The sequence below is a fragment of the Pagrus pagrus genome (genome assembly GCF_965226575.1).
Source record: "Pagrus pagrus genome assembly, chromosome: 21".
NCBI lineage: Eukaryota > Metazoa > Chordata > Actinopteri > Spariformes > Sparidae > Pagrus > Pagrus pagrus.
Window position 1 is genome coordinate 1,998,457 of NC_140208.1, and position 220,497 is coordinate 2,218,953.

The 220,497-nt window shown below is 41.6% G+C and overlaps 8 protein-coding genes across 15 annotated transcripts; 6 read left to right on the forward strand and 2 right to left on the reverse strand.

The window, feature by feature from the left end:
• Positions 1-2,557: 2,557 nt before the first annotated feature.
• On the reverse strand, positions 2,558-31,495 carry waplb (WAPL cohesin release factor b). Its single transcript, XM_084343208.1, has 20 exons — positions 31,187-31,495; positions 29,862-30,370; positions 24,863-25,604; positions 22,825-23,237; positions 21,780-21,904; positions 15,087-15,182; positions 14,828-14,998; positions 14,338-14,474; positions 14,095-14,206; positions 13,453-13,701; positions 12,834-12,945; positions 12,651-12,748; positions 11,584-11,660; positions 8,674-8,810; positions 8,395-8,510; positions 7,869-8,042; positions 6,916-7,129; positions 6,722-6,810; positions 6,448-6,543; positions 2,558-5,487 (listed from the first exon to the last, which is right to left on the reverse strand). The coding sequence occupies exons 2-20, from the start codon at positions 30,346-30,348 to the stop codon at positions 5,422-5,424; spliced, it is 3,711 nt and encodes a 1,236-aa protein (XP_084199334.1). The 5' UTR covers positions 30,349-30,370; positions 31,187-31,495; the 3' UTR covers positions 2,558-5,421.
• A 7,414-nt stretch (positions 31,496-38,909) lies between these two features.
• LOC311250500 (pleckstrin homology domain-containing family A member 1-like) lies at positions 38,910-56,763 on the forward strand. 4 transcript variants are annotated; one of them, XR_014621294.1, is made up of 13 exons: positions 38,910-39,002; positions 40,907-41,092; positions 43,490-43,546; positions 43,812-43,857; positions 44,587-44,684; positions 45,727-45,852; positions 47,035-47,172; positions 47,502-47,570; positions 48,642-48,706; positions 48,807-48,870; positions 49,199-49,288; positions 52,226-52,400; positions 53,935-54,027. XR_014621294.1 is itself a non-coding variant. In XM_084342220.1 (13 exons), exons 2-13 carry the CDS (start codon positions 40,952-40,954, stop codon positions 54,191-54,193), a joined length of 1,227 nt encoding a protein of 408 aa, XP_084198346.1. In that variant the 5' UTR covers positions 38,910-39,002; positions 40,907-40,951; the 3' UTR covers positions 54,194-56,763. The 4 variants fall into 4 exon arrangements, 3 of the variants coding, with proteins under 3 accessions (XP_084198346.1, XP_084198347.1, XP_084198345.1); XM_084342220.1 differs by lacking the exon at positions 52,226-52,400 and adding an exon at positions 50,533-50,606 and having other exon boundaries at positions 53,935-56,763; XM_084342221.1 differs by lacking the exon at positions 52,226-52,400 and adding an exon at positions 50,533-50,573 and having other exon boundaries at positions 53,935-56,763.
• Positions 56,764-66,797: 10,034 nt separating this feature from the next.
• Positions 66,798-87,606, forward strand: htra1b (HtrA serine peptidase 1b). 2 transcript variants are annotated; one of them, XM_084341707.1, is made up of 10 exons: positions 66,798-67,393; positions 73,425-73,524; positions 73,678-73,792; positions 74,040-74,129; positions 82,248-82,442; positions 82,950-82,982; positions 84,104-84,218; positions 84,982-85,039; positions 86,218-86,313; positions 87,404-87,606. In XM_084341707.1, the coding sequence occupies exons 1-10, from the start codon at positions 66,928-66,930 to the stop codon at positions 87,570-87,572; spliced, it is 1,437 nt and encodes a 478-aa protein (XP_084197833.1). In that variant the 5' UTR covers positions 66,798-66,927; the 3' UTR covers positions 87,573-87,606. The 2 variants fall into 2 exon arrangements, with proteins under 2 accessions (XP_084197833.1, XP_084197834.1); XM_084341708.1 differs by having other exon boundaries at positions 66,798-67,387.
• Positions 87,607-92,501: 4,895 nt separating this feature from the next.
• On the reverse strand, positions 92,502-100,031 carry cUnh10orf88 (chromosome Un C10orf88 homolog). 2 transcript variants are annotated; one of them, XM_084343322.1, is made up of 9 exons: positions 99,864-100,031; positions 99,212-99,404; positions 98,749-98,946; positions 98,331-98,400; positions 98,051-98,242; positions 97,379-97,507; positions 97,154-97,277; positions 96,643-96,829; positions 92,502-93,715 (listed from the first exon to the last, which is right to left on the reverse strand). In XM_084343322.1, the coding sequence occupies exons 2-9, from the start codon at positions 99,358-99,360 to the stop codon at positions 93,493-93,495; spliced, it is 1,272 nt and encodes a 423-aa protein (XP_084199448.1). In that variant the 5' UTR covers positions 99,361-99,404; positions 99,864-100,031; the 3' UTR covers positions 92,502-93,492. The 2 variants fall into 2 exon arrangements, with proteins under 2 accessions (XP_084199448.1, XP_084199449.1); XM_084343323.1 differs by having other exon boundaries at positions 99,858-100,031.
• A 19-nt stretch (positions 100,032-100,050) lies between these two features.
• On the forward strand, positions 100,051-103,379 carry asb3 (ankyrin repeat and SOCS box containing 3). Its single transcript, XM_084343321.1, has 10 exons — positions 100,051-100,140; positions 100,393-100,606; positions 100,955-101,128; positions 101,258-101,370; positions 101,453-101,585; positions 101,748-101,925; positions 102,119-102,337; positions 102,439-102,741; positions 102,830-102,963; positions 103,057-103,379. Exons 2-10 carry the CDS (start codon positions 100,396-100,398, stop codon positions 103,287-103,289), a joined length of 1,698 nt encoding a protein of 565 aa, XP_084199447.1. The 5' UTR covers positions 100,051-100,140; positions 100,393-100,395; the 3' UTR covers positions 103,290-103,379.
• A 1,271-nt stretch (positions 103,380-104,650) lies between these two features.
• On the forward strand, positions 104,651-126,005 carry abca5 (ATP-binding cassette, sub-family A (ABC1), member 5). Its single transcript, XM_084342631.1, has 38 exons — positions 104,651-104,774; positions 106,642-106,811; positions 108,743-108,929; positions 109,089-109,262; positions 109,999-110,096; positions 110,515-110,741; positions 110,867-111,008; positions 111,216-111,404; positions 111,657-111,804; positions 111,966-112,143; positions 112,628-112,686; positions 112,943-113,229; positions 113,537-113,656; positions 113,817-113,955; positions 114,279-114,369; positions 114,691-114,830; positions 115,072-115,191; positions 115,309-115,510; positions 115,877-116,043; positions 116,415-116,542; positions 116,790-116,927; positions 117,012-117,125; positions 117,510-117,680; positions 117,944-118,057; positions 118,316-118,453; positions 119,032-119,100; positions 119,186-119,277; positions 119,505-119,628; positions 119,877-119,994; positions 120,252-120,343; positions 120,510-120,685; positions 120,911-120,986; positions 121,388-121,482; positions 121,609-121,728; positions 121,813-121,965; positions 122,252-122,331; positions 122,442-122,497; positions 122,668-126,005. Exons 1-38 carry the CDS (start codon positions 104,762-104,764, stop codon positions 122,806-122,808), a joined length of 5,046 nt encoding a protein of 1,681 aa, XP_084198757.1. The 5' UTR covers positions 104,651-104,761; the 3' UTR covers positions 122,809-126,005.
• Positions 126,006-127,777: 1,772 nt separating this feature from the next.
• Positions 127,778-132,590, forward strand: chmp6b (charged multivesicular body protein 6b). Its single transcript, XM_084342099.1, has 9 exons — positions 127,778-127,953; positions 128,081-128,168; positions 128,754-128,863; positions 129,158-129,245; positions 129,330-129,416; positions 129,500-129,565; positions 129,678-129,758; positions 129,944-130,016; positions 130,327-132,590. Exons 2-9 carry the CDS (start codon positions 128,106-128,108, stop codon positions 130,374-130,376), a joined length of 618 nt encoding a protein of 205 aa, XP_084198225.1. The 5' UTR covers positions 127,778-127,953; positions 128,081-128,105; the 3' UTR covers positions 130,377-132,590.
• Positions 132,591-140,273: 7,683 nt separating this feature from the next.
• baiap2b (BAR/IMD domain containing adaptor protein 2b) lies at positions 140,274-211,276 on the forward strand. Of its 3 annotated transcripts, XM_084341683.1 has the most exons (14): positions 140,275-140,549; positions 160,403-160,478; positions 165,403-165,489; positions 181,516-181,577; positions 182,685-182,756; positions 185,123-185,260; positions 196,625-196,777; positions 199,612-199,848; positions 200,803-201,007; positions 201,722-201,923; positions 202,112-202,192; positions 202,415-202,580; positions 203,948-203,985; positions 204,837-207,671. In XM_084341683.1, the coding sequence occupies exons 1-14, from the start codon at positions 140,475-140,477 to the stop codon at positions 204,868-204,870; spliced, it is 1,626 nt and encodes a 541-aa protein (XP_084197809.1). In that variant the 5' UTR covers positions 140,275-140,474; the 3' UTR covers positions 204,871-207,671. The 3 variants fall into 3 exon arrangements, with proteins under 3 accessions (XP_084197810.1, XP_084197809.1, XP_084197808.1); XM_084341684.1 differs by lacking the exon at positions 165,403-165,489 and having other exon boundaries at positions 140,274-140,549; XM_084341682.1 differs by lacking the exons at positions 140,275-140,549; positions 160,403-160,478; positions 165,403-165,489; positions 204,837-207,671 and adding exons at positions 210,751-210,794; positions 211,227-211,276.
• Positions 211,277-220,497: the final 9,221 nt, after the last annotated feature.

Below are 220,497 nucleotides of genomic sequence, written 5' to 3' on the forward strand. Positions count from 1 at the left end.
ATTTCCCCACAGCCCAGTCACCAGGATAACATTTGTGTGTGTGCCACCGCTGGGTGTTTTTAAGGAGACCTCAGAAGGATGTCCAGCTGCGTTAGTGTCGACAGAAAAGGACATTTTTGACAGGAAGTTGGGACATTTCCAGTCGTGTTTGTGGCGACCGAAGCAGGTATTTTAAGCCAAAACATGATGTTTTCCTAAACCTAACCAGAGCATCAGCACGGCGTCGTGACAAAAGACATTTTTAAAATTAAAATGTAAAAGTTTGAACTTATCTGTAGTTTTGCAGAAACATAATTTGCCGCCATTTTGTTTTTGTGATTGGGTCGCTCGTCCTTTCTTCACACTGAAGGGAATAAAATCTTGTGGTAGAAAAATATGATGGAGCTTAACTTTATTTTCTTAGATGCAAATATCACATAACATGAACATTTTAATGTAAAATCTCCCTCCAGGCTGCTAAAACCCAGAATTAATACGAGATATAAAGACGTGACTACTTTTCTTTAAGCCTTGGATAAAAACAAAATGTCAAAAAACATTTTATTTTATCTGTTGTTTTTTTTCCATTTTAAATCATCTCCAGCTGCTTCAGTTGTTCAGCAGAACGCTGCGACTGTTTCACTGTGGAGCTCCAGAAATGTTTGTGGACGACGAGACTTCACCTGAGTTTCATCATCAGGAGGAGATGATGACCGGGTTTACATTATTCATGAATGTATCCTTTAATTTCCAAATGACACATTAATATGAACATTATTACCATAACAAACATTTGTACCGTTGGAATGAAATCAGTCGTTTCCTGCACACGTCTCAAACTTTTCTATTTGCTGAAATTGAATTTTTATCTTCTTATATTGTTAATTAATGAAATAATGACATTTACACGAGTTCCTCTGGTTTGAAGCCAGTTTAATACACTCTGCTGAATGTTTCAGTGATAATTTTAATTGGAACAGAAACTTTTGTCTTTTTATCCCTGTGACATTTAACACATTAATATGCAGCGTTAAAAAATCATCTAATGTTAGTTTGTTCTTCAAGTATCTGCTTTTTCAGCTTGTTAAATTATTTTTCATACTTTAAAACACCTGAACCAACGTAAAGGCTGCAGTCCAGAGGACTATAAAGGAGAGCTGATCTTTACTGAACTTCTTCTCTGACGCTGGGTGGAGGTTATGTTTTACTTTCCTTTAAAGTGACCATCACTCCACCACCTCTCTTCCTTCCTCTCATCCTTCCTTCCTCCCCTCCTTGGCCGCGCTGCTCTTCTGCTTGGCCGCCTCCATGTATCGGTCCACAGCAGCGCACTCAGACGCTTCTAATCCTCTTTTGATGAACTTGGTTAATGGACCTCCTGCAGCGGACTTTGGCTCTGTTCATTAAGCAGCACACGACCCTCTCCACGCCCCCGGAGCACGCACTGCGCGTCCCCGCGGCTCCCACCTCCATAAATTCACCCATCAAAGAGAAGAAAGTTGAACGTGTGTTATTTTGTTGAACTTCTCGGCAAACTATCCGCTCTGAGGAAGAAGACGCGCCATGCCGCCGAGTAAAAGCCTCTTTGCGCCCTTCATCTCTGTGGACCCGGAGGGGGGAGTGGGCCCCGCGGCCCCGGTGGCTCTCCACGCAGACATCCACGCTCTGCTGCAGCGGAGAGGCGCGCAGGAGCGGCAGGGGACAGAGCGCTCCAGGCGCGGCTGCGACCACCGAGACCCTCCATGCGCCATCGTGGAGCTCCGGCTGGGCCCCGCCGGCGGCGCGCTGCACTACCTCCAGCCGGACAAGTGCGCTCTGGAGCGTGCGCAGAGACGGCGCCGCCTCGCTGCCAACGCCCGGGAGAGGAGGAGGATGCTGGGGCTCAACGTCGCCTTCGACCGGCTCCGGAGCGTCATCCCCAACCTGGAGAGCGACAAGAAGCTCTCCAAATCGGAGACGCTCCAAATGGCGCAGATTTACATCGCCACCCTCAGCGAGCTGCTCCAGGAGGGGGCCTGCGAAGCCTCGGTACCGACCCGCGCACCGCGGCCCCCGGTTGCCACTCCGCCCTCACAGGGGACCACAGTCCCGGCAGGGGAGTCATCGGGGCCAGTCAGGGACTTTCACTCCGGGAAGAGCAGCGGTGGCCCGGCGCGCACAGAGGAGGAGGACAGGAGTTATAATGAGGACATGTGGGAGAGAAGCAGCGGGACCAAGTGACGCTTAAAAACCGAGTGAACTTTTCAAAATGAGACTTTTCTATTTTTCTACAAGATTGTAATTATTTCCCTCCAGTTAAGACATTCTCACTTTGTAATGCAACGTTTCATTATCCCTGAAACTGTAATGAGTTTAAATGTATTTTGCCATAAATGTCTGATATTATTATGCAACATATTGTGTTTTCCTTATGATCCGAGGCTGCAGTGGAGTTTGTAACTCTGCAAAACGCAGCACAAGTTTTCCAAAATCTGAAAAAAGTTCTAAACCAGATTTCATCTTTCCAAAACTTTTTTTCCTTTGAGATTTTATCATCGATTGTGGGAGTACAGAAAGAAAAGAAAGACGGCGCAGGAAGTACTGAAAGTAGCAATTTTTATTATTTTAAAATTATGTACAGGTAACCAAAGACATCAGTCTGCAAATTGGTACAAAGATCAAGTTTTCCTGCAGTTGGCTTGTTAAGAAGCTCTCTGTCTGTCTGTCCAAAACAACAACACGACTGGGAGAAAAGGCTTTAGAAAATGAAAAATAGAGTCAGATTCAGAAAAGTAGAGTCTACCGGTCTAAATTTAAATTTAACCCCCCACCCCCACCCCGAACCCCACCCACAGTCCCACCCCACCCTATTATACCCATCAGCCTCTCCTCCTACGTGAGGAAATCAATCTATGTACAAGAACTATGTACAAAAAGCTATTCCATTCATTCTTCCAGACGTCTGTGAATAAAGCTCTTGTAAACTTAACAAAAAAAGGAGTGTGAGGGTTAAACTGTGTGTGTGTGTGTGTGTGTGTGTGTGTGTGTGTGTGTGTGTGTGTGTGTGGTAATGATCACAGAGGAACAAATACAAATGAACGGGATGAACATGCTTGATGACACGTTTCAAACTTTAACAACTGATGAACTTCACAGAACTTGTCAGTAATAGAGAGAAAAATACAATTATGTCTTAATTTTCCAAATCTGAACATCAAATTGAAACAGAAAATTACATCTCAGTAACACCCGGGATTATTTAAGAAAACACAAATGAAATAAGTACAGCCTTCTGAGGTAACACAGAGAAACAAACACCTGTTTTTCTGCCCTGACAGCGAAACACTTAAAAGGATAAAGGAACAAAAAAAAAATGATTAATTCAAACAAAAGGCTTTAAAAATGGGATTTTGCTCAGACAAAGCTAATGAAAAAGAAGATGGGGGGGGGGGGGAAGTCAAAAAACTTCACAATACAACATGTTTTTGTTTTGGCAAACACCATCTTTTCTGTTCTCCGTTTGAAAGTGAACCGTCGGGTCGTAAACGTTAAGTGCCATGAATTATTTTCAAAGTTCTTCATGTTAAAAAAACATTTCCTTTACATCCTTTCTCTGCGTTTCACCCCATCAGCTCGTCTTCAACACAGCCAACAAGAAAGCAAAGGAAACACTTTACAGTAACTTCTGGCTTTTGAGCGTGATTCTGGAGGACAAACACTCGGATGGATCAAGGAAGGGAAAGGCTTTAAATTCATCTTTGAGTCACATTTTTGGACTGATCGATCTTTTACCATGCAGGAGAAAGACAAAAGAAACTGTCAATTTTTTACAAATTTGAAATCTCAGACATCTGAATTCTCTTGGTGTTGCAGGAATTAATTCTGGGTAAAGAAAATGAGCCTGTAATGTGCTGGACAGATTAGATATGACCTTGTCAAAGGGATCAGAGGATCGTTTTTACATGAAGTCCGAATACAAACGGAGGACTTTGGGATTGGACAGCTACAGCTGAAGTCTCTCCGTCTAAAAACAACCAAACGGGAGGTAGAAAGTATCAGCTCGGTCGTTGAAAGCCTCTCTGCTGGTGGTTCAGTTCAAACAAAAGCAAAGCAGCTCGACTTCACCTCTCAGACTGGAGCGTATTGGCTGCCTTTGTGCTGTAATTGAAGGCTCTTCACCGAGCGGCCAGCGAAGATGCGGGCGGTAAATTGAAGGACAGGTTCTGGTCCGGAGGGCTCAGGTCCTGCCGAGACACGAAGCTTTGATGCCGAGTGAGAGGGCGATCGATTTTTAAAAAGGAAAAACTTTCTACTTTTGGGGGGTGTGGGCAGTCGTTTAAAGTTTCCAGAGAGTTTGAACAACCTCGAGGGTCATTTTGTGTCGGTCTCAGGCGTGTTGTTCGGTGCTAACTGACAAGAGTGCTGGGCATGCTGGGAGAAGGACCTGTTTCGATAACAGCATGAGAAGAACAAGCAATTTAAAATCAGCTGATTTGCTGAACAAGTTGAAGGGGGAAGAGCAGCTCTCGCCTTCAAAGAGAGAAAATTTCTGGTTTTATCCAGATTGAAAACCCCTAAAAACAGACCAGGTGGGAGCGTTTTAAAGGCAGTCCCACCTTAACAGACCACCGAGCTTCACAAAAGCCTGCAATTCAGGGTCTGAATTTTCGCAGTTTCTGTTCTCTTGGGCCAGAAAAGATCAATACTTTTGATTTATCTACAGAGTCAAGAGTTGAGAGGTCAAAGTAGCAAAAAGAAGAAGAAGAACGCAGCGTGTAAAGCAATTATTTTGGTCAGTGGTTGTTTTTTTTCTAACCATTTGAGTTGTTTTGGCGATTATCAGCTCCAAAGGCAGAGCGCAGGGGTGCCAGGCTTTGATGACAGGCTGCAGAAAACGGCAGCTCCACTCCAATCTGTCAGTGATCGATGAGGAGGCCGGGTCTTACCCCGAGAGAGCGAAGTGAGCAGGAGAGAGGAGCTGAACTGTGAGGAAACTTCAAAGGAAATGTATCAAAAGCAAAAACTGTCAAATAAAACATCTTTCTGAGCAACTTTCATAAAACCAGGAACGGTGGAAAAATATCTAAATACTGACTTGGATTGTTAAATAAAAGTAAAATAAAATCTGATCACAGCTGGGGTGGGGGTGTCTTACATCGCTAAGTCATTATAAAGTTAAGTTCAGTGAAGTCTATTAAGGGGAAAAGTGTTGGTGTTCCCACTGCTGGAACAAAAACAAACAGTGGAACGCTCCTTTAACTGGAGGGTGAGGAGGACGTCTGGTCCCGACACAGAGAGACGAAGAAGAAGTCGACGAGAGAAACACGCCTGTTTCCAGCAGTGAACTTAACCAGAGGTGATGATGAAGATGCTGACGAAGATGAAGGAGATGGTTGCGGTGTGTGTGAGAGAGTGTGTGTGTGTGTGTGAGAGTGTGAGAGAGAGAGACAGACAGGTTTGTCTCTAGCAGTGCTCCAGATAGTCAATGATCCGGGAGATGGACTTCTGTCCTGTGGTGCCGACGTCACACTGCAGAGAGAGAGAGCAGAGGTCAGTTACCACACACACACACACACACACACACACACACACACACACACACACACACACACACACACACACACACACACACACACACACACACACACACACACACACACACACACACACACAATAAGGCAACTATCACACAAACTAATCTGTGTTGAGGACATGAGTTTGTAACATTCGCTGATCATCTCATTGTCAACACTTAACTGATCACAAATCCATTCATCATTAGCACGACTCAAGTCCTACATCACACCATCGGGCCGCACAATTAATCGTGAAATAACTGAAATCTCAAATGACTGAGTCCAATATCCAAATCACAAGAACTGCAATTATTTTATAAAGATAAAATGTGTCACAAAGCATTTGAATGCAGTTCTGTGGTGCTGCAGAGACGCTCTGGTCTACAAAGTTTCTTCTCCAGATGTAATAAAACATGTTTGTTTGGCAGAAACCAGGAGAAACGCCACATCATCATGATTTTACTAGTTTTTCAGTGACTGAAAATTGTGACGTAAAACTGAATCATCCATAATAATCATGGATTATATCACAATATCACTTTTTGACCATATCGTGCCGCCGTAATGTCCCAACATAACCGAGCTGCAAGAATGAGTCTTAAAACCTAGAGATAAGTTTCCTGTTCCCTTGTCTCAAAGTCAACGTGTTTTATTAATACATGTTTGAATCAGGAAGTGTTTACATGTTTACAAGTGTCTACATGAGACTACAGAGGTCATCGGAGACTCATCCACTCACTAGTCCGTCTGCCTCAACTTTAGCTGCAAACTTTTCTAACTAACTGTACAACTTTTTACATTGATCAGTTTATAGTAAAGTGTGAACAGTAAATAGCAGGAAGCTCAGAGGTGGTGACGTTGAAGTCATGGGACGGCGATGCCAAACATTAGATTTTCACTTCTGGTGACTCACAGTGAGGTTCATGAAGTTGAGGAACTTTTTCAGCATTTCTGTCATGATGGAGAAATCTCCTTTTGGCAGGTTATCCCTCACAGTAGTCACATTCAACTGGTGGACAAAGACACAGTGAGAGAGAAACAGGAAGATACACAAAATGATTAAAACGAAGAATCAGAAAACTGAACATGCAATCAAAACGAGGTGTGTGTGTGTGTGTGTGTGTGTGTGTGTGTGTGTGTGTGTGTGTGTGTGTGTGTGTCTGTGTGTGTGTGTGTGTGTCACTCACCGGGCTCCCCTGACACAGGCAGCCCAGCAGCAGTGCTGTGTAGGAGGCCACGATGCTGTCCTCCATGTGCTTCCCTGCATGCTGCAGAGCTGAGAGGAAGAGGGAGACGATGATGAGGAGGACCAAACATTTTAGTAATTACGTTCTACGTCTCAAATCTTCACAGGACGTCTACATGAAGCCTGTGGTTGTACCTTTGTTGAGGTCCAGCTCCTCGTCCTCCTCGTCCTTCTCCTTCTTCTTGATGTCATCCTGTTTCTCTGTGGCGTTGTCATTAGCGACCCACTGGATCTCCCCGCCTGATTCCTGCCACTGCCCGCTCTGGTCCGCAGGCTTCGGCGTTTCCTTGATGAGGTCATCGGTCTGCGCCTCAGCCAGGATTGCGGCCCGCTCCCGCTGGAGGAACAGCTGAGGAGGAGGAAGAAGTTGGACAAGTCAGTGTAGCAGGTCCGCAGGTAACTTCGACGCTTAAAACCCGACGTGTAGAACTTTTAGTGATTACAGCATCTTTCAAACTACTGTGATGACCCAACATTTGGAGTTTCTTGATGGACGGATAGTTGTACTTGTTACAAAAGCAACCGCTAGCCTCAACTAACTGTAACATTAGCTGGCTTTAGCAAGTTAGCTTGATAAGCTGTGTAGCTAGCAGTCCTATTAGCTGACTCAGCTCAGGGGTGTAGCAAACAGTGCTACTAGCTCATGTAAATGTCAGTCGGTATCCAGGGACTTGTCACAGATATTGATCGGCATTTACAGTAGCCAGTACAGAATATTTTGATTAACTGTGCAGCCCTCACACTGTCGTATCCATTCTCTTCAGACTATTCCTCTCCTCTCTCGTTTCTTAAATCGTGTTACTCTCTGTGTGTCATCGGGCTGCTGTTGACCTCACTGAAGTCAGTCTGGATAAGAGCATCAGCCAAATCTGATTACACAGGATGATTCGATTTAAATGAAGCTTTAATGGTGCTCATGGGAAACTGAGCTGCCACAGCAGCACAGAACACAACAGAGGAGACAAACCGTGAGCACTGTGGATAACAGCTATTAATTTACAGTAAAAACCTAAATGAGATCAGCCTGAAATACTTCTCACACAGCACACCTGCTGCGTAAATGACTTGCGTTGAGCCGGCACACACACCTGTACAAGTGCAGCGATGGCGCTCAGCGGGCCGTTGCTGGTGATGTCCTGGTGCTGAGGGCTCAGCAGGACGGTGGAGTTGCAGGGACCCTGACCTCCCTCCATCTCCATCTCCATCAGGCAGTACTTGTTCCTGGCACTGTACTCCACCAGGTTGATGAGCAGGCCCAGACCCTGAACACCACACACACAAAAACACACGGTCAGTCATTAATCTAACACCTGTCACCTTGTATCTGTGGTTTTTCAATAAAGTTTCTGACTTTTCACACATTTTTTCAGATATTCTTTCACAGATTGTGAGCACCTTTAAATTTCGAATGATGTCATACATACAGGAACTTCATGACCATATACTGTATGTCGTTATTATTTCCACACTGACTACAAATGACACCTGTAACGATGCATTAATGTTGATTATCAGGTCTGTTTGCTCATTTATTTGTGTATTAACATATTTTTCCTGGAGTCAGTATTTTTGGATTAAACGCTCCCACAGTGCGTAAGCCTGTGTGATACTCACCAGCACTCGGATGTCGAACCTCTGCTCTTGTGGAAGATACTGAGGGACTTTGAGAACACAGTTCAGAGCCGTCTCTATTAAATCCTGCTGTTCTCCGGTCTTCGTACTGCCCCACTCTGCACACACACATGAAAACATATTATTATTACATAAGAGTACATACTGTGATCAAGCTAATGTCAGTTGTGAATAATTGAACAATCCACTCAAAAGAAGGAACCTTTTTATTCTGTGTGTGTGTGTGTGTGTGTGTGTGTGTGTGTGTGTGTGTGTGTTTACCGTTATCGTGCGTCAGGTTGAGCAGGACTCCTATAATGGCCCTCATGCAGTCCTCCACTGCCTTCCCCACCATGGCTCTGTCTGAGTTCAGCTCCCTGCTGTAACGCTGGATCATCGCCTCACACCTGTTCAGCGCCCTGACAGGGAGGAGAACAGCAGAGAGTCGAGGTTAAAAACAACTTTCTGTATCATAATGTTTCCAGTGTGTTTGGGTCGAAGAGACGTACGCCCCCAACATGAAAAAGAAGATGGAGGATCTGAAGAACTTTTAAGATCTTTGATTCTGTTCACCACAGGCTCCCTCGTCCACTTAAAAGCGAACTGCCAGACTTTGGAGGGCAGCCCAACTGAATTAAATGTTGCGTACTGTTGTGTGTAGTTACAACATTTTGGTTTACCTCATACAACTTTCATCGTATATCTTTATGCCTTCATCACACACACATCTTCAGTTATAAGACCTAATGAAGGTTACATAGACCAAAACATTATACATAAATGTAGCAGAACTAAGACAGACAGTGTGTGGGAGTACATCTTTCTTGTCGATTCACCGACTTTGTCTAATCAGAAGAAAACATTAAAATAATTTTATAGTCGCTCGTTCGTCACTAACGAAACACTGGATTTACATCCAGATGTCATCTGGATCCATCTCAACTTGACTCTCCTCTTTCCTTTTCCACTCCATCATAAAACAGAGCAGCATTCAGGGAAAGATGTGTCCACACACACACACACACACGCAGAAGCCGGCTGCAACAGCAGGAGGGGTGAAGCAGGTCAGCCGCCTGATGTAAATAACTTGATTAAATCTAATGACGGCAGCGACTGAACAGAGAGCAGAAGCCAGAGTCTGAGCACCAGAACGCAGTGAGAGGAAGGAAATAAAAGGAAATAGAAAAAGAAAAAGAGTTGTTCAAATGTAAGTTATAACTTCCTTTTAATGAACAGAAATGTGCATTATTTCCTGTTGTTTTCTGTCTATTCTTCATGAGGTCCATTAGTGGTGGACAGAACTAATAACATAAAACCCAAATTGCATCAGCCAGAATTATTCTTACAGATGAAAATGTTTGTCAATGAAAAGGTTTGGCTCCCGCTTCGACGCAGATGAAGACAGCCAATAAGCAACAGGACTTTAGTGTGCGTGTGCGTGCGTGCGTTGCCTAAATGGGTGGTTGTTGTGGGATTATTGAATTAGTCCGGCAGACAGCTGAAACAGTCAGAGAGGCAGAGGGGTAAGTTTGGGTTTAAACAATGAGGGCAACGTGTACGGTGACAAAGGAGAAAACGGAGGAGACAAAAGTGAAGTCAGACGAAAGAGAAGAGGAGGGAAAAATGGCAAAAGTTAGGGGGAAATGAAGAGGAAATAATAGAGAGAGAAGACCTGAAGTGAATGGACACACAGCCTCAGTGTGTGTATGAGGGTGTAGAGTTTAGGTGACGGTGCTCGCTCGCTCACCCTGTGGTTTCGGGGGTTAATCGAGTTAGTGGAGAGGACAGCTGAATGCTCAGACTGAGGCCTGTGTCACCCACTGAAACAGCAGCTCTTTGTTGACCCATTTAGCCTTCATCCTCATCTTCACCCCCCCACCACCACCACCACCCTCACCGCAGACCTTCAGATGGGGACGAAGGTCCGGTCACACAGAGGGTGAAGGAGCAGGAGTGAGAAGGTGAAGTACTTCAGCACTACGCTGTATTTTTCGAGGCTGGTATTTACAAACACGTGTACCGAGTGGGACACTTCACTGTTGAATAATGAGCCTCCTGGTGGTTAAAATGTAATGAGACACTGCCTCCAATACAGCAAGAGTTCAATTCTCCAGTTTGTAATCATCATGTAGTTCCTACCTAAATTTAGACCACAAAATAAGAGTAACAGCACGCCATGTATACCCCAGACATCAACTGAAGACTGACTAAATGTCACTAAAAAAATACATGTCTTATCTATATACAAGTTCAGATCAAGACTTAATGGTCATTTATGATTTAATCTATAAAATAAACCATATTTGGCCAAAACTGACTCAGATTCAACAAATACACTGAGACTGTATGTGCCTGAAACACTGGAGTGAAAAGACACAAAAGAGCAAGGTCAGGTCATTTCCACAGTGGATATGTGCACGCGTGCACAGACACACACACACACACACACACACACAGACACAGACACAGACACACACACACACACACACACACACACACACACACACACACACACACACACACACACACACAGACACACACACACACACACACAGACATCTGCTGATGCTCTGCCAACGGCGAGGTCCTCAAGGTCAGAAGGCAAAGGCCACTGCTGTGACTGACAGGATGTCACGACCAGGAAATTAAACAACAAAACCCTGATAATAATACACATAATAACCATCAGGCATACAGAGTCAGAGTGACACTCACTCTCTCTTACACACACGCACATGCACACACAGACACACTTATATAGACACACAGTGTACAGCAGAGTTGTAGAGCTGAGTCACTGTTGGTTTCTGGAGGCAGAAATGTATGTTTTTGAATTTGAATCTGTTGTCAGTATTCAGCGTCTATGTATGTGAAAATGTGTTCAAATAATTCAGTGATCTCAAGGATTTCCTTCAAAAGCCCTTTTGATGATCATGAGGCACTAAACTTCTCCAGTAAAAAGATGTGACAAGATGAAGAAGAGAGGAAAGAAAAGAAGAAAATCTGATAAAAAATGTTCTGTTATTATTTATTCATCATTACAGCTTCAAGACTACCCATCAATCAAACTGATTTTCAAAGTGTGTGTGTGTGTGTGTGTGTGTGTGTGTGTGTGTGTGTGTGTGTGTGTGTGTGTGTGTGTGTGTGTGTGTGTGTGTGTGTGTGTGTGTGCGCGCGCGTGTGCATGCTCACTTTGCAGAGGAGATGATGAGTGACGAGTCTTTGTAGGCGATCAAGTAACTCTGGTTCTCCGGGTTGTGGACCGTCACCTGTATGCACACAAACAAAAGCAATGACTTCTTTTCTCCCAGAGGGCAGTTTATGTTCCACTCATGATTTCTACACTGATTTCACTCATTCTTGGCATTTTTATGTAAACAGCATTTTTCAAGTAAGCCTTAAAACCCTATGATTATCACCAAGAAAAACATATTTACTTTTCATTTTGGGGAATAAGCAACATCAGATTTAATTTCTCTCTCGCTGGTCAGAAGTTATTTAGAGGGCTGGGTCTCCCCAGCAGGACTTTTTTTTTTTTTATTGTGTTGCTTCCTGCAAAAGTTTTGGAGTTTGTGTTGCTTGTGGCACCGGATAATGCGCCTGAAACAAACCAGTGATTTAACAAACTAAACCTAAATAAGAGATGAACCTCTTCTTTGAAAATAAAAAAGACCCCAACAGACCAAACTGCACCTGAACAGTCGACGTAATTCCAAAAGATTATAAAAGTTTTTTACACAGTTCATCTTACACTGGCAACTATAATTTCTTCTTTGTGTGAAGACAACCACAGAGATTAAAAGACAAACACACATCATTGTGCCTCCCAGCAAATAGACAGATGTCTCAACCTGCATTTCCACTGCTTGGTACGGCACAGCTCGACTCACTTGGAACTGTGGATACTACCTGATCACTACCTGATCACTACTGATCACTACTGATCACAACCTGATCACTACCTGATCACTACTGATCACTACTGATCACAACCTGATCACTACCTGATCACAACCTGATCACGACCTGGTGGAGTGACAACACTACAGATAACTGATTGGTCAGAGAGACACATCACTGGAATCGTCACTAGTGCAACACGAACATCCTGCACACCGGCTGCAAATACTTTGCAAAATCAAAACAGCACCGGGGTTTAGCTGCCAAGTTGCAGCCTTTCCTCTGTTTTAGTTGTCAATGAAAGGATCTCAGAAGGAAAGAATATTCTCCATTGTTCCTGTTTGTGTTGTCACACTTACACTCTCCAACACCCGTAGACACCTCTCAGCTCCCCACAGAGACGACACCAGCTTCTCCTTATCATCCTCCTGGTTTAAGTTATTAACACACTCCTTCACTGTGGAGAGAAAAAGAAAAAAATCATATTCATCATCATTTTCTTGTGTTATTTTGAGCCAATACAAATTCTTTAGAATATGTACCTTTATCTACTATGTGGTCCAGTCCTCCCAGTAGCCGCAGTTCCTCTTTGAACCAGTCTCCCGCTCGCTTTGAAGTCAGGGACAGTAACGTCTCCATGGCTAAATGACCCGTCTGCAGGGAGAGAGGAGAGACAAAAGGAGTCAGCCTGAATCCAAACAGTCTGACGCATCAGGTCGAAAAGGTGACGTCTCAGCCCACAATGCACTGCAGCAGCCTCGCAGACTGTTTCCTGTACTTGTACAAGTTGGATGACTGTTGAACGCTGGTATAAAATGGCAGCTCTTGATTCTAAGAGACTGGCACCCAAACCTGATATTTACTGTATATGTTTTAGATCATAAAAGATCTTCAGCTCAGAGGAGCTGCTCGAAATATCTTGACACATGTGGGTGGCTGTGACTCATCGTGACTGAAGAGCTGCTACAAGAATATGATGAGTCAGAGGTTTAAGCGGAGAGGTGTAATCGTCTCAATACTGTTTCAAGGCTTTTCCACCCTGACATTTCTGCAGGAAACACTGAGTGCATGGGATTAAAATGATCCAGTGTGTTGACTGAATACATGAAACTGAAGACTGACAGTGTAAGATTTAAATAGAGGAGGATCCTTTTTCTGTACCGTTATGTTCTGTAGGTCCAGGTGCTTGTTGTGCACAGTGTCGCACAGCTTCCTGATCTTCTCCTTCACCTTGGCGATTTCCCTAGCGCTGAACTGAGGGGTGGAGTCTACCACAACCGCGCCCCCCTGGTCCTCCTGGTCCAGCTCCAGCAGCCGGATCATCAGGTCCAGACAAGACCGGTCCAGATCCATGTTCAACCGGTCTCTACTGAGGATGTACATCAGAGACGCTGTGCACAGAGCCAGGTTCTGCAGAGAAGAAATTCATTTCAATAGAGTTGCATAAATCCGAAATAGAAGAAAATAAGAGTTTCTCAAACCAAATTCAGTTCTTCACTTTGATAGAATTTCTGAAATGTCGTATGGCTATGTCGTTATATACTGTAGATAATGCTGAATTTCCAGATGTCTGTAACATTTAAGGATGGAGTTACGATGCCAGATGTCCTCTCACGCTCACTTAAATTCCAGCAGATGATATAATTTTCCAGCCTGTGCACATTTGCCAGTACAGATGGCTTGTAAACGTTAACAGAAACATATTGGGGCTTCTGATCTTCTGAAACTGCTCATCCGTCATGCAATATAAAAGTTTCCTTCGAAGTGAAGGTGTGTGGTTTGTCTGTACGGACTGATCCTTACTGGGTGTTGTGGGGCATCGTTGAGTGTTTTGAAGACCTGAGCCACCTTCCCTCTGGCCCGGAGGTGCATCCTGAAGCTGGGCATGGCACAGCGCGTAGCCAGGCTGATCACACTGAAGAAACAACAGACGCACACACAGCATCAGCAAACAGTGAGAAGTATATCTTGATATTTCTGTCATTTAACTACTTTAGAGAAGCATAACGTATAAAAGTAACAGACTTGATGCCAGCAGGTTCATACCTAAGGCAGCGTGTGTTGAGAGGCTGTCCAGTCTTCAGACCAGTAGCCAGATACTCAAAGTCATCAGTAAACTCCTGGTTCTCTCCAAACTCCACCACGTCATTGAAGTGCTTCACATGCTGGACGACTGTATACAGCTGGACAACGCAGGTGCAAGGGCGAATGAGTGTAATGTGTCCAGAAATACCTTTTTAATTCATTTTTCTACTATTTTGATCACAGTTGGTTAGAGTGATGAATAAAAAGACATGTAACAAAGGTCTGGCTGGATTTAAACCAGGTCTGCAGGTTAAACTGCAGGTGTATTAAGTGGAATGAATCAAAATGCAATCAAACACTGCACTCAAGGATAAATCTGAATCAACCTCTTTGTCCTCTAACAACGGTTTAGCAGATTTAAAAAAAAAAAAAACTGGGACATTTTCACAAGCCATATTAAGTATGAGGTGGAGTTATACAGATCTAGGACAAGTGAAAGATGTCTGTGTACCTCCTTGTGCTCCTTGCGGCATTTGAGTGCGGTGACCTGGTCCTGGTAGAGATCTGTTGGGATGGTGACACACTTGGTGACCTTGGGAGGAGGAGGAGGAGCCTTGAACACACCTTCGTCCTTCTGAGCGTCAGAGGGCTCCTTACTGGATCCTCCTGCTGTGGCTGGTGCCTGGAAAGATATAACATGTATAAATAAATGATATCAAAGTGTTTTAAGCTGAGCCTTAATGTATGTGTGAGTGTGTGTGTGTGCTTACAGGAGCAGTCTGTGTTCGAGAGAAGAAAGGTGGAGGGGCCTCCTCCTCGCGCTCCAACGTCCAGTGTCTGGCGTTGTACACAGCTTTGGTTGGAGACTGCAACAAGAACACACACAGAAGCCAGAGACAACATCACCGACACTGGCAGCACAAATCTTGAGTAAGACAGAAACAACACAACATGTTTCAACTGGCTATGGAAAAGAAAAACACTGGTAGGTGATTTAAGAGTTTAATATGAGGCAATCGACTTGTAAAATTGGAATATGCTTTAACTTGTCTGCTGTCAGGCTCGTTATGCAAATGAGCCATCAGAAGGTGTTATGCATTTGGTGTAATACTATTAAACACTTGTGAGAACTGTTGAAAACTCATTTACTTTAAATGCAAATGATCCGTCTTTTATTCTACAGTAGCTTCTTCTGCGAGTCCATGGGAATTATTTCATATCTTTGACCAGATGACTTCGTGCACGGAATAAAAAAGGTCCAAATCAGTGGTCCAACTGTGTTATAGGAGTGCAACGCTCGACCAGCGTGCTGCTTTTCAGAACATGGCACCTACATTACCCAAAATGCAATTGTGAGTGGCATTACTGGAGGCAAGTTCTCAAATTACATGCAGCTTTCTCTGGAGCCACAAAAGGCTTTATACTACTTTTTTAACATGCAGCACTTTTATGTGTACAATTGGTAGATTTACCCTTTAAGAACAATCACTGCCATAGTCTGTTCACTGTTTAACATGTTGTTAAAGCTGTTTAATTAATCAAATAATCATTTGGTTGATAAAATCACAATTTCCCAGAGTCCTATCTGAGATATTCAGAAGTTGTTTTGTTTAACCAGCTCTTCAAAACCAACACATTTTTAGTATTTAGCTTTCAAATATAACACTGAAGAGAAAACTTGAAGAGTTTTGAGAACTTGAACCTGTGAAATGGGGTTGCAGAGATGCAGACACTTCCCTGTGTTAAACACATATTGTCTCCACAGATTTCTGTGGAATGATAAAACTACAATAAAAGTGTGTTTGTTATAATTAGAAGAGTTTCCTCATGAACTTGACTTGAATGAAAACAGTGGAGAGGACCAAAAAACAGAGAGGGAGTTTGTAGATATAAACAGATAAAGGAGGAAACAGAAGAGTGACAGAGAAAGAAGAAGGGAAACACGATAACTGGATGCACATTAAACTGGTGATAGTCCGCCAGCACTGATCAAACAGCAGGACACACACACACACACACACACACACACACTTAAAACAAACGCATACACCCTGCCCCAACACAACCATCCACCCTCATCTTTCATCCTTGGCTCGTCTCCTGTCCTCTCCATATATTTTTGCCAAACCTGTGGTTGGTGGTTGCTGGGGCATTCATAATGAAAAACAAAAGAGGGAAGGGCAGGACAGAGAGAAAGAGAAGAGAGGGAATTGGCTGTGGAGCAGAGGACTGAGGGAGGTGTGGGGGGGACTCTGCACCACAGGGTTAATAAGCAGAGACAAAAGAGGAGTTTGGGAATGAGCTTTGCTGTGCTGGAACATCAACACACCGAATTAAAGCCTCCTACAGTAATCTGAATGACACAGACGGACACCTACCCCACCCGCCCCTCCCACCTGCCGCTAAGCAGCATGGGAGAGATGAGAGAGAAGGAGGAAGGTGGGCGAGCGAGGCCGTGCTCCTGCTGTGGACTGTTTTGGCGTTAACAGCAAACTGCCTCCTCATTGGAGTCAACAGCACGAGCTCGGGAACGGGCAGTGAAATGACTTCTGTGGCTCCGGGAGAGTTTTAAAAAAGCCTGAGAAAACAACTCCCTGATGATGTCGTGGTGATGTCATCAGGGTATTGTGGTCTTAGAGAACACACAGTTGCGACAGAAGGCCTGTGTGGAGTTTGAATAACGCGACCATTTGCAACCAAAACCCATTTCACACTGGACAAAAAACCCATTAACACCTGACTTTTGTCTTCAATCGCAAAGGGGACAATCAACATTCAGTCCCATATTAAATGACTCTGCAGAAGTCACGGGTGTTTATCAGCTCCAGCTCCGATTGGCTGTGATGGAAAGATGACAGCCACGTGGACGCGCTAATTTTCGCCCCTTCTCTGGCGCGATGCTATGACACAGACGTTGGCGCACAAATAGTTTTCCCTGCATCTCCATTCAAGCAGCGCTCAAACATTGTTCAGTCTGCAACGAATGTGACACAAGAATATTAAACAGAAAGGCAACTCATCCACTGTTTGTGGGAAAGGTGTAAATTTTAAAAGCCCTAAATGTGAGAGAGGCCCAACTCTGCCCCGTCAGTAACATGAAGCTTGTATAGGGCAATGATGGCTCTGTCTCTAATGGCCAAGTCAACACAAGTGTACAAGCAGGTGCATAATTTCCCCTGGTTGTGCTAAAATTAGTTTAGTGCTGTCACAGACAGAGCTGTGAACCAAACCATTGGACTTTTTTGATAATTCAAATGTGTCCACTTATACAACAACACAGAGTGTATCGAAACTTTCATTTACCAAAACCTGATAGTGAATGCTGGGACCAGTTTGGCTCTGATTTTCTTTGCCTTTATCAGACACATTCTGATTTAAAACTTTTTGCATCTTCTAAGGCATGACTGCTCAACATGTGAGAAGATGATGTGATTAGCTGTCAACTATTAAATTACTCAACAACCATTTTGATAATCGAAGAGCAATTTTTTAAAGGAAAAAGGTGTTAAATGTGAATATTTTCTGGTTTCTTTCCTCCTCTGTGACAGTGAACTGAATATCTTTGGGTTATGAACAAAATAAGACATTTGAAGACATCATCATGGGCTTTAGGAAGCACTTAGACATCATTTTTACCACTTTCTGACAATTTGTCAACCAAAGAACGAATTGATTAATCGACAATTAAAATAAAGGAAGGGAATATCTAGAAAACATGTTTTTATCTTTTCATCTATTATGAAATTAAAAAGTTAGATCTATGAACATGATGACATTTTTCCTGCTTCCTTGTGGGGTGACAAAAACACACTAATGGTACATCAGTGAAAGAGTCGCTGTGGAGAGGGTCATTGTTATGGAAGTAATAACTGCTCGTCCCGTAAGAACTTCCTCCAAATAAACCCAACACCGTCTCCTAAATATGGATGAGTCTGTCTAGGCGCTGTCATTATGGTAACATCTAATATCTCCCAGCGTCCTCTGCAGAATAACCTAACAGCACTCTGGCTCCGCCGACACACAGTTTACTGTAATTGAGGCAGAGTTTTGATAACTCCTCTGTAGGCTGGTCACTTCCAAGGGCTATTGTTTATATAATGAGCCCATCTCTGCTCTCACTCTCAATTATGTTAACTGAAGATGAAGTGAGGGAGAGAAAGAAATAAGAACAAGGAGGAAGAGAGGGAGGGAGGTAAAGAACATTATTCATAGAGGTAAAGACGGTGTGGTCAAGAGAAAGTGATGGAAACAGAGAGGAGAGGACATTATTCAGCTGAGAGGGAGGGAAGTTATTGTGAGAGTCAGGGCATGAAACTGGAGAACAGCAGAGAATGAGAGAGTACATTAAGTACATTATTATGTTCCTATGGGCAACGTGTCTGCTAATGCTCTAATAGCTGGTCTGCATCAGAGGAAATTAACTTTACATTTGGCCCAGTGAAAGTTCCCTTCAGGTGCTCAGAGAACTTTACAACAAAGTAATCTCTGCCTCTCTTCAGGCTTCTGACGACACAACAGAGACCATGAGACCATATTGCATGAAAAAATATCTTTGTGTTTTACAGAAAGTGGATGTACTGGAGTGACTGACTTTACTCTGAGATCCACACAGTTTCTTTGTTAATGTTATTATAAAATTCAGAGTGCCAACCATGTTTTCTGCTGCTTAGTGCGGTAAACGTTGACGTGGTTCATACTTGTTGTTAGGACGATTTTACACAATAATGCGTCTTGTCCAATTCGCAGTTGCCAGTGAGTTCAGAAAATCTCAGAGTGCCTGATGTTCGCCCTCAATTCAATGCAAAATAGAGCCGTTGCAAAGTGACTTAACACCTTTATTGTCCAGCCGAGGCCAGAAAAATAGCAATCAATAGAAGTTGGCTATAGTTTTTTGTAGGCAACAAACTCCTAATTAAGGTCCATCACTGCATCGATGCAAAATCCACCTCAACCACATCCTGATGCATCTTTGAATAGAAAGATTTCCACATCATTAATCAGCAAAAACCCTGAGCTGAGGTATCAGGAGAGCAGAACGTTTTGTTCAATCCTGGCTTTGAGTAAAGCGTTATCCATCAGTGACTGTGTGGTTGTGTTACAGGCAGACAGGTACACAGGTATTTCTTTGTATCCTTAATAAAGCTGTTGATATGACCCTAAAAATCACACTCACCTCTGCAACACAGTCATTGTCTCATTCTGCCTGCAGTTTAAGGTGTTCTGACATTTGCTAAATGAACAGACAGCTTTGTCTGAAACATGCCTCACTATTACTTTTTCTTATGCAACTTTTCTGTCAGTACTCCTCATATTGTAGAACATGTTTCTGTTTCAGGTGATGGAGATTTTACATTTAGCTTTATTTGTCCTGTATAATGCTGTATGTATTCTCTCTCTCTCTTTTTTTAACCAGGTCTTCCTCATTTGCACCCGTAACTCTCTTGAACATTAAATACACCACTACCTAATTAGGCTGTTTAGAGATAGATAATGTTGGTTTAAGTATTGTTTTGTAAACTTCCAGCCCTAAACTTTATAGTTATTTGATTCTATGAAACCCTCTCAGCCAAAGACCATTTATATGCAAAATTATTATTTTCTTTCCTGCACAATAATGTGCTGGAGAAGAAAAATGTAAATAATATGCAACTGTAATATACTGCAGACACCAGAGGCAGTGGATCGTATCCTATCTAAATCATGTTCTGGCTAATCCGAACACCCATCTATGGAACTAATTTAAATTAAGAAATGAGTCTTGCTAATTACAGCTACAATCATGCATCGCTTTTCACAACAAAGTTAATAAACGCTGCAAACTAAAAAGAACGCATTAAACAAGCAGCTGTGATGAAGAGAGGCCTCGCAGAGCTCGTTAAGACAAACACAGCAAACTGTTCTGAGATCTAATTATCAACATTCCTGCAGCATAACAAGAGTAAAATCAAATTATCAGTCTGGTCCAATCCAAGTTTTTCACCTGATGTAAGGCTTAGACTGGAGCCAGATTTATGCAGGAGTGTAATATAGCCTCAAGAAGCAAATGCTGACAATTCATATACTGTAAATATGAGTTACTCGAGACTTGGATTTCAGCTGGTCTGGATTGATGGCATTGATCGGTCTCTACTATAAAAAGGCACCGGGTTCTTCTAAAATCGACAGAGACTGATATCCAGTCTGAGAGCCGGGCAGCGACAGGCCATTAGCACGCTGATAAATAAAAGAGAAGCAGTTCAGAGATGTTCGAAGACGACTCAATCCCTCCCCTCATGCAGCCATGAATAAACCAGAACAGACTCCTCTGCTCTGCTCTACCCTGCCCACACACACGTACACACACACACACACGTACACACACACGCGCACACACACACGCACAGTGCTGAGTCACACTGGGCGTAGGTGGACAGTCCGGTCCCCACAGGTACATCACATAGATCTCTTAGTGAAATGCTACGAGGGAACGTTTTACACTTGGGGATGAAAGATTTTTTTTAATTTATTCTTCCTCGTCAAAACTGAAATGAAGCTTTGAGGCTCATTATGCTTCAGTCAGATGCCAGCGGTCAGATTCCAAGATTTTATCAAATTCAGCTGCAGCAGTAAATAAACTACAAGCTGTTATGATAGTAATAGACAGAAATACAGCCAATTTACAAACTAACTAACTGAATTTTTGACAAGCTTTGAACATTTTTAATACCGTCTTGTTTAAACTTTAAACCTGGGAAAATATTGAAAAACTCTATTGAGCCTTTTCTATATTTCTCGTACTTTGTAAACCAATTCCATGCAAAAGAACAAAACCAACAATATTTTAGTATACTACTCTGATTTCTCCGACTGGGGGAAATGGTACATTTGCTAAGGACTATTTTCAGAAGCGATTAATCGTCATTTGGTGTTCTAGTGAGTATTTGTGGCAGCCGGACGGTGTGTGTGGGATTGAGTCTAAATAAGCTAGAGTGTTAGTTAATGGTAATGAAGGAACATGTCACCTAGTGCAACCAATGTGTAAATATGCTTATTTAGATTATAATGCAAAATAAAAATGTGTTTGTATCAGCCGATATATCGATAGCAGAATTTTTTACTCCCAAATATCAGTATCGGCCATAAAAATCAGGTATAGGTCGGGCTCTACTAGTTAGGATAAATAAAATAAAAAATAAATAAAAACTATGAAATATTATGAGCCTCATCCTTTACTTCATATAGTAAAATATGACAATATTGTGCAGAAAATCTTATCGTCTGTGTTTTGCTGCATCTTTTTCCTTCCTGGTTCACATATTCAGAGGATGCAGGGATTCTAGCAAGTGAAAAGTAACAAGTGCTTTTAAAACACAGTGTCAGAGGTTGTGACATGAAATATCAGGCAGCACTTAGCAGTCATCCATGCTGTGTGAACCTTGGTGTGACCTGACTGTGATGTGAGGGAACAGAGTGCTGATTCTCACCTTCTTGTGTGCGCTGAAGATCCTCCGGAAGGAGTCTGGGCTCTTCTCGGCCGGTTTACCCTTAGCCGGCCTCCTGGGAGCACTGGCCACCACTCTGAGGCCTTCCTCTGAGAAGTCCATGACGTCTGCAGACAGAACATACAGTCACCATCATGGTGATTATGATCTCACGAAACCATCTTTCCAGTGAGGGGGTGTGGTTTAGATGCAATGACCAGTGGGAGAAACAACGTTTGACAACAATGGCGGTTCATAGAGGTTAGCGTAGCTGCTAAACCGTCAGTAATATATACATCTCTCAACTGAGGGAAGATTTACCAACAGGCGCCACTGGTTATCTCCTACGGTTGATCTTATTGGTTGAAGTTAGCCAGTGGTAGACGGTGATAGACAGATGGTTCGTCCAATCACCTGACAAGAATTTTTTGAAAGTTCCTTCCCTTTTCTAAAAGGTTTCCAAGGACAGGGTTTGAGTCTGACCTGTGGCCCTTTGCTGCATATCATCCCACCTCTCTCTCATCCAGTTTCCTGTCACCTCTCAATGCTGTCCCATCAATAAAGCCATTAGAAGGCCAAAAAATACAACTGCACACTTCTTGTTTCAGATACTTCAGATCATGGAACTGATCTGAAATAAATGCAAATTCGTCTTTCATTAAGTTCTGCAGTTTACCTCCTCCTCAGATGAGATGAGGAAGGAGACATGGTTTGTTAGTTGTTTGGGTGGGGGTGGGGTGGGGTGGGGGGGCGGAGGGGGGGATGGGTTCATAGTGCATATGCTGGTATGGGGGTAAAAACAAAGCACGGCATGTTAGTGATGGTGCGGGTGCTCTGGTGTGTTTACGTACCATCACTACACAAAAAAATGACCTTTAGTCTTCAATAGAATCTAGAAATGCAGCCTGGTTACATTAGCAGCCCTGTTACACAAAAAACTGTTCATTAAGTTACATTATCCTCTGTGTGTGTGTGTGTGTGTGTGTGTGTGTGTGTGTGTGTGTGTGTGTGTGTGTGTGTGTGTGTGTGTGTGTGTGTGTGTTTTAACCTGCTCGTATCCTGCTTTCCTGCCTCTCAGAGTACTTCTTGTTCTCCTTGGCTGCCGGCCTTTCCTGAAACTCTTGAATCTCTCGGATTTCCAGCCTCTCGAAGGGATCGGGCGGTTCATCGTCGTCATCGTCGTCGTCGTCCGGTATTTCTTCCACTGCTGTAACCACCAGGGCTGCCTTAGCGGCGGCAGCCTTCTTGGCCCTCCTCCTCTCTTTAGAGCCGTCGTCATCATCGTCTTCCCCATCGCTGTCACTCATGTCATCAAAGCCGAAGTATTTGATCTTGTAACTGGATCCACCTTCTGTGTTGTCTGCACTGTTGTCCTCCTGATGGGCGTCTGCGTCCTCAAAACCAAAAAGCTCCAGCTTACTGTCCTTCTTTGACTTGGTCTGGGTCTGCCTGGACCTGAGGCTAGGACAGGAACAAATCAAGAAACATGTTTAAATGCAATCATGGAAAAGACAAACTTTGTTCGTGAATTTAAGAACTTAAGAATTAATTTTTAAAATTAAGCACACAGATGGCGTCCTGCAGAGTGTTTATACCTGTCAAGTGTATTTCTTAGTTTCAGGCCTCAGTAGGATCTGTTCAACAGTAGCTGACATGAAAGTGCAAACTGCCAAATTTTAATTAATACTTTCACCAGACTCGTGCCTGTTGAGGAAACTAATCTATTAATTCCCAACCAGGTAATGAAAGCCAACTTAATTAAAATTTAGTCTCTCGCAGCATTTCAAAAACTTAAGAAGACATTCTGTCGGGATAGTCTCACTTTGATGATGTGAGACTTCGGCTGTTTCACCCAAATAAAATTACTGGGCCTTTATTGTCCACGGCAGAATGAGACCAAAATCAAACGCTACTTTAACCTGGAACCTCTCGCCAAGAGATGAAAACATGTTATGATGAAAAATGCGTGAAATGAAAAAATCCATAAATACTTTTCACAGAATGATCAACAGTCGCTGTGTCTGTGAGCAGACACATACCTTCATACAAAACATGTTCACGCAATTTGCTTTACCAATTTTCCTCTTTTGACAATTTTTTTCAGTGACAGCATTCAGAGTATTTGTAGTATTTGGAGAGAAGTTGTGAAAGCAGAAAGTGAGCAACCTTGAATGTCTGTTGCTTTAAAACAATTAAGTGCCATCACTGCTCTGCCCAGAGTTTTTATCTGCCATGATGTCGACCACCTATTAATTTGAAATATCACTGAAATTACAATATGGCCAAGAGTGATATCAGAATTTCAGGACCTGCCGAAAGCCTCGTTTCCACATAGCTCCATGTGTGTACTGCGAGTCAACCTGCAACCTTTCATTCCTATGAGAACCTGTGATCCGATGTGTTTGCAGGACTCCTTGCCTTTTTTCCAGTCCAGAATATGTCTCAAGTACTTTGAAAATTTCGGACAGACCGTATGCACTGTGCCACAGGAAGTTAGAATAAAAACGAATTAGCTCACTGATTATTAGACGGAAAACAGTGAATGTCATTAGTAGAATGCTAGCTGTGTAACAAATCTATAAAGTGCATGCATATATGTCGCTTAACAAAATATTTCACAAAACTGGCTACACATCTCACATATTTATCACCATGCATCATTAGTCCTGATTTGTCTTGATAATGCGGATATAAAAAAATGGGAAAATTAGCTTCTGTAACAGTTTAGCAGTAGTGTTTCTATCCTCCATAAAGACATTGATTTCCTTGCGTCAAACGTGTACATATTGATTACCATGGTTTCCAAATTCAAGAATAAACTTAAACTCAGCCTTCATCAGCTATGTCCTCTTGATACAGATTATTCACTTTTGTAGCAGTTATGCTGCTCTCTGATAGACGTATATCACACTCCAGGTGCAGAGATAATTTTAAAGGTCCACTCTGTAGATACAAAAGAACTGGCCTTTTATATCCATAGAGTCTGCCACACAATCCTACACACTGGACCTCTGAATTATTTGACAACATTCATAGTAATAAACAGAAAGCACTTCAGAGGGCTCTGCCACCTTGTGTTACTCTACCTTGTGTTTTGTTGTTCCGTCTTCTTCCGCTGCCAACCCGCCTCTCCCCGCTCGGTCGTACTGCCGGACCCAGCACTGCTGCTACCACTAGAGGGTGCTGCCTCGGTACTATACTCCTCCACTCCTCGGTCCTGGATGGTGACGTTACACATTGAAATGGAGGAGGGGTGCAGCACTGTGTAGTCCCTCGTCCTGCCCCGTCCCCCTCCACCACCTGTCGTCTTATTACTGCTGTCAGATGTGGATTTGGGAGGATCTGTGCCAAAAACAGCGCTGGAAAAGCCGCTGGAGTCTGAGGCTTTGCCTGAGCCCTGTTTGTTGGGCCTCCTGTACGTCCGACAGTTAGAGTTTCTTATAAGTGATGAGGAGGAGGAGGACGTCTGGGAGTAGTCTGATGTCTCAACAAGGAAGTCCGAGTCGACCCCCAGGTCCTCGCTCTCACTCAGGGTCTGGAGCCGTGGAGGAGAGGGGAGCTTCTCACGGCGGGTCTGCCCTACATCACAGCTGCCCATTGTGATACCCACTGAGGACCAGGAGAGCGTGGGGGCGGGGTTTCTAGGTTCCAGGCTGGGCGAGGGCGGACGGAGACCCATGATGGCATCCCAGGAGTCATATGTGGCCTCAGACCCTGTCTTCAAGGTGGTGGTCTGCTCCAAAGGCTTCCTGTCGCTCTCAGAAGCATTTTGGTACCACGAGTAGCTGTGCTGGTTCTCTGACAACAAGGAACTCTGCTGGGAATTTCCTGTTTAAAAGAAAAACAAACTCAGAATCAGGACTATCAGATATAAACTGGTGGCCTCCAATGTTGTGTATGTTTTTATTAAGTTAACTTAATTTCAAATATAAGTTACATTTTTGAAGACCTGAGTTACATTATTTTAATTAAGAATATAATATAAGGCCAGGTTAAAAAATCAGATAAACATGAGATCTAGAGCAGAAGTGTACAGCTCAGTCATCAAAGCGATTTATTCTGGAAAGAAAACAACACAACTACAAAAACTAACCCTTAAAACAAAATGTTAGACAATGAGGCTTTAGGTTAATATGCAGGATAGGTTAATATGATCGATGTGGTTCAACTTGGTGCAAACTTATTTCAGCCAAATTCACTCAAACTCAACACTGAAGCAACACAGAGCCCATAGTTTGGTTTCCTAATTTCACAGGCTGCTGAGCAAAACAATGGCGTGCACAGTGATTGCACCATTTCAAAAAGCACCATAACACCATGAAAACAGGTCACAAACACACACACACACACACACACACACACACACACACACACACCTGGAACTGCTACCGAGCTTCACGCCAAACGCTCATTTTCCAGTCGGTGTAATTCTTTAAGACAATCTAAAAGGGTCTGGACCCACTTGCCAGGCCATTACACACACTATGGTTATTAGCAGCACCCCATGGCCATTTCTGCCTTCACAGATAACAAACGGATGACAACATCGAAGTCGTTATTCGACAGGAAATTGCTTCACATGTAACATCAAAGAACATCTTTATCTGTAAAATAGCTGTGGTTTTTTTGGAAGGCTGTGGCATCGGAGCATAAGCGTAGCAAATCTACAAAGTAGACCATGTTGCTAGTTCATGCACGAGGGCATTTCCTCTTATGTACTGACTGCTTTTTACACACACACGCACACAATATTAAGCAAGAACAGCATTTAGCTGGGAAGGAGATTCGAGACCTAGAAGTCATTTGTCAGTTGGGTTAGTCTGGATGATCTTAAAGTCCTCAACATCTGTCATTTACTACTTTCAATATCTCGTCTCATGTCTGAGGTCCATCTGATGTTTTACAAATTACATCTGCTAGATTTTTAGCAAGTCTGAGATGGTGACGCCTGATCAACCATTGTACTACATTTCAAGATTTTAGTCAACTCTCTCATCCACACTGGCTGTGGGGCCAATGAGGGTTCGTGATCATTTAGTCTTGGACCGCCTCCACACTGGAACCTTCCTTTGAGAATTAACCCAGTCGTAAATATACTCCAAAATGGCCACAGACTACATGGCCGACCAGCAAAATGTACAGTAAGTGTCAGGATGGCATAATTGATTCCACTGTAAACCCTGAACGTCTAAGAGGTTGCAAATGGGCTGTTGGAGTATCTGAGTATCCCATTAATGCCTCTTGTATTTGCACATTTAACAACGAGGCAGATAGAAACAACAGACTCTAGAGGGGTGACACCTCAGGGACCTGCAAAGATGACAGTTTGGGTGTCTGGCATTGGGAACAAGATGAGACTTGATGCCAGGGTGTGTCTGGGCTCATGTGTGAGTGAGTCTGTCTGAGGGTTGAGAGACTGCAGTGAGGGAGTGATAGGATGGGGGTGAACAACCACCAAGCACCAGATCCAGACAAGGTCGGTCAGGTTGATAAATCAGTAAACTCAACTGAGTGATCACAGCATCACCATGTTCAAGCTTTGCAAATGGGTACAGGAGCTGCCAGCTTTGTACACCAATCAGCCAAAACAGCAAAAGGAGGTGAAGAACAGGTGAAGTAAATAGCATTGACCATCTTGTAACAATGCAATGTTCTTCAGGAGAACCTGGGGTCACTTGACAAGTACCACCCACCAAAACATTCTTGCAGGCCAAGCAAACAAAGTAAAGACACTTCCTGATGACCGTGGCCGCCCAGCAGGACGATGCGCCTGCTCAGGAATGACCCGTGGAACCTGACAAAGAGCTCAACACGTCGAGCTGGTCTCAGAATCCCCAGATCCCACTTCATTTAAGCATCTGTGCGATACGCCGGAACAGGTCCGATACATGGAGGCCCAACCTCTCAAGTCACAGGACTTCAATGATCATCCACCACAGGACTCCACCAGAGAGCCTGTGTCCATGCCTCAATGGGCCACAGCTGCTTGGTCAGACTGGGATCTTGAGCTCGCTGTAACGTTCCTCGGGCTCATGGCAGTGGTCTTAGGTGGGTGCTGCATGTCAATCGAAATGAATGCTATGACCGGTAGAACATTACATTGTAATGAGATTATCAATGTTATTCACTCCCCTATTAGTCCTTCTGTGTTTTTGGCTGATCAATTTCTGTTCCTGTCACAATCCACACCTTGAAAATATATTTAATAATTATAATGTCCAGCCTAACAGCTTCATTTTTTAGCATTTACAGTAAAGCAGCAAAGATTTCGGATTGTATTTTCTGTTCAAAAATGAACAAAATTAACCAAAATATTCCTGAATGTGAACATTACTCTGAAAGCAGCAGGAGTCAGCTCTTCAGTATTGGCATTGACATTATCAAAAGTTATTTGGTCAAGGATTTCACCATGTTTACTGAGTCAACACTGCCAGCCTTAGTAAGCAGATAACAGGGCTGTTGGTGGACAGTGTTTCAGCTGAACTTCAGTGTCGAGCTGGCTTCCCTTCAATATGGCTCACACTGCGGGTACGTCACTCTGAGCCCAAGTGCTCACTAAGGGACAGCTTGTTGTTCAGAGGCAGTTGGAGTGGCTCGCGTCTCTGGCAGGTGGCCAGCAGCGGTCACGGAAAGCTGAGGGCAATACAAGCTGAAAGCGACGACACTGGCGACAACTGGCTGAGAGAGGGAAACAATGAAACGGATTTCTCTGATGCTGTTCAGTCAAAAATATAAATGACTTCAATCTAAAACTGAAGAAAAAACACAAGCACTTATCACTTGTTCTAGAAAATGAAATGATTTTACACAAAGCTGCACAACATGCAACATTAGTCTTCACATTTGTGCAGTGTGTTATTACACCTGCGCTGATAATGTGAGTTACAGCTTCAACTCACACGGCCTCACATGGAGACAAATGCAAAGTCCACAGGAGCCTTTAGTTTCAGATGTCACCGAGTTCGTCGTCTGCGAGCCATCTGATTCCACTGTAAGATTAACAATAATTTTCCCCACAGAGGGTTTTTGTTGTGTGCCAAGAGTAATGTGTGTGGTTCTTATGAACCTCAGGATGCCACCAGACTGAGCAATCATATCTGTCCACCTCTGGTGCTCATGGTGCGCTCATCCTGGCCAGATGTTGTTTCTACTTTGCAGGATAAAGATGTTCAGAGGATAAACTTTAAAAATCTGACTGATGCCATTCAGAGTTCGTTTCCGCAGCTTCAATGAGACATTTTATCGTTGCCATTATATAAAAGACATTCAAAGACAAACTACAGAACATTTAAAAGAGCCCAGTTTTCAGCACCTTTGATGATCAGCCTGGCCACACTGTATGTTCATGTTTCATTTCAACACCATACATACATACAGAGTTATTAATTCTGAAATGTGATCTAAGGTTGTGTGTTTCATACAACAGTTGATAAACTGCTGTAGTAACACTAGAACAGCTGCTGTAATGACTTTGCTTAATCGTTGACTGTTCCTTTCTATGTGAATCTAAAGTGACTTTCTTTGAGTTTCTTTTGCTGTCTGTAATATTAAATTAGTACTGCTAACACACCACTTTAAAATCCATTAACCTCTTATTGTCATCTATCATTAATGTTAAACATTAATATCATGACTTTATCCTGCATAAACAAGGTTGACCTTTAATGTATCATTGTAGATTAAATGTTGATTGCACAATGTAATGGCTGCACATTCACATTTAGATTGATTCCCTATAAACTTTGCTGTCACCGTGTTATTCTGCCTGCCACTGGGCATGAAATCTCCCAGGAAAAGACAAAGACTGGATTTACTGTAAATACTACCTGCTCTCATGTCACCATTATAGACTACATGAAAGAATAAACTAACATTTTGTCCTGTGTCGTTGGTAGTTGTTACTCTATGGAAAACAGAAAGTGCTGTTTGTCTTTTTGAAACTGGCACCAACAATAATACCACTGTGAAGCATTTTAAACAATTTCATTAATCAATTAAATCAATAAACCATCAATAGTTAATAAATATAGATGAAGTCTCAGTCCAGATTGAACCAAGTTTAAAGACTGAAAATCTGTGTATTACCTATGCTAGCACTGCTGCTGTTGAAGAACCGAGCTGTATCCTCCAGCAGTTTGGGCTGGTTCCTGTCATTGGCCAGCCATGATGCCCCTCTGGAGGATGCCAAAGAGAGAGATCCTCCCTGGAGGCTGGACCTGCTCCCCGTGTCCAGAGACACGCCTGGCCTTTCTGCTTGTGGAGGCTCTGCAGAAGTCGGCTTGGCGGGTGACGACTTGTTGCCACTGCGAGATGACACCGGCTTGGATTCCTCATCGCTGTCGAATCCGAACGGATCTTCCAAGCCGTCTCCAGATGGACGGGGCCTCTTGTAAACCCCCAGGACTGAGTCATTCTTGGGAGCGCCAGCGCGCTTGGAGCCCACCTTGGCCTTGTACTTGGTGTCACCCCATTTGGTACTAAGGGTGCCTCTCTTGGTGGATAGGACCTCATCAAACTTGGACGTGCCCTCTCCACCCTTGCGGCTGTAGGTTTTACCGAATCTGGATGTCATTGTTGCATCTGGGTCATATTCTCTAGCAGGACGATGGAGCAGAGAGAAAAGTACATTGTTTTCAGATTTTGTGAGAACCTTTTTCATGAACATCATGGATGTGATTCGCCACATCCACCTTTTTACTCATTAACTCCATGTTGTATTTTTATTTATGTTTCCAACTGAACTGCAGTAGCCAGTGACAGTCACACTCACTGTTCAGCTGGTTAACTAGTTCAATACGATCATGAATTTTATAAACATTGGGCCAAAAAAATCGGCCTCTAAATAGTACTGTTCGCAAGCAAACATTAAAATGGCTCGATTATATCATTCATGTATGCATCTAATTTAACTTATAATCAGGTTAATGCAGCAGCGGTGAGGTTAGCTGTGTGAATCACTAGCTAACATCTTGAGTACTTCTCAGCCAGCTGGTTTGACAAAACAAGGCTAACATTAGCTTGCCAGCGGGCTAATGGCGCTAAGTTATCTATCAACACTGGCAGGATGCTAGCAGAAGAATTAATGGAAATACAACAAAACCTGCTGGTCGGGGTGAGCAAAATCAAGCAGAGAGTCAGTTTAATTACGCGCCGAGATATGTGTCACGCAAAAATAAAACACCTTTCTCCAAGTTACTACTGAGCTAACGTTAGCTCGAGTTTTAGCCGTTACCATTAGCAGAGAGCTCAACAGAGGAGAGGAGCCGTCACTCCAGCAAACTGCTAGCTTGAAGCTAACAGCTAACAATAACTACAAACTGTCATCGTGTCGTGCCACAACCAAATAATCCACACATCTGTCATTTTCTACTGGTAAACGAGCATTGACTGCTACCCGTATTTCCACTTACTTGGTGAGCTAAAGGGCCGATCCGCACAAAACACACTCCAGAGCCGAAACGGCCGTTAAACTCGCACAGGACTGGGCCTGTTTCCCTGATTCAAGCTGCGGTGCACAGTATAAACAAGGCCGATCTGACGCCCTTAACGGCAAGTTAGCGGGGTCGAAAGACTGCAGAGTGAACCGCAGACCCAGACGGTTGAGAAAAGATCCAGCTTATAACCAAATCTAACGAAATCGGCTCTTATAATCAAGCTAAATCGCACTCGATTGTTTCCTCCGGGCTGCGACGAAGGCTTCCATTGGACTCCCCCGGTACGTCAAGTTACCCGGAGATAGAAGAGAGTGACCGGAACTTAGGTAATCTATCATTAAAAATAAAAGCATCAATTGACCATACGGTGTAAACATTTCAGTTAAGGCTATTTTGCATTGACGAATTAATACACAAAAAACAACTTCTGTAAGATGTGATTTTAATACAAACCCCACACATTTACATTTTATTCAATTTCACCTAGATACATTATTTTGTTAGGTTTTTGACTGGCTAGTTTTGCTTGGTCTTGTTTTGAAAACTTTTACCGGAATCGCTTATATGTAGTAGTTCTACCTTCACGCTAGTGGCTTCAGCAATCTTATCATTACAAATGCCGCGTTCAGGTACTCCCATTAAACTCGTAAAAAGGTCAATTTTAAACGACGCACAGTAAATCCTCGGAAAATGGAGCGAAATGAAAAAAAAAAAAATTCAACTCAACAGAGGAAATCACAGATAAAACATTTACTTAGCTACTGTGGAAAGTGTGTGTTGTTATTTCTTTCCTGTGAGCAATATAAAACATATTTCAATTGGTAGTGTTTCTGAACTCCACCTGTACACATCTTGGGAGGCTCTCAGTTTGTGGTGCTGTTGAATTGTATTGTATTATACTGAAAGGTGTTTCTAGTATTTTGTCTCATTTATATAAATGATGACAGAATTAGTTCAAGCTATTGAAAATGGGCAATTCAGTGTGAATTTGACTTTTAGTTTTCCTGTGTTGGTGTCTGTTAGTCGCCTTTTGCTGTCAATTAAAAAAAAGCCAAGTTAAGGAAACAACAGCACAGAAAGCATTATGAGCCGTTATCGATACCATTTACTACAGAATTAAAAATTGAGTCTGTGTTCTGTGAATACTTTGAGAACGCACGCTATTCTAACCTTGCTCATATTTCTATATGCATAATGAAGTAAGAATACTCCTTAAAACGCACCATTTCCTGTTTCTAATGTTATGAATCCTCACATACTTGATGCATAACTGTGATCCTACAAGTTGATAAGCTATAGAAATAAAAACATGATATCTAAAAATCTGAATTATTATCTTGACCTCATGATCTCTAACTCTGCACTGTCACAGAGATCTTGACAGGCAATATTTTCTGCACCTCTTCCTCAAGAGCAGCCCTCCTGACCTCTTCTTCTTCTTGTTGTAGCAACAGACCGGAAAAGGTTCTTAAAATCTTCCTCAATCTGCCTTTCTGTGTTTCAAGACTGGTCCTTGGTGTGTTCTGCTGTTTTAATAAAGTTTGAATTTGATTTAAAACCTTGTCCTGTAAGGGTTTCAGAGATTTCTGGAGCTCTTCTCTGTGATCCTGCAGCTTCCTGTAGTCAGAGTGTCACTTCATCGAGATAGTGTCTGACGAACTGGACACTTGCTGAATTGTTTCGCTCCTCACCAGCTCTGCAGGCTTTACTGAGGCTGTGGCAGCTTGACAGGAGGACAGGATCGTTTTAAGATTTCATGGCAGGCTGGACAGCAGACATCCTCCTCGGACCTAAGAGCCATTGTCCTCTCAGTGAAGCTTCTGGTTAAATGGAGATACATGCAGATATTGTTTTGCAGATTGGATATTGGAAACAAATAAAATACACTGCCGCTGAACATTTTACTGATGCGTTCAGTTTCAACATTGTGTGACTTGTGAAAAAACATACTCTGGGCAGCATAACGAGATGAACAAAGCATATTTTCTGTGGCAAATTAGTCAATATGATTTCTAGGGGACTATTGTTTTACTTTAATGAGATTATTACAAATGTATACCTGCTCACATATTTACTGGAAATAATAACTGTAATTTCACTTGAGGCACATTGAAGCAAATGTGACAAATGGTTCAAAACAAAGCTAAGATGCATTTGTATGACTTGAATATGTTTCAGGATAACAAAAAAGGTAAGAGGAAAACAATAGAAATAGCGGGACTACCTGGTGTTTTCTGAAATCAGACAAAGTCTGAGCTGTCAAGCGCAGTTGGAGAATGTTGTTACTGAATTACTGAATGTTTCTGCCGCCACAGCACAACAAGCATTTTCAGCCTGCTCTGTTTTATCCTCAAAGTAACCACTATTACAATCCCTGTCTTCTCTGAAAGCTTTCTGACACAAACAAAACCACACAACAGGCTATGCAGTGTTATTGTGGAAAAATATTCTCTGAGTCTCCGTCACTGTGTTTCTGAGGAGAGATGGAGACGCCAGAGCTGGATGGCTGGCTCTTGCCATTTACCACAGGAGGACCTGAAATGATCCCAGTGCTTGTTGACATGCACCCCGCTATGGCTGTCTGTTTCTTCAGGGCAGTCAGGTCATCTTGGCATCAAGCCTCGCTTCTTCAAACCTCAAAAAACCTGTTACTGCGGAGCTCTAAGCCTGGCTGAAATCCCTGCGTGGCATGCTGCGGCCCCTGTGCCAGCATCAGCCGTCCTGTCAGCCAACACACTGGCCTTACTGTACCATGAGCGCTTCCATATTCTCACAATAAAGAACAGATCTGGAAGCAAAAGCTCCCTGAGCAGGCGTTGGTTGTTGAGATCCTGGCAGAGCTCGGCGGTGGCACCTGGAGTGCTCAGGCATCACACAGTTTTGAAGAAAAGACCAGCACAGGGTCTGGCATCAGTGCTGGCAGCGCCTTCTTTAAAAACAATTAGGCCTTTGACATTTAGCAGATAGCAGCTGTAGGATCAAATCTGGCAAAGACAAAGAGGACAGAAGCCAAATGACTTACCACCCCAATCAACTCACTTTTTTGGAGATGATGAATCAGAGAGGAGAGGGGGGCACTTTCTTCACTATGGAGCACCCCATGACCCAAAAGTTAATATTTTTCTTTAACAAACGCACAAAAAATATTGTTAAAGTTTCATTTTGCACTGAAACAATTTTGATCTATCAGGACTTTGAGGAGACACTTCTGACTGGAAACAAACTGGCTTCATGCTCGGACACAAACATCATGGTGAGCTTCAGTGATATAAGTGAAGTGTCTGCAGAGCCCAGAGGAAGCCAGAGGACAACACCCACCCCAGCCACGGTCTCTACACTAATAGTTTTTATTTTTATGTTTTATTATTTATTCATCCATTTATTATTACAGTATTCATTCATTTGTGAGTGGTATAAAGGAACTACAACTACCATGTAGTTAAACACTCCATGGTAAGACTGCCTCGATCGATTGTTGTGGCTGCTTGAAGAACAAAATCATATTATTTACATGCTACTTTGTGAATACCACTGGCGACACTGAATATATTTGCATTCTCCTTTACTGAGATAATTTAAGTAATGCTGGAACAGAAAGAAAAGGAGCAGAGTGCTTCCCTGTCTGATGCCCCTGTAGATAAGCTGGAGGTTGAACGTAGCTGCTGTAGATATTACACTCGTTATATTATGCAGTCATGAAACCGGGTCCCTGGCACACATTAAATTTCAGTTCCACAAGGGCTGTGAAAACAGACCCATATCCCTCAGAATAAGATCCATATTGGAGCACTCTCTCAAGATTTACATTTAGATTTACATAATAATTTACTGACAATGCAGGAAGTAGTATGCCCTTTAAATATAGTCAATATAAGGACGAGATTGAGGCAAAAGCAAATGAGCTGTGGTTAAAGTCTGGTTATGGTTAGGCAACTAAAACACCTGGTGTGTGTGAGTGTGTGATTAAGGTTAAGAAACAAAAGCAAATCTCAGCTGGTCCAAAATCTGTATTGCCAAACACTGCACCCACCTCCAGACTTTGTTTTCAGACCTTCACACCCAAACATTTCCTCATCACTAATATAAGCACACTACTTTCTGTATCAGCACTGAACATTGGTATTGGTCTTAAAACATGAGGAGCGAAATGGTCTCAGATTGACATAATTCTGGGACACTAGGCTGCACTGTGGAAACCACTTCTGTCATGAAGTTTATTTTGAGTGACGGCCTGGATATACGTACTTTACACCTACTGTAATATTCTCCATAGGCAGATTGCTATTTGTTTGCTTTGTGACAAACCAAGGCTTGGACATGAAGCTGTTTTAAAGATCTCTCTCACTTTAATACTCTTGGAAGCGTCGTCTCGATTGAACCTCACATTGTCTGTTATGACGGTCACAGAGTTGGACTGTTGTCCCTCCATACACATTTTTACATTTCCTCTTCGCTGGTTCCATTTTCTCTATAATCACCATGTTTGGACCTGACACTTCCCCTTACCTGACCTCATACTGTTTATGCTGTGATTTCCTGTGCTGTGATTTTTGTCTGCCACCACTAGATGTCACAGTTAACACACACTCTCTTCCCTTATCTTCTGTTTTCCCTCTTTTTCTAGTCTCCTTCTCCTTTCATATCTTTTTATGTCTTTTATGTTTTATTGCCTTTATTGTCCCTCCTGTCCTCTAACCCTTCCCTCTTATTGTCCTTATATATTCAAGGGGAAGTGACCTTTGACCTCTTTATTTCTTCATAAGTGTGAAAGAACACATTTACACAGACGTGCACAGTGCAGTTCAGACCTTAGTGAATGAGTATGTGTTGGAGTTATGCATTTTATTTGTGTCTGTGCGTATGAACAGGTTGACTAAACAGCTGTAACAGGGAAACATATTGCTGATTTAAATAATAATGATAATAATGTTATAACTTAAGGCTTGTATAATTAACATAACTTTGTTTGTGTGAGGGGAAGAGTAAACCAAAGATTTGTAGAAGTAGCTGCAGTGAAAATGTGATTTTCTAGGACAACAAATTATAAATGCCATTAAAGATAAATGGACTTGAGGAGAGACTTTAATCTGAGTATTAATACTGAAGAGGCTGATTTCGATTAAAGCCAATGCAACCACCACTGTAAATCACACTGCACTTTGCACTTCTAAGACAGCGTTCACACCGGGACGAACCTTATTGACCTTGTGGGCTTTCAAACATTACTGGCTCTCGTCCAGAGCTGCAGAACAGGCCGGTAACACATCACACTATGATTGTTTTTCCATGCTGTCTGGAAGAAAGGAAAACAGATACCTGAGTACACAAGAGTTCAAATCAGTATAAATCAGTGAATGACACTGGTGAAGCTGCACGTCATGCTCATTTTAAACTACTGCAACATGTTAGCTTGGTGCAGTAATATGCCAGAGTCGTTATCTGTCATATTCATTTCTGATATCAACGAGACAACCTGAACCAAACTGCAAGAGGAAACACTCAGAGATCCATAACAAGGTGTTGAGTGTGAACTCTTCACCTTTATACTCATCCGCCTGTTTATTCTCCTTTATTCTGCTGTTTTCACCCAAATCATCCTCCAAAAAGAGCCTCTACGCACACTGAAATGATATAATCTTTTGATTATATATTAGGCTCACCCAGTCAGAAACAACACACACACACACACACACACACACACACACACACACAAGGCAACTTATGGCCCGTGGGAAGTCCCCTACTTTGGTATGAAGCACTATACCAGATGCTGTTTCCGTCTCAGGGAGTTTCGGTTTAAATCAGCAAGGTGTGTGTGTGTGTGTGTGTGTGTGTGTGTCTTGTTTTATAAACTCTTCCCTCCAGTATGAAATGTGTGTCACCATATATGCACAATTACAGACACACAAACGACCTGAATATCTCAGGTCTCACACATGCAGGTGAGATTATTTCCTGTCGAGTGACATTTTGATCTGACGGACTGCTTCCCCGTTCACACTGATCTGATGGACCTGATAACCCACTGAGGGAACTTGGGCTGGACTTTAGCTGACTACTTGATTGTTCTTGCAGAAGGAAGCAATGTCAGAGCACTTAGTGTTTTTGTGAGACTGCGTTTACCATCAGCCTTTGCAAGAAGAGCGAGGGGAAAAAAAGTTAAACCTGCTGTGGATTGGTTGGAAATCTGCATCAAGTTTTCAGCAGTGAGACTGTGAGAAAAACATTATTTTCTGCCTTCAAAATAAAAGCTTAAACGTGTCACTGAAAAAAAGGATTTGTCTTTTCTTACTGGATCATTTTACCACCTCGGATCTGTACACAGTATAGAAACAAACAGATCATATGACTATAGGTAATAGGTTGACTTTGTTTTTTATGCAGTCAAAAGCCAAACAAGTTGTGAAGATCGACAGTTTTTTGTTGAATAATTCCTAAATAATTTCCTTTTCAAGCTCACTATCAGATCATTTGTGAGTCAACTCAGCATTTTGGGAAATACAGTTATTTTCTTTTTGGCAGAAAGTACTAATTATCCGTCCATTATGAATCTTCAGCCAGGAGCTGGTTTGCTTATCTTATTTTAGCTTAGCTTAGCTTAGCTTAGCTTAGCTTAGCACAAAGACTGGACGCAGGGGGAAACAGCTAGTCTTCAAAATCTTTCGAAAACATAGTTTAATACATTTTATCTTGTTTGTTTAATCCTCATTAAAACCAAAGTATAAACGTTATAACTTGAGTTGAGCAGTCTAACTTCCTGATGTCTCAACCTGTTGCCTGGCAACTGCTAAGAGCTGAGAAACTGGAGGGATTAAATGGATCAAACAAATGAGGTAAAGATGCAAATTAGTGAGCTGTAGATGTGCGGTAGGTCGATTTTGTTATCGTTTGACAGCTAGCTGTTTCCAACTGTTTCCAGTCTTTGTGCTAAGCTCCATGTAGCTTCATAATTAAAGCCCCATAGTCGGGTGTGATAGTAGCAGGGCCGGCACAAGCAATAAGGGAACTAAGCAGTTGTTTGGGGCCCCCACATCAGCAGGGGCCACCAAGAGCTCTTGAATATCACATATGACAGGTTGAAAAATATATTTGTGTGTGTGTGATATGTTATATCGTTGGTCATACAAAAGAAAAACAACATATTTTGTTGTTGTTATTATTATAACGGACTGACAAGTCCATACGACTGGTTTAATGATTTCCCATTTCACCCAGTTCATTTTTTGTCATTATTTAAGTTTCTATTGAATTTATTTCATATTGTTGTATAATATTTTTTTTTACATTTGCATTTTACTTACATATTACATACTTAACATTTATTATTTGAAGCTGACTGTTCTGCACTTTTGCACATTTCATGTTTAAAATAGATAACTTGTTTACAGTAAATGCTTGTCTGCTGGTTTATTTTGTTACCTTCCAGCTGATCAGTCAGCCATGATGATGGTTGTGTCAGACGTACAATGGACAAACGATGGAGCATGATCAATAGTTAATACTGGCGGTGCTGAGGTGGGTGGTGCGTTTAGCCGGGGGCCCAAACCAAATCATCTTCTTCTCATATAACTTTCTGTTGCGATTAAAAGTCTTATTTTTTCACATCTATATGTTGTTGCCATGCCATTGGGTGTTCCGGTATTTTACTTTGAAGTCCACACGGAAGTAACGCTGTTGTCGGCTGCTTTTATTTTTACAGCTGAAACCGGAAGCGGTTGGGGGGTTTTTTTGCGTGCAGCTTGACGTCGGTGCCTGACAGCTGCCACACTGGACTCGGACTGAGCAGAACTGTGTAAGTAAACCCACAATCCGCCGCTTTCCCGGCCCGTGCGGCGCCACACGGCCGGACTGGGTCGTGCTCAGACAAATATCCTCCCAAAAATATAATAATTCACGAGCGTGAGGGGTCGAGCAGAGAGCTAATGGAGGCGGGAGAGGAAGCGGTCGATGTTTCAGGCCTGTGACAACAGTTTGATCTCCACAGGGAGGGATTGTGTGCTGATGGCTGTTGAAATGGACCACAGTGGGTTCTGTTCTGGTGTGCGTGTTTGTGGCTGTGTGGATTGATGGTATCTAGCTGAGAGTAACAGTGGCGGACACACGATGAGCTCGTGGTTTACACATGAGATATAAACCAGTAATGTGACGGTCGACATGGAGGAAAGTGGGTCTGGGTTTTCCTGAGCTGGTCTCTTGTAGACGAACATTTTAACATAACGTGAAGTTGATGTGTGTCTGTGGTGCAGCAGTGAGCTTCATGCTTTAATACACGTTAAATGTACTGTAAATGTGTACAGTGTGCCTGGGATTGATGATAGACGCTATTATATCAGCTCCACTGTTGATGTACTGTTGATTTTATAGACTTTTAAAAGTGAGTCTCTCACACAGAGCTGACTGTTTGATCAATAAGCTGATTGGAAGAAAGTTATCTGCAATTATTCTGATAATCCATTAATTGTTTCAGTCATTTTTCAAGCAGGAGTGTCAGAAATGTGTTTGTCCCCGCAGCTTAGTGAATGAAATATGCTAAAGGAACAGTTCACCCAAAAATTAAAACCCAGTCACCATCTCCTCCCTCCACGCTGATGTAAAGTCAGGTGAGGTCAACATTTCTGGATTTTCATTTACGACGTCACTGCTCCTTTCAGGTGTTTGATTCTTGGTTGGACAGAACCTGACATTTGAAGAGCTTACCTTGTATTCTGGGAAACTGAGGTGGTTTCTGAGATTGTGCAATTCATCGTTAATACCCAGAAGTAAAGTTAGTAATGGAAATAATAGTTGCAGCTCTTCTGTTAAACACAGTGAGTTTATACTGATTGACTGACTGTTCTCGCTGTCACTTTGTTTCAGCAGCTGTAGTTTTCCTATAATAAATGTAATCCTCTAAAATCATGCATAGAGTCAGTGTAGTTTTGAATTGTATGGGACAGTAGGACGGTAGGACAGAAGGACAGAAGGCCTCGGGGGAACCAACACCCGTCCACAAGAGGAGAGCTGTTCTTCAGGACTGGCTTGTAATTGGAAAAAGTTAGTTAGACATAAAGTGTATCATTCTCAAAGCCTGTTAAGTTAAAGCTTGAAAACAAAGTTAGTAACACACACACACACACACACACACACACACACACCATGAACACATGACTTTTCAGGTGTTTTCCTGCATTTGGAAATTCCTCTTCTGCAACAATATGCAACTTAAAAAAAGCCTGAAACTGAGAGTTGAAGAAAATGGAAATAGAGGCTGTGTTCAAATCCTCATTCCGGGTGTTTTAACCTCCTCACCTGCTTGTAGCAACAGGTTTAGTCTTGAGAGGGAACTGAAGGGTTCGAGTTTCAGCAGATGGACAGTTCTCATGCTCGTGCTGTAAGATTGAAATAATGACTTTCAGCATTTATTTGAAGTTGTGAGGTGAAGAGTGCTTTTTATAAACTGTCCCCCAGATTCAGGACACTGTGCTGTGTATAAAAAGGTCTACACTACCTACACTGTTCATCTTTTGTGGGTGATAAAACGTTTAAAAGCTGCGTCAGGTCCAATCTGATCAAATACAAAGCCAACAGAATCAAACATGTCACTGTTGTGATCTGTGCATTGAGTAACACGCAGCCTGACTGCAGCTATAAACTTCAGAGCGTAGCTCCTTTCACCTGAGGTAACTCTACATGTCGACCTGTCCCGCCTCCTGGCAGCGTTCCTGTGATGCTCCAGGGCGGGCTGAGCTGGTCCGGGTCGCGATGCCTTACGTGGACCGACAGAATCGCATCTGCGGATTCCTGGACATCGAGGAGAATGAGAGCAGCGGCAGGTTCCTGCGCAGATACTTCATCCTGGACACGCAGCAGGGCAACCTGCTGTGGTACATGGACAACCCACAGGTGAGGCTGTGTGTGTGTGTGTGTGTGTGTGTGTGTGTGTGTGTGTGTGTGTGTGTGTGTGTGTGTGCGCACTGAAAACATCTGAACATACAGCTGCATCTCTATAAATAGTCCGTGTGTGTATGTAAGTTTAAACAGTGTCTGGTTTTCTTGCTAACAGCTCTGGTGCCTTCGTTTTGATGCTGGTGGCGTGTTTGTACTGTGGGAAACTTAACAGTGTGAAGTTACAGTGATAGATTAATTTCCTTCCTTCCAGGCAGCTATTATTAACAGTACTTATCACTTGCACACTTGCAGCGACTTGAGACTTGCTCCAGGAGATAATCCGTCGCATAGTTGCCTGTATTGTTTTCATTGAAGTCAAGCGATCGGTGGTAATGTAGTCTGACTCACGGATGCAGACGGTGCTTGTAAGTCTGCCTTCAGGCGTCTATTTTTTTATAATAGATTAACTGGTTTGATTCAGTTTTTTCTTTTTGAAGTCAAAATTCTCTGATTCCAGCTTCTTAATAGTGAATATTTTCAGTTGTATGACAGTAAACTGAATCTGTTTGGGTTGTGGACACAACAAGACATTTGAGGAGGTCGTCTTGGGATTTGGGAAACACTGGTCGACATCTTCCTACATTTAAAAGCTCAAACAACTGATCACTTCATCAACAGAGTAATTAACAGATTAATTGGCAATGAAAATAATCAATCAATAGTTGCAGCCCTTTTTTCCTCCCTTCTGATATCTGTGAGCTACTGTTCGCTGTTGCTATGGGAAACAACAACAACCCCTGAGCGAGGAACATGCACACTTAAACTGACAACACTTAACACGAACCTTATCGCTGAAGCTGCGAATGTAAACGAGATAGCAGCTCTTTCCCATCAGGGGGATTTAACCACTTAATGCCAGAACTCGCCTGGTTCCACCCGACAGGCGGAGCCGTCGCTACATCCTGGGCTTTAGTTTGCGCCACCCAAGACAATTGTGATTGCTTTAAAGAAATACAACATTAATTATTTTTTCAGAGGGTTGCATTTCAGCCTCAACTCTCAGATGTCTGTGGCACTCGGCCCAAAGACTGGTTCAATTCCACTGGAGACAAATCTTTACAAACATGTCACAAATGCTTAGTTTTCATATTTTTTTAAAAAAGCTCGGTAATTTTCCAAAACAGCTGGACACTTTTGAGCAGATGTTGGTCAAACAGGAGGAAACAGTCCATTTGTAGGGGACTATTTTCAGCAGCGGATTAATTCACATTTGTTGCTCCAGTGAGTATTTGGGGCAGAAGGACGGTGTATGTGTAATGGAGTCAGACTGAGAATTGCACCGTCAGTACAGTTCACAGAAATGGTGTGGACCAAAATACAGCGAGGCAGAAGATACTCAACCAGAGGGAGGTGAGCTGCTAACAATATGAGCTGTAAAAGGCCTCAACAAAGGTAGGAAACCCTGAGATAATCTGGGGTGAAAAGATAAAGAGGAAGTCGTGGGTTTATAGGAACAGATCTGAACACGATTGGTTGAATCTATAAAAGGAGACTTTTCACCTGTGACTAGTCAGACGGCCCATATCGTACACATCTGAGTGCTTTGACGGATCATGTGTCAAACTATACAGATAAACAGGAACCAGAACAAACATCGAAAAAGGTTAGTAGCATCTATGTTTCCCACAGCCGGGGAAGTCCTCAAACACGGCGGCCTCAGGCAGGTCGGCTGACGCAGCTGCTGCCAGTGCACAGATGTTTGACTCTGGCAGCTTATAGTTAATATTTGCTGCTGATAGTGCTGTGTGGTGGGACAACATCTTATATCACAATACAGTTAAATTCATATACAGATAACAATATGTATTGTTTTCTAAATAAAATGAAGTGAGTAGTTTAACGACCACATGGAAAGGCTTTTGTTTTATTGCATTTTAAATGGGCGCTTTCTTACATCTCGACTGGACGTTCATACACCCAAACCACGTCCATGCAGCAGAGGCAGCTCCTCTTTTAGGTACACACTCCTCGTTTTGTCCCGTCTGGTGGTCGTCCTTCTGTTCAGAAAATTACCCCCAATTACTTGTGACGTGGAACCAATCAAGTAGTGTTGTGGGCAGGTCATTGAATGAGACAACAGAATGGTGACTGCAGACAAAGACACAACACAAACAAAACACAAACACAAAAAACACAGATACCAATAATCCAAAAGACACTTGATATATTGAATAAAGAGTGTCTTTGCACGACACATCTTATCATATTGCACAGCCCTACTTAAGTAACAAAATCAGTCCTTGTTTCCCCAAAATACTGTCTTTACTACTGACATTACTTCTGTTCTACTTCCACTGCTACTTCTGTTCATAATGAAACTAATGGTTATAATTTTTGTGTTTCTTTGTGCAGAATCTGCCCAAAGGTGCAGACAAGGTGGGATCTCTCAAACTCACCTACATCTCCAAAGTGAGTCCTCTCTCAGTTACACACACACAGTTTTAATGTGACCAATACTTTGGTTTATGATCAAATACCTGGACATGTTAGCATGCTAACATGCTAAACTAAGACGATCGTGGTAAAGATTACAGACCCTAAACATCCTGTTAGCATGGCCACATGCAGTCTTCTTCTTCTTCTTCTTCTTCTTCTTCTACATGTTTCCATTCAAATGCAGCTCAATTTTATTCAGAATCTCTAGAAAATTAATGCTTTTCTCTCTTTTGTTCAGGTCAGTGATGCCACCAAACTCAGACCGAAGGCAGAGTTCTGCTTTGGTAAGTTCATCTTCACTTTCTTCTCCCTATCTTTATTACTTTCCTACCTCCCTCTTTCCCCAAGTCAGACCTGATCACCACCATCAGTGTTGGACATAAATACCTGCATCCAGCTCCCAACATCTGGTGGAAAACCTGATGTAGCAGCAGATAAATGCACATTTAGCTGCATTCTTCAGGTGTCCACGTAGTTTTGGCCATCGATTGCTTTTCCCTCAAACCTCCTCAACTCTGTCTCCGTCATTTCTTCCTGTCCAATCTGCTCTATTCCCACTCCTTCCTTGCTTCCTTCCTTTCTCGTTTCTCCCTTTTTCCCCTCTCTGCCTCCCTCTTTTCCTCCCCCGTAAGGTTTATTTCCTCTCTTTTGTCCCTCGCTGCTTGTTGTTGTTCCTCTGGTGGCCAACGGTAGCTTTTTGTCACTCAATAGGAGGAAACTGTACAATATCCCTGACCTGACCTCTGTATGTGTATATGTGTGTGTGTGTGTGTGTGTGTGTATTTGCATCTGGATTGGATGTTAGCATACACACACACACACACACACACACACACACACTAACATCCTCTGCCTCTGAGAAACCAGAAACAAACTGATATTTTTAGATCTGCATGATTTGCATGCAGCTCGGTGTAGTTTTTCTTCTTCCTCCTCTCGTGCTTTCTTTTGTCGAGTGTTTTAAACCAAGAAGATAAAAACCAACACATCTCATGTTGTCTCTCTCTGTGTAGTTATAAATGCAGGAATGAGGAAGTTTTATCTGCAGGCCAACGACCAGCAGGACTTGGTGGAATGGATCAGTGTTCTCAACAATGCCACCAAGATTACTGTGAGCCTCACACACACACACACACACACACACACACACACACTGATGGATCAATAGGTGACCCTGTTTTTCCCGTTGTTGTAGGCCGCTCTGTCTTCTGCCTCAGGCTGCAGCAGATGGAAAATTACCCATCAGGCCACAGAGATAAAGTTCAGTTCAGAGAGTTTAACTGGAGCGAGAACAGGAAAGGCTTTCATAGCCACCTGCAGCTGCAGTGTTCATCAGTAGGGAAACACAGGTGTCGTGTTCGTCCATTCTCACAACTATACGTTCCTTTTTTTTAACGTTTTATTTGTACCACAGAATTCATTCATTCTGTCGTTTAGTAAGTAAACATCTATTACACTGTACGTAAGTTTCACAGACTATAGATCTGTAGATAAGAACCAAAGATCAAAGAAACAACAAAAATGCTAGAAACAAACACCGCTTCAGAAATCATCTCCATCCATACAGCAAACATGAAAATAGTATCCCAAGGCCGTTCACGTGCACTGGGCATGTAGGCTGATGATATTTAGAAATGCCGTTGGCCCCGCACTGCGCAGGCTGTTGTAAACAGGAAGCAGATTGTATACTCTGTTGCTTGGCTACAGAAACTACTATGACCGAGGCAGTGAAACATTTCTGCTCTTCACAGGATCTTATGGATAATTTGTCATCAAAACATTCAGCAGCCGTTTCTGTCTCTCTTTTCCATCACTGTGTTATTAATGTCTGTTTGTGTCTTTCTAAATATAACGTCAAACAATCTAACATCCATTTCCTCACTGAGCAAACTCAAATATTCCAATAACATAACAGTTCACATTTGCCAATGATGATACAAACGCTGATAAAAGTGTGTGTCTGTGTCATCGTTTCCGCTGTCTGTCCGGCCGTTAACACTGAAAATGTTTCGCTTCTGTTCGGAGTTGAAATACAAGATGAAAGCTCCTTGAAGAGATAAGAAAACAAAGATAAACCTTGCACTTAAAACCTGTGGGTGTCGACCGTGTGCTCGACAGACGGGCCTGTTGTTCATCTCCTTTTGTGTTTTTAGGTGCCAAAGCCAGGCGAGGGCCACACCGCCCACGCAGAGACTCCCCAGGAAGCCCTTGGAGCCATGAAACAGGTCTCCTACAAGACTGAGATCATAGGAGGAGTCCCTATCATCACTGCAACACAGGTAACACACACACACTGTCATGTGCGTTGCCTTAGCAGAAGCTTATCAGGTCCGGTCCTGCCTGCGATGGTATGCAGCCACAGACACGTGACCCAACACGCATCAACACAGACGAGTGACGGCTGGTTTGAATTTTATGACTCGAAGACTTTTAACATCTGTCCTGCATCTAAACTCAGCTGCTGGGAAACTAAAGACACTGAGAGCTCATCAAGAATTAATTTATTAAAGTATCAATTGAGTCACCATCAGTCAGGACTGAAGATCACACAAAATGAATAAAATCTAGGAGTGTGGAGCTCCAGTAGAAAGAAGGAAGTCTGCCAGACCGCAGAGCCTAGCAGCTCGAGGCTACATTAGCTGCTACTAGCATAACACACCCAGAAGAATGCATGGAACAAAAAAAGATATTATTCTTCTGATAAATGAAGTCTGTAGATAAAAGACTAAATCGAGGTCACAAATTTGAAAATGTGAGAACTGATAATGTTGTGACTGTTGTAAGTAAAATGAAACAATGATAACAGTTTTAACATTTTGTCAAAGACCTCTATGTGTTGTTTGGCAGAGATATCTACTGAAGATATCATGCTAACCGGCTAGTCCCTGCCAAAGCTCCCAGGCCGGACCGTGAGCTGCACGGCTAACTGAGCTAACCAGCTAATACCAGCTTCAGTTAGCAGTTTCTCTGGTGATTTGTGCCTGTATTTGTTTAGAGTATTATTTCGCCAGGTGGCCAATTCTTACATATTGCACCTTTAATAATGCTTCACATGACTTCTTGTATGTGAAAGGGTTCTCACGTAGACAAACTTGTTGCATTTCTCAGGTCATGTTCTGGTTTTGAAGTCTTCCACTTTGCTTTGGTTTTCGAGTGTTTCCGCTTTCATCAGCACCGTTTATGGCTGCAGCAGTTAGAGACTAGCTGGTGAACACAGCGGAGCATTTAGCAGCTAAAGAGTCAGTTTTCTCAGGAGTTGGTGGAAACCAAATCGAACTGAAAGTAATAAAATTAAATAAAAGAATATTGTGCAGATCAGCAAAAGAAATGTAAATGGATGCTTACGTTGCTCCATATTTGCCAGATGTGTAAAGAAGAAGACTATGAAATATTTAGCTTTTCTAAGTATTACGAGATGATGTCGAGCAAACTTTATAATTGTGTGTATGTGTGTGCTTCAGGAGCAGGGGGAGGGGCAGAACGGGGCGGACCGCGGAGGTTTGAAGCGTGGTCAGAATCAGCTGCCCTACTTCCTGTCCAGAGGAGCTCAGGACCATACCGTCATCAAGGCTGGATACTGTGTCAAACAGGGAGCTGTGGTGAGAGTATACCTACTCTTTATGAAATGTACATGATTACATTCCTGCTCCTCAGAGGATGAACCCTTTTGAATTTAATGAACTCATGACCTTTTCTTAAGTTACGACAAACTTTACATTTTAATCTGCACGACTGGGAAGACTACAAAAATGGCTGAATCATCAAGATCTTCTTTGTTTCTGTGAAAAAAAACCCAAAGCAGCCATCTTACTAAACCAGCTTTGTGAACAGCTAATGTGTTTTTGTCAGTTGAAGTAAAACAAAGTGTGCATAAGAGGGTTAAGCTAACTAATACACTGATGTCAATATGTCTGCTCCTCTTCCTCAGATGAAGAACTGGAAGAGGAGGTACTTCATGCTGGATGAAAACGCCGTCAGCTACTTTAAATCTGACCTGGTGAGAAAATCTGTTTTTTAGTTGTTTGAGTGAAGTGATCATTTAAAACATCCTGTGACAGCAGAGAGCTGCCTGCAACCAGGTTATTAAAGAGCATGTGAGCATGCTGACTGTTAGAGTACCTTACACGTACATGTACTCATGAACACACACACAGACACACACACACACACAAACACACACCATTTTCTAGAACTTTACACTGCACACATTTACCTCCCATAACAAGAAATAAACTGAAAGGAAAAATGAAATACAGAAAGAAGTATAGCACTCAAGTGTGTGTGTGTGTGTGTGTGTGTGTGTGTGTGTGTGTGTGCGCGTTTGTGTGTGCAGCGAGGCTTGTTATATGCCCTCAGCCAGTTGTGCGTCTCTACACGCTGCAGCATGCGTCCTGAATACCTCCTCATATGATCCACGTGTGGACAGATAAGCGAGTCCCAACTACAGCCTGTCTGGAGACACACCCAGTGTGTGTGTGTGTGTGTGTGTGTGTGTGTGTGTGTGTGTGTGTGTGTGTGTGTGTGTGTGTGTGTGTGTGTGTGTGTGTGTGTGTGTGTGTGTGCGTGCGTACTTGCTGTGTGCTCATGCCTTAATATTGATGTAATGAGTACAACTGTTGAGAAAATTGTCACTTCTTGAAAACGTTACAACAGAGAACAGGGTTGTGAAGTGTGAGGAGAGGTTTCTCCCCGGCTGTAAAGATCTTCTCAATGTTCCTCAACATAGCAACACAAGATTGTCCTGGATACATAAAACTTCTTTGACTAGCCTGTAATTATCAACTATGATGAGTCGCTAACCAGCAGAGAAATGCCAGTGTTAAGTTACCAAAGCTGTGGACATGCGTCAGCTGTTCTAGTGAAAAGGAGAAAGTGACTCAGGTACAAAGTATTTTACGGAAGGTTTCCTGTTCGTGACAAGGTGAAGAAAATAAATCAAATCAGGAAACATGCGACAAACATAGCACAAAAATGAGTCATGGGGGTTTCTAAGAACCATACCTGTGGCTGTGCATGTTCTTAGATGTTGTGAAGCGTCTCTAATTGTTTCCTCTCCTCTTCCTCGTAGGAGAGGGAGGCGCTGAAAGTCATCCCGCTGAAGGAGATTCACAAAGTGCAGGAGTGCAAACAGAGGTCGGTGACATTTCCTGTTAGCAGGTGAATCTGTGCTGCTGATTCAGCTCAGCACATCTAAACATTTCTGCTGCTTTGGTCTCTGCTCTGTATTCTGCAGTGAGCCCATGATGAGGGACAACCTGTTCGAAATGGTCACCAGCTCCAGAACCTTCTACGTACAGGTAACACACACGAACAGGACTCACTGAGGGTCGGGTCTGATAGTCAGGACTCAGGCTTTGCTTACCTTCATTCTTCTTGTAGGAGTTTTAAGGTTTGTGGATGGATTGACATGAAGAATTGTGCAGACAGTTTCCTAATGTCTCCTGATCGCTGTAGGGATCGCTTAACTTGTCCTCCAGCGCCACCTGCAGGCTGACATGTGGTTGTATTAAAAACGTCACAGCAGCTATCGGTTAGAAAAATACATTAACATTGTCTATCTGTGTGTGTGTGTGTGTGTGTGTGTGTGTGTGTGTGTGTGTGTGTGTGTGTGTGTGTGTGTGTCAGGCTGACAGTCCAGAGGACATGCACAGCTGGATTAAGGCCATCTCAGGGGCGATCGTGGCTCAGCGCGGCCCCGGACGCTCAGCAAACACTGTAGGTGTCCTGTCACACTCATGTTGTACTTACTTATGTTATGAAAGAGGAAATATCTACCTGAACACCCACAGCTCTCCAAGGACTCAAACTATATGTGGTAAAACAAGTTCTGACACTTTTCCATGCTGAATTTCTTTTTTCTAGTCATTTTCTAAGAGTCACAGCACTCACACACGTGCATAAACACACAAGCACATACAAGATACATTAAGATCAACTCTGCTTCTCTCCTCCAGCTGAGCAGCAAAGCTCTGTTGCTTTTGGTGGAGTTGCTCCATCTTGTGGCAGAAGGAGTTACTGCAGCGCACAAAAAGTTAAACAAGGTTTAAAACGTGGGGCAATTTATTTAATCTGAGATATACAACTTCCTGTCGTCTGTATACCGTAGTTAGGAACATAGTAATTGTAAATCAGTCACTAGGTGAATGTTGGTACATACATGTCAGTCTGTTAATATCATGTAGTGGTACCTCACATATTGAACAGATTTGGTTCATGATTTATAATTTTTTTCTCTTTTTTTAGGACGTTCACAACCTGAAGATGATGATAATGATGATAATGATGATGATGATGATGTTGGAAATGTGTTTTCATGTCCTGAAAAGTGTTTTCTTTTGCACAAATTGTCTGAAACAATACACCTTACACACACACAAACACACACAACGACTGATATTTCTCCCTCTCTCTCTCCGTTCTTACTCTCCCTCAGTCTCCTCTCTCTGTTTGAAGAGTTTCCTTCCAAAACGACACAATGAACCACCAGAATAATGAGCTTCTGTAAAATTAAATAAATAAAATCAGTCTGCACGACCATAACAATTCGGATGGAAGTGTAACGCTGGCCAGAAAAGTTGATTCCCACCCTGAGCACGATGTCTGGAGGGAAAATGGCTGCCGCATGAATATGGTGTATGCAGTTATCTGATAATAATAAGTGGAGCACATGTTCTGTTCCCAGTCTAGGAACAAGCTGTTACACAGTGTTTCCAGGCAGCATTTTCCAGACATGTATAACATGAATGTTCTGTACACTATATTGAAATGAAAATATAATCAGCATAACATTCACCCCCCAAAAAACTCAAGGTAATGTAAAATAGTTGCATATGAATGTTAGCTGGTTGGTAACGGGACAGTTCGTGGCAGCAGGGCCTCTGTGGATGGATGTGTGGTCTTTTGGAAAGAAGCTCTTCTCATTACTGTCACTGAGCTGTGCTATAATATGTTGTTTTCAGATCCGTCAGGCCAGAAGGCTGTCCAGCCCTTGTATACAGAGGTATACACCATTCTGCAGTGGTGAATGCAGCACGTATGTGACCCCATGCCCTTTCCCCCAACCCCCCTCCATTCACCCCAGTCACCAGCCACCCCTTACCGAGCATCGACTCTGCACACTGCAGGAGTTTTCTGGTTCTGTGTCCAACTGAGGCTTTCTTATTTTTATCCAACAGCACAGAAGCCACAGTGAACCCTGTAGTGTTCACCCATCCTAAAGCTGCTGCTAGCTGTATGGTTTGGATAGTTTGCTACCTAATGCTAAAGCAGTGGAGCAGCCTGTCGTAACAGCAGGTCGATAGTTTGTAGATTTACATGAATTGTATTTAAGATTCATCTCAAATACAATCCAGAATTTGCTTTTCAAAATGGGCAAAACCTGAATATTTAGGACTCTGTTGTTTCATTTCCACCTGCATTAACACGAGTCTTTGATCCACATTGTCTCTGAATCTGTGGCTCAATTCACAACTTGGAATTCAAACTGAAATCTGTCTTCTGTGTACCTCAAGACAATCCCGATCCTCGCTTCAAGACCCTCATATGCCATCAGTAGTCGTCAACACCATTTACGTAAACAGACAGAACCGGACATTTCCAACAGCTGTCTTCAGCTGTGGTGATTTCTCTTGTATAACTGTGGCAACCTTGGTGTTTCCACACTGCCATTTGCAGTTTACCTGATGTAGATTGAAAAGCATGGCTGCACTGCCTCATTACCTGGACATTAGCGGTGCTTTATGGGCTAACATCAGCAATTTGTACTCCTACCCTGCCAGTCTGCACTGACATTAGAGGAGCGGTACCAAGAGCAGCAACTTTACTGCTGGACTGTCGTTTTATTTCAGGGATCGTGCCATGAAAATGTCAGGGATGCAACATTGAAATAAGTAACATAACAAGACAATACATAACAATGTAACGTTAGCTAGATGGCAGGTAAGCTACAGAGACACCAGCAGAGTAGAAGCGAGAGTTCTCGTTACCTTTAGTTTGAAGTGTGTCTCTGATAAAACGTCCATTTGAGAGAAGAGAATTGTCTCGCTGTAGTTAGGGTTAGGTTACATGTCTGACGCGGTTTGATGCAGGTGGAAAAGTGAGTCCTAAATTGGTCTGGGATCAATAAAACAAAGACCTACGAGTGCTGCATGAAATAGTCCTGCTAACTGACCTTTGACCTGAGTCCCGGTCTGTAGGCAGATGTGCTTGCTCAACACTGATGATCATCTCATGCCTGAATGCTGTTTGTTGGCAGCATCCCCATCCTCCATCATAACTCGTCCCACCCAGGCATCATCGTCCTCTTATTGATCTTTTCTTCTCATTTTTTGATATTTTTACACGTTAAGTTGTCACGTGGGCACATCCATCCACATATCAGTCAGGTCAATCTGTACTTCCCCTCTCATTCTCATAACCAATCATGTCTGAACTTTTTTTTCCCTTCGTCCTCGTCTCAGCTCTTTTCTTCATGTTGTGTGTCATTATTCACATCTTAACAGCATTTACAGCGTTCCTGACTCCCAGCAGGACTTGGCAAAACCAAACTCATCATGAGCTTTTTCTTTTTTCCCCGCTAACCCTCTGTCATGTTGTCTTTCTGTCTTTCTGCTTGTTTGTGTGTGCGTGTGTGTGCATGTGTCTGCTTTTCAGAGAGTGAGGTGTGACAGTGACGTACTAACCTTCCCCAAATGAGCCCTGCTGCCTACTTCCTGCCCCTCCCACTGCTGCTCATCGTCCAATCACCAAGCCCCACTGCCTCTCCGCTTCCTTAGCAACTGCTGTTCGATCCTGCCCTGCTCCTTGGCAACTGCAGCATCACTCGTTCGTACGTGTTGCTTGTAACTGCATGAACCCTCGTGTTACAGTCACAATTCACAGCATTTTCTTCGGATGGATATTGTGTGACCCCGTATCTCAGCAATTAAGCTGGCAGGTAAAATGTCAACATGAGGGACCAAAGGACGAATCGTACTTTTCAGGATAGTTCAGTCGTCCATGTTGTACTTATGATCTTTACTGTTACTGTGCAATAGATTTACAAAGTTTGAGCAGTAGTTTTGAGAATCTAGACAATGTCAGGTTGGAGCACTTCAAGACTTAAATTGCAATGAATCGTCAAAGCGAAAGATGAACAGCTGTGTTAAAAAATATCTGGTTCTTTTATTTTCTAAAAAGTCAAGGTACAAGTCTGTGGACATCAAAACTTTCCCAAAGTTAAGAAACATCCAGTTGCAGAGCTTCAGATTAACAGCTGTTGGAAGAGCTAGTTCACAAGTAGCTTACAGTTGTTAGCTGACCAACTGTCAATCACCAAACATGTAATGCTTCTCAAGCAGCCATGTGTTAGCTCCTCTAGGACCACCAGGATCTACGCTTTAGCTAGAAGTGCTAAACAGCTTTTCTTCTGCTAATTAATCAAGAGCTTTTTGGCAGCCATTCAGGACATCGTCAGCATCTTTGAACCCCAAATTTCCTTACGTTACATGATCTGGTCATCATCAGTCCATGAAATTATTAAGATTAAGATCATCTTGTCAAACTCAAAGTGAGCAGCTCCTGCTGAACAGATATCTGTCACACTGCTCCTGTGATCTGGCTGCTATCTAATACCAAATGTTTACTGAGCTTAACTCTAACCCATACAGTGACCTGAGATGCATGTCAATCAAATCATGTCAAAATTTACTAGGTAAATGTTTCCTTGATCATCAGCAAACATAACTTTGTAATCTGAAAGTGCTGAAGTGTCGGGGTTGGATGCTATTATTGCAACCTATTTGATACTTCAGACCTAAAACCTGAAATCTTTTCCATTTTTTGCTATCACTGAAAGTGAGTAAGAGTATTTATGGAAGTCTATTTCTACCAGTAAAGGCAAAAAGAAAGAAAAAAGCTCATGCTGAAGAATAATTACAAGATAAAAGTTGTGAATATGACATACAAAGTCAAAATTAAGAGAAAAAAGGTGACATTTTAAGATAAGAAGTCAGAATTATGAGATAAAAAGTTTACTCCTGCAGTCGATCTTTTATTTTATTTCTTTTATCTTTTACTGGTGGAAATTGGATTCCGTACAAATTTCCAAATTATGAAACATTTAGTTTCCTGGTGAACAAGATGACGTTAAACTTCTACATTTTGACCGGCAGCTTAATTAGATGCCTTGTCTGAAGGAAGAGAAGAAATCTGACAGACTTGTCCTTTTACTGTCTCCTCTCCTCACTCTGCACTCCTCATCCACCCATCCTCCATCCACTGAGTCACCCCTCTGTTCAGTCCATGCACCGATCCATCCATCCATCATTCACAACCGTCTGTCTCTTCTGCCTCTCACTTCCTCTCCTCCTTCCTCTCTCCAGGAACGCAGTGACCACTCCTCTCCTTCCCCAACATCCTCCTCCACCTTCTACTTCCCCCTTGACCAGGAGCTACACTACCCACAATCCTCCTCCAGCACCACCTCAGCGGGCCCTCAGCCTCACGCTGGACACGCACCGCCAGGACAACTTCCTGGGCCTGCTGCCGTGGAGGCTGAGCGGCGTCCAGTCCGTGATGATGCCCCTTCCTTCGGCGCGCTCCCGCCTGTCGCTGCAGGAGACGGTGCAGTCTTCAAAGTAACGGAGGAGATCGAGTCCCCGTGGAAACGGCGCAGCGAGATCGCCCGGCTGGGATTTGTTGTCAGCGATGGCGGGGAGGAGCTTAACAGTCGCACCACTGATAATTCTGACCTGCACATGACACTGATTTGATCATAATTATTGACGATCTCTAAAGGACACACATATACACACTTCTACACGAGCTCCATGTGCTGACTGCTCTTAGAAAACTACCTGACCGGTCACATGATCCTTCAACAAAACTTCCTGGGACCATTTATTGTACGTGTGTGCACATGTGGAATAGGACCTTCTTCCTCTGCTGTTTTTTCCTTCACTTTTGTCTTCCCGGATATTATTCACAAAGTTTTGCTGCGGGGCAAACAGAAACCATGTTGTCATGCAAAGAAAAAAAATCTTTAATTGTACAGTGAAGTTTTAACGTGTTTCAGTAGCACAAGAATCGTTAAACCCTGCTCACCGCACAGTGATGAGCAGGATTCATGATTCGTGTAAGAAACGGACGAACCAAAGTTTGCAGTCTCGTGGTTTTTCAACAGCAGCAGTGTGAAAAACTGTGTCAGTTGTCTGTGACGCTGAGAGACTGACTAATCCAGCTTCTCAGTTTATTTTTGAAGACAATCCCATTTAATATTTTAAACACTGGAGAGCTTTTACCGTCTCCTCTCTCTCATCTCCAGTTGAAAAGGTCATCCTGTCAAAAACGTCCAGACTCACTGAAAGTGCATTGTAAGAGATGTTCAAGACATCAAGCTCTTCTTGATTTTATTTTAAATAATTATCCATAAGACAGAAAGTCAAAGCATTTTCTAAATCTAAGGGCTGAGCCACACAAGCATTTATAATAGTTCAATTAAATACCAAACGAGGTTAATAACAGTGTAATCTGTGGATTCACTTTCGGGGGTGAAGTAAATTTAACCTGACGTGCCGGATAGTTATTTTACACAGAACCTTCTGGCAAGGCAGCTCCAGAAACAGTTTGGAGAAGAGCAGGCACTTTCAAAAAACTATTAACAGGTGATCGGACTTACCATCTGTCTATCACACACTGACTTCAACCAATCAGAGTGCTATCAGCGGAGCTAGTTGGTAAATCAAACTCAGAATCGAGAAAAGCCTTCAGTGCCGTTCTCTGCTCTTCTTTCAGTGAAATAATACTCTCCACTTCTGATATAAATTATTCCTCAGCACGCTAACTCTGACATGCCTTTAAGGCGTGGCCGCTGAGAGCCTGGGAGTCCAAAATGGAAAAATCTCACCACTCCAATTTTATACAGCCCGACTCTGCAGGAGTATAAACTCTCCACACAAGTGAAGCAGCATGTTTCGAGTGGATGGTACAAATGTTGGTTGTATTGTGTAATTAGTGAGCTAACTAGCTTGCTCAGTGGTAGGTAGCTTCCTTGTAGCAAGCCGGCTAGCGGGCTATTTTGGCTGCCAAGCGCCAGCATGTTATCCCCGTAAGTACTTAATACGTCATCAAGCTTCCAGCACCGCCTGTTTTGCGAGGTATAATGTTGTGGTGCCACTTTCTGCGCTAAGATTGATGCATTTAAGCGAAACATAAACCATCAACATATTTCCAGCAGTAATCCTGAGCCATTTATTATTTTTGAAAATGTATCATTCATAAAAAAAAGACAGATACAGTAACTATTACAATACGTGGACTTTCGATACGAGGTAAAACACAGTTATGAAATGTTTTCTGAAATAATCAACATGAACTCAAATCTGAATCCAGAGAAGACTGTAAATCTTTCAGCCGAAGCAAAAACATGAAATTTACCAAAGCAGTGACAACATACGACTGATAAATGACTTTGTTGTGCGCTCTGCACTGCACATGCGAGCAGGGAACCTGAGCTGAGCGCTTACAGTAAAACAAGGTCTCTAAATGTTTCTGGTAAGAGTAGAAGATAAGACGACTGATAAAGCAGCGTGGATTAAAGGACGCACTGCTGCGGACTGAAGTGTTGAGGGACTGATTTTCATTCTGCTCACCAGCTTAACTCACCTCACCTGCTGCACTGTACATTCATGTTACCGTTCCTTTGTGACTCCAGCACATGTTGATGTATTTGTTTTAATGTTTTTAGTGAAAAGATATTGGGAGACATGAAACCAAACTCATATTGTTGATTTGTTGATCTGTAAATGTTGTTTTGGACTCGGGAGCTGCAAACAGGGTTAGGAATCCAAAAACAGCCATTTTCCTGATTCAGTTCCTGTTTGCTCTCAGGTTGTCGTTGGAGGCTGTGGGTGTTTTTTTCTGTTCTGATGTGCTTTTATTTTTGATGACTTTATTGTTCACAGTGATGAGATGCTTTTGAGGAAAAATAAATCTACATATATGTTGTTTACTGACTTTTATAAACACGTGTGCATGAATGCATGCACACACATCCCCCCCTCCACCACTGTTGTTCCCTGTTAAACATAAGCTGGGTAAAGTGCCTGCGTTGTTCTTTCTAAAGAGTTGTTGAAAAGCTGTTTTGACCCTTTTTAGTGTGTACTTGATTCTAAGACCATGTGCTCTGTTTATTAAAAGACATTTGAACATAACTTAAACTGGATTCAGGTGTTTTCTTTGATGACAGATGTGCTGACGGAGAGTAGAAGTGGCAGGCAGGTGAGTTTACACTTGGATCGAAAAGCAGACGTGTTTGATTTGTTGACTCTGCAGGTGAGTTTTTTTTAGTGTTAGGTTGAAAACATGAGCTGACAAATGGCAGTTTAATGCAAAGTGACTCAGTGCACAATCATTCTAGAGCATTAACTTGTCTTTTCCTTCTTCTTTTATTTGTCTGCCCTCTGCAGTTCAAAGTTTCCTGCTTGTTTCACCTCTGATCCGCTGCTCCTGTGCTCTGTATGCCTGTAACGACAGTCAGCAAAATGAAAAGAAAAGAAAAATCTAAGAGAAAACCTGGTGATTAAACCAATAATACAGGGAAACACTTTCTTTAGGAGTTTCTGTAGGCCTTTGGTTCAACACCACTGACCATAGAAGTGAAACTCTGCTGCCATCGTGTGGGTTTAAAGGAGGAGCAGATCTGTGTAGGTCCACTAGGTGTCACTGTGTCCAAATCCAGAAAATCTTCTCACATACTGTATTTCCTCACATCAGGCTGGTTTATTCTGATCAATGGTTGGAGGAAGCCTCCATTCTTCATGCTGTTCCTCATCGGGTGGAGGCTCTCCAAATAAACTCTTCTGAGGCGGTTGTTGGTCATTAGGTCATGATTTCTGGACCGCAGCTGCAGCGCGTCAGTCCCACAGCCCCGTAACATGCTGCAACCACGTCCCACACCTCCAGGAGTTACGTAAGATGAACATCATCGAGGCCGAGTGCGATGAAGACATTTATCTGACTTGATGTTCAGTGCAGGTCCCAGGTCAAAATGACTTCTGGCACCTGTAGAGTGAAAGACATTGTGAAAGGATTTCTGTTTCTTACATTGGTGTCAAAAAAGGAGGAAGATGTTTTCTATTTTTTTTGTCATTCTTCAACTGGACTTCATGTTCCCCAGTGGAACAATGAATCACAGTGCACAGACTCATTGTTTAACTGCTCTCTGTAGGCATGTCGTTGGCCACGTCCCAATCAGTGATCTCAAAGCCCGGCCCGTTAGCCAAGTGGACCCACCAGCTTTTCATTCATTGTCGATGACAAACAAATGAACTGTGACCTGAAAGTGATGAAAAATTGGTAATGTGGTAACCAATCACACTCGAGCTCTGTGAGATATTTATTATTATGTCCTATTGTCGCTCTATTTATCAGTGTATTGTTTCTGGTTTGTCATTTCCTGTTTTATTTTGTAGCTTTATATCGTCTTGTGTCATGTGTTACCTTCCACTTCCTGTCTTCCCACCCTTTGTCTGCTCACCTGAGTTCCTCCCCAGCCTGCTTCATTCATCTGCCCTGTTGTGTTTTTCCATAATATCAGCTCCTCCCCTTCCTCCACTGATTCCCCTCACCTGTGTGTCTCCGCCTCTCTCCACCTGCACCTCATCCTCTCGTTAGTGTAGTTTGTATTTAAGTCCAGTCGTTAGTTTAGTCTTTGTTGGTTAGTTTCTTTTCGTCCTGTGCCTTTTCCTCAGTCCTTGTGATTCCTTTGTCTTCCTGCTTGTTCTCCGTGGCCTCTGGTTTGTCTTCAGTTTTGTGGTTCATTTGAGTGTTTTCTTTGGACTTTCTTTTGTCTGCCTGTTGTAGTTTGCATTTTTGGGTTTTTTGTTTTTTTTCCTTACTCATCTTTCCATTGACCCAATTTAAAGGAACTTCCAGGAACTCTTAACTGGTTATGAAACAGTCTGAATGTAATACTTATACCTCTATATGAAGGACTTAACCAAACAAGAACGTCAGCAAGAAGATTTGCTGTTTCTGTATAGTTATTATAGGTGTTGCATTGACGTAAAGGCGCCGAAACTGAATACAAACAGGCAACATTACGGTAATCATTCAGGATTTATACGTCTAAACAATGCCTTCACCTCATTACGTAACATCTGTTCTTCTCCAGCTGTTACAGTCGGCTCTAAATATCCACCAAAATATTTCCAAATCAGTCTCAGTTTATCTCGGCCGCTGAGACCTTAAAGAGAAACTCCCCGAAATGACTCTTGATTATTTATTCCTGACGGTAACCGGCCAAACAAAAGTTGAGGTCGGTGACATCTCAGCCAGATGTTTCCAGCAGTTAGAGTTGAGTTTGACATCAGAAAATTGCGGTAAACATGAGGAGCGTCTCAGAATAAAGGAGTGAGAGATCCCTTTTAAATCATGTTGTACTGAACTTCCACCTAAATTTCATTGTGACTTTTTCGAGGTGAAAATGTCTTGTTGGTGCTGCTGGAGGGAACGTTTATGTCAAGCAAACATGTAGTTTTGTAAGTTTGCGTTTCCCCACATCTTTCACTTTGCTGTTGAAACACAGAATATCTGCAGCTTAGAATAAAGTCAAGTGAAATAGGAAACATATCTTTATCACGTTCAGTCACAATTTATCAGTTTCTTAAATGACGCAGATTGTTTTCTGTTTGAGGGCTAAAGACGTTCACTTCAGGTCCTCTGCTCAGCCAAACACAATCACAGAGCACTGTCATTAATGGATCTCTTACATGGCCGTCCAGATGAAGCTTGGATGTAAGCTTGTCGGTAAAAGCTTGCGGATGTGATGCTCAGCTAGGCTGACGTGTAGAAAAACATCAGCCTACGAGTTTACATGAGACTGTCCCGCTTCCACAGGATGCTCTCCATCTGTCGTGATCCAAGAATCACATTTCTTTTAGTCGAGTGAACCAGGACGAAGCTAACTGCAGAGGTTAGCCCACAAAAATACATCATCCGTGCAGCGCTTTATAAAACTTTAAAACATTACCTCTCCATGAACCTTTCTGCCCGAGTCACGCAGAGACATTTTCAGTGGCAGTTTAACACTGAAGACAACAAAGATCCCACACAGCTTCATCAAACTACTTCTTTTGAGTTTGTAGTTTTGATTGAGAGACGAGATTTTCTTTTTTTTCACGACAGTCACTCACAAACCAGAAGCTGCTGCAGTATTTAGTACTTGTGAACATTTTCAGAAATATCCATATTAGCTTTCTTGCCCGAGTCAGATGAGAAGACCGATACCACCCTGATCCCTGTACACCAAATTTGAAACTACCACCAGCGGCCAGTAGTTTAGCTTAGCATAAAGACTGGAAACAGGGGGAAACAGCTAGCCTGGCTCTGATAGAAGGTTCAACAACTTCCTCTACCAGCACATCTAAAGCTGACTCGTTATTACATAACATAATATAACCAATGTGTTAGTCGGGCACTGTAACTTTATTTCATTTTCATTGTAATTTCCTTGAGTCGTAGGACAATTACAACAAAAACATTTCCAGGAACCTGGAACATTTTGGCCACAAAGAGATCCCGCTCTGGAGTAGTTTTTTCCAATGACCCAGGATCTTCAGTTTTTAAGAAGTGGTGGAAAAAAACAACATGCAAACCGGAGAAAAATCACTAATTTAGTTCCTAAATCCCGGGAAGTAGTCTTCAGTATCAGACCTGAAAGGAGGGGGGCCTGAATTATGATGCAGCTCAGAAAAAGAAAGGATTTTTCTGCCAAAGCAAATGGAAATGGTCATTTTTATTAGCTATGAGTTTGTGTATTTATCACACCAAACTAGACAACATGTCCTCGTATACTGATTCTTTATTAGCACTGTGCGCTCATCCGTCTAATGAAGACACTGCTGTCCAGCATCAACGAGACGAATGGGAGCGAGGGAGGAGCTGGCTCTGAGTTCATATTATAAATGGCCCTGCTGATAGACTCCAGAGGAGTCACCATGTTTTGTTTCATAGGAAGAGACAGAAACCAACCAGTGCTGCCAATTTTAGGATTTAAGAACCAACTGTGATGCTGCCAGTAAGAACAACATGAGAGCAAAACAAGGAGTCCTGCACCCCGCTGCTGTAAAGTCTGTCCAAAAACCCTCTACATTAAAGGAAAGCTGCTTTATTTGCCTTTAAGTGAAGCAATATGAGTGTGATATAAAATGTTAACCCCTGATGTGGAGTTTCAGCTTTTACACAGGAATACTTATCTTACTCCAGCTGCCCTGTGAGTATCCTAATATTAACTTCTTTCTTCGAGAGACACCTGGAAAACCCTGGAAAACAGACCGGAAGACATCCAGAAAAAGGTGTTATCATCATTTGACAAACAGTGTTTGAAGCTATGACTAACACATCATAGCTTCATGACTTGATAAGGTGCACGAAAGAGGCCTGATCGAGAACCTCAATGTCGCGAACATCCAAAGCTACCAAACAGTCACACATTGGTCTTTGTTTTCAGGGCCTTGCGATGCGTCCTAGATGCAGAATCAGTTGTTTTCCACTACAGCAGGGTATACAAGATGACGAGAGTGACATGCACTGGACCATTTTCAGCTATGTGTAATCACAGGCTGGCTATGTGTTGAGAAAACTCAATAGCCAGCATGTCTCTTGGCAAAAATAAACAGTTTTAGCCGTGCTAAGCCAGGGCTCTCAGGATGGCAGTGACATCATGATCCCCAGAGTTTATATTCCCAGACTCAGGGATGTTTTCAGTGTTTTCACATACCTTTCTTTTCTCAAAATTTCCAAGATCAGTCTGTCTTGACCACTTAGGTTGAGTGTGAAAATTACGATGACTGATATTGACGTTTGTTTTAGGAGGCGACCTCTAGTGGCCATAGAAATTATGACGGAAGTAAAAGAGGAAGTCAAGCGAAGTAGAATAAAGAGCGAGAAAGTCTGCAAAGGGAGACGTAAACGGTGTGTTATATTAACTTCTTAACTGTCGCTGGCAATCGACCTACTGAGTCGTTTAGGTTCGACCAGATAGATTGACACAAAACTTTATAAAAACATTATTTTTCCTCTCAGGCTGAAGTGTAACAACATCAGTGATCCTCTGACTTTTCATCCGGTGCCATCCTCACTTCAAATTTTCAGCTTGTCCAACACGTCGATTTCTTTGCAAAGCGCTAATTAGCAACATTAGCACAAGAACACGCTAAACGAAGACAGTGAACATGGCAAACATTATAACTGCTAAAGATAATCATGTCAGCATTGTCTTTGTAAGCATGTTGGCGTGCTGAAGTTAGCATTTAGCTCAAAGACAAACATGGTAGCATGAGTGCAGAAATGAATAAATTCAGTACTTTGTTGCCTGATGAAGGATGCCAGATGTTTTTATATCATACAGTATTATGTCATGTTATCAGGCTACCTCATGTTGTCTCAAGTCCAATCCAGATTCTGCACACACCTTAGAACCTAGAAAGATTAAGTCAGACCTGAATGAGCGAGATGGACCACGGACAGTTGGCCTCATACCTGGTCCAGGTCAGGTCAGGGTCTTAATCTGCCCAAGTCGTCTAAATCCAGCGTAAACCTGGCAGAATGACATGAGGAGAATGTTTTCCACCAAAGATTGAGATTTTGAATCCAGTGATGTTTTCAATAGGAGGACGAACTGTTTCTGGATCTGTTTTAAGTTGTAGATTTGTCCTAGTTTGACTGTATGATCTCAAAATGTCAGATCCAGACTTGTTTGCTTTGATTTCAACCACAATTAGCATCAAAGATCTGACGTTTCAGTGAAACTGGAGGCTGCCGAGCGGCTCTGACATGAGGACTTCACTGGACTGTGTGCACAGATGGGAGGAGGCCTGAGTCATCTGAGAGACAAACACACACATATACAACACACTCTGCACAGGCCTGGCAGCTGCACGGTAATATATGCCAACTCTGACATTGTTGTTGTCTCTTTTGTCTTTTTCACGCTCTCTTTTTCCAACTCGGACACGCACACACATAAATCAAAGCATTATTGCCAACTGACTCAACTTTAGCAGAATTAAACTGATATATCACACACACAGACACACACACGTACACAAACACACACTCAAACTCCCAGTTTCCAGGAAAGCCAGAGCGTTTGAATATCCTCCAGTGGACTTCACATCATAAACAGGAGTGATGAGCTGTCCAACTGACTCTGGAGCCGAGGAGAGACAGGCAGGCAGAGGACACGTCCACCAGGACTGGAGCTTTTGTTCATTTACTATATTTTACATCTTTTTGATGTTAATTCTGACTTATTTTACATGCATGACTGACAGAAAACATTTTAAAATCCTGTTTCCAAGGTGAAGAATCTTCTATCTTTTAAAATCAGCTTCAGCTCATTCGTTCCTATTCAGTTTTGTTCACTTCTAAAATGAAATAAATGTAAACTTTTGGTTTCACGACTCAGCTCTCTGGTGCATGAACACAAACTCATTACAAAATGCAGACTGCTTTATTGTTGAGAAATGGACATAATTCGATTAAGCAGAGTGGAACAGATGATCATGTGCAGCCAGACTTTCTCCAGTTTCTGCTGTTACACCACAGTATTATGTGACAGGAAATTAAACATCCAGCATGTGAGATGAAAACAATCATATTACGTTTATTCCCCTTGTGCATTTATTATTATATAACAGCTTCATCATGTTTTAGACCACATACACTCCTGGCAAGGCCTGCCGTCTATTACATTGTTCCTTATAATGTTTGGAGTCCCTTCAAAGGAACCGGATCACCTTAACCCATTCAAAGAACCACAGAACCTGAAACAATAGCATTAGTACCCTTTCAAGGCCAAACACTCACCTTCATGTATCTTCTGAACTCATTGAAGGATGCGTGGAGTTCCTTCAACACCCCTCAAACCACTAGTGGAGCCCCTTAAACCACCAGACACTACAACAACGGATTGCCGGATGCCTGGAAGACCTTGAGGAACCCCTTCACTGACCAAAGAAACGTTAAACGGATCATTAAAATCCAATCAAAACCCCCAAGAGCTTTGCAAGGGAACAATTTCATGATCACTGAAACCCATTCAATGACCACTAGAACCTGTAAAAAAGACCATAAGTAAACATTCAAGGACCACTAACTCACCTTCAAGTATCATTGGAATTCCTTGAAGGATGCATGGAGTTCCTTCAAGACCTCTAGAATCACATCTACAAGAATAGACTGAACTCCTTTCAGACAATTAGTACCCATTTAAGGAACCCTGGACCCCTTTAAAGACCCCCAGGTGACCTTTGAGTATCTTTGAAGGACACATGAACTTCTTTAAAGACCTGATCTTGGCTCTTACGGACTAGTGGAGCTCTTTTAACCACCAGCTACTGCAAGAATCCATGGAACTCCTTCCAGGATGCATAAAAGTCCTTAAAAGCTCCCTTGAACTTCTTCATAGACTCCTGGAAACCATTCAATGACCAGAATAACCTCTCATCAGATCATTTGACAACATTTCAGTGGAACATTGTCACTGGAGTTCTTCAAAGACCATTGGATAACCTTCAAGTCTCTTTGGAAGGTGTTCAAGGGTCATTGGAAGGTCTCCAGAGACCTAGTCCCTTCAATGACCACTGGAAACTCTCAAGGGATCACTGGAACTGCTTCAAGGGCCATTTGAATCCCCTCAAAGACCCCTGGAACCCCATCAAAGGGCCTTGGAAATCTCTAGAGAACCTTGAACATACACACATTCTCTTTATTCAGTCAGTCTTGAGATCATCAGCGCAGCTCTGAGACGCTCTCATGTACGTCTCTATAGCGATGAGGGTGGCAACGGCAACACACACAAACAGAAAGACAGGAAGACGGATGAAAATCCCCTCTGTGTCACGTCCCGTCTCGGACCGATGGGAGCAGCTGGACACGAAAACCCAAAAATTCAGATATTTCAGAAACAACATAAACACATTTACTCGTTCGTAATTCAAAACCTGATTACAGGCATCGTGTTCAGCTGCTTGGACACTGAGCACAGACATATGGACGCACATTAAGTCTTGGGGTCATACAAGTGAATACCACACACACACACACACACACACACACACACACACACTGTTTGAAGCTGGTTCAAAGACATTAACATAACTCACTCTGTCACATTTGTGCGTATAGATGTTGACTCGCACTTTCACTCTCTGCCTCTCTTTATCACTCAGATTTACATGTTGTCACCACATTTATTCCAGACCTGCTCACACACACTGGAACACACACACACACACACAGACACACACACCCTTCAGGGATCCGACTCTGGGTGGATTTTCTTGGCTTCCTCCCGCAATAACTCTGAAAACTCGGCAGCGGCTGGAGCCTTCTGACACAAAACACAACAGCAGCAGCTCTGTGGTGAGTCGAGCCGGACAGGAAGGAAATGAGCCCCAGCAGAGGCTTTGCAGTCAGATCACACAGCATGGAGGGACGACTGTGGAGCTGATTGTCAGTTAATTACGTGTAAATATTTACCAACCGGACCAGAAACAGAGAGCTGAGTGTGGCTGTAAATACTGTCAGTAAAGTTCACAGAGAAAGTGAACTGGCTGGAGTTTTGCTGCAAAAATTACAGAGGAGAAAATTTGACCTATTAGGAAATAAATGCACGGATTAAATCCAATTAGCATCTCCCAGAGGCTGCAAGGACCAAACACACAACACACTCATGATTTAGATGTTTTTAAAGAATTACCAGTAGTTGTACTGTTACTATGCAGGTTACTTGCTGCATCGTAGCCATAGTAGCACATTTAAATTGATTTTTTTTTGTTGGCATTGTGAAGGCTAATGAGCGCTGGCTGCACTGTCTGACACTGGTAAATGAATACATCTGGAGACCTGCTGCAGTCACCACAGCTAAACTAGCTGTTGATGGTCGGTATTAGAGAGTGAGATCTTCCAGCAGTGAGAACATTTAATTCAAAATCCTGCAGTGCTGCTTGAGTTTGTAACATTTAAGCTTTAATGTCTCCATTTCGATCACTGGCACTCGAGCAGCCACAGAGCACTGAAGGTTCAGGATTGTTTGAGGTTTGAAATATTTCAACATCAGGGAGACAAATCACTTACTTCAACACTGTCGTCTGCAGAGCTGGACATGTGATGTCATAGAAAACCTTGACATTGAGTGTTTAGTGGTCAGAACAATTGGCAGTTTCTGAAACAGAGCTCTGCGTCAGGCTGCTAACGACGCGTCTGCTCTCTTCTAAATAAAGGTTACCGAGGTGGTGACTGACACTCACGGACGAACGATTCACTTCAGGCGTGTGAAGTCACTAATTTGTGTTTGTGGGTCGCAAACAACTGGCTGCACAGTCAATTAGAAGGCTGTGGACATTGTTGTGTCGTCAGTATGAATGCACAAAAACACAGTTCAGCATTACTGACGTTTAAAATCTTTTTTTAAAACCAAAAATGTGTTTCTTTTTCAGAATGAGCTCGCTCATCCTCGGGTGAAATAAAAACTGTGTTTGAGTCAGGAATTCAGACAAAAGTGTGAAATCAGATCATCACAATCCATCCATCCCGGTCTCTCTGTCTCTCACTTCCAGAACAACCGGCACAGGCTAGCGAAGATCTGTACAACAGCAGGCGCAAAGGGGGCGCTAGAATCAACATTAACTCAAAGTTCCTCATAGTTGCTTTAAGTATATTTAAAATAAAAATACTTTTGATATTTGCAGTAATTATATCAGAAACTTTAAGACTTACTCAAATAATATATGTATGTGTGACTTCCACTTTTATCAAAGTAACATTTTGACACTTCTTTACTTTTACTGACTTTTGGGGACTTTTTACAGCACTGAGCAAGTGGACTTAAAGCATCCGAGTAAAAGTACTGTTCTTCCAGTCCGGCCCATTTGCTTATAACTGAACATTTTTTTCATCTCAGGCTCCAACAATCATTTTTTATCAATAATATATATATGTTTAAATGATTTAAGTCCTTTCCTCTGAAAGCAGATAAATGAGATACTAATAAAAGTGCAAGTACTTCAATACTTCACTACTTAGCACAGGTGTTCACCAGCAGCAGAACTGTGCTCACCTACACACCTCTCCACCACCCCACCATCCCCTCCTTCCATCTGACAGACGTCACGCACGCCCACCAATCGCCTCGTGTGTTTACCCTGCAGCTTTTATAAACCGGGACAGCTCCACTCTGCATCAGTGTGAGTCCTGACCTCCATATTAACTAAGAGCGCACTTTGAATCTTTTAAACTATAACTTAGCATTTTATATCGACTTGAAGTCTAGTTTCTAGTTTCTATACAAGTTTATTTTCGAGTTTCCCATCATGCGTCTCCAGTTAGTCCTGTGCGTAATGGCCGTGCTCGTCTGCCCGTATCTGCTCGCCGAGGCGCGGATAGCCAAACGCTTCGCCATCGGCTGCCCGGAGAAGTGCGACAAGTCTCAGTGCTCGCCGATCCCCGCGGACTGTTTGGCCGGCGACGTGCTGGACAGCTGCGACTGCTGCCCGGTGTGCGCGTCCGGCGAGGGCGAGCAGTGCGGTGGCACCGGAGAGCGTGAGTGCGCCGAGGGGATGGAGTGTGTGGTGACCGACGGCGTGGAGGTGTCCGCCACCGTCAGACGCAGGGGCAGTGCCGGTGTGTGTGCGTGCACCAACTCCGAGCCGGTGTGTGGCAGCGACGGCGTCTCGTACCGGAACATCTGCGAGCTGAAGCGCGTCAGCAACCGGGCCATGAAGCTGCAGCAGCCGCCGGTGATCTTCATCCAGAGAGGTGCCTGCGGGAAAGGTAAAGGTGAGAGCTCTGTGTGTGTGTGTGTGTGTGTGTGTGTATGTGTGTGTGTGTGTGAGAGAGAGAGAGAGAGAGAGAGAGACAGAGAGAGAGAGAGAGGGAGGTTGTATCTTAAGAAATTCAGAGGAAAAGTAAAGAGAGAGCCAAGTGTGATAAGCCTGAAATATTTCAATGTGTGTGCGTGTGTGCGTGCGTGTGTTGGATGTGAACTTGGCTGACCTCACCAACAGTTCACACTCATTGCTCAGCAGCTTCTTCCTCTATCTGTGGATCAGAAAGTTCTGACCTTATCACATCTTCCAAAGAGTCCAAAAATATTCAAATTAGCTTTATCTACACATTCATGAGGTCAAACATGAGGCTGCTCTGTGGCCCCGACAGCTTCCCCCTAATAACACTCTGCAGCAAGCGCAGCAGTGAACTAAACCAACCTTTCTCATCCCCTCATCATGGGTCAGGTTACTTGTAATGGTTTGCTGAAGACAGATTTTCTTTCCTGTTTCCTGTGGTGCTGCAACTCGCATTTTGTCTAAAACACTCAAACTTTGAAATACCCATCGATAAGAAGAGCTCTTAGGGTCCAAAACTGAAAGATATTCAATAAACCATGATGTCAGACAGAGGAGAGCAGCAAACAAGAGGATGTTGTTGAGAAAATGAATTCAACAAAAACTTTATGTTAGACAGATTAATCGTCATTTGCCTGCAGGAGCTGCAAACAGTTACCAACTAGTGAGTGAAAGTGACTTTGAGGAAATGCTCGGTGCTGAAGTGTGTCACATTGCAGTTCCTCTACTGGCCACTAGATGCTGCTCCAGTGAACCTATGATTACATTGAAGTAAATGAAAAAACTCCCAACTTCTCACTAAATTATTGTATCCTTTTAGAAAATCATCGTTTCACTGAAGCCCAGTTCAGACCAAAGATTCACCAGGAGACAAAAAACAACGTTTCAGAACGTTGCAGCAACACATACCTTTTATTTTCATCATCAGTGGAAAAGCAACTGTAGCAAGTAACTTATTCATATTTTAAGATGCTACAAATTATATCCAGTGATATAAAAAAATGAACAAAGAGTCACTGCTGTTGAGATGATACCGTCTCGTCTAGTCGCCTCGCAGTGAACCAGAAGGTTTCCAGTTTCAACTCGTCTTGTCGTGAATCTTTGATCTGAACGGGGCTTAAGCACATTAACAAGACTTATCATCACTATGAGGTTGCCAGGCAACCGGCGGAGAAACAGCCAAGAAATACAGTAGCTCGAGGATACGACCCTCCGTAAAACCCCACCTTGTTTTTACACTTTTGTACAGACTGTCCGGATTAAACAAGATGTTACATGTTTATTAGCGAGCTTTAAAAGTGCTGTTTCCCGCTGTTAGCAATATTTATGTTAGGCTAAGCTAACGGCCTGCTGGCTCCAGCTTCGTATTTATAATATGATGAGAGTGGCATCAGTCTTCTCATCCAACTCGTAGAAAGACAGTGAGTCAGCATCTTTCCTAAAATGTCAAACCTTTCACACTCAGGTTTGTTGCTACAGCTGTACTCAGCCTGGTTTAATGCCCGGCTGCTAATTTTAGCAAACTTTTGATATTTTAGATAACTGAGTCCGTTTTCTTTTATCCTCCCCTTCACTTCCCTCTGGGTGACCTCACAGACGATGCCGGGTTCTTTAGTCCACATGTGGCGACCAGAATTAGCAGCTGTCATAATCTGACACATCTGACAACATCAACTCACATAAAAGGAAGTTTTTATATTCGGACAAGTCACAGCATCAGTGCTCACAGTCTGACACATTATCAGAAGCTGCCTCCTCTTTCATATCTCCCCTCCCTCAAACTCTCTGTCTCTGTGGCATCTCTTCATCTGCTGATCAGTCAGATCAGCATCAGTGCCTTTCACACTGCACCAAACTCTAAAAATGGAGGTTGTTTTTTCACCTTTCTCTTTCTCCTTCTCTCTCTCTCTCTCTCTCTCTCTCTCTCACTCACACACACACACACACACACACACACACACACTTTATGTTATCTTGACAAGGTCACAATGGCTTGAAATTTGGCCAGGATGTCCTGAGTGCCTGCCCAGTGCTGCAAAAACAGACAGTGTTCCCCCTATGAGTGTGTGTGTGAGTAATGATGGAGGCATATTAAGGAGCAAACACACACACACACACACACACACACACACACACACACACACACTGAACCTGCAGCTGTGAACACACTCATTTGTTGAGTGCAGTTTCATTCGAACTCTTTATGGAGTTCAACCAGGTCTGTGTCTTCCTTCTTCTCTCTTTCTGTTTTCTCCAGCCTTTCTTATTATCTTTTCATCCTTATTGTTTCTTTCCCCTCATCCGTACCATCCCTCTTTCCAGATTTCCTCTTCCCCTCCCATTCTTTTTCTTCTTCTCCTCATGCATCTCATTTCTTCTTCCATCTTTGATCTGGTGCTCCACCAGGTATGGACGAATGAAAAGCTCTCCTTCTCCTCCTCTCTCTCATCATTTTTAGACCCTTTCTCTTTCTGTCCATCTCATCTCCATCTTATCCTCCTTCCTTCTCTCCTCACATTCCCTCCTCTTCTCTCTCATATTTCCTCTCCTCACATCTTGATCGTCTTTCTGTCTGAGGATTTGAACTTCTCGAGCACACACACACACACACACACACACACACACACACACACACACACACACACACACACACACACACACCATATAAAGTCTTCTGCAGTGATTCATCTCTTGGAGCTGATTGGCAGATTGTGTAACTTCCTGAACAGACGCAGATGTAGGTCAAACAGTCATTTTACCCACGTTTCAAGGGATCAGAATTGGTTTTCCTTCTATCATTTTTATTTTATTTTATTTTTTCTGCTTCCTGTAAAGACTTGCGAGCGCTTTGTCAGTTTGACAGGCTTGGATACAGCGTCAACAAAACACGGTTGCACAGTGACTCGGCTCCTTCAGCAACCGGAGGAATTTCTTTCCCAGTCCAGGCTCGTCCAGCACACAATGAGATTTCACTTAATGGTGCATTCAGGGACCCTAACACCTGAGCAATTATTTTGACAGTAAAATCTACCTGCTGCAGCTTTATTTACCAAGTAAGCACAATTGACCCTGTTTGACCTGAATATATGCAGCGCTGTTACCGACACCCGCAGTGTTTCTTCGCTCATCTGACTGCCTCCATTCACTTCACTTCACTTCACTTCACTTCAAAGCTGAAGCAACTGGCTCACCACTCATCCTTCAGCCAAGCATCCAGCCAGCCAAACACACACACACACACACACACACACACACACACACACACACACACGCACCCACACACACACAAACACACACACACACACAAACACATCAGTGTCCTCCAGACGGTCTGCTGCACCTGAAGTCGGGGTGAACAGAAACTGGCTCCGCATCACATCAGTTTGTAGCAGAGGTGTCGACTCGAGGCATGTGAGCTGAACTTGATTCAAACAGCAGTCACATGACTTGGAGTCTAGACAAGATTTTGACATCTTCAGACTTAATTTGACAAAATAAAAGGAGACAGAAACATTAACGACTGTCGATTTCAAGTTCAAAGCGGGAAAACTTTGGCTGAGTGAGAAAGTAGATTCAGAGAAAGAGCAAATCTACTTCACCAACAGTGACGATGTCCATCAGGATTAAGAGTTCATAAGCAAAGACTTAAAGATAAATTTGCACTAAATAGGATTTTTTGATATAGATATTCATCTGTTGATACATCTCGGCTGTTTATTAAAGTAAATTCTGAATCTAAAACTGTTTAATTATCACTATTAGCATGATTTTCTCCAAGTAACAGCATCTAGAGGGAAAAAAAGGAGTACATCTTATATATAAAACACAAAAAATAAAATGTATTAAAACCAGCATTATCTTTGAAAACTACAGCCACTCCATATAAAAAGTCCCAGGACATGCTGTTATTGGTTCGCTTGGGTTAGGGTTAAGTTTTATCAGCTCCACCTGCATGACCTGTTTAACCACTGAATGGAAAAGAAATGATAAAACGTGGAATGAGGTGATAACCGGTCGAGCTCAGGGGCTCGGCTGTGATAAGATCTGAAGGCAGCTGCTGATACGTGGAGTGAATGAGTTGAGATCCTGCAGATCTCTGACCCTGAGGACACACAGAGACATGGAGTCACTGACTCTTACATATCACTCTCATATCATAAAAGAATGAATGCTTTAGGCTGAGTTAAAGACAAAATATGTGTGCTTGGTATGTTTGAGTAAAAAAATGGTTTAACTTAAATCACTGCTGTGCAGCACTACAGGACATCCTGGGATACACAGTGACAAAGTTAGAAATGTCAAAGATTATAGCACCAGTAAATATTCATCTGTTTTGACACTAACTTTAATGTGATAATTAAAATGAAATAAATATTTTTCACTTTCTTACTCTGAAAGCCAAAAAACCCATCTGGAAGTCGTCTTACTTGGGAGTTTTGTTGGTTTTTGTTTTTGTTTTTTGATAATTTTTTTATGAGCCTACGACTTTGCTTCTATTAACAGCTGACAGGATGTAAATGTTTGAATAACACGCTTAACCTGATGGTTTGTTACACAGAACCATCTGGACAGGAGCGGCTAGAAACTGTTTGGAAAAGGGCAGACACTCACAAAACACTTGGCAGGTCTTTGGACAAACTTTCAACCAACCAGACCAGCGGTAGGAGAGTGCTACCACCAGCTGGTACATAAAACGAAGTCAGTCGGGAGAAGAGCAAAAACATTTTCAGTGTCGTTCTTTTCTTTTCAGTTAAATAAAGTTCTCCAGTTCTTATATAACTGATGCTAAGGCAGCTACGCTAACATCTTGAGGAGCCGCCATTGTTGTTTTCAAACACAACATCACACCTAAAAGCTGAAGCTGCCAGTAGTTCCTCAAAGGACACTGACTTCCACCAGAAGCCTTGAAGGTTGGATTTCAAGATAAAGTGAGGAGCTAATGTGAAAGAGACGCTGCTGTTCTGGAGCACTGTCACGCTACGTTATGTTGATGCATCAAACCACAAAGACTCGAATGTCCCCGGGAAGTTTTACCTGGTAGTGTGTGTGTTGCCCTGTAACTGTTTGTGCACCACAGAGAGCATTTTACACCTTTGTTTTCAATATTTTCATGTGTTGCTTCTATGGTTGCCCTCATGTTTGAATCAGCCCCAGCTGCATGTGATCATTCAGTTTTCATCGTAAACAGTCTTTGTTTCAGTGCGTAGTAATGTCTGTATGTCAGGTCCCATGTGCTGCTTCAAATCACTCCACTTTGAGAAAACATGTTTTTCGACACCGAAAAGCGCAGATGGAGGAAAGTGTCTCCTAACCGGTCCCAGCAGGTCGGAGTCAGGGGAACTTACTAACGACCAGTGAAATGAGAAAAGAAAGATCTGCAACTGTGACAGATGTTGCAGCACAGCTGGAGTGAAACCAAAATGGAGTTATGTAAGGTGACAGCAACGGTTACATATGGACTGTTACCAATTCGTCAAAAAACATCCTAACATCCCTCTCCTGCTATCTCTCTGTATGTTTGAGGCTCTGAGTCACTTCCTTTGTTTTATAAGCATCAGTGGACGCACTAGACGTCCTGCAGCTGCTCTCTGATGTACAGTTAATGTACCGTTCTGCATCCATATCTGGTTTTGGTTTGACACAGCAGCTACAGTTTGGGTCCAATCGCACCATCCTTCAACACCACACATCATGCTTCAGGTGAAACTCAGGAAACTCAGACGAGGCTTTATGCCCAATGAGGGACGACGGTTAGTGATGATTTCCCAAGTAGCATTAGACATTGATCAAACCTGGCAACACAAGCCCACAAAACAAATGATTTACAGACTGTGGCTATGAAGTGGTCAGCCAGGATGTGTGTGTGTGTGTGTGTGTGTGTGTGTGTGTGTGTGTGTGTGTGTGTGTGTGTGTGTGTGTGTGTGTGTGAGATACAGTTCATTGACACTGTGTCTTCCTCCCTTCAGCCCAGCAGAACCCAGACAGTCTTCGTTACAAGTACAACTTCATCGCTGACGTGGTGGAGAAGATCGCACCTGCTGTCGTTCATATTGAACTTTACCGCAAGTAAGAGAAACTACCTGAACCAACAAAATACACAAGAAACTAGCTGTTCGTGCATGTTTACAGTCTTTAAAATTATGACTTGGTAGCTCTTATTTCTCAGCGTGGCCACTATAAGACAGAAACACGTTCCCGTCTCTTTCTCTTCCTGCTCAGGATGATATTTTCTAAGCGTGAGGTGGCAGTAGCCAGCGGCTCTGGGTTTGTTGTGTCAGAAGACGGACTCATAGTCACCAACGCCCACGTGGTGGCCAACAAGCACCGAGTAAAGGTACGCAAAGCAGCTGTACAGCCGTCAGTGCAGGGGAAAGATAGTCACTTGTGTTTTTGAAATAAACTGTATTGGTGCTAACGCTTCTTTCAATTCTTGTAATTTCTCGTTGTTCATATTATGATGTTGTTTCACACTTTGAAATTATTTTATGACATTGAAAGTGATAACTTCAGACTATCTAATGAATTGGCAGTGTTTTGGAGGATGGCAATGTGACTGGTACTAAACTTTTCATTTCCTCCAGGTGGAGCTGAAGAGCGGAGCCACATTCGACGCCAAGATCAAAGATGTGGATGAGAAAGCCGACATCGCGCTGATCAAGATCGATGCACCGGTAAGCAAACGTTTTGAATTATTGTTTTTGAGGGGACTCGCCTTCAATTTGCCTTTAAATCATGAAATTTTGAAATTTGCATTTTGTTGTCAGCCTCCCCGTCTACCGTGCTCAATGTCAGATATTCACCCCACGAATTGGGAAGTGATGCAAGTTAACCAAGAGGAAAGTAGAGCTGAAGCACAAAAGAAGCTGATATTTGTAATAATATCAAGAAACCTCATCCGGCCTCGATTTACTCTCTAGAAACTTCCCGTCTTGTGTCCTCATGTGCCCCCTTTCTCCTTCCTGCTTCTCAGACAAACCTGTTTTCTCTTTCCCTTTGTGCTTCTCTCCTCTCCTCCCTGTTTTTTATTTTCCAAAAAAAATTCAGGTATTTATTGCTGAAAAATATGCTTCCCTGAACCTGTTTTTAATTCTGTCTCAGTGGGATCTCTGAGGCAAGGCACGTCAGTAAAATAATATCGTGACTCATGAAAGTGGATATCTGTGGAGCAGGTCAGCAGACAGAGGGATTTTTTTTTCTCGCAGCACTTTGTTTTGGTCCAGGGATGACTGGACGACCGGGTTCAGTTCAGGAAGCGAAGTTTTCCACAAGATTTGTGCGGTGGAAAAACATTTTTAGCATAACAAGGTCAATGTGTCTCATTTCCGTGCAGACATTAGGCAGTCAGAGCTGCATCATCCTGACAAGGTCAGACACTTAAAGGGGAATGTTGTCTATTTTTATGGGTAAAATTCAGAAATATTGATGCCAGAACAAAGTGCTGAAATAAATCATATCTCCAGGTTATATTTAGAACTGCCTTGAGGAGTTTGAGATCCATTAGACCCCAATTTAACGACCAAATAAATGACCAAAGCATTCAAAAGCAGCCTGTTCATGACTGAGTGTAGCTAAAGTTGTAGATCTATAAATAGGCTGAATAAAAGAAAGAGATGAAGTCCAGCTGTGCTTACGGAAGTAGACAGGATGCCTTACGCAACTCTCATCTGGAGTCTGTTCTCACAATATTAAAAACACAAGATTTGAGAATTTTAAAGTCTTAAAACAATATTAGATCGGTCTTTCTAATGACCCACATATTTTAAGGTCCAATGCAAACATTTCTCATGCAGGGTCATGAGAAATGTTTGCATTGGACCTTAAAATGCAGTGTTGTCTAGTTATCATCTCCATAAATCACAAAAATAAAGAAATTATAATCCATTATAAACCTGAAAACTCAAAATATATATACCATAGGATATGTCAATGTAGTTAAAATAAGATTATGTAGTTTTAAACTCAATGTAGGTCAGATTTGGGTGACTGTGTCCTTGCCCCCTCCAGTCAGGATGGCAGGTTCAGACCTGCTAATGCCATCTATACACAAACATCCTTCCTGCCATCTGGAGCTGCAATCAGCAGGTTTTGGGGGAATTGAAGATGTTTCCACAGAGTCGCACAAACAGGCAACAGATGAGAAACGTTAGCACATGCATGGTGGTGGTATTTTAAAACTGGTGCCAGTTTTCAAAACTTTTAAATTAACAACATTTGCTCATCAAATATTCAATTCAACTGGAAAACTGGAAGAATGAAGAAATGTGATCCGTCAAACAGTAAATGTGCCAAATAACAAATTACAGGTTCGGATATGTTATTTAAGTTAAAGTAAGGAGAAGTTTCTGGGCAGTATTTCACTCACTTGAATATAAAAAAATCTATTAAAATCTATTTATATCATTTGATATTCAAATATATTCAGATGTCTGAAATAAGTGTGTTTATACGAGTTTGAATGTCAGACATCTGATGCAAGGTCCACGTTTAAAATTTGACAGATTCTCAATGAAGGTTCTTCTGTTCCCGTCACCAAAAAAATCTGCTGTTGTTTTTCTCTAAATGTGTCTCAGATTTAACTTTAGATACGATGTTTGATTGGCAGAATGAGAGCCGCCCGTACACAAACAAACAAGTCAACACACTGAGACACTGACCCTGCAGGATGTGAGTTCATGTTTGCCGGTCAGACAGAGATCATGGTTTTCCTCTGCATGTTTGGGCGGAGCAGCAGGGTGTAACTGGAGCTCCGGGGGATGAAATTGTGCTGAAATCCACAAACTGCTCAGCACTTGTGGTTTGTGGTTTACATGCACACAAAAACCAAAGAGACCAACTGTACGTCTGCACAGATATGCTGTCTGCACACACCCACATCCATCCCAGCGTGCACACACACACACTTTCACTAGCTTACACTAAAGTTTGTCTCCATCTTGTCTGCTTGAGATTGCTACTGAGGCAGCTCTCGTCTGAGCATGTGCAGGCAGCAGTCTTAAATCATCCAGTAAAGCCTCACGGCGATATTCCACCTCGATCCAGCATCCATCATTTTCCATGACACATGTCTGTGAGCAGCTTATGGAAACTGCTCTCAGCTGATCTGATCAGCTTTCACAGATCTGATTTAACAGGCCCGGACGTCTGAAGGCCAACGGCAGCGTTTGATCCATACTAATACTGTTTACTACAAGTGTTGATGGAGCCACTGCTGCTACTGTAGACACCTACACCTTAACATTTCTAGTGAGTAAGAGCAAGAGAGATCATTTTGAAGTTTCAGAGATACAAATATAGAGAAGAGGAGAAAATATTTGTTATTAATCATAGTTTGATGTGAGCAGCTGTTTGCACAGGGAGTGGATTCTCTGTGCTCACTGCTTATTTTTCATGTCACACATGTTATCCTCTCAGCAAATTCCTCAGAGAGTTGGCAAGTCTCTGTTCTGCTTGTATAACTAGACAACTGAAAGGCCCGGTTCTGCCCGGAGAAATAGGAAAGAGAGGAAGGCAAGTGAGAAGGAAGAAGAAATGAGAATAATTACTTTACATTCATTTCTTTTGCATGTTTTTGTGGTTCTGGTGCATGTTCATCAAGTGTCAGGTGGATACTGTGCAACAGAACAGACAGTTTACACATGCAGCAGATGTGGAGTTGTGTTTCCGGCCACCTGATTTCAGTTTGGTCAACTCCTGTGAGAAAAATGTCTGACTCTTTAGCTGCTGAATGCTCCACTATATTCACCGACCGTGTCTGTCTGCTGTTTGGTGCTGGGCAGGTGGTGCACAGTGGTTTTATCAAAGCTTTTTATCTGAAAACAACTGCCTGTTGAGTCTAGGAACAAGGTTCATGAGAGCACTGGCTGAGCCAAAACAGCAAAGTTGCAGGTTTTTAAACCAGAACTAAACTAAACTGACCTAAACTTACACGACAGGAAATGTCACCAGATGTCCTTAAAATATCCAGCGGTGTGACTTGAACTGTGCTTGGCAGTTTGGTCGCTGGCCTTGTTATAACGGCACCGCCATCCCCTCCACCTCCTGGTGTGAAAGGTGGCTAATAAGCATATGATGATGTGATATGCCACGACTGGTATAAATGTCAACCTTTGATTTATCTGTGGTTTGTAGAAACGTTACCTGCCAACATTATATCCTGGAGACTGGGCTGCACATTCAAGTCGTGTCAAGTTAGAAAAGGATTACAGCAGTTTACATACTAAACCAGCTTAAAGTTGTGGATTTTCCAGAGTAACAAAGACTTTCTTTTTCAGTGCTTTGAGTGCTAAAAACAAGTGTGTGTCTGTGTTGACCTCAGTTGTAATTTGGTGGCAGTAGTGGTGAAGATCCTAGTAACAAAACCTTGTTATAAAACAGAACTAACTGCATGGTCAGACACCACTGAGTGAGACATTTTTGTGTGCATGTGATTTGAGATAACCGACCCTGTAACAAGCTTACTGTACTTGAGATTGTACAGAGAGAGCGATATAATGAGAAGGAGAGGATGATGAGCGAGGACAGGAGGGATGAACAAAACCACTGCTTTGTTCCTTGTGGTCTTTGTTTGGTTGTTGCACTCCGCTGTGTCTGCGTCTCTTAATTACTGAACGCAGCCCCTCGGCTCTGTAATCTCACCCGAACAAAGTGCTGTCATCCTGAAAACCAGCGAGCGAGGAACACGGTGATTTTCCTGGTGGGCGGAGCTCCGCAGGCTGCGTGTTGGACGGTGGCTTCAGACGGTTCTGGTTGCGGTTCATTACAGGCGGACAGAGGAGCTTTATGTAAAGCTCTGATTAGAAGAGCTCAATGAATCCATTCATAACCTTGTTTAGGTCTGTGTACAGTTTGTTTGTTGGTGAGTTAGGAGGGAGTTGGTGTGGGGACTGACCTCATTAGGATATATACAGTAATCAAGTCTGGGATTTATTACAGAAGTACTCAGTTAGGGCTGCAAGTAAAGATTATGTTCATTGTCAGTTAATCTGGAGATCATTTTCTGAATTATTCAATTAATTGTTTGATCTCTAAAATTTCAGGAAATGGTGACAAATGTTGATCAGTGTTTCCTCAGATGTCTTGTTTTCTCCACAACTCGAAGATATTCAGTTTACTGTCATAGAGAAGGAAATAAACCAGAAAACACTCACATTTAAGAATCTGGAATCAGAGCGTTCAGACTTTTTCTTTAAAAAAATACTTGATTCATTAAAAGTTGACAAATTCCTTGACTTGCAGTCGAACATTTACATTTATTTTAGCACAAACTGATGAGGAACAAGACAAGTAACTTTTATGAATCACAATCAGAATAAAAAATAAAACATATATAATCAAAGAAATAGTGTTTACTGTATTTTTAGACGTGTATATTTAATCAAAAGTATACAACTTTTCACAATAACACTATCAGTATCAGTGCATATGTTGGCTGATACGTAACAAGAATTTGCAGGACAGAAATTATATGGTTAATATTTCAATGAATACACTCAACATATTTCATTTGGTCGTTATGACTTCTGGAAAAACATCAGATAATACGTCACAAAGTCAGCAAACGAGACTTAATGCAACATTATTAAAAGTCAATATAACATGAGATTTCTCGAAATAGTCTCCTGTGAAGGTTTAAATGTCTTTGACATGAAGTCGAGTTGCATTTACACATTTGTGCTTTTTGTGCAGAAGTCTAAATTTTGTTGTTTAAACTTTAATAATCATCTGCGGAGGAAACTGGCTGTTTTAAGTATTAACAGCGGCATCATATCTTGAGCATGATTTCATTTTACTGGTCTGGAGTGTTAACAGAGTATGTGAGAGGCACAGAGAGGCTGAGACGCTCACTAAAAATCAAACTTTGGCTCCCGTTTCAGGCTCCACATTTTAATTTGCTTTGTCATGCTCCATGACTCATCCACACAGCGAAGCACACTCCAAAGTGTCAGTCATGTACAGATGTGTCGAGCATACCTGTGGTTTTTAGACAAGCTGTTCTCACATGTCAATCAAACTTGCGTAACAGAGAGGGAAAAGATTTGGTTTGCATTTCATCTTCACTGGATGTCTGGAAATGTCTTCGTCATTCCTCAGCTGCCCTGAGATATAAAACACATTCACGTCTGTCACAGTTGTCATCTGGTTTCTGCTTCGTTTCATGTGCCATTCATTCCTTCTTCTCCCCTCTCTCTCTTTCAACTGATGTTATGTTGCTGAACCCGACCAAAAGTGGGTCAGACTCTTCAGGCTTGTTACTTAACAGAGGAAATGGGCAACAGATGTGTCTATCGTCACCAGGGAAACGAGATGCACACACGCACTCATTGACAGACAAATAGACGCTCGTCATGCTCGGTGGAGGGTTGTCGATGAAAGTCGGGTCCGAACATCGCGGCTGCTTTATGTCTCACTTTTTCTGCTCGGCGTCACATCTGGGGCCGAAGTAGGTTAGTAGGACGACTTTCAGGAAGTTAGCGCACAGTTCACGGAGGGTCGGCCAATCAGCCAACACCACTGCAGACGGCTGAGCCAATTCAACAGTGTCTTAAACTCATAGATGTATTGAAAGAGTTGGACACTGCGCAGGAAGTCAGACGTGCTGCCAGTTTGGCCGAGTACTGCAACAAAAAATCTCTTGTGGATCAAAATTTTCCCCTAAAACCAAAAGAGTCTGTTAAACTGCTGACAGGACACATTGAACTGCACATACTTGTCCAGTGGAGACCATGAGTGTAATTTTAAAGAGAGTAAGTATAGTGCTTACTGAGATGGTGAGGTGTCGTATGAAAACTGAGGTTTTCTGCCCATTACTTTGCTGTCCTCCCCTCACGACCCAAGACGATGTTTTCTTACGTAAAGATGATGTTGGGTCGTTCAAATTCAATTTTTTCCTGCTTGAAACTCGAAATATTATGGCATGCTTCTTAGAATTGAGTCCTCCATGTCTGTGTGTTAAAGTGTTGGCAGTCAGAACTGCCAAGATGTCTTTTCAACCAGCTAAAAGGCGGTTTCAACATCAACGTGTCACATTATTTTGAAAGAGATTCATGTGAAGGTATTTCTCCAAAGTTCTCAAATAGTTTGTGAAAAATACTGATCATTTAAATTAGTGAGTTATATAAAGATTCACCTTGGTAAGTTTTTTTCTTTTTATCTTTACAGTATGTGTGTGACAATAACTGATGTCTCTCAGACTGAAGGTGTCGGTTTGCCGGCCAGACACCTAAAACACCGGTCAGCTGTTTCTTCTCTTTAGTCATAAAACATCCCTGAAAACTTGGTTTCCATCTGTATTTCTCTATAACATTAAACATGACATTAAATATCTGTGACTAAAGCAGCAGAAAAATAGAAATCAAACTCTTATTAAATAACCAAAACTACTTTTAAATTTAAAGTTGTGTGAGAAGCCTTTAACAACATATTTATGAATCATTATCTCTTGACGGCAAAAAGGAATTACTTTTATGACTTTAACACGACTGTGACTGTCGTACATTTCACTTCAATTCAAGGTAAACAAGGTGTGTGTGTGTGTGTGTGTGTGTGTGTGTGTGTGTGTGTGTGTGTGTGTGTGTGTGTGTGTGTGTACTGGTTCAGAATAATTAGCGGTGGCAGAGCAAACAGCAGTTTGAGTGTTTCCTGGCTTGAATAACACGAAGAGAGAAAGAGAGCGACAGGGAGAGAGCCATAGAGAAAGTTAAGAGTAACAAAATTCCATTAAAGTCTATTTTCACAGATTATTACATATAAAAGTCTTTACAGGGCTCTGGGTTCAGCGGTAATATAAACTGTGTGAGTGTGTGTGTGTTTGCAATAGTGTTCAGGCTTTTATATGAAGCACTGGGACCTGCAGGCGCTGGGATGGAAAGCTAATAGTTACGAGCTAGTTAATCAGAGACGCAGAGCTGCGACCTGAAGCCGTACAAACAACAGTACGAATATGTTGGATTTTAACACATTTACTCCGCACCATCACATCACACTCATGCTGTAATGACACATGGGTGTGATTAGTTTTATTTGGCAAGATGGGTTTGGCACATTTACATAAAATCTGGCTGGTAGAAAAGTGTTACAGCAACAGCCAAGGCAGCATTAAACTGTGTTTAACTTCCAACTGACCACATGTTGGGGAGAATTTATTGATATGATGGAGAAAAAAAGAGAAAAAAATACATTGGGGAATAGAATATAGACAGTATCCTGCTTTCATTGAAGTGTTATTGTGTTTTATGAGATACTTTACTATACTCTCTATATAGTATATATTTTCATCATTTCTAGCGTTGTCTGTAATATAACTTACCTTCACACAAGACATTAAGAATTAGTCCAACAAACACAAACAAACACGTCTGACTGACATGGTGGTCGGTGCAGGTGGAAACAAGGCTGCAGGGCTGAAATGAGCTGTCGTTGATGGTGATGTACAGTTTAGACTTTGGGCTGTGGATGGAGGGAAACCTCGTCCAGACTCAGAGCTGACTCAGCTCTCCACAGGAAGCCCACGTCTGCCTCGTACAGCTCGGAGTGAATCAACAGCTGTTTACCTCTGTGTTTACCTTCCTTCAGTCTGTCTGAACCAAAAGGTCAAAAGAGTAAAGATTGAATTGAACAGTGTGGGTTACTTCCTCCAGTAGTGACTGCAGCTTATTAACTTTATTTCCAGCTGTATTTGTCCACTCTTTCAAACTAAATTTGAAGATAAAGCTGTACTTTGTGGTGCTTTGTCTCAAACTTCCTACATTCTTCAACCAGATTTCTTTTTCTGTTTTTGTGTGGTGGAGCAGATGAAGCTGCCGGTGCTGCTGCTCGGCCGGTCGGCGGACCTGCGCCCCGGTGAGTTCGTGGTCGCCATCGGCAGCCCGTTCTCCCTGCAGAACACCGTCACCACCGGCATCGTCAGCACCACGCAGAGGGGAGGCAAGGAGCTGGGCCTCCGCAACTCAGACATGGACTACATCCAGACGGACGCCATCATCAACGTGAGTAAAGACACGGACAGACCGGCTCTGAGGCAGGGAGGTTGTGAGGTTCAACAATTTTTCTCACAAATGTCTCCAAATTCTGCTAAACTGAACATGACAGAACCGAAGTCGTTTGCATGTTTACATTTATGATAACCATGTGTGTGTGCTTGATTGGTAAAAATAAAAGTTCAGTGCAGTGTAAGTGTATTCAGTGTTGATTGTTCTGTTCAGTATTAAAATCCTCTCGATTGATCTGCTGATTGGCTGGGTATTGAAAGTGACTGAGAAAGAACATAAACATCTTTTCATAAGCAATACTCCATCTTGTTGCATGAAGTGCAGACCAGATGTAACATGAGGTCATTTAATCTACTGATGGAGAGTAAAGGGAGCAGAAGTGTAACCGCTTATTATTACACTGTTTTCTGCACTCTGCTAAAATAGTTTGTGTTGAGTCTTTAATAGACATGTACTGTTTTCTTCGCTCAAACATTTCTTGTCTTCTTATTTGTTTTCTTGCAGTACGGCAACTCCGGAGGACCACTAGTCAATCTGGTAAGTGAAAGAAAACATGCTAAGAAACAATATATCTTCTCAAATCAAAGTATTTTACCTAATATACTTATCTTTTAAGTCTTTTTAAAACAAAAAAACATCCAAGCTCCATATTTCATACTACATATAACAGGGTAGCAATCCATTTAACTTTATTCCTATTTTTTCTTTGCAGTATCATTTTACTATTTGCTTCTTTAATAACTAACCTGATTAATTAGAACATGTAGCATGTTGTAATAACAACGTTATTCATGTAGCACCTTTAAAAACAGAGTTTACAGGTGCATTGACAGACGAAGCAAAAGGAGGCAGATTAAGAAACAGCAGCGAGACCAGATAAAGTTTTTAAAAAAGACAAAGGATGCAAAAATGCAAAACCTTAATATAAATATAAACAAATAAAAAGAATTAAAGCAATAAAGAAGAAGAAGACAGGTCAACATTTCTGCTTGTAGCTTGGGGACAAACCCAATCAACATGAAAAGTGATCAGTAAAATCTTAAAATCAGTTCTCAAAGTCAAATCTTAACGAAACAGGGAGCAAATTAAAAGAAGTCAGGACTGTTGTTTTCAGATAGTGGACATCTGATGAAACCCATTTGTAAACTACATGATAAATGCTGATTAAACTCTGTGTTTCTGGCTTCACTAAAAGGGCATTTTAATGTATTTTCAGCTCTTGTTTGGGGAGCTGAAACTGAATGTTTTGGAAATAGAGTAAGCAGTCATGTAATGTTTGTATCACCCTGGGATTCAAGCGAATCTAACTCTCACATCACCTCTCCCTATCTCAGAAACACAGTTTCTTATTACTGGGATCACGTCCATGATGTGATGCGAAACAGAGATATATACGTAATCTCATATAAACAATCACCAAGGCTCATAAAGTCGTATTAGGAAAGGTAAATAAAGAGTTTAGGTAATGCTTGGCCAACAGTCGCAGCCCACAGCTGACTCTGATTAGAAGTTTGTTTTCAGCTGGCCGTGTCACTAAACGAAGAACAATGTGGCGTCAGAGACGCTGCTTAACGAGCTTCATGAGGAAATTAGATTTTTACTGTTGGGCGTCATTGATGGTAAATTAATGTGGGCGTTTTTATGTGCGTGCCCTGCAGGATGGAGAGGTGATTGGCATCAACACGCTGAAGGTCACAGCAGGAATCTCCTTCGCCATCCCATCAGACAAGATCAGGCAGTTCCTGGCAGAGTCACACGACAGACAGTCCAAAGGTTTGCAAACATTTAACTCTTCATTTTCTGACATTTTATCTCAGAGACAAAGAGAGACGAGGACGACATGCAATACAGGTCTAAGGGAGAACTACGCAATTGTTTATTTGGTAGGATGGAAACACATCATGGATTATGCACAACGATTAGGACTGCTGCTCATACACCAAACATTTAAGTCAGCCAGTTACCTAGAGAACAAATATAATCAAAATATGTCATGTATTTTTGATGTATTTCCATGTGGGACGGCCGGGCCAAATATTTGGCAATAACATCTGAGCATTAAAATGGTGCCTGCTTCAGCAGCTTGTAAAAAGTCTTAAATCCAGTTCCCACTGAGCCGGACATATATTAAAATCATGTGTTTATGTGCTGTCCATGACTCTCCACCATGACACACAGAGGTTTCCACCTGTAGGTGCTGTAACCATCTGTCTAAATAAGTCCAAACAGTTTCAGATAATAGAAATATTATCTCAGGACGGCTTTTGGGCACAGTATGCAGAATGTGTCCACAGTATTATCATACACAAGATGTGAGTTTACGACTGCCTCCCGTGTTAACGAAATAACTGTTATTATTGATTTAAGGTCAGGTATTTTTAGATCGACTCCAAAATGCCAAATTTCCCAAATCATCCAGTGACAAAGTTGCCTGTGATAGATCTTCACAGAGAGACTTTTTGACAGACAGTTAGTCCTTACGTGAACATATATTAATGATTGTTTCTGCTCTTGCACTTTTCCTTGTGTTCTTCAGGTAAAACGCACCATAAGAAGAAATACATCGGCGTCAGAATGATGAGTCTCACACCAACGTAAGTTCCTGTGTCTGATGACGTCACGACACCATTTAATGTCATTAAATCATAATGAAACTGCTGGAACATCTGTTTCGTTTTTGTGGTTAAGGTTAAGGCAATTTTGGGAAGATATTTTAGGAGGAAAAAACAGTTGAGGTCATGTTTAAGTTGTAAACCATCAGTATATCCATTCTGTCCTAATTGTAGCGTGAATAAAAGGTCTTTCTTTTTCTTGTTTCTGGGAGATCAGACTATTAAGTTGTGTAAAAAAAAAAAAAAAGCCAAAAACATCTGAGATGTTACGCAGTGAGATGAGGCAGTCTGATTAATCTCCCCAGATCCCTGAAACCGATGTTTCTCAATCTTGACTTTCATATATAATAAGGGTGGTGATCGTATTGAAAAGGTGACCTCAGCTTTAGATATCTGCCTTCAAATGATGAGTTTCAACAGGAATGTAAGTCGACCCAGGCCCGGTCCGCAGCCTACAGATCACAGTAACACCCAAGCTGCCCCTCGAGAGCGTCTCACTCCAGGAAACACCCCGAAACAGCCAAACAAGCGTCCGTTTCTCTCTCGTCACGACACTGTGCCTACGCTCTGCTTACGTATAGGCACAAAAACCACTTGGTTAGGGTTCGGAAAACATCGCTGTTTGGCTCAAAATATTTGTTTTTCACCACAAAAATGGCTGGAAATTACTGGAACTGACACAGTGTGTCCAACCCTCAAATCTCAGAAACAAAAATGAAAGGTTCACTGTGATGAATGACCTGTCTTATGTCTTCATGTCTCTGTAAGATGATTTTTATTGTAAACTGAAATAAACTGAACCCATTGTTGCACAATTTTAGCTTTTTGTGTGCCTGGATCTTGTTGGCTCGTGTCAAGAAGAATCTGTTGAGCCTCAACAGCTTGAAAAAAATAAATTCATGTTGACTGGATGATACAGGTGTCCCGTGGACCAGTCAGCACCAAGACACATAAACACAATCAGATCTGTACTGTTGAAGTTGCAGCTTTTTTAAGCTCGAGTGTCACCATTAATCAGAGCAATGCCTCACATGTTGAAATTTAAAGTGAGTCATGATGCATCACCCCTTCGAGTTGAATTAAAATCAGACTGGTGTGGTGTGGACATTTAGCACAAAGCCTCATGTTTTGGCTGTTTTTCTCTTGGTTTTCTCCGCCAGGCTGGCTAAGGAGCTGAAGGAGAGGCAGTCAGACTTCCCAGATGTCACCTCGGGGGCGTATGTCATCGAGGTCATAAGCCGAACTCCAGCTGAGACGTGAGTGACTCTCTTGTCACTTCTTTTTCCCATGTTGTCTGTTGTTCACTGCCCACTATGTCAAAACAACAAGTGTTTAGATAGATGGGAGGGTGCATGCTGGTCGGTACCAGACTCACTCCTGCAGGATATATGTTGTCCCTGGAAAGATTAGTGGTATCCAAATGAAAAGCTTGTTGAAAGCAAACCGCAGTGTTTCACCTGAAAAAACAGCAGGTCGAGTTTATTTTCTTGTTGTCTGCTGGGTTTATGTAGAACACAGGCGGCAGTCAGGACGAAGCTGATCTCAACATTTATTAGATTTGAACTTTCTGCATGTGAAGACAGCAGGATGTGGAAAAGTTCACTTCTGGTTTTGAAGATGCTGTTTTGCTTTTGAAACCGAGCTGAAAGTTGGCAGTGAAGGCAGAGTCATGAAATGTTTCCCACCCAGACCGCCCAGCTCCCTCTGCCAGGGAGGACACACTGCTTCAGTTATAGTTGAGCGGATTTTATTTTGCTGTGGAAGTGAACCTGAAATGAGAAGAGACTAACTGAATGCTGTGAAACAAGCTTGGAAACCCCTACCTCCGCCATGGATGCACCAGCCTCTAAATTTGTTATTTTGATGAAGGAAAAAGGTTGAGGCAAGTTTTATTCATTCAAATAATTGAAGTAGTTCTGGAGACAATTGCAAATTACACAATCCAGACCAAAGTAATCAGTTGTTGCTTGATCCTCGTCCTAGCTTCACACCACATTTACTTCAGTTATTACATAAAGGAAATTAAAATCCTCTGGAAACACATTGTAAGTATTTCTCCATTATATATACAGCGTACAGTAAGAGACTACATACGCGAGAAACAAGGGCCGTTAAAAACAACAGAAGTGGAACAGAACAATGCACTGTGCATATTTTCAGGGAAAGGATATATAAAAAAAATTGAAAATAATTGATATAACCTGAGATATCCTGTTAAAGACAAGACAAAACTCCACTAGCTACTGCAGCAACATTGTACATATAATGTGTAACATTTTAGCATTAAAATGTCAAAATTACACTTAAAATGTATTTGCTTGTGTCACTCTTCTTTCTCGATGACAGAGCCGGCCTGCAGGAGAGTGATGTCATCATCAGCATCAATGGCGAGCGAATCACCTCGGCGAGCGATGTTAGCGCCGCCATAAGGCGGGACGAGACGCTGCGGACGGTGGTGCGGCGAGGCAACGAGGACGTCATCCTCACCATCACCCCAGACGAGATTGAGCCTTGACCTCAACCAACAACAGTCAACTCAACAACCCAAACAGTGAACCAATCCCGAGCTGGCTCTCAGTGTTTTTCAACCAATTATGAACATTTTTGAAAAACCAAGCAACCAATAGGGGTGTGTGTGTGTGTGTGTGTGTGTCTGGAGCCACACTTACTGCGTTTAAGAACTTGTAATTATTAGTAGTCTTCCATGGTTTTATGCTTGCACACACCTTCAAAGGTCCAACTGCGTTACCCTGGGAAATGAAGCTCATGCTTCTCATGTTAGTTTGAATTTTTCTTCTAATCCAGATTTACATTTCATCCCCACGGACCTTTTCTATGCTACTAACCCCATCTGTCGCTTCACAGCGGTTACTGCAGGTTACCGTAGTTCTGTTTCATTGTGTATATTCTTGATGGAATATTTTTTTAATAGTATTTTTGTCTTTATGTGTTTGATGAATTTTTTTCAAAAAAAAAGGGAATAAAAATTCTTTACAAAAGTGTTGCCTTTATTGACAATGTCAAGATAATGATTTTTATTTGATGTTTGATCTCGAACATGTTTCCTCAATCAGCCAAAAGGAACCAATGATATGCACAAGTTTTGTACCAGCTTTGAATGTTGTTCAACTATACAACAAACCGTTCCTTAATGAGGTCTGTAGGTTGCAGGTAGGTGTTCCTCATGGAGCCTTCTAGGATCCCCTGAGGTTTCTCAGCCCTCCTCCTTTGCATGACGTGTTATCATCTGTTTCCACATCACAAATTTCTTTTACTTTTTTCTCCAAAGTTAATCTGTCAACCAACGGCTCACATTCACAGACAAGCCGACACATGAACCAAAGCAGCTCCACGTTATAGTCTGTTCAGACCGTTAGGACTGTATCATATCTGTTTCCCACTTGCTAAGAATAGAATGGATTAATCAATTCTACATTCAATATATGCAATTTGAAGTGAGCAGGAAGAAAAACTACTTCTCTCTAGAAATAAGGTCAATATATTGTTTCCAAAACAACCTTGCATTGTTGTGAATTTAGCAGCATTATGTGTAACAAACCATGTGGCGCCTCATTCCTCGTCCTTGCTCAGATTAAGTGGAGATAAAAACAGCTAAAAGAGGGTGAATGTTGGACTCAGGTAGCCTGAGACATAAAATAAATCAAACAAATCATCATAGAAATGCTAATAGTCTTCTATGTCTGATGGATGTGTATAAGCTATTGTTCGCTATCTTCAAAAGGCACTTACTGATCAACCTTATAGCTTGTTGTGCTGTCGACAGTTAGCCATTTATAATCTATTGTAGCAGCTGTTACAAATCCTTTAACCTTGAGGATACTGTAGACAAATAATTACAGACAAATAACTAGAGACCATCTTGCCATGAGATTACACCAGCTGCAACACCAACATGTTAAAGTTCTGACCCATGAGTAAAGTAGGGGTCCACTGGCCCCTCTCCAACTTCCTGCCTCCCTGGTTTTGGCCCTTCTGCTTGGACAACACCGTCTTCAAACTCTTCAAATTTTATCTTGCACTGTTGTGACACTAATGTGCTGACAAATCTGTCCGCAGACAGACATCTGGCAAAATACTCAAAACACTTCTGAGTAGGTTTCTCCTGCAGAAGGTGTCTCCAGGACCACATTTTACCAGAATGACTCACAAGGTGAAAACACTGTCGCGGCTCATTAATTTGTCTTCATTAAAGATGTTAAGTAATGTGTGTATATGAAAAAATGGATCAGAAATTCAACTCCGTCGCAACCCCAGCAGCCAAGCTCTGTTCACAAGGAGACCACAAAAACAAGTTGAGAAATAACTCCATCATCTCTCAAACATCTTGTTCTCAGCTCTGTGACTCTGGTGCGTCCTCCCTGAGTTCAACACAGCATGACACAATCTGTTGGCTCCAGCGTTGTGTGTGTGTGTGTGTGTGTGTGTGTGTGTGTGTGTGTGTGTGTGTTTGTGTGTTTGTGTAGGCCCAGTGGAGCAAAGGTGTTACATAATACTTGACACAGTTAGCACAGTAAGAATAGTAATGTGTTCTCTGTGCCGGTTCACACAGGAGGTCAGCTGATGTAAGCCAGCGCCGTGGGTTTTCTCACAGAGAGCTTCGAAGCTAAATTGGTATCTTCAGCTGTGAACCCTCAGCAAACCTTCTCTGTCTTTGTGGAGTGTTGTCTTCTGTTTCCACATCAGTAAAAATTGGTTTCTTTTTAAAAAAATAATGTTTCAATGAACAGCTAATACTCTCTGTGGTACAGTTAGGCATCGCCCCCTGTATAACACAATATGCAAGCTGGCAGGCAGGTGCACCACCCTCAGCAAGCTTACACGTTGCAAAATAGCCAAAGTAGAAAGTGTTTTTGTTCTCTCAAATCCTTTGCTTTTATTTTATTTTATTTTATGACTTTTCAATCTTAACTTTTAGGTCAGCGTGGACAAGAAGTCCTCAAAGTGCTGCAGAGGATGGTGTGGTACCATTGAAAGCTCCAGGACTGATCTTGTGACACTGTTTGGTCAAGAAATGATGTTTAACCTTGACTTACATCAACTGTTTTCTCTAAATAATCCTTTGTGTACACAAACTACTGAACTGTGTTTTGGGAAAATTGTCTTTACTGTGAATAAATCAAACTCACAGCCTCACAATGAAGATCTACTGTGATAGAATATGTTTTTGTCCTCAAATGAACCATCTTGCACTCCCATCCATAGACAAGGGTTTTTCTGTGTCTTGTAGCAACTTTGATATCGTGCTTTCTTCTCCTTTCCCTCAGCCAAGGTTGTTCTGTGGGAAGAGTAGATAAAACTAGTTCAGAAGTTTCTTATTATGCACTCCTCCTTTCTCTGCTTTGGTTTGTGTGATGAGAACACGTAATGAGCTGGAAATGTTGAGTTGCTCATTCCTTCTGCCAGAGTGAACCCATATGCATTTCTCACCCTGTTGTTGGGTAAAGAAACAACGCAGGAACCTGGAGTCAACCCCGTCTTCAACCTCTCCTGAAGGTGAAAAGAGGAGATCTGCTGTAATCAGCATTATTGCAACTGTATTCTCAAAGTACACAAGCTTTGCAGACTTTTGATTACCAGCATCATCAATTTGTTTGGCAAAATTATCTTCACACAAACAGGTTTGAAACTCTTTTGAGGAAACACAGATAGTCTTTGCAATATAGAGATTTTAGCGTCGGCTGGATCAGGAATGTGTTATCCAACTGCAATGTGTAGAAGAGCTAACACACACAGTGGGTGTGAGCTGTGAGGTGAAGTGGGTTCACCGTTACTGTAAAACATGAATGACATCTTTTCATCACTAAGTACCTCCTGGAATGCAGATTGAAGACATCTACCAGCAGGAAAAGACGAGCAGAGAGATGTTTCTTTCATTTGGACCCCAGTTGGATGAGATGAATGGAACCAGTGACCCGCTTTGTCCTGATTGACAGAACAGATTTTGTCCCAGAACCTCTGCTGACTCAGTGTCTGCTCTTCTCCACACTTCTCACCAAACATCCGCACATCGTTTTATAATTTGATGTCCTCCATATGTAAAGAGTGACCCATTTCACTTCTGATGACTAAGCACGCAGCTGTCAGTTGGTCCGCCGCCACCTTGGCATCGACCGGCTCCTCTGTTTCTTTTTTATATTTTGGACCGAAGCCTTCCACGCAGCAGGATTCACTTCAGATGTCTTCTGTCCTGGACTCGCTGCTGCGGTTCTCCCCACGAGAAGACTTTCAGCGACCTTGATAGTTCCTTTATGACTAATTTATGAGTCAGCATTACTGGAAGGCCCGGTGGGAAACATCAGCCAAGTTGAATTTACATTTCGGGAAAGTCTTAAGCAAAGTTTTCCTCACACTGCCATTGTCGTCCACACATAATATCCATAAACCAGAGCTGTCAACTCTTAAAAGTATTTTCTGACTCATATGTTTTGATTCTGGTCAGATTATGCAGCACTGGATCCAAAAGATACCAAACTGAATGCCAAAATGTTCTGCTTGTTAAGGCTGGCATAGTTAACAACAGCTGCCTCACTGTTATTCATTATAAATGCTTTTATAACACATTTTTGCATGAAATATTTGATCTTTTTGCCTTTTTCTATGCAGCTCCACATCATTCATTAATGTCTCTTATCCTATAAAAGTGTGTCAGTGACCTACAGTTTTCTAATTTGTGAAAGTAAGACACTGAGCGCTTGCTTAAAGTTTTCTATTTAGGATTTCACGTTTTCTGCTGTTTCTGCTGTTTCTTTTTCACATGCGCTTCTCTTTGTTTAAAGGTGGCCTATGCAACATGGCAAAGCTATTAGATGGTCTATCTCCAGATGGGGCCTAAGTGCGCTGCGGTGAAGTGTAACGACCGCAGCCATCCCTTCGACGACCCCCCTTCTACACCGCAAACAAGCTGCAATGTGCGCAGGAGAGAGAAAGACATTTTAAAAAGTCACTGTGTGTTCAGCTCTCAGAACTTGTGTAGCTTCTGCATCCCTGTTTGTGCATTCAGACATCTGCTTCATTTTACTGTGTCATGTCAGGAGTTGTGTTCAGATACTGCCGGTCAAACCAAGCGTTTCTTGACTCTGTTGCTTCAAACTAAAAGCTTTTTTATAAAACAAAATAAATGGCAACTTTTATTTTGAATAATTTACAGGAGACAAAACGCATTGATCACCACATTAGCAGAGCTTTGTTAGCGCTGATTCTTCAATAATACATCAGGGAGAGTATATATGCCTTCAAGTGGGCAGCCCTGCTAAACGTGCCAACTCAGACCGAGTCGAGCCGAGGCAGCATGTGTATGAAAAAGCCCCATAGAAGTCCTAGAGTTTCAAGAATATATGACTATATGACCAAAATTGTTGTTAAAAAAGTGACATAATGCACCTTTAAAAGTGCTGCTGAATTAAAAGTTATTAAGAAACCCAAATCTGTATAAATATATTTTTTATTGCCATTTACGTCAGCACAGTTATTAAAACAATCAACATCACAGTTCTTTTAATAGTTTACACTGGCAGACAAGCTTTATGTTACAGACATGTACATTATTTAAAACATTACAGTGCCATATTAAAACATTTTTAATCAGTTACACCTTCTATATACACTCCAGTAACCAGAGTATATGGATTCATTCTGAGGTTTTCCACAAGTGTCGAACCAAACAGTTAAGGCCTGACTGACCAAAACACTTAAGATAAGTGCAGTTACAGTACATTATATAGTGTGAATAAGAACAACTGTTGGTCAGGATCGTGTGGGTTATAAAACCTGGGAGGACCGTGGAGTGTTTACATGCAAAGTTTAATGTGAATACATGCGTGTGTTGCATGTCGATTATTATCATGTTAAAATCAAACAACAATAACCTGGGTGAGATCACATCACTGCAGTAATTAAAGCTGGTTCTTGATGTTTTTCTGCATCTTTCGGTTGCAGATTTTATGTTAAAATGTTTTCACAAACAGTTAGAGATGTGTTTCTGTCTACTCTTTAATGTGGCCAAACCTGCCCAGAATGCAAGATATGTTTTTTGTGATCTAAGTGATTTCTACAGTCACACATTTTGTTTAGTTTTTTCCACCTGTGTCATTTTCACATCCAGGACATTCACGTTGGTTGTTACCCAGGGTCGCATTCATTTGCTATTTTCCCAGAGATAAAAGACAAACGAACCGTTTCAGAGGCTGCATCTTGGACAGCTGGACACTTATAGTTTAAGACAAGTTTATGCTTTATCAGATTGTTGCAATTATCATTTAAAATGTGTGCATATTTCCATTTCAGCGTGTTTTTGTCTCTGTTAGTGTCTGCATCCTGCTCTGCCTTCCTTCTGACACTGAGGTCAGTCTGAGAAGGACCAGGGGCAGAAAGGCTTCCAGGTTACATATCACGTTAGCCTTTTAGCGGTGCTGAACTCAGTGCATGGCTGGTGTCGGTGCGGTCTGCTCCATCGGTCCGGTGGATGCTGCGTCTACTGCTGAGCTGCTCATGGCTCCCTGGTTGAGGGCGAGCTGTGGCAGGGCGCTCAGAAGGGCCCTCTCCAGCTTCTGCTCCAGAGCATCCAGGCGACGGTCCACGTGCTCCAGCAGCCTCTTCTCCATCTCCTCTAGACGACGCTCCATTACTGAGTCCAATTCCCTGCAGAGTGGAGGTACAAATTTCGTTAGTGAGTAATTTAACAACAAAAAAATGGCAAATAAAGCATTCAGAATTTAATATTTTATTTATAATCAGTATTTATTTCTGCATGCATGGCCTCAGTGGTGAGTGAGCCCCTTAGCTAGCATAAAGTGCTGTGCTTTATCAGTTAACATGAAGGTACAAATAGAAACTTGCCGTAGAAACTAGCAATTATTTAAGTTTTATTCTGCCTACTCAAAGAAAACCTCGTCTGAACAAGAACGTTGGGTGCAGCTGCATTTTTTGACTAGTTGCAACTCATGTTAAATGTAATAAATACTGTATGTGGCTTCACATTAGGTACTGAAATGAGTGTAGAGGAATGAAAGAGGGCAGTAGACAGAGAAAGTTCAGCTGTGACTGCCTCACAAACCCAAATGAAGCCACATCAGAGACAAAACCTCGAATATAAACACAGACACAAAAACTAAACCACCCACACGGTCGATGTTGACCATCATGTTCCCCTGACCTCAAACTCCTGCTGCGCCCGTCTCACTCGCCACATTTCTTTATGTAAGAAGCTGACTTTGGGTTTCTTTCATCCTAATCAACCAGAGGAGAATTTCTGAAACTTTTTTCTTTTTCCACCTTCTCACATTTATTTCTGATCTTTGCTGCCTGTCAGCTCAGCAGTATTTCTTCGGTTGTAGCTTTAAAGGGGAAATCACCAACAGCAGTTTAAACAGTTCTTTTTTTGTTAGTTGATGTATTTTTATGTGCAATCAATGTTAAGGATCATCTCTGCACCTACAGAAGCAAGACATAGACCAGAATGCAATGCAGCAGTCTGAATTCCCACAATGCAATGCAACTGCAAGACAGGTCCAGACATTACTTTCACAGTTTCTCCACTGCAAATTAAACCTGTTTCTTTCACAATCGCTCCCTAAACCTTCAAGTCAGCTGCACAACTGAAAGGAACACCTTACTGAATTAAATTAATTTAGTTTTTTACAAGAAGATGAAACAGGCAGATTTAAGGTCAGTTCACAAGAAGAAGAAAAACACTTATATACTGATAACTGCGTCTTTACAAAAAGCAACAACTCACATTATATGCTTTTCTTTAAAAACTACAATGACTTTCTCAGTTAGTTTCAAAATTTGGATATTACCTTTTCTTTGTTTTCTGGAATCTAATTTGGATTATAAGCTAAGTAAATAATTGCGTCCTGTGGTAACTAGGCTGATGTGTTGTGCTAAAGACGTACCACTGAGCTGCCGTCCTCTCCTCAATGTGGAGCCAGAATCAGCTGACATTCTCTCTGAACCCACATGTGCTGCTCTGTCCTGACAAAGAGCCTCATTTATCACACTGCAGTCTGTAGCACCAGCTCATAGAGACATTTTTCAACTGCAGAGTAAAACTAATGTCAGCTGTAAATCAACTGATACTAAGTCTTTGCATAAGTGTTGGCTCAAAAATTCAGAAAGTGGTTTGGTGTGTTTGCCAACATCTTGATGACTCACACATACAGCGGTGCTGATAAATGAAGTCCATTGTCTCTATCAGCCTCCTCCCTGCACTCTTAGCAGCCACGGGCCAAACCCACATCCTTCTATGTAACCAAGACTGTTAGCTGACCACTAACAAGAATTGTTACCAAAATGTTTTGTTTTTTTAAATAGGAACATTAAAGTTTCAGTGACTTTATTCTCATGTAGTCTGATGAACAATATTGAACTGGACTCCAACACACGTCATACGTGTTTCGTACTGCCAGGCAGCCTGGAGATCAGTGAATATTCAAGGATGACGCAGTGGGAAATGTTTGGGCGTCACTTTCAGCCAACAATGCAACTTTAGACAACCAAAACGGTTGGCCCATTAAACAAATGAGTCTTTGTTTCATCCATGCGCTCAGTGAGAACAACGTGAGTGTGCAACAATGTTGTGGATGCAAAAACTGAAACAGAGTGATGTTTCTATTACAGTACTTCATTTAATGAAGAACTGACAAGCCTGGATATTCTGTTAGGCATGGCTGCAGGGATATATAAATCTGCACAGTGGCTCTAAGACATGTGCAAAGTATGACTGTCACATGTGTTGCTCCACATTTAATTAACAGTAATGACTATATAGTAGTGGTGGTATAGTATAGAAGTAGTGAAGCATTGTTATTTATCATTTAAGATAATTTTATCTTGTAACCTTAGTTAGCAGGAACCAAGTAGTAACATCCTTCTGACACAAGGTGGTGCAATTTTATCTGATCTGACAACAAAGAGCTGTATTTCAATTTCCACTTCTACTCCACTGCAATTCAGAGGCAAATATTGTACTTTTTACTGATCTACATGTATTTGACAACTTAAGTTACTAGTTACTTTGCAGATTTCGTTCAAATAAATAAATTATGATGTAATACTATGGATCAATATACAACTTTACTGATCCCTGAGGAGAAATTTACAAGCTAACCAGCAAATAAACGATATAAAATATTTGAAACACTTTAACCAGCTTCAACATTCAGGTGATGAACACATACTAAATGCATCTTTTATTCTCTTATTCTGAAATATACGATTCTGCATAATGATTACTTTTACTTTTATTACTTGTAGTACAATCTGATGTGAATACTTATGTACTTTTACTTTGGTAAAATTTTAAATGCATGCCTTTTACTTGTAACAGAATATTTCTACACTGTGGTACGGCTAGTTTTACTGAAGTACAAGATGTAAGTACTTTTTTCACGTCTGATGTAGAGTGATGGTTTCAGATGTTACAGTAAATTAATATAAAAGCAGTCCCAGACCACTGGTGAGATGTAATGAATAGTATTGAAACACCAACTTTTCAGAATCAGCACAAACAGGAGTATTGTTGAAACACAGTGTCTAACAGAATGGACTCACTAAACTTCACTCACCATGTGCCATTTCTCATCTCCTTCTCCTTCTCTGCCACCGCTGCAGCGTCATCCAGTCTCAGCTTCGTCACCTGACCGCAGAGGTTCTGGAGCATGGGCAGAAGCTTGGGATCGGATCCGAGCACCTGGTCGCGTCCTTGCCCTTTCAGGAAGTGTGACATCATCTCCGCTAGCTGGGCGTGGCTCGCTGTGGTGAGACCAACATTTTTATATTTCAAAACTAAATCAAAGTGATTGGTTACATTTTTTAATATGTCATGGCCAAATAACATTCATTAGGCAGTAAGATGAATTATGACAACGGTTGGAAAGTTTGAAGAGACAGATTTCTTTTTACGCAACTCGAAACTCTTTTTCAGACCTGTGCTGCGTTCTGAGGTACATATAAAATCAAACAGCTTCCCAATTGTGATTTTCAACACAGGCAAATATTTCAGCACAAATGCCTGTTGATTTTTGAGTCTACACCTTATTCACCCTTGTTTGACCTGACAGAAACGACGACCCTTACTTGTATTCTCAGTGTTGATACCAGAAACCGGCCGGTCTGGGGAGGAGGAGGTCGAGCCGTTGGACATCGCTCCGTTCTGAGCCGGAAGAGATTCATCTGCAGGCCCGATGGAGCCGACTGGAGGCTAGTGACACAGAAAAAAAGGCTATTATTTATGCACTATGAGGAGCAACGGATTCTGAACGTTTTTTTGCAGCTGGTTGAGAGCAGAGGTAATACTAGTACCCTGGAGTCTGCAGGCTGGGGCTGGTTGCTGACAGCTGCTGGGTACATGTTGGCTCCTTGAGCCAGGGCAGAGAACGCTCCACTACCCATCAGGAGAGGCAGGAATCCGCCCAGAGAGCTGGTCTGGTTCTGGAGAGGAACACATACCGACAGATGACATTATTTTGTGCAGCTGCCATTACTGTGCAATAGAAACTACATGAAGCTGCCAGTTTTCTGTCAAATGATATTTTAAGATTTAAGTGAGTTGGCAGAAAGCATGACATTAATGAGATGCACTGTCATAAATCCAAATACAGAAGACAAACATTAAGAGAAGAGGTTCTGTTCAGCAGGGAGGGAACTCCCACATCTGTCAGAGCATCGATAAACACACAAGAGAGCTTTTAAAACAGTCCCTGTGTCAAGAATCACAAATTGATTTTCCTAGTAAGCTGAAAAGAACTGAACCCAAAGGTTGCCTGGAGGCAGATAAACTATATAATAATTTATAGGACACTTGAAATGATCTTCAGTGAAAGGAAACACAGTAAATTTTAGTTAAGGAGCTAAAACATGTAATCTATCTCTCAGCATAGTCCTTTAGCTTATGTCACTCTTGTTGTAATTGCCCTTCTTTCCCTACAGAGGTTATTTAACGTATTAAGTAAATTGTCGGTCCTTCACTCCCACCTTCTGCTGGAAATGCACCATGTCCATGAGGTTCTGGGCTCCTGGTGAGAGACTCGTGCCCATCTCCTCAACCAGACACTGCACCTGCTGCATGTCTATGCCAGGGCCGCGGGCTGGGCAGAGCTGGAGCTGCTGAAGGCCAACAATGACTCGACACACCAAAACACTGCTTCTACCACCCAGGGAGAGTAGCTGAGACACAGAGCCAGGTGATTAAACTAAATTCAACATAGTCATTGTTGTAGAGGATGTATACAACAAGTGTATATGTTCAACTCACCTTCACCTCACAGGCTGAGGATGGATGCTCGAGGATCAACTGTTTCTTATAGAAAGGCCCTCTGTCTGAACTGTGAGCAAAAAAGAGAGGCGACACCACTTCATCAGACGTCTTTCAAACTGTTTTTTTGCCATGCATTATTTAAATTTAAATTGACTGGAGATGTCAAAACTTAATTTAATGACCCCAATCCAGCTTCAGGTACAGTACCATGCCTCAAAAAATGGGACATCATTGATCATTTTTGTAGCCTTCCACATGATCTCACACCTAACAGAGGTCTCAACTTTATGTTATGCAAGTACTGACAACAGACAAAACTGATCAACACAGATTAAATTGAAAGACAGATTTCCTGTAAATTCAGGAAATGTAAAACATGTGAATTATGTGTATAACTGTGTATGTGTGTGTATACCTGTCTGGCTGGACACCGTCTTCTCTCTCCCCACGTACAGTCCCGCAGTATTCTCCTGTTTGGCTGTACACCTCCATGGTTCGAGCCTCGCTGATGACCAGCAGGCGGCTGATTGCAGAAGGGGAACAGGGGCTGCACTGGAGCATCAGGACACAAGGAGAGCCTTCCTCAGTCTGCTCCAACAGCACTGGGCTGACACTGCGAGGGACAGGTTAGCGTTAAAGGTGCCGTTTACCCAAACATGTAAAAATCACAATTATTGTATTCCCCTCCTGTTAGTAGAAACAATGGTGAAGCTGGTTTGTTAACATACACTTCTGTCTCTGACTTTCCCAAAACCTTGGACATAAATAAGGATTGTGCAAGAATCTCCATGAATAAAATAATCCAAACACTGATCATCTATATTTTTTGTGTTCAACATGTGGCAACTTTTTACAGTTAATTCTTGAAAACCTCTCACCAGTTTTTCTCGACCCCCTCAGACGGACCGAGCTCTTCTTCATGATCGTCCTTGTCACCGATGTGAACAGGACTCAGGACATCAGCCAAGTGATGTCCCTCAGCCTGACAGACCCAAGCAGCTCCGCTCTTCACAGCAATGTCCACCATGATGCTGCCGAGGCCACTGGGACTGTAACCTTCTTGGGGACAAGCTAGGAAACAAAGTTGGACACAAGTTAGGAGACAAGAGTGAATAACAACAAGTTAGGACGTAAATATAAGCTCTAAAACAAGACTGGAGAAGGCGAGGACAGAAGATAAGGTAGAAAATAGGGTAAGACATAGGTTTGGACACAGTTTAGGAAACGGTACTGTCTACAGGCAAGTGAAACCATTTTTTTAACAAATGAACCTTAATCTCAAACATTATAATTGTATCTTACATGGCTCAGTTTGTCTTTCCACTTCCCATTTGTATCCATGTACAGGACAGAACATTTGACAGCTATGATGTGGGAATGATTTGACTGATATCTTTTCATTTAAAGATGATTATTATCGGCCGACATTATATTCTGATGTAAATCAAGTGTTGGAGTTAGCAGTAACTGTAAACAAACAATACAGTATGCTAATGTTAAGCCATAACGCCGCTTTAAACGTACTTTTACCTTACAATAGCTTCAGCTGAAACCGTTGATTAGCTTGTTTTCCTCAATTCACTGAATTTTCGTCTTCGCATCTCTTCGTACGTATTCAGAAAACCACGGATGAACTTGATATATAACTAATAATAAAAAATGTTCCGGCTCGATGAAGCTAACGCTAAATCTGGTGCTCATCTGCACTACAGCTACCGTGTAGCAGCAGCACGCGACAGGATGTTGTGGTGCGACGTCATCAAACAGCGACGCATGAGATGTCATCCCAGGCTGTGATGCTAACTTGGTAAAAACACACTTTTTAAAATACAGCAAATAACTTTTATGTGGTGTATTTAACACGAATTGTATGTAGTGTTGTGTAAAAGCTTATGACATGTTCACAGTAAAGCGAATGGTGACAAGCAAGCTATCGTGATTCGTGAAAGGTAGCTGGCTAGCTTAACAGTTGAGACAGCTACATTTACTACATGATGTCCTAGTTTGAGAGCGATACAAATAAATGCGTGAATAATGGACCCAGCTCTTTTTAACGCAGGGCATGGACTTCACGGAGTGCTACGGAGACACGGTCTCCAGTGTTGCTGCTGCAGCTCGCTCAGGCTGCAGGAAGCGGGTGAGGAGGCTGATACAGAGAGGCTTCAGTGTGGACTGTCGGGACAACCGCGGCTGGAATGCTCTGCATGAAGCTGCAGCCGCTGGGAGCAAGGACTGTGTGCAGGAGATACTGACTGCTGTCTGCAGTGAGAAAGGTTATTATAGGATAAGGGGTTGTAGTTTATCACATATAAGAATCTGGAGTGTTTAGATATGTCCCAGGATTAAAAACGTGAACAATTTATTTTCTTTTCAGTTAACTGTTCAATGAATGAAGCAAGCTTTAGGCACTTAATTGAGCCAACAGTTCAAAACCGAAATATATGCCATTTAAAATAGTATTAAACAGCAAATCCTCATATTTCAAAAGGTGGAACCAGAGAGTGTTTAGCTGGTTCTTGGTGAGTTACTTCAAGAGTTATCAGGTTTATCAGGTTATAAAGTCAAATGTGCAAATCAGGTGGAAACAACTTTTGTTTCTCATTTTTCTTTCTGACTGCCAGCAGCAGGCTCCTCCCGTGGCTGCCGTGCCTACGTGAACTCTTTGACGCATGAGGGAGAATCTGCATGTTACCTGGCAGCGAAGCATGGACACCTGGCAGTGGTCCGACTTCTCCTAAAAGCACACGCCAACATCAATCAGCTAACAAATGACTTGTCCTGTCCTTTGTATGCAGGTACATTTGCATTATCAAACTGGTATTAATGTGTTTTCTGTACATGTCATCTTCTGTACTGTTTTCATGCTACTCTGACCTCTCTTTTGGATTGTAAAGTTGAATTTGCTGCTAACTGTTTTCCAACAGCTGTAGACGGTGGGTACAAGGAGTTGGTAGAACTGCTGGTCGGTAAAGGTGCAGAGGTCAACAGAACGCACACTGCATCCTGCTGGACCTGCCTTCATCAGGCTGTGTATAAGGTAATAACAGAACTCACAAACACACAAAGAACTCTATGAAATGTATCCTCACTTCTAACAGGCATATTTTGCATTCCCTTAGGGTCACAGTAAAATTGTGCATATACTGGTCAATGTGTGCAACCTGGAGGCAGTAGATGACCACAAGATATCCCCTCTCTTTGTGGCTGCACAGTATGGACAGCAGGAATGCCTAGAGATCCTTGTGAATGCTGGTGAATGGCTGTTTTTCTTTAAACCTTTACGTGTTCTTTTCTTGGGAGCTTCTCTCTTTGTCACTTCTTTATACTCCCTTCTTAAACCGGTAATCAATAAGATGAAATACATACTGAAATTGTGTTTGATTTGGATTCTTTACTTACTTTTCTTTACTTTAGGTGCCAATGTGAACATCCAGGCAGCTGATCTCGCCACACCGCTGCTGATTGCCTCCCAAGAGGGCCACCAGGCATGCGTGAATTTCCTATTGGACCACGGGGCAAATCCTAACATGGCCTGCAGTCATGACTGGCCCCAGCTTCCCATTCATGCTGCCGCTGAGTTCGGCCACATTGGGTACTGACTCTTTAGAGTGATCTTATAAAGAAGTCATTTCTAGTTGTGTCCATTTGTCAATAGACATTTGAGTATTTGGAACCAGAGAGTGTTTAGCATTTTTGCTTGAGTCATGTATTGAAATAAACTTCAGATATATTTTATGCAAATGTCCCATATTTTTCCCTTAACCCTCATTTTTTTTTCAATCCAGCGTCCTCAGGAGGCTGATAGCTGTTACGGATCATGTGTGTGACCGTGGTGATGGCATGGTGAGTCCACTATACTTGGCCATCCACAGGCATCAGAACAAGAGTGTCAAGATGCTCTTGAGGGAAGGTTATAGCCCAGATGCTCAGGACTGCACACACATCCTTGGCCTCCATTCACCACTCTCTTTGGCCTTGTCTCAGACATCGAACAAACCATACAGGTTTGTATGAAAGCAGATTTAACCTCTTCACGTTCTTCAAGAACATAGACAAAATAAAAAAAGATGCATTTGTCCCTGATTTCAGTTCAAATCTCTTTCAGTGAATCAGTGAGGTTGCTGGTAGCCGCAGGAGCTACTTTGAGCGAGGAGGACTGGATTTATGCCTTGGCCACTGACAAAACAGACCTGCTGAAACTGATATTTGAGCACAGATGGATCCCCCGACCAGAGACTTTGACCAATGACTGTTCTGTATCGAATCACCATGGGAAAGCTATATTAAAACTGCAGGAACTGAGGGATATGCTCTGTGTGGCACTACACCAAATCCATTTTGCTGCCTGTTGGCTTCCTCTGCTTCTGAAGGCAGGACTGGAACCTTCTTTGCTGCTTCAGCCCCATATGTAAGAATATCTTTTGAATATTTCACTCTTTGGTCAAGTATCGGATGACTATAATTGATCAATTCTTTCTGTCCTCAATGCTTTCTAGGTTGGAGCAGGCAGATAGCGAGGTGTTGAATTACCTGCTAGAGTTTGTAAACTGGTCAACTCTGTCCCTCACTTTGAAACATATTCTGGATCAAAGACGGGTGGAGAAGACTTGGCAACCGTCTCCACATTTTGGTACAGTGACAACATAAACGCTGCAAATTTGCTGTTGCTAATTTGTATTAAACTTCAAATAAGTTTAACTCTCTCTTCCTCCTCTTTTTCTAGACTCCATTGCCTCTCTTTCCCACATGTGTCGACTGCATGTTAGGTCAGTGTTGGGACCAGATCTACTGGTGAGGACCAATGTAGTCCAACAGCTACCTGTACCCTCCCCACTTCATGGCTTCCTCCAATTCAGAAACATCCTGGACACTTCTTTCAAACACTCACCGCCATCACCGCTTTCGGATCGAATACAGAGATGCCGTAGTACACACCAACACAGACATGTTCTGTAACCACATCTAGTTTTCCTCTGTATGTATTCTGTGTGTAGTGTAACAATCTCTTCAAAGTCCTAAAAGAGAAATAAATTCATTGTTACTGAAGCCAAAGACTTTAATCTTGAAATTTCAAGTTCTATTCACAAAATTGTAATTCAACTTTATTCTCGACATTTTGACTTTTTTAGAGTGCATAATAAAAAGAAAAGGGAAAACACTTTTTTTCTCACCCCTAACACTCTTCCATTCATGATACTTCATGTTACCTTACAAAAAAGAAATCACTTATTTGCATATTATAGAAATGGACCAATGCGGTTTGTATTCACTTGTTTTTTGGGACCACTAACATTTATCATTTATTTTTATTTTTTTTGTAATTCAAGTAAATAAATCCCAAAAAGAGTACTTCAGTGAAGTTGGTTTTAAGTTGGATATTCGACAGACATTCGCAAGCCACTCACACATTTCAAGTGCACCCGTATTGCAGACTTTACAGTAAACACACGGAGAAGGCGGCGACAGCGACTTCCTGTTTTCAAAATAAAAATGTGGGATATTTAAAGCAGAGATACTGTGTTTAAAACTATTGAGAAGCTATTAAGCTAAATTGCTAATATTTGCATATAAAAATTAATAAAAAATATTTAGTGATGTAAAATGTTAATTTTTATTATTTTTATATGTAAATATTAGCATTTTAGCTCAATAGCTTCCAGGTCATGTGATCAATTGACTCAAAATGAGTGTGGGATCATGTTACTACACTGGCTGCATGAGATACACCTCTTGTTTTTACATTTAACATCTCTAAATATTTTTTATTAATTTTTATTAGCAAATATTAGCAATTTAGCTCAATAGCTTCGGGGTCATGTGATCAATTGACTCAAAATGAGTGTGGGATCATGTAACTACACTGGCTGCATGAGATACACCTCTTGTTTTTACATTTAACATCTCTAAATATGTTTTATTAATTTTTATATGTTAATATTAGCATTTTTGCTCAATAGCTTCGCAATAGCTTTAAACACAGTACCTCTGCCTTTAAATATTCCACATATTTTATTTTGAAAAAAGGAAGTCGGTAAACGCTGCAGCCGTCTTCTCCGTGTTTTTACTGTAAAGTCTGCAATACGGGTGCACTTGAAATGTGTGAGTGGCTGCGAATGTCGAATATCCAACTTAAAACCAACTTCACAGAGGTAAAGTGTGGTGTTTCTCAGTTTGATATTTATATGCAATGTTTGTGATATGACAATAAAAAAGCCATTTGGTCGAGCTCTGATTGGTGCAAGCCGTTGTCAGTCACACGTAGACCAGCTCTGATTGGCTGACGTCACATTTTCTGGGCTCTGTATTTGACAGGAGGAGGAAGTAGCGACGTTAGAGAGAAAGGCGCTCGTTCAGGGGCTTTTCTTGACATGAAACAACACCTGTAATGTAAGGCTGTTAAACCACACGTTGGAGAAAGATATGTCTTAATGTATTTCATACGTGAGTATGAGACATGCTTGTTTTTCTTGGCCCATATGCATGTTTCCCAAAGGATCTCGTCTGTGTTGCTGTGGCAGGCTAGCTTGTTTGGCTGGTGCGCGTACACAGCGGTTGCCACACGGCGCGTTAGCTCAGAAGAAACAAACGTCTAATTTGTTTGCGGTTGTTAATTTTGAACGCAGCCGCGCGTGTTCAGCTGACGCCAGCTTCAGCTCTTCTGATGTCCAGTCAGCCGCGGACAGAGAGGCGAAGACAGCTCCTTGGATTGAAAGGAAGGGTTTGGTAGCGTACTGAAATGCCAGCCTTGCCAACAAACCACACAGCAGGTTAGCGTTAGTTCACAGGCTAACGTCGGCTAGCTAGTTGTGGTAACGAGCATATTGCTGCTTTGACAGATGAGTTAGGTTATATTTACGGTCTGCTGGCTGAAAGACACTTCACGGACGTGTTGGTGGTGCAGTTGTCATCCAGCCAGTGAAGCGCAGCATCAGCGACCCGCTGTGACACGGTGGATGTCTGACAGAGGTGGAAAGGGAAAGCTGCTCCCTCAATACAGGTAGACTGCCTTTACTGAGGGAGCAGCTTTCCCTGCAAACATTAGCTTTAAGTGTTACAGCTAATGTTTGCTCTGATTATCATTGTTGGGCATACATGCAAATGAAGGCAGTAAATTTATTGCACAGTTTAAAGCGTCCGACTGATAAGAGGGTCAATCAATGACTCAAACTGTATTCATACAGCACCTTTCATGGATTAATATAAATATTTTAAAACTATAAAAATTAGCGACTGAATAGGTTTTTAGTTTAGGTTTAAAAGTGAAGGCATGAGGGCACAGGAGTGATTGAAGGAAGTGTATTGGACGTTTGTTTACTTTGGTGTGTACATTACAAACATTCACTAATTCATCCCTCCATACTTGATCCATGATTACTCTGCTGTTACCCACCAAAGTAATGGTGAAAGTACACTGCTCAAAAATAATTGGGGATATTTTAGTGTCACTTGAGTGTTTATTCTGTGACATAATCAGAATTTTTATTTTGTGTTAATTGTGTTAACTGGATCACTGTGGGACATTTTGTTGATATGTTCTTTCAAAGCATTTGATAAAGTTAAAAGTGGCATTATTAATGGATCAAACCCTTGGTTGCATATATGTATGTGGGCAGAGCTGCGGTTAGACGATGAGTTGCCAACTATTAAGAGTCCAGTTTGAGTCATTTTTAACATAAAAGGAGTAAAAATTCAATCTTCTTAATTGTGAATATGTTCTTGTTTCTTTGCTCCTTTTATGAGACTAAACTGAATATCTTTGGGTTGTGGACAAAACAAGACACTGTGGGTGTCTTTGGCTTCGGGAAACAATGAGTCCATTCTCTGACATTTTATAGACCAAACATGTAATCAGAAAAAAAACATTAGTTGCAGCAAAATAAGTATATGGATGGATTAAATCTCAGACCATGATGATACAGTTATTCAGAATACAAGTACTTTTTCTGCTTTCAAGAACATCCCCTGTTCAAAACTACCGTGACACGTCTTTGATCATTTTTGGTGGTGACATGATTTTTTGGCTTGGCGGAGAACAAGAGTACAATATTTTTGCTTCGAAAGGTCACACTATGTTGATTAGGGTGCTTCGAGCATAATCGCTGCTGAATTTATCCAGCCCACAGTCCAGAAATATTCAGTGTATTATCAGACGTGACAGAAAAGCTTAAAAGATTGAGAAAGGATGCTGATTAATTCTCTCCAGTTTGAATAATTGACTAATCTTTTAAGCTCTACTGTATATGCTAATTAACGTCCAGCACAGGATGGAAGTTTTTCATTTCCTCTGTCTTTTTTTTTAAACTTGCAGCTGAGGCCAGCATTAGAGAGACGACTTCTCGTCCACACGTCATCCAGATGCGGCATGCTGGAAGTATGCAGCCCATGTATAGAAGAGACGCTGGAGTCTGGCACCAAACGAGAAGCCTTCTGTACAAGAATCTGCTCATCAAATGGAGGACCAAGCAACAGAGCCTTCAGGTGATTAGTTTTCACAGGACTTGAACAGTTTTCTCACCCTGACATGTTCAGGTTGGAGGCTAATTGCTGCTGTTTTCAGTTTCATCAAATGTTTGTCTGTCGTTGTGATGTTGTGTTTGACAGTTGCTGAAACTTACCAAGCAGTTAAGTCAACAATTTATTTCAACTATGGACTGCTAGTTTATATTAAGCAGTAGGAGGAAATAGGTTTGTAGTGTGTGCATTACATCTTGTGCAGTTGTTAAAAGGAGATTTATCGGTAGCGATTAAATAGAGCTGATCTGAAGCAAGCTTGCCTTCACTGCCTTAATAAGAGCAGCGTTTACAAAGTCAGACACAGTAGGTTGCTGTTTGCACCTTGAAAGTTGGTTTGCGATCCACCAATAAACACAGAGATGAAGAAGAATATTGAATATTAAATTATCCATCTTTGCGCACTACACGTAAGCCTTTCGTATGCTCAAGTGTGCCTAAACAGGTCATTAACTTCTTTTTAGAATACAGAAATGTGAAGTTATCGGTCATCTTATTAGTATCAGGAAGCAGGTAATTATCGGTTTATTGGTATCGGCTGAAAAATAAAGTCCATATCGTCTATCCCTTCTTTAAAATTTTATAAATCATAAATACTGGGTTTAATGTAAAATCTGTGTTCAATACAAATTTTGTTACATTTATATATAGACTGTTTAATAGACTCTAATTTTCTCTTTGGTTTCTTAAGCGTTTCACCCCTGACAACTGAACAAGTGTTTGAGAGCTTTGTTGATGAGTTTGTTTGCCAGTGATGTCCCAATATCTGACACTTGTCTCAGGGCCAGCACACTATCATGGTCTATAAATCTGTCTGGATCAATACGAGAGCTCTCTCTTGGGTTATAATGAGCATTGTAACATTGTCTTTTTGTCAAGCGTGCTGCTGCTCCAGTGCAACCAAAAAAAAAAGAACAAAACCAAAAGACACCGATAGCTTCTGCCTTTGTTAAAGTACTCCTTAATTTACACACAAGATACATTTTGATTTTGGAGTTGGATAAACAAACTCTCAAACTCTTCTCCCATTCAGTTTCTCCTTTGTTGGGTCATGCATTTTTCATTTGGATTTAAGTTGCACTCATGCATTTTTAATGTCTGTGTATCAACTTTTCAGCACAGTCGGACATCCTGCAACTTCCTTAACAGTTAGGAAAGTCCAGGGCGTTCCTAAGATGCAGTGTGAATAATACAGCTTGTTTATTTCATACCACAGATGCCAGCTGTTTGTCAGTGGCTGTTTAAGATTTGGATAAACATATTAATCCTTTTATTTTGTGTTCTGTGGGAGCTGGAAAACTGAACCCAGCTTTGTTTGCAAGGAAACTTTTTGATATTTTGGAGGAAACAGTGTTTCCTAAATGAGATTTTAGTTCTGTTGTGGCCACAGATAATCTCATGTGAACCAAAATCTCCTGATCAAGTTTTCTCTTTGGAACTGGGTCAGCCAAAAGCTGTAAAATAGTTTTTGCTCTAAAGCTGTTTTAAAGCCAGACAAGCCCCTAAATCAGCTCTTGACATTCCAGTGGCTCCCAATTTATTGTTTCACTTCACCGTGTTGCTCAAGGTCAAGCTGTAGCATGTTGTTTATGGGTTGGAGGAGAGAACGAATGGCTTGTTGTTTGTCATGAGGTTTGATCGAGCTGTCATCCCTGAACACGGGCAGTATAAGAGCTTCTCTACATCCCTAGGAATTAAAAGCAGCCTCCGGGTTGAACTGGCGGATGACGAGGCTACAGATGGAAAAGTAGCAGAGGATCCTCATGGCAGTTAGAAGATTTTTTTCAGTTATGTGGGTGGTTGGACTAACCTACAGTAGACTTTTCTTCCAAGGATTAACTGTGCCAGAAAATGCAAGGTTTTCTCATCAGCTGTTCTTTTTGTGTCTGTCCCTGCAGGAATTGATTTTACCTCTGCTACTGTTGGGCCTCCTGATACTCATCAGCACCCTGAATCCTCATGTTTATTATGGAGGCATCAGCACTATGGAGTTGGAGCGTGACGACCACTTCTTCAAGGGCCTGGGCTACACACCAATCTCTAACATCACCAACCACATAATGGAGGAGGTGGCCCAGGAGATGCGTAAGTGCTTGGGAACCATTTAATTCTTTAAATTCACTCCTACAGCATCACTCCTGGTATCAAATTGGAAAACTGACTGAGAAAGGGACTCTAGAAAGATACAGCGGTCAAAATAAGCTTGGTTTATGTACTCTTTTATCCTCCTCCTTGTGTTCTCAGACATGCAGGATCGTCTGGAGAGTTTTGCCAGCGAGGAAGACCTCGAGAACGCCAGCCTGTATGAGCCTTCCAGCTACGTTGGTGTTGTGTTCATGGACAACGCTGCCACCTCATACAGACTACGCTTCCCGTACAACCAGCTGCCTCTACCCAGCGATTACACAGAGTCTTTTGGTAAAGTCTGATGGGACTAATTTTATTATATTTAATTTTTTTGCCTACATATATACTTACAAAATGTCCTTAGGAAAGAGAAATAGCACTGTGAATGAAGCTTGGCTAACTGTAATTTCTTCACAATAAATTAATTTAGCTGCAATTATTATGAAAAGGAAAAAAGTTTTTAAACATCATGACTGAATCTGGCTGACTTTAGCTGGCCAGACTAGAAGGGCCCTCTGGGAAACCGTAGCTACAGAGATCTCTGTAAATGTTTGCAAACCTGCTATAAAATAAACTGCAAGCTATCAATCAGGCGTTTGTAAGAAGGGGTTGTTATTACTCCTACTGAAAGCAGGGAAAAGCAGCTCTACTATATATACAACCTCAGTACATGTTCATGACAATGCTGGATAGGCTCCAAGTCAATTCTGTGAAGGTTCTCAAGTGGATAATCCAAATCCAGAGTTAAAACTCATTGTTGATAATCTGTGAAAAATCCTGGCTGTTGCTTTTCACTGTAACTGATCCTTCATGACAGAGTATGTAAGGATTAATGTCCACATCAAGTGTTATTGAGTTGGCGGGTGGGGATAAGATGTGCATACTGAATTAAATGCTGGCGTGAGACAGAACACAACAAAATATAGAAAAGCTCAATTATGCCACTATTTATTTCAGCTCTGATAATCTTACTTATATATATTTTATGAAAAATAAAGTGTTTGTCTTTGTGCTTGTTCTCCTCTAGCCAACTGTTTTACCAGCTCGGTGAACTGCAGAGCAGCTAATTACTGGTATTCTGGCTTCATCCGCCTCCAGTCTCTGATCGATGCAGCCATCATCCAGGTGAGACAGGCCAGCGATCAGCAAAATGTTCTCCAGTGAGAACCCCCTCGACCCGAGACACTGAATGAAGACGGAGCGTTTGTGTTGCTTGGAAAAGCTTATTACACGGCAGAGAAGATGGTTCTTATTTAAAGGAAACAATTTCCTTTACGGTGAAAAATGATAGTTTATTGATTTCATAAGTTCATAAATTAATTTAGTACAAAGATAATCATTACTCACAGTCATAGTTTAATGTGTGATTAATGTTGTATGATGTATGTTTTTAGAGTTGCTTGTAGTGTGTTGTTTTTATATTTGTTTCTAGTGTGTTGCTTTTATGTTCACATGTAAAGTGTTTTTTAGTCTCATGAAAATAACATGTATAATTATAGTTTAATACACTTTAACGTGCCGTTGGCTCATCTGTGTTGTGCAGATGCAGACGAAGCGATCAGTTTGGAGTGAGATGGACCTGAAGGTAGTCATGATGGGCCAGCCAGGCTCTGTGGAGGTGCAGAAATTCCCCCACGCCCTCATCTCCATCTACCTGGTCCTGGCCTTCACGCCTTTTGTCACCTTCCTCATCGTCAATGTGGCAGCTGAGAAAGAACATCGTCTCAAAGACACCATGACCATGATGGGGCTCTACGACACCTCTTTTTGGTGAGGGACAAGAGGGCGTCAGTCACTGCAGTTTCAGACACTTGTTTAAATGTCGTATACTGTAAGAAGCCGCTTACTGTGTGAATACTATTGTGTATATAATACGTTTTTATGTTATTTCACAGGCTGTCGTGGGGCCTCCTGTATGCTGCTCTGGTGACCACCATGTCCATCCTGATGTCCATCATCGCTACGTACACGGCCCTGTTCCCTAACAGTGACTTCTTTGTCATCTTCTTCCTCATCTTCCTCTATGGCATATCATCAGTGAGTAGAGCTGTGATGGAGGGAAACCTGTACAGATGTGTCGCATTGTTTAAAGGGTCACTTTACCCAAATTACATTGGTATCTTCTCATACTCTCAATGCTCTCATAGTATAAAAGCAATGATGGTGGTAGTAATAAAAATACTGATTCTTTTCCCTCCTCCTATCTCTCTCTGCCATCCTATGCTCTTCTCTCTTGCTTCACAGATCTTTTTCTCCTTCATGCTGACTCCGTTGTTTAAGAAGCCCAAGTTTGCCAGCACGGTGGGCTCCATGCTGACAGTGGTGTTTGGCTGCCTGTCGCTCTTCACCGTGCTGATGAAGGACTTTCCACAGCCACTGGTCTGGCTCCTCTGCCTACTCTCCCCCAGCGCCTTCTCAATCGGAATTGCACAGGTAACAAACACACACACTTACACACACACACACTTACACACACACTGCATACATTCCCACATCCTGCTCAACTGGTCATGCTGTGTCATGAAATACCTAATCTCTGCATCAATATAGTTAGTACTGGCTGGTTGTTGTTTTTTTTCCTTCCCATGAGACTTTTTAGAAAAATTATGCAAAGTTTGGAGGCTAATAACCTTGATTGTTGTGAATTGATCTTTGTGTGTGTGTTGTTGTGTGTACTTATGATAGGTGGTTTACCTGGAGGCACAGGGAGATGGTGCTGTCTTTTCCTCCCTGGCCAATGGCCCCCATCCTCTCTATGTGCCTCTGCTCATGTTGGTTCTGGACTGCGTTCTCTACCTTCTGTTGGCTATCTACTTGGACCAGGTACTGCCTGGTAAGTACACACCAGGCCTCAATATAATTTAAAACTAATTAAAATCTACTTTAATATAGTCATTTCTGCAGCAACAGCCAAATTGGGATCACTTTATCGTAACCTCTCGTTGTTTAAGTATTATCATGCGTTATATCAATTACATTTTATGTGAAATACAGGTGAGTTTGGAATGAGGAGGTCCTTGGTGTATTTCCTGAAGCCATCCTATTGGTCCAAACGAAGAAAGCGCTACGTTGAAGTGAGCTCAGTGTACGACGCAGAGGTGAAAGGAGCTCCTGGTGGGGACGAGTGTATCGAGCCTGTTTCACCTGAGTTCAGAGGCAAAGAGGCCATTCGGTAAAGAACTTGACTTACACACGATTGTCAGCTGGATGTATTTTTCTGTTTTTTATTGAGTGTATTCAATCTGTTGCAGTAAGATGCTTCTTGGACATGCAGCTTGTTAGATTGCTGAATAGGTTACAGTTTGATAAAATCCTTTTTTATATTAGATGCTTTCTTAGCATCATCATTTAACTTACAGTGAATTCAAAAGAATGCAGTTTTAACAAAATATCTATTTGTACAATATCTATTCAGAGGATGAGCCCTTTAAAAGTGAAGCATGAGGGGAGAGATTGAGGCTTTGAGAGTTTCTGGACAGTTTCTTGGTTCAGTGCCAAACAGCACTCACTGCCCCATTCGTCCTGGCTGTGGAGAGCCTCTGGGACCTGCCTGTAACCTGAGAGCTGCTCTTCACCCTGACACTGCTTCTATGTTCACACTTCTCTCCTTTCTGTTTTATTTTTTCCTCGTTGCTCGTTGGCTCATTCTCTGGCAGCATTAATAACATCCACAAAGTGTACAAAGAGAAGGACAACGTGGTGGAGGCTCTGAGAGGTGAGTCCTGAACACTTTGACTTGATTGGTTATTTTAAGATCGATAGCTTCTCAAATAGCAGATGTTATAATGCTCTCAAGTTCTCATAGTTATTATCAGCTCACAGTGTCCCATGGTGCACCTAATTTACCTGATTATGTTTCGTTCTGTTGCTGAGACAATATACTGTTCAGCCCTGCTGAGTGTCTGTTCTTACGTTTATGTGCATTTTCTGATTGACGCCTGTTTTATGAAGCTGTCCTTCTCTTTCTCTAGGTTTGACGTTTGACATCTATGAAGGCCAGATCACGGCTCTGCTGGGACACAGTGGGGCTGGAAAGTCCACTCTCATGAACATCCTGTGTGGCATCTGCCCGCCCACGAACGGCTCGGCGACCATCTACGGCTCCCCTGTAGCGGAGATCGCAGATGGGTCAGAAATGAAGCAGCTGGTGGGAATCTGCCCCCAGTTCAACATCATCTTTGATGTGCTCACGGTGGAAGAGCACCTGAGGATATTTGCCGCTATCAAAGGAATCCCACCGGCGGACATTGATGCTGAGGTAATATGATGATCGAAACGCTGGTTTATGAGTGTCTGTCTTATAATTTTAGCCAGGTAGAAGTTGTCCGGCATGAAATGATTTGTTGCTTGATGATTGAAACATTTTAAACAGTTCAGTAGCAGTAAATGTGACTGGGAAAATAAGAATGGTATGAATTTAAAATGCCAAGATTTGACAGGAAATTGCATTTTTATTTTTGGGGATGTAACAAATGTTTAACTGAGACCAAACCTCTGATACAAAGATCCACAGTCTTGAGTTGTGGTCCCATCTTCATGAACTGCATTCTGCCTCTTTCTAATAGGTTACTAAAGTACTGAAGGATCTGGACCTGGAGAAGATCATGACTGCTCAGGCCAAGAATCTGAGTGGAGGTCAAAAGAGGAAACTCTCTGTGGGCATTGCCATTCTAGGAGATCCTAAGGTACCTTGAGCTTGGATTGGACAAATGCTTTTACCATTAAGCTTTTACTTTCATTTTTTTTGTATGGATCCTGGTCTTAGACTAGAAAGTCTTTGATTCTGTTACCAGTCTTTAGCTTGGGCCCGTTCTGAGCATTCTGCATCATGTTTGTGCCTGTCAGATCCTTCTCCTGGACGAGCCCACAGCAGGCATGGACCCCTGCTCCAGACACCAGGTGTGGTCGCTGCTGAAGAGCCGCAGAGCCGGCAGAGTCACCGTCCTCAGCACACACTACATGGACGAGGCTGACATTCTTGCTGGTATGAACTCTCTCTGTTCAAAAACATGCACTGACACACAGGCACTAAAACCATTAGGTGTGTGTCATCCTAACATGGAAATCAAAAAGGTCAAATTCAGCTTTTACTCTTGCCATTTTTAATCCAATTTAAAAGTAAAAAAAAATAAAATAAATTGGATTTTAATAGAAGGATTTTACTCGTCTCATTTTGGTAATTCATTACACTGAATGTCTGTGTGAAATTTATGTTTGAACACTGAGTCTCACCAACTTCAGTTTCAGGATCACAGAATCTGTTCTTCATCTGTTGTTATTGTTTTACACTTGTTTTATTTTCTCCAGATCGCAAAGCTGTGATTTCCCAAGGACAGCTGAAATGTGTTGGCTCTTCCCTGTATCTGAAGACCAAGTGTGGCGTTGGATATCATCTCAGGCAAGAGGATTATATTTCCCTTATGTTGTTTATTATGTAGATTTTAGTAATAGATATTGCTACATGAGCTGTGACACATCTTTAAGATATTTAAAAATCTAAGTGGCCCATTGATGAACCATTCAATAAATGTATAACACTGTAAAAATTCTGCAAAAGACAAAAAACATTGATGGCATGTAAAAATACACTCTTGATGATTTTCAGTAGATATTTTATGTTATTTTTTTGTAATGCCTAGTTCCTATCAACCTGCGTCTTAACCACATGCTGGTCTTTATTTAAATAGTTTTAGATGTTGTGTTTTTTCTTCCACCGCAGAATGTCTGTCAACGAGAGATGTGAAGCTGAAAAGATCTCATCATTGGTCAAGCAGCATGTTCCCAAGGCGAAGCTGGCCCGACAACACGAGGCAGAGCTGACATTCACTCTGCCTTTTGAGAGCATGGACACGTTCTCAGGTCAGATCACGCTGGTTCTTTACGTACATTTTTTATGTCAACATTGGTGCTACTTGGAAAAATCTCAAATTCACAGCCAGTTTAGAAGTTCTCAAGTGTTCAAGTCCATTTTCATTTGTCATTTAGTATCAAACCCGACCCAGACGAATGCTAAAAGAATTACTGCATCGGACTTGCGATTCAGTTTTGAGGTCAGCAGCAGTGGACCAGCATCGAATACTCATTAGTTTGTCTTTGACAGGCTTGTTCTCCGAACTCGATTGCCAACCCAATCTGGGAATTATCAACTATGGGGTTTCCATGACAACACTGGAGGATGTTTTTCTTCGTTTGGAGGCAGAGGCTGAAGTGGACCAAGCTGGTGAGTGTGTTACCAAAGCAGCAAGGAGTATTGTTACAAAAAATAATCCCAAACTACTCCCCGATTCAATAAAATGACTGTACTTGTGCTTATTATGTGTTTGTTTCATGTCTTCAGACTACAGTGTGTTTAATCGGGAGCAGGCAGAAGATGAATGTGACAACGCCTCATTGGATGATACAGACCAGCGGCTGCTGACGTTTTCAGACAGCAAGTCAGATGTTGTGTCGGGTCACGCTCTGTGGCGGCAGCAGTTCAGCACCGTGGCCTGGCTGCACATGCTCAACATGCGACGGGAGAGGAAGGCTTTTGTTTACACGTGAGTGTGCAGAGACAGAAATGATTTGAAAGACAGATGCATTTTGAGGTCAGTCACTCGGTACTGAGACACCATATTTCCTCTTATAGACTAAGAAGTGAACAGGCCATTACTTTAAAGCAGTCTTGTGTTAGAACCAGGCCTTTGTTTCTAATCCCGTCCGTAAAATCTGTCATATCTGATTTACAATGATCTGCTCCTGTTTGCCCTGTTAGTTACTGCATTACTACAGAAAATTGCAATTTTGTATTAATGTTGTGTATTTATCAATGTTAAAATGTCTCTATTCTGCTGTAGCATTAAGAATAATCGGACCTTGTCCTTCTATTCATCCTGTCTTTCCTCACCACCTCCCTTCTCTTGCAGTCTGGCCTTGTTCCTGGTGTTTGTTGCTGCAGTGCTTGTCCTATCTCTGGCCACAGGAAACATCCAGATTCACTCCCCAGATCGTCAATTTCTGCCCATTTACCTCCTCAAAAAGAACCAGGCGCCCCGGAGGTACAGCACCAGCCTCCTGGTCCAGAACTCCTCAGGTGAGTAGGATTATGATAAGAGGATAAGGTTTTGCTCTGTGACCTGGGAGGAAACATGCTGATAACTGATATTGTGCATCAGGATGTTCGCTGTACAACTGAAATCTAGACCTTGTTCTGCTTTCGGGTTTTGTTATAATATGTCCTCTCAATGAGATATCGGAAAGTGCTGCGTGCTGTAAATATTGTGATGGGACACTGACTGCTGAGCAAATGTCAAATTACGCAGTAAATCATAATCGATAAGAAAGTGTCCCATGGGTGCAATTTTCACCGACCTCCTTTACTCTCCATTCGTTCTCCATTTTGAACTCCTTACAGTGTCATTGTCTCGCACATGACTTGGCCGTGTTTTTTCCTTGTACCAACAGGCTCTGATATTTCTGACTTCGTCCACAACCTGGAGTCTCAGAACATCAAAGTGGAGATGATGAAACAGAGCAGCTACATGGCCGCAGCTCCCCACAGCGCTGCCATCAACGTAACAGGATCCAGCAAGGTCACTTTTTAATATCGGAAAGATTCAATGTATTTTTTTAAACCAGATATTTAATGAAACTGGAGATAAAGCATCAGATGTGATGTCCTGCATTGCCTCCACCTACAGTTAATGTGGTTGTAGCGATCCAGATGAAGGGCCCTTTGTTTAAGGGTGCTCAAACTGAGAGCTGTATATTTAGATGGAGTTCACCTACCAAGATGTGAAGACTTTGTTCTTTAACACTTTGTTTTCTGTCTGCGATCAGGGTTTCAGATACAGTGTTGCATTCAATAGCACGACAGTTCACTCCTTGCCTATGGCTGTCAATATACTAAGCAACGCTCTTCTCAGAGGTCTGAATGGTACTGGACATATCAGGACATGGACCAAACCCTTTGATTATGTGAGTATGTGACAAAAAGCCTATATATTCTGTTTTCCTGTGCCATGTAAAGATATTAAATGTTTCCAATGTGATATCTCTCAGCAAATCCCAGATGCTACGTCCTACGCTCTGGTGTACATAGAAGCAATCATACTGGGAATGCTGGCAGCTGGAATGCCTGCATATTTTGCAATGGACCACACTCGAGACAGAGAGGTAATCACTTAATCTGCCCCAAATCTGATTCTAATGATCATTTCCTCTGCCCAGCATGGAGATTATCTCACAAAGAGAAGAAACATTGCACATCACATCATGGACACACAACCATAGTTTGCACATGAACGAGATGGACCTACGCAGAGAAACATTTTGTGCACTCATGAAGCGCTCCTTCCCTGACATGCATATCTTTAAAAGCTTGTTTTTGTGGCAGTTTGCCTTTATTGGACAGTTTGAGAAGTAGAGAGCAAAGATTTGACCAGTCAGACATTTTTAGCAATGCAGGACCAAAGTTCCTGTACTTGTAGAAAGTACTCCCCCCTCCAAAATATTTAAATCCTTGTTGACTTGTGTAATTGCCTGTTTTTCCCTCCTCAGATCAAGTGTCGATCTACACTGCGTATCTCTGGTCTGGTACCATCAGCCTACTGGTGCGGCCAAGCAGCTGTGGATATCCCATTCTACTACATCATCCTCTCCAGCATGACCATCATCCTCTTCTCCTTCCACACTGGAAACCTGCTCAGCTCCAGCAACCTCACCGCTGTGGTCCGTACTGCTGTTTCTACATGGCAGCTACATCCATTACATTAGATTATTATACATTAGGCAACAATACCTTGACGTCTGCTGCTCCATTCAATCTTTCTGACATTCTCTAGATTTCATTTTTCAGACAACAGATGTTAGATGCTAAATTACAGTCTCAAAAATATTCTAAGATGTATAATGCACGATGCAGTTGATATTGCTGAAAAATAACACCTCACCATTAAGTCACGATTCATGACCTCCCCTCTCCCCTCCCTTAGGTCCTGTGTACTGTCGGCTTCGGTCCAGCCATGATCCTCTTCACTTATGTGTTTTCTTTTGGCTTCGCCCGAGTCCAGAGCAACAGGGATTTCTTCTCTGTCATCTCCATGATGGTGAGGCAGCACGGCTTGTGCATACACCATTTAAAATATAGGTGTTACCGCCTCAATGTGAACTTCAAAAAGCGCCTGCAATCATTGTGATGAATAGCTTAAACCACAATAAATCAAATAGAGAGAAAATGGGCGTATTACTGTACACATGGTGATCCTGAAAAAGCCTCAGCTTCATATTCTTTGACACCAAAACAGTTTCATTATGAAATTCTACATTTTAGGTTTTGCTTACTAACTGAGTGACTTGTGCCTCAGGTGTGTGTGGTGTCAGCCTCGCTGGTTCAGTTGTCATTTGTGAACGACAATCCTGGACTGACCAGAAACCTGCACAACATCTTGTGTTTCTTCAACCCTCTGTACCCTCTGATGGGCTGCCTCAACTGCATCACCAAGGTAGGACTTCAACCAGGCTGACCAGTCAGTTCTGTCAGTGGTTTCTCCATCTGCCTTTTCGTCTTTGAACCTACATTAAGCTATATTTTAGACAACGTGACGTGGGCGAGTTGCTCATAGTGATGAACCAACTGAGAATCAACACCAACTCACCAACAGTTCTTCTTAGCTTTCAGCCTCTTTAAACTCATTGCAATTAAATTTATTTGGTTCTTTCTAGGGCAAGTTCACCTTTATCTGTTCAGACAACTAAATCATGTGTATCTGTATTTATTAAAGAAATATTTACAAGATAGCCTCAGTGTTTTAAAAACTTGAATGAATTAACTTCAGGCAGCTACAAAATGAGGATTTCCTTCTTCAGTAGTACAGATATCTAAACATTTTATTCAGATGAGACTCTTATGAAGTACATTATCTGCACCAGATACTTGTTTCAGCTGAGTACTCACTGCTCCTAGTTCTTTGGATCCTTAAAGTAATTTTGCAAAGATTTGAATGTGTTATTAACAGCTATTCACTCTCTGACTGCTGTACAGCAGGAGTCACCTTTAAAAAATGTTGTTCTCTGTTAACAGGCGACCTTCCTCCCCTCTCTGTATGAAGAGAACTTCTTGTGGAAAAACCTGCTCATTGCGGTTATAGCTGTACGTATCTTATTTTTAAAAATGTAGCCAAACAGAAGTGTGTGTGTGTTCTGCCATAATACTGTGTGTCTGTTTCTGTGCGCAGCCATATCTCCAGTGCATCCTGCTGCTTTTCCTGCTTCGTTGGCTGGAGCTCCATTACGGAGGGAGGACAATGAAAAACGATCAGTTCTGCAGGTGGTGATCAGATTTTAGGTTGAACTCAGATTACACGGAGCCTCGGTACATTTCTTTTTGTAACATAATAGTGAATAGCACTGTGAAAGTTCATGTCATCATGATTAAGGATTATTGATAGTTTAAAACTCAAGAAGCCAGAACTTAAAACCCCTAATTATTTAAAAAAAAAACAATAATTGTTTGACCGAGAGCCAACCTTGGTTTTATTCTTTAAACCTTCACAGGATCTCATCCAAGTCAAAGCCCAAAGTGGAGAGGAATCCAGAAGAAGGGCTGAATGAGGATGAGGATGTTCAGATGGAGAAGGCCAGAGTGAAGGAGGCCCTCACCTGCCAGTCCTGTGAAGAGGTGAACGAACATCTGATCTGTTGGTCCAGGAAAATAAGGAGTTGTTGAATTTTGCCTCAGTCATGCAGATCAGATATGGGTTGTTTTATTGAAGAGTTAAGTACAGGTTGCACAAAGAGGAGCTTGGGAACCTGAATCTGCAGGATTTATTTTTATTCGTTGTACCGTTTCGTCCACTAGCCATCATAAATAATTTGCTGAACACAAGCTGATTTTGGCTTTCTTATCTGTTTCCTGTCCTTTTTTAGAAACCAGTGGTGGTCGTTAGTAACCTGAGGAAGCAGCACAAGGGCAGAAGAGAAGGATTTTCTCTGAACAAAACGAGGAAAGTGGCCACGAAGAACATCTCTTTCTGTGTTCGCAAAGGTGTGTTTAATCTCTTTGTCAGGGGGACTGAGGATTATAACATTGTATGCAGGATTTCCATTTCCACCTTTTAATGAAATTCAAATTGTGCTTCGAGGGAATTATTTCACTGGATATTATGAAGGAGGGATTTAAACATGTCAGACTTTAACCTTGTCTTTTCTACAATGGTAATTATGAGATAATGGAAACCCTGATTGCATGGTTGTATCCACGAGGGAACTTGTGACAAAAGGTCAAACATGTTGTTTTTTCAGGTGAAGTTCTGGGACTGTTGGGCCCAAATGGAGCAGGAAAAAGCACAATCATGCATATGTTGTCCGGTGACACTGACCCCACTGCAGGCCAGGTCAGTACTAGACTACCAGTGCTACCTTCACCTTCACCTTCCTTTTCTCTACTGTTGAAAATATTAATTTCTGATCGCCTTTCTGGACTGAGGTTGTAGGTGATGCATGAATTCCCCACCAGTGTATTAAACTAATAGATGTAACCATCTGTTTCCTCTTGTCCAGGTGCTGATGGGCGACTACAGCACAGAGTTTCGTCCTGTGGACAATCCGTTGGAACATGTGGGTTACTGTCCACAGGTGAACCCTCTGTGGCCCAGGATCACCCTGCAGGAGCACCTGGAGATCTACGCTGCCATTAAGGGCCTGAAAGGACAGGACGTACCAGGGATCATCAAACGGTGAGTCTCACTTCACTCTTACAGACACAATGAACATTTTATCAGACCAAGCTGGCATCAGTATCCAAATACTGTACAACTGACAACAGCAGATGATTGCGTAGTGTGACAGGATTCACAATCACGGTCCGTAGCCTCCCTCCTCCAGTGAAATGAAGGAGGAAATGCAAAACTTTATTGTTGTAATTAAGTAAAAGTTGCTGATAGTTGTTTTGTTGCTGTCAGTGTCGTGAACGCTCTGGAGCTGAAGGACCACTTGAACAAACAAGCCAAGACACTGTCAGCAGGACTGAAGAGGAAGGTGAGAACATGTTCACCAATCTTCATTACACAAAGCCTGAGCTCACTCAGCTGTCCAGAAGACACTGCGATTTAGAGACATTTTGCCATTAAACTGCTTGACTTTCTGCCAAAATGTGATCGTGTGCATGAACAGCAAAACATTCAGAAATTAGTTTTGATTGAAGTCCAGTACATTTTGTTGTTGGCTCCACTGTCTGGACGGCTTAAAGGACTGAAGGCATCTTTTCAGACGCTTTTCTTCTTTTGATTTTGTAGATAAAATCCATTTCTATGCCGTCACGAATAAAAGTTTGATTTTGAAGTGTGTGTCAACACTATTCTGATGAAAACATTAAATCTCTTGGTTTCGTTAAATCTTTCCACACAGTTTGACGACATTTTTGTCTTGTGTGTTTACAGTTGTGCTTTGCGTTGAGTATGATCGGGAATCCTCAGATCGTTTTACTGGATGAGCCGTCGTCAGGGATGGACCCCAAGTCTAAACAGCGCATGTGGTGAGAAAACAACGTTCCTCATCAACAACATCCCTTCCACGACCGGACATTTCTTTATTAAAATAGATGGTAAACTCCTTTTATTCAGCTCGTTCTAAAACTGACCTCGGTGTCCCCTTTGTGCAGGAGGGCCATACGCGCCGCCTTCAAGAATCGCCAGCGGGGAGCCATCCTCACCACGCACTACATGGAGGAGGCGGAGGCCGTGTGTGACCGTGTAGCTATCATGGTGTCCGGCCAGCTGAGGTTAGCACCCACAGCTGTGTAGCATTCTGTGAGGAGACGTACGCTCAGAGAACAGATATCTGCATCACTGTTTTTGTCCATCAGATGTATCGGCTCCATCCAACATTTAAAGGGGAAGTACGGCCGAGGTTACAGTCTGGAGGTCAAACTCAGAGAGGAGCTGACGGGCCTCCAGCAGGTGGCGCTGTTGCACAAAGAGATCCTCCGAATCTTCCCTCACGCTGCCCGGCAGGAGAGGTGAGACCCGTCGAACTGAACGAGACTGGAAATGAGTTTGTCTGCGTTGTGTTGTGTTGTGTTGTGTTGTGTTGTGTTGTGTTGTGTTGTGTTGTGGACAATAAAATGTTTCCTTTTGTAGGAAAGTTTACTAATTTACTTATTACATGCAGTAATATGTCACGAGTACTCACAGTAATTAGAGTTGAAAGTGAAGTTAAAAACTTTCTTCTTCTTTGGAAAGTGAAATGGGAAGTACCCTTCAAAATAAAAGCTCTGGTAAAACCACACATGATTTTCTCTGCAGCTTTGCCACTCTGATGGTTTACAAGATCCCCATGGAGGACGTCAGATCACTGGCCAAGGCTTTCTCACAGTTAGAGAGTGGTGAGTCTCTCACACACACACACACACACACACACACACTGCAGCCATCTGGGACATTACTGCTGACTCATTCAGTGTAATTTATCTTCCTAATCTCTGTTTGTCTTCAGCCAAGCAATCGTTCAACTTTGAAGAGTACAACTTCTCCCAGTCGACCTTAGAGCAGGTGAGTGGCAAAAAAACGCAGCAGAGTTTGGAATAGATGCCGATCTTTGTACAAACCAGTTAAAATTAGTGCTAAAACAATTAAATTCGCTGTCCGTCTGCCTGATAATGACTTTTCCTTTTTATAAGCACTAATGCTAATGCAACATTTTTCTTTTCTCTGTCCGGCAGGTTTTCATGGAGTTTGCCAAGGAGCAGGAGAACGAGGAAGACGAGGTCGGCTCCCTCAGCACGACGTTCCAGTGGCAGCGCCTGCGTCAGGACGGCCCAGTGTCGGTCAACCACACAGACAGCATCGTGCACCAGCTTTGAAACTCTGACCGAGAGAGGGAGCAGGCTGGTGACTGACCAGGACGGACCAATCCCAGACCTGCCAGGCTTCGACGCCTGAGGGTTCACGCCAGCACTCGCCCGCTCCACGCACACCGACGTTCACCGCCCATAAACGAACGGGACAGTCCTGGGTGGGGGGCTCACACACACTGGGACTGACTGTGTGTGTGTTCAGGCTCAGGGCTGTTACGGCCCCTTTCTCTGGGTCTGAGGTGTGCATGTGTGTAACCCTCGTCCACTGGTGCTCCGTGTTTTCTGAATAGCGCTGACCGAGGGGCTTTCTCAACACACTGATGCGACACCTTCTCCTCTTTCTATAACGGTGTTTTTTATCTTCACAGGGAGTCAGTTAAAGTAAAAATATATATAAATAATATATAATATTTATGCTTTGTAATCCTTTCCATCCGTTCTCCTCTGAGGGAGACATTACAGTAAGTGTGTTTGCTCGTCTCTTCAGATGTTTTTGTCTGTTGTGTTTGTGAAACTGTTTTTTAAGCACTACCAGAACTGAGATCCATCCACGATCGTACCAAAGCAGCACATCTCTGAACCACACACTACCACACCTCCTCACACAGTGAAACTGAGAAGTACTTTTTGTTTATTTTGGTGTCCGTAGCATGTGCATAAATAGTTTTGCATAATAGTTCTATAGTTGATGCGGGGCAGTGGACTGAGGCGACGTCTGCAATGTCCCATTTGCTAACACACTGGAGAAGAGATGCTACAGCTCTCCACAGAGTCTTTGGACCTTTACGAAGCCCCCGACTAACAATAACAGGAAGTGTTTTCTCTCTGAGGTTGAAGTCTCTTCTCCTCATTTAACACCAGCATGCACATCTTAACATTTAATCTCTACATTCTCCAGGAGTGTTTCAGCATGCACGCTCATGAGGAGGTAGATCATGTTGTGGCAGACGGATGTTGGGATGAGGGGTTTTTGGATTGCTGGTCTTGGTCCTGTGGCCTTCCTCTCTGTAGGTTTAGCTTTGAACCAGAACCCATAGTCTGGGAAATGTAGTGTAGAATATGCACACCAGTACATGTAGCACACTGCCCTTGTCACGCGTTAGCCAGGGCCGACGACCTCAAAAACGTGGAGATGTGAAGCTCGAGGTTGTGTTCAGATCCAGATGTTGAAGTCGTCTCTCAGCCAGGTGTTGTGAAGATTTTTGATAACAGATTTTTGAATGTACGTTCGGCCTCCGGTGAGAGGAGGGTTTGTTACTCGGCGGTGACCGCTGTCGTCACGCCGTTTCACTTTGGTGCCACTTTTAATCACACAGCTGTGTTTTGTTAACTCTATCTAACCTGTTAGGTGTGTGTGTGTGTGTGTGCGTGTGTGCGTGAGTGTGCGTGTGTGTTTCTTGTGTTGTATATACTGTGTGTAGCTGCGGCTATGTCTGCATATTTAATCAAGTATTTGTACAAGCAGGTGTGTTGTTGGTACCTATCAGCAAACCGACAAATTGTAATTTTTTTCTTGACATTCAGGTGAGAGTGAGAGTATTCTGTCTACTTAACGGGATTTAAAGGGACATTTTGTTGAACAGACTTATGAATATGTGATCTGATGGGTTTTATGTTAATGATCATAGTCATTGGATCGAGTGCTAGCTTGGTTAAGCACAAGGACTGTTGACCATCTAATGCAAATCACTCGATCGTCAAACCTCCACATTAGAAGTTTCACAGAGGAAGTGTTGCAGGTTGTTGTACTGGAGTTAATGCAGGTGTGTCTGTTCCTCCTCTGTAAGACTTGGTTTACTTGAATAGAGCCGCAGGGGAGCAGAAGGTGAAGGTTTATTTTAAAGAGCCGAAGGTTTTTGATATGAATTATAGATACTTATTCGTATAAAACATCCGACATGAGTTCATTTTCTGTCATTAACTCTCAGATTCATGGCACACATGCTGAAAAATGTCTGGTATGAGGTTAAGTTAAAGGATTAGTTCACCAGAAAACATGTAAGTTGGCTGAAGTCCACAAAACATTTCTGGAGCTTCACAGTGAAACTGAAGCAGCTGGAGATACAGGTCGTCTAATCAAAGTCTGTGGACGCCCCGCGATCCCAAACTGAACTGAAAAGATGTTATTTACACCTTTGACGTTTCATAATTCAGTTGTTTAGCAGAATGCTGCAACGCTCTTTTGCTGTGAAGCTCCAGAAATGTTTTGTGGACTACCAAACTTTCCATCAGCAGGGAGGGAGGAGATGAGTGGATTTAATTTTTGTGTGAACTGTTCCTTTAACATGTTTATGCAGTAGCTTCCATTCATCTGTTGGGACTTTGTTTGCTGTTTTACCTGCTACGTCATCATTAATGAAGTGGAGTAAGAGCGATCAAGTCGTTTTTTAAAAATATTTGAGGCGAGCCGAGAAGAATTAAGCCGACCGACTTTCCAAACGTTCACTACAGCCGTTAGAGCACATTACAGACACTAAAGATCTAAATATACTTATCTGCAGAGTGAGTGGGAGTAATGCCTTAGGTTCTGTCCATGCACTGTCCTTTTTAAATGTGAAAACTTTATTTAAACCCTGTTTTATTGCACACATGTAGCCTTGTTCCGTCAAACAGGGAACATAAACACTGGCTCTGCATGAAGCTGAACATGTGTGGCGAGGACGGATGGGTTTCTTCGATGTCATATACACACTGTATGTTTTATATTTGTTTTCCCAAGTGCAATGTAGGGTATTTGTTCCCAGAAGTGAACATACTTTGAAATTTCTCGTACTCCAACATGTATGTGTGTGTCAGTAACATGTAGCCACCCATATAACGTCACATTTTTTGCACCTGTCTTCTTCCTGCTATCAGAACAAAAAGCGTTGGGTCTGAAGTGTTTCACATGAAGACAACCAAACACTGGCTCTGTGGAAAGTGGAGCATTTAAGCGATTGGCATAGAGAGCGGAGCGGGTTACATTTTTATTTTCCTGGTGGTGGTAAAATTGCACTATTTCTGGGAAATTTTATAACCTTTCTTTATATTATGCAATCTTTGTAAGATTATGTGTTCACTGATTTTTATTTTTTAAAGACTGTGGTTTAGCTGTGTGCTGTATTTCCCTCCTGTATCGCCCGCATGTCTGGATGGACACTCGTCATTAATGAACTCTACGGTCTCTACACGACCTTTTCATGAATAAATGTTAATCCAAATTACTGTTCTGGTCCTTTTTTTGATGGATGGTTGAGAAAGCCAGATGCAGATATGACTAGCATGAGTGCTTCTTGCGAGTTTGTACCCATTTTACACAGTTCTGGGAAACGTGAGGCAAGTTTGATTAAATCTGAAGTAATTTAATTCAAAAGCAAATTCATTATTCAAATATATAACTAGAGGGCATAATTTGCCTGCAGTATGGGGAAGCTCCTGGGTTTGAACAAGGTGTGCAAACAGGATGAACACCTTAAGTCTCATTTATTCCACTCAGTCTGCAAAGAAGGAATTAATTTATAAAGCAGATTGTGTTGAAATCATGGCTTTAGCAAAGAAGGATATAATAAAGATCATTATAAGAACAATGCAACCAAAGTTTAAATCAAGTTATAATATTTGGTGTCAGTGCTGCCAATGAATATGATTGAAGCTAAGTCCGAGTCATTACTTGACTGTTAGCCGTCAGGCATGCTAACATACAGTAGCTAATTTGTACATGCTAAGCTGCCATGACCGCTAGCTTGCTAATTTCAGATGTTATAATTCGTTCTCAAGTCTGATATAATGTTCTCTTATTTTTGATAGCTGTATATTTAATGTTTAACCTACTTTATTCACTAATTTTGGTATTCCCGTACTCTAACGTAGTTTGGAAGTTTTATTTTGAATGTCTTCACCGGAAATCGAAAACTTGTCACGGGTGTTCACTGCCCTCTGGTGGTCACCGGGTAGAACTACAACACGTTAGATTAGTAAACCCAGAGTCAATGCAGCCAAAGAGGCATACAACAACTTCCGGTAAGCACTTTCAAGATACAGAGGGAAAAAAAGATTTAATTTTCATTGTTTGCGATTGACTTCTTTAAAGGAATATACAGTTAGCATGCACCTGGAGGAAAACAAAAGATGATTCAACTACCGAGTTTGATTATATAGAAAATTAAACTAATGAAAGTGTTAAGTACAGTGTAATTTTTATTCTTATTTTTTAGTAATAATACAGAAAGAACTGGGGTTCACATAACATGTATTTAGCCAATGCTTTTTAATCCAAAGTGATTTACAATAAGTGGATTCAACCCAGCAAATGCAAGAATCATGCAAATACAATAACTACATCAAATGAGCTACACTAGGTACACACTCTGTACACTACAACCTTAAGAGACAAACTAGAACCAGTAAGAGAAAGAGTAAATGATGATAGATGATATCAAGTTATTTAGACTATAAATCTATAAAGTTAATTCCATGATGCCATTATTATTATTATTATTATTATTATTATTATTATTATTATTTGGAAAAGGATTGAGTATACTTAGGTATTTTTGGGTTGTTTTCATTCTAGCAAAATGCAAAATGTAATAAAAAAAACACACTCAAAAAATAGTGAAATAATTGTCCGATTGTTTTATTGTTTCAAATAAGAAAAAATGAGTAAAACAAACAAAAAAATTGTTTCATCAAGAAAATGTTATTTTTACAGATAAGGTCATGTTACTGATACCTCTAAAGCATATTGATAATCACTGCAAACATCTGTTTGATTCCCAATTAACAGTTTACAACGATTACCTTGATCATTTCATGATAATGTCCAAGTTCGGTTACACGTTTGGGTATTTTATTTTGAAGCGGAAGTTACAGTATGGTTGTATTGACGCTAACTTAACTATTGATGTGCTGCAGTTCTGCTGTGTGACCACGAGAGGGCAGTGAAGACTCGTTGTTCAGCTTCAGGACACTCGCTGAGACTTCATTTAAACAAACTCGCGTCTTTTATTTCACACTCGACTCAGTTGTACGGAGCCTCATTAATGATCGACATCTAGTTTGAAGACTTAATAAAGGTCAATCTGCCACATCCTTAATTTTAATGACGTCCTTGTCGTGTCCGCCTCTCATTCCGCCAGGCTTTGTCCCTGCCCGGACACCGTCCTTCCTGATGTGGGTGTGGACACTTTCACAGATGACTACACAAATAATGGAGGAGAAGCGACACTAGTCTGCCTCTTACAAGTTAGAAAAACAGTTACAAATCGGACAAGTTTCACGTTTTTCTTCCTGGTTGCAGAGTGTAGCTGGGATGCTGTGTCAGGATGGGAAATCTTTTTGGAAAAAAGAAACAGACCCGAGTGACAGAACAAGACAAAGCGGTTTTGGTAAGTGTCACAGCTAGCTAACGTTAGCTAGCCGACTAAACTGTCAATATAAGCCTCGACACTGTACGTTCTGTCCTGTAACACAAGTCAGTCGCGCCAAACCGCTTTGACAAATGTGGTAATTAAACAACTTTGCGTATCAGTGATCGTACACACACAGCTCACACAACAAAACTTTACCATATTAGCTCTCTATAAGAAACTCTTCAGTTCGGCACGATTGTATCTCAAAAAATATACTTTTATTTTAACGTGTCGTGAACTAAATCTGATTCAACGGCACTTAACTCTTAACCACTAAAACCAAAATGGTGCTCAGCTACTTGTATGCCGATTTTATCCGAGGAGGATAACATAAATCTGGCCTCGCTTTTTTGTAAACATGTTTTACTACAGATGTTTAGATTGAAGCTACTGTGGACAGACAGACACAGAGCTGCAGTGAATAAACAAAGTCAGCTCGTTGTGTAGCACAACAAGAAGTTGGTGTGTGACACTAATAAATCAGTTTGAAGTGTGTCTGTGTGTAAGTGACAGGGTTGTGTACATGCGGTGTGTGCTCATGTGTCTGTTTCCTCATTACAGCAACTGAAACAGCAGAGAGATAAGCTGAGGCAGTATCAGAAGAGGATCAACCTGCAGCTGGAGAAGGAGAGGCTGTTGGCCAAGCAGCTGCTCAGAAATGGCAAAAAAGAGTGAGTGTACCTGAGATTACAGTGAAGTGAATGAGTGAAAACAGGAAAAGATCATTAATGATGAACTGAGCAGTTGTAATAGTTAAACAGATCAGTTCATCTGACCTGTTGATCCCTCTCAGACACATTTATCTTCTTTGGCGTCTGATGTTTTTCACACTGTTTCGGGGAGGATCATACAGAAATAAAGATCCGTGAACACTTTCACTTTGTCTAAAATGAAAGTAGCAGAGAAAAATCAGGCTGGATTTTGTGAAAGTGATTCTGATTTCACTCTCTTCGTGACTCAAACAGGAAAGCGCTCCTCCTGCTGAAGAAGAAGCGCTACCAGGAGCAACTTCTGGACAAGACGGAGAACCAGATAGGCAACCTGGAGCGCATGGTGAGCGATCAGAGGGTGTGGCTGACACGGTGTGAAGCAGCAGCAGCACGAAAGTGAAACTAACGGTTCTTCTGCTTATTTCAGGTTCAAGATCTGGAGTTTGCACAGATTGAGAGGAAAGTCATCGATGGGTTGAAAGTTGGAAATGATTGTCTGAAGAAAATGCACGAGGTAGGCGACGTAAATGCGTCACACCTTCTGCCTCGCCCTGTGTGTCACTGGTTATTGATGAGCTCTGGTTTTTCCCACGTTAGGTGATGTCTATTGAAGAAGTCGAACGGATCATGGATGAAACTCAAGACTCCATTGAGTACCAAAGGGTGAGTCGGAAACACAGGACTGTTTATTTCTTCCAGCCTGCAGATCAGATTATATGTCATCAAGTCGGACTCTGATTTCCATTATAAAGCTGTTGTTGTCGTCTCTCTGCAGCAAATAGACGAGATGCTCGCCGGCTCTTTAACACAAGAAGATGAAGATGCTGTGCTGGCTGAGCTGGAGGCCATAACTCAGGTGGGTCTAATCAGCATCACTGTTAGTGTGAGAACACTCAGGTGTTTGAAGTTTGAGTCTTCAGACATGAAACTGAAACAAACGTGATATCAGCGGCTCAGATGATCCCAAACAGAGCCGTCCTCTTTATTCTCTTCCCGATCCTGAGTTGTCTCTGATCTCTGGTCCTTTAAACTGTCCCTCAGGGAGACGTCGAGCTTCCTGAAGTTCCCTCAGAAGAGCTGCCTGAGGTCCCGGAGGCCTCCGAGGAGAAACCAGGTTTGTTCCCTCTCAGGATCTCTCTTCATTGGTTATAAGCCGCATGACCACATAACGAACCCACTTTTGTAGGCGCCCCATTGGCTGATACATGTGGATGTATGTGATTGATCGAACAGTTACTGTTGAGCCCTGCATAGTGTGAGAAGTGTTACACAAAACGATGGCTCTGGTATCGATCAGTACTCGATATCGGGCAGTGCTATCAGGAGAGTAAAAGTCAGAGCTTCTTCACACATTTCCAGTTGTCCTTCTCCACCTTCGTCTTCCTCGCTGCCTTTTGTAACTCTGTGAACCTGATCTGTTTCAGAGAGGGAGCGGCCCAGAAAGAAGCCGGAGCGAGAGCTGCTGGCTGCGTAGGAACCTGACTGACCTCCCTCAGCCGAGCTGCTGGAGCTGCTCCACAACACTCCGATCCTCCATCAACCTCCAACCACACAAACATTTGCTGGAGAGCTCTCTCTGCTCCTTCAGCGGCCTGCGATACAGTGACGGCAGTTTCTCTCAGATACTGGGCTTCCTTCATAACATCCAGCTGCTGTTCGTCCTCGTCTGCTGCAGGTGGACACCTGGAGACAGTCGGGACTGGTCCGCTGCAGGACTGAACCATGAAGACCTGTGACATCAGATACTTGTGCCTAACCTTCGAGTGTTCTTTATGTTCACCACTAAATCATTTTACACACATTAACTTATATTAAATGCATGTATGTGTTACTCATTTTATTTAATCAGATCGTCCTCATGGATCTTCTCTTATTGGATACATTTAAAATCTGTAAAGGGTCAGTTCACCCAAATTACAAAAAGACCTCGAGTTTAATCATGTTTTTCATTTGATTTGTCCAGATTTTAAGAAACTCGTCTCTAAGAAGAGTTACAGTCGCTTACAGTCGAATTGGCTGGAAATTCATTTGTGACGATTAAGGAAGTAAAACATAGATTTTTAATACTTTTCTTTTCTTTCCGGGGAAAACTATCACTCCACTGGATAATCCACAGATCTGTACAGTTTTTTTAAAATGTTATTTGTTCACTTTTCTACCAAAGAAATCTCCAAGGAAAATAGAAATCTTAAAATCCAACTGTAATGAAATAGTTTTGTTTCCCTGATTGGAAGTAGTTCAGTGTCAAAGTGTCACATTTAATGCGAAGGTTGTTGATCATGTTGAGTCAATGTTTATATAAATGAAATAACTGAGTCTGATTGAATTACTGCAGACGTAAATAAACCTTATGTGTTTAATCAGATTATAAAAAAAGTTTAAGAGACCGTCTACATGAACAAATTGTTTTTCAAGTGTTTGTTATTCAAGTATTTCTGTCTCCTGTAATAAATCACACATGTCGTTATTTAATTTATTGACGTTGACTCAACATGATAGAAAAAACGACATTAAATGTGACTTTACATTAAACAAATAAAATTAGATGGAAAATGTACGTGCCTCCCGTCTACACAGTAATTTACTGACAGTTCTCAGTCTGCTTAAATGGAGAATTTTCGTCAGTGGTCGAGTAAAAAAACGAAACAATGACTGTTGAGTTAACTTCTAATGAAGCTTGTGGTATTTTCAGGCAGTTTTAAAGCGATCAGAGGCACTGAAGTCGTCAAAATCCTTTCTTGAATAGTAATAAACCGTCATGTTTGCTCGATGAAGACCGCCTGAGTTGACACGTGTTGGTTTCTTCATGAGTCAGAAGATTTTCAGGAATTATTATCAGTGTTCCTGTCATGCTGCCAACCAACACCACAGACTTTAATGTTAAGTCAGCTGGGCAGTCATTGTTTTGTGGTTTCTATTGACAGTAAACTTACAGAAACATGTTAATGACTAAATGTCATTTCAGTTAACAAATGAAACCAAAGCTGTCTGCACCTCCACACAGCAGGATTGAGTGGTTTTCTTGGAGTTTTGGTGAACTGGCCCTTTAAGACAGACATGATAAAAACATAACCTCTCTTCAGTCCAGGCCTCGTCTGACTCAGACTCACAGCTTCGCTCTCATACAACTTATTTGACCCTAAACTGGGACTTTTTTTCGAAAGTACCCAAACACAAGCAGCTGTTTCGCAGAATATTCTCTCGTCTGACCCCTTTTCAAGCAGCTTACCTCATCTAATTCTCCGCTCCCCTTGTGGATTAGTTCAGTGTCATTGGAGAAAGGGCTAATCATATTGTCTGTGGGTTTACCTATGAAGCCCAGACAACAGTAGTTAATCTCTCCGAGGCAGAACCTGGATCTTTACCCACTGAGTATTATCAGCGCAGGCCTGTAATTATTTTACTGTGCATATCGTGCTCAGATTCAACTTGTATAGATCTGCGTTAAGTTGCAGCAAAATGATGACCTACATTCGTGAGGCTTAGGCTTGTGTATCTTTGAAGATCTATCTAACTAATCTGTAAATCAGTTAATCTCGCAGACAGAAAACACTGATGACTAATTGTGTCAGGCTGCACCCGTCATTTCATCAGTACAGCGTCAAAGTAGTCGTCTTAAATTGAAATTGTACCTCTCTGTATCTATCATGTACATTGTTTTTACAATAAAAGTGTTTTTTTATTGTCATACGTTGTCGCATCACAGCGGCTCATAATTTAGATGTACCGTCTCTGAACACAAGGTGGCGACAAATGTTTTCTCAAGCGTCCTGTGAGGGCCGGTGACTCAGTTTGAGTCGGCATGCAGAATTTATTACATGGCAAAAATAGCAGTAATGCTACAGTGAGACTGTTTTTTGGAGAACAGTGTGAAGCTTTGTGTCAAACTTTCCTGTTTCAACCTGACGATGGCTCTTTGCAAAAAGCTCCTTAAGAAATGAGTTCTCCCTCCACAAAGCCCGGACCTCAACTCCATCCAACACCTCCAGGAGCCAGACCTCACCACCCAGCGCCACCGGTGGATTTCATTAATGCTGTTATGGCCGAATCAGACAAAACCTCTGCAGCCAGGCTCCAAATAAAAGTCTGAAACCAGAAGGCCGGAAGCTGTTAAAGGGACAGTTCACATCAAAATCAAAAATACATATTTGTCCTCTTACCTGTAGTGCTTTTTTATCTATCTAGACTGTTTTGTTGTGAGTTACAGAGTTTTGGAGATATTGGGAAAGTCTTGCCACTCGGCAGCCATCTTTACAGTTATTTGGGGGTATGGAGACCATTTAAATGAATAGGAAGAGAGCCATAACTTTACGTTCAATCGTCACTAGGACTTAAAAATGGCATGTATAGAATTGTCATTCAAATCTGTTAAAAAACGCTTAAAAAGGTTCATTAATTTTGCCCCAAAATAAGGTTTAAAATACTTTTTTTCTCACGTCATACTTCTACTACACATGCACAAAGTTTAATTTAAAAATCCTGACTGCTGCGATTTGACGCCGTCACCTCATCTCTTTAGTTTAAGTGAGTTTAATGTCTAATATTTGAATAACCTCACATTTCTTGGTAATCATGTGCATTAGCATATCATCCTCACCCTTGCCTCAGAAGGCCCTCTACATCCACACCAAATGAAACATGAACCTCTGTCTTATCCTCAATTGTGCGCTCGCGTTGGTGCACAAAAAGGATTGACTGATATGTTTCCCAGTTCAGCTGTGATACAGATGGCGATTGGCTTTTGTGGGAAAGGGGCAGGATTTGTGTCATATAGCCGCCATCGCTGGCGTTACACAGTTTTCTGTTCAAAATGCTTCATATGGTTTGTCTCATATCTTATAGCATCTCTGCTCTCGTCCGTGAGAGATGTGTGCTTCCTTCTGCACAGTGATACAAAAAAAGAGATTTCTGACATGAAACTTCTCACAACAAGGTCTGTGGATTATCTTGAGTAACCAGGGGTCCGTTTCACAAAGCAGGTTTAGTGAAAACTCTGAGTCTGTTAACCCTGAAATGAGGGAAACTCTGAGTTTTCCGTTTCACAAAGGGAGGTAACTCAAACCAGAGAAAGAGGGGTAACTCTAGCCTGTTTCACAGAGAGAGGTAACTTAAGCTCTCGGTCAGTTACCATGGTAACATGCTCTATGAACCTAACCTGGTCGGGACCAGGTTTTTCTCAACAAACCTTGAGTTTCTCTCTGTCTCCGCCCTCTTTCAGCCACACACGTATTTGATTTCCTCATTCATTCAGTCAGCAGGCGAGTTTTGGCGTAATATAGTTCTGCCGTCTGTTTTTTGAGAAAATCATTGCAAAAATCAGTCAGTAGGCGACATTAGAAGTTGTATTAGGTGGCGACTATTTTCACTACCATGGCATGTCCTTTTGATAATGATCCCGTGGATGAAGGTGCAGCATTACTGCGCAGAGAATTAAATATTCGTCGGGAGATGATTATCAGACCGCGCATAGATGTTCTTGCATTTCCAGACAATTATCTTTTTGAGCGGTCCGTTTCACGTCACAGTCCATCATTTACATACACAACCTAATCCGTCCTTACATTTCCAACATTACCAACCGAAGTCATGCTCTCACATCCCAGCAGATATTGTGTGTTGCGCTGCGCTTTTTTGCAAATGGGAGTTTTTTATACAACGTCGGAGATGCAGAGCACTTTACAAAAGTAAAAAAAAGTCATGAAAGGGAAATAAATATTTTTATGAATAGGCTTAAAATATATAGATAGTTCTAGGCATATTACATTTTATTAAAGCACTTGTGTCTTGGGGGGTAGCTCAGAGGATGAGCTCAGCCACTGGCCTTCCTAAATTCTGGCTTAGGGCTCTGGCTCTGCCTCTGTTAGAGGTGGCGGTGCTGGGCCACCACCCGTTTTACGGGCATCTGCTTTCTTTCTGTTGGCTGAGTAGAAGTCTGTGTTAGTTTAAATAGGCTTAATTCTTTAACAGAACATGATGTAGATGAGAAGACAATTATGTGTGTGAAAACAGCATTATGTTGGGGATAAAACAACTGTACAGTCAAACAGCCACTTAATATTTACTTTACAACGTAAAACATGATCAAAATGAGGTACCCCGTGAGATTATGCCGAGGTCTCACCTGTTTGAACAATGTTTTTATGTTTCATCTTAAGCTGCTTACACTTCCTTCTAAAAACGTGCTCAAACTCACCATATGAGCGCATTAATAAAAAAAACGTAGCCCTCCTCTTCTCCGTTGCCATGGTGACTCGTCGAATCGGGGCTCCATTGACGCTGTCTTTTTAGACTTGTGGCGCACGCGCTTAACTCCAGGTGAAACTACTCCGAGTTGATCAAACTAACTCAAATCAGCTGTTCTGGAACCGAAAACTCAGAGTTTTCTATCTCAGAGTAGATCAACTCAGAGTTCAAGGTTAGACTCAGAGTTTGTTGAACCTGCTTTGTGAAACGGACCCCTGGTCATGATTTCTGGAAAGGGATTTTCCAGAAATGTGATTTTGTTTTTTACGAGTTGAGCACCACAAACTGTGCCATCAGCTCCATTACATTGGAGAGAAGGCAGACTTATCTACTGCCAATATCTCCAAAACTTGGCAACCCACAACAAAACAATCTAGATGGGTAAACAGCACCACAGATAAGAGGAAATACTGTGTATGTGTTTGGTTATTGGGTGAACTGTCCCTTTAAGTGAGCATTCGTGGTTTTTACATAAAAATCCCATGTGGGTGTGATGAGTGTCCACATACCGTCCATCTGTAAACGTGTATACGCAAGATTTTATTTACAAATGAAGATAATGGAGTCGAGATGCAGAAGCTTTTCTTTCTGTTTCTCTTTCTGGCATTTCTTTGTCAGATGAGAGGTTTAAATAAAGCTTATTCAACTACAGGACAAACAGCAGCGGAGACGAGGACACTGAATGTTCCTATTTATGACCTTGAAGTGTACCTGAAAAAAAAACCCCTTCGTATTGACTCTCCATTGTTCAAGAGTCCTGCGAGGCTGAAATAGCCTGATTTGGTGTCTTTATGAACATCCACTTCACAGTGATGCACTCTTTTTGAATGGACGGGCTCCCATTCTGCAGCTGACTGTGCACTACAAGCTCATTGGTGCTGTGTGGGAGTGGGCGACGCACACAGACAACAACCTGAATGTCAGAGCGCCGCGCTGATGAATCACGGACGATGGTGAGTAGGACGAGCATGAAGGGGAGATCAAATGCTGCTGAATGGATGGATTCAGGTATGTAGGTGTGTGTGTGTCCTGCCCACCCAGATTCATGCCTACCTGCGTACACCTCCACTGTGCGCTGAATATACACAGGAGGAACTGTTTTGTCAAGTCACGTAAGTGTTCAGAAATAAATTGTAAGTCGTTCAGGTCTATAAATGCTGACCATTTACTGCATCCTGGACTGTTTTTGCTTTCACATCTTAATCAGCGGCCTGAAGAATAAGCTCCTGAACTTTTGACCGTTTGAGTCTAACAACGTACCATTGTTGCAAATCATTCCCCATCTTTCTCTGCCCTCATTTCCTGTCATCTTACACCTGTTTGCTATCAAATAAAGGCATAAATAACCAACACAAAGTCTTTAAGGAGTCATGTTTCAATCTAGTTTGTTTAGATGACCAGTGTGTAGGATTTAGGGAGCTTTAGGAGCAGAAATGGTAATATTATTTTTATCTTGTCATTCATCTGAGACAAAGAATCGTTGTCTTTTGTTTCCTCAGAATGAGACTTTGTCGGCCATGTTGCACCTTTATGTTTCTACGGTGGCCCAGAAGTTACAAACCAAACACTGTCGAGGGTGAAACACGGAGTTTTCCACTGAATACTAAAAAATCTACCTTTAAAAATGTACAAAAACCAAAGTGGTAAAATGACAAGTTGGGGTTTCTATTTCTTGACCAGGTGCAGTGACTTCCAGGGCAGCCAGGCTAGCTGTTTCCCCCTGTTTACAGTCTTTATGCTAAGCTATGCTAACCAAATTCTGGCTGTAGCTGTAGAGAAATATCTGTACAGGGAGGTCAGAGATGGACGTTTGGGTTAAACAAGCACGGACGTGAAGGTATGTTTGAAACTAAAGTTAACGTAGTGATTTTAACCCAAACCATCCAACAACATTCGTGAACCTAACCACGTAGTTTTCTCACCCTAACCTAACCAAACTGCAACGGCCATAATATTTTGGGAATAGTGATATATTTAATTTAATTTGGTCACTGGCAATCAATCTATTCACTTGTTTAGATATCAGGATGTGTTAGACATTAGTTATCAGTCTTCTAATCTAATTATTGTAAGAAAGTGAATAAGCATCTGTCAAAATATTGAATATTGCTTTGAGGATGTGTAAAGTCCTAATGTTCATGACTTGAACCTGTCTTCCTGTCTTTCTTTCTACAGGGTTGTGTGAAGGTGAAGATCAGTTCATGTTCAGTTCAGGACATGTAGGGCCAAGTCCTTGAGGGCAAGTCTGGGTCAGGTCACAAGTAACGTCTCAAGTCCTAGTTTGTGACTTGACTCGTGTCTAAGGTTTCTGAATGCTGACAACTAAGATGTGTTAATTTTCATGAGATCAAATCATTTTATTGCACAGACCTAATGATTATTTATTCAAGCTGTGCACCTGTTGCTGCTTTAATATGTTTTTAATTCGAGGCTTGTTTTCTTCTCTACAGTCCTCATTTTTGCGACTTAAAGCCCGACTTGAGTCTCATGTCTGCAGCTCTGCTCATTACTGGAACTAACCATAATTAACAACCATTATCTTAATTTATTTCTCTATAATTATACTTCGAGATGGATTGGCATTCATCAGCAAACATAATTGAAGCCCACATTGAGTTGTGCAAACTAATTGTGGGGATTGAATTCTCACAGAGGAGTAAATCAATAGCTTGCTGACAGTGAGAATGTTGCTGTTTGCTCTGGTGAAGACCAAACATGCCTGATTGATTTTCACTAACCGTCTGCAGTTTGGTCTCCTCAGGATCTGCTTTAATTAGATGTGACAGTAAAAAAAAACAGTCTGTTCTCATAGTGAGCTGAGGTTACACTTTATTATGCCCGCTGCCACCGGCCCTAAAATATCTCATCTGTTTTATCCCTTTGAAAAAATGTGTTGCCGAATAAAAAAGGCATGACTGTCCCCTCTCTCTGTCTGTCTGGTCTTCTGTCATCTTCTGCTTTGTCCCTGTTTCATAAATTGTCATTGAAAGGGCTTCAGATCGTGATGTGCTAAGATGTGTGGGATTCCCCAACCCACCACACAAGGCTTTGTAATCCAAGAAAAATGTGGCTGCATCCCACTCACACCAACCAGAGCCCACTCAGCCAAGAGGAGTGGAGCCACACAGCTTCAGAGCAGGGTAAACACACGTTTAACGCTCATCTCCGGGTCTAATAAATGTTGCATTGTCAACAAAAAATACCAAGTGGATAATCTCAGCTACTGGATACAAATTAGTAAAATAATTAACAGCCCAGAGCACCACAAACACTTCTAACGCCAAAGAGTTTCATCAATATTACAGTGATTTAATGTTTTTGTAGATGAAACCATAGTGAATACATGTGGGTTCTGGTCCAGGTTCTGTATGGAGCTGCTCAGTCAGGTCCTCTGAATGGTTGTAGCAGAGGCAGCGGCGTGGGCAGCGTGTGACACAACGGAGGGGGCGTGGCTTGTTTAAATGTTATGCTGCATTCAGGGACTCATCGTAAAGCACCAGGATCTCAAGGTCTCACTTTCTGAGGCTTTTGGTCAGAGTTAGTTAGTAATAATAAGGATGTGAGGACGGTGGCTCGGCAGAAGGGAAAACATTATGGAGAATAATCGATGTTTGAGTTAAATTATTAAGAACACGTGATAACTATAAACAACTAATAGGCTAACAGCATCATGAGAAAGTCCAGTTCATGCGACTACAAGTCTTTGGTATTTTGGCTTTCCACTCTGAATACATTTGAGAAAATGCCAAAAGATAGTCTGTCCTGCACATCTGAATATGTGATAGGTATTTGGTTATTTCTTATTTATTTTTTAACAGGGAAGATGGCCACATGGTCAGGGTAAGGGTTTTAAAAGACACTTGGTCTGGGGCTGTAATTCAGCATCACAAACACTACTGAATGAACACATGAATATTATGGGAACCCTACAGGCAGCAGTGTGTCTCTGACCTTCTCACGTCCATGACGTCATGTTGTCACCTCTCACTGTGATCTTCAGGACCATACTTCAGCACCATGGACAGCACCTTGGGTTTATCAATACACAGCACGGTGAGGTTAATGATACGTCAGAGCCACAGTCAGGAACATTATCCAACTGTCACAACCCTCAGTCAGATAAAGGACCAATGAGTCAGTGTCTTGTTTACCTCTGGTGTAGGTTATTTAATCATTTATGATGTTTCGGTTGTGTTGGTATCTGAAGAAGGTTGAGTCGACCGAAATGTCAAAATAAAGTACGATTCCAGGTGTCCAATCATGTGCCATGAAGACCAGTGAAATCTCCTGGATTACCTGGTTGGAAAGACAACCTGCAGACTCTTGGCATAGGTGAGGCTGTCTTACCTTTATCTGGGCAAAACAGGCAACTGTCTCCCAGAACTCCTGGGCCTTCAAGGTCCAGTCCTAATGTATGTCATGGTTTAATCGCAAAAAACATAGATACAAAATATGCACCACTGATGATAAGGCCCTGTCCTGAAGAGGGTCCAGTTTCTGGCTTCATTAGTAAAGGTCCCATGTTGTAGAGAGTAACATTTCCATTTAACACTTCAAACGGAGAACGTCAGTAACGTTGATGTTTTCTTGATGTGGACAAAAGTGGTCGTGTTTCTACTGTCAAAACCACAAAATATAATGTCAGAAAGAAAATCATCTAAAGAAAAATCTCCTCCTGCTTCTTTTTAACTGGCTTTGCACTAATCACAGTAACACCGGCTCTTTCAGTCTGCACGCAGACGTGAAGAAAAACTAAATAGAAACAGTTCATCTTCTCACTGATGGTCTTGATGCTCATGTAGGACATACAGAGGCATCAGTGTAAAACTGAGACTGTTTCATAACCAGTTAAAACTACCTGTAGTAGCTTTAAATAAACTATCAGCGTGAACCTGTGGCCAGGCAGCATCTTAGCTTAGAAAAACTGTACAATGGGGAGTTGATGGAGGCCCAGCCCATGTTTTCTCCTTGGTAAACCATAAAGTAAACCATATTGCTGACACTTGCCTCGGTCCCATCTCCTCTTGAGGGTTCTCAGACCCTAAGTTCCTGTATTTCCCACCGCCCGTGAAGGCAGCACCGCCCCTCTCGGAGTGAGTCCGCCTCTGCGCTCCGACGAGAGGCGCCGGCTGACTGAGTGGCTGCGTGGGGAGCCGGTGTGGGCGCAGCGGAGGACTTTCCTATAAAAGCAGGGATCCCACGGTCAGACGAGCTCGTCTCTCTCAGTCACCGCAGACAGGAGCCGCCATCCCCGCGCCGACAGCTGTCTCGTTTCTCCCGTCACTGTGCGGAAAATCATCTCAACCTCACCCAAAGGAAATCTTAGTCTATGGTTCTGACTGACGTTCCTACAAGGATGTCCCGGACCGACGAGGTGCACCGTATAACGGAGAATGTCTACAAGGTAAGACGCACAGTTTGGTTCAGTTTGTTTCCGCCGCCGCTGACCGCGCGTCCTCCTGCCGCGGAGGGACACCTGCTGCACCGGTGCACGGATGAGCAGAGGACGCTGGTAGAGGACAGACAGCGGATAACTTTGTCTCAGTTGACCCGAGAGGTGTCTCAGCGTGTGTATGGCCACGCGTGGTAGCACAGCTGGCTCTGTATGCTGTGAAGTGTGTTAGTGATGAAGAGATGATGATGACCGGGAGACACCAGGGAGGCATCGATTCTGGAAAATATCCCTGATAATCAAATCCTCGTGGTAGAAGCTCATAGAGATTGATGTCAGTCTACAAAGGCAGCTGAGTATTTAGTCTATAAAATGTCAAAAATGTTTAAAGCAATTAGAGACAAACGACGAGCAATATCAAGTGTAAACAATTAACAGAACTGTGATCGATTAATTGGCTGGATGTGGACTAATTGATCCTTTCTAGCACCAGTGAATCCACTCCGGCAGCGTCCAACCTCCCCTCTGCCTCTGCCTCTGCTCACAGTGCTTCATTTTCAACAGTGGTGCGAGTCAGACATGTTAAATTTCACCTGCTCCACCTGACAGTTTGCTCCAGGGCAGTTCAGTTCAAGTTGCAGAGGAGAGGCTGTCACCACCGGGAGGGAAACTACTGGGAGCAGCTGGACTAGACTTTAACTCGCTGAATGGGGGCAGAGCATCAATGTTGATCCAAAATGTTTCTACTAATCTTCATAGATAGTTACTTTGCGTCACCTGGACCACATATTGGAATTAAGATGCCAGGATGAGTTCAGGTACAGTCACAGTGAGATGGCAGGTCAGAAGGAGAAAAGCTCATCGCTCAAACTTCTATGTTGACTGAACGGATCACCTTGCTCTTGTTGAAACTCGAGAGCCAAAAGGTGACAAATGCTCAGGTCATCCATTGTTATTTCCACAACAAAGCTCCTCTTCAGCAGAGAGGCAGGCGGCGGCGGCGACGGCGGCGGTGGAGAGGTGTTACTCTTCAGTCTCACTGCACTCAGGGCAGCTCTCCAGGCGAGGTAAATTTCAGCAGCGGAAGTACAGCGAGGGTTTTCTCTTTTATTACAGGAAACTTGTCACCGTTCCACACTCCAACACTCGGAGAGCTCGGATGCCTAAAAGCATTTTCGTATATAGGAGGTGTTGGTGGATGCAGGAGGAGAAGAAAAGGCCACGAGTGCTCACAGAGCCAAAGATGTGTCTGAGGAGGTCAGGTCAGGGAGAGGTCATGGTTGTGTGGCAGAGGCAGGATGGTTGAACTGTGATGGGAGTCGTTTCAGATTGTGGCCGACTGCATGAAAACACACAAACGCACTTGCTCTTTCTTTGAAAAGGCTCTAATGAGGGATCAATGGTACACAAGGAGTAGGCGCCTGATGTTGTGACCTGTGGGAGGTTTCTTTGGATCGTTAATGAGTGGTGAGAAACCACAGCGAGGAGGAGGAGGAGGAGGTGGAGGAGGTGGAGGAAGACGATGGAGCAGAGAAGAGACAGAATCTGCTATAATGTGAATGGACGCTGGTACTCTAGAGTCCTTACACCTGCAATCAGTTAGCATATCTGCACTTCAGGTTTCCTCGTCCTGAAGCCGGTGGGTTTTCAGGTAAATGTCTGACATAAGGTCCTTGTGTAACACAAGCTGAAGAGATTTTCACGTTTTGTTCAACAACGTAAAATACGTCATCCCTGCAGCGCTCTATATGGTTGATTAAGTGATTAATTGATTGACAAAATTAATGGGGATGATAACTGATTTGTTTAAGTCGTCTATCAAGAAATGCATGAAAGACATTTTGTTTCCAGCTTCTCCAATGTGAGGATTTCTTGCTTTTCTTTGTTGTTTGTCACTATAAATCAAGTCTCTTCGGCTTCTGGACTGTTGCCAGGCAAAACGGGCTATTTGGAGACGCTACCTTGGGCTCTGGGAAGTTGTGATGGGTAGAGGTGCAACCATTAGACGATCCAAGTAAAAGTAATTGCCAGCTATTTTAATAATCGAGCAATTGTTTCGGTCAGTTTTCAAGCAAAGATATCAAATGCTTGCTGGTTCTTAAATGTGAGGTTGCTGATTTTCTTTGTCATTCGTGAAGGTAAATAAAGAGTCTTTGGGGTTTTTGGACTGTTGGTTGGACAAAAGAAGCAGTTTGAAGATGTCACTTTGGGCTGTGGGAGATTTTGAAGAACAATCTTGACAATCTTTTGACATTTTACTGACTAAATGATAAGTTATTGTGAAAGTAATTGCCATAGATTAATCGATAATGTAAATGAGCAGTAGTTGCAGCCCTTGTGATGGGCATTTTTCACTATTGTCTGACATTTAATCGACTAAAGGATTCACTGGAAACCTAAAGCCGGATTAATCAATAAAAACATGACCATTAGTTGAAGCTCCACTGAAAAGAAGGTTGAGAAGGAAAACACAAGAGGATGAAAAGCTGTCAGCAAGAGGACGCTCTGCTGTAAAGAGTCGGGTATGAAAATGCCATCATGCAGAAATGCAGCAGTGGGGTTTCTTCCTGTCATCAGCAGGCCGTATCATTATGGAGTCAGCAGGAGCGAGGAGAAGCAGAGTGCCGCTGCCAGTTTGACCCACTGCTGGGTGCTACTGCTGCTCGCTCCTGTGGCAATCGGTGCTGCAGTGGTGGAGGCCCCCGGGGTGTTTTTGAACCGATACGATGAGGTAGCTCAGCTTTGTCCTGGGCTGTGTTTAGAGAAACTAACAGGTCTTTATTAATTCATCAAAGGCGCAGAAGATGAAGAGGCCCAGAGGTGCCAGCTCCCATTAGATAACACTCAGGTCTGTTTCTCCACCGAGGAGGGAAGGTAGAGACGACAAATGTCAGCGATTAAATCATCTCGCATCAGGGACATCAATTACAGAACACAATATCAAAATAAAGTGTCGAGCAGAAAAATACTCTGAGTGCATTTCTCTGCCAAGGCTGCTCAGACCATATTCAACTTAACTGCCAGAAAATGTTTGTGAACTTTTAATCCGCAGTAACGGCAGGTCTGAATCTACATCAGAGACGTATGTTCACCTCCATCCTGTCTGAAGAAATAGGGTTTTCTTACAGAGTCATGAACATTGACTCGTAGCCATCTTTTTACAAGTAAAATGCTGCCTCAGAATTAATTGTATGATTTGATTTAAATGGCTCAGTGGGTAATAATGAATGGCTAAGAGAAAAATGGCTACCAGATATTGGAAGAAAAAAAGTCACCTATGATGAGTCAAAAAACAGCAGGACTCCTCAAAATGGTTTATGCACCAACTCTGCTTAATATTGGACGAAATGTGTATTATTAAAAAAATAAATAAAACGTCTGTCTGAAAATTGGCGTAGCCTGTACCGAAATAATATTGTTAATAAGTAATCCTGGCAAAAATGTTTTGCTCTTCTCTCGGTGTTTATTAGTTTTGAATCAAATTTAATTGTTTTAACGGCCAAATGACGGCAAAAAATATCTGTGATACAACAACCCAATCGCCAGAGTAAATGTTGGCAGTGCGTGTTCCTGCATACCACGAATTTGCTTCCTTATGTTGCAACTTTACATTTATTTAGATTTTTTTCTACTTTATATGTATTTAAACACTGTGCTTATGATCTGGTTAGGTTTAGGCACAAACAGTTGATCAGGGTTAGGAAAAGATCATGTTTTGACTTAAAATACAAATTTTTTGCACCAATTTTTGCACATAAAAGTATCCAGCGGTGTCACACTTACAAATGTCTAAACAAAATCCCACTGGGTTGGCAGCCTCACCTGTAACGAGAATAACAACAAGATTTGATATTTTAATCATTCTCCTCGGCAGCTACCATTGAGCACGGAGGCTTCTTCAGATGATTACAAGCAGGGAAAGAGTTTGTTTTAATTATTTCAGAGTGCTTTTAACTATATGAACCGAGCATAATGACCCTTCTCCGGTTAAACACTGATTTTGTTTTCCAGCAGCTCCGCATGCTGTTTGTTGTCTTTGTTTGTTCGACTATTAACTGCCAGAATACAATAACTCAACAACAGAGGACCGAAGCCATAACCCCACAGAGATGCTGAATGTAATTTTGGATGACTCACACAGGCGGATGCGAGCGTGTGTGGGCAGTGTCTCACGACTGCGTATGTGTGTTTAGCCTGTTTGTCAGCACCCATACTGTACTGTAGAGCGGCTGGCACTGGATCTGGCTCGGTAATGTGTCGCAATTTTCCACCAGAAGATGCAGATAATGAAAGAAATTCCCCGTTGGGTGTGTACTGAGGCGTCAAAGTAAAACATCCCTCTGGATTCAGTTCGCTGAAGTTTGAGATGCTGCACAGAGATGTGTGTGTCACCCCCTGTCAGTGTGGGTAAACAGTTTCCTCAGGTTGTTGTGGTTGCTGAACAAGCACCATCTGTATGTTTGTTTAGGAGCGTATTCAGCCAAGTGTTGTAATCCCAACAGTGCTGCAGGCTACGTTTGTTGAATGTAGCTCGGGTGTCAGGGCAAGGCTGGTTTCAGTTGTGGTTGATGGAAGGAGTGGATTTAAGATGGATCAGCCGGTCAGTTGATTGATTATCGCGCTTTCTTTGTTCTGTTTGTGTGTTTATGTCCTTCTGTCTTCCATCCTTCTCGTCCTCCTCCAGCTCCTCATGGAGGATCTTGACGTGTTCAAGGCCAGATGATAATCATTGATGATCTGGTCTATTATGGTATATGGAAATTTAGGTTGTGATTGCTATATACATCGGTGTATAGTACTTTTTCTTAAGAGTAAACAAATAAACTGCTTATTTAAAAATAACCAGATGGGAATGTCAGTTTTTCGATAATTCAGTGGAAGAGCCCGATGGTACTCGATTTTTGGGGCCTATATCAGCCAATATACATATTTTTTGCAATGATTCCTCAGTTGTGGTTATCAGACACTTTGGGGCAAAGATATGTGACAGAGACAGGATATTTTCAGTTTAACAGTGAACTATCATTTTAGGCTGATATTGTCTAAGATGATCTCAGTGCACTGAAATGGTTTTATACGTCACTGAGAATTTAATAATCATGAATTACCCCAAGAATCTTTTTTTTTTTGCTTTATAATCTCTACAAAACTTTTCATATTGGACAACATACAAGCCAATACTGACATATCTGTGACAGGCCAATATCAGCCATTAATATTGGCCAACCAGTGTATCTGTCAGGCTCTATTCATCGGATTAAATGCCAAAATAACACTTTGGACATGCGTCAAATCGGTGAAAATCCAACATTGCCATTGATCAATCCTGCTGTTTGAGCTGCAACTTTCACTAATCTTTGATTTATCTGCAAATTAGTTGTGTATTAATGTAAAAGTACCTCTGGGCGGTAGTGATCCAGATTCACTGTCTCTCATTGTGAAACTTGTTTCTGACAGACGCATTATAAAAGGTGTATAATATCAATCCATTCCTAAAATGACAGGAATGCTGTTTTAGTATTGCATAGCTGTCACTGGGGAACATCCTCAAGTGATTGAAGCCATAAATGCTTTCATAAATATTGTCATATTTTCAAGTCCAATCTCTGCAAGACACGAGACTACGGCAGCGCTCGTAGAAGCCAAAACTATTTGTTCTCGAGGGAGGGATTTTCGTCCAATGTGTGGGGGGTTGTGAGTAATGCTGGAGAACACTTTATCCCCACAGTCACACAAGTACAATCTGTTCAGGTTTTTTCTTCCCTCTAGAGCCTTTTCATGTCTTAGCCCAGTGGACAAAATACAGACTGTTACAGTCAACAACAGGAGTTTCCAGCTGTTTTCTCAAACATACTGCAACAGAACTCCTACACAGTAAAATCCATATAGTTTGTGCCATGACCACAGCCAGTATTTCATAAGATTTCACCCTGGATTCTTGTTTGCCATCTTATCAGAGTTATCGCCTGTCGGTTGTGTGTTCTCCAGCCCATAAGGTAGCAGACAGCTGTTGTTCCATGCAGAGTCCTGCAGGTGAGAGGCAGGGCATCTGTTGGGGAGAAGATGAAGTGCAGCAGTGAACGGACGGGGGGATTGGCAGAAAGCTCCATCAATATTCCCCTTCTTCCCTCTTTGACCCGAAGAACAGATGCATTAGTGTCATATGCAACGTCGGTACCCACCAGGCTTTGTTCATGTTTGAGGTCATTTGAGGTGAAACCAAGCCTCTAGTCTCTGCGCTCATGTGTAAGGAAGCATATCGAATCTAAATGCTCTGCCAAGGCAGATTTCTCCAGTGTGATTGTTTCAAACCAGTGATTCCTCCTCTCTGATTAGTCACACTGCTTTCACCTCTTTTGTCTCTGTTCGGAGCTACATCGCCGGCTTTGTGCTTCTGTCCCTGCAGAATAGTGTGCCTCCTCACGCTCCAGGCTTTGTTCTAGCCTTGTGTCTTGTTACTGATCTTCGGTCAGCAGCAGTGTTTGCGAGCATTGTCGTGACACCGTTTGACGGTGTTGTGGGGTGTATGCCTGTGTTACGTAAGAGGGGAAGAGTGCAGGTAGGTAGCAATGGATTTAGTTTTGCAGTCGTTCACTGTAATGTGATTAAGCATATTGACGATCTTATTGAGAATCATCGCCAGTGGAAGTGTTTGCACATTCATGTTAATTCGAACAAATTGCGCGCCTTAAGGAGACAGGAGCTAAAACAGAGCGTTTCAAAGGGCGACGCTGGACAGTATGAGAAAACTGATGTGTTTTTTTGGGCATCAAAGCATGTAAACCTATTATAGTAGTCACCCGAAACAAAATTATGAACCTGAATATGAGCAGAATATGTCTCCTTAAGATGGCAGGGAATGTTTCAACACTATATATTATCGTGCACATTTGGTCAGTTATCTGTGGGGATAAGAAAAATACACCAGCAAGGAACAAAATGTACCCAGAAAAATGTGCTGTATTCTGCTCTAATGTTTGTACGTATACAGACTCAATTCACCATAACAGGCCTGTATTATTCATAGAAATACATAATGATCCATAATGTCTCAGAGTTGGCGCCCTCTTTTTCATATGAATCTAATATTTGTGTTCAAGCACAGACTGGACTCAAAGTCAACATCCAGAAGGCTCGAGCTCAGCAGGTCCAGGAGTGTGCGGCGCTATCCTTCTATTATTTAGATTTTACTGCTCCGTTACGACACAGCTTTCATAGCTGTCGCACAACATAACTGTTGGCATCTGCTGCGTGTGTGCAGTACGTCAGCAGCCTTTAACACATCTGTAAGTTATCTAATATGAGCTGGAGGGAGATCTGGGATGAGAGGTGGAGGCTGTCAGGGAGAAGGAGGTTGGCAGAGGATGAAAGGAAAGTTACTGGGACGGATCTCCAAAGAGAGACGGAGGATGGAAGAGAATAAATGAAAGCGGACTGAGGAGACAAAAATGTGGAGCCGCTATTCTTTTCTGATTAATTAGACTGAAATTAACGGGGGGAAAGGCCTAAGAGGCAATATGGTGCACACCACATTGACATACAGACAGCCCTGCTTGATGTACAACACATCCTGGTGTCACATACATGCAGATACTCCTTCATATGTCGTGTCTTTGCACAGGAAATGTTGCCAAATTAAATCGCTCCCTATCATTTTCATTTTTGAATAATGACCTTGCCAGTAACATTTGTGAATGAACATCTCGACGTGCGTGTTCCCGCGAGCATGTGCTCATTCATGTGCACGTGTGTAAATGAAAAAACGGGTTGTGACGATGAAACGGTTGCGTAACAATGAGGCGATGACGACGATGATCACCTTCGTTCACATGATGGCGGAGGAGACTTCCTCTCTCACCTCCTCGCTCTCTCCTCGCCCACCACGCCGTCAGCTCTCCTGTAGAATGAGATGAACGTGAGGTGAATAAAGATGGGCTGCCCTGTCACGGGGGGGAATTCCTGCACTTCCATACATGGTGGCGGAAGTGCCCCCTCCCTCCCGTCTCTTTCCAAAGCTGCGTCTGTGGAGTAGGGGGCGCTGACTCTGCCTCTGCGCGCCTGCACGCAGATAAGAGCTCATCTGAAAGGGAAATTGGCTGAGTTCTCACACATTCATACGCACACAAACTCTCTCTCTCTCGCACACACACAGCGGATAGGCACTGAATTTCCATCTCCTGAGGGCGTTGAAGCAGTGCAGCTTTAGCGCGGTGATTGTCACACTGACTGAGCAGAAGCAAATAATGTCCATTTTCAGGGAAACAGCAGCAAAACACTAATGGACATTATGTATATACATCAGCTTATCGCTGCCACATACAGTTTGTAACGCAGTGGGGATCTCCAGTGGCTTCTTCCACAATGGCAATAATGTTCTCTACCGGTTCTTATTTTGATGCACAATGCATCTATGCATGTGTATGTTTGGGTGTATATGCAGCTTATGGTAAATGAGGTATATTGATGAACATGTGCTTGCTGAGGAGCTAAAACGCTATATATCTGTAAATCAGAGAAGGAAAAAGTGTAAATCAAATTATTAGTTTATTGCTGAGGCGATAGTTAAAGATGGCGTTTTAATTTACTAGATGATACTGAGGTGTTTGTCTTTGCCATTTATATGAATGAGCGGCGCCCAATGACAGTGTCAACACAAACTGAACATTATATGCATCATAAAAGTAGACTTTATGGCAGTATTGGATTGCACTAGATTGCACAGGTGTACCCCATGAAATCACCACTGAGTGTTTTGAGGGATTATAAATCCTCTGCACAGCAGCATAGTCCATCAGTTCAAGGCAGATCAAAAGCAGGTATAAAGTGAAAGAAACCAAAATGAGAAATGGGTTTGCTGCACATCAAAATATAATATTGCAATAACATTTTAGATGGATCCAATGCAATATAACTAACTGACAACAAAATGTTAGGCTAAATTAACAGGCAGCCATATTTAATTACCATAAAAGGACAGCTACTTGTTTTGTCTGCGAGGTGATATCTTGCAAATTTGTCTTACCGGGCTTCAAGCTATGCAACTGAAGAGGTTAGCATAGATTTAGCTGTAGCATCAGTTCTGGGGGTATTGCTTAATTGAAAGAAGGGCAAAGAATGGCACTGAAGCCTTGTTTGGGATAGACATCAAAATACACGTATCATAGGAAACCGTTTCATTTTCATCTCAGCATGTGCAGCAGTTCATAGGAAAATAAAAAGTATAAATATGCCCTAGTTCAGTCTTACAGAAATCCTCAAAGAGATCCCAGATCTGCACCAAAAACTTGTTACTGCCGGGTTTATTTGCAATCTGTTACTTGTTATTTCAGAGGTCTGGCTCATTTAATTTACAGCCAAACATAAAAACATAACATTATTGTTGCAATAAATAACACAAGCTTTCAGCCAGAGGCCCGGCTTTACTTCATCCTACACTATTAATGTGAACTCAATATTTTATACATTCATACTGAACAAGTAAACTATATCCCTCCGACTTTGCTTTGTTAGATGACTTCACAAATGGAGGATGTTTATGGGTTCCTCTGCACCCGTCGCTGTGCGGCAAAGCTGCCTGGAGGCATCTGCAACAAGCTGCCTTCAGTAATAAGCTGAGAATGAGCGGCTGAGGTGAAACGGCCGAATCTGACTGCCAGTAAAAAACACCTGAATTATTACATCTATTCAAACTTTTACATAAATTGTGCTTTCACTTTGCATGACTGCTTCATTAAGTTTGCAGCATGTGTAGCCCAGAAAGGTTTTTCTCCTCCATTTTGTTGAAGCCATATGCTTTAAACAGAGCTTTTTATACTTCGGGTTACATAATATATAAATAAGTTCGTGAAGAAAAGATTAATGCACTCGAGGTGAAGCCATCAGCAACCTCCAGTCTAATCAATTTGCGCTGTTTGGAAAGTTTCCGTCAGGGTTCATGAGAATAAAAACAGCTCTCTCTTTATCAGCAGACATTTGTGATAAAGCACACAGCAGCACAAAACAGAAGGAATGTGGCTTTAACCAACGAATCGACTTTGTTAAACTGCTACTGTGTAAGATAACAAAGAACACACACATACTGTTCGAACTGATGCACCCAACCATATACTGTATTATTAAGTTGTTATTTGGACAATTACAGAGTTTAATAAACATTTATGAATACAATAATAAACTAGATTAAGGCAAAAGACCTTTTCAGCTCTGGTGTGGATAGATCAAATACATTACAGGACTACTGTCAGCAGAGTATTTGTGTTTGTTCAGGACATCAGGCTGCCAGTGCTGTTAGTGCCGTTTGATTGAAAACGTCATGTAGTGTCGGCAAATTGCTCCTGCGCTGTATGTACGCGTGTGAGTGATGAGTGTTTATACACCAGCTGACACTTGAACATGGTGAGAAATGGGAGTGTGGTGGCAGGTTATGGAGAGGGGATGACACACACACGCAGACACACACACACGCTAAAACTTGATGACAGGGGTCACCTTGAGTTGTGAGTGGTAGCCAAATACTCTCCAGCACCATACGAGCGCTCACCGTTTCCAGGGCGACCACCTAGAGTAAATGACCTTTTCTGTGTGTGTGTGTGTGTGTGTGTGTGTTTAATCTGGTTAACCTTGATATCCCGACCGGTTCACACACGTCTAAACAGCGGAGTCAACTTTGCTTATCAACACTTAAACTGTTGACTTTGTGCTGATGGCGTTTCACTCTTTTTCAGTTTCCCTTTGAGAGATTCTCTAGAGACTGTTTACACGTGAACGACTGAATCTCACATGATGTCACCTCCTGCCGTTATGTCCTCCGTGTCGAGAGGAGGAAGTGACCTTAGTTTTAGCCGTGTGTGATAGGCAAATTAAGGCAGAGACGGAAGAGTGAACAGCATGCAGGCTTAAAACCCACTGATGAAGCAGGTGTCTATACTTTATTAAACATCATCATGAGAGATGCTTCTCTTGACCACAGAAGAGAAAAACTTTAACCCTGCAGCAATGATGTCAGCGCAGACTTTTCATGTCTCAAGATAGTGGAAACCTGATGTCATTACTACATCTCCAAGGCTTGAATGTGTGGATCAACCCTGAATCACTAAAATACAAAATCAAGAACATTGCCTTCAGGCAATAACAATTTGCTGTTTGACAGGATTTCAGTGACTATATTTCGATGTGTAATTAGCACCTGTTTTTCTCATTTCGTTCACAGAAATGTTGAACCTAGCCAGCTGGAACATTTTTATTTTTTTTACTTGATGACGTCAACTGAATCTTTTGACTTGCAAATCACCAAATCAGTGCTTCCTTGTACCTGACATTTAACATGCTTTCCATACTGATTGTAGGATGATGATTAAACTGTTGATAGCAGAAAGCTTGTAGGTTATTTTCAGTGTCCATTTTTATAAATACTGACAGTAGACATGACTTCATCGCTTGAAGCCAGTTATTTGCACTCAGTTATTTAAATAAAGAAAATCTCATTCTGTCTCAGACTCCACCTGGTCTGGCCCTCCCTCCATGCTGGGGTTGCCAGGTCCCTTCTTGCTGGTTAATCTGTTTGGCAGTGAGTGGCGCAGCAGGTTCTAATGGTGCCACATGGTTGGCTCGGCTTTGCAGTAATTTACGCCCCAACATGATATGAACCTGCTGCTGTTTATGTAGGCTCTGACTCACCCCACACACTCGTCTCCTGCCGCCAACTGACACACACGCATGCACACAGACTGCCTCCTCTCCACCATTGTGGCAGAGCCAGCCAGGTCATGATGTTCTTAACGCTGCCTGTTTTCTTAGCTTTGTTCTCTCAAGTGTTTTGCAGTGACGTGCTTCCCTGCGTGGGAGGTAACTCCTGGATATCAGGTTCGCTCAAATCAGCCACTAGATCGCTTTAATTGTACTTTAAGAGGGCTTCTAAATGTTCTCGTCTACATGTTGAACTTTGTTTGATGCCTGGAGTTATCATTTTGTCCTACTAGCTCTGCCCCTGGCAACTGTTAAGTGCTATTCTTGTGAAATAGAGGTGTCTAGGAGCAACAACAGCTCAGCCACGCAACGGTAGAGCACACAAACTCACTGCAGGGCCTACGAGTGCTAATTAAAAAGTGCCTGTTATCTGTTCATCTATTGCATCACTCACTATAGCATCCAAACTGCGTCTGCAAGCAATATCAGCAGATGAACACAGTGCCATATTGTGGTGGACGATGACATCATCACAGACACACATACACCCCCCTGCCTCTTTAAAAGGATCACCCTCTCTGCCCGACATGTCTGTTGCTTGAAGCTTGAAAACAAAGTTAGCTGGCTAGCTTTACTGAGGAAGCTAAGCTTAAAAAAGAAAATAAGAGAAACACACGGACAGCAGTCTACAGAGAAGATACGCTGCCGCCGCCAATATAGCAGACCGTCTTGAGAGCAGAGACATGACGTTTGTGCGTTGAGCAGCAAAAAAAATATTTTCTGTCGATGGTACAGGACTCAGTAGTTGATGATGACAACAGCATTGTCTATGAACCCAACACTAGCGGGGAGCTTCATGAAACTGGTATCCATTGCCTAGCAGCTGCACGCAAGCTTCATCGTGTGCAATGCCAAGCGTTGGCTGGAGTGGTGTTACGCACGCCGCTTCTGAACCCTGGGGCAGTGGAAACATCTTCTTTTGGAGTGATGAATCACGCTTCTCCGTCTGGCAGTCTGATGGACAAATTTGGGTTTGGCGGGTGCCAAGAGAACGCTATTTAGTGGAACGCACAGTGCCTGCTTTAAGGATGCAAAGATTTGCCAGATTTTAGCCAATTAGGCACTTTTAACTTTGTTGCAACAGTTTGAGAAAGGCCATTTGCTGTTCCAGCTTTACTGTGCCCATATGCGCAAAGCGAGGTCCATGCAGACATGGTTGGACGAGTTTGGTGTGGAGGAACGCAGCCCTGACCTCAACCCCAGCGAACACCTTTAGGAGGAAATGGAAAGCCGATTGTGAGCCAGGCCCTCTCATCCAGCATCAGTGCCTGACCTCATGAATTTTCTTTTGGCTGACGGGGTACAAAATTTTCACAGACGCACTCAAAATCTTGTGGAAAGCTTTCCCAGAGGAGTGTCTGTTAAAGCCTCAAAGGGAGGTCCGACTCTATAATAATGCCCATAGTTTTTAGACTGGGAACAAGCTCATATAGGTGTGGTAGTCAGATGTCCACACACTTTGGCCATATATTATGCATAAGCACTCATTTAATTTTGTACACATTAAAGTATTTTTTTAAATTGCTGTTTAAGCGCTACTTGGCTGCAAGTATTTACACAAAAGTACATGTTTGTAATATGTGTTCTTTATTCTTCAGTATGTTTGACTGCACCTTAACTCGTCATAAACACTTGAGAGAAGTGCCTGTCTTGTTCCAGTATTAATAGCTTGTATAACCTCTGGCTCTGTTCCACATCACTCATCTGTCATGGGACATGATGTCCGTGTGCTGCCATGTTGCTCTGATGGATCTATTAACCTTGGTGTTGAGGGCTAGCTGCTACCTATTCAATCTTCCTCTTCTTGCATTAGCCATCTGTTACAGCTACGACAGCACTTGCAGTGAAATGCTGCTGGATTTCAGCTGTATCAGTGGGAAATCTGCTGTCTTTCATAGCCATGCAATGTAGTGTGTTGATCCTCAAGACAAGACAAGAGCGAGTACAATAACAGTCCACAGGATCATTTTCGCAGGATAAAGATGTTTTCAGGCAATGAAGTTAGGAGTTCTGTGAGACAAAGGCTGACTTGCGTCACCTCATGTCTCAATTGTCTCGGCCAACAAGCGTTTTCCTTTTTGAGTATCTTGTGCCTTGAGCATCATGATTTGAAAGAGTTTGATCCCCTCTTCAGGCTCAAAGAGGATGAGTCTGGGCTGGTTCAAAGGAAACAAATCAGTGTTCACAGCTAATTCGTCAGACATCACAGTCAGAATAAATGTTTGGGAGTCAAAACTCAAAAATCTGGACTGTAGACATGATATCAGTGAATGACAGTTGCAACATGTCCTCACCAGGAAAAAAAAATGCCACTTTGTTAATGATGAAGATGAATGACAAGCAACCACTTGTGGTTTTCTTCTGCACAAAACGTGAAACTTCAATCAGGACCCCGGCACATTCAGAGGGTCAACGTTGGTTTCTTTTAACCATGACTACCTTGTTTTCCTGAAACAAGTAGAAACAAGTAGTTTAATTTGCCTATCCGTAACCAAGTTTAACCATAAAGCTGGCAGATCAGAAAACGCTTATATTATGTTCGTACGTATTTGGAACGATCAAACTTGTGGTTTGCTGAACGACCATTAGATGGACCCATACTTTGTTGTTTAGGTGTAAAGGCTTGTTCCTGTGTCATACCTGATGAAAATCAGAAGGATAAAAATCAAAAAGATAAAATACTTTCTTTTCCCAAAAGAGAAGTTCAGTCAAGTCACAAGCTGCCTCCGCAGACAAAGCTGAAGAAACCCCTCAAAAACAAGAACAAAAAAACAATCAGAGGCCCAAATCCTCATCTACCCTGCAGAAACTGATGCTACATGGCAGCCAGTCCTGCCTGCCAGCACAGTGCACTGTGAACAACACCACACACAGATGAACACACAAACATTTACTGACACAAACAGAATTTTATTCCACAGTTATGCCTCTACACACTCTCTCAAACACACACTTTTGTTGCACTCGGACGCTTCCAGGGTGAACATCTGCCTCACCGATCAACTGGAACATCCTTTTGGTGAGAGGTAGAGAAACTCGTTTCCTTTTCTCTCGTGAGAATAAATATTTCAGATGCTGGCCAGACCAACAACATGTCAGCGTGAGATGGATTGTGCTCCCGTGTGTGTGTGTGTGTGTGTGTGTGTGTGTGTGTGTGTGTGTGTGTGTGTGTGCGTTTGTCTGTGTGAGATGGCATGTGGATGTTCACGTGCCTCCAATCCACCACAGCACCTGAACGGCTGCAGTAGGAACGAGCTTCTGTTGCTATTTTGCTGCTCAGGTTCTGTTCTGTTATTCTGCTCACTATTCTTCCAATTGATAAATTGTACACACTATGAAATGTCCAATATTTGTAACAAAAATGGTGACATCCTCAGATTGCTTGGTTTTGTCCATCCGATGATAAATAATATGGTTATATAAACAGAGAAAAACAGCAAATGCTCACATTTCAGTAGCTGGTAACAGAATATTTGTTATTTTTGCTCGATAATGACTCGTTTAATGAATTAATGAAATCCGTCAACTGACTAATCCTATTAGCATTTTCTGATTGGTTATATAAACTTAAAAAAAAAAAATACTAAACTGGTGATTAGAAAGGTGTGTTTTCTTCCTCAAGGTGTCTTTAAATGACTTTAAATTGTGCTCCAGACAAATTCTTCATCATTAAAACACATTATATCTTTACTGAGATTTGTAGTCACACATTTCCTCTAAAGGTTAACTCCACTTTGGTCTTGAGTCAGCTAATTATTTGTGTAATATTTCTATCTCCCCAGTGGGATCAGTGATGCGCTTCATGGTAGATTTCAAAGTGTTCAGTGATTAGCTCCACCGTGGCATTTAGTCTGTTCCTGTCAGGGAGCCAGGACATTAAAAAAATGCTGCATTGGTGACACTGTGGCTGCATAATGGATTGATTAAAAACGGTGTATCATCATCTGTGGGTAGAATCTTACTGAGATCAGTCAACAGAGTAGCTTTATCACTGTTTGTATCTACATGACTGTTTCAACAAAGTAGAAGATAATGTACCGTTCGTTATTATGCCGGTATTTGGTTTCCAGATAACATTGAGTGGTGCTGATCAGAGACGAAGCACATTCATGAGAGCGTTTCCCCAACGCTGCAACGTGATAAGACAATCCTTGTATTGTTATTGAGTTTTGGCATATAATTGGGGAGGTGATTAGCCAGTCAATTAAAACACATGACCGAAGCACACGGGCGAAGTGAGACAAAAGCAGTGTTTGCTCCGTAATCCCTCTCATTTCCCCTGCACTCAAATATGGTCTTTCATTCAGTGGAATGCTAATCAGCCTCAGTCCCTGTTGCAGAAGGAACAAGCTCAGCTGATTGAGGGTGGATTAAGCCAGGACCGGCCAAGTTAATGATCCTATTAAATTATAGCCTAAACCTCATGAGCATGTTGTGACGATGGTAAAACTCATGAATTCACAATTGGCATGTGCAGGGCAGCGTTGATGGTGATTGACAGGTCCAGCATGCTTCAGTGTTGATCAGAGGAGTTTAGGCATTGGACGTTATTCACAGCATGTAACATGATTTGTGTGTGTGAAGGGCAGGACCGACTGAACCGACTTTGAAAAGGGTCAAGAACTTTAAATTGGCCCCGAACTGTAATGCCGTGCAGTAGGGATGATGGATTTTTGAAGGCTAACCCGGAAGTTGGCATCGCCCTGGTTCCCTCGACAAAAGCTTTCAGTATAGGATTTTTTCCATTCTAGTTAAAATATTGTAGATCTCCTAAGCTTGTGTTTCCTTCCAGGTTTTAGTTTCCATGAACTGTTGTACTAACGTGCAGATGTTTGTGGCAGAAACACATTCACATTCAATTGTCGACAGTTATTATCTCCTGTTTTGGATTGCATTAGCGCGGCTAGCTGATCGTAGCCCACCCGGAAACAAGTTGTCATTTTTACATTTCAGTTGAACAATGGAGAACTAGTTATTTTGTTAGCTTGAGTTTTGTGAAATGCCCGGCTAGCTGTTTTTCTCTTTCCAGTCTTTATGCTAAGCTAGCTGGCTTCAGCTTCATATTTAGCAAACAGACATCAGGGTGTAATTAGATGTTTTCTCATCTTAACTCTCTGCAAGTAAGTGAATAAGCATATTTCCCAAAATGCTTCTTTTGTTTAATTAAAAAAAAAAGTGAAAAATTTAAATCTGAACTAGACAATTTTTTTTTTTCACAAAACCCTTTTTGTTTTCTGTGTGCACTTCTTCCAACTTGTGTGATCATAACTTGTGTTATCTGCATGTGTGTGTTTTTCCTGTCAGTAACCACACTGACAGTTTTTAACAACAACCACACCAACTCAGTGAAAGAATGCGGCGCATGAGGCCTAACCTGTCCGCTAGTGGTTACATAACACACCTCATCACTCAGTCACTCAGTCACAGGCAATCACAAGCACATGTGCACACACACACACACACACACACACACACACACACACACACACACACACCCTGCACAGAGACATCCCCCCGGTCCTCTCTCTGTTGATTTAGACATGACAGCCGGGCAGCTCTCCATCTTCTATATTTATTCTTCTGTTGATCGTCCCTTTCTTCCCGCCGAGCAGTGGTACATCCACAGCGATAATTACTGGTGCTGGAGCACTTCCACCGACTCGGGTTTGTTCAGCAGCCGACACCTTATGTAACAGAAAATATACCCAGAGATGGGAGAGAGGGGCGAGAGGGAATTGGGGTATAAATAGCTTTGTTTGTCCTCAGAAATGCACAAAGAAACACCGCTAACCTCTTTCCTTCTTTTCATGTTCGTGAATATGACAAGGTTAGAAAAATCTTCCCCGGGAGTCCACAGCAGGCTGCTTTTGATCCGAAGTACAGCTAGTTTTCCATACAGAAATCACCTTAAATCATCTTAAGCCTCACATCGATCAAAATCTATTTCCACTTTTGATGTATTTATCATCAGCCCTTTGCAATGTCCAACTCCTCTTTAACTCTTAAACTAAGCTTTTTTTCCACCTCATTTGAGCACCTTAGAGCAGTTCTCGCTCCTCATTCACTGGGCAGTCGGCCTATTTTTCTTGCACCCCTGTGTCGTCCTGCCCTACTTCTTACTTTCCTTTTTTGAAGTCATGGTGAAGTTTGTGTACCAAGGTGACTGTTGTGCGTCAGCTGACGCGCATTAGCAGGCATCCCTCGTAGCGAGCAGCCACAAAAATATGTGTCTGTGAACCTTAAATGTACCCTCCTCCCCCCTCGCCTTATGCTCACTCTTCTGTTCTCTTTGTCCCCTTCAGTCTTCTTTCTTTTGACGTTCTCCTGGGCTGTAAAGTATGTTTAACATATTTCAGCCTCAAAATACCTTTCTGCCCGTTAACTGACCTTTGTCTTACCAGAAAGTGGATCTGTGAAATTCAACCGGCCGTCTTTGCAAATTTTGTAGTTTTGTAGGTGACTACAGCCGGCAAGCAAGCGAGTTTGATTGATTGATCATTTGTGTTGCTTTAAGTTTCTCAGGTGAGTTTGAGTCTGGCTTCCCCATATCAAAATGGCAGTCGTGTTGATGCATCGCTCCAATGAACAGCAGCAGTCAATTTGGGTCTAAGGATATAAATCTATGCATTAGAGCTCGCTATTTAGCAACTTGAGTTGAAGGTTGTGCAAAGCCACTAAAATTTCATGGGAATTAGTCGATATTGTTGCGAAATTTTACAGTTTTGATGTTGATGATTGAAAAACTGCGTATTAGTCACTGCACTGTATAATCCCTCATCTGTTCTTCTGTCTTGGATCGTCCCCCGTCTCCTTCTCACCCCTCGCTCCCTTTGTCTTCTCTCTCCTTCCATCCATTGCTGCTTCTCTGACAGTCCTGCCACTTCAAAGTTATAAAAGAAAGTCAAAGAGAAAATTGCTGGGTTTTTCCGGAGATTCAGCAGAAGTGAAAGGGCAGCTTGCACTGAGTGGGAGGTTGAGTCACTGCAGACACAGACAGAGAAAGTAAAACTCATTATACTTTTCTTCTTGACTTTTCCTCGACTTGTTAACGAGGGCTCGGGCCTCTGCTTGTTGTGTGTTCTGCTGTGGACACGCTCCACCGCCCGTTTGCTGACCAATACTCGGTCATAAAAGCGTGAGAGATCATGTCATATCTGATATCAATAATTACATTCAGTTTTGGCCTTTTCTCCCTGATTCTCCGATCACCCAGAACTGAATCACGCAAGAAGCAAAGTCACATTTGATGTTGCTCGACTAAATCTGCACTGATCGCCATGTGCTCTTCGTCCTCCTCGCTGTTAATGGTTGAGTTATTCCTCTCTCACTCTCTGATTTCATCACGATGATCTGCAAGCGCCTAATGGTTAAACCTTGTTTAGCACAGCTGACTTCAGTTGCATGTTTTGACCTGACCAAGGTGATGCTACGGTGCCACATTATCACATAGAGATTTATATGTCTGTTACTAGACAACGCTCCTGCCTCTAGCTGCACCTACTTCTGATTTTATTTGTCAGGTTTTGAGATATCTGTCTCTGAGATCTGATGATGCCATAGCTGGATGCCACCCAAGATAATGAGAAAATGTATTTATAATTTGGGTGAACTGCCACTTTAAAAAAAAAAAAAAAAGAGAGGGAAAAAAAGCAATTAGCAGGAGCAGTGTGCTAGAGTTCAGTGCGTGCTAGAGAGATGGAGGGAAATGGTGTTGTGTCCAGGTCTGCTGCTGAGTGGAGGGAGTCTGCAGCCAAAACCAGGTTTTATTTTAATAAAGACAGCAGGGGAGGTGCGAGGAAACAGCCCCTCAACTCCACCCCTCCACAACCACACACACCACAACATATATACACAGGCGCCCCCCACAGTCACTTGTTCTCTCTCTTTCTCATAGTTTTCCCTGCGTTTCATCCCTTCAGTTTTCAGCTTGAAATGAATCCCTGCTGCACTCCTCTTCCTCCTGGTTGGCTCATCTGACTGCTGTGTGTTCGACTGTGTGTGTGTGTGTTCATGCCCCAGTAAAAAAGTGGCGCTCTGTCACTGGAGCTCATATCAGTGTTTGTATCCGTATCTTTCCTGCTTCTTGACTAACCCAACGTGCTGTTTTCTTCCCTTTCCAGTCCATCATGGAGCAGTTCAACCCCTGCTTGCGGAACTTCATAGCCATGGGAAAAAGCTACGAGAAGGCGCTCACCAGTGAGTACATCAACCGTCTCTTGTTTTCTTTCTGTCTTCGTCCTTCTCTCATTCCTCCTGTCCGTCCAGTAGTCCAGGCAGAGGGCCAGCTGACCCGACACTTGGCGCTGCTTTTATATCCTCAATTTAACTCAAGAACAGATGTGTTGTGATGAAGACACAGATATTCGGAAGTTTCTTGTGTTGTTGACGTCTGCACCGAGCCACTCCAGAAACCTTAAACTTGATGTCTTTAAGCTAGCTTGTTGCTCTGTGGCAAAAGTGGCCGCAGTAATGTCTCCCTGCAGAGACTCATCGAATATCTTGTGTCCAAATAAATGTGTTCAATGAAGATCTTTTTCAAATGTTAAAGATTTGCTTATCAGAGATGAGATGTCCTCTGATTGTTCCTCTGTGATGACGTCCATGTCCACACATCTTTGTCCCTCCGACACCGGTTCATTGGTCCTAAATGTCCACCTCTGCTGTGCGTCCTTTGTCATCGCTTTTTGTGGCTTGCGCAGATGTGTTTGCATTGTCGTGCGTCTGTGTGAGAGAGAGAGACAAAGATGGAGAGATTGAGGTGTACATGCAGCAGTGGCTCAAGGTTAAAGACAAAAGAACTGCAAACGTCTTGAGGGAGCTAAGTGGAGCACAAGCCAATGGGAAGTGGAACAGGAGCAGTTGTGAGAATAACGGTGCCCCCCCACGGGGCAGAGGAAACGAGAGCAGACCGAGCTGGTATCCAGGACAAGACGGGGTAAAAAATAAAAATGAGAAAAATAGGAGATGGGAGAAAAGATAAAGATACATATCCAGAAACACAAGAAGAAATATGTGTCAGAAATAGAACTAGAAAAGATTGTCCAGCAGCTTATCAGTGTTTCACGGGCTTTGATTGGTTCTTGCAGTCAGCATTGATTTAGATATTTCATACTTCCAGATGAGGCTGGAAACGCTTTTAGTTCGGCCATGTACATGTCGTCAGATAAGACAAGCCTCCAAGCATGTTGAGCTCATTTATTGATAAGAAAAACCTCCTTTCCACTCCGCTCTTTCATGTCACTCTGCAGGGAGAAGGTTATCGGGATCGTATCATACTTTATTTCTTCAGTGATGGTGCAGCCGTGCTTGGTATGCTGTGTGCACAGTGTTGAGCAGGGCTCTCCTTCTTGTGCCTGGAGGGGAAATGCAGGGAAGACTCTGTAGCCCACAAGACCAATAAAGGAGGCCTCACTCCGGTCTGATAGATAAGGCTAAAAATAGCCCTGCGACTCCCTGAGTGGGGATTACACTTCATCAATGCCAGGCAGCGGCACAGCGGTAGGGTTTAGAGTAGAGCAGTGCAGAGCAGGGCTGGGCACCCAGCGAGCATCTATTGTCACAGGAAAAATACCAGTGCAGCCTCTGGATTTTTAAGTGGACTGGGGGCGGCTGGTTTACATCTCCGGGGACTGTGAAAACTTGCACGATGCAGGGAGGAAGCTGACTTGATCTGTTTTGCTTGTTTGAGTCTTAAGTGTTCGGGTTTGATTGGACTGGATGTGGGTGGTGTGGTTTTGGATGTGTGGTGCTTAGCCAGAATTAAGTTTTTATTAAATTTTTTTTACTGCATATCATTGCAGCACTGTAGCTGGCAGGAGCTGTGAGGCTGGAAAATATTGTTGGTTTGCAGCGCCAAGAAAACATCTCACCTGGGCTACGTGTGTGAGAGTCGCCCAATAAGCACTGATTTGGTAGTTTAAAGGTCAGGAAACATCCAGTATAGGTTAGTTAGCTTCATTTTATTTCAAACAGGGGAACAAATTATGCATTATTTTAAGATAATCTAGCAACTATTTCTTTAACTAGTCTAAAACAAGCAATTTAAAAGACTTAAACTCAAGGAAGTTATCATTAAAAGTCCAAAATAAAAACATGAAGATATTAAATTGATTATGCTAAATTGTCCATTTGGGAAGCTGGAACCAGGACAAAATCAGTTTAATTATAAAAAATAAGGTTTTTGTCTCACAGGTTATACTTCTAGTGCATGGCAGCTCAATCCTGAGTGCCGTGACGTGACACATCAGCTCATCCCACCAGAGAACTTGAACAAAAGCGAGTTTAATGTCTAATGTTTGAATAACCTCACATTTCTTGGTAATCCTGTGCATTAGCGTGAAATCCTCCTCTGCCATGCCTATAAGAAGTCCGTCTGCAGCCGCACCCGAGTGGTTGAAACTGTTGTGAATCTTAACTGTGCTCTCCTGTCACTGCAACATCACGATTGGCTGATATGGGGCCGGATATGAGTTACACAGCCACCGTCTCTGGCCTTACAGACTTTTCAATTCCAAAATGCATTAAGTGGCTCGTCTCACAGCAGTTTACAACACAAGTGAGCATTCACCCATTCGCACAGTCATACACTGGTGGTGGGCTTCAACATGTAGACTGCATAGGCAGTGAATCCAAACACTGACCGTCTGATTAGTGGACGACCGCTTTACCTACTGAGCCGCAGCTGCCTACCTGGTATTCCCAGGCAGTCTCCTTAACTTCTGAGACTGGAGGAGATCGGGCGTGTTCGGTGTGATATGGCTGTAAGACACGGAAATGTACTATCTGATGTTTAGTTTAATTTAAACCCAGATGTCTTGATGTCTTTTGACCTGCAAATCATCAAATCAGTGCATATTGGAAGGTGATGAGGGAGGTGATGTAATTGATGTTGTTGAAGACTTGATTTAGTGGGAATGAAGATGGAGTACGTATCACACACCAGTCCCAGCTGATTTAGATTTCTTTCTTGTTTGTGTTTCATTTACACTGATACTCTCCGCTCTCTATTGGCTTTATATCACTGTTCTGATCCTCTCGACAGGCAGACCCTACTTCTTCCTCCTTTCCTCACATACCTTTCTCACTCTCTGACACTTTTCAGCTGACAGACAAGCAAAGCATCCCCCCAAGCTAAACCTGCCTCACCTGGCCCGCTCTCCTCCCAGCTGGGATTTCTCCAGACATCGATTAAATTAGTTGTGCTCATCCAGCCGCCTTAGCCTCACCTCCATCCCCTTGCTCTCTCACACTCTTATATCCCACCAAGGCTTAACTCAAGCGAGGCTCAGGAGAGGCCAGAAAAGGGTCCTGGCTTGTCACTACGTCGAAGCTTACTGGGGAAGTTTGCACCGCTGTGTAGAGATTTACTGGCTTTTATCTCAGTTCATGGTTTTGATAAAGAAGTGAAAGCAGGCCAGTTTCAGAAGTCGTCTCAAAATGTTCCCATTGAAGGAATGAAAGAGTTAAACATGTTTAGTGATTGAGCGACCAAACGCCGTCTTTGTTTTTTTTCAGAACAATAACTCGCATAGCAGCAGGCTTTTCAGTGTCTCTGTGGGCCCACGTCACGAAAACAACTACAACTAGAATAGACTTACATTGTTTTCCATGTGGAGATATAAATACATTGTCATTTCCCCCTCTCTTGGGGATTCTGCATGAGCGTCCTCTGACAGTTCAAAGCACCAACACCCATCAAACATGACGGCCCTTTAATAAAGCTCAGCCCTCATCCATATGTATCTCCCGACTGGACATGTGTCCTCTGTCATCATGGCTGTCAGTCCCTGTGTGGCTAACCACCGACCTGCTTTAATTCACCGTCACTGCTGCTTGAGGCCATCTTGTCCCCGTTGTTAAGGCCTGAGTCACCGTTAGGACTCAGCCAGCATCCTTGGCTCGTGTGATGATGAACCGCTGAGGATAACAGCTGACATACAGTATTAGAGCTGCAGAGTGCTTTGACATCATTGCAATGGAAGTCGGAGTTGTTAAGATGGTTTGTTAAGCATTTTAAAGATTCAGTTCATCCAAATTACAAAACATTTTTCTGCTTATCTAGCCGCGTAGATACTGAAATGGGATTTTTTATTGTCTCAGGTATCAGAAATTAAACTCAATTCACCTCAAGGTTTATCGCTATGGTTGGGGTTTGATTTGACTGTGGGCAGCACAGTAGGTTTAGCTGTTGTTCATAATATCAAAATCTCGATATGATCTATATGAAAATATGCTGGGAGATTTGAACCACTGAAACTGATGTGACTTAGTCGGACAGATATTACAGGTATTACACTAAGAAGAGTCGTTATTTGGTCAACTCATAATTGCAAAGTGGATCGATATATTGTCCCAGAAATAAATGTGTCAAACGATGTAACTGTAATTTTAGGGCCATTTTATGCCACTGATGTAATGATAATATTATAGCAAAATGATGCACAAACTTTGTAACAGCAATACACTGAGTTCTTAATATTCAGACAAATATTTGATAAGTAAAATGTGAAATGATAGGTGAAAGACCTACCTACTTATTTTGGCTAAAATTTTGGTAAATCTATACACAAATAAACGCAATAGTGAGGTGAGCAAAAATGATCGAGCTCATGTCCGTATAACAATAAGTCGATGAGAGAGGATGTGTATGGAGTTATCTTGACGGGCCTCTGGATTTCTCACCACCCTGAAGTTTGATCCAAAATGAAACCAAAACCAAATCATTGTTATTGCGTAAGTTTCAGAGATGATTAGAAACCGTTTTAATGGCTAGATACCACTATGGGCAAGTAAGAAAAATGATTTCTCTGTAATTTGTGCTTATTAATCATTCGACAAGGTTTACTCCAAAGTAGTTTGTGCTGACAACAGAGTTTCTGTTTTGTAACTGGTTGTGCTTGAGATTAGTCTCTATAGCTTTATCTCTGTTTCCTGTAGTTGCCTCCATAGAGCTTTTTCTTTTCCTGCCTGGTCTCCATTTCCGCCTGTCGCTCTTTATTTCCCATGCCCAACCTTACCTCTCTGGGGGGCGGGGGCTGTAGGGGAGGGTTGCAGAGCTGAAGAAGACATCTATTTCAACTCCGCACCCTTGATCTGATGCCCAATGCTTCCATGTTTCCAGGTGTCACATATGCTGCAAAGGGCTACTTCGACGCTCTGGTGCGGATGGGCGAGATGGCCAGCGAAAGTCAAGGCTCTAAGGATCTTGGTGAGTCCTTGTAGTGGCTGTAGCGCCCCTGGTGGGGTGGAGGGGGGATGCACAAGCAGATGGTGAATGGGATGGCTCGTGTTGTAGAGCAGAAGCAGCTGATGACCAACGTGAAACTGGACATACACACACACACACGGCCATTTTTCCAGTACATCAGTGCTTAAACAGTGTTTAATCCTAAAAACAGAGCGTTAGACTTTGTCTTACTGCAATTTGGAGATGATTTGATGCATTATTACTCCCAAGTCATTTAATCAAATGCATTTAATTTGGGAAGAATTAATTCTATACATGTGTCACAGCATGCCCATTTGGTTAATCTCTTGTTTCCCTCACATTCAGGAAAGATAAAGGCTCTCCAGTTGCTTTTATATAGCACCGCTGTGAGCAAATAATCAACTCACAAATTTGTCTGGCATTTAATATTCACAAAAGCACACATGGCGAGATGGATTGGCTCCCTGTTCACAATAAGCCTTCAATATATTTACTGTGTTAATGAAAAATCTTCCTGTTCGACTGCTGCTTCCAGCAGGATGTGCAACAATTTTCCCAGCTCGCTCAGCCCTCACTCAACGTGTTGGATCAGCTCTGGTTCTGCTCATCATAGACTTACTTTTAGTCATAATTTGCATAGGCGAGCATTGAAGGCCCATTTCTAGTGGATGCACAGGTAGGAAAATCTACAGTATATGTAGTAGGACAGGCCCGAATATAATCACTGCACTCTGTGCAAAGTTGTGTCATAGTTGTAGACCTGGTCACATGCCGGGGAGTGTGACGAGTCTGCGTTAGCCCTGCATCACTGCATCCTCTTCGTTCCTCTACCCTGATGTGACTTAAGATAGCAGGCGTGGACTGAAAAAGTGTAGGAGAGGGAGGGTGGAGGGTAAAGCAGGGATGCGCCAGGGAGAGTGTGGAGGATATAAAAGCAGCGTTCATTATTCATGTGGAGGCCTTTTTTTGGTGCTTCCTCGCACTTCTTCTGGAGCTTCATCATTTCATTTTTCCTCCTTGTGTCCTCTTTGAGTAAATACCCAGCTGAGCTTGAGTGCCCACTCTAATTTTAAATAGTGAAAAGCTCATTATATTCAGCTTCAAGGCTTTAATTTGTACACTGGTCCCATTTGAACCGCTTTAAGAATGAACACTTACTAAAAATGACCTTAGAGTGTAAGTAAAGACCTTTTGAAAAATCAAGATCATTTACATAAATATGTTGTTGTTTTTTTTGGAAAAGTTACATTTCTGCTTTTTATGGCATCCAACAAAATGAACTGTGTGTTCATGATTACACTTTACCTGTGTGGTAAAGCACAGTGTGTACATCTAATAATGTAGTGTGTATTTTCACAGTCAGTGTGCTTACAAAAAAATTTGACTTTGTGCAACATCTTGAAAATCCCATCATCCATCTGTACATCCCCATTTCCATCAGCTTGGTTGCTTTGCTGTTGTGCCTTTCATGTTTTTGTCCGACATGACTGTGCTTTTTGTCGTCTTTTGTCTGCATGCATGTTGGGGTTTCCTGTTTTTGTGTCCCTTTTCGATTTCTTCTCCTGGCAGCCTAACCATGACTCAGCAGCCCCTTTTGCTCTGCAGAACCTCCCTCTGCCTCCAGTCAAATGACAGACTAGGCTGAGCAGAATGGATTGATGCCGTCTCCACGTATCAGCAGGGCTCAGAGCAGCTGAGGTCTGTGCAGACTGAAGGGGGAATTGCTCTGACGACACTTATTGCTTTGTGGATGCTTAAGCATATTGCATTACTCATGTTGAGCCTCATGGCTTCAGTAAATTATCTGAGAAAATGCAAAGAGAGTGAAAAATGTAGTTTGAGGAGGATTATTAAATTTTAACTTCAGGTTGACTATAATGTCAGCCTGTAGGACTGTAATCAGTCATGTACATAAAAGCTCTGCCACATTAATCCATGGATGGAGTACTGGTTTATGGGGAGGGTCATGTGATAGTGAGGAGCTCCAGCACATTGAAAAATAACTCAGGAATGACTTCTGAAGCCATTCTCTTGTAGGAAAGCCATTATTTCCCAATTTCTACAAAATGTTTACAAGATATGTTTCCTATCCTTCTTTTGATAATAATTTTGATATTAATAATATGAACATATTCCAACTAAATACACATAGAAAAGCACTGGATTGTAAAAACACATTAGTTGGTAGGGAGGGCACTCCAGATGATTTAAACTATTTTCCTCATCAGGTAGATTCGTTGACTACGTTGACATGCACACTATATCCCACTACTTTGTAAAGTACAAACAGCATATTCTGTTTGGATATTTCAAATTATTTTGAATGTAGCATTTTCTGTAAAAATGCCTGTGAACAATCTGAGACGATACCATATGCCCATTTTACACAGTCAGCTAAGAAGAAGAAGCTGTCACCCCTTTCTTTTCTGCTTCAGGCCATCTGTGCGTTGCCTAGCCGTCAGTTAGACTGAGGTAGAGAAAGAGAAACGCATCATCATTTAAGTTTTTAGGAAAGTTTCTACTTTTTATGAAAGATGTGGATATCAACGGGTTTATGTGCAAATGTCCCAGCGCTGACCTTTTCAAGAAGGTGTGTAAAGCCATTAAAGAGGGAGGCTGTTTGTTTACGTCCGCGGCTGCATAGTGGAATGTCCATTTTCATTAGCTAGTAAACAGCTTGGTAGGGATATTGTCTTTTTCAGAATAAGGGCAAACCATGAAATGTTATGTGCATATAAATGTAGTCACTGATGTTATAAAGTAACCAGCCTCCTGTAACCTGTTGCTGCATTATGACGAGAGGTGGCAGTTCGTTAAAAGTCAGGATTTCTGTCTATTTTGCTCTTGAAGAGGTCAGAGGAAACGTTGAATGCTGTTGTTTTGACATACAGTAAAGTGAAAAAGTTCTCAAGCCCTGCTAGCTTATTAATTAGTAGATAAGAAGGATTGTGCAGTTGGTTGTGTGTGTGCACACAATGTGTGTTTGTGTGTGTGCTGAACATTTGCTCAGCTGGCACGTGTCTCTAACTGTGACCAGAGCTAAGACCACAGAGCCACAGATAAGGGTGTGTGTGTGTGCGTGTGTGTGTGTGCGTGTTTGTGTGTTTGTCAGGGATAATCACTCACCCAGGGCTTTACCTCGCACTTCATAATTGATGAGGACTGAAGGCAGACTTGTAAAATCGGCCAACTCGTAATTGTGTATTTAATTGGGTTTTTGTTGAGGGGGGAAATGTCCGGGCGCGACGGTGCTGAATTAACAGGGACCGGACTTTAAACTGCTTGAACCCTCTGAGGTGACGGGGCCTTTCTGCCAGAATTCACTCCGACTGTACTCGCTGAAACAATGTAATTAATCAGAGTATTAGGATGAACAGCAGCTAATGGCATTAGCACATGAACAGAGGATGTGGAACTGCACGTGACAGGGTGAAATTAACAGAGGGCTTAGATTTGGGTTTGAGAAATGGAGCTTGATGGAGAAAATGAAGAACATCATGTCGGGTGGAGAAGCACTCAAATGTTTTAACATCACTTCTTTTCTGCTTGAAGGAAAGTTTAAAAACTGTCCTGAAAAAACAAGCAATTAATTCTGTTGTAATTGTTTTAGCATGAAGGTTTAATACATTATAGATTACTTTAGGTGGAGCCATGAATTTAATTTTGAAGGCTGGGATTAATTATGCTGAGTATTAATTTTGGGCTGTGTATTAATTTGCACTGAAGTAGATCGATGCTCTTCCATGTGACGGAGTCAGGAGATTATAGCTGCGTGCTTCCTGCCCTGCAGTAACATAGTGAACATAGCTGCAGAGGTACGTAAGGCAGCTGTTGAGTGAAACGTACAAACAGGTAGATCAACCTGCTGTTGCCTCCCGGGTTAATAATGGGTCTGATGATCGACGTGGTTTAGTTTTGGGTCTGACATATTTTTGCTTCGCACTGAATCCTGTTTCAGATTCTTATGATTATTATTTGAGTATAAAAATAAAGATAAAATATGCAGAAATCTAACCCAGCTTACTTGTCAGCAAATTTTAGGTTGTTAAAGATATACATTGTATTTGTCATAGATTATGGGATACATTGTATTTCCTTCTTGGTTAAGTCCAATAATTAAAGATAATTGTTACCACTGAGGCTTGTTGAGGGGGCTGAAGCTAACAGGGATTGCTTGAAAATGGTCCTTGATCGAAAGCTTGCATCAATAAATAAATATTGCAGTTTGGAGGGTGCAGACTCTTGTTCAAAAGGAAAAGACTATTTTGTATCTTGTTGAATGTTTACTGGTTTACACTTGTTTCACTTTAGGTTGATGTCCTAGGCGAATACAAGTTTGTTAAAGCATGGATAGTTGTGGGTAGAGCTGCACATCAATATTTTCATCGTCCATTAATCGGTTAGTTGTTTAGTCTATAAAATGTCCATCATTGTTTCCCAAAGCCCAAGACGTCCTTAATGTCGTGTTTTATCCACTACAGCTGAAGATATTCAGCTTCCTGTCTTTAGAGGAGGAAAGAAACCAGGATATTTTCACATTTAAGAAGCCGGAGTCGGAGAATTACTTGAACTGATTAATCCATTATTAAAATAGCTGGTGATTAATTCAATACTTGACAACTTAGCGATTCATTGACTAATCGTTGCAGCTGTAGTTGATGTATAGGTGAAAGCTCAATGGTTCCTAACTTCACCCCAATCTAAATGCATGTTTTTATTCGATAATTAATATCTGGTCCCCAAGACCAAACCCTAATGGTTTAACCCCAGATGCCAGTTGCCTGAATGCAAAGGAAGTTATCACATGCAGACGTTCCTGACTGCCCTCTGGAAAAGCCTCTCGGTGAGTGATTATAGCCTTTAAATTTCCCTGGGACACTCCGGTGATTTGGTGTGTCACTTTAGAAACAGCAGCAGCAGCGGGGGAACAGTTTAATGGTAGATTTCAGCTGCCTTCACACAAGCACACACACATACTCACATATACACATACTATACTGTACAAGTACACAAGGGTAACACCCTCACATGCCAGAGCAGGCGGTGCTCAAACTGAGTAATTAGGACAAAGGGAACGACATTACATGATAATTATCCACTTTTGTAGCTCAAAATAAACTGACTCACATCTCCTCATGGGGACACTTGTTTGTAGAGAGAGGTGTTGTTTATCACAGGAAGAGGAAATGATGCGTTTCTCTGTTTCATTCAGTTATTCTTAATTTACATGATGCTGTCAGAGTTTGAACAACTGCTCTGCCGCATGACTCTCCCTGTATGGAGAGATGAGATACTCCACGACTGCAGTGTGGAGTGATCATCCCACTCATCCTCTCCTCTTTCACTATATAGCGCTCTCTGTGTCTGCGAACGCCCCCGCATTGATGTGGGAGCTCAGGCAGCCCTGGGAGAACACGCCGACTCTGCACACGTTTCTAAAAATAGATGAAACGAAACGCCTCGACCGCGAGCCGCTTCGAAGGAGGAGGAGAGACGGGAGTACGATGCTCGATCCGCTGCCCAAAAATGGTTTGTCGGTGATGTCACTACGTTGAGAGCACCGTCGTCTTTCTTCCGTATACTAAATATGGACATGATTGTGTGAAAAAACATAGGAAGCTCCTGCAGTTCCGGTTCTCCTCTCTGACCATATAAGGACTCTTCCATTCAGATGCAGATCTGGGCAGAGGTGGTTCTCACTCAGGTCTGCACTCTGGCACTCAACCTTAAAGAAGCTCTGGCACAGAGGAAAACATCGATTTTGGCTTTGCTTTATGTAATTTGTGGGTGTTATGGATTTCAAATCAGTAGATCATAGACCTGAGGCTGCATCATATACTATGTGTGTGTATATAGACTGTATATCTCCATCTGTGACATCCTGTGTCCTCAGGCCCTCCAGCTGTTGCTTTTCATTCATACCTCTTAGGAGGAAATTTATATCTAAGGCTGCACAATTAAATGAAAAATGAGTGCAATATCCAAAACTCTTTTTGATAAAGGTAAAATGTGTGACTAAAGAGCATTATAATGAAGTACTGTAGAGCTGCAGAGAACCTGACCTACAAATCTTGTTCTCCAGATGAAAGAAAACACGTTCGTTTGGTAAAGACCCCGACAAATGTCACATCGACATTGTTTCAATGTCATGTTTTTCAGTGAAAATGACAAATTATCATTCCCACTAATCGTGAATCATATGGAAATCAAAATACCTGTCAAAAATAATTGCAGTATGCCTTTTTTCTCGATATTGTGCAGCCTTATTTATAATGTAGAAGGAAGTAGAGTGTCCTGGACCCAATGGGAATTATAATGATAAAAAAAATGGATAAGAAAAATGCAAATCTAAAGGTATAAATCAAATTGTCAAAACAAATCAATCTAATTTCAGCTGATCTTTAACTAATTTTCTTGTTAATATTTCTGTTACTTATCTGATCTTTACCCATCAATCAAAGTCAACAATCAAACGAAATACTCATAAAATCCTGTATTTTTTATTTATTAAAAGACAAACATTGTGAGATCTAAACATTCCTGATGGACTTTCAGCACAACTACAGCTTCATCCCAGCTAAGTATTTCCTGCTAGGTGTGATCATGAGCTAATTAACATAGTTTATCCACATATTTTATCCTCCACTTTTGGCTATAATTAAATGTTCCTTCCATCCCTCTCCTCATCGGATTCTCATCATTCTCTTCATACGTTCCCATCGCCGAGGGCTGCGCACGCTTTAGCATAACATCCATCTCATTAAAACAATTTAAGGTTAATTCACATGGCCAAATTTGAGGTCTGGGAAACAATTACCCTCTGGTTAATTAATTCATGAAGAACACGATTCAAAAGAGTGTATTGGCCTTCAAGGCATATTCCTCCACTTCATCAGACGTGCTGTTATAGCAGGCCTTCACAAATGGGAACAAGGCTCAGATACAAGCGGTGATATCGCAGACTAAATTAGGCAGCAGCAGGGGAGGAAGTAATTCTGCTGGGTCAAAAATACAAAATTTCATTCCTGCGGTTCAATATTCATCAGCGGGTTTTGCTGTATAATTTTCTTCCCATTTGTCTTTCAAGTAATTATACTTTGTCTGTTTGAAATCACCACTCATGCTGCACATTTGAAAGGCGACGGCAGAAATGTGAACACTTGCTCCTGGAAGCTGAGGTAAACAAAACAGAAGATGAAAGCAATAATAAAGACTCATATACAAGGACAGAGAAGCGACGTCCTCAGCGACAGGCTGTTTTTATTGCTGAGTCACCGAGCATCTCTTCAAAAATTCTACCTCAATATTCGCTTTTTGTTTTCCCTCCACCTGTGTCTCACTTGAAACCTCACGCGGCTGTGTTTGAGGAAAAACTGGTGACCTCGCCGTGACCCTCGTTTTTCTGAGCCAGCACAGGCTGAATTTCCCCCGAGCTTCAACCCCAATCTGAATTCAGCCAGCGTTCACTCTGCATAGAGGAGAAACTGCAGCGAGAGCACTCTTTCAAAACATTTTCCTTTTACCCCCGCCTTGTCATCTCGCCATCTCTCAGTGTAATAGTCCTCCCACTCCCACGCACATTATCCTACAGGGGATGGTTTTCTTGCTGCTGTCCAACTAGGAGAAGACTGATTGTTGCATTTTGAATCATCAGTTGATGACAAGTCTGTAAATAAAGTCCAACCTGAGGGATAATACCAGAGTTAATAGAGTTACATAACGGTGAGTGATTGGTGATGTGCTGTCACACTACGGGATGATTGAGCCTTTTTAAGTGGAGACTTTATTTTCATCTTCATGTTCAAGTTTCATCTCAAGACAAGACGGATGGATGGAAAACTTTAAATGAGTTATGTGAGTGTTTATCTTTGGGAGCAGAGGCAAAATGACGAAGGGCACCTTTTTCCTGTGCAGTGTTAGGATTTGTTTTTGCCCTGAAGGCTGCAGTAATGAGGTTACTGCTGGCACTTTTGGATCAATCAGAGGGGCAGTTGAGCCAATCTGACGGGCAATTGGGTAATCTTGAAGTGCAGTTGTGCCTACAGCATGGACCCAAGAGGGGCAAGTGGTCTAACCAGAGGGGTACAGCGATAAACTACAGGGGCTGTTGCTCCAAGCAAGTGGCATTTTGACCAGCCAGAGGGGCCCTTGGGCCAACAGCAGGTGCCTGAAGTACAAGAGAGGTAGTTGAGCCACACAAGGGGCTACTAGAGCCACCAAGAGGGGCAGTTTGGCAACAGTTGGGCCACCCAGAGATGTTATTTGGCCAATAGGGATGTAAGCTGTTGGCAGTTGGGCAGACAGCAGGGCCTCAGATGCTAATGGGGCACTAGGGCTGAAATAGAGGGACAGGTGTGCTGACCAGAAGGGTATATGTCCCATCGGCAAACAGAGTTAGACATTAGGGCATAATTGAAACAGTACTGCAAGGCCACAGGCACATCACACTGAAGATGGAGGCTTTTTGGCTCACCTCTCCTGCCGTGAACATTAGTTTCGGGCCTTTTTACCTCCACTTGTCATTTATTTTAATTTCTATCTGGGGTCAACTCACTATTTAATTACCAAAACCCAAGTGACCAATCTCAAATGGGAAACGTAGCTGTCCTTCGTCCGTCTGCACGTCATCAGAACAGCTCCACTGTACCAATTTAGCTTTCCTTTACTGTCGCTGCCCCTTTAGAAAGTCCTTGTCCTCGAGTCACCTCAGAAAGTGAGGGAGGATGCAGAGAAAGAGAGAAAGAAACGAGAGACATATAACGAAGGGAGACACACCGAAGAAAGAGGAAGGCGAGACAGAGAGCGATGTGTTCCCGGCTCATTAGCAGCCTCCAGGCGGTTCTGGTCAAATCAGAACCTTGCTGTCTGTGGAGCACATCGGCACGAGTACCTGCACTTTGATCACCCCCGGCCGCCATTCATTAATACATCCCACACCACCTGTCTTTGCTTTTCTTCTGCCTTTGTTTCATGTCTCTGTCTTGAGTGTCACATTCATCAGAGCTTTCAAAACAAGCTGTCTTGTCGACAGTAAGCCGCATGTCTTTTTGACTGCCAGCTAAGTTACAGAAAGAGATCAGGGAGGGATGGTGTGGTGTTTGATTAAGCAAATCAATGTAATAGGGTGTTAATGTGGCTTTAATAACGTGTTAGGCTCTATAAAATGTCCTTGAGGCGTCGCATTGTCCTTGATGTGGGGATTCAGCCAAATGGTGACTTAATGATGCTGATAATAATGTGAAGTACACGCTCTGATCTGAGGCACTGCAGCATTAAATATGCTGCCAAACATCCAGACCACACACACACACACACACACACACACACACACACACACACACACACACACACACACACACACACACACACACACACACACACACACAAATATAAATACTGATCCAGCCATTTTTGGAAGACAAAATCTAGAGACAACATGCAGGAAAAGACAGGTTGTCAAAATATTTTTCATTACTCCTTTTTTTCCCTGTTCTTGTGGGAGTCCCTGCTTATAAAATTAAAGACAGAACATGGTACCACCTGTCAACTTCATGTAAGCTTATTGTCACCAAGCCATAGTGTGAAGCTGTCAGCGAGTCCTCACACACTTTTGTGTTTGCCGTTAAAAACAACGTGTCTTCTTTTGTTTAAGAAGTGATTCGTTTACAGCCTGATTTAGAACATGTCCACCTTTTTATGACTCAATGTTCAAACTCCATAGAGACAAACGACGACACGGACGGACCAGGTGATGGATCACTTTGAGAAAACGGTTTAAAAAAAATCTTTACTTGCCGTTTTCCCAGCGTGGGACCCAATTAGAGGCCAGAAATGATAAGTTAGAGGAGATGCCGGGGATCATATTGACCAGCTGAGCTCCATGTGTGTTTGTCAAAATATGAAAAGCTATCAGAATTTATCTCTGTCTTTCTCCTCATGCCCTCCATCCCTCCCAATCTCTCCATCCCTTGCTTCCAGCTTGCTGTCTTGGATAATCAGTCTCCATTTTGCACTCCATCAGCCGCCCTGTAATGATTATGTATAGCTAGTCATTCCTATCGATCTTCTGCAGGCAGATTCATTTTTCTTTTCAATACACTGCAGGAGCAAAGATATCAAATAGAGCCCTGTTATGACATGACATGCTTACAAGTGTGTCATGAGATTGCAAGGATTTGTGCTGTTATAGTAATTTATAACTAGGAACATGACAGCGTGGTTAGTTTAAACATTTGAACCTCTTCATTACTGCCAGCACGCTGCAGGTAAACAGATTATATTCTTTCATGCTGGACTGCAGATGTTGAAAATGTCGATAAATTGGTCTTGTAATTACAACAAAACTCGTCATTGTCAAGTCACTCTTTAGTCAAGTAGATGCCTAAAATGTAAATTGTGTTTGCTGTAGTGGAATTGCGTGCACGTCCCCGGGTTGATGCAGCCGGCATTTAACGAAATTAAACACCCAGAGGAGCGCAACAATAACGGTGTCAATCATGCGGCTTTGAGGAGGACAAATCTCCCTGCAGCACCTTGTATTCCTCCACTGCAGCTTTCTGGGGATTAGAGTTGCTTGTGTTTGCTTTCAGGCTCCTATAATACAGTCCCTGCAGAGACGCACACTACATAAAACACCTTCCCTCCATATGGCCATTAACTGTGGTTCTCTCTCTCACCCTCTGTTGTGCCCAGGAGTCACATGGAGAGTGGCTGGGGTAATAAACCCAGATGTGAGCGCTGCCCTTGGGTTAGCCACACTGAGTAATGGGGCTGTTCTCGCCCTGCAGTCAGAAATGCTCAATACACACATACTGTACACATGTAAGCACACACATAAGGGTGGTTCGGATACCGAAAGCAGTATTGGAAATGTCTCCAATACGGCCGGAAAATGCTGGAATCTGTATCGGCAAGTTCTTGAGTCTATGCAGAGATCCAATAGCAAGTAATTTATTTTTAAGAAACTTTTTAAGAAGCATATATACACCGATCGCTTGTTGTTTGATAGCTGACAGGGTTTTAAAGTATTATGAGCTGCAATTTTTTTTTTTTCCAGATTGAACTTTACCCCAGTGTGGGTTGATAAACAAGCCATAATTCTCTGGTTTAACTCTGTGAGCTGTATTTTGGAAGTTGTTTTTAGGTGCTTACCTAATTTTTCTCCACGTGTGCCTTAAACCTCTGGATCTTAGACTTAACGATGGACCTTGTGAGTATTAGACAAACAATAATGTGCCTTCTTTTGCTTAACTGGGTTGCACATTTTGCTAGTTTGCCAGATGAAATGGTCATGCACTCAATTAAAATCCTGTCTTTAGTTTCCATTATTAGACAATGCCATGATATGGCAAGAACCCCAGTGAGGAGACCTGGGAAAAGGAAAAAAAGACCAGCGGCAGTTGTAGGGACGCTTCACCATTGAATTGCTAAATATTTCATAGACAAAAGTGGCATTTGTGTATTCTTTTCTTGATCCGCACCCATGCACTCTGGTGGCGACAACAATGTGCTTTACTCCCCTCTAAGCCTCAGATGTTGTGATCTGCTCTGATTATTAGTAAGCTGCTTAGTTCTGGCGAGTAGAAGTCCAGTATTTCACAATACAAGGTGGAGAGGTTTTTTTGGATTAGATGGGTGCAGTGAAACTAGAACATCCAGGAATTTGAGGATCTTCCAGTTGATGACAAAGTCATTTGCTCAGGACATACTGACACAGACACCCTGAGACCTGCTGTCACAGCAGTTTCTCTTAATGAACGATGATTATAAAAGATGAATCAACTTTATTACAACTTGGATCGCATCTTTGTGGTTTTGGCCGTATTTTCTAACAGTGTACTGCACAACACTAAATTTGGGAACACGGCAACATCGCTAATTAAAAAGTCAGGCAGACGGAGAAAAATGAACAGTGAGCTGCTCTGTGTTTCCATGGCGAGTATTGTTATCATAGCTGATAGAAATGATGGCTAAACTATGAAAATAAGAACTAATGAGATTTATCTTTGAAAAAAAAACCCCTGTTAAGTCATGTTTTGGCTGAAGCAGCTGGTGGTAGGGTGACCTCTGATTGACCATCTGCTCTGCTGAAGTGTGAAGTAAAGAGACACTGGCGCTCTCACTGTGCTGTTCTGTAGCTGAACCCTGACCCGCCTGAGGAGGAGAACAAGGCAGAAGACAGTTCCCCCGCAGAGATCAATGAAGGACAACCTTAATTAGTCTATAGATGAACACATCTGTTATAAAAGCCAGAAATAATGACCAAGGCTCCATTTTATGGAAGCAAGCATCTTGTGAAGTGTAGTTAATCCTACGGCTAAATTTAATTCCCAGCTGAGCGGCTTCATATTGGCAGAGCAGGAGTCCCTCTCTCTCTCTCTCTGTACAGGAACTGATCTGTAGAGGGAGCGCACACAGCGTAGGGTTACAAAAAAGGAGGACTTTGATCTATAAGGGTTTTGTGTGTGTGTGTGTGTGTGTGTGTGTGTGTGTGTGTGTGTGTGTGTGGCTTGCCGTGGTAGTCGGTCCTACCGGTGTAACGCGTTGTTCGGACATACACCGGTTACATTACATTACTCCCACCGCTGTTTTGTCCTTGTTAATCAATACTTAGTCGGACGATGGAAGCTACGATTACAAATTGAAAGTGTCTGCTCCCTACAAGTACAGCAGCAGAGTGGCAAGGAGTCACATGCCAAGAGTAAGGAGAGATGAGCAACAAGATGATGGCGAGGATTTGTTGTCAATGCAAAAAAAGCAAAAGCACCTATTTGGCAAAATTTCAGTTTTTAACCAAATGCTAACAGGGAACTTAATAATGTTAATGAGGGTAAAGGAGTGAGGAGTTGGAGCGCAGCCCGTTGCCTGCAGCTCTTCATCCAACAGCTTCTTCTCTTTCCATCACTCCCACAGACTTCATAAACCTTCTCCCTGCAACATCTCAGACTCATTTGCTGTCAACAAATGCAGAAAATGATGTTGTGAACATGACTAGACACATAAACATGAAACCCTGATAATCGGTTTTCTGTAGATCAATATCTGATGAAATCCACCCTCTCTTGAATGTGTTTCTATAAGGTGTAGTTGTCTGGCTGAGATCAACATCTGTGTAATTGTGTGTTGCTGCGGCCTGTCGATGGCCGGTGGCTGTTTATTAATGGATGGGATGGAGTGTGTGTTGGGCGCCCTCCAAGAATCAAAGGAGAGTTTGAAAGTACACGCCAGCGCATTTATCTGCCTCGCTGCTCCTAATGCCCTGTCCTGCTGCAGTCAAACACTTCCACAGTGTTATAGCTGTCACTGCATTTTCATAAGCAGATGGGTGACTATAAAATTAGATGGTGTGTTGGAGATGAGAGTGTGTCTGCCCAGTTTACTAGGGCGGTAAATCACAATACGATGCATCGATTCTTTGGACAACTATACGATATTGATACTATCACAGTTCAGTTCAATTTGGGGGCCTGTGATCAATATGACATGATATCATCTGCCCATTCAACACAGTCAGTTACGGGAAGTACTCCAAATCTTGAACTTATCAAATATTGGCAGTAAAATGTACTCAAACATCAAAAGTAAATGAGAACTGATAGTGAAGAAGAGAAAAATCGCTATTAAAGTGTTGCAAAGACATAAGAGAAGAAGAAAGGACAGAAGGAACGATTAAAGGAGAGAAGGAACACGAGAATAAAGAGAGGGAGAAACTGAGAAAGAAGCACTGAATGTATGAAGGAGGAAGTACTTTTCTTCTAACTGAAATGCATTTGTGGACGTACTCAAGTAGTGGATTTAACTTTGAGGTGCTTGTACTTAAGTAAATATGTTTCATTTCCACCTGTGCCCCCCACCTCCTGCTCCGACCTTTCCTAAATCCCTTCTCCCCCAACTGAGTCTCGTCTGCATGACCACAGCACTTCCATTAAGCCCATTAATCCTGTCAGGCAGCCCACTCTCGGTGTCCCCTCTGACTGTCCACCGTCCGCTGTCCACCAGCACCCACCCGCCCACACACGTCGCTCAGTGCTCCTTCATATCAGAGCGGCATACATTATCTGATGTCAGCATACATTATGCAGGAGGTAGATGAGTGCCGTTAATGCATATTAGTGGACTCATTGAGAATTAATTGGCTCTTAGTGCTTCGTGGTGCTGCAGCTGCACAACATTTAACAGGTATTTTCAGGACTGTACCAAGATCTGTTTGTCAATTTATGTATTTATTCTAGTTAGATAGTGGAGCCTGACTGATACACTGATCAGCATTATGTCCTGATGTCATCTCACCACAGATGCACTGTCAGTATTTCTCTATATGTTTCTGCATGAGAAGTTAGTATGTTTTAGATGAGTTTTTATTTTTGTAAATCAAGTGTTTTAAATAAGTTTCATTTGTCTTTTATATAGAGCTGTTATTTATAATAATGTTCAATGAAATTATAAATATATAAGTTCATTGTCCAGCTGTGAAATACTGTATCTTATCAGCTGATGCAGTGCATCACCAGCCCGAGGCTTCAGATAGTTGATTGTTGAGTTTCATTCGGACGCTGGTTCGGTCCTATTGTCTGTCTGTGTTAAGTTCAGCCTGACTAAACTCAGCACTTACCAGAGATTTCCCTCCAGTCTCATCGGTTCCTCCTCTCTCCTCTATACGCTCATGAACAACAGTATCTTTAAGGGCATTTACTCTCCAGTCAGCGGTCAACAAGGATGAACAGACTAGTTACAACACATTACACCTGACAGTGGAGGTCAGCACACGCTGCTGCAGACAGGTCGAGAGGCGAGACTGACAGTAGATTAACTTTTTGATTGTAAATTCACGCTAATACACTTTGAATTGTGTGTAATTGCGCCAAATAAAATGTTTGCTTCATGTTTGATGTGAACAAAGAGAGAGATTTAAAATATGTTGGTCTTACAGATATTGTTCTGTGCTCTCTAGCGGACAAGTTATGTAACGATGCTACTGTTTTAAAGTTATTGTCAGATTTCTTTTACATTCATATCCGTGCATTGGTTAGGCTCCACTTTTTTGACAACCAGCTTTGAGGAATGTTGTATTTCTGTAAAAACAATAGAGAAACTAAATAACATCTGATAATGTTGATATAATTATTGGATGTTCAAATATCAGCCTGAGTCTAATAATCCAGTGTGTGTTTGGGCTCTCATAGATCAGTAGACACTGTGTAAACAAGTGGAGGGTCTGATTAATTGCCTGTCTGAGTGTTTTTCTGTGTGAAAACCTGTCGTGTGTCTCATTTTTCTTGGGGTAGTTTGATCTGTCACTGTCTCTCCAGATCTCTATCCCTCTGTTCTTTGCTCAAACTAGATCTTTTTGTTCCTTTTTTTACAATGCATTGCATATTCAGAAGAGGCAGCATGTAGGTATCTTAAGACACGCACCTCCCTGGCTGCATGAATCATCTTTTACTTATCTTTTGTGTTTTTTCTTTCTTTCGTTTTTTCTTTCTTTAACGTTTGACTTCTTTTCTTTGGGTTCTGCTTTTTGGTGTTTTTCCCCCTGTTATGTTGTAGTAAGGCATATGTCTTAGTGCAAAGATAAAATACTTTATTTCTAAAGATTTTCTTTTATCTTGCTGTTCCTGTGTGTTTATTAGCAGTACAGTTGTAAGCTCTTGGTAATATGGAAAACCCTTGGTTTCAGTATTTAAAACATTCAGTAGATTTCTTGGTTAACTCTTTGATTTATCATTCATCCTGTCTGCACTGCGTATTTCTGTCATGTTCTTTTGATTTTCTCACCACTGAGTTACGTCTGCTCCATCAGTGTCATGACAGATGTTTCATCCTGTCCATTGCCTCCTCCTCCTCCTCCCTCGACACCATACACCTGTCTCTCATCTGTTCTGTGTGGCTGCATGGTCTCTTTTTGCACGATGTATGTAGCTCTCACAGACATTGGAAAGATTTAATATCACTCTCTCTTTTCTCTCTCCCCCTCCCCTCCCTCTTTTTGTTTATTGTCTTTTTCTTTTCTTTGTTTTCTCGCTGCAGGGGAGGTGCTCTTTCAGATGGCTGAAGTGCACAGACAGATCCAGATCCAGCTTGAAGAGATGGTGAGCATGTGGTGATGGTGGTGGCGGTGTTGCTAAAATCAGCGCTTCTTAAGCCACGAGTTGGGAATCAAACAGATTGTGGACCAGTTGGTTTGGAGTCTCCACATCACAATATATATTTTTATATTCAGTACTCAGCAAAACACACTCTTCACTGTGCTGGGTAGCTTCTAGAGTACCTTTTTTTTCTGAGGGCAGCAGCTTCAGTTAAGTTTGTTTTGTTTACTGATCCTCTGATATGTAAATTACAGCCCATTACAGACTGAAAACATTTTTAAATTCACTTCTCCAAATATCTTTATTTGAATCTTCAAGTGAGTAAATTGGCCAATTGTGGCAACATTAGCAGGCAACGTTCAGCCAACCGAGAGATGAAGAAGTGAGGATCTTTAATCTTTATGCAAAGTGTGTTTATAAAAGGTATTTAAATTATGTTTTCTCATCCTGTTGGGTAATGGATGTCCAAGATCCAATGATGTTTTTTACTCAACAGTACAACATACGATTTAGGTATTGACGGATGCTTGTTTATTTACCAGAGGGACTGGAAATAAATGCAAAATATGAGGACTTTTACAACACAGTTCAGACCTTACTCTTCACTGAGACCCATAAACAGTTTTGTCTGCATTTCCAGGAAATTAAGTCAATGTTCCTCTTCAACTAATTGGACGCAGTTCCTTCTTTTCCTGCAAATATCCTGCTGATAGTAGCTTAAGAAAACGTTAAGTCTTCAAACAGGGACTGATAGGACAGACAGGGATGATAAGAGAGGAACAAAAACAGCGAGAGCTCACTAAGTGTGACAATACTGTAGATATATCGCTGAGGGTTGTTTTTCACTTGAAATGTGTTGTATGGGTCCAGATGTCACAGATGACGGGACAGTAAATTGACTTTGGCACGCATGTACATACCAGACATCCTCCTCTAATCCTTTGGGTGTGACATTTCCGATGGCAACACAAATACATTCGTTCAAGTCGCTCTTGCGCCACAACACTGCAGCGTTACATTCCTTTTCGAAAATAATCCTCTGTGGTTGTGCTTATAATTACTTGAGGTTTCAGTTGTTGCATTGTTCTTGTTTTCCTGTGTGTCTTGCAGCTGAAGTCGTTCCACAACGAGCTGCTCACAGAGCTGGAGAAGAAGGTCGAGCTGGATGCACGCTACCTGAACGTGAGATGCACTTCTTGATGTTCAGTTATATATTGACAGAGTGCTCCGTCCTTATCGAGCTGGTCTTTGTTTCATGAGCCAAACCACAAAATTATCACCCTAACTCTGCAGCTTTGCTGATTGCTGCTCACTCGTTTGGACATATATTGTTTGGTTCGGTCTCAGCACTCTCTTCAACCTAATTTCCAGCAACTTATTCTGATAAACTCTCTATATAATACACTACATGCCCTGCACTTTACAGCAGACAAACAGGAGTAGGTGAAACATGTGGCAGTTAAAGAACCAGATATTTTCTCAGGAGTTTTTGGAGACCAAACCAAAGCTGAGAGGAAGATGAATAGTTGATTGTTGGCTAATACATCAAGAATAATACCTTTTTATAAGGTGTTCATATGTCAGAGTTGTGGCTGTCAGTGGAAATCTATACATTTAAAAGGCTTGGACCAGCAAATTTGGGGCATTTTTGCTTGAAAAATGAAAAAAAGGACAAGTCATGTGAGATATCATGTCATTTGTTTCCTGTCAAGTCAAGTTGTAACTCATGAAAACAGTGACTCGGTTACTCACCTCTGGTATTTAAAGCACCAATCATGATCATATCTACTCAAGGAGACTCACACAGCATCACACTCTGATTCATTATGTAACGGTATTCCTGACCCAGTATGTGCTTGAATGAAACACCACTTTTAACTCGGCTCTGTGTCACTTAGCCCTCTCCAGAGAGTGACGTTATGGGGAATAAAGTATGAACCATGTTCTCATAAAATCGTTGGCCAGAGACAAAATGCACTCTCTCTCCTTAATTTCCCACCGGCTTTCATCCAAACCACTGCAGCAAGTTACATAAATGACTTCCCACTCAGCCCTGTGAATTATGACTCATTCTGTGAGAATGAGTTGTTTTGCAGAAGAAAAAAAAAAAAGACAAATTAATTTATGGTGATCAGTAGATTGGAATCATTCCCAAAAAATCATTACATCATTTGAAACAGGGGATCTACGAGTGTGTTCTGAAGGCCTGATTTGCATATTTCTTTTATGTTGTGTATATGTCACGTTGACTCTGTATAATATATTCACAGGCACACATCCTAGTTCTGTGAAAGCCTGCCGACATATCCATGTGTACCCTGCCTCTTGCCCAGTGTGTGCTGGGATGGGCTCCAGCCCCTCTGACCATCCTCAGTAAAAGCAGAAAATGAAAATGTATAAATTTAAAACTGGATCATCTAAACAGTTTTTTGGGGCTTTGGGGGAAGTGGTAAAAAATTGTTAACACTGTATGTACATATCACGTTTTAAGTCAATATGGCAAATGTGTTAGCAGACAGTTGCTTATTTACATATTCAGCAGACATGTTTCTGACCACCTGTCCAAAATTCACTCCCTGACTCTATGCTGACTTCTGCTAATGGCCTCCAATATCTACTCCACTCCACATTCACTAGCTGGGCTTTAACTGTTGCTGTCTGCTGTTTGGTGTTGGGCAGGTAGTGTACATTGGGTTTTTAGATCTCTATAGAGCTGGAAACAGAACATGACATTATGAAAGCAGTAAGAGTAAACCAGGGTCTTACATTTAGGGAACCGGATGTCTCAGTGAGATGAAAAGCAGAGCAAAGCTGCAAATTCAAGTGATAATTCTCTGTTCGCTCAAACATTATCACATTGTTTTCACATTTTCATGTGAAGGATTTACTTCTCGGTGTCCGTTATGGCACCTAGTGTTAGAATTGGGTGACAGTTTAGGATGTTGTAACAAATTTGTGAAAAATCTGGGGGCACTGACAAGTTTTGTAATCCCTGAAAACAAATGTTGGCAGCGCTGAACCTTAATTTTGGATCTGGGGTGCAGTCAACTCTGATGTTATAACAAATAATACATTTTAGGGGGCAGGTAAAAAATAAAAATGATAACTACAACACAAACCCACATGGGCGTCACTCACCATTTTAACAAAAATCACACTTTAAAGTCACTGTACCAAATTGTGGTATTCACTAAATTGTTAATCTGCTAAATCCAACCCCTCAGTGTTACACATTTTATGATTTCCTGAAAAAAAAAATATGGGCACTATAACACATTTTAGTCTTTGGGGGCACTGTAAACAGATTTTTTGAGCCTGGTACGGTAACAGTTTAACTGCCCTAATTAGAGAATACAGAATCAAGAAGAAAACAAACGGCTATATGAGAGGGAGAATAACCGATGCATCATAATCCTTCAGTTAAATGGGAGCTGACCACTTGTCACAACAGTTTGAAATGAATGTATGTCAGTCTAAAATATCATCCGCGGATGCTGAGGCATGCGAGCGCTGCTGTGCCCCTGCTGACTTTGTGCTGCCCCCCTCAGGCTGCGCTGAAGAAGTACCAGATGGAGCACAAGAGCAAAGGGGAGAGTTTGGAGAAGTGTCAGGCGGAGCTGAAGAAACTGCGCAGGAAGAGCCAGGGCAGCAAGCACCCCTCCAAATATGGAGACAAGGAGATGCAGGTCAGTGTGTGTGTGTCTGTGTGTGTTCAGATGTGTGTAGGAGACTGAACTGTCTGATGTTATGAATGGTGCAAACTACGGTATCTGCTGCTTCTGTGGTTTAGAGCTCTTTTTGTGGCTCAGTGAGTCTCATAGAGGATCCTTATGGCCAGTTGGAAGGTCATTGTATAAAAAGAAGCCGGACATGGTTACAACAGCCAGTGCCAAGAGAAGATGATCCTATTGGCTCCAGCCCAGTGTGTGGTTCAGACGACCTGCCAGTCAGCCTCTCGAGAAAACATTACTTTCTCATAATTTACTTAATCTTTATTTCAGCAAAACCAGAATTAGAATCACCAGCGCAGACTTTTAGTGAACTCATGCTGACTCTTCAGTGTGCCACACACAGATGCTTTTGCCTCCTCCTGATGGGATTTGAGCTTCAGTGCGCCCGGTAATCCGTGGCTGCTGCCGGTGCTGATGGGATAGGACATGCTGAGCTGAATGGGTTGGGACCCCCGACTGGGAACAAGCAGTTTGGGTGCCAGTCTGAGAAGCTCTTCACAGGGAGAGAAATGGAGATGGTGAAGGTTATGACTTGAACCCACTGTGTCAAACATTTGAGGATTTTCTTTTTTAGAAAATGCATCAAAATTTGAACAGTATTAGTCAGTCTGTGGTCCTCATCAAGGACATCAAACGGCACTTGCAAAGTATTTTTAAGCATGCATACAGGGAACTTTTAACTGGTTATGAGTTAACAGCCTCAATTTAACACTGACCCCTCATTATGACCGACATAAGCAAACAAGACAAGGAGGAAGATATGCCGTTTCTCTATAGTTATTATAGTTTCGGATTCCAGCTTGGAGTTGGATTGGAGAGCTATTTCTCATGGTGGAGTGCTGAGGAGTCAATGCCGGCATTTATTTCTGTCAGTTGTGCATTGCAACAGTGACATCTACGCTGCAGGCAACAAAGAGTGATGGCGGCTTCATTTCAGGAAGAAAGATGACGACGGTGCTAATATAACGTCTGTGAAAGGATCATTTTACGTATGGGTGGAAACGCCAGCTGTATGCTGAAATGTATTTCTATATAAATGTTCTATATATTCGACAAAAGTTGATCAGGAATCAATAAGGGTAATTAATAGAAGTGGGATTTATAATGCTTTGGGTTGGCCAGGGGGATGACCTGGGATTGATATAATCAGTAATCAACTATCTTTCTCCTGAATTGTCTGCCTCAGCTTTAAATAGATAAAAAGCTGTAGAACAAAGGAACGTGAAAAAACAGTTACACAGTAAATATAATGAGACTTCAATTAAACGCTGCCGAAGAAGTCTGATAACTTTGACTGTTTACTTCTATCTCATTAGCCGCTGCACTTTATCGGCGTTACATAATGTTTGTTTATGATATCTAGGGCAGGTGGAGGGGTTGATTTCCCTCATGTTCAGGTAACTGCTTGAGCGGAGGCGTGAGGAGACGGTGCGAGTCTCTTTGCCCCGTCTGTAGGTGTTGCGGTGACACATGGTGGGCGTGCCCTCTTACACAACCTGCTCCTGTGATGTGCTGTCTGTCCAATCAGCTGCTCCTCAGCACAATGACAGGCTGAGAGGCTGAGAGAGTGAGAGAGAGGCGAGGGAGACAAAGGAGAGGATGATGGGAAGTTTTGTCTCTATAAATCTTTATGATGAAAGCTTGTGTAGGTGTGTGCGTGACTTCCAGGTGCATGTATGTGTGTGTGTGGTCACTTATAAGATGACAATAATGAGCTTTAATCTAGATTTGATTTTTAATTTTTCTAGCCAGAATTGACGAAAGTAAAAAAAATCAATGTTCGTCAGGTTTTGAACCGAAACATTTAGTGACAGATGAACCCTCTGCCTATTAAAATGTCACACACCAAGTTCTTCTTCCATTCAGCCGGGTTCTGAATGGGCCGACAGGAGAAATACCTCGGCTATCTGCTGATGGACTTCTATTGTTATCTTTCTGCCTTGTCAGCACTTAAGCTGTCAGATGTGATGCAAATAATTAAACTCACAATGAAACGGGGAATATGGGGCTTCACCCACTGACAGCTTGTCTGCACAATGTTGTACACAGCAAAAACATGCTCAGCTGCAGCTCCACAGTGGCGTTTCAACAGACATCACGCGGGAATACGATGAATGCTCCTTCAAAAGATTGTAATAAAGTAAACTGCAGCTACTGATTTTATCACATCAGATATTGTTGAGTCCCTATACAATCACATGATATTGTGTCAGCAGATGCACCTAGATTCATGTTTTTTAGGTTGAGGCATTTGTGATTCATTTGACAGTTAAGTTGAGTAGGGTATGACGTGAGACCGAGGTCTGATTCAAACCAAGGATGAAGCACTTACATGCTGTGAATCTTGGATTGCTGGTCTGTCAGGAGGCCCCAAAACAGGAGCACTTTTGAAAGAATTGCAATGAAATGTAATTGCATGGTAGGATGATAGATGATGATATGATAGGATGATAGGTCAAGAATTTTTGAAGGATCAGAATAAATTTAATTAAGTTGTTGACAGCCTTGAGTTTTGAAGCCTTGAGTTTGGCACTGCGTCCGTTGCCATCTTGGTTTTTTGGAGCTGAAAGTGAACATATTTGGACTAGAGAGTGGAGCTAAGGAGGATATGCTTGGCTACACCTCTATCCATGGTAGCAACTTGCCAATCACAAGGTAGCCAATTAAAACTGAACATAATGCTGCACTGAAGAGGACTTGAAACGAGGGAATGAGACCATGAAGTCATTAGGAAACCGTTTACTGAGGTAATAAATTAAGTGAGAAGTAGGGTTATTTTCTCATAAGCTTAAGTTTAATCAAACCTCTTCTTGAAACCAGTGTAGCCCCCCTGCTGGCCAATAGAAATAATGCAGACTTGTGATCAAACCGGCAACACAACAAAGCGTTTAACTAAAGCCTATACACACAGTGCGTGAATGAGAAGCTAAACCGATACTGTAAATGACACTTTATGGTTTTAACTCATCATGGCAGTGCAGAGAAAACATTGTGTCAGAGGTTAAGAGCTAATTGTGCAGCACTTCCAGAGGCTGAGGCAGTCGCCCCATGCCGTTCTGTAGGAGCAGCAGGGGAGGTAATTATTGTGTAATTGTTAGTGTTGCTTCAATGGATGGCTGGTGGAGCGTGAAAGGGCCGACCGGGCCTGTTGTTACAAAAATCGATACATGGAGCTATGAGGAACAACAGCATGGGAACATTGAGCCCCAAAGTCCTGCAATTCCTCTGGGCTTTAACGGCTTATCAGGTGTGAATGAACAGGTCTGGGCTGAGACACCAGCCGCTTTAAGTGTGCCTTCATGTGTGTTTGCTGCCTCCAGCATGATGTGATATCGATTTTTGATTTAGATTTTTGTTTTTATTAGGATCTCTTCCAAGAGTCTGCACACATAAAAAAAACATCACTTTAACAGAAACAAACACTATTGGACACGAAGAACACTTTGTGCAGCACATGCAATACAAACATAACATTAAAACATTACAACAACAGATACAACAGTTAAAATCCTGCATCCAGCAGGAGCTCTCAAAGCTTTTAAATATTTCAGTGAAATATGTAAATAAACTGTTCAGCTATGGGCCAAGGTCCAAGGGATTCATTTGGCATTTAAGAGATTTTAATGAGAAATATGTGAAGTGTTCCTGAAGTATTTTGATGCCGACCTTGATCCTGACTCTGCTAAGGCCGACATGTGTACAATTTTTGTGATTATAGCATCTTTCAAATTATTTTGACGCATACATTACAGGATGACACAATGTAGGTATGTGTTATTTTCAGCCCATTCATCTCAGTCTGTCATAGTGTATTTTGAATTTACTTCTAACCCACAAAACTAACCCTTTACAATCAAAATAATACACTAATTGTACATTTTTGGCCAATCCATGCACTCGAAGCGCTGTCTGATTTGCACCCGTGTGTTGTGGACCTCCTGAGTAGCATGTGTACTGTATATTCAGAGGGAGACATTGTGGTTGGTAGCCAGATTCCCACTGTGCGTCATATGGGCCGTCATGGGAACCAGGTCTTGGCAGGAACAGGAGACAACAACGACCAGACGAACATAAAAGACAGATTTGCCTCCTTGAACATACAATATGGTGCATATATTCGTCTGGGTACCTACTGTACGCTTTCAGTATGTTTGTGCGAAGCCTGAAATCTTGCCTTTGTGGATGTGTGTTAGCTCATTTGCTTCTACAAAACGAGGCTGTGCACTCCAATAAAGCCTCCTGCTCGCTTCATGCTTCCCTCCACGGTCCAACATTTAATTAAGTGATGCAACCGCATACTGGTGCCTTTTTGGAGCAGCGAGAATAAAAAAAACCCATCACAGATTAAAGGAATCTCAATTCGCTCTTCCTGCTCATGACTAATGTAAGTATTAAAACTATAGGCGATGGGAAGTCACCGATTCACAACGGTGTCCCTCAGGGGCCATAAAGCACTGAGCTGCTGCCTGAGCACAATATACAGCCTGATAAATCTCCTGGTACATTTGTTAGAGAAGCATGATTGGTGGAAAAGGGGTCATTTGTGACTTTAGATGATGCCAGTGTTAAAGAAATCACTCCCTCCCACTTCCACTGCATAGTCCCTGCATCATTTTCTTGTTTTTCAAAGTAAGGAGTGCAGAAACATGCTGAAACAATTGGTCAATCAGCAGAATATTAATCCCTGATAGATTTGATTCATTAATGGTGACAATCCTTTAGCTCTTTGAGCCTCTACACATTATTCAGATGAGAGAACAAACCAAACATCACTGTACACAGCTCATAGACGCGCAACCTACTCTGTATTGCATAATATTAAAGGGTGACGTGCAGATATAGCTTTTTAACCACCTGTTTAAGCCATTTATCAGGCTTAAATCACCAGGCGTCTTCTGGGTTCAGCTTCTCAAATGTGAGGATTTGCTCCTTTTTTCTTTTTGTATATCAAATAAACAGATTATCTTTGACTTTTGGACTCTCGGTCGGACCGAAAAACAAGCAGCTCAAAGCAACTGAGACGTCACCTTTTCACTGTGCTCTGACATTTCACAGACTAAATGATTATTTGGTAAACGGTACATTCTAGAGATGAATCAATATCGAAAATAATCAGATGTTGCAGCCGTGATTATGATTCATGCCTGTGGCACTTGAACTGAAAAGTCAGCTGAATTGCCAGCAGAAGAGGAGACATTACATCAGGAGTCAGAGGGTTTGAGCAGCAGGAAGCTATTTTGTTGCATTTTGTCGAAGTTTCTTGTCATAGCGAGATCTCTCTCTTTGTGTGTATCTACCGTTTCCATTATAAAGACGTCTTTAGCAGATATTTCTCCATGTGAATCCCCGTGTGAGTGCAGAGTAGTAACACCAATTAAACACATAATTAGCATCCCATCACGAGAAGAAAGCCATGATGACTGAAGAGAAAGTGGGGATTTCCTGTGAATGATGCGTGAAAACACCTTTCACCTGTTCACAACTGTCTTTCTTTTTTCTGACACGTTTTTAGTGAAATGTGATCGGAGGAGATGGTAGCACGCCATGAAATGAGAGATGTTTTTATGGAAGACAACAACGAGGAGGGGTAGTTGATAAAAAGGAGGGATGGGATGAGGATTATAAAACCACGCTAAGGAAAACATTAGCCGCACTGACCCAGCTCAGCGGCCATGATTCCTGATGTCCCTTGGTTTCCCTTTTGTGTTCTCGTGTTTCAAAAACATTTTGTACTTTGAGCTAAACGCTAACATCAACACCCTGACAACTATTCATTATGTTCCTCATTTAGCAATTTTTTTAGCAAAAAAAAATAGACATACTCTAAATAGACACGGGCCATTAAAAGTGGTTGAATTTTTTCTGTACTTTGTGTACAAAAATAGAATTTAAAGTATTTTTGGTGTTTTTTTAAATTGTTGTCTGAGCTTCTGTCAAGCTCCTAGACATACTGAATGAGATTGCCATCCTTCAAGCCAGAAGTTGTTTTCCAGATGAACCGTGACAGCCAGTTCTGCTTCTTGTCAATCACATTTAAACTTTCTGTCCACAGAGATCTCTGACTGCAGCTGAGATGGCTCTAAAAGGTGCTTTACTGTATGTAGAAAAGATGGCTGGCATCAGGCCACAAACAACCAAATCAGCTCCATCCTGAGAGCCATTTTTTAGAGCTGACAGGAGGCTCATAGCCAGTTAACCCAATTGTCTGTTATCACTTTCAGTCAGTTGGCAGTTTATCTCACTGAAACAAAGAGAAGAGGTTCATCAGTTTGAGATGTCGAGTTGAGGAAAATCCAAATTCATTTGAGCAGCAGGTATTGTTTTAGCTCATGGTGGGGTTGGTTTAATGCCAAGAAAACATCTCATGTCATTCTGTTTTAGGTTTAAATATAATTACTATTAAATCTGTTAAAGCGAAAGTTTCTACATGTTTTATACTCAGCAGAGGCCCTGCAGACAGAGTTTTCTTGCACCAATGGTTCACCATCTTTAATATAAAATAAGTCAATAAATACTGGACACAGAAGCACACACTCTCCCTCCCAGCACACGTCTTATATGCTGATTGTGCTCACTGTCAGCAAAAACCAGGAGCAGCTTTTGGCCCGATTTCTATTTAGTGTAATGAGGGAGCTTTAGGCGAGCAGCGGCTGATTGGCAGAGGCATGAAAGTCCAGCTGGAATCTAATTAGGGCTCCGTGTCGCGATCACAACATGTGTACACGGCATGCAGCAGGCCTGATGTTTTGAAACTACTTGAATAATGGAAAAGGGACTCAGCTGTGGTGGTTTAATGTACTTTAATGTGTATATGAAAGTAGTGGTGTTCTCCAGGGATATGTTATAAAACTGCATATGGCACTTAAACATATGATGTCCTATATAGTATTCTTGCTCGTACAGTGTCAGAGCTGAGGAATAAGATTAAACAGAATTAATGATTGGTTTTCGGATGATATGTTCAAAATGAGCTTCTTTTCCCTCAGTTTTATGATTTAATATTGGAAGTTTCTGGGTTGTTGTCGGACAAACAAAATATTTGAAGTTACCACCTCACACTGGAAATTTCGGCGGGCATTGTTTGGAATTTGTTGAATATTTTGTAGACTTGACAATTAGTCATTTAATTGAAAAAACGTTTCGCAGAACAATCAGTTTGATACTGACAATATTCACGAGTCGCAGCATTAGAAGTGCACTGGTAATAATAACAAGAGGAAATATTTTTTCACCAAAAATAGCACATTGTCCAAAGATGAGAGGACTGGCCTTACTTCCTGTGAACAGAAACTGTATCTACCTGATTCCAGGTGAGGATAACTTTATCATCAGGGCGAAACAGACGGGCGCTACAGCTTCTGCTTCCTGTTTTATCTCTAAATGGTGTTTGTGTCGAGGGGCTTTCCAGCACGGTTGTAAAATCATGAGGAATTTAACAGACAAGGAAACAAAGCAAAGCACTCACACGGACTCCGGGGTAAACCACCCATTAACTTTCTCTTGTGGCTCTTTTGTGTCTTTCAGTCTAGTTTACGCAGAGTATCTGTAAACTGCACTCAAAGCTGCAAACATTCTTCAGTATTCTGGCAGTTTTTCCCGCCTCCATCTCTCAGCCCGTCACTCTCTGGTGATTGACAGCTCCCTCGCGGTTCCCCCGACCTCAGCATGTGGGTCTGAATCTGATCAACACGGTCGCTTGCTGTGTGTTTTTCGTGGGCTTCTTAAAGGTCTCTCCACCTCCGCCATATATACAGTTTATGAATCATAAGTGGCCTTCATCTTTCTCCGCTATATTGCCACTCCGGCTTGTCACCATTTAATGTTCACTGTGGGTGATCGGTGCATGTTCAGCCATTGTGCGCCCACATGAAGGACCTTCTTTAGTTCTTAGGCACAGTTTCTTTTTCTGGCTGAATAATCATATTCATGTATTGAATATGATTTCCTTTTAAAGTCCCCTCTGGTTGCATTTTGAATTGTTGCTCCAGCCTGAAATGTGTAAGGTTCAAACACTGGTGAATGAGAGATGACAGATTTTAAAGGTTTGAGGTGACACTGTGGCTCCTCCATGTGGCACGTCGGTATATAAACCGAGTTTCCACCAGTGAAAGTGACTTGTGGCACAAACTAGACGCTATACAAGAGAGCACAGGAAACCTGTGATGTGAAAAAACAACGAAAATTGGTCTTAAAATCTCATTTACCACAGAAATATGTAGAAAATATCTTGGCTTATGAATCATAGTGATACAATAAAAGACTGATAAAATACCATTGTCATTATTTTCATGCACATTTTCTTCTTTAAGTACTATATTATGATGGAATTTGTATATATTTAACCATTTTTACCTTTTAAAAACTTTTTTCCAACTTATAAATCTGAAAGAAAAGCGATCTTACCGCTGCTCATTAACACCACAGAGAAGTTAATTAAGACAGCACTGAGCTTTAGATTTGATGGTTTGTCATAACAAAATAATTCAGGTGTCATTCACAGATTCATATGTCAGATTTTGAATAGTCTAAATATCCTGGCACTTATTTAAATTTTCTTGATTAAACTATTAACTGTGTCTCAGCAAAGTAATTTGTAAAATTATTATCATATTATTTCCATATCAGGACTTTGCATGACTTTAGTCCACCTTTGTATTTAATACTGATGAGTCACTACATTTCCTCTCACTTTTAATTTTTTCCCTCTTTGTATGAGTTTGTATAGAAGGTGGAAAGGATCAGATTAATTGCTGGGTGTCTGTGGCTGTTGTCTCGTCTTTCCTGTCAATCCGGGACTATTAGTGTCGCTACAGAGACACAACTGACAGTCAATCAGTGAGAGGGTGACGAGGTGAAGCTGGAGAGGATGTGGACAGTGACGGTGTAATATAGACTGAGTGGAGAGGTGAAGCAGTTGGATATGGAGGAGTTAACTTTATGGATAGTCTGTTATCTTGACAGATTTTCCACAGAACCTCACCTAAGTGAAGGGTTCATCTAAAGGGTTTATCCTTCTAGTAAAGGATAATCGCTGGCTGACGAGCATCAGTGGAAACAGAAGTCGACAGTTGCTTGTGGTCAAAACCAAATACCTCATAAACAATGCAACAACTTAACCTCTTTAATGTGTCAGATTAAGTCAAATGTAAACGCATCAAATAGTTATGAGTGGTTCGGTTAACCAATTTACCCATGATGAACCCTGTATTTTATAAACCACAGTGAAAATCTGCATCTTATCATAATGGTCTAATTTTAACTCCTAGCAGTGTTATTTTCTCAGAGGAAGTGAAGCCGGCTCTGCAAGATTATGATCGAATGAATAATATGATCAGGGCCACTTCAGAGAAATGAGCATCTCGCCCTGGCTGTGTTAATTCTATTCTCTGTGCATTTATTACATAAGATCAAAATTATACGCCCTTTGAAAACTGTCGTATTTTTGTCTCCGCTCAGATCATCTTTTAATTAGATCTCTCAGCCTGTACAGACGCATGTTCACAGCTGATTTAACACATTTACTGTATGAAGCAATCCTTCATGTTCAGTGACCAAGTTGCTTCCCTGCAGCTTTTTATGTCCCTGCATCCTGGTTTATGAGTCTTATTGCAGATTTACTAATACTAGCTCACTATAACTGCATTACAGGTTCCCTTTTGTACAACATCTGCTATGATTTTAGCAGCCATTCTTATTTCCAATGACTCAAATACAGCAGCTTTGTCAGTGGTGCTTTGCTTCTTGAAGCACCCCTCCAGTGCAGTAGTAGGAGGAGGAGGAGGTCAAAAAACAAAAAACTTTGTGAAATATCTGAATTATTTAGTTAGAAAATTACACATTGGCCTATTTAATACATCCTTTTTTTGTTTCGATTAGCCTGTGGATGAGGCAGAAAAACCATCTAATGCATACATAAATTAGCTTAATTTATTAGCTAAGTAGCCCATCTGGTGATGTTTTTGGTGTTGGTGATTACAGCATTAGGTAACTTAAAGCCCACATTTATTATCATATCTCAGCACCAGAGATTCATCTTTTGCATCTAGACATTTGCTTTGTGCAGAACTGGTGTTGGTTAGATCAGCCAGTTGTTAATGATGGTGTGTAGGCCGCTTCCTTCTCAGCAAACAACCCAGCCTCGATCATTAACACCTTATCCAGGAGCTCCGCGCCGTCTGGCATGTTGAGAATGCCGTTTCACATCATTCGACACCGTGGGAATCTTAAAAGCTTTCGGTTACATGAGAATTGAGAAAAAAGTTCACTACATTCTACCTTTTGCGTCTAGATGTGGATGAGTGGTCCCACTTGTTTGGTGGAGAGGAGCAGCCTGTACCTCCAAAACAAAGCACTGAGCGGACTCAGTGGGCTGTGAAGGAGTGAAAGGTGAATGGGTTTAAAAGCCAGATACAGTGTTGGAAAGGCAGGTGCTCTAATTCAGTCAATCTACAGAAAACACAAAAAGCCAGCCACCATTATCACACAACAGACACATGTGTCATTAGTCAGTCTGTGGAGCTTGATGTCTTTTGTTCTAATTCATGGTTTTCAGCTCTGATGTGCTGTGACATTTTCCAAATGCACAGCAATTTGGTTTTCAAAGCAGTACATGAAAGCTCAATTTGTCTGCTTTTCATATGTCACGATTGTCACGTGTGATGCCTGGTTTAGTTTAGTAGGGCACAATCTATTATCTGCCTGAGTCATTCAAAGCCTCAATTGTTCACCGAATTTTCATAATTGACAGGCAAAGTCTGTCCCCTTCCAGTCCGCCCCGTGAGAGCAACAGTTCGACAGTTTCAATCATGCCATGATTTACACATGTGAGAGTTTCATTTAGTTTTGTGTGAACCCATTCTCTCATCTTGCCCAATATACACAAGTTAGTATGCGGAGCAGCTCCACCAGGTTACTTGAGTGTTAAACGAGAAGACATCACTTGTCTGACTTTTGGGGTGAAGTCTTCCTTAATACATATTCTCACAATCTTGCACGATGATGACAAACTGTGACTTTTTTTTACTTAAGAAATTATCTTTTAAATTAATTTGTATGTGTAATTCATGGCACAATTCAAACGGGTTAAAAAAATGATTTGTCTCTCGCCATTAACTAACCGGGACATGATTTATTGGAAGCGATGTTCAACTATTTTGAGAGCCACAATAAAAAAACATTCTCCTCAATTGAAATTAGATCCATCTGATGTCATTTGGGTTCATTTATGGTCAGGGTTGTTGCCCTAAAACTGCAGTTCGTGGCATCTTACCCACCAACCTTGTAACCATCCCTTACCATGCCTTTCCTTCCTCTCCCCAGTATGTGGAGGCCATCAGCAACAAGCAGGGCGAGCTGGACAACTACATCGCTGAGGGCTACAAGAACGCTCTGTCCGAGGAGAGGAGGAGGTACTGCTTCCTGGTGGACCGTCAGTGTGCCGTAGCCAAGAACGGCAGTGCCTACCACGGCAAGGTGAGAAGGAAGGGCTTCAGCCAAACACCAGTCTTACCTGTTGGTGATGTCGATTGTACCCAGTTTGAACAAAGTCAACTAGACGTCTTTTAGCCGACAAACCACCAAATTACTACTCTCTTGATGAGATCTTTGGGAATCACTTCTTGTTATGTTTCACATCTGGATATGAGGGGTGATTAGATTAGCTGAAACTTAACTGATTATGGTGAAAGTGTGTTATTGCAAAAGCAGAGAATCGGATATGGAGGTATGTAACATGTACATTTTTGTCATATATGACACAAAGTTATACAATGGAAGAATCCAGAATGTGCAGTCGTTAGCAATCACAGCTAAACATTTTCAAATGTAGGACAAATACATCTTGCACATTCAAAACTACTAAATGAGCAGGTAAGTTTTGGCCCCATCGTTCTTTCTCTAAACTGTTACGCTCTGCATTTATTCGCCCGTTTCATTCAGGAAAATGTTTTGTGCTGTTTGCTTCATACATGCATCAGTGCAACGGAGAGATCGCTCGTCAGGAGTTTATTATCCGAGAAATTAATAAGAAAAGCATCTCCCACCCACCTCTCATCCCTTCACATCGGGGAAATGTAAAGTGAAATGAGAGAGTCGTGGAAGTAGCGGGTGAGTGGGTGAGGAGGAGGAGGGTGAAGTGGGGAGGGGGTGGGGTGGGAGAGAGAGAACGACCTACTTCTGCGAGAACACTTGGTTCAGAATCGCTGTGTGTGGGTGTGAAAGTGTCTGAATGAGTGATTGATAGACAGAGGGAGGAAGCGCAGAGCACTAACTGCTGGCGTGATGATGCATAAACAGCAGAAGAAGATTTAAATAGCCTCAAACTCAGTTATGAAGTACAGTTGAAACTTGACTGTATTTCCAGTTTTTTTAAAGCAAGAATGACAAACTTTCTATGGCTCCAGAATAATTGAGAAAATGATCAGCAGATGGATGATAGTAAAAAAGGGTTGGATTCACAAGACTAAGCCATAAATTTAGTGTTGTTGCTGCCAGAGCAAAATGTGCTTGAACTGAATATTTACTAGTGTTGCTTAATGTTGCGAGGGTGTTGTTGCACACTCTCATTGTTCTGGGACCTTGCTAGGGCGTCACCGGCTTAGCTTTTTTTGTAGGTGGTTGCTATGGGCATATACTTAAATTTTGAGTAGTTAACAGGTTGCAAACACACTAAGAATGATTTGTATGAAAATTACAGGTGTCGCAATTTTGATTCTAAATTGAAAATTATTTTGAAATGAGTTTTAAATTTCAATTATCAAAATGAAAAGCAGGATCCGTGATTCTCTTTCTATTTGCTCCCATCCAAAGATAAAGAAACACCTTTTCAAACTCTTCATCTCTCTTTATTTATTTTTAGAGATCCTTTATTGATGTGTTTGGGAAGATGATTTACTCTGGACAGATTTGAGAAACCAAACTTTGTTTCAATAAGTGATTTATTGTTTGAAAATGTAAATGTTGTCACAACATAAAACCGATGATCTATTAATCCTTACGAGTCCAGATGCCATAGTCTAACAATGGCATAGCCGTCAGTGCTGCATAAAAGAAGTTTGAATCCAAAATCGAATCACACCGTGATCTTAAAACCGAAAGAAGTTTCAAATTGTACATTTGCAGAATCGTGACACCCCTAATAAACATTATATAATATACTTTCAAGCAAAATTGTGCAGAAGCACCACTGATGTTTTGGTCTCAAAGCTGTCTTTACATTCTTTTGACTTTACAGTCAAATTGGCAAATCTCCCACAAACTGAGTTTCTGTCAGACAGCGGTTCTCCTGTGCTGCGGTAGGTGAGCGAGAAGGCAAGAATGAAGGAGAACGAGCCACCGTCTGCTAGTCGATTTTATCAGCACACTGGTAAAGGCACTGATCCACCTACGCTCTACCTTAGTGATTTGAAAGGACTAACTGAGGTCATGGTGACTCATCATTTCTACCAGCAGCAAGAAACACCGAGTGAGGCTCTGCTGCACACACATGGAAATACATGGTTGATTTCTCATTCATCCCAATTCCATTAATCCAACATCTTGTCATCGTTAATGACCACAAGAAGTAAGAATGTCACTGTGACAGAGAAGTCATTAGCTTCAAAGTGATTTCAGTCCGGGCATGAATCCCCTGTAACGCGATGCGCACCCCATTGGTATGAATTTGTTTTTGCTGTACTTTTTTTGTGTGTGTGTGTATGTGTATGTGTATGTGTATGTGTATGTGTATGTGTATGTGTATGTGTTAATTTATTTGATCATCCCACCCACACCCTGACGCCCACACACACTCAGCAGGGACAGACAACCTTGGCACCACACTGTGTTTATCCTCCACACCAGCCTGGTGGAGTTAAAACTGTTTGAGCAGCAGATTCTCCTCCTCTATCTTTCCAATATTTATGGATTCAGGACTCCCTCATTTATTCACTGATGATGAATGCAAATGAGAAGTATCTTTTATGTAACTGCCCTACTGTATAATGTATGGAGGGAATGTTACTCAGCTCTTCAAGCACAAGCAGAGCTTCTCAAATGAGTGCATTCATAACGAGGATTCATATCTCTCACTTTATTCTCCTGCCTCTCATCCCTCTTCTCATCTCTTGTGGCCTGCATCTACTTGTCCTACTCTATTAGTCTTGGGCTAATGTAAATAATATGATGCCATGTTTATGTCCATAGGGACTTCCATCCAATATTTACAAAAGCAGCATTACCTCCAGAGACAGTTTGTGTGCTCAATATACAAGCAAAGCAGCATTACTTATACAACTCTAAAACACAAGCCCCTTTTTTTTTTTTTTTAGGGCAAGGAGCTTCTCACCCAGAAGATCCCGATGTGGCAGCAGGCGTGTGCCGAGCCTAACAAACTGCCAGATCGCGCCATGTTCCTCGCCCAGCAGATGAGCGGTGCGGCGGGCGTCATGGCTCCTGGTGCTCATCATCCAGGCATGCCCATCTCCGAGCCCATCCCCGGTGCTAAACCCCTGCCAGTGCCTCCAGAGCTGGCTACCCTGAGGGCCAGTGGGGGCATGGGACAGCAGGTCTGTACTGCCTGCAAATCATCATTTAGTCATATTCATAGCCGTTTTATATGATAATGGGTTGTTATAGAAACAGCAGTTGGAGTGAATTGTGTTATTCATGGGCCACTGGGTTCATGTTCTGTTTGTGGATCTTGCTATTGCAGTAAAATATCCCTCTTTAAAAAGTCTTTTTCTCGAATGCTTCTCACAAATTTTGAACTTCTGTCCTTGTGAGGACCCTGACTGACATTTTCCCTAGAGCACTAAAACCAAGTCTTAAAAGAAAAAGTGAGACTAAATGAAAAAGCTAACATGACTCACCCACCTTTTCAAACAAGTCTTCATTCACGTCCTAAAACTCAGATTGGCCCCCACAGAGACAGAAGCACACACAGGTAAGCGCTGTCTAAGGAGACCCTTAATAAGGTCTCGGAGTGTGTGGAGGGGTGTTGCTCCCGGGTGATGATGCTGCATCATGGGAGCCCTTAACGCATCCTCAGGAAACTCTGCTGATTGCAAATGAAATCGTTAGTGAAGGTAATGAGGTTGTTGCACAGAAGAGGCTTAAATTCCTCAGCTCCTCGGGCTCTTTAACAAACTACCCCCTCCTGCAGGCTTGGTTACTGAAGGCAGAAAAAAAAAAAAAGATTTACATGAAAGGCTGCATCAGTGTTGCCAGAGCTTCTAATTAAAAAGCATGGTGCAGATTCAGTTCTATGTTTTCAGATGAAACAAACTTTGAAACTCTCTGCAGCCTCCCAGAATTTATTCCATATGTTTATCTTTAAACCAACATACACTGTAATGTAGTCTTTTCATTAATCAGCATCTCCTGACCCAGATCCACGCTCAAGCTTGCTCATTTTTATTAATGAGTAATTGGATGTTACATAACAGCTGTTGGGTGATGTAAAGAGAGAGAGGTGGTTTGCATTTCTAATCTCCTGCATGCACATTTCATCATGCTCGCAGAGGCTGATGGGAGCTGTTGATGGAACGATGGCGGTCATGAACGGCACGGCCGGCGCTCATGGAGGAGATGACTACCAGCAGTGGATGGAGGCCAAGGTGGCCCAGGGCAAGGCCTCACCGCAGACCCAGAGGCATGGAGGGGAGGTCTACTCAAATACCCTGCCTGTGCGCAAGGTCGCCCCAGCCAAGAGCAAGACCACACTGAGTAAGGACGTGAAGATTGACCTCGTCCATGTCACCTTTACCTGGAGTTGCTTTAGTCACATCATAAATTGACCCAGCACCTCAGAAAATGGATCATTTCGACCCATTAGTTGCTGAAATATGCTGCTTAGTTTTCGGTGGGCGTGAGGGCAGTCAGCTTTAAAATATGCCAATAAAAAAATTGCCATTGCCAAAATGTAATGTTATCATCCAGAAATGTTGACTACACATCTTAAGGATGCCAACAATGCAAAAACCTCGATTACTTTGTAAAGAAGTCCCTGTGACTCTGCCTGCTGATAAGTGACTAGCTGGTGATAAAAGTAGAACACCTGGCTGCTAAAAAGCCTAAATAACCTCTAACAACTTCATAAGCGACTACAGTGGTTTATCAGCTTACTATGGAAGTATTCTTGAATGGTATCAATGCATCTCAGATATAAAATCTACCAGGAGAGCTGATGAAATACTGTGCGGACGTCACAGAACCTGTGAGGTTTTAATAAGAAACAGGCCAAAGCAAGTGGGAATACAAGGAGATGTGATATTAAAAACGAGAAAGAGAGATTATGAGTAAAAATAGATGTAGGACAGGAGCAAGTTTCATAAATTGAGTCATTTTAAATTTTAAGAGTGACTGTTTAGTGACTCTTTTGTGTTTTATAGAAAAGTGAGACTGAAATCTGTCTGTTTCTCCTTCCATCACCTCTTCCAGCGGAGACCCGTACGCTGCCCCGGTCCAGCTCCATGGCTGCTGGGCTGGAGAGAAACGGCAGAACTCGAGTCCAGGCCATCTTCTCCCATGCAGCTGGTGACAACAGCACCCTGCTCAGCTTCTCTGAGAATGATGTGATCACCCTGCTGGTCCCTGAAGCTCGCGATGGGTGGCACTATGGAGAGAACGAGAAGACGAGGATGTGAGTGCGTCTTATGTAGTCGAAGAAAGGTTTTGTTAAAATGAGTCGGACTCTTCTGCAAGTTCACTTTTCTAATGTCACAAACTATTTGTCCAGATATCAGGGTTTTTTTTAAAAAAAGCTTTAACAAAGCATTATATTTAGTGTCCGATACCTGTTAATATCTGGTGCCTCCTCATCTCTTCCAGGCGTGGCTGGTTTCCCTTCTCCTACACCCGAGTGATCTCTGAAGCCGATGGCAACTCCATGAGGCAACTTCGAGTACACAAGTATGTTTTTGGGGGATTCTACTTTGAGCAAAAGATAAAAGTCACTTCACTAAACATCAGCCAATTGAATGTTGGTTAAAGTTGTGTAATTTACTAATTACTTTATACTTTTATATTGATAATGACATTGATTGGCTCAAGTGCTTGTGGGTTGTAAAACCTTCCAATAGACAACATCATGTTCAGCCTTTCCTCATTGTCTGTTCACCTGTGTGTTTCCAGCCTCCACGGGAAGAGCAGCAGCACAGGCAACCTTCTCGAGAGAGAAGACATGGCTCTCTCCACCCCTGATTACGGCATGCACTCCCGTATGGCGGCGCAGAGTGCTGCTGCGCTGCATGGCAGACAACAGCGCCCCTACAGCGTGGCAGTGCCAGGCTTCTCACAGGTGGGGGGCCTTGAAAAACACACGCACAAACACACACACTGGCATCTTCCCACACATGATTTCACAAGTGACACATGAGCCGAGCCGTCAAACAAAATCTGGCGTGGATCTGTGCTCGTCTGTCTCAGAAAGTTTGGACGTGGCTCTTCCCCACATGCTGCTGACCTGAGATACAGTGCAGGATTAGCTTTGCTTTGACAGGCTGTCTCTTCCTTTACAAGTATTCAGAGTTCTCTTGAGCCAAAGCTCGCAGAGAACGCTTTGCTACATTAGCTTACATAAACGCAGAAATCAGTTCTCCTTCGCTTCACACGTTGCTGTTTATGGAAGGTCGAGTGTAAGATGTGGCACAGCTCAGATTGGAGAAGTCTTCCTCTGCGCCTGGCTGCCTCTGTCTCTGAGGGAAGCTCTTCTGACAGGCGTCGGCTGATAACAGAGCGAGCGTTCGCCCAGCCGACTGAACGGAAGAGGAGGCAGCAGCGGTGACAAGGGAGGGGGTTAAATTTTTCAAAAGGCAAAGTCAGAAGTAGTCTTATGCAACACTGAACCCTTCTCTATCGGCCCAGCTTCCCTCCTACGTCTCACCTGGAACATTAGATGTGGGCGATGCTTAATTGCTCAGCAGTCATGTAACAACTTAAACTGTTCTTTCCACCTCAACGCATTTACAAATGGAAACATCTCCGCTGACATTTTAGGGGAACTGGATTTTTTTTTCGTCAGGCTTATGTGCACTTGAAAGTGTCTTAAATGCTTTGGTCACCAAGTGAGCACTGATTTGATTTGTAGGTCAGACGACATCTAAACATTTGGTTAACAAAGAACTAAACCTGAAAGTGAGTTTTTGTAGATTGTTACACAGATTGTTTTGTAGACTGTTACACACAACAATGCTTTATAATGAGTATATTTCAATATGCCGTGAGGACTTGCTTCACATCAAAAAATCTCATTCGAATGCTGTTTTAACAAAGATGCCTTTTGACCTACAAATATCCAATAATAAAGGAGCAGAGACTGAATTTTCATGTTTGGGTGAAGTTTTCATTTAATGCTTACTGGGCAGACCAGCCCATCAGAAAATAATTAACACACATATGATTTGTTGTATTTCTTTTTTTTTCATTGAAAGACATTTTCCAAATGAGGTTTGTAGTCACAGTTTGTCAGTTTTGATATCCAGTTAAGATGCTGGAGGAAGTGCCTTGTTGGATCATTGCTCAGATCTGAGATCTTTGCTGCCACCTGCAGGCTCCAGTGGTCATTGCACCTTTCTCTAGTGACAGTTACAAAAGTATTCATTATGCTGTTTTAAAATGAACTGCATGACTAGATCGCTCATCTGTTTTATTTTTTTGTCTTTACAGCAAGGAGTTGAAGAATACGAGCCCCGCTTCCCCACAAGGTAAGAACCACTTGCTGCAGTTAATGTTCTTTTATTTTGCATCGATACAGAAATCAGGTTAAATTCAGTCAGAGTTCAGATAGTGTGTGATCAAAATTAAAATATGTGGATGATGAGCTTCCACTTTGGTGGAGCGCAATTGGAAGTATTTGTGGGTGGGAAGCCAGTGAGGGATTGTGTCCTTTTTTTCCCCCCGCTGGGCGCTGAAGACGGAGAGTTGAGGGATTGGGATATGTTGTGGCGCAAGTCCAGACCCGCAAACACACAACCAGCAGGACACACCACATTCTTGTTTTGTGTCGTTTTCTTTGTGTTCTTTTATGTTTGCGTTCTGTTCTGTTTTCACTTGTTTACAGGATAACATAAGTGATAATATCATATACTGCACACTGGTAGAAGACTGGCTTTTTGTTTGGTCGTCTGTGAATGTTAAGAGGTCCATCTCAACCCACACAGGACCATTAGAAGTAACTGATAACACTTCAAGCATGTTGTTATTCATTTGTATTCTGTTTAAGCTTAAGTTGATTTAAGTTTTCTTTTTGTTCATTTCTATAAAAACACTCATGCTTTGACCTCCCAGCTCCTCCACATGCACCATGCAGCTCCACTAGCACTTCCACCTGCTAACTGCACTCACCCACCCAATCCCTTATAAGCTCACCCTGCTTCAAACCCTCTCATTCACAGTTATTGTAGGAAGTTAAGGGTCAGACAAGCTTTCAGACCGAGTTTATTTCTCATGTCGGAGGGTGGACATGGTTTCTGTCCTCTGTGTGTCCTGGTTGTGTTTGCTGCTGTTTCTTCCGAGCCAGCCCACCTGGAAGCCTCTTCCCTCTCTTTGTCCACAGTTCCACAGAGGGCAAATTGATTTCGACAGTGTGAGGACAGACAGACAAACAGGCACAGACTCAGCCAGACGATGCGATAGGACAGGCACCTCGCTGCCCCTCAACCACCCCCTTCCCTCATCCTTTCCCCTCCTTCTTCCCGCCTCCTTATCTCCCGCTTACGGCAATAAACTCTCCCTGAGCCGATCAATGCAAGGACAAGGCTTTGGTCTGTATCTTTACCCCTCTCTGATCTCCCTCAATCCTCCCCTGTGCTGTCTAACTGGCCGGTTGCCACACTGGGCCACTGGTGACGCCTTGGTGCAGAGCCACGCCAAGCCAAACCAGAGCAAAACGGACTGTGTGCCATCCGAATATTCAAAATCAATGTGATGGACATTTTCTCTGAGGAAAATGTATCTTTTGCTTGTCTTTCATGCATGTACATTTCTTTTATATATTGCTGGGGACTATATCTCCCCACCAAAGGAACTGGATTTTCACAAATGTCAGTGCGCTCCATCACAATGACAATGTAAAAGAAATGTAAATCAGGGTGTGGAATTAATGATGTTGATCCCAAAGAGGATTTTCATAATGTAAAAACAAAAAAAGTACATTACAATCAATACTTTTACTGGGTCTTTCAGTATTTAACAGTAATTTTACCTTTTCATGCTGTGAGGTTTTGTATTCCTCTGAGATGAGAGGCCATGTATCACGAGTAGTGAACAGCTAATGTAAATGTTTTAACTTATGGAACGGAGACGATGTGACAGGAATGTTTACTGTACATAAGTGTGCCATACAGAAGTGCTTGTCATACAGTATCTATGATCATTAAAAAAAAAAAAAACGCACCTTATGGAATTAATAGTCTATATTTCTGACTTTCTGTAAACAAACTTACTGTAACATTTTCAGTATCAGCCTTTGAACTTGTTCTCCCACATCTGTGTGGAGGGACACTGTGCTCAGACACACAAACCCAGGTGCTCGGGGTCCTTTGACTATCTATTGTGGTGTGTAAATACCAATGCCAAGGCTGAATGGGGTCAACTACCTCGTCCCCAAATGACATATAAGGCTCTGAGTTGGGTTTAGTGCTGAAACTATCCGTTGTTGTCTGTTTAAAGTTATCTACAAAACAAAAATGACAAACACCCGCCGGCTCAAGCTTTCTTAAATGTGAGAATTCGCTGCTTTTTCTTGTTTTATACAGTTTTCATACAAATTCTTCAAAGGTTTGGAAAATGCTTAATTTTAACCATTATGTTTTCTAGTTTAGGAATATGGTTGAACTCAAATATACTTCTTGAAAAATGCTTGATTTTCAACATAATTTGGTGTAGGGCTGGGCAATATATCAATATTATCATTATCGTGATATGAGACTAGATATTGTCTTAGATTTTGGATATCGTTATATCATGATATGGTACAAGTGTTGTCTTTTCCTGATTTTAAAGGCGCATTACAGTAAAGTGATGTAATTTTCTGAACTAACCAGACTGTTCTACTTGTTCTAACACTTGCCTTTATCGCTGAGTATTTATATCCATATTACTGATGATTATTTATCAAAAATCTCATTGTGTTGATACTTTGTGAGTGTGAACAATAGTCGTCCCTACAAAAGTGTCTCAATATCAATATTGAGGTATTTGGTAAAAAAAAAAAAATATTATGATATTTGATTTTGGCGACCAGTCCTAGCATTTATGAAGTGCTTTTGAGGAGATTTCAAAATATTGAGATAATATATCGTGTATCACGATACAGCTTAAAAATATTTTTTTAAGGCCATATCGCCCAGCACTTCTGTTGTTTCATCTACGCGTCATCAATCAGATCAAATGTATTTTTTTATTTGAAATGAAACAATCCTGCTGTCATAGTTGTTTGTCTCCTGGCTTCAGAATTAGCAAGAAATAAGTAATCATGACCAAAACATACAATCATTGTTGATATGAACAGCTGGTAGAATAAACTGACAATTTACAGTGATTTCTGTGGGCATAAAGGAATTCTGTAAACTTTGTGTGCAATTGCATTTAAAGTAACAACCACAGCAGGTGTGATGATAAAGTGTTCAGCAGTCTGGAAATTGTTGGTTTCTGTACTTTGAAAGCTGCTTGAATTTTACTCTTAAAAAGCTGTGCGAGCCTCGTTTACATTGTAGATTGTTTTGGTTAATGGGTTGGAAAAAAATAATAAACCGGAAGACATCACTCTGGCATTTGGACATTTTTTACATTTGACAGGCAAAAAAAAATATCTTTGAGAAAATAATCATCTGATTAGTTGCCAACAAAAATATGAATAGTTGCAGCCCCAGATTCTGTCGTTCATGCATGAAAGAAAAGACAATTGGTACTGCCGTTTGGCTCGGTGCACATCATCCAGCGACATCGCTTTCAATTTGAAACACTTTTAAATCTTTGTCTAAGTTGGGACATATTATAGTGCCTCATACTGTGAATTAAGTGACTAATGTGAATAATATACTGTATTTCTATGGCAACTTAAGACTTAAAGTTATTTGTATATAAGGGATGCTGATGAACTTCTGGATCCAGAGATTCAAATGAGGCGTCAGCAGTGTTGTGATAATGAAACGGGGTCATTGGTCCAGATTTATGGCACAGCCTCTCTGCAGCCTTGAAGGGGAGAGGAGTTCATTTGATGTTGAAACCTCATTCAGCCTTCTTGTACTGTTGTCTTTGCAATTAAAGGCTTAATTTTAAAACCTCAGTGAGTAAAAAAAAAAAAACCATCATGTTTTGAAGATAAAGAACTGTTTGTCTGATTCTCTCTGTGCTAAATAAAGATGCTGGTCTGCTCGTCTGTATGTCAGTCCAGTTAGTGCCTGTCTTTACTTACCTCTGTCCGTCCATCAACATCTGATGTCCACTAACAAGCCTACTAGGAATCAGTCTTTCTCATATTGTTGGCTTCTAAATCTTATGAGGTTTTTATGAAAATCTCATCCAAGTATGGTCTTTACCAAAGTGAAAGAAAAATATGTAAACTGTGTACCTCTCTCATGCCTCCCACTCTGCAAAAATGTCCATCCTCACCGAATATTTAACATGGTCAAGTGTTTGAGTCATAAAATACCTTTTTTTTCCTTCAAATGTTGTGAAAAAAGCGAGGCAGATGCGTTCACTTGTTCCTAACGGTTCTTAATCTGTGTTGCAGTTTTCACTTCTTGAAGAAAAATATTTACAGACTCGAGTATAGATGGACTTTTTTGCATTGTAGAAATGTTTCCCTTGCTGCGTATGTCTGCCGTGTCTTTGCTCTCTTCTCCTCTGCTCTCTGTTTGTCCGTTGCCTAACACTCGTCTTCCCCCTCAGCTTTGCCAACCCCCCTTTCTCTCCATCTCTGTCTTGGTGAATTTAGAGACAAAAGTCGAGTGCAAACGACTGGAAGCTGCCAGTGTTTCTTCTTTCTCCACTAAAATAAGCCCAAGGTATGACTGCCATTGCTGCAGAGAAAGCACACCAACCACCTGTGGCCCGAAATAACTCCCACATCGACTGATGTGCTTTTATTTTGAGGGATTTTCTTTGCAAAAAGAACAAAAAAGTATTGTACAGAGAATTTATGGACATGCATGCTTTGGGGGCACCAAAAAGTGTAATATTGATGACCTCAAATGTATGGTGAATTTCTACTCTAAAAAAAGTGTGAAATAAATTTATTCAGCTGGAACTTTTTTTGGCTGTTTCTATTCATTTATTTTTAACCAGGAGGCCTTTACATCAAAGAGACATTTAGAAAGATTTCAGTCTTTACATTTTTCTTTCTTTTTTGGTTAAATAGCTTTTGATTTGTCTCTAAGTAAGTCATCGAAGGCCAAATGTGTTTTACTTCTGCTTCTATTTAATTTGATGAGACTAATTATCTTTATTTTACAGTAATTTTAATCATTTAGCAGAAAAAAAGCAAGCTAATTAAAGGAACGATTTATCCAGAAATGAAAATGAGGTCATTTTTTTACTCGCTCCCATGCTGATGGAAAGTCGGGTGAAGTTTCATAGTCCACGAAACGTTTCTGGAGCTTCACAGCAAAACAGTGTTGCAGCATTCTCCTAAACAACTGAAGTGGCTGGAGACTTGGATTGACTTGGATTATGCCGGACGAGCTGTATGGAGCCATTTCATGTTTTTTGTTTGGTTGTTTTTTACGTTTCCAGCTGCTTCAGTTGTTTAGGAGAACGCTGCAACTCCGTTTTGCTGTGAAGCTCCAGAAATGTTATGTGGACTACAATACTTCACCTGACTTTCCATCAGCAGGGGGTGAAGAAAAAAGACTGAATTTACATTTTTGGGCGATCTGTTCCTTTAAGCTCTAAGCTTCTGCAGACATTTTAGACTTCTGCAAAAAGGTTTCTTTGCTTATTCACCACGTCCTAACAGACGAATCAGCGCTCATCTGTCGCTTTAACGCATTAACCAGCAGCTCCTCTTGCACATTTGGTGTCACTTCTCATGATGACATTTCTGGAACTGACTGCATCATAAATGCGCACCGGCCTTGTTGCATGTGAAGTGTGTATGTGTGTGTGTGCGTGTTCAGTGCACAGTAGTAGTTACACTGCATCCTACCCGCCCTGACCTGCCAATGCCATACACCCACTGGTCTGCTCCTCCTGCTGCTAGCAAAGGTACCTTTTTCAACTCAACTGTATGTTTGTGTACGTGCGTCCTAATCACAGCATATTCATTTCCTAGTTCCAGTGTCTGTCTGTTTGTTTGTTCACTGTGTCTTGGTTTATATGCCTGTCTGTGTGCCTGCCTGTTTTATTTTTGTTTCCTGTATTGTGAAGTTAATATATTTGGGTCATGATATACATGTAACACACTCAGCAACTGTGCGTTTGTGGAGTCATGATCTGTTTGGGTTTTTATGAATATATTCGTGTAGCACTTTAACATCAATCTATAAACACCAGAGTAGCTTTAGTGCATCAGTAGAAGTACCACAGACAAGTAAGACCATCAGTGAGATTGACTGGCCGCCTCAACAGGCCTCAACACTGTATTTTGTACCTTATGCATCATCGGCGGTGATGTGATTTGTCTGTTTACTCAAGTGCTGGAACCACTGGTGGATAAAGTAATCAGATCCTTTACATCTATAAAAATATGCAATACAACTGTGTAAGAATACTTTCTTACAGGTGCACTTGAACTCTTATCGAGAGGCAAAGTATCTCCCCTTGAAGTGTGCCCCATGGCCGTCACCTCGAAACAGAAAAAGTATTTAAAAAAGTGACACTTTAGATTTGGTCATATTGACAGCTGCAGTTGAGAGTTAGTCAGTGTACTCGCTAATATACTGGACCTGCTCTACAAGGTTTCAGTTTTGGGTTTTGGTGAGCATTTAATTACATGTCACTTACCTGGCTGTTGGCTGTGTAGTCTTTCTAATTACGTATTTTCACAGTCTTGTGTTTCGTTGGTTTTATGACAAACTGCGACTTTCTCACATAGAAAAATTATCTTTTAGATTCGCAAACATCATATGTGTGATTTATGGCATTATTCAAACAAGATCAAAAAAACACAATTGATTTCAGTATTTGAGTAAACAGACTTTTATTTCTGCCTTTGGTTACAAAATTGGATTTGACAGCCATGAAAGTAAAGGGCTAAACCGACCACATCCTGCCTCAGACAGGACACAGTGAAGTGTCAAACAGAGGCTCCCAGTCGCCTCAGTCTTGGTCTCAGTTGTTTATATCTCAAATCCTACACAGTGCTCCTTTTACTTTTGATGTTTCAGTAGTAATTGAATATGCATACCGTATACTGTAAAGCCAAGTATGAACACGTTTTATAGTAATCATACATTGCCCTGTGACACAGTGGTTTGACTTGAGGAGATTGTGAATGTTGACACGTGGGGACTGTCTCTGCCTTTCAGCACAGGGCCTGATTACGCCCGCTTTTGAGTGACCAAAACCCACCGTAAGTGACTGACCTCGGGTCCTCAGCGTCTTCGTGCAACCACTTCCTCTTTCACTTTTTCATTATGACTAAAACAGTCTTCATTGTCGTTTCGGCTTTGTGTGTCATCGAGTTTTTCGGGTTGTTTCCATCGTTTGTTTTGTTTTTCTGTGACGTGACTGCTCACTGACTTCATCGTCTGACTGTGGGGTGATGTTTTTCCTACATTTCAGGAAATGTGTTGCATGTTTCAGCATCATGCCCAACTTTCCCTCTTTTTTTTTTTTGCATGACTCATCAGATTCATTTTTAATTGATTCCTTTTTTTATCTGCACTGTTGCTTGGGGGGAAACACTGTTTCATCCTTTTTCGAATTATTTTTATGCATGATTTGCATTACATTTCATAACTTCATGTTTTTACTACATTTTCTTTCCTCTTCTTCCTTCCAGCATTGATCCACCCGACGAGCCGGCCGTAGAGGCCCCGCCCATTCCACCCCTTTCCGATGATGACGAGGATGGGATGGAAGAAATCGAGGACGAGCAGCTTGATGAAGCTCACTATGACTCCTTGGAGAAGACCTCGAATCCCTCGGATGACTACTGAGCTCATCCTCAGTTTAAAGCAGCTGTAGGTGGATCACTGGGGCACAGTTTCACCCTCTCCCCTCAGCTGTAAAGCTCTGATTCAACCACAGTATTACCATAGTGCAACTATATAATGAGAATTAAATATTAACAGCAAAGTAACCCCACCACAACAATTCACATTTACTGTAATCTCTGTATTAGCTGAGAGAGAATTTAATGTAAATAAAAGCTAGAATTGATTCATATTTGATCTTCTAGCACAGAAAGCACATTGAAAGCCTGAAGAATTTAAAAAGTCAGGCTCTTGCTCTTGATTGTTTTCCATTGAGTTGTATTCTGTAATATGCTCACATTTTGGGGGGTAAAAGTGATGCACATCAGTGAAGTTATTTCACTCGTCACTGTCCAAACGTACAAGGAGCATGTGCTGTGGGATAAGAATAAGAGTAGATGTTCGCCTGCGTGGCTCACTTCGTGGTTCATTTTTAAAGCCTGAACTGTCTCTTACATCATATCACGACCCAAAGCCTGATGACTGGCTCCTCGTGTAGACTCACAGCAGGTTTGAGAAGTCGCCTGATGACGTCTCCGTGCTTTTAAAATACAGCTTTCTCCCCCTGCCTTGTCAACAAAAGGGCTTTGATGTTAGTAAGCTATACATCCTGTCAGGTGTGTCACCTTGTAGCCTCACCTGTTAATACTGCCTTCTCCCAGGGCGAGCATAGCAACTTGTGTTGGTGCTGTGTCGAACAGTAAGACACACACAGAAAGAATACAGTCTGTTGTTTGTCTGAACAGAGATGGATAATCGAAATTGCAACAAGTCAGATATTTCAGCAGATGATGGAGAGAAAGTAAAAGTGCTGAAACACACAAGAGAAGAATAGACTAGCCAGAAAAATCAACAGCATCTGTGTGATAAATTTGTGCTGAGTGATTGCATCAAAACTGATAAGCACACAACTCATAGTACTGTATCTTCAACTAATTGTATACTCACAGGAAATCTTATATTCTGTAATATTAGTTCTAAGCTGCACTGCAGGTGTACCTACAGTAATGATGTACTGTACTGGTTTTCAGATTTCACTGATCTGATGTTTGATTAATATTCTCAACAAGCAGTTTGTAAGATCTTCTTAAAGCAACATTTTCAACAGACAAATATTCATTAATACAATCAACAAGAGAAAACTATTTGTGATTGCATTTTTTTCTTTCATGTTTAAGATAGCTACTGGAGACTGATGTAGAGAGATATGCAATCAGGAGTACACTGATACAGGTCATTAGTTAGTCTGAGCTGATGTTCGCCTTTTGTTTAAAATGCAATGTTAAGGGGTGTGTTACAGAAGTCCTGAGATGCAAAAGAAGATTTTTTTTTTCTGGTGATCTGTTTTCTAATTTTGATTTAAATTGTTCCTCTGTCTGGTGGAAAAAAGTATTGCCAGGATAATATTTCAAAGTTTACAAAACTTTTTTTTTCAGGAAAAAAATGTTTTTTTTTTCCAAGACCAAAATTTTTTTATTATAGGAAAAAGGTACTCAAGAGAAAAGCTCATAGTTTTTGGGTTTGGGTTTGCGCAAAAAAACTGTTTCTCTCTTGCTCACCAAAAAAAAGTTGTTTTTTTTTCGTGAAAAAAACATTTTTTCTTGCAAAAAAAATTAGAATTTTTTTTTTCTCGGAAAAGAAAAACTGAGAAAAATGTTTGGTTTTTTTCCCCCCCCCAAAAAAAACTGGTTATGCATGAAATGTCTTTGTCCTCTTCATTTTACCCATGAAACCTTTTTTTTCCCTCCTTTTCATTTTTGTTTGCTTTTTCCTGGAAGTAAAAGGTTTTTCCTGGAAAAAAAGTTTTTTCCTGAAAAATAAGGTTTTTCCTGAATACATTTTTTTTCATGAAAAAAAGTTTTTCCTGAAAAAGGGAAAGCCATTTTTCAGGAAAAACTAAGTGGAAAAATGTATAGGAAGAAAAAAAGGTTTCATGGGCAAAATGAAGAGGTCAAAGAAATTTCAGGCAAAAACAGTTTTTTGGGGGGGGGGGTTTATTCAGGAAAAAATGTGTTTAAATTGAAAATGTTTTTTCAGGGGAAAAAAATGTTTGTTAGTTTTTCAGGGAAAAAATGTTTGGGTTTTTTTTCAGGAAAAAAAATGTTTGGTTTTTTTTTCAGGAAAAAAAATGTTTGGTTTTTTTTCAGGAAAAAATGTGGTGGTTTTTTTTTCAGGAAAAAATTTTCATGGGCAAAAAGAGAGGACAAAGAAATTTGAGGAAAAAAACATTTTCAGGGAAAAAAAAAAAATTTTCTGGAAGGTTTTTTTTTTTAGGAAAAAAATAAGTGAAAAAAATCTATGGGAGAATCAAATGTTTCATGGGCAAAATTAAGAGGACAAAGACAAATTTCAGGCAAAAACTTTTTGAGTTTTTTTTTTTTTCAGGAAAAAAATGTTTGTTCCTGAAAAAACCCAGTTTTTCCTGAAAAAAACATTTTTTTCAGGAAAAAAATAGATTTTTTTCAGGAAAAAACAGGTTTTTTTTTTCAGGAAAAAGCAGTTTTTTTTTCAGGAAAAAACTGATTTTTTTTCAGGAAAACAGATTTGTGTCAGGAAAAAACTTTTTTTCAGGAAAAAACAAGTAATTTTCAGGGAAAGAAACAGGGTAAATTTGAAGCAAAAAAAGGGTTAATTTGTAGGAAAATTTGTTTCATGGGCAAAATAAAGAGGACAAAGACAAATTTTAGGAAAAGCCTTTTTATTCAGGAAAAACCTTTTTTTCAGGAAAAAAAATGTCTTTTTCAGGAATATAATGGTGTTTTTCAGGAAAAAAAACTGTTTATTTCAGGAAAGACAAATTTCAGGCAAAAACTGTTTTTTGGGTGGGGGAAAACACTTTTTATCGTGAAAAATTTTGTCTTCAGGAATAAAAGAAAAAAACTTTATTTCCCGAAAAAAGAAGGAAAAAAAAAAATTTCCCAGAAAAAAACATCGTACTTTTTTTCATGAAAAAAACAGGGGTTTTTTTCAAGAAAAAGCTGATTTTTTTTTTCCAGGAAAAAACAGTATTTTTTCAAGAAAAGCTGATTTTTTTTTTTTTTTCAGGGAAAAAATAATTTTTTCAGAATTTATTTTCAGAAAAAAATATATAGCAGAAAGAAATGTTTCATGGATGAAATTGTCTTCAGGAAAAGGCTAAGGGAAAAAATATATGGGGAAAAAAGGTTTCATGGGCAAAATGAAGAGGACAAGGAAATTTAAGGAAAAAGCTTTTTCAGAAAAAACAGGTCAAAAAAGGACAAAAAAGGTTTTTTATCAGGAAAAACAGTTTGTTTTTTTCAGGAAAAACAGTTTGTTTTTTTCAGGGAGAACAGTTTTTCCCGGGAAAAAAATTAGTGAAAAAAAATCTACAGGAGAAAGAAATGTTTCATGGGCAAAATTAAGAGGACAAAGACAAATTTCAGGAAAACTTTTTTTTCAGGAAAAAAAAGGTATTTTCAGAATTTTATTTTTTAGAAAAAGATATATAGCAGAAAGAAATGTTTCATGGACAAAATTAAGGGGATAAATTTCATGCGAAAACTGTTTTTTGGGGTGGGGGACACTTCTGGAAAAAATTAAGTGAAAGAAATGTATAGGAGAAAGAAAGGTTTCATGAGCAAAATGAAGAGGACAAAGAAATTTCAGGCAGGGGAAAACAATTTTTTCTAGTGAAAAAACAATTTTTTCAGGAAAATAATGTTTTTTGTCGGGAAAATTTGTAGAAAAAAAATGATTCATGGGCAAATTGAAGAGGACAAAGAAATTTCAGGCAAAAACAGTTTTTTGTGGGGAAAAAACTTTTTTTTCAGGAAAAAACATTTTATTTCAGGGGGAAAACATTTTCAGGGAAAATTTTTCAGGAAAATACTTTTTTTCAGGGAAAGACTTTTTCAGGAAAAAAGTTTTTTTTCTTCAGGAAAAAGTTAAGTGGAAAAAAATGTATAGGAGAAAAAAAGATTTCATGAGCAAAATTAAGAGGACAAAGACATTTCAGGAAATAAAAGGTTTTTTTCAGGACAAAACAATTTTTTTTAAGGAAAAAAAAGGTCTTTTTCATGATAAAACTGGGTTAATTTGTAGAAAAAATATTTGATGGGCAAAATGAAGTGGACAAAGACAAATTTCAGGAAAAGCCTTTTTTTCCAGGATAAACAAGTTTGGGTTCAGGAAAAACAGATTTTTTTCAGAAAAAAAATGTTTTTTTGTCAGGAAAAAAATGTTTTTTGTCAGGAAAAAAAAGGGGAAAATTTGTAGAAGAAAAATGTTTCATGGGCAAATTGAAGAGGACAAAAATTTCAGGCAAAAACAGTTTTTTGTGGGGTTTTGTTTTTTTTTCCAGGAAAAAACATTTTATTTCAGGGGGGGAAAATTTCAGGGAAAATTTTTCAGGAAAAAAGTTTTTCTTCAGGAAAAAGTTAAGTGGAAAAAATGTATAGGAGAAAAAAGATTTCATGAGCAAAATTAAGAGGACAAAGACATTTCAGGAACTAAAAGTTTTTTTTTTCAGGACAAAACAATTTTTTTTCAGGAAAAAAAAGGTATTTTCAGGATAAAACTGGGTTAATTTGTAGAAAAAATATTTGATGGGCAAAATGATGTGGACAAAGACAAATTTCAGGAAAAGCCTTTTTTTTCCAGGATAAACAAGTTTTTTTTTTTTCAGGAAAAAAAGTATAAGACAAAGACAAATTTCAGAAAAAAAACCATTTTTTCAGGAAAAAACATTTTATTCAGGAAAAACCTTTCTTTCTTCAGGAAAAAGTTAAGTGAAAAAAATGTATAGGAGTAAAAAAAAATCATGGCCAAAATGAAGAGGACAAAGACAAATTTCAGACAAAACCTTTTTTTGCGGGGGGAAAAAATATTTATTTTTTATTCAGGAAAATACTGATTTTTCAGGAAAAAAATGATTTTGTTTCAGGGAAAAGATTTTATTCAGAAAAAAATGTTTTTTGTCAGAAAAAAAGGGGAAAATTTGTGGAAAAAAAATGTTTCATGGGCAAATTGAAGAGGACAAAAATTTCAGGCAAAAAGTTTTTTGTGGGGATTTTTTTTTTCTACAGGAAAAAACATTTTATTTCAGGGGGAAAAAATTTCAGGGAAAATTTTTCAGGAAAAAAGTTTTTTCTTCAGGAAAAAGTTAAGTGGAAAAAAATGTATAGGAGAAAAAAAGATTTCATGAGCAAAATTAAGAGGACAAAGACATTTCAGGAAATAAAAGGTTTTTTTTCAGGACAAAACAATTTTTTTCAGGAAAAAAAAGGTATTTTCTGGATAAAACTGGGTTAATTTGTAGAAAAAATATTTGATGGGCAAAATGAAGTGGATAAAGACAAATTTCAGGAAAAGCCTTTTTTTCCAGGATAAGCAATTTTTTTTTTTTTCAGGAAAAAATGTATAAGACAAAGACAAATTTCAGAAAAAACATTTTATTCAGGAAAAACCTTTCTTTCTTCAGGAAAAAGTTAAGTGAAAAAAATGTAAAAAAAAAATCATGGCCAAAATGAAGAGGACAAAGACAAATTTCAGACAAAACCTTTTTTTGGGGGGAAATTTTTTATTTTTTATTCAGGAAAATACTGATTTTTCAGGAAAAAAAATATTTTGTTTCAGGAAAAACAGATTTTTTTCAGAAAAAAAATATTTTTTGTCAGGAAAAAAAAGGGGAAAATTTGTGGGAAAAAAATGTTTCATGGGCAAATTGAAGAGGACAAAAATTTCAGGCAAAAACAGTTTTTTGTGGGGGGTTTTTTTTTTTCAGGAAAAAACATTTTATTTCAGGGGGAAAAAAAATTTCAGGGAAACTTTTTCAGGAAAAAAGTTTTTCTTCAGGAAAAAGTTAAGTGGAAAAAATGTATAGGAGAAAAAAAGATTTCATGAGCAAAATTAAGAGGACAAAAGACATTTCAGGAACTAAAAGTTTTTTTTTTCAGGACAAAAATTTTTTTCAGGAAAAAAAAGGTCTTTTCAGGATAAAACTGGGTTAATTTGTAGAAAAAATATTTGATGGGCAAAATGATGTGGACAAAGACAAATTTCAGGAAAAGCCTTTTTTCCAGGATAAACAAGTTTGTTTTTTTTCAGGAAAAAAAGCATAAGACAAAGACAAATTTCAGGAAAAAAACCCATTTTTTCAGGAAAAAACATGTTTTTTTTCAGGAAAAAACAGTTTTTTTTCCTGAAAAAGCAGTTTTTTTTTTCAGGAAAAAAACATTTTATTCAGGAAAAAACTTTTTTTTCAGGAAAAAACATTTTATTCAGGAAAAACCTTTCTTTCTTCAGGAAAAAGTTAAGTGAAAAAAATGTATAGGAGCAAAAAAAAATCATGGCCAAAATGAAGAGGACAAAGACAAATTTCAGACAAAACCTTTTTCAAAATTTTTTTTATTTTTTATTCAGGAAAATACTGATTTTTCAGGAAAATACTGATTTTTCAGGAAAAAAATGATTTTGTTTCAGGAAAAACAGATTTTTTTCAGAAAAAAACAAACAGTTTTTTCAGGATAAAACATGGTAAATTTGTAGAAAAAATGTTTCATGGGCAAAATGAAGAGGACAGACAAATTTCAGGAAAAACCTTTTTTCCAGGAAAAAAAATAAGTGAAAAAAAATGCATATGAGAAAGTAATGTTTCATGGGCAAAATTAGGAGGACAAAGACAAATTAACAAAAAAACTTTCAAAGATTATCCTGCAAAAAATGTTCTCCACTTGTTCTCAAGTTATAAACACAGGAGAGAACTATTAACTATTTAAATCAGACTTTAAAGAAAAGGTTTACCAGAAAAAGAAAATTCTTCACTTGCCTCTCAGGACTTCCGTAGTGTGTTCAAATATGGAAAAAAAACAAACCTTTCTGCAAAGGTTTCTGCAAACTCCAGATATGTTAACTTTATACCTTTCATGTCATACAAATATGTAGAAAGTTTATGTTGTGACAACGCTGGGGCTTTGTCCCCATGTCTTGTTGAACATGTGTTTTTTTTATTGTTCAAAACACATCTGCAGAACATCCCAGCATCTTGTTGAAAATTTCCAGTTTTGTTGCCCCAACGGCAGCTGCAAAATGTCCCACCCAGCTGCTTAAGTCACACAGTTGAAGTGGTCTCTCACTTTGCAGTTGTATCTCTGTGGTACCATGACACCCTCATCCCCTCCTCCTTGTCTTGGTATGAAAGTCAGCTCATAAACACGTCAACTGAAAGTAATATGATTCATTTTGTAGAAATATTCATATGATGTGTATGAAATGTGTAAATTTATGCATCTGCGGTTTGCAGAAACATACACTGCCAACATTTTCTTCTGGTGACTCGGTATTTTTCACTCTAGTGGTATCTCTTCATGCAGATAGTTTGAGTTTTACTTCGGGTCTAAGTTTTGAGACACATTCAGACTCTTGCCTCTCAGATTTCTGCCTCCCCCCAACGCAGTGGACATGAATGGGATTTGATCCGTGGTGCTTACAGCATTGTGTCTTTCCATAAACAGTGTCCTGGTTACTTTTTATGATTTTACTCAAGGTGACTTCCAGGAGAGAGTCGGAGTGTGAGGGAAGAAGCCAGCGAACAAGACTAAACTTATCATGAATAAAACTTTCATACATTTGAACCTGACTTCTGCTTGAGTCATGTCAGATAGATCTTCATCAACAATAGCAGTTGTTTAATATTTAGGAGACAGCAACTTCCATGATCCCACACGATGATTGAATGACCCCTAGTAGCAGAAATCACATACTGCATGTTTAAAACAGTTGTCTGTGCATTATCCAGAGTAACAGGGGCACTGTTTCTGTAAAGAGATTTTGCCCTTTCATTTTTTTATTAGATGATTAAATGCTATGAGCACCACAAGTGAAATGCACTTCTTAGGTCCCTGTTTCCACCCCAAAAAAGACTGAGGAAAATCTGGTTTCATATTTTAAAACCTTGACAACATCTGGATGGCTAGATACCATTAGAGATAAATCAGACACTGTTTCTTTTTGTTTTGTTTTTTTAAGACTTAAAGTGAACCTACTCTTTAACTTTGCCTGATGCATGTGAGGTTATGTATGCATTTACTAATGATTTCCATATTTCATTTAGTGGAAAGAACAATGAGGTGAATTTCCCTCCACAATTCATAAAATTAAGTCTGAGTTTTTTTGTTTGAGTGACTTAAAGTAAAAAAAAAAAAAAAAGTAGATTTTAAAAGTGATTTTAATATTTAAAAGAAAGATTTGAATGTCTGAAATAAACAGTATGTGCCCTGCTTGACATGTTAGCTGCCATTTGCTTGGCAGACAAGACAGCACACACTTTCAATGAAATGTGCCTTAGTTTTAAAATGTTTAAAATGTGAAAGGGAATTCACCTCATTGTAATCAGTTTCAGTTGGTACTCACATTCAGTGACAGAGATTTTAAAGAGCAACTGCACTCTCAATCTTGTACAGTATGTAGGAAGTGAATTTCTGTACTGGGCTCTGTGGTTGAAAAGGTTTAAGTCTGTTAACTCACAGCTGGGTGTTGGCCAACTGCAGTATGTCATTGCAGGACTGGACACTGTGAAGCACTGTACTGTAGAGGCACTGAAGAGCATGGACAGCAGTGGCCACTAGATGGCAGTGCAGGCAGAGTTTTCAGCCAGCGGGTGGTTACTCTTTAAATATCATATCAGCAGTTCAAATCTAAAAACTGGTATTCAGACCGATAACACCTGTATCAGTGTAACTCCAAGTGATACATGAAGACTAATACAGTACAAATATGATGACTGGCAGTCAAATCTGTATCGTTATGTGATTTGATGGCATATGATTTAATTTTGAGAATAAAGAATCAAGTATTTACCCATACTGTGTTGTGTGTTTTGTATGTACTGTTTCAGACTACATGGTGTTTTTGTCTTTTCAAGTTGTGTCAGATCAGGTGACCAAAGTCTATTATTACCGTGACCTCAAAGAGACATGATGGGAATGATCCAAAGTATCAGTGGAGGGAAAGAAACATTTACTCACTGTGCTCCAGTACAGTTTTGAGGCATTTGTACTTCCCTGTTTTAACTTTATGCTACTTTCTCCAGCTACTCCACTTCATTTCAAAGAGATATGT

Coding starts and splice junctions, on each gene's coding strand:
- chmp6b (XM_084342099.1), top strand. CDS start 128,106: ATGGGAAATCTTTTTGGAAAAAAGAAACAGACCCGAGTGACAGAACAA. Junction 128,169..128,753: donor AACAAGACAAAGCGGTTTTG/GTAAGTGTCACA, acceptor TCCTCATTACAG/CAACTGAAACAGCAGAGAGA. Junction 129,759..129,943: donor AGCTGGAGGCCATAACTCAG/GTGGGTCTAATC, acceptor ACTGTCCCTCAG/GGAGACGTCGAGCTTCCTGA.
- cUnh10orf88 (XM_084343322.1), bottom strand. CDS start 99,360: ATGGTGGACATTGCTGTGAAGAGCGGAGCTGCTTGGGTCTGTCAGGCT. Junction 98,401..98,748: donor GACGGTGTCCAGCCAGACAG/GTATACACACAC, acceptor TTTTGCTCACAG/TTCAGACAGAGGGCCTTTCT. Junction 97,508..98,050: donor TGGTGCATTTCCAGCAGAAG/GTGGGAGTGAAG, acceptor GTTCCTCTCCAG/AACCAGACCAGCTCTCTGGG.
- baiap2b (XM_084341683.1), top strand. CDS start 140,475: ATGGTTCTGACTGACGTTCCTACAAGGATGTCCCGGACCGACGAGGTG. Junction 140,550..160,402: donor TAACGGAGAATGTCTACAAG/GTAAGACGCACA, acceptor TTCCCTTTCCAG/TCCATCATGGAGCAGTTCAA. Junction 165,490..181,515: donor TCAAGGCTCTAAGGATCTTG/GTGAGTCCTTGT, acceptor TTCTCGCTGCAG/GGGAGGTGCTCTTTCAGATG.
- waplb (XM_084343208.1), bottom strand. CDS start 30,348: ATGACATCCAGATTCGGTAAAACCTACAGCCGCAAGGGTGGAGAGGGC. Junction 15,183..21,779: donor TCTTCAGCGCACACAAGAAG/GTGAGAATCAGC, acceptor TTCTTGTTGCAG/TCTCCAACCAAAGCTGTGTA. Junction 8,511..8,673: donor CAACCTGACGCACGATAACG/GTAAACACACAC, acceptor GTGTGTGTGCAG/AGTGGGGCAGTACGAAGACC.
- asb3 (XM_084343321.1), top strand. CDS start 100,396: ATGGACTTCACGGAGTGCTACGGAGACACGGTCTCCAGTGTTGCTGCT. Junction 101,926..102,118: donor GCTGAGTTCGGCCACATTGG/GTACTGACTCTT, acceptor TTTTCAATCCAG/CGTCCTCAGGAGGCTGATAG. Junction 102,742..102,829: donor TTGCTGCTTCAGCCCCATAT/GTAAGAATATCT, acceptor AATGCTTTCTAG/GTTGGAGCAGGCAGATAGCG.
- LOC311250500 (XM_084342219.1), top strand. CDS start 40,952: ATGCCTTACGTGGACCGACAGAATCGCATCTGCGGATTCCTGGACATC. Junction 43,858..44,586: donor GAAGGCAGAGTTCTGCTTTG/GTAAGTTCATCT, acceptor CTCTCTGTGTAG/TTATAAATGCAGGAATGAGG. Junction 47,173..47,501: donor GTGTCAAACAGGGAGCTGTG/GTGAGAGTATAC, acceptor CCTCTTCCTCAG/ATGAAGAACTGGAAGAGGAG.
- htra1b (XM_084341707.1), top strand. CDS start 66,928: ATGCGTCTCCAGTTAGTCCTGTGCGTAATGGCCGTGCTCGTCTGCCCG. Junction 82,443..82,949: donor AGACGGACGCCATCATCAAC/GTGAGTAAAGAC, acceptor GTTTTCTTGCAG/TACGGCAACTCCGGAGGACC. Junction 85,040..86,217: donor ATGATGAGTCTCACACCAAC/GTAAGTTCCTGT, acceptor TTTCTCCGCCAG/GCTGGCTAAGGAGCTGAAGG.
- abca5 (XM_084342631.1), top strand. Junction 116,928..117,011: donor GGACCAAACCCTTTGATTAT/GTGAGTATGTGA, acceptor GATATCTCTCAG/CAAATCCCAGATGCTACGTC. Junction 120,344..120,509: donor CTGACCCCACTGCAGGCCAG/GTCAGTACTAGA, acceptor CCTCTTGTCCAG/GTGCTGATGGGCGACTACAG.